A 225693-nucleotide genomic window follows, 5' to 3' on the forward strand; every position below is an offset into this window, starting at 1 on the left:
AGGACAGGTGAGATGTGTATCCAGAAAGCGAGTGATCAGAAAAAGGAAATGGAAAACGCAGAAAAAGAAAACGCTTTACAGGATAAAAACAATAACAACAGTAGTGGCTGGGCAAACGATTTTTTTTATCGAAATACAAATTGAGATACTGTACTGTATAATGATGTGCATGAACAAAGGTATACTGCAATTTTCCTTAGATACGCGATTAATGCTTCGTAGGAGGAGGCGGTCTTTTCCTCTTGTCTAACAGTTTGTCCACAAACAAAACATTCCTGTTAGACAAAAGGAATTGAAAAAAAACAATTTTGTCAATGAAAACCGGTGTGTGTGTCTCTCCCTGCTGGATGTTCCTCTCACAAACTGCTGAATGAATAAAATAATTTTATTGAAAATGCGTTTGCGATTGTCTGGTATTTAATCTGGTCCCTTTTAACTGTTTTTCGATCTACTGTATTGCTTTGAGATGCCACTTTTAAAGGCGATATGTAAAATAAAGTTTTTTTTATTATTGTTATAGAGAAACATGATCAGATTTTCCCTGGTTCAGAAAAAAGATCTAAAGTGCTACACATAACTTTCTTAATTCGATGTATTTAAAGCAGTGAACTACTGTAGGTGTCACATAACATTCAGAAATACAATCACGTATTTGACAAATAAAAACGATTATAATCTAATCCTTCCACGTTTGATCCCAAAATCCCAAGAAATATAAATCTTGACGGGTAGAAAGCTATGCTGAAAGTTTATTAAGATGCTTAGAAGACAAAGATACTGTATCAATTTATGTTGCATTAGCCTGATTATGATTAAAAAACACATATAATTAAACACGCGTTTGCGATTTAAATCAGAACACGATTTAAATCAATATCGATTCCATATTATATTAGCAGAAAAGCTTAAAACTACCACTTTTTCACACGCTATTTCACATGCTAGTTAAATACTTCGATGCTTAAAATCGTTAGGGAGAAATGGAATACCGGTGTGTATTTTTCCTTTAAAGTGCCGAATCCTGGAATCTGACTGGCTGACACCCCTCTGAAGTGGTTCCATAAAATCTGGTATACGGAAAAGAAAGCGTTGATAAATACAAGTGTCTTTTAATACACTCTTTGCTGTGCTCTTGAGGATCCTTGTGATATTTTAAGCTCTAGTTGAATGATAAGTGTCGCATTTTAAATCATTTTCGTAGTTAGAAATTATGAAACGCCCTGTTAAAAGCAAGGAAGTTTTTATGCCCGTTGAAGTAAAACAAAATGCCTGACAAAGTATGGCTTGGACAGATTCCAAGTGCTTGTACAAATGTGCTAAAGAAATTATACTTTGAGTATACAGCTTGTCTAAAGTCATCCATTATTAATACTATTAGTAATATCTTCAGTAAAGGCTTTGATGCATAAATATTTATGATAAAGGTAGGCTGTGTACTTTTGTCCAACTGAGCAATCTTGCTTTCATAAAATATACCAACATTTTAATGACTGATGATTAACATGCTGTAATACACAGTTCAAAATTAAAGGCTCAAATGCTGTACATGAGAGGTTAAGCTCCCCCTGGCGGTTTTACAAGGCGACGCCGGATAGTTAACCACGTGACACCACGTTAACTGCGTCATACCGCGTGATACTGTGACACGCCCACCGGGGTATGCCGCGAAATACCTCACGCATTTTGAATGGCTGCATCTGTACTCTTAAATGAAAGTGTATAGTGGGAGGCACCACCAGTAAAAAGTCAACACCCCAGCTGAGGAGACAGAAGCACCAGTGTGAGGTTAGCTGGGAACAAAAACAATACAAAAAGTGAAAAAATAAAGTAAGCAACCGCCATGTTACCTCCAAGCTGGACTTAACCTACCTAATGGGGTCCAGCTTGTGGGGAAAAAAAACTGCTAGCACAGCAGTCACCAGACTGGACATTTGCTATTCAGTGGGGTCCAGTCTATGCATAAAAAGTTAGTGCATAAAAAGATGCATGAGTTTGCCTGCCCCTATGAAAGGGCATAAAGGGACAGGCAAAACAGAAGATGAAAACCTAAGACAGGTGCAATCCCCAGCAGGACTGATGGTGTAAAAACACCATCATACGGGGGTGGCTCCGCTCCTCTCAGAGGGTGTCCAGTGTGCCTTTATAGGACCCGCCCAGCTGGGGCTCATGAGCTGGAAGCCAAGACGGCTGGGACTACAAAGGGGTCACCCTTCTACCAGGGCTCCACCTCCACACTGGGCACACCCCTGCATATTGCCACACCAGCATATAAACAAATCAGGAATAAATGTGCATTTTCATTTCTACACTTTTTCCCCCACAATGCACAAACCACCCAGTGGCAAATTTAAAAACACTTTCATAAACCCAAAACAGCATTTCAATTCTGTGTTTTACACCGTCAATGTCTAAAATATATACCTTAAAGCTCACCTACTTTCTCCACAAACACCTCAGGTTTTCATAATACAGGAATGTATACAAATGTTTAGATCACTAAAAATAAAATTATAACTGCTTATAAACATCCTCTACGCTGACCAATGTACCCAAAGAGTACCCAAATAAATCTAAAATAAATGTACCCAAAGAGTATGACCTAAACCCCCGTAGTAAAAATTGATTGTAAAACCAAAGAAACAATTTAGGGAGCAAGATGTCTAAATAAAACAATGTAGGGAAAAGCAGGTCCAGTGCCAGTATAAACTCAATATAGCACCTTGTACAACCACAATCAGCATACAAGAAACAAAAGAAAACCAACTCAGTACATTTAGCCATTTTTAATCATCCCACACCAACAAAACAAATATAGATTTTCATACATGAGGACATTTTCTGGCAAAGAATTTACAAAGCCGCATAACTACATATCACTTCTCACAAAACAGACAAAACAACCCCCATCTTTCTCCTACCTCCTTCTGTAGGAAATCCCCTCCCATGACAAAGGGCTTTCTGTGCAGGTACCAAAAAAGAGTGACTCTCAGCTAAACCAATCCCTCTTTTCCAAGTGAGTGGCATTCATTTTCTTTTTATTCATTTCTACCTTATGTGCTCAATTCAGTTTTACTCTACAGCCAATGCAAGATTTACATACATGTGTGCACCCATGCAAATAAATCATTGCATGACCTTTGAGTCTCTCAAACTCTGCTTTTCAAATGGCTACAAAGTTACCAACTGCCAACTCTTTCTCTGTTCCTGCACCAGAAGTCACTTTGTCTCCTCCCTGCCAGGGGGCTCAGGTGCTGAAGTTACAAGCCATGGTAACAAGCCAACAGCCATTACAAGCCTGGTGTGCAGAGATTCACTTAGAGCTTCATGCAGCTCTTGTTGTACCTTGAATAGCACCTGAACCTCTTTCCTGCCCACAAGTAACCCACCAAAGACCTCCCTCCCTTTCTCTGCCTGTGTTGTTAGGAACTTCTAAAGCAGCTTTGATGGTCTTCTGATGAGTCCATTGGCTTCTGGAATTGGAACAGGCACATGATTCCTCAAGCAGATCTTCGCAGACATAACCCATAAACTGGGCTCCAGTCCTGGTGTAGGTCTTCCCTTGGCAGCAAAGGCCTGGTCATCCCCCAGACAGCAGAGATCCTCAAGAAAAAATAAGAAACTGGACTGAGCCCTCTGCACTAGTCAGAAATGGTCCAGCCAACATTCCCACTCCCAACACCAGTTTTGACCTAAACCACCATCATGTTCAGTGCTTCACCTTTTCAGGACAAACCAACAGAAAACCACCCTGAAGAGTGCAAAAGCAATAACCCACGGTGCAGGGCTCCTACCACAGGGGAGAACTTCAGTTCTATTATCTTGTTTAAAACACTATTTCAACATAACATCTCCTCCCCACTGATAGCTGGTGTGTGGAGAGCATTCTGGCGCACTATGGCTGCCGTCACATCATCCAGGTGGATGCTGCACATTGGTGGTGGTGGAGGGGAGTCCCCATTACCTGTAAAGCGCTTTGAGTGGAGCGTCCAGAAAAGCGCTATATAAGTATAAGCAATTATTATTATTATTATTATTATAAGTACATAAGTTACAAATTACAGGTTCATCCTTCTCAAAACGGCTAGCTAACCAACTTATCCCTTCCCTCAACCCTGACAAACCCTAACAAAATAATCCAAAATGTTCTTGCCTGCTTACCCAGGTAATAGATCCACTTGCTTCTCTTCCAAGGCCTTATAAGCTTGGACACTGAGAGAAGAAATTAGAACTGTTAAAATTATAAAATCAAAGATTCTCAAATATTCAATTCTCCATGAAATGAACTAAAGATAATGCAAGGCTTTCAGATTGTCCCACATTCCTCTGACAACAGGGTCTTTCAAGTCCATTTTAAGTATAAAAAATGATAAAAGTCAAGAGTAATATATTGTAACGCATACGGCCATCAGGGTAAGAGCCAGTTTACCAGAGCGGTGACGTCACCGCCCTTCCCTGTAATAACAGGACTACAGCCACTGGGCTGTAGAGAGATCTCTCTTTAGTTCAACAAGCTGGGTCCCTGTTGAGTAACGTGGGAGTCCCGGGTTCGAGCCCCCGACGGTGCAGGGCCGACCTAATGCGGCAAGGGTGCCCTCCTGAACCCCCGTTGCGTTACAATATTGAGTTTTTAGATGTACTACACTGTATGCTGCAACTCCCATGCACACGCCAAAAGCTGCCTGGCCAATATACTCAATGTACCCCATGTAACATGATATGCAGTCTACACAAATGTACCTGAATGTACCCAAATAAACCAAGATATACCAGTAGTACCCAAATGTACCCGATTAAAACCCCATGTACCCAGTGTGCTCATTATGCTCAAAATGCCCCGTCTCTCTTCCTGGATGGAAAGGGACTCACCTGACCCACTCACCTGACTAGATCCTTTGATGTTACTGTTGACTTTGTCTTGGAACAAGCACCCCACTCCTCCAACAGATCTTCATGGAAAGGTCCTGGTGACCAGCACCATCTGTTCTCCACTCCTGGTGATAAAAGATCCTCCCTCTGGAGCAAAGGCCTGGTCAACCCTTCTGGCAGCAGAGAGCCTGAGAAGGAGAGGAATTTAGACCAAGTCCTCTGCACTTGTTAGAAACAGACAATCCAGCATTTCTACTTCAAACATGGACACAGTGCAGTATCTGTCCAACACAAACCAACTGTAAAACACCCTGCAGAGAGCAAAAGAGAAAACCCCCAGTCCAGGGCTCGTGCCACAGGGGGTGGGATCCATTGCAGTTCCTCCCCTGTGAGGAAATCAGTTCCTGTGCCAACACCCATCAAGAGAACCTGGCTGACATGCTGTATCCTCAAAGACATAACCAGCAAGGAGTCTGCAGTGGAAGAGACTGCTGGTGTGCCAAGTCACTGTTGTACTGTAGTGTATCCAAAGTGATTTATTTACATGTGTGCACCCATGAAATAAATCACATACAAAACTAATTCAGTCTTTGAGCCAGAATGATAGCCAGTCAAGTGCATGTCAGTGTGGGAGTGCTTCAACCAAGCAGGGAACAAAGAAGAAAGCCAAAGCCAAAAAATAAAAACAAAATTAGCACATTAAAGCATGACCTTATCCATCTGAAGATGTCCAAGAGCTTAACACAGCCTTCTCCAAAAGAACCTTTTCATGATGCGAAAAGAGTGAAACCCACCTCTGGTCCAGGGTCAAAAGACACTACCTTTGTACCTGCTCCAAGACCCATGGGCATCCAGGAATTTCAAGAAGGACAGCTTGCAGTATCTTCGCTTTACACTCTTCAAAGTGAAAGACTTCAATTCTCACAGATGGACATCAACAGGTCACACAGCTGGTATCCTTTTAGCCAGCCAGTGAGCTCCACAGGACTCTCCACGCCCGTCACTCCACACTGTGCTTTCAGATGGCCAGGGACTGGGAAGCACCGATCATTGCACTAGTCTAATTTACAAACACAATCAACACCACTACTGATCAGCCTCACAAAAAGAGTTTGATTTGTACCTCCCCTATACTTACCTTCAAACTCACCTTTACCTTGGCCAAAAAGTTGCACTGATTGGGTTAAGAGCAATAAGCAGATCAGCATTAGAGATGCAGGCTATGGTCCAAGAACTTCAGGCAGTGGGATGATTGGATTATCAACCACCAGTATTCCCACCTCACGCAGAGGTTTGACAGTTGTGGCTGATGAGAACTTTGAGTAGGTGGATCACCTCGCCTTTCTCAGGACAGAACTAGCCTCCTTTACTCAGAGCTGGGCCATGGTGCAGAATGGCATCATGGACGTCTGCAGTGGATAGACATTCCTCCAAACTGTCCATCACAGAGCAGCCAAGGTCAGTTATTCAGGCAATAGCTGAAAAATAGGCACAGCCTTCCGCTTCCTTATAGTTCCATTGACAGAGCAGATTTCCAGGGAACCTCCGGATCCTGTTGCAATATTCCATTATGACAGTTGTCACCAGCTTGCTGGAATTCACATGCAGTGCAAAACAAAAGGGAATTAAGTTCAGATTCAAATTCAGTGCATCCATCTCAAAACATACAGATCAACTCAACCACCAATCCTGAGTGATCACTGATCCTAACCTTAAACACTGGCCTCTTACTAGCCCAAACAGACAATAACCCAAGTCCTTGCCCTGCTCACACAGGACATTGATGCTTTTGCTTCTCTTCTTGACATCAGCTTGGAAGCTTCCTAAGGCATGAGATTAGAATTCAACTTTGCCTCTCCCTCCCCACAAATACTCAGATCTTTAGGTCAATTTACAGAAGCTTAACATTCTCCACATTCCTAAAACCAAGGAAATGTTTCTTAATTCCATTTACAGTATTCCATGTGGACCTAGGGTACATACAAGCTCAATTAATGTACACCTAAAAACTACCAGTACTTCTACAAAAAAGTAGTAACAAGTTTACAGTACATCGAATTTACATTAGAATTTTGTAAAGTTGTATATCCCATCAAATAGTGATGGACATTCAGACTTTTTTTAAAAAAAAGTCAACACACCTAAGGCTCCAGTAAGTTTACAGTTGGTTTTACATGAACATTTCAAGTCCCCCCCCCACCCCAAATTTAGGTTCCACAGCAGTACAAGACCAAAAACACCAACCATCTTCATTACTTAACAGCTGCAGCCTTGACTGGAACGCCATGAGGGGAAAAGTTTTAGAGCTTCAACATTTTAAACAATTGAAATACAAAAGCACAAACAGCACTAAAACCCTATTGCTGGGCCACTGTATATAGATTTAATCCTTCCAACCACATTATGTTTTCTACCATCAGGGAGATTACAGCTTGTACATATACAAACTTTTGGTAAAACTAAGCTTCACATTCACTACTCAGTTCCTTCAGATGGGTTCTAAAAGTTGAACCAAATAGAAATGGTTTACTACCATAGTATCCTATACAGTCACAAGTCAATACACAGGAGCCAAGGGCAAAGTATGCAGGACTAAACAAAGCACAAACAATTACACATCCAGAACAAGGAAGTCCTCCAGAAAAAGCACAAGTTTTCAAACTGATCTCTCCATTCTCACAAGGCACAGTACACAACCACTTCCAGTCAGCATTGCTTTTAGTGCAGGAAATTAGAAAAATACTGTCTCACTGGGTTAAATCAGAAAGTCTGCCTTACACTGGACAGGAGCATAGCTTCCCCCATTTTACAATTTACTTCTAAATTTCAGTCAATGTAAGATTTAGTTACATGTGTGCACCCATGAAATAAATCTTACATACTGCTGATTCTTTTCCAGTGGTACCATAAAACAATGTAGCCAATTTTTTCCCAGTGCTTGCACAACACTTTCAATATTTGGCACTCATTCCCTGATTAACCAGTGCTTCTGCTAGGGGAACACTGCCATTAAGGCTAGAAAACCTACAAAGAACTCCAGCAGCTGCAGGCTAAACAAAGGCTTTAAAATCAGGGTCCCCTCCTACCTGGAAGAGTCAGCTTTGGCTCAACTAGCCAGGTGGCTCAGGTGCTCCTGGAAACAGTCATCACAAAGCTGGTGTAAAGACCGTCAGTTCCTATCTTTAAAAGATGCTTAAATGATATCAAGCCCAGAGCTGCCCCACACATGATCTCCCATGGTCCCTTTTCCTGATTGGTAGAGAACTCGCTCAGCAACTGACTGGGTGCCCTGGCTGTTTTATTGGTTTAGAAACACTTAACTCCTCAAGCAGATCTTCACAGAAGAGAAAGCACCCAGTCTACAGTATGCCACATCTGCACATTCCTGGCAAATAAAGGTCATCCCTCTGGGATCAAAGGCCTGGTCAACTCTTCCAACAGCAGAGAACCTGAAGTGGAGAAAGATTTAGATTTGAGCCTCTGGACTTAGAAACAGCAAAAAAGTATTTACTTCCAGCTCCAGTTTTGTACTAAACTGCAAAAATGTTCACAGTGCAGCACCTATCCAGGACAAACCAACAGGAAAAAACCCTGCAGAGAGCAAAGAGAAAACCCCCACTCCAGGCTTGTTGCCACAGGGGAGGGATCCAGTGCAGTTCCTCCTGTGAGAAGCAGTTTCTGTGCCAACACCCATCAAGAGAACCTAGCTGTCATGCTGTCTCCACAGACCCTTAACCAGCAAGGAGTCTGTAGTGTGCCAATTCACTATTGTACTGCAGTGCATCCAAAGTGATTTTCTTACATGTGTGCACCCATGAAATAAATCAGATACAAAGCAGTAATTCACTTTTTCAGAGCCAGAATGACAGCCAGTCAAGTGCATGTCAGTGTAGAAGTGCAGCACCCAGAAGAAACTCAGGAGAAAAAAACAAAAAAAGACCTACACCTCAAATGTAACATGACCGCTTGCAGCACCTCTTCACTTTCAACTGTTGAAACCACAAGACTTCAATACTTACAGGTTGGCATCAACAGATCACACAGTCTGTATCCTTTTAGCCACCCAGTGAGCTTCCTCTGAACAATTCTCCAAGCCTGTCACTCCACACTGTGCATTCAGATGACCAGGGACTGGGAGTTCTGATCATTGCACTGTAGTTTAACTCCCAACAATCAGCACCACTGCTGACCAGCCTTGTAAAGAAGTAGTTCTGTGCACAGAAGCCCAAGTTTTCCACAAACTGTTCTGACAAGATCTCAGCTGGAAACTCCACCAGCATCCTCTCTCCAGTGACTGTGCTCTTTGTCACGATCTTCTCAGAACAGAACCTGAAGGAGACTAGGGAAGTAAAGCAGTGCTGACCACCCCACTCCCACAGAGAGGGGACCAGTACAAGTGCTGTGCAGACTTGTCCCAGCCTTAAAATCCTCACACTGACCCTGACCTGTATCTCCCCTCTACTTACCTTCAGCTCACCTTGTTCACTGAGGGAAGCCCAAGAACACAAGCAGCAGCACAGCTTTCACAAGTCCAGCAGAGACAGAAGCACCAGCATGTTGGACAGAGCAGGAGAGGGAGTAGGTTCTTCCTTGTCGTCCTATTGAAACTGCTCAGTCAGGATATAAAACCTCTTTCTTGTTGCTGGTTTGAGCCCTAGAGAAAAAAATTACAGTATTTAGTAACAAGAGTTTCAGACACTAAAATCAGACCCCGCTGTCACAGCTGTGATCATTTGTTTCACAACGTTTCAGAATCCTACAAGTAGAGGAAGAGACTCGTTTCTATAGATGTTAGAACATTTAAAATGGTCTCAAGCAAAAGCAAATAGGAATTTCACAATAACCTTAACTTCACCCTATGCTTTCACAAACTTAAATTTCTTAAAGTTATTTAAAAAAAACTATGAAAACCCTTCCAAACTTCTCTTGATTAAAAAAAAATACATAGCAAAACCACTCACCTTGCACAGTAACACCAAAAACTAACAACCACCAGCCCAATAACACAAAGCCTCAAGAGCTCTTTCTCTTGCTATAGTCAGAAACAAATAGAGACCAGCTTCCCAGGCTGCCTTGATATAAGCCTCACAATGACCTCAGGGGAATAGCTAATTCACCAGGAGCCAATCCCAACATCTCCTCAAAGTGCAAGCACCAAACCCCCACCGCTTCTAATACAACACACACCTGCTTCCTATGACCAAACAAGTGTTAGCCAGCTAACCTATTGATCTCTCCATCCCAAAGCCAAATTAATTTCCAAATTACTTACAAGAACACTCATTAAATAGCAATATGCTCCAATTATTCAATTAGTTGCAGTTTCTTAGTGATAAAACCATCTTTTTATCACTTCAACTTAACCCATAAATGGTGAAAAGTGACTTTGAAGTCAAACTTCAAATTATTCAAGATCTTTAAAGTGTCCTTTCCATAACTCCAAATGTACAAAGTGTATGTATCCATACTGTATATCACATATACAGATGCAGCCATACAAAACGAGCGGAGTACACTGCAGTAAAACGTGGTGGGCGTGTCGCATCACAACACGTCATAGCGCGTCAAATCACGTCATACCACAGCTATGATAATAGTATCCAGAATCAGCGCTAGGTGGAGCTAATAAAGCTTAACCTCTCATGTACAGCGTTTGAGCTGTCAACAGAAAACACCCGGTTTCGAATCCCGATCACTGCTGAGGGACAATCTTTATCTAATTAAGAATTTAAGTTGTATACTCCTTTGAATTTTAATTTTAAACTGCGTATTACAGCATGTTAATCATTAAACATTAAAAAGTTGGTATATTTTATAAAAGCAAGATTGCTGTTGGACAAACGTACACAACCTTCCACCTTCATCATAAATATTTTAATTATGCATAAATATTTAATGTATCAAAGTCTTTAACTTCTTAATTTACATGGGTTCTGGCTTTAATGTACTTGGTGTAACATTATTAATGAACACTCTCAGGTTCACATGGGTATGCACCCTCACCACTGCCACCTCAGGCTGGCCCCTCACCACTGGGGACTCAAACCCAGGCTTCTAGCATCACTCAACAGGGAACCACCCAGCTGAGCTAAAGGGAGATCTCCTCTCAGCTTAGTGGCTGTGGACTCTACTATCCACAGGGAAGGGCGGTGACATCGCCGTGTTGGTAAGCCGGCTCGCACAACCTGTAATGTCAGCCGTATGCATTACATTAAGCTTATATTCTGCACTTCATAAAAAAGTTATAACATTTTATCATTTTCCAAGAATACGTTTAGTACAGTAGTAAGAACACCATTTGCTGTTAATGTAAAAAGATAAATGTTGTAGTGAGTTAAATTCACTTGATAGCTATATTAATATGGAATCATGTAACTAAGCAGCTAAAGTATCACAAGTGAATGTTTTGGAAACATTCTGACATTTGTTTCTTTTTTAAAAAAAACTTCTATTGTTCTTGTGTACACGTTAATGAAGCTAAACGTTTAGCCATTGTCACTAATTTAACCACTAAATAAAGACATAAATATAGAAATCCCTACATTACAAACTGTATATGGCTGGTATTGGTATTTTAAAGAAAAAATACACAACAGTATTCCACTTTCTCCCTAAACATTTTAAGCATCAAAGTCTTACATGTGGTTATTTTGGAAACCTTTTTATGTGCTCCTTCTGACCATATTCAGTTTATACACTTTGTGAAAAGTGATAATGTTTTAACCTTTTCTGTGAATTTGCTCGTTATCAGCGTAAAAAAAAAGCATACTTTTAGAATTTGATTAACAGGGAATATATTATGGAATCGTGTATCTAGAGAAAAGTATCTAAAGAGCATGCTTGCCAGTGTGGTGACATCACCGCCTTTCCCTCTGAATAGCTGGCAGGGACCTCAACCTCTAATAATAGGCAGTGAAAACATTTGTCTATCTGTCCATGGGGGGAAGGCGGACGTCTTTCATTCTAAGGTTCGCCTATTGTACTTTGAGAATGTAGGAGAGAGGAAAAGTGCCCTCGGTCTTTTCACTGACAAAGTTGTGTTAACAAAAACTATAGTATGCTTAAGAGCTGTTAAACCGGTTCTATTTAATGTTCTATTTATTTTTTCGGCACAGCCAGCCGGCCCAAACCACACAGACACCAGCTAGCCTTACAATCTAATCTTTCCACATTTGATCCCATGAGGAAGTACAATACGCTCCTGCTTTGTTTAACAATGGTATGAAAAATAAATCTAAATGGTGAGAAAGCTATGCTTAAAGTTAATTAAGGGACTTAGAAGACAAAGATAACGATTTACATTGCATTGTCAGATTGTGAATCAATAAAGGCATTTAATTAAACATGCGTTTAATGGGAGTAATGGGGTTAGACCATTAGACATGCAATACACTTCCTCGTGATCATCTAAGAATCTTTGTGTAAGCTGTAAGTTTTTTTTTTACTTTTTAATTATACATTTTAAACACTTTAATTTTGTAAACGCAACACACATTCCGTACAGCTACAGTACAATCACATTCTCCTGCCTTCCCGTGGTGTAAAACGAATTAGCAGGTGATTGAGATAATGCATCGCCCACTGAGTGGAATGTTCTTTTTTACAAGTGTAAAAAGAGGTGATACGTGTCTCATCTATAACTCTTCAGTTCACAGAGAAATTCCGCCAGACCCTCACAACATTGTCCAATAATACTCTTCTTGTGCCTAATTTTTAATTTAGCAGTTTAGTTTTGCACAATAAGCACATTGTTTAATGGGGATGACATTATCCACTTCTATTATCACTGTAGCCATTACTTCATGATGGGTGGCTGCGTCAGCCTGCGTAGTCTGCAAAGGAACAAGTAATAGGTTTATTCCATGCTGAAAAGAAAGAAAAACGCAACGTTTCGGCTTTAAGCCTTCTTCAGGTGTGAGGATCTTCAGTTCAAAATGAAACGCTTGGAGTTTGTCGGGCGCTCTGAATGAGTTAAACTTTGATGCTGGAAAAATGTATTTCCCAGAAGCTATACTGACTCTCTCTGATGCAGTGCATTCACTGGTTAGGTGACTGAGGGCTTGCCAGGCTGTGGCGTCACTGCCTTTCATATGAATAGGTGGGACCTGGTCCATTAACATCGAGGGCAGGTCTCACTGTAGCTTGACTGGCTGCTTCCCTATTGAGTGACTCTAGGGGCCTGAGTTCAATTCCTCAGCTGGTAGGGCATGAGCCTGAAAACACTACATTATTATTACTATCTTCTGTGTTGCATTAACTAACTCTTCAGTTTATTCCGCCAGACAGAATATGAATATAATTATATTGTTATTTATTTCTTCAGATAGTCCTTATATTATAAACACCTTTAGGCTGGGCAAATTATTTTTTTAGTTTTTAAAAAAGAAATAAAAAATGAGATATAATGCTGTGTTCCTGCTTAACTTAGACATTACATGATTTTAAAAGCTATAAAAACAGGTTTCAATAGTTAATAACCACTTTTAATGTGTGAAAAATGGGTGATCTTTTTTCCTCGTGATCAGCTTAGAATCTTTGTGTACACTTTAAGTTTTTTTCTTCTTAATTAAACGTTAAAAATACATGTAGAACAGATCAGCAGGTCTTTTTTTCTCAATTGATTTTTCCCCTGTATTTATCATATTGGCTAGCTAATGGTACTTGTGACTGTGTTTCTGCATTGTGTAGCAACAAGGGACTATATTCTCAGGTGGAGGAACGTAAACATTTTAATTTTCGTGTTTAATAATTTTTTTCAAATTAAACTTCATTCTATACAGCACTCGCATATTTGGGGACCGTTTTATAAAAGCAATAAGGCACTCGAGGCCTGTGCTATATCGTGGATATAGTCACAGTTAATAGGTTGCTGGCCCTCTGCATCGCGTCAGGCCTCACAAAACCTTTTAACTGTGACTATATCCACGATATACAGTAGCACGGCCTCTAGTGCCTTATTGCTTAAATAATTAAATTCTGAAAAGTATGAGTTTCTGTTACTGTGATAAGGAGTGCAAGTATTCATGGAAAATGGTAATCACTTAACTTTGAATGTTTTGTGATATTTAGAAAGACCAACAAATTCAATATAGTGTCAATAATATTTATTATCAGTAATAATGACAGTAGTAGCAGCTTCAAATTATTCGTTATTAATAAATGACTTAGCTTCGAACAGTTGTGATTTTTAACAGTATAAAAATGTCAATATACAGTAGTGTCCATAACATTTGCTATTTTAGTTTTTCAAAGAAATGTTTATTTGTTAAAAGAAAGCTCATGGCAATAGCTGGGTTAGAACACCACACCTCAGGCTTATAAGTCAGTTACTTAAGCCATCACACCACAGACACAAAGTACTGAAACTGAAGTACACATATCCATAGAAGGTCTTATACTACTGTTTGAGCTACAGTATATGAATATAATTATATTATTATTAATTTCTTTAGATACGTGATTACATATTATATTCCCTATTAATCAAATTCTAAAAGTATGCTTTTGTTTACTCCGATAACGAGCGTATTAACAGAAAAGGGTAAAACATTATCACTTTGCACAAACTATATAAACTTAATATGGTCAGAAGGAGAACGTAAAAATGTTTCCAAAATAACCACATGTAAGACTTTTATGCTTAAAATGTTTAGGAAGAAAGTGGAATACTGGTGTGTATTTTTTCTTTAAACTACCAATACCAGCCATATACAGATTACATAATATGTTTATGTTCCTAAATTAATATAATTTATGATCATCAGACACGCTATGCTCCTGTTCTGTTTATGCTCAGCTACTAAAATTTCCCTTTAGTTGTAAAATTCTATATAAATATTCAATACTTAGCAGATTAAAACTTGTACAGTAAAGAGATTAAATGATTAAATCTTTTCACTAACGACCAATGTACCACGAGTGCCCCTGTCGGTCATTTTGCCCACCCAATCACGCACCGCAGTACACCGCAGTGGCTTGTGGGTAGTTGCGTGAGGTATGGGTTTGTACCGTGCATTTTGAATGGCTGCATCTGTATAAAGTTAACACCATAAAAAAACACCACTGATTACATGTTGTGTAACCAAACATAACAGCAACCTTGACAGTAGCTCTGTTTCATTTGGACAAAATAATCACAAATCACATGAAAAAAATAAATTACACTCCTTAAAAAAATTAAAAGTTAATGATACGTACTCTGAGAGAAAAAGGTATGGAAAAGATCCTGTGAGAGAGAAAACTGAATTCCAAGGAGAATGTAATCCGTCATGAGGCTAGAGCGAGGTCAGAGCGGCAGGTCAGGTGAGATCAGAAGCGGCAGGTCAGAAACCCAGGGGGTCACAAGAACAAATAAATGATTTTATCTGATAAGTCAGATAAAATCCCTAACTAGATACGCAGCTCAGGCTGAAGAAACCTTAATAGTGGTAGAGTAAAACCCGAAGCGGAAAAGACTCTCATGGGATCAGGAATGGTAGAGAAAAACCCAGAGCAGATCACACTTCGATGGGATCCGGACTGGTAGAATAAAACCCGGAGAGTATCAGACTTCCATATGATCCGGAATAGTAGAGTAAATCCTGGCTCATATCAATCTTCCATGGGATCCAGACTGGTAGAGTAAAACCCGGAGCGGATCAGATTTTGAAGGGATCCGAACTGGTAAAGTGAAACCTGGAGCGGATCAGGCTTCCATGGGATCCACTGTGTTAGAGTAAAACCCAGAGCGCATCAGACTTTAACAAGATCCGGACTGGAAGAGTAAATCCCAGACCAAATCACACTCCCAAGCAATCCGGACTGGTAGAGTAAAACCCGAGGTGGATCAGACTTCAATGGGATCTGGGCCGGTAGAGTGAAATCTGGACTGGATATGACTTCCGTGGGATTCAGAGTGTTAGAGTAAAACTCGGAGCAGATCACATTTCCGTGGGATCTGGACTGGTACAGTAAATCCAGGTCTGGATCACGTTTCCATGGAATCCGGACTGGTAAGGTAAGACCCGGAGCGGATCAGACCTCCTTGGTATCCGGAATGGCAGAATAAAACCCGGAGCGAATCATACTTCCATTGGATCCGGTCTGGGTTTTACTCTGCCCAGACTTCCAAGGGGTCCGCATAGGTACAGTCAAATCCAGACCAGATCAGACTTCCAAAAGACCTGGATAGCTAGAGTAAAACCCGGAGCGGATCAGATTCCCATAGAATCCAGAAAGGTAGAGTAAAACCAGGAGTGGATCACACTTCCAAGGTATCTGGAGTGTTAGAGTTAAACCCGAACCAGATCAGACTTCCATGGGATCCGGACTGGTAGAATAAAATCCAGACCAGATCAGACTTCCAAAAGACCTGGACAGCTAGAGTAAAACACGAAGCGGATCAAACACCCCAGGGATCCGGACTGGTAGAGTTAAACCTGAACCGGATCATACTTCCATGGGATCCGGACTGTTAGGTTTAGGAAGATCCTATGGAAGTGTGATCCGCTAAACCCAGAGTAGATCACAATTCTATGGATCTGGACTGGAAGAGAAAAACACGGTGCGGATCATATTTCCATGGGATCAGAACTGGTAAAGTAAAACCCGAACCGGATCAGACTTCCAAGCAATCCGGACTAGTGGAGTAAAACTCGAACCAGATCAGACTCCCATGGGATCCAGATTGGTAGAGTAAAACATGGAGCGGATCTTACTTCCATGGGATCCGGACCGGTAGAGTCAATCCTGGAGCAGATCAGACAACCAAGGGATCCAGACTTGTAGACTAAATACTAGTATCCAGATAGACTAGTATCCGAACTGGTAGATCTAAACCCAGAGCAGATCACACTTCTATGGGATCAGGAATGGTAGAGTAAAACCAGAACCAGATCAGACTTCTAAGCAATCCGGGCTGGTAGTGTAAAACCCAGAGTGAATCAGACTTTCATGGGATCTGGACTGGTATACTAAAACCCGGAGCAGATCAGATTCCCATGGGATGTGAATTGGTAGAGTTAATCATGGAACGGCTCAGACTTCCATGGGATCCGGACTGGTATAGTAAAACGCGGAGCTGATCAGAAATCTAAGGGATCCAGACTTGCAGAGTGAATCCTGAACCAGATCAGACTCCCATGGGTTCCTGGAAAAGTAGAGAAAAACCCGGAGCAGATCAAACTCCCATTGTATCCGGACTGGTAGAGCGAAACCTGGAGCGGATCAGACATCCATGGGATCCGGACCGGTACAGTAAATCCCGGAGCGGATTCGAAATCCAAGGGATCTGGACTGGTAGAGTAGAACCTGGAGTGGATCAGTCTTCGAAGGGATCCGGAATGGTAGAGTAAAACACGGAGCAGATCTTACTTCCATGGGATCCGGATGGGTACAGTCAATCCTGGAGCAGATCAGAAATCCAAGGGATCTGGACTCGTAGGCTAAAGTCTAGTATCCGGATAGACTAGTATCCAAACTGGTAGATCGAAACCCGGAGCAGATCATACTTCAACGGGATCCGGAATGGTAGAGTAAAACCCAAACCGGATCAGACTTCCAAGCAATCCGGACTGGTGAAGTAAATCCCGAACCGGATCAGACATCCAAGCAATCCGGACTGGTTGATCGAAACCCAGAGCGGATCAACTCCCATGGGATCCGGACTGGTGGAGCAAATCTCAGAACAGATCAGACTCCCAAGGGATCTGGATTGTAAGAGCAAAACCGGGACATTTTCAGACTCCCATCTGGACTGGTAGAAGGAAACCCAGCCCGGATCAGACTACCATGGGATCTGGACTGGTAGAGGGAAACCCGGACTGGGTCAGACTTCCATGGGATCTTCACTGGTAGTGGGAAACCAGGACAGGATCAGACTTCCAAAAGATCTGGACTGTTAGAGTAAAACTCGGACCAGATCAGACTCCCCAGGGATCCGGACTGGTAGAGTTAAACCCAAACCGGATCATATTTCCATGGGATCCGGACTGGCAGATCGAAACCTGGAGTGGATCAGACTCCCAAGGGATCTGGACAGGTAGGGTAAATCCTGGAGTGGATCAGACAACCAAGGGATCTGGACTCGTAGACTAAAGAATAGTATCCGGAGAGACTAGTATCTGAACTGGTAGAGCGAAACCCGGAGCAGATCAGCCTCCACAGGGATCCAAACTAGTAGACTAAAGACTAGTATCCAGACTGGTAGATTGATACCTGGAGCGGATCAGACTTCCATGGGATTCTGAGTGGTAGAGTGAAACCCAGAGCAGATCACACTTCCATGGGATCCGGACTGGTAGAGTTAAACCTGAACCGGATCATACTTCCATGGGATCCGGACTGTTAGGTTTAGGAAGATCCTATGGAAGTGTGATCCGCAAAACCCAAAGCAGATCACACTTCTATGGAATCTGGATTGGAAGAGAAAAACACAGTGCGGATTATACTTCCATGGGATAAGGACTGGTAGAGTAAAACCCAGAGCAGATCAGACTCCCATTGTCTCCAGACAGGTAGAGCGAAACCTGGAGCTGATCAGAAATCCAAGGGATCCGGAATGGTAGAGTAAAACCTGAACCGAATCAGACTTCCAAGCAATCCAGACTGGTGGAATAAAACCCAGAGCGGATCTGACTCCCATGGGATCCGGACTCGTAGACTAAAGTCAAGTATACGGATAGACTACTATCCAAACTGGTAGATCGAAACCTGGAGCGGATCATACTTCAACGGGATCCGTAATGGTAGAGTTAAACCCGAACCGGATTAGACTTCCTAGCAAGCCAGACTGGTGGAGTAAAACCTGAACCGGTTCAGACATCCAAGCAATCCGGACTGGTCAATCGAAACCCGGAGCGGATCAACTCCCATGGGATCTGGACTGGTAGGGTAAAACCTGGACCGGATCACACTCCCATGGGATCTGGACTGGTAGAGCTAATCTCGGAACAGATTGGACTCCCAAGGGATCTGGATTGTAAGAGCAAAACCGGGACATTTTCAGACTCCCATGGTATTTGGACTGGTAGAAGGAAACCCAGACCGGATCAGACTTCCATGGGATCTGGACTGGTAGAGGGAAACCCAGAGTGGATAAGACTCCACAGGGATCCGGAGAAGTAGACTAAAGACTTTTATCCAGATAGACTAGTATCCGGAATGATAGATCGAAACCTGGAGCGAATCATACTTCAGAGGGATCCAGAATGGTAGAGTAAAACATAGAGCGGATCAGACAACCAAGGGATCCGGACTTGTAGACTAAAGACTAGTATAAGGATAGACTAGTATCTGAACTGGTAAATCAAAACCCAGAGAGGATCATACTTCAATGGGATCTGGAATGGTTGAGTAAAACCCAAACCGGATCAGACTTCCAAAATATACGGACTGGTGGAGTAAAACCCAAACTGGTTCAGACTCCCATGAGGCCGCACTGGTAGAGTGAAACCTGGAGCACCTCAGACGTCCAAGGGATCCGGAATGGTAGAGTAAAAGCAAGAGCGGATCAGACCTCCAAGGTATATGGACTGGTAGAATAAATCCCAGAACGGATCAGACTCACATGGGATTCGGACTGGTAGAGCGAAACCCGGACCAGATAAGACTTCCATTGGATCTTGACTGGTAAAGTAAAACCCGGAGTGGATCAGAATACCATGAAACCCAGCCTGGTAGAGTAAGACCAGGATTGCCTCAGACTACCAAAGGATCCAGAATTGTAGAGTGAGTCCCGGAACGGATCAGACTTCCATGGCATTCGGACAGGTAGGGTGAAACCTAGACCGGATCAGTCTAACATGGGACCAGGACTGGTATAGTAAAACCTAGAGCGGATCAGACTCACATGGGATCCGGACTGTTAGAGTGAAACCAGGACTGTATCAGAATAACATGAGATCCAGATTGTTAGAGCGAAACCCTGAGCGGATCAGACTCCCTTTGGATTCGGATTGGTAGAGTAAGATCCACACCTGATCAGAATCCCATGGGACCAGACTGGTAGAGGAAAACCCGGAGTGGATCAGACTTCCATGGGATCTGGAATGGTGGAGTATGACCAGACCTGATCAGTCTCCCATAGGACTGGACTGGTAGAGCGAAACCCAGACCGGATCACACTTCCATGGGCTCCGGATTCGTACAAATGAGTCCCGGAGCGGATCAGACATCCAGGCTACCTGGATTTTTAGAGCGATACCTGGTCCAGAATCAGACTCCCATGGGATCCAGACTAGTAGAGTAAGACCCAGAGCAGATCAGACTTCCTTGGGAATCAGACTGGTAGAGCGATACCGTGTCCAGATCAGATGTCCAAGGGATCTGGAACGGTAGAATGAGTCCCGTAGTATATCAGACTTCAATGGGATCCGGACTAGTAGTGAAACCTGGACAGGATCAGACTTCCATGGGATCCGAATTCGCAGAATAAATCCCAGAACGGATCAGACTCCCATGGGATCTGCACTTGTAGAGTGAAACCCGGACCGGATCAGACTAACATGAGATCCAGATTGGTAGAGAAAAACCCGGACCGGATCAGACTCCCTTGGTACCCAGACTGGTTTAGTCAAACCCTAAGCGGATCAGACTCCCATGGGATCAGGACTGGTATAGTAAGACAAGACATGATCAGACTCCCATAGGACCGGACTGGTAGAGTAGAACCCGGAGCGGATAAGAATGCCATGGGATCCGGACTGGTAGAGTAAGAACTGTAACATATCAGACTCCCATGGGATCCAAACTGTTAGAGTAAGACCAGGAGCGGCTCAGACTTCCAAAGGATCCAGACTGGTAGAATGAAATCTGGACTGTATCAGACTTTCATGGGATCTGGATTGGTAGAGTAAATCCCGGAACGGATCAGACTTCCATGGGATCCGGGAGGGTAGAGTAAAGCCAGGAGCGGCTCAGACTTCCAAGGATCCGGAATGTTAGAGTGAGTCCCGGAACGGATCAGACTCCCATGGGATCAGGACTGGTAGAGTGAAACCAGGACCGTATCAGATTAACATGATATCCGGATTGTTAGAGCGAAACCCTGTAAGGATCAGACTCCCTTGGGATACGGACTGGTAGAGTAAGACCCAGACCCGATCAGACTCCCATGGAATCTGGACTAGTAGAGTAAGAGAAGAAGTGGATAAGACTTCCAAGGTATATGAACTGGTGGAGAAAAACTCGGAGCGTATCAGACTTCCATGGGATCCAGAGTAGTAGAGTGATACCCGGACCGGATCAGACTCCAGTGGGATCCGGACTAGTAGAGTAAGACCCGGAGCGGATGAGACTTCCCTGGGAACCAGACTGGTAGAACGATACCGTGTCCGGAACAGACATCCAAGGGCTCCGGAATGGTATAGTGAGTCCTGGTGCGGATCAGATTCCTTGGGATCTGGACTGGTAGTGAAAAAACCCGGAGCGGATCAGAATGCCGACTCCCTTTGGATCCGGACGGTAAGACTAAGACCAGGAGTGGCTCAGGCTTCTAAAGGATCCGGACTGGTAGAGTGAAACCTGAACCGGATCAGACAAACATGAGATCTGGATTAGTAAAGTAAAACTCAGACCGGATCAGACTCCCATGTGACAGGACTGGTAGAGCGAAACTGGGATCGGATCACACTTCCATGGGACCCGGACTATTAGAGCAATACCTGGTCCAGATCAGACTCCCATGGGATCTGGACTGGTAGAGTAACACCCGGAGCAGATCAGACGTCCCTGGGAACCAGACTGGTAGAGCGATACCATGTCCGGAACAGACATCCAAGGGATCTGGAATGGTATAGTGAAACCAGGACCGTATCAGAATAACATGAGATCCGGACTGTTAAAGCGAAACCCAGACCTGATCAGACTCCCATGGGACAGGACTGGTAGAGCAAAACCCGGACCGGATAACACTTCCAAGGGATCCGGAATGGTATAGTGAGTCCCGGAGCGGATCAGACTCCCATGGGATCCGGACGGATAGAGTAAAACCAGGAGCAGCTCAGACTTCCAAAAGATCCGGACTGGTAGAGTAAGAGAAGGAGCACATCAGATTTCCAAGGTATATGGACTGGTTGAGAAAACCCAGCAGATCAGACTTCCATGGGATCCGGAATGATTCAGTGAGTCCCGGAGCAGATCAGACTTCCATAGGACCCGGACTGGTAGAGCGAAACCAACAGCGGATCAGACTCCAATGGATTCCAGACTGGTACAGTAAATCCCAGAGCGGATCAGACTGCCTTGGGATCAGGACTATTAGAGCAATACCTGGTCTAGATCAGACTCCCATGGGATCCAGACTAGTAGAGTAAGACCCAGAGCGGATCATACTTCCTTTGTAACCAGACTGGTAGAGCGATACCCAATCTGGAACAGACATCCAACGGATCTGGACTGGTAGAGTAAGAGCAGGGGCGGATCAGACTCCCATGGGATCCGGACTGGAAGAGTAAAACCCAGAGTGGATCAGACTTCCATGGGATCCGGATTAGTAGAATAAATCCCAGAATGGATCAGACTTCCATAGGACCCGGACTGGTAGAGCGATACCCGATCCGGATCAGACTCCCATGAAATCCTGACTGTTAGAGCGAAACCCTGAGAGGATCACAATCCCATGGGATCCGGATGTGTAGAGTAAAACCATGAGCAGCTCAGACTTCCATGGGATCCGTTAAGTTAGAGTGAGTCGCAGAACGGATAAGACTTCCATGGGATCCGGACTTGTAGAGTGAAACCCGGACAGTATCAGAATAACATGAGATCCGGATTGTTAGAGGGAAACCACTGAGGGGATCAGACTCCCATGGAATCCGGACTAGTAGAGTAAGAGAAGGAGTGGATCAGACTTCCAAGCTATATGGACTGGTAGAGAAAAACATGGAGCGGATCAGACTTCAATGGGATCCGGAATGATTGAGTGAGTCCCGGAGCGGATCAGACTTCCATGGGATCTTGACTGGTATATCGATACCCGGTCCGGATCAGACTCCCATGGGATCCAGACTGGTAGAGTAAGAGCAGGAGCGGATCAGACTTCCAAGGTATATGGACTGGTAGAGAAAAACCAGGACCTGATCAGACTTCCATGGGACCCGGACTGGTAGAGTGAAACCCGGTCCGGATCAGACTCCCATGGGATCCAGAATGGTAGAGTGAATTCCGGAGCGGATCAGACTTCCTTGGTATCCAGACTGGTAGAGTAAGACCCAGACCAGATCAGACTTCCTTGGGATCCAGACTAGTAGAGCGATACCCGGTTGGGATCAGACTCCCATGGGATCCAGAGTGGTAGAGTGAAACCAGGACTGTATCACACTTCCATGGGATCCGGACAGGTAGAATAAATCCCGGAATGGATCAGACTTTCATGGGACCCGAACTGGTAGAGTAAATCCCGTAGCTGATCAAACTTCCAAGGGATCCAGGCTGGTAGAGTAAAACCCAGAGTGGATCAGACTTCCTTGGGAAGTGTTTACAACATATATCAGGATATTGGGTTTTAGGGTTACTACCTGTATGTATTAAGTAGACTTACAGAACAGTTCTGCCATTCATTAGTGGAAAACAATTCATCATAAAATTTAAAAAAATAAAATGCAGGAGGATTACACTGTACTAAACAAAGTGCTCCACATTAAATTGAAAATTCTGATATTTCAATTGTTAGGAATATTAGCAATTGAGTTTGTATACAAAAGACCTTTGGAATGTAACCTCTTGCCACAACAACAAATCTTTATGCTACTGACAAATAGGCAAAGATGGTGCCATTCAATGCTGACTTCTCCCATGTAGCTCCCTCATTTATGTTGTTTATTTACGTGTCTCGTTTTATATGCAAAAAATACATGTGCGACCATTACATAGACTGACAAACACTCCTGGACTTGAGATTCAGAGCTCCAGATCTAGCTTCAGTGAATTGAAAGTGCCCGTTTTTTTTGTGAAGCACAGAGCAAACAGGGACATGACCGCAAAAGGAAGCGGGGTAAGAGAATCCACGTATTAGCGCAGATCCAGAAGCGTGCCTGCCGGTCCCTCCTTTCCAGCATCCTGCTTGCAAATGTGCAATCACTGGACAGTAAGATCGATGAACTTCAGTGTCACATCAACACTCGGTGCGACTTGAGAGACTGCTGCATCTTCTTTTCACTGAAACCTGGCTGAAACTCAACGTTCCCGATGCCACTGTACAACCCGCTGGATTCACACTGTATAGAGAAGTCCATACAGCTGATTCTACCGGCAAAGAGAAAGGAGGTGGAGTGTGTTTCATGATTAATAATCTTTGGTGTAGTGATGTAGAAATCCTCTACAGATGTTGCTAATCTAATCTGAAATACCTCACTGTTAAATGTAGCCCTTTCTACCTAACAAGGGAATTTACGGCTGTTATTATGACTGTTGTGTAAATTCACCCACATGCCAATACTGAATTGGAACTCAGCGAGCTGTACAGTGTCATCAGCAAATACGAAAACACGCATCCGGATGCTGTTTCTATTGTGGCGGGGGACTTTAACCACTGTAACCATAAAAAAAGTATTACCAACCTACTTTCAGCACCTCTGTTCCCACTAGAGGGAATAACACACTGGACCTCTGCTATACCACCATTAAAGGAGCATACCGCTCCATTTTACGACCACATTTCGGGAAGTCTGACCACGCCTCTGTGCTCCTTCTTTCTGTTTACAAGCAGAAGCTAAAGAGCGCTCCCTGCAGTAAAGACTGTGCAGTACTGGTCAGACACTGCTGAGCAAGAACTCGCAAACTGGTTGGTGTATATTCAAAGATTCGTCCACTGATCTAAATGATTATACAGAGGTGGTCACATCCTGTGTCAACCATTGTTTGGATAGATGTGTTCCTACCAAGATCCGGATATATCCAAATCAGAAGCCCTGGATGAACAAAGACGTTTGCTCTAACCTTGAAGCATTGTCTGCTGCCTTCCAATCAGGTGACAGAGAACTGTATAAAAAATCAAGGTATGAGCTGGAGAAAGCTCTAAAACTCACAAAGCAGGTATACAAGGACAAATTAGAAAAACAGCTTAGGGCGACTCAAGGCACATGTGGCAAGGCTTTCCTCCACTGAAGCATCTCTACCAGATGAGATGAACACCTTCTACTCCCGTTTTAAAGCTCAGAACACCGAGCTGCTATCAAGGCTCCCTGTGAACCAGGGGACTTTTGTGTTACAGCTCTGAAAACATGAGGTGTGTAGAGCCTTTAAGAGAGTGAAAACCCACAAAGCAGCTGACCCAGATGGTATCTCTCTATACACTTTGTTCACCTACAACTGTACAGCCACTTACAGTAGCAACCACATGATCAAGTTTGCAGATGACAAAGATGCTCCACCAACAATCTGGCCCTTAGTCAACAACACAAAAGAACTTATTGTGGACTTCAAGAGACCAGAGGGAGTCACGCCCCAATCAGCATCAATTGAACAGCAGTGGAAACTGTCAGCTGCTTCAGGTTCCTCGGCCTGCAGATCTCCATCATCTTGGCTTGGTCTAACATTGTAACCAGTCTGAAGGTGGCACAACAGCGCCTGGAAGCAGTTCCTCATGACCTTTTACCACAGCACCATAGAAAGTGTCCTCACTAGGGGTATCACTGTGTGGTAGAGCATTGTGGTATGATGTAAGTGTGTATGACAAAGACACATTACAAAGGGTTGTGGCAAAGATCTCATCAATCGGTGAAATCTACACCATTCACTATTGCAATAAAGCCCTATCCATCATTCATGATCCCTACCATCCTGGCCACAAACTGTTCTCCCCCCGGTGCTCTGGCAAACGGTACCGCAATATTAATGCACAGACTAGACTTAAGAACTGCTTCTACCCTATGACGCTACGCATGCTCGACAGCTAACTGCAATGCCTCAGACTCAATGCACGTCTGCATAGTCGACCATGTTTTCTTTTACTACTACATATTTATTGTTCTATTTGTTATTGTGTTTTTAATGTTCTATCTATATTGAGCAGTGTTATCTGCTGTACTGTGCATGTCCAGAGAGATGTACACGAATAAGAATTGCTATGTTCGCATGGTAATAAACTCCTCTACTCTACTCAAATTACACAATTTCCTAGTCTACATAGAATCCATTATCTGTCTATGCTGGAAAAAGTATGTGAGCCTTTAGATTTAGTAACTTGTGGAACCTCCTTCAGAAGCAGAGACCTCAACCAAACCTTTGCTATAATTGCTGATTAGTCTGTACAGAAGTTTAGGGGTATTTTGGCCCATTCCTCTTTACAGAAATGTTTTGGTTCATTGACATTTTTGATTCACTGATCTTGCATGAACAGTTTGCTTCAGGTCATGCTGCAGCATTTCAATTGGCTTAAGGTCAGGACTCTGAGTTGGCTATTCCAAAATATGAAATTACCTCTATATGAAATCACCACTTGTCTAAGCCATTCTGTTGTAGATTTACTCCTGTGTTTAGGATCATTGGCATGCTGCATGACAATGTGCTGATTGTTCCAAAGCAGAACAACACAGCTATTTTGCTGGACTAAAGGACAAACAGAACTGCCTTGTGAATTTGACTTGCATTCACTTTTAAACTGTTGCTCAGAAATGGTGGAACCATTGTCTAGTTTCAGGTGTATGAACCACCTGCTAGTTATTCAATTTTAATCTGGCCTAGGTTTCAGGATGCCCAGGGAGAGAAAATGTTTAAATTTAAAACTTTCCCAGCTTGACAGCTTCATGAACAGATGAAACAAACTATGAAAGGAGTACCAACACCACTGGAAAAAAAATGACTTTATTATTACTAAAGAGCTCTCACAAGTTATTCCTGCATTCTGAAACGTACACATGGAATGAAGGATACATAAAAAAATATCAAGGGAATTACCAACGATCTTGATCGAGAGCACAACGCCCTGCTTCCTCTCCAAACACATCCTGTTTTATTCAAATTTGATTAAATTCATCAACTTGAGTATAGGGCAGGGTTGTCCATTCCTGGTCCCAAAGAGCTGGCGCGTCTGTGAGTTTTCATCTCAAATCAGCTCTTAATAAGCTAAATCAGCTGCTTATGGATTTATCTGGACTAACATCACAGATTTTCCCTGCTCTTCACATGCTGCAGTGTTAAAGAGACACACCAGCCCTTCAAGACCAGGATAAGACACACACTGGTTGAGGAGGTACCAAAAAACACCAAATTTCAAATAATTGTTCCAAGGATTTGAGGGATGACCAAACAAAAACTAGCTGGATTGTGGCGTTCCTAGTTCTAGCTCCCTTTCTAAAATAAATACAGGCTACAAACCAGCAACACTGTATCTGCTTTCCTTAGAGAGAAAGCCAAGAAATGCAGCCCTTAAAGAGACACTTGTTCTCTCACGCACACACACACGCCGATCTTGCTCTATCGCAGCCCCAGCTTCTTCTTCTCCTTCTGTTTCTTCCTCACGATCTCCAGGTTGCGATCCTTCCACATGCTCTTGCGCAGCTTGATGGGCCGGCTTCCCACGTATTTCCCTAGGTTAGAAAGATCAGAGTGACAGGGAGAGAAATGAGAAAAGTGGACAGTGAGAGTGAGCTTAGCAGCAAAGCGAGCCACAATCACACAGCAGGGACACAAAGAACAGGACCACGCATGCCTTGATTCAGGAGAATCACACTCCTGTTAGGCCGTCTTATTGATACTTTGGCACCGATGGGGAAGGGTGCGGTCATGCGAGATCCCGTTTGTCTTTGTTTATTTTTTTACTTTATGTTGTTTTTTGCAATGCTAACTGCACACGTTGTTTGTTCGGTGATTAGATATGATCGACAAAACACTTATGACATAAGATAGACTATTGGCACAGTTAAAATTAGACCAATAATAACTGTTGACCACTTGGACTGTGGCGTTTTACCTGTACCTGGAAAGAGGCGGCGTAGCAATCGTCCCCCACTCCCAAGTATACGTTTTGCTAATGTTCAGTCACTGGACAATAAGCTGGGTGAACAGAGAGCAAGGCTTGCTTTCCAATGGGACATTAAGAACTGCAATGTGCTGGCGTTTACTGAAACATGGCTTGACAAATCTATTCCGCACTCCATCAACCTAACAGGAGGATTTTCTATTCACCATCAGGACAGAACAATGGATTCAGGTAAGAGCAAGGGTGGAGCGGTGTGGTTCATGGTAAACAATTCCTGGTGCACAGACCTGGAGATTATTTCAAAGTTATGCTCTCCGCATCTTGAACATCTGACGATAAAATGTTGCCCTTTCTAGACGCGGACCCCAGGATTATTGTTCGCACATACCCAAATCAAAAACCATGGGAAAATGGCGAAATACCCGCTAAGCTCACAGCTATTAAAATAGTTAAATACAACTATAGAGTTAAATTAGTTATATTATCACTGCTGCAACACCCGGATCACGTGGAATGGGATATGCACCATTACAGACTATAAAGCACAACCCAGCTATATTACATAACAGTCTGCCTTTCTTCCTGATGAGCTAAATTCATTCTATGCTCGGTTTGAGGTCAATAACACAGAACCAGCCAAGTGGATCTCAGTAACCCAGGGCGAACATCCACTCATTGTATCTAGAGCGGATGTGTGTAAAGTTTTTAAAAAGACTAATTCACACAAGGTTTCTGGCCCTGATGCTATCCCTGGCCGTGTTCTGAAGGCATGTGCAGACCAGTTGGCAGATGTCTTCACGGACATATTTAATCTTTCCCTTGCTCAGTCCACAGTTCCCTCCAGCTTTAAGAAAACCATCATTGTTCCTGTTTCTAAGAAACTTAGAGTTAGTTGCTTGAATGACTACCACCCTGTTGCACTAACATCAGTTATTATGAAGTAATTCTAGCAGTTGGTCAAAGCACACATCATCTCCTCACTGCCTGACACCCTGGACTCATTGCAATTTGCATATCATCAGAATAGATCAACACAGGATGCTATCACTACTGCCCTTCATACTGCCCTCTCACACCTGGATAAGAAACTGCCCCACCACATTACCTGCCTCATCACAACTTTGCAACACATACTTAGATTTTTTTTAGTTCTAAGATTGGCAACATCCGGCATCACATTCTTTCCACTACACATATCATTTCCATACCTCCTCCCTCCTCATCCAACATCTCTGGTTCCCTTCTCTCCAGCTTCTCTCTTCTTGACTAAGCATCCCTCAATAAACTAGTTACACGCATGAAACTCACCACATCTGTTTTAGATCCCATTCCCACCACTTTATTTCAGTCCTGTTTCTCTTCTCTCTGTCCCATTGTCCTCAATATTATACATCCTCAAAACTATATTATAGTCCTCAAAACTGCTGCCATTACCCCCCTGCCACAAAAGCCTAACATGGCTCTCGACTATCTTAACAATTTTAGCCCCATCTCCAACTTACCCTTTCTTGCTGAAATTCTAGAACATGCTGTCACACTTCAGTTACATAACCACCTCATGACAAACAACCTTTTCGAACCCCTCCAATCTGGCTTCCGTCAACTTCACAGCACAGAAACTGCCCTGATCAAAGTCACTAACGATCTTCTAATAGTTTCTGATTCTGGTTCTCTTTCTATACTCATCCTTCTTGATCTCAGTGCTGCTTTTGACACTGTTGACCATAACATCTTACTTTCTCGTCTTGAGACTGTGTTTGGAGTTTCTGACACTGCTCTCAAATGGTTCAAATCTTACCTCACTGATCACTGTCACTTTGTCTCTCTCAATGGGTACAGGTCCAAAATTGGTCTTGTTAAGTCTGGTGTCCCTCAGGGCTCAATACTTGGCCCCTTGCTCTTCAGCATTTACATGTTCCCTCTTGGTCAGCTTTTAAGATCACATGGCCTCAGCTTTCATTTTTATGCTGACGATACTCAAATATACATCCATACCAAACCTGACACTGATGTGGCTGTCTCTATTCTATCTAATTGCATCTCTGACATAAAAATTTGGATGACTCAAAACTTCCTTCATCTTAACTGCGACAAGACTGAAGTCATGCTTATTGGCACCCCCCATCAACTTCGTAAAGCCAGTCCTGTAACCCTACCTGTAGATGGTTCTGTACTTGAGCTTCAATCAAAATTGAAAAACCTTGGGGTTATATTCCATTCTGGCTTAACATTCAACCCACATGTGCAGCATACTGTCAAAACATCTTTTTTTTACCTTAGAAATATCGCTAGACTATGCCCTACGCTATCATTAACTGTGGCTGATCAACACATTTGTGTTCTCTCGAATTGACTACTGTAATGCTCTACTCGCTGGGGTATCTAAATCTACTCTGAACAAACTACAGTATGTCCAAAATTCAGCAGCCAGAATCCTGACCAGGTCTAGTGCAAGTGTTCACATTATTCCTGTCCTGGAGTCCTTGCACTGGCTTCCGGTCCAATTCCGTGTAGACTTTAAAATCCTCATGCTCACCTATAAGGCTCTGCATGGCTTGGCACCTCAATACCTGTCTGAACTATTATCGCCCTACTCCCCACCTCACAACCTTCGCTCTTCTAATTCTGCTCTCCTTACTGTCCCCCAAGCCCGTCTACATTGTATGGGTGACAGGACCTTCTCCTGTTATGCCCCCAAGCTCTGGAACTCTCTCCCCAAGGATATCAGAGAGTCACCTTCTCTAAACTCATTCAAATCCAGACTCAAAACCCTCTTCTTCAGAAAAGCCTTTACTTAACTGGTTCCATTCTTCACCCCTCTGCTTTTCTTAGTACCACCATCCACGGTCTCCTCTATATATTGTAATTGTGTTTTATCTTGTGTATTCTTCTTATTTATTGTTGTTGTCTTCCCGTAAAGCGCTTTGAGAAGCCACCTTTAAAGGCGCTATATATAATAAAGTTTATTATTATTATTATTATTATTATTATAAAGAACAGGAGGCACTTATTTACCCATAGGCTGGCGAGAGTGTGGAACAAGCTGCCCAGCCTCATTGTTGAGGCTGATATCCTGGTTTCGTTCAAAAAGAACGACTGGATGAGATCGTAGATGAATAACTACCCAACAGGTCATATGGGCCAAATGGCCTCCTCTCGCTTGCAACCGGTCTTAGTTTTTCATGCGAGGCACTGGCTAAGCATGTAAAGATCAGCAGCAACAAGCAACAACAGAGACACTGCTATAGAGCACCATCTGACAACAGGGTCTCACCGTTCATCTCCCGCATGGCACGGACGTAGTCGTTGGGGTCTTTGAAGCTGACGAAACCGTAGCCCTTGGTCTTGCCCGTGCGCTTGTCCCGCACGACCTTGGCCTTGAGGAAGGAGGGGTAGCGGCTGAAGGCTCGGCCCAGGATGTCGTCGTTCACTTCGTTCCCCAGGTCCCCACAAAATATCCGGAAGTCATCTGAGAGAAATTAGTGGATTAGGAAGAACAGGTAAGTTCTAGTTCTGAATGTTTTCCGCTGTATTTTTTTTTAGTTGGTGTCCAATTATGTTCGGCTACACAAGGGAAACACCTTGCAAGGAGGGAAAGTATAATCAGCAGGATTTGTGATCCAGACTCCCTAAACTTATGCTATGTTTTCTCTGTTGGTGCACTATTTTTTGGGGATTGCTTTAACTGGTGTGTCAGTAAGTCCATCGCGGGCCTGCTGTATCTGTATATATCAGTGGAAGCTGTCGCTTGTGTTGGAGTGAGTGTCAGGATATACCTGGGTCCCACTCCAACAGGCTCTGGTCTTCCCAGGACGTCCCGGCAGCAGTACGGATACAGCGCTTCACCTTTTCTTGCTTCCCCTTCTTTTTGTCTTCTGTGCTGCCATCTACTGGCTGGAGGAGTCAATGACAGCACATCTGTATTGGCAGCAGTAGTGGCAGTACCACCGATGTCCCTACTGGATTACCAGCTAACAATATAATAATGGTGTGACAAAGGGATCTCTGTCACCGTCAACGGACAGTACAGTACACAACACACGTTATCCTACTTAGATTACACACATTCATTTTCCTGTTAGCTAGCTCGGCTAGCGGATTCTCATTTCATACACGCAAAAACATAACCACGTTTACTTCGGAATCAGTTCTGGTTATTTGTAGAGAATCAAACACACACTCTCAAGTAGTGCTGGGCGATAATTCGATAACGATAATTATCGCAATATAATTTTCCGCGATATAATTTTAACAAAAGTTCAATAAATGTTCGATATATGTTTATGCTTTGCGCATGCGCACAAAATACTGCACTAGTGTGTGTTGCAGACTGGGCAGCTAATGTGGTGTTGTTTATCCACACGGTGGTGGCTGACAGGATTGTAGTTAGAGTGGAGAAATGAGCGACACTGAAGCAAATGCAGTGCTGCCAACGACCAGCTTGAAGGACGATGACATCGTCGACAGAAAAGGTAATTCAACTTCGGTAATTTGGAGATATTTTAGCTTTTTACGATCAGACATAAAACAGAGATCTTTAAACATTCCAGTCTGTCTGAGCCATCTTCTATGTGCGTTTTATCACACTGCAGTATTTAATATTTCTATTAAGACATTTATTTTGTAAATTTTACTCATGCATATTTTGACATAAAAAAAGACTTAAATACTCTCTACCTCAGATTTGTTTAATGTTTCTGCTGTTTGGCAAGTGTTTGTTATGTTCTTAAAATAAAGAGTTGTTTAATTTACCAATTAACTGTCTGGTTTCTTCAACTTTCACTCAGGAGAAAAAATCTCCCTTTAAACTTGAAAGAAATAATGATTTGACATTCATCGTGATAATTATCGATATCGACTGATATAAAAATTTTTATCCTGATAATGTTTTTGGCCATATCGCCCAGCCCTCGATTGGCTTTGTAGTGTCAACGCTGAGTGATGCATGCGCATATCTTCCGGTATAGGAAGTACCATTTTGTATAGATACAGTTAAAATGAGTAAAATGTTTTGTTCGTGATTCTTTGATTTGTATATTCTGTATAGTCTATTGTTAAAAGATTATGAATGGATTGTTATGTGGGGGAAATGATCAATTTAATGAGATGATAAGTTTAACTTTAATGTGAGAATGGTAGGGTCCGAGGGGGCTCCTTCGTTAGGCCAGGGAAGAGTTGGCTGATAGGACTTGAGTTTAGTGGGACTCCTGGCTTAAATCTCTCGGAGGACGGGTTTGTGCATTTTTGTGTATTTTTGTTCTACTTGTTATTTTTGCACTATATATAATTGTTTGTTGGTTTGTGGGGAAGCACTGTCCAAATAAACCACCACTTTTGCACCTAAGTGCTATTGCGGCTGAGCCTTCATTATATATTAAAAGAACTCACTTGGGAACCCCTCCAGCCCTCCCTGTGACAAATTGCTTGCCAGCTGTCTAAATTCCTCTTATAATAATGGTACAATAAGTTATCTTTTCTTCGCATTTTAGCTTCTACTCCTGCCCCTTAAATTATCACTCCCTCCATTATATCATATTTAGAACCCAGCAGAGTTTAAATTTGCCATGGGATCTCAGAAGCAGCAATCAACAACAAGCACAGCAATATTAACACAGTACCTACCAGACTACTCCAATTTGTTTGTTTTGTTTAAAGAGTTTCCTTGACATTTCTTCAGTACAGTGCCCCTCCCTTTAAATTTAAACAATACCAACACCAAATAATGGTCATTGACAATGCCTTAATGATTTTGTTCTTTACAATTATTACTGTAGTGTCCGTCTACATTCAATGTTGTCTCTCTTGCCCTCAAACACTCCAGCCTTACAACCACTCTCCGCCCCCCTCACCCTCTCAGCTCATACCTCGGTGTGTGCGGGCTCAGGCTCCGGCATGCTGGGACCGATAACGGCTTCTTCCACGGTGGCCTCCTTCTCTTCCAGTGTGGCTCCCACCGTCGCTGCGTGCTGCTCTGCAATCGAGGCTGTGAGCTCGTCCTGTGGGGAAAGATGGAACACATCGGCATGCAGAATCAGGGGGACACCCTATTACAACAACCCCTCCAGCATTGTCCCAGTGGCTGTGCCACATCGGAAACAGGAGCACGGCAAATAGGAAATGAGACCAACGTCCCACACCCAACTGATGTGATGTTTTTAAGATTCCCAGTTTTCTAAAAGATGCATTATTCACAATGATTCATAAAAGAGAGAGGCAAAGTGGCACAGTGGTCAGATGTGCTACCTTGCAGACCTGCTGTCGGTGTGGAGTTTGCATGTTCTCCCCATGTTCCCTTGGTTCCTCCAGGTGCTCCGGTTTGGTTCCACAGCCCAAAGACATGCTGGTGGGTTAACTGGCTTTTGGGAAAACTGGTCCTAGCGTGAGTGTGTGTGAGTCTCTGTGTGTGTCTTGTGATGGACTGGTGTCCTGTCCAGGGCGTACTCTAACTTGTGCCCTTGTTTTCTAGGATAGGCTGCAGCTCCCCTGTGACCCTGTACTGAATAAAGCAGTTAGAATATGTATGGATACATAAAAGCATTATCCACTTTTGCTGGTGAATACACATGTGCAGGTACAGAAGTGAGTGAAAGAGATGTGGGTACCATGCGCGCCTGCTTCTGTGCATGGCTGTCCACCCTCTTGGGGGCTGGGGGTAAAGTGTAGACAGTGGGCGCGGCCTGGATCACGGTGGGCGTCAGCTTGGGGGGGGCCTGGACCACCTGCCTGGACACTGGGACCATCGGCGCCATCGCACCAACCTGAGAGCAGAGAGAGAAAACATCAGGAAGAGGAAGGAAAAGAGGTGGGTGAGGGAGAGACAGAGAGCAAGAGGGAAGGGGAAGAGTTAGAGAAAGGAGTAAGAAGAAATATTCCACCGAAAGAAAACGGAGATGAATAGACCCATAGGAAGACATGAGTGAGAGTCGACACAGAGAGAAAGGTAGAAATGGAAGGATAAAGGTTGAAGTTGAAAACAATTTTAAAAGGTTTAAAAGAGATGGGAGGGGGAGAAATAAGAGAGCAGTGAGGAGAAGTGGAAAAGGAATGAAGGGATGAGAGTTTGTGATAGAGAAAACTCAGCAGGAAGGAAGTATGAGAGAAGGAAAGGAGAAAAGGGAGAGAAAGAGTAAGTTAGTTATCAGGGTGTTTTAGAGCTCAACATATTCATCACACTTTAAGAATTTTGGGCACAGATGTTTGGTCAGGATACTGAGTAAATATCTTAGGTAACAACACTAAAAGCTGTAACGAATACACAATAATGAATGACGTTCAATTCTGATCTTCCCTTTAGAACCTGAGCACACTCTCTCTACTGACACTCATATCTGCAGGCTGTGGAGCTGACCGTCTGCCAAATATCACCAGCTCTTACCTCGTTTTAGATTTTCATCACAGAAAGTGGTTCTTAAAGCAAGAGGCAGCAATATAGTTACACGTGTGCATATATAGTACAATATTATACAACACACAGCTGCAGAAGATGCAATTTTAAAATGATCTGAGCAGCGTTTTCGACAGCATGCAAAGCCTGATGTGACAGCAGTGCTGGTGCACTTACTTATTGCGTTTTTAAAAAAACAGCCACAAGACCCACCGGAGGCATCGTGCCCATAGGTCCCATTGCACCCAAGTGGCTCATGGGGTGCTGGTGGGGGCCTGGCATCGGGGGTCCCATCATCATGGGTGGCGGAGGAGGGGGGCGGGGCAGCGGAGGAGCCATCATGGCCTGGGGATGGGGGCCCCTCATCATGGGCATCCTTTGAGCTCCTGGAAGAGATGCAGGGAAATCCAAGTTAGGAATTTAAGGTAAAGATAGGTAGCAGGTGCACTTGTCATCGACGGCACCCGTTTGGATTTGGTTAGGTGGAGGTTACAGGTTAGATGACAAAGTTGTAAAGAAAAGGTATCAAGCAAAGCAGATGTCTTACCAATCTTTTGCTTGACCAGTTTTTGCTGGTTTTGCTTTTGATGTCAATAATGTAACATACCTGCAGAGCAGTAAATCGCCTTTCAGAAAAATCAATACAAGATATTATTGTGCTCTGTTCCACCCATCAATGACTCAAGCACCAAATTACCAGTATGGCCCAACAGCTTGCACAATACTGAAATTAAAAACACAAGCTGTGGCTCACGTTAACTTCAAAGACGCTGAGTTAGGGGCTTCCAAAATTTAAGACAGAGATGTTTAAAACAGTGTTTAATTTTTACAGCTGTGACCTGATAAACTTATTTACTTTAGCCAGTTAATTACCCTCATAGTACCTGGATTTTGGGGGAGCTGATCAGCAGTATAACTGAACACCTATGGTTTTTCTTGCCACGACTGTGGGGGAATCGCCTAACAATCTGTTTAAATATGATTACCGATGTTTTAAAAACACCTAATTAGAAACAAGCAATTGTTGCAAGACACGCCTCCCTGTGAAGACACCCGCACCTTGATGGGGAGAATGAAGAAGGGCTGACAGGCTGCTCTTACCCACCTGAGTTCAATCTGTGACAGGCAGGTACCTCTTAGAGCAGCTGGAAGGTGAAGTCAGAAATACCATTCTAGTGCCTATGGCAACCTGTACGTTGAACCTCAATGTTAATCCTAAATGTATGCTCAAAAGGCTTCTCTAAACCAAGAAGAAATTGTAACAGAGAGAAATTTTCTGAACTATAGAAGCTGCTTGTAAATGTTTGGGCAAAGATAATGACAAAAGAGAAAAAAAAACAGTTTTTGCATTTTTTTTTCTGGAAATGGCCTTCTTGTATCCCCACACGTCCACTGATATGCCACAGTTTCACGGGGTGCCCTGAAAGCCCCCCAGACGCATGAACCCAGAAACTACCCACATGACGCCCTGAAGGCCGAGGCCGGGCTCTGCGATTGTGTCAGGTCGGCGCCTTTATCAGTCGGGCTGTCCTGGAGCCCCAAAACATGCAGAATGTTCTCTAAGCTCAAAGAATCGAAAGCAGGATGATCCATAGGACCTGACACAGTTACAGATATGTCATTCATGCAAATATAACCAAAGATGGCAGACCAAAGTATTCAGAGTTAATTCACTGCCAAGAATACTTTCCAGTTGTTGTTGTTTTTTATATCCATTAGTAAGGAAAATATGCTGCACAAATACGCTGTGTTTCTTCAATATCTTTCTTTTCTTGAAGCACAATGGTAAAGTCCACACAGTGGAATACAGTCTGGCTTGGGTAAGCGGCGTGTGTCAGTTCTTGTGGATAAGTGTGTGTCTCAGGGGCGTCGTCCTGCAGGCAGGGTTTCCAAGTACCTGTTCTCTGCAGGATGTGGGGGACGAAGGCAGGTCTCATCACAGAGGGGGGCCTGGTAGGGGGTACAGCTGCAGGGACAAGATCAGGAGGCAGGATCGATACATTTTTAAAAACAGTCCTTTAACACAACCATCAGCATGTTACCAGTGACTTGCTGTACACCACATTGAATGGTCCTGACAATTTTCTCCTCTTTAAATATATACTCACAATAAAAGGCTCATATTTGGGATCTCGGCAGTCCTGCTTTGCTTCTGTTATCATTTGTCCCCAGACACTAACCTATCAGCAGGTCACACCTGCATGCCCCCTGTCTCTCTCGGCTCTTACCTGGCCCCACGAATGCTGGAGGTGGGGGACCCACGATGGCGGCAGCCCGTGCCTCCAGGCTCTGCTGGACCTGGGAGAGAGGGAGAGGGTTAACAGGGAAAGGGTCGAGGAGTCAGGAATAGTGTGTAACACCTGGCAGTGTCAACATTTCCAGCTTCAAAACGAAGGGAATGTCCAGATTCTGTGATCAAAGAAATCAAGTTTACCTTGGTTCACCTTAAGTTTTACGTAAATGATTAACTGTTAATCAACAGTCCATATAGAAACCATACAATATCAGATCAAGACAGAGGAATAAAAGATAAAGAAAAAGGACAGACCACAAGAGAGAGAGGAGACAGGAAGAGAAGGAACTTGAAGCTTGGGTCATCTGAAAAGACCCAATTGGAGCCGAGTATTTGAACCTCTGTTCAAGTTGTATTGCATTTAGTTTAGAAGGCAGCTTATTTCTTCTTTGGCCTCTGTAGGGATTATTTAAGGGTCAAATACTTGGTAACAGTCTGGGGTTTTCTGGATAGTCTAGATGCAGGTCTCTGAAATGCCTTGTGTTTAGAATTGCACAAAGAGAAAACATAGTGTTGTATGTTTATGTTGTGTGTAGTGTACTGTCAATGTTAATACATATTTGTCTAACCAAGCATGCCTGAATTATTACTCTTTTCACCAAAGCTGTGCCAGAGCATAAAGAATTCACATGCCTCTACCTATACCAACCACTTGGGTATAGTCTTGGAAAAATCTTTACAAGTTGGGGGTTATGATTAATTATTTTACTTATTGAATAAGCCACTCGGTCAGCTCCTGCTTATTCTCCATTTTTGTAACCACTCTTTTGCAACAACAGTAACAACTAAAACAGACTTTACAGCACTAGGTGACAGTGCAGAATTATCAGCCTGGACCAGACTGTATGGTAGACTGCACACGTCACGACGTGCAGTAAGGCGACCCACCTGCTGGTAAGTGTTGGTGGCGATGATGGGCCGCACAACTGGAACAGGTGGCGGCACAGCGGGTATGGCAGGCACAGCTGGCACAGCCAAGGCGACGGGGATGGCCTCCACCACAGGAGCCACAGCTGGCACTGACACAGGGGCACCCAACACCTCCTGCTCAAACCTGGAGAAAAAAGTATAAAGGGCCTCACTATAGAACTGAGTCCTGGATGAGGCACAGATCTACAGCGGGTTCTAGTATATCAGGAAAGTGGAGGTGCTGGATGTCTTATCCTTGTTACTTTATTTTAAGCATAGCTGCCCAGATGGACATCATGTCTTAGAGCATCTGTACTCAACCAAATCACTAATAGAATTGAGTCACCAGGGGCCTAAGTGGGTAAAACTCAAAAACAGCCTTTGTCGTGGAGGAAGAGGAAGAGTATACCCACAGCGCCATCTCAGCCTCCATCTCCTTCAGACGGTCCTCTCCAGTCTTGACCGCCATTTTTCATCGAGTCCTGAAAACAGAGACAAACCAAATCTGCAATGGGTTCAAACAGAGTGCAGGGTTCAGTCAGAACAAACATTGTTCTTCATGTTTACAATGTAATTCTCCTGCTGCACCTCCTTGATCTTTAATTAGCTGACTGAGGTCCTTGAAGAATGAGTAACAATTTGTGAAGCCTTATATTCTGAAGCTAGAATGCATTCTGTGCTGGTGTTGACATATACCAATCCTTTTTCCTAACACAACATTTTATCCTTTCTATGATGAAACAGAAGTGTTGATTGCAGCTTGAAATTATTATTTAAATTTTTAAAGGGAATTTATGGCTGTGGGCATCAGAGTATGATTTTGCAGAGACTGACTTCCTCCCAGGGCCATTTGCAATAAACTTATTTCAAAACTACACCCTTCTGCACTGTGATTTCTTACATCCCCACCACAGGTTTCGAGAACGGAGCTACTCTGCAACATGTCTGTTCGCACGGACCTGTGAAACAGGGACAGCGGCTGATGGAGGTGCTGGGGTTCCAGATTCTGCTCCTGGCTTTTGTACCAGCCCAGCACTCAGCTACACAACTGAACCCTTACTGACTTAACAGGAGGATTCATTTGAACTCTCAGATAGTTTTCAGCTATTAAAGAGGTTTTTTTTTCAGTATTGCATTTCAAAAGTAAAGTAAAACTTTTGAGTAGAAAAATAAAACTTGCAAATGTTCAAAACAAACAACACATCAGTTCAATGAAGGCCTCAATCAAGTAATGAAGCTGGGCTGGAATAAAAACCAGCAGGTGTGTGGGCCTGCGGGACCGGAAGTGGGACCCCTGAGCTAATGGACAAGACACCTCACGTGAATCAAACACTGTGTTGGAATGTCCAGGGCTTCAGGGTGGAAGGAGACCTCAGTAACAGCACTGTGGTCGGGGGACACCAACACATATTTCTCACAGAGAAGAGTCCATTTCAGCTTCCACGCCCCTCAAGCAGATTAGTGCCAGGAAGCTGCTCATTTTAGAGAGGTTCTTGACAAGCTGGTGGTGCCAATCTCAGATGCACAAGGAGGCAGCAATGAGGGCAAACACCCGGTCTCCCCAAAACCAGATGGTTTGCACCTCAATGGCAGACTCATGCAAAAGGCAAGACAATTTGTAACAATCAAACAACACCCCCCCACACACACACAAATGCTTACTCACTCACTTCACTGATCTAATGAAATATAAAAAAGGAAACTCCAGCCCAGGACTCCTGTGCCTCCCAACATGCGTTTTAAATCAACACATTTCAGGAGCTCTGAAAGGACAAAAAGAGCAAAATACATTTATTTTTTACAATAGGTAAGGTAAAAAAAAAATAGTAAAAAAAAACAGAAAATCCCCCAGACGGTGAATCCGATTCCACTGCCTCAGACTAGGCATGATGAGACACAGCTAAAGATGAAATTGGAAACAATATATCTCCCGAGTTCGCTTAATACCGAGGGAATGTACAACAGCCGTGTACACGGGCAAAGGCATGCGGTTACACTACTTAATCTCAATGGTTGGTGTAACCCCAATGCATTCACACGTGAAGACAAGGCTTTCTGCTTAGAACCGTCGACACAAAAAGAAAGGAAATCAGGTCTTACAGATTATGGAAAACTTCGCTTCATATTGGGAAATATTTTCAACAAAACTAGGATTAATCCCCAATCAAACTGTAAAACACAGTATTACCACAAAAGTAATATGCATGATAATTCTGATGTTATTAATTTAAAACCTTTCCATATAAACACAATTATCTGCTGTATTTGATAGAAGTACAGTCACCAATTTCCCACTCCCACTCCGACCGGGCCGAATCAACTCGAATTAGCGTTTCCCTACAATCCTAAAAGTGTTTTCTGCGAAATATGCTAGACTCCCAAAACCGTCACCTTAAAGACGACTCTAATCCGCTCTCCAAACAATATTCAAAATCATTTTCGGCAGTTTCGTTTCCCCGCAAAACATTAATTCACATACTTTTCTTGCCGATTGTTTTCAGCTTTCCAGCACAGTTCGTCTATGGCGCGAACAATTGACGTCACTTCTTATCCGATACGTCATCGCTGCGCCCAAACTGTGTCCCAAGACACAAGCTGTCTCGCTGAGGTCTGCAGGGGATCAGGTGTCCCCTTTCTGACTTTGTGTCACAGGGGGTCTCAGGAGCGCCCCCAATGCGCCCTTCTCTGAAGTCCGCTTCGGGGCTGGAGGGAATCATTTTTTAAGTTTTTATTTTAAACATAAAAAATACAAAATAGGAGATAACATTAAAACATTAAAACAGACACAGAAATAGACACACTTCACAGCCAGAGGAATTCACAATTTTAAAGGCTGAAAATTAATCTTTTTACATATTTCCATAGTATGTCTTGCCTTTTGATTATTTAAATTTATAATAATTTAAATAATTTAAATTTTAAAAAGGAATTCTACCTTAAAAGCATTTATAAAAGCAATATGCTATACCCCGCATACGCCACTGCGGTAGGTCGCAGTAGGACTTTTACTGTAAATTTGCTTTTTACAGTACATACACTTCCGGATCATTCTTATTTCTACTCATTGCTGTCTACACGCTGCTTGCTTTCTTTTCTGGTTGGCTGCTTTAGTAGACGCACGTTGTAAGTTTTTCTAATAGAATTTGTGGATGCAGTAGATATAAAAGATAATAAAATGCAGTAATAATTATATTAGGTACTTGTGCAGTTCATATTTTATACCTTCTTGTATCTCCTTTTGGAATACTATGTTTAGGAATATAAATTGAAAATTAGTTTGGACAATTGCTGTTAGATGCTGTCTTACAAATAAAGTCAAAGAAATTTCATTTAAGATCGTTCATTGATTTTATCCTGTTAAACTGACACTTTCTAGATTTAAACAAACAAGATGACGTGTATTTTGTAATAATGAGAATGAATCTTTGTTACATTTGTTTACTGCATAAATACAAAACGTTTGGATAGATTTGCAAAATGTTATTGTTAAACATTTAAAGGTAAATGTTAAATTGAAAGATTTTGATATTATTTTATATTTTGTTAGATTTGATTTGTATAAAGGATATGTTTTTATTATTAATCTCTTAATTTATTTGGCTAATTACTTCATCCACAAAAGTAAATGGTCTAATACTGCTCCCTCTATTCATGCTTTTAAAGTTGAATTCCTTTTTTATTTAAATTCTATTAGAAATTGAAAGAATCAAAAGGCAAGACATACAATGGAAATATGTAAAAAGTATAATATTTAGCTTTTACAATTGTGAATTCCTCTGGCTGTGAAGTGTCTATTTCTGTATCTATTTTAATATTCTGTCTCCTTTTTTGTATTTCTGATGTTTAAATAAAAATATGTTAAAAAAACGTTTTTCTAATAGAATAGCAGACATATTTATCCTTGTTTTTCTCAATTTCTATTAACTTTCTCTTTTGTATTCACCGCCAACTCAAACCTTTTTAAAATATGTTGCAGATAACTCTTGCCTTTTTCATAGATTTCAGATATTGATACAGAAGTTGTTCTTAGTGTGATCAGTGAACGTGTGCTTCCATCAGTCTTGATCAACAATGTATTAATGATGAAAAAGAAGAGTTTTGTGATCAGCCATGCAGTGATATTCTTGAAATTAAGGAAACAGGAAAATTGAAAGAAAAATGTCCACGTGTTTTCTATAATTTTAGCCTTTCCAAAGTTTTTAAAACCCCTGCCTACAGTTCTGATTGACCAGGGTTAATAAGGAGGAGCAGTTCTGGCTCTTGGTTGCACACCATGTTAACAGCATGGTGATCAGTGTTTTGATTATGTTTTATTACAGATTACTGCAAGCGAGGATCAGGGTGCCATGATATGGCTGATACTGCAGTGGCTGATCTTCTGTGCAGGTATAGTTCTCTAAAATCTGGGCTGTTAACACGTGGGAAACGACTAATAGCCCAGCAGTCAGTTAGAGAAATTGCCTGATTTCTTGGTTTTCTTCTCTTACCAAACAATTTACCAGAGATTACTTTTACTAATGCAATTGGCCTCTTTAGATCACATGTGATTACTTCTCTTGTTTTATGCCCATTCACTTGCAATTTTAATTTCCCTATGTCTTACTCTTCTCCCATTTGTCTCTTTTCCCATCAGAATATATTTTTTGTAATGTTGAACATTGACCTCTGACATTAACCTGCATACTAGAACACCTTTAAAGAATCAAAGAATTCACACTCAAAGTAATGTAAAACCTCAGAGCCTGGTGCAGTGAACTTTATCTGCAGCAAACGGATGGATGGCCTTTTCATAATCCACCTGATTTGCTAATTTGTTCTCAATTGAAAGTATGGCCAAAGCTGAGGGCCTCTCCTAGAACATCATGCAAAATTATCTTCTGTTAACTTTGCTGATACAGCAGCATCAACATCCATGGCATGTGTAATGTTAGTTTTGGACTTTGCAGAATAACATTGGCAGGATCAACAGTGTGAATTGAAGTGAATTGATGCCATAAAGAAATTGTAATTAAGGTAGCATATTATCTCTTGTTTACTAGATAACGATTAACATGTGATTGTATAAGCAATTTAGATTACACTGAGTGCTGAGGACTGACTTTCCACTGGGTTCATTCAGGATGAAGGGTTAGAACTTGTACCCAATGTGAACACAATTATAACCATGAGGACACTCACTCTTCTTTAACAAGAACAAGTCTGCTGTGGATTCGATTCCACTGTTGAAAATCTAGTTAATAGTAGGTGTAGATGGCAGCAATGCCAGTAGTAGCTTCATGTATGTGTATGTGCATATATACAGTATTTATTCGATTTCTTTATGCTTTTGGAGTCTGGATTTTATGTTCGATTTCCACAATTTAAAAAGTTAATAAAATCGCTCAATCCTTTTATTACTCAGATTTGTGTCTATTGCCATTCAGACAGTTCACACACACTGAACACGTTTATTAAAAGACCTTTGCTTTCCTGCAGGTGTGCTTTGGTTATAGTTTGTGTTGTGCTGTGGCTGTGCCTGTCTGACCTCCTCCTGGCCCCTCTCCAGTTGTGTCTGCAGTACAGGTGCCCAGCTCCCCATTGGTGGCGGCTCCAGGTTCCGACGTCACCCTCAGCTGCTCCTTCCCTTACACTGCTGCTTACGACCCCCAGCGCGTGGTGCTGACCTGGCAGCGCGAGCAGGAGGTTGTACACAGCTACTATTACAGCAAGGACCAGCTGCAGAAACAGAGCCCTGCCTACAGGGGGCGCACGCAGCTCTTCCCACAGCAGCTGAAAGTGGGGACGCTTCTCTCAGGCTGAAGGACGTGCAGGGGAGAGACCAGGGCAACTACACCTGTCATGTGGCCAACGAGCAGGGCAGCAGCCAGGGATTCCTGTTGCTCCTGCTGGCAGGTGAGGGGTACTGCAGCTTGGGGGAGATGTAATTTGGTTTTCGTTGTTAAGTAAATTGCGAAATATGTTTGTGTGAAATTTGTGTTGCCCATAACACAGATGGGAAGAGATGGATCGCAGGGTGAAGCAGAAAATAGAATGTGTAGGGTATTGTGCAGGTATGCTGTACTTGTACTTATATGCTGTGCCCTCTACATATGCTGAGGATGCAACCATCAGTGGCCGAATCACCTGCAACAATGAGACGGCCTGCAGGGATGAGGTTTTGAGTCTCGTGGATTGGTGCCCTGACAATAATCTCTCCCTCAACATCAGCAAATCCAAAAAGTTGGTTATGAAGTTCAGAAAGAAGGATGGTTACCACACTTTGCATCAATGGAGGCTGTAGAGATGGTTAGCAGTTTCAAGTTCCTCGGTACCTTCATTACTAATGATTTAATGTGGTTCTAGCTTGTAAATGGAGCTACAAAGAAGGCACAACAGTGCTTTTACTATCTCGGACAGTTGAAAAAATTTGGTCTATCTTTAACTGTCCTTCCCACATTTTACGGGTGCGCTGAAGTTGTGCTCAGGTGTGGTATTACAGTGTGGTTGGACAGCAGTTCACTGTCTGACCGGAAGACATTACAGAGTGTAATCAGAGCAACCCAGTCCGTTATTGAAATACAGCTTCCCTCTATTGTGGACATTTTTACAACTTGTTGTCATGGGAAGGCTGGGAGTATTGCTAAGGATAACAACTGCTTTGGTTTCACACTTTTCTTCCCCATTCCCCCTAGCAAATGTTATAGGAGCATAAAGGCATGAACTTCCAGATTCAAAGACTTCCAGATTCTTCCTGCAAGCTGTCAGACTATTGAATTCTACCTCTACCACTGACACACACTGATGTTTTTTGCACAATGCTGGTGCTTAGTTTTAAATTGAGTGTTATTTAACTTTGTTGTTACTGCTGTTATTCTGTGTTTAAGTTGGTGTTTCCTTTTAGCTTTTAGCAAATTAGCTTTTAGTAGTAATTATTCTTTACATTTATATAGCACTTTTCTGGACACTCCCCTCAAAGCACTTCACAGGTAATGGGGACTCCCCTCCACCACCAGTGTGCAGCCCCACCGGGATTATGTGACAGTAGCCTCAGTGTGCCAGTATGCTCCCCACACACCAGCTGTCAGTGGGGAGGAGAAAAGAGTGATGAAGCCAGTTGGGGATTGTTAGGAGGCCATGATTGGTAAATGCCAATGGGAAATGTGGCCAGGATGCCGAGGTAACATTCCTACTCTTTTTGAGAAACGCCCTGGGGGATTTTTAATGACTATAGAGAGTCAGGATCTCAATTTTATATCTTATCGGAAGGACGGCGCCTTTTTTAAAGTGTAGTGTCCCCTTCATTATACCGGGGTATTAGGACCCACACAGACCGCAGGGTGAGCACCCCCTGCTGACCCCACTAATGCCTCTTCCAGCAGTAATCAGTTTTTCCCAGGAGTCTCCCATCCAGGTACTCACCAGGCTCACACCTGCTGAGCTTCAATGGGCTGCCACTTCTGAATTGCAGGATGATATGGCTGCTGATAATATCATTTCATTGCACTTGTGCATATGACAAATAAACTGAACTCAGAACTCTGCAGTTTTACACTCCAATGTGTTTTGACTGTAGTGTATCTTAGCCAATGGTATATTGTTATAGTGGCAGGATTCATGGGGCACATTGAGTCAGTTACTGTTTTTTGACCTGGGTACGTTGGGATAGAAGAGGAACTGCACCAGGCTGTTGGCCAAGAGCTGTTTTTGTCCCCAACAGTGGCCTACGAGGACCCTCTGCTTACAATTGCCATCTCCAGTAGTTGGAACTACATTGTCCTGACGTACCGCTCCCAAGGGTACCCTGAAGCCAAGGTGCATTGGCTGAACCACACAGGAAGTGACATCACAAAGCACAGCCAAACCAGCCAATGGAATTGCGGAGGAGGTCTTCTGGCCCTGAACAGCCATCTGACAGTGGAGCAAATGGCCAATCTGAGTTACACCTTCCAACTGGCCAACCCAGTGCTTAACCAATCAATAACAAGGACTGTAACTGTAACCAATAATGGTAAGAGATGCTTTCCTGTCTAATTTTTATAGTACACTGGAGGACTTGATCATCGTATTACAGTGTTATAAGGAGGGTTTAGTTTATATTCTAAATGTGTTCTATACAATACAGTATTAATTGTGTTGGTTGTAATGTTAAAATGCAGAAGTAAACAATTTCACAGTGCAGTGGCTCTTTCCAGCTCATGTGTTCAGTAGCTACAGAACACTTGAAGTGGATCTGATAGATTGGGGTCATATTCCTCTCTTGCAAAGTCAGAAGATATTGGTATAGCACCTGTGTGAAAAGCCCCTTTCCTTTTGTTCCACAGCTCTGCAGTGATGATGTTGGCTTAGATATTGCTTCCCTGCAGTCCTTGCCATGGCTGACCAGGCAGCATCTCCTGCACCCAGCCTTTGTGCTATTTAATACCACAACAGGTGAACTAGCAGCTACAGTAACATTCAAGACAGGGCACACACCCAGCGGGTTCTTGACACATCATTTACACAGGAAGGTTTACAAACAAAAGGAGGCCTTTCAACACATTCAGCCCATGTGATGGTAATTTTCAGCACTATATTAATTTTTTATTACTAAATATTTGCCTCTACTGTTATTATTATTGGACTTGTTGCAAGCCTCTGGTTTTGTTTTCAATATCTCGGAGAGGGTTCTTTTAACAAAATACTTTCAGTATCTTTTCCTTGTGTGTTAATTGGTATCCGTTTTCTTTCTTTCTGCAGGATACTACGTATCTGAAGCATCGGTGTCATGTTACCTTTTCCTGCTGCCTCTTAACATTTTATAGTCTATAAAAACTCCTGAAGAGCCCCTATTGGTACTCATTACTAAATCATGCATGATTAAAATGAAATGTGTTGTTTGTATTTTCACTGAGACAAAAAAAAAAAAACAGAAAAATTAGGTCTCTCTGGTTTTTTGTAAATGAGCCAGAGGCTTTTCTTGGGTAATTCTTGGGTGTTTTTGCAGGTTCTGAACCAAACATGTTATATAAGGTCAAGCATTTGTGGTCTTGAAGTGATAAAGATTTAGTAATTGCAGTTTTATAGGAGATTGTATGATGTCTTTCACAAGCATTTATCCTTGTCCTCATCAGTCTTAAAAGCTGATTTGAGCTGTTTAGCCTTATATCCAAGTCATAGTTTGTAGAGTGTAAGATTCAGAGGGAATCATTATGGCACCAATACACAAAACTGTAGTGTAGTGGCCTAAAGCACAGCCTCAATTGCAATTGCTTAAGGTGAAGCAGGTTTCAGTCTCACTGAGAATCTAACAGTTCACTATCATTCCTTGAACTCTGTAGTGTTGAAGAGAAGACTACAAGAACCTGACATCCAGAATCCTTAAAGGCTTCAACAAAAACAACCCAGTTTCCTTCAGAATGAACAGGGAATCACAAAATGGAGTTTATAACGAAAGTTGTTGAGGGATGACAACAACCAAGCTCAATCGTACTCAGCTGTCAGTAATTAGCAATCGGTCCCGTCATCCTTCCTCCACCAAATGCTACAAGTACCAACGTGATTTCATACTCTCCCTCACGTTCGACTTTTGCATCCCACCTCCACCTCTGCTGCTACCCCTTGATTACCCTGTGTGGGGGTCCTGGCCTCCCTGTCCTGTGGTCAGGAGGTTGGCCCTCAGCCAAGCGGGTTTAGCCAATATCTTTGAGTAAAATATAAATGTCACATAGTGATAAAAAAAAATCCCACCAGAGTCTTGAACTTTGTCTGGTAAAAATTCTCCTCTTCAATCCATGTGCTGTTAAACCTGCAAGAAAAAGAGAATCAAGAACAGGACACAATTCCTTACCCAGAGTGTGGTGAGAGTAGGGAAACTGATACCTATGCTTGCTGTTCAATCCAACAACCTGGTTTCTGTCAAAAAGCTAGATCCAAGTCCAAGGAGGCTCATCTAACCTCTCCCATTCTTGAATACTTTAAAGAGTTTTGTTCAGAAATCATGCCAGTCAGTAATCTGGCATGACTGGCTGAAGCTTAATTGACCTGCTGTGTCTCTGTTCCACAGATTGCCCTGTAATGGGCAGAAGCAGGTTTCCTGTGATTCTATCTCTGGCACCTGTCATCCTGCTGGGGCTACAGTTCTCTACACAAACAGGCCTGAATGTCAAGTTTGTGTTTGTGCTGCTGTGAAAGGAAAGAAAAGGAAAAAGGAGGATCCGTATGCATAACCATGAATCCCACAGAACAGAGTAGCACAGGGACAATCCAAAAGACAAAATCCAGGGGCTTAGTTGATTAAGGAAGCAAAGAGTACAGTAATGAGAGAAATCCAAAAGCCATGGACAAAGGACAGGAGCAAAGATTCGGTACCAGGAGATCAGTCAAAAGACGCACACGCACACGCACACGCACACGCACACGCACACGCACACGCACACGCACACGCACGAGAATTCTACTAGAGGCTTCTCAATAGTGAGCATGGGAAGGTGAGGGAAGCTTTAATACTGAAAGGAAAGGGATGTGGTTGGATAATTGATTCGGGAGTGAGAATTGGTGAAATCTAGTGCATGTGGGAATGTGATGGGTTCAATTAGGAATGAGATTGTGAAACAGTGGTTTTGGGAATGGAACAGTGTTTGCGAGGGAGAGTGTGGGGCGTGGCAATTACATGCTGAAAAGAGAAGAAAAGAAATAACAACATTTCAGCTGTGGAGCCTTCACCAGAAGTAGGCTCCTCTTTTCATCAAGGAATAACCCTTTACTTGTTCCTTTGCAGTATACACATGCTAATGCAGCTCCCTACTTGAACCACCTTGGTAAACCATACTCATCTGAGAGCAAGTTACACTTTTATCAACACTGTCCGTCATCTGAGTAGCCACACAGCACTACAGCAAGTTTATCTTGGGTCTTCCCAGTCCTGGTTCATGTGTTTCCAGCGGAGATTCAAGTCGGAGTCGGACATATTAATTGAAACAATTATTTTGACCTATTGTTTCTGCTCCGAAATAAAGATAACATTTTCCAGCTCCTTCTGAATTCGTGTTGGTGAAATCCATCTCTTGACCGTTTCACAAAAGGAAAATAGGCCGAGATAAAGGATTTTTAGTTAAAATAAACACACTGGGATCAATGTTCCCTTTAATTTCTAATGTGTGCAAAACTTTCAAGTTGTGCATTTTTCCGAGTGACAAAAACTTGTGTGCACTACATGGAGTGTATATAACATGTAAACCTGAAATTATTTTTGTTAATATTTCTTGCAACGGAACATATATCAAATCATGACTTTTCAGAGTAGCAGTTTCTACCATTTAGTCAAGCCATTCCACTTTAAATGAACTGGCAGTTCTTTTGCGCTTCACGCCCTTTACGTCTTTTGACATAGTGAATCAATATTTTAATTTTTTTTATAAAATAAACTTTTAAGCGAGTAATACAAATTTGAAAACAATTAGTCTACCATTCTACGATATCAATGTTCAACGATGCACACTGTGCAAACCGGAAAAGGAAAAGGCTGTTTCTTGTGAAGCACAGAGATCCAAAAGACCAGGACAGCAACTCCACGGGTCCAGTCGTGGTGACTGTGTCGAGCGAGCAGGAGCAGTGAGGTACAAGACCATAGATATCGATCATCAAGTAGCAATAATAATGCACACAACCAAGTCGCAGCCGGTCTCATGCATGTGGTCAATTTCGCACTTTTCAGTTGATGACCGTGTTTGTTTTATTATTTTTTTTTTGTGCGCAGTTCAGTCAGGCTGGGATTATGAAGTCCTGGAAACCGCTGTAGTGCAGTAACTCATCCAGGTACAACTGTATAAAAGCTTCTGTCAGCTCCACCCAGTGGATAAATAGGGAATGACAACAAAGTGAAATGGAATTGCGGGTTTCTTTGCTCGGTCCATGCTCCCGGTTACACAGCTGGTCTAATTATTCGATTAACTGAACGACTCCAGTACAGTACGACTAACCTGGCTCTGAGGAGGTTTATAGTTACCAGTCCGTTTATTAATTTTAGAAGAATTCACCTGTTACAAACCTAAAGAATAATGCTGAGTGTAGAGCACTGATCAGATCGTTAGACTGTTACGATAATCTGCTGTACAGGTGGAAGGTATACCCGGCTGTTATTCAGGAGGTCCGGGGAGAGATTTAGTCAGGACACCGGAGTCAACACCACTACTCTCTTAAGGACAATGTAATTTAATAACAGAATGAACGATTCTTCGAAGGACAGTACCCGGTACAACAACCCGATCTGATGGTAATCAGACCATTGAATGTGTCTGATCAGGGTGTCGGTGGTCGATTAAATATTGAAGGTGACGACACCACAGAAGTCTGATTATATTGAGCTTAGTAAACTGTTCATTTTTTAGATTATACTAAAGAAGATATTAATCATCATTTATTTGGGAAGTAATATTATATAATTTTCTCCTAGCTGCGGTGCTGAAGTCCCACCCTACATCAACAGAAAAAGAAATAAAGGAGCACGCAATGTGTTACTTGAAGAATGCATATGCAAGGCAGGGGGCCAGGAGATCTGGACACTGAAAATAATAGGTTTCTGGTTCTAACTGTTAGGACAATTAGACAGGGTTTGCAAATAGTGGACAAAAATCATCTTAACTTCCATTGTAATATTTTTTTTCTTGGAAATATAGAAGTTGTACATTTTAAAATTTATATTTGAATCAAAATGTGGTTTTGAGTTAGTGTGTTAATGTAATTAGTTTGTGTTTGTCATTACTATACTGTATATTGCCATTTTACCAGAATTTGTAGCTGAAGTTTAAGACTAGTTGTGTTTTTTATGATTATTGCCCATATGTTGATTGTTCATTGATTGTATACAATGTATAATTTGAAATACATATTTTCAGGTGTGAATGTGTATTTTCAGAATAAATTTCTAAACCAATTCATTGGCTTGATTTACTAGTTTCTACACCTGTAAAACCTATCTTTGATGTATAATAGACCTCTAACCATATACTATTTCAGGTACCATATACTATTTCATACTATTATAGCTATTTCAGGGGACTTTAACCACGTATCTATTTCCACCACTCTGCCTACTTTCCACCAGTTTGTTAAGTGCCCGACCAGAGAAAACAAAACACTGGACTTATTATATGCCAATGCTAAGGATGCATATAGCTCCACAGCCCTTCCCCCCCTTGGCAGATCAGATCACAACCTTGTCTTGCTTACACCACTATACAAGCCTATTGTCCAGCGCGAACCTGTGACCATGAGGATTGTGAGGAGATGGTCTCAGGAGGCTATGGAGGATCTACGTGGTGCTTTGGAGGCCACCGACTGGGATGTGCTGTGCGAACCACATGGGGACGACATAGACAGCATGGTGGACTGTGTCACTGACTACATTAACTTCTGTGTAGACAACACCATCCCCACCAAAGACGTACACTGCTTTTCCAATAACAAACCCTGGATCACCAGCGACCTGAAAGGCTCTTCTGAATGACAAGAAGAGAGCCTTTAGGAGGGGAGATAAGGAAGAGGTCAAGCGTGTACAGAGGGAGCTAAAGCAGAAGTTAAGAGAGAGCAAGGACGCCTACAGGAGGAAGGTAGAGGACAAGCTGCAAAGGAATAGGGTGAGGGATGTATGGAGCTGCATGAGAGAGATCTCTGGCTTCAAACAGGCTGGGGGTGCAACAGAGGGGAACCTGGAGATGGCCAACGAGTTGAACCAGTTCTTTAACAGGTTTGATTCTGGGTCCTCTGTGGCTCAACACCCATCCCCCCACAGCCACACGCTCCCTAACCCTTCACAGCTGCGACTGCCCAACACCTCCTCCATCCCCCCACAAACATGTCCGCCTACAGCTACAACCCCTGACAGCTACTCACCCACCCATCCCCCATAGCTGCCACTCTCCAACACCTCCGCCATTAACACCTGCAGCACTGAAAGCACAATGAGCACTATCCCCCAGGCCAGGCTGACCATCACAGCTGACCAGGTGAAGAAGGAGCTGAAGAGGCTGCACGAGGGTAAGGCCACAGGACCAGATAACATCTGTCCCAGAGTTCTGAGGGCCTGTGCTGATCAGCTGAGCGGAGTGCTCCAGCGACTGTTCAACCTGAGCCTGCGCTTGGAGAGAGTCCCGGTGCTCTGGAAGACATCATGCCTGGTCCCGGTACCAAAGAAAGGGCGCCCCTCTGTCCTCAACGACTACAGACCAGTTGCACTGACTTCTCACGTCATGAAGACACTGGAGAGGCTGGTCTTATCCCACCTGAGACCCCTGGTCAGCTCATCACTGGACACCCTACAGTTTGCCTACCAGCCCAGTGTTGGTGTGGAGGATGCGATCATCTACATGCTGCAAAGGGACTACTCACACCTGGACAGGGCTGGCAACACTGTAAGGATCATGTTTTTCTACTTCTCCAGTGCCTTCAATACCATCCAGCCCTTACTTCTAAGGAGGAAGCTGGAGGAGATGCAAGTCAATGCCTCCACGACCTCGTGGATCACTGACTACCTGACAGGCAGACCACAGTCTGTGAGACTTCAGAACTGTGTGTCTGAACAGGTAGTGAGTAACACAGGGGCACCTCAAGGGACAGTTCTTTCTCCATTCCTCTTCACCCTCTATACTTCGGACTTTAAGTACAACTCAAAGTCATGCCACCTGCAGAAGTTCTCAGATGACTCTGCAATTGTGGGATGTATCAAGGGTGGGCAGGAGGAGGAGTACAGAGGACTGGTCAGCAGCTTTGTGGAGTGGTGTGGGGTGAACCACTTGAAACTGAATGTAACAAAGACAAAGGAACTGGTGGTAGATTTTAGGAGGAAAAAGGTCAAACCTACTCCTGTCTACATCCATGGGAGTGGCGTGGAGATGGTGGACTCGTACAAGTACCTGGGAGTGCACATCGACGATAGACTGGAATGGTCTAAGAACACCGAGGCCATCTATAAGAAGGGACAGAGCCGACTTTACTTCTTGAGGAGGCTCAGGTCCTTCAATGTGTGTAGTAAGATGCTACATATGTTCTATCAGTCGGTGGTAGCGAGCGCCATTTTCTACGCAGTGGTGTGCTGGGGCTCTGGGATTAGAGCAGTGGATTCTAAAAGGCTGAAAAAGCTCATCAGGAGAGCAAGCTCTGTCATTGGGTCTGACCTGGACCCATTGGAGGTAGTGGCTGAGAGGAGAATGGTGTCCAAACTAGAGGCCATCATGGACAACATCTCCCATCCCCTCTATGACAGGCTTGTAGAAATGAAGAGCACGTTCAGCAATAGACTGATCCATCCACGGTGTGACAGGGAGCGCTACAGGAGGTCATTCTTGCCTCCTGCCATAAGACTGTACAACGCATCCACCTTGCGTCTGGGCAGAGGCAACATTGACAGTGACCTGTTTCTGGACTGAACGCATCCACACATCTACTGCTACATCTGTTCTCTTTCTTTTTCTTTTTCTTTTTCCCGTTTACAACCATTTTTTGTGCAATATATGCCAGGGACCTGTGCAATACATTTATATCTATATCTATATTTACATCTATATTTATAATCATATGTGTGATACGATTTTTCTGTGTACTGTTCTGTTCTAGTTTGTTCTTTGTGTGTCCGGACTGTGAGTAACTCTTGTATTGTATTGTATATATTGTACTATTATTATATAATTCGTTACACTGTGGCTGTGTTGTCTGTGTTAAGCTGCTGTTGCACTGCAATTTCCCTCAAGGGATCAATAAAGTATCTATCTATATACGTATAATAGACCTCTAAAGTTATCCGTATAATAGACCTCTAACCATATACGTATAATAGTCCTCTAAAGTTATCCGGAACCCCAGCCATATATGTATAATAGTCCTCTAAATTTATCCGTATAATAGAACTCCAACCATTTACGTATAATGAACATCTAATCATAGACGTATAATTGACGTATAACAATAGACGTATATTAGAATTTCATTCTAGACGAATTGCGGACCACATTTAGACGTCTAAGGTATGCGTTTAATAGACATATATTATACGTCTTTTGCCCACTGGGTAGCCACTTCGGACTACATAGTAATGGTCCCTCCGGGATCACGCGTGACTGAGATCACCCGACCAGGAAGAGCTCATTGCAGACAAGGGAGTAATAGAAAACAATTCGGAGGAGAAAAGTCGAAATAGGTCATTAGGTATGCGTTCTTTCGTTCACAGGCAGTCGAAGTAACATTAACAAGTCAGTGCCGTAAGTTTTGAGCTCCGGGGGAAGATTAGCGCCCTCGCTACATGACAAAAACAGCGGCCAGCGAAGCGACCAGAAACAGGAACAGTCCGGCTTCTCCGAGGCGTGGCGCCGTGTTGCACAAGTGGCCGGTACAGCAGGAGATCGACACAGAGCCGGAGCCGCGGAGGAACAGAAACTCTGACCGGCAGATGTCTTGTGAAATGCAGCCTTTCAGTAAAATCTCGTCCTTGTAATTGGTTTCTGAAGAGAGAGGGAGAGAAGATAGAGGTTGATCGACTGAGTGACAGAGGCGCCACACTCATCCGCTGTCAGCCACAGGCTCACGCGTTGGAGGATAAGCTCTCGGTAGGCGGTTATAAATGTACCATCACCCACCGTTGTGTAAAAAACAGCGGTTCTCGCTGCCCAGGCACTCCACCGTGTTTTTTCCGCACTGTCCCGATGTGCTGTAGCAGGCGGCGCAGACCAGTCCGTTCGGCATCCCGCGCTCCGAAACTGGAATACAACACGAGCCTTAAGAGCCGACTGTCGATACAATCCCCGATTCTGCAGGAATTTAAGCGGTACACTCGTGCCACTTTATTTTTTTATTCTTAAAAAGAGGTAATCAGTTAAAGGTTTTATCAGTGCAAAAAGATATTGTCATAGCAGAGGCAGAGAACGATTTATAAAATATACTATATATTATAGAATACTACATAAACCAAATAAACAAAGTAAATAATTCAGATGCAATGGGAAAATAATTAAAAATATATAAAATTATGAAAAAAAACATCGAGGCAGACACGTTAGAAACATTTCTGTAGCTAACAATTGTATTCAAATCGCCAACTACGTGTCTGTACCCTCTTATAGTTGGGTATCATAGCAAATCTCCGAGTGGAGCACTTTTCCCAAGAGTAGAATAACATTATAGCAGGATCTGAACTCATACAAATCCATTTCTAATACAATAATTCAGACTAAACCACTTCTCGATATTACTGCCTCATAACTACTTTCTAAACTCGACTGCTGTCTCCTATCACGGATCGTTTCGTGCTGATCTTACAGTGGCTCTGACTCCCCCTTTGCAGCCCGCGATTCACGCGCTGTTCTGAGCTCAAACACGAGCCACACCTGTTACTAAATCCCCGCCCTCGCGGACCATCTATTCCCAGCCTTCAACCGGCGCTCGCAGCTCTGGGACTGAGGCTGAGTGACGCGGCGCCCCCTATCGGACAACGCGAGAGTTTCATGGGTAAATACGGTTTCATATTGGGGTGTCGGGTTCCGTGTCCACCACTAGAGAAACTAGCAGTTTTAAAGAATAGCAGTCTCTGAATATCAAGAAGCAGGGTAAAACACAGTAATGTAGTGTGGTTTAGGCTAGCAAGAGACGTTAGTTCCTTGCTATTGCCTAGAAGCAACAGGCATGTAGGAGCGATATTGTGCTGCTTTCTGCCTCCTGGAGGAGGGTTGTTATGCACGGGTGCAGTGGAATACTGGTGGTTCTTCCAGGTTGTCAGATTCACAGTGACGGGGCTGAGCTGCTATTACCTGGCGCAGTGTCGGTGTTACACTTGTCGGTGGAGCAGCACTGCGCGTTCACAGCCCTGCTGAAGCCCACAGTGGTCAAGGAGTTGTGTCCACACTGCTCTTGGTCTATACAAGTCTTAGTTAATATAGTTCTGGAGACATTCTCTGGAAAACATACATGGAAAAAAGGTAATCGGTTTAGTCTCCGCATCCATTCTGGTGTTGATTATTGTTATTATAATCAGAGGTATTCATGAATATTGCTAGTAATAGACACCTGCTTCTTCATCGTTCTGCATAGTTTCATAATTCTACAAGCATTATGTGATAAAATAAACGTATTGCATGTGCATTGAGAAGCATTGTGCTATATTTGTGTTGTAAGTACTGTGGAGTTTTTGCTCCAGTAATTGTATACAAAGATTCAAAATTAACAGTGTTCAGATAAGTGCCAGCTCGGTAATCGAATGGATCAGAATAATTTGTTTTTATGTGTGTGCTGTCAGTACAGCCTAGCATCTTCTAAAAGACTTGATGTTTAATAAAATATGCAACGTCCTGCACAAATGGAATGAAATCAGAATCATTTAACAAAATTAATTTTGTTAAGTAATGCATTAATTAATCTACTTTTTAGTGGGATAACAGGTGTAAACAAACGGTCTCTTAGGCTCTGCTCTCGAAAAAAAAAATATTAGTGCCAGGCAGTTTAGTCAGCTCCATGAAGTTGGCACCCTTACAGACATTACAGGGAAACCCTCCAGATTCATGAGTGCTCCGTTAGTGCTGGTTTGGACAGTCGAGCTTAGGATGTATCGTCACTCACTCACTCCCCAGAACTGAACCGGTCTCATTCGCTTGCGCTCTGTCTGTGCCGGTTTGTACAGTTGAAAATATCGTCTAAGGTATTTTCGTTGCCGAGGTGTAGTGCCTTTTTTTTTTTGGGTGTGATCTCACTCAACAACCCCGGTAAACGAGTCACCTGACAGTCTGCCCTCCCCCCCAAAAGATGGCGCTATAGCTCTGGAAGGAAAACACTTGGGACGCTATTTTCAATGGCGCAAACCGGCACAGACTGAGCAAAAGCGAGTGCGGTGGAGCTCATTGCGCTCTCTGTAGGGAGGGCAACTTCACGGAGCTCCTGCGAAGCCCTTACCTAGAGTGCGCAGCTCTGTCACGGAGGCGCATTTCTGCCGCGGCGCGCATTCCTGCTCGTCAGGAGTGCAGGGCTCGGCGCCCGTCCCGTCACACTGGAGGCACTTCAGCGCGGAAACTATTAAATATCGAAGGAAGAAAATATAGTTCTGGGAATTCATATGGCAGAACATCGCACTTTGAACATTAAATATTGCATTTAAAATATATCCCAAACAGCCTAATTTCCAAAACTGACAAAATGGGAACTAGGTCTAGTGGTTTCTGTTAATCGACCCCTTTACAAATAATTGGCACAGAAAGCACCGTGCACCGTGCATTATATTTTACGATATTATCTGAAGAGTTAAAAGAAAGTTTTAATTAGATTTAACCATCTTCCAGATTATTTTACCGATTTTGAAAATCGGGCCGAAGGAGCGCACGTGTGAAAGTTTATAGAGTATATGTAAGACCAGCAGTATGCAATTCAATATCTCAATCTATGAGGAAATACAGTGCATTGAAATGCTTGTTGCTCTCAATACTGATTTGCTCATGATTACACAACGTGACGGGGGCAATTGTTACGCAAGCCTGTTAATACAAGATAATTAGAGAAAAATAAACAATCTAGTTCTTATATCTACCCTTTTTGAAAGTCGAGCTTTATTTGCGACACCGTTGTACCCTCACAGTTCATAAACAAGTTACGGAAGTGCACTCCTGCCTTCAAGAATAAAAAATGCTGAGTTATCTCATAATTCCGAGACAGGAATGAACGTGAATGGATAAACAATCTAGATCTAATTGTACACCGACAGCTTTGCTGGAGCTGTGGGTTAAGTATTCCCAACAACATGAACCACTGCAAAATACGCACGGACTTGATTTCCCCTGCGGTTTCTTCATATTGATCACAATATCGTACGCAAGAAAGTACTTTATCGTAATTACGAAATATTAAATAATTTTGTGTTTACGAAATGACGAGGCAGTACTGTATGTGATCATCACGCGATTGCACACCTGTCACACAACACCTACATTATCATAATTTCTGGGACTTTCACTTTTAAACTGTGGAATCCAGTCCACGGCGCTCTCGTTCTTGTTAAAGGCTACGTGTTTGTGTTCTCATGGTTAAAACTGTTGTCACATGAGGTACAAACTGTAACAATTTATTAGGAATAACTCCAGAGCAACGTAAGTCCGCGCACATTCTGCAGCGTTGCACTGTCCAGAACACTGACCCCATAGGTCCCGCTGAGCTCTCGGCAGTGTAACACGTTGTTCACAAACTCGCATGATCACTGCTGTCTCCTAATTACGACACAGCTCAGGATGTTTTTTCCTTGATGTCCGCAATGCTCTTCTGTAACAATAAAGCTACTTTATATAATTCTCGATTTTGTGAGAAGAAAATGAGCTACGTTTAAACAAACCAACACGCATATTATAAAAGCATAGCAAAATTTAAATGACTTTTTTTCAAAGTGGCTTACCGGAGTGGAAGAGTTCCCACAAAGCTAGAAGTATCGCCAGTAACCTCATCTTCCTTCCTCTTTGAGATCGTGGAAGCGGTGCAGTGCTTGTTCCTATGAATATATAGGCGCAGAAAGAGGAAGCAGGTACTATTGGCATAATGTCATTGGTTCATTGTTTCTTGGGACCCCACGTTTAGGTCTTGTTTTAAAGCCCTTATCTGTTTTTAAATCAACTTAAAATGAGTTTCTTCTGAGGGTTACACATGCTTGCCGTTTAATAAGCTAAGAGCAGAGTTTATATAACGAATAACAGGCGCTCCAGAATGATCAGTTCACGGCTGAAGAAGTAAACTTCAAAAGGGTCTGACAGAGAGATGTCAGGCGAATAAGAGCATAGAGACAGGCTATAAGCAAAATGTGTCGCCCTGTTCCTGGACAGCGCTAGTCACTTTCATATGATTAAGAACATTTTCAAGTCATCTTTTTGAGGCAAGTCTATTCCTCTAGCGTCAGAAAGTCTTCGTATTTTTCTTCCAAAGGCTCATCGATTTCAGTAAAAAAGTATTTAGGAAATCATTTCTTTTACCTGTTATGTAAAATCTGCTGCAGCTGGAATCTCTTGATCAGCCGGTATTGTGTGTGATCAAGCCAGGAAGTTCAGATAAGGAGGCAGAAGATTGTTATCACTGATCCTATCATTGTCTATATTACTATTGGTTAAATACCAGTATTTGATTTTTCCTGATTTAGTAAGAGACTCAGACAATCCAGATTGTCAGACTGTTCGCTATGATGGAAGCAGTGTCCCAACCCAAACAAAATGATGAAATTATTATAGTACATTATCACCACCATAATTACTCAAATTGAAAAAAAAATCAAATGACACAACACCCGATTTCCACAGCTATGGTATTTGCAATCTAACTTTGAAAGGCTCATGTGAAATTATAAAAAAAACTGGAGACTGATTTGTGCAATTTATGTTAACAAATATTCTGGAGACATTTCCTGTGCTGCAGTTTACATTTCATAAATGCTTCATTACCCAATTTTTTGTTATGCTTTAACAAACACAAATTCAGCGTGTCCTAAGATGTAGGTTTGCGACAACCTCAAATAAGTTGAACAAATATTTCCTATATAGCCGATCGTGGCAACTTCGCTTTGAAAACATTTTAACAACAGCTTCATGAAAACGTGTTCAGTCTGTACTAGAGTGTAACTATACTTCACTATAGCAATGTAATAGTTATTTACATAGAGCTTGATCCCAATGCAGCTTTAAATATACGAACTGACCCACTTCACCCACTACTGATTCACAGCACCCACTCGAGTGACATGTGCAAGAGGCAACACAGCACCGTGGTGGGTAGAAAAGGAAGAAATTACTCCTCCAACTGAATTAAGAGCAAAGATATTTTAGGAGGAACGGACTGTAGAAGCCCTCAGTAGCATTTTCCAGGGTTCTCTCTGAAAGTGCCATGAGATCTTTCAGGAGCAAGTCTTAATACTGGCCCATCAGAGTTTTTTGGTATATTGATATTTAAAAGAAGCAGGCCTCCTGCTGGTCCACCAGCACCGCTGAGAGCAGCAGCTGGGTTTTCCTGGGAGGTCTCTCAGCCCAGTACGGACCAGGCTCCTCACCTGTAGGCCTCATGAGCTCAGCCTATGTGGTGGAAAAGCTGCTACCAGTAAAAAAAAACAATGATAGAAAGCTGACAACATCACTTCACTGGAGAGCAGTGAAGAAGGTATTTGGAATGCATTCAAAGACTTTTATTTTCTTTTTGACATGATTGTCCAAAGCTAGAAACTGTTTTTGTTACAGATATAATGGAACAAAATGTACTGACATTTTTGGAAATGTTAACAACTACTATTTTTTCTAATTTCTTAAGGAGAAAGGCATTTTGAGACAGCAGTTTTTGTAATCATATTACATAATCATAATACTTACAAATAAGTTTTGTGCTTCCTTTAATTGTTCTGTTTGTTTAGATAGCAGAATCCTAAACAAAGCAAGATATTTACATGCCTTCAGAAAGTATTCAGACCCCTCCACTTTTTTGTGTTGTAAACATATTTCAAAATGGATTTAATTGATTCTTTTTTATCAATTGACACACAATACCCCATAATGACAAAATGAAAACATGTTTTTAGGAATTTTTGCAAATTTATTTAAAAAAAATGAAATCTCTCATTTGTCTCCAACACAACAAAGTGTATAAAAAGTGGACGGGTCTGAATATGTCTGTATATTCCTCAGATATAGGTTTAAGTTTGATTGTTCAGGAAGATTAAGCAACTTTTAAAATATTGAAACATTTAAAACAGACTCAAAACTAATGTGAAGCCCTCATCATACAATTAAAGTACACTTTAGTATTCAACTTATTTATTATTTAATAGATCAGCATTTAGGTCAACATCAGAATTTGGAAAGATAACAGACTGGACAGATATCTTATATTTAATTGTATTTGTGAACCCGGACAGAGGTCTGTGGTGAAAACTGGCCTGGTGTGAGTGTCTGTCTGTGTGCCCTGAAATAGACTGGTGTCCTGTCCAGGCTGTATCCTGCCCTGTGCCTGTTGCTTGCCAAGATGGGCTCCAACTCTCCTGTGACCCTGATTTGGATGAAGTAGTGAGAAGACAGATGGTTGGAGCTGCTCGCCAGTGCTCAGAAGAAGAGTTGGATGGAGGCAAGAGACACCAGCAAGAGGAAGAGCTGCTGTCCTGCATGCCAGGCGCTGTTGCACAAGCTGCCCTTGCAGCACCTCACTTCTCCATTTAATGTTGCATCAAGAACTGTCAAGGCCCCCTTGGTACAGGCGTACTGGCTCAGGCATCCTTTCACAGTGCTTGCCTGGCCTTCAGCAAAAACCACTGTGGTAATAACAGAAAAAAACACAAATATGTATTATGCAAACAATCACAGAGAAGGAAGAAATGTTCCTTAATTATTAATTAGACACTTGTGCTCCAAAACTGTAATTGTGAGAATCAACCAGTTCTATTCTTCAAAGTCTTAGGGTGCATCAAATGTCATTCTATTTCATTCTGTTTTTGCATCTTGTCTTGCAAATGGAAATTTACATAATCACCCTTATGCCATTACAACCCACCCCGACTCAACAGGGCCTCTATAATAATATGAAGTCACCCAGTGGGAAGTACTTTCTTTCTCATATTTTCCTCCCAGGCTGGGTTTCATTCCAAGAGGTGCCTCTGACCTGAGGAGTGGAAGCAGCGGTCTTCATTCCCCAGGCAGTTCAGCTTCTCGGTGCAGTTGTTGTCCACACAGGTGAAGCACTGGCGGCCGTTGGGAGTGGTGTCTTTGTATGGGGCTGCAGATACACAGAGGACAGACAAGTTACCAAAATGATGCCCTCAAAAAGTAGCATCACCACCCTCTAATCCACTCTCCCTGGGTTTCAGAAGCTATGCAAGGCTGGGCTTGCTCCTGGAAGATGGGATGGAAGACCTCCAAGAAAAAAAAAGATGAAGGAGGTTGCCCATGTCAAAGGTATGGTGGGGAGTGCACTGCTGTAGGAGGCACCAGCCACTCAGCTGAGAGGACAAACCAAGGGCATGACCACTACTTGAGTCTTTCAAAGTCCAGTGGCACTGGGTTGAGATATAAAGCTGGGACATCCAAACCCTAATCCTGTCCTAACTGTCTAAATTCCATCCTGGGTTTGAACCATCTAGCCTACCTAAATACCCCCCCTTAACTCAATAGGTGAGGTAATTCATGTAGTGAGGGCAGCAGGTCAGTTTTGCATAATCTACTGCATAGTGGGGCTACAGGTGAATGACAGCTGATGACCTGCTACCATTCAGTGATGCATGCAGTGGGTCCCCTTTTACTGCAATATATGTAAATATTCTGCTATATTTGGAAAAACCAAGGTATTTATTAAAAATTGCTTGCCTAATACATAAGCCTTAAAGCCCACAGCTCTTATCTTCTGTTGTGATTAACATGTTTTTACAAATATGAAACAAATCTTATTGATGATACATGCAAAATAATTAAATCTGCAGAGAGTTTGTTCTGTGGAGAATCTTGGGGCTGCAATGAATTCTGCTTCCACATTGTTTAAAACACCTGGAGATATCATTGATATGGGCCTGATGGCCTCTCATTTAAAGCTTTTCTTATATTCTTAGGTTTTTATGATCCAACACACATATGAGCCCCCAGAACATAATCGATGTGTTCCTTTGATGCTCTTCGTGCAGCTGGGCTCACCGGGGAAAGGCGCAGTGTTGCAGAGATCCGTGCTACAGCACTGCGTTGCCACCGTCGTCCTTAAAAATCCTAGGTTTATGGAGATAGGTCCTCCACAGACAGGGGGCGCCACACACGTCTTTACAGATGCGTTTGTGATACCGCCTGTTGAAAACGAACAATTAAGGATGTTGCTAAATCGTATGTACCCACTAGGAAAGTACAATGCAGACTGTCTAATTAATAGTCCCTATACATTCTAACTCCAGTTGCAAAACCACATTTTATACAGTGAAGCCCACATATTCTTTAATAACTGTCTTCGTCTGGGCAGTACAGTTCCTTCTGCGTGTGTTTACGAAGTCAAGTCCTTAAGGTAATTTTTTCATTAATATGTAACAGATACTCGCGTTCATCATTTAGGTTTAGAGATAGGGTTAGGATTAAAGGTAGTGCTAGGATTAGACTTGGCCTAAATAAAAACATATAAACTAGTTATGACTGTTGGAATAATAGTGATATAGTGTTGTAATTTTTATAATACCTTATGTAGCCTCACAGAAAGTACTACAGTATGAATAAACTACTCAGACTGCATAAATATTGATGTAAAGTCAGTGTTTTTAATAATAGTAACTGTTTTTTATAACAGTTGGACATTCTGTCCACTGTCGAACAATGTTTATTCAAATGAAATAAATGCAGATCTCTCTGTTAAAATGTACAAAATTAGACACAATGCACTGCCTTTAACACTATGGTATTGTATAAGTTAAATTGCAATTAAGTATGTTTTACTTATTAAAAAATTGCCATATTTTGTCTAAAAGATTAACAAGAATAATTTATTTATTTATTGGAAAATAAATTCTCCATTAGGTGTTTTTGTGTTCATAGGGCTATCCATTGTGCCTCCAAACATGCTTTAAAGGTATTAAAGGTCTGATTGGAGCCATACAGCTTTGAAAAAATAAGTGAACTGAAATTGCCAGATGTATTTAATTCTAGTAATGTTTCATTTAAACTGTCACATGGATTCTGCAACTTCTGCAACATGGTAAGAGCTGTAAATGAATTGTTTAATTTCTAAACCGTTGGTCCGGTTTTGTAAAGGGAAGTCAGACACAGCGAAAAAATACTTGAGGACGAAGCTCAGCGTTTCTCCTACCTGCAGTGAAAGTTGTTGTTGCTGTTGCGGCGAGACAGGAGGTTTCTGAAGAGGAGCAGTCTTTCTCCTTCTCGCGACACGGCTGGGAATCAAACTGGGAACAGTCGAAACACCTAAGAGGGGAAACTACCGATAGGAGCAAAATAGAATTAGAAACGAGGAAAAAAAAAGCCTCTTGCTCCAGTGAGCTGCGATTAGGAGCTATGTAAAATCAAGCTAAAGATTTTCTGCACGTTTCACTTGTAAACCGTTTAATCAATAAATAAGCAAAACAAAAGTCTTGAAATCGATTCAAGACCCTAAAGTTGTCCTATCTTTAGTTAGATTACGGGGTTCAATAAATGAGCTCCCAGCGTCGCTGAGGAGTCTCACCTGGCTGCAACAGTCCGCAGAAAAGAACGGCTTTTACCAACAGGCTCATTGTCGTTGTTCACGAGTGGTGATGATCTGTGTAAATATTACACGGGCTGCAACTTTCAATTAATATAAAGCAAGGGGAAAAAACATGAAGTTTCATCTTAAACCGATTTCAAAAGAAATCTCAGCCGGTGCGTAATCTTCGTGGACGGTAATTGTTTCTCAACGTCTTGAAGGCTTAATCAATGCGGAAAGCTAAACCAGGATTTCTTACACTGTGAGATAAAAACAGACTTCCCTTCGTGGCTGTAGGAAGGGAGGAATAAATAATTTTATGTTCCAGTCACGAGTTCAAAACCGTGATGCCGCTTGCTTTATTAATTCGGCAGAAATTCCGCCAGATCCGGGATATCAGCAGTAGTAACACACTTCCATTCCGAACCTTTCCCTGATGATCTTGTCTGGACAAGTTGAGTTAGAGTTAGGAAAAACACAATGATTTAAGGAAAACAAGTAACTGTATGACATTCTGGTTGTACATGCTTAAATTAAGATAATTTGATGTATGATTTAATCGTTGAAAAATTACAGCTTGTTTTAGAGGAGTGGCTCTTGTTAGACTTCATACTAAATAAATCCCAAATGCATCATTTTTCTTCCAGGATCTCAAATGGCAATCGAACACCATTCTCACTAAATCTGTTTAATTTCAAACAAATATTTCCTTCCCTAGTGAAACCACAGCTGTGCTTTAAACGCTTAAATTCGGACAGTGTAACGTCTAGTTTGACCTCAGTTTGAAAGTGTTGTTTGAGGTTGTTTTTTTTGTTAAGGCTTAATAGGACATCAGTCTCAAGCAAGCACAAAAAATCAATGTACAGTATGACAGTTTCGTTGTAGTCGTTTTAAAAGGGTGTCATTTAAACTTTCATGGCTTAAAGAAAACTTAAGACGGCCTGTTAGCTCTGGTATTTTTTGTATATACTGCGTACGAAAACTGAAACGTTTTCAAAGATAAGATTTTTTTGGAACAGTTTGATTTTAAAGACAACTTTCAGGTAGTTATTGTTTAGCTTTTAACATATCTGTACATCTTACAAATAAGACGGGGATCTACGTTTATTATCCCTTAATTACAAGAGTGTAAAACGTCTACTTCTTGTGAAACATAAAATATATTTCCTAAATCCAGTCACAGTATTGACTGACGAAATGTGTTTTTAGCGCACTTTCGAAATTGGTTTTTGAAAGTGGCAACTTATTGCTTCAGATTTTTTAAACGTTTTTTAGTTTTCTAATTAGATTCGGATTCAATTTCTCCGGAGTTGTGAACAAAGTCAGTGTACAAGTTCGCATGTTGCGTTTGGTTTAATGACTCAACTCGATTTTTAGTTTGAGAGTTTTCTTTTTTCGTAGCTGGTTCAGAACATATGTTTTTTTAATGTCTGGCATTTTTTAGTACCTCGGTTCTAAACAGGTTTTGTGTCTTTACAGACGTGTCGGTATCAGTTCCACGTGAGTTAATAGTTAATTAATGAAACCAATTATTGACAGGTGTTGGGGCTACTGTATACACACCTGAAGGACTTGGGCTTCTCCAGCGCAAGGGGTGGACACTACTGCTGTAAAGACTGTGGACTATTCATTGCAGAGGAGCAGGAGGTGGAAACAGATCTGATCTAGATTCTTAAGTGATACAGCCCTGCTACCTAAAAAACAATGAGCAGTGATCTAGAAAGTTAATATTAATCCTTACACTTATATAACACTTTTCAGGACACTCCAAACTCAAGCTCAAGTTTATTGTCATTTGTACCCGACTACATTAAAATGCTTACTTGAGTGTTTTCCTCACATGAAAATCACATAACAGATGACATCATTGTTCTTGGAGACAGGAACATGGTAGTAGCTATAATAATAACCTGCATTTAGATAGCAGTGGTGTAAATCATGCAGTGGCAGTATTTTGAGTTCAATGCAAAAACAGAGGGGTGTAGGGGTAGTTTTTAAGAGGTGAAGTTTAGAAGTCCTGAGGCTGTGGGGTAGAGGCTTTCTTTAAACCTAGAGGTCTGGGCTTTTACACTCCTAAATCATCTGTCATAAGGAAGAAGAGAGAAGAGTTCATTCCCATTCTCAGGTGAACTTCACTCAAAAATACTATACAGATAACGGGGATCCCCTCCACCACCAGCAGGTTGCAGCCCCACCTGGATGATGCTCCAGTTCGCTCCCACACAGCAGCTCTCAGTGGGGAGGAGAACAGAGTGATGAAGCCGGTTCAGAGATGGGGATTATTAGGAGACCATGATTGGGAAAGGCCAATGAGAACTTTGGTCAGGATGCTGGGGTTAATAACAGAGATTGACTTGATTAACTTCTTAGGCATATGATGGATCCATCATGGGTTAGAAATCCAGTTCTGGGGGACCAGCAGGTTCCTGGTTTTCCTTCCAAGCTGTGCACTTAATCACTTAATCGAAATCACCAATTGCTTATTTAGATAACTCAAAGTTTTTCCTTTGCTCTTGAGAAACTGGAGATTTAAAGAGAGCTGCTGAACAGCAGCCCTTGATGACTGAAGACAGGCTCCCTGGTCCTATTTCATTGTTGTTTTCCAAATCTTATTTTCATTTTCAAACTCTAATATATTCTAAAATTAGATTATAAAAACACAGGTGATGTGTATTAAACATAGAGTTATTTCCAGATCTTTGCAATACTGTGAGTACAAATTTCAAGTTACCTTTTAAATGGCAGCATTCAAAAAGTTTGTTTCACTTTTATGCTTGTTTTGAATCTGAAAACAATTTGAACCTTGATAATTAAATAGGTTATTCATCTAGTTCAATCAATTCTAAAAAAAAATCTCCTTTGACATTTTAATCAAAAGTACACAGCTACCACACCACTAGGTGATTGTGTGTCTACATAAAATATTTAAGAAGTGAGCTGATAGGTTTAATGATTGTGTAAGTTGTTACTTATACATTCTGTACAATTTGGTGTGGCTGTGGTTCTCCAGATCAGACGAAAGTGATAATTGTTTTTTAAAAAAAATATGCATTCATATTATCCATGATAAAAGTATAACCTCTGAACCACAAAAAGAGTATCATTGCGTTGTCGGAAGAAGGTCAGATTGTTGATTTTGCATTGTCAAATGCTTTTGAGTACAGTTATAGTGTGCCTGCAGCTTGAAACAGCACCGCCAGAGTTCGCCACCTCTCTCGTAGTTTGGTTATTCCAGATAGCTGAGGGTTGACCACAGTTGTGTCAGTGAAGACAGGAGTGGCCCAGACACACAGAGCTCGACAAGACTTTGACTTGTGGTAGACATAAGAAAAACGGTAACAGGTTTTACCTGGTTGTCGTTTTTAAAATGAAATTCCATTCTCATTTTGCTTATCTTGTTGTATAAAATGATTAGTTTACAATAAGTAAAACAAAGCTACAGTAAAATATGCTACCACACCAAAGTTATCTATGGTCTATGGCCTGTATGAATCGCAGCGAGGTGCAGCTTCACATAAAGGCACTGCCAAGGTTATAGTACGGGAGTGCAAAAGGCAAACATTAATAAAATTGAGAAATAATGCAAATGTTCCTGATACTGTTTTTATCATACAATGATATCAAAGTTCATAGAGATAATTCAGCATCATCTTCCATTAAGCAAACAATTTTTGCTCCTCATGTGTGTCTTGATTCAGATGCCCGGTGCCAGGCCTGCTCTGGGTGAAATGGTCTGTTTGTTCTTGGGTCAACTGGCAGCCTTAACCAGACACCAGCGGTGCCCAGTCCTGGTGCCCCACACAGCTGCTGGGTTTCATCCCAGATCATTGACAGCTCAACTGACCTGAGAAGCTGCTTCATTGGAATATCTGCATTTTATTTCTAGTCACAAGTTTGGGATTTTATTTCACTTACAAAATGCAACAGTTAAAGCTCCAACTTGTGTAAGAGCTGGGAGCTCTAACTAACAGCACTAACTAACAAAATCAAGTAGGTAGACCTGTCTGTCTGGGACCATTACTGGATAGTACTTAATAAATCCTGCCCTCAGCGTGGAAGATGCTTCTCCAGCCATCCCGAAATGGGATGCTGCTGCCACCTCCTGTTCGGTTGTGGCTTTACAACAAGAGTTTGATCACGTTGTAGGGAAAAGCCTGTAACACCCGGCAGTTATTCAGATGAGCAGACGCCCTGCAACTGGTTTATTTAACTGAGTGCTTTAGGAATTAGGTTCTGTAACACAGTGGTGATAAGAGCAAGGATGATAACACAACAGAGGGTCAAAGGTAAATGAAGCTGTGAGTGAGATTACAGATTTGGTCAATTTAAAGATAACAATTAAGTAATTCCAGTATTCCCAGCACATCCCAACCCAGGCGATTTGGATGAGCTCCAGGGAGGTCAAAGTCACTTTGTTTGAGATAAGAGGTTGCTGGGGAAAAAAAATCTGGAGAGGCAAACAGGAAAGATTGGGGAAAGCAGAAGGTGCGTTTCTGAAGTCGTGGTCATTGGAGGAGCCTGGCGGCCAGGAGGCCGAGTGGCAGCAGTGGTCCGAGGAGCCCATGAGGCCCAGCGCTGTTGCAGAGGTTCCCCTTGCAGCAGTACGACCTCACCGACACGGTTCTGTTCAGCGACTTCGCTCCCACTTTCTCACACACATTCCTGGAGGCACATCCTTTTGCAGTCAAAGTCGTCTGTCCATCAGTAACTTAGAGCAAACCAGACAAAAAAGAAATCTGTTCTTAATTTTCTTTAACAAGGCTATCAAAGACAGAGTCAGCCAACAGTCTTAGTGACCCTTTATGCCTCTCAAAGTCACTGTGTGGTCCTGCATGACTCAGATGCCAAATGTCATGGTTGTACAGTACCTCCAGTTGGGTCTTCTACTAGATGGGCCCAGTGAAAGATATTTTAGGCAAATCAGTGGTTCCCAGCCTGGTCCATGTCTTCCGGTTTTTGCTCCAAATTTGCTTGCTTAAATGCTTAATCACAATCTCATTGATTATCTGTTTGGCCTATATTTGTGAATTTGCTTTCAGTTCTTAAAAGGTCAGATGGGATTCTAACTGGTATCAACACAGTACTGATTTCTGAGTTTCAGAACTGCCCTCGTTCAGGTGTACTGCCTGGACTGTAACCAACTGGATCTCTGCAGTAGGGAAATTCCTCCCATCACTGTATGTGCCTGATACAGCATCATTCCTATTGTATTTTGTGTCTGATACTGTGTTGCATTCACCCTGTGTCTGTACATCAACTGATCATAAATAATCAATGATCATTTAATGATAATAAGTGAATATGAATTGATCAACTCACAGAGCTGTTCAGTCATAAATATCAGGAGGCAGATTGATGAGACTAAAGTATTTGAAAACTAGCCTTAAAATCAGGTATTCTTGGTATTAAGGAATGATGGAAGAAACAAGTAAATTAGAAGTGTAAGTAAGAAGACGCATCAATTAAACTATTGATTGGCACTGGGGGTGTAGATCTGAGCTGAAATGAAAAATAGCAGACAATGCTCCTCCAAGATCAGGGTTGGCAAATAGTGAGCTAGAGGAGTGACAACAATGTGAGAGTTCGCTATTACTCACAGACATCCTTGAAGCACCGGTCTTCATTATCCAGGCACTGCACTTTCTCATAATTGGAGCATTGCAGATCCAGGACGGAGCACATCACGCACTCCAGTCCGTTGGCCTTCCCCTCATCCACCACTGGAATCAGACAGAACAGCCGGTTGTTCAGTGCATGAGAGAGAGGGGGACAAAAGACATTCACAATTGCTTTAATAGTTTTGCGTGATGCAGCATACCATGATTTGCTTCTCCAAATGGGCCTTTAAAGTCTGCATTTATGGCACAAAAACCTTGTGGTGTTCACAAAATTGCCATACCGCTTTTTTATGGTTTTCTCTGAAGGATTTTACCAGGTCAAGCTTTCATGCAGTCAAGCAAACCATAACTATTACTGCTCTAATTGAATAAACGATTGCCATGACATAACCCAATTGCTCGAAAAAAAGACAGACATTGAAAACTCTAATGTTATTCCTTTTCTACAACAGGGTTTCCTTAAAGAGCTACTCAAACTGCATTTCAGTAGTTCTGTCAAATTGTAATTTGGTGTGTTTGCAATGTTTTAGGGTCTTGGTATTAACCTGGAACATCAAAGTTATTGCACAGGTCTGTTGTACAGCATGAGGTATTTGAAATGCTTCGGACAGAGCCTTGGTTCACAGACAGAACTTCTCCACAGTCCTGCCTTGTGGAGCAAGCTCTGGTCTTCACAATTCTCTTCATATTCCCTGGGGAAAAAAGAAAAGAATAGAAAATCAGAACCATCGGACCCTAACTGTCCAAGTCCTTGTGCAGACACATTATCTTTCTTAGAGAACTTGATACCTAATCAGTAAAAGTGATACTATAACAATAATTAATTTTGTTTTATAATGTGTTTTTCAGCACAAGGTAGAACCACCAAGAGTGGACACACTTTCACCACACAAGAGTCCAGCTGGAGTCCAACTCAGATAGCCCAGGTGGGGAAGCAAAGAATACTTCACCAACTGAACTGAGGGGTCACACCCAACAGACTGGACTGCAGATGCTTAAAGCCTTCACAGGTAGAAATAATAACAGCTCCTGATATGAAGCCTAGTGGGGCAATTGCCTCATGAGCGAGTGACTGAATGTGAACAAGCTTGAAACCTGCGTGCTGTACGTAAGTCACTTTTTGAGCTTAAGATGTTTTGAGTGGGAGAAAATGGAATACACCTGTGTATGGACAGCTTTCACCTACAAACATGATTCTATAGAAGCAATGCAACCGAACAACTTTCTTAAAAACTGTTGCAATCCCTATTCTTGTTCGGATTGCTAGCAATGTATTTTGAGCATTGCAGTACTACTTTAGAGACACTCAAATCAATCTAATAGCTAAGATTTTAATTTTTTCTTCTTGCAAATGATGAACAGCACGGAGTGAGATTCTGCAGTGTCAAAGGTTCAATTTACAGTGGAAAATAAGTAAATGGCACAGATTTACTTAATGCTTTCAGTCAAGCCATGATGCTGCTGGGGCAGAACATCTAGGGTTCAATTGCTGTTCCTGCTCACAATGGGTAGCAGTGGACTCCTTGTGTCACTCCACTGCCTTCCTGCCCAGTGACCAGTGATGCTCCAGGGCAAGTCACCGTCTTCTGTAATATAGAACAGCGCAACTGCTCTTACCGCTCTTTTCTACAAGCGTTGATGAGGCACACACAGTCTCTGATGACGAGCACAATTGTTGCTGGGGACTGCAGATCTCATTACCCATGGCTACACACCTGTAGCACTTCAGAGTCGAGGCTGTCAGAGAATTGAAGAAGACATAGAGCCCAAAAGTCAATGATGGGTTATTTGTCAGCAGCACTAAGTTTTTGACTGTGAAGCAAAAGTGGGCAGGTGAAGATGACTTTCTTTTCCTTTGGTTGACGCTTTTCCAATGATATGCCCACCTGGTTGAAGTTATCAGCTGTGGCTTTGTGTATTGGCTCACAGCAATAACCAGGGGCTGAGGTCAGCAACAGCTCCTTGCACAGGGGCGGGTAGGTAAACCCTTGCTACCAGCTTGCAGTTCTCCTGACCTGTGAATACCTCTGGAAACAACCTACCCCACCATATTTTTTTTCTTATTTTATAGAAAATAAACTTCAAAAAAGGGGGATCCGGTGTGAATTACTTCGGAGCACGCCAGCAGTGACACAGAACCAGCTGTAAAGCTGCCAGTGCTGGAAGGGACCTGCTAGAAGCCAGCTCAGCCAGGCAGCACAGGGACAGTGACATAGATGCCATCAGGAAGTTGCCCAGTAAGTTTATGGAAATTGTAGTTCTGTGTATTGTAGAGTTGTGACTGATCATAGCCAGTTTTTATACCCAGCTGCCTGTGATTGACATAACCCTTTGAGTGTTGGCAGGCAGCATTAGCCGCTGCCTGAAAAGAAGGCTCCACAGCCGAAACATTATGTTTCTTTTCTTGTCTTTTCAGCATGGAATAATCCTTTACTTGTTACTTTGCAGCCTACGCATGCTGACGCAGCTTCCTACATTAGCTACTGCCTGGCATAAATAAGTATTAAGACAAGGTTACGCACTCACACAGGAGAAAGGAAGATCAGACATCTTTTGACACTTTCTTAACTGCACAGCGACTCACAACCAATCGGTGCCAATTGCAGGAGTGCCACCATGACTGATGTAATCTCGGGCCAGCAGGAAACTGAGAGGTCACTGTTTCACCAGGAGTCTTGCCAACTAATTGCAACTCTGCTCTTGCACTTTGCCAATTGCACTTTGAGAAAATCTACCATGAAAGGCAGTATGGAAAGTAAACATTATTATGATTAATAATTTATCACCACTGCTCTGGCGATTCCTGTCAGGCAGTGATATTTCACAGGACTGATCCCATGATATCCTGAATTATTAAAATCAGCCTGTGCTTAAATAAATGTATTTACCTGATGAGTCATTTGGGATTATATAGCAATATTTATAACAAGGGGAACACAACTCCTATCCTGAGGGGCCAGATGGTCCTTGATTTTTTTAATTACTTAATTGGACAAGATGAAACCTTGTCTTGTTCTAAAGGTGCTGGAGATTCAAAGACTCATAAAACCTGCCCGACAGGGACATTTGAGGACTGGAGTTGGGCTCCTAATTTACACTAATTTTGATTTTTAAAAGATTTTAAGAACTTGTGTAGTCTTGACAGAGTTTTAAGAAGGAAATGGAGGGTAATCTCGGGTCTGAGAGACATTTGTTGTCCAAGAAGATTAAAATTAATAAAATTAATTTGCATTGCAATAAAAAGTTATTTGATTGAAGTTTATATAGTATTGGAGATTATCCTGACCAGAATAAAATAATTCACTCAAACCTGGAATATGTTCCATCCCCAAGATTAAATAAAGCTCAGTACTGGGAAACATACTTTTTTCTCACGCTATGCATTTGGTGTCTCACAGAGGACATTCCCAAACTATATAATACATGGGTTTATATATTTCTTCTTTTACTTTTCTTATACCTATTCTAGAGGCAAAATTTCTGTTTTGAAAATTAGAAACCAAAACAGAACCCAGTATTACACTGAAAGAGGACGTACCCAGCTATTTTTTAATTTTCTTCTCTTCACTTAAAATAAGAACATTAGAAAGATGATTTCTATTAAGTTAAAATTATATAAATATTAAAGTAAAGAATATATTGTAATTAATGGTAACATGATACTGAGAGCAAGACAGAGGAGAGTCAGAAATTAACGACAACAGCATTTAAATATCCGATTGTTTTTGTTCTGTATCTTTGGATGAAGAATAGAATTTTGGACTTTAGGTTCAGAAGACAGAAACTCAAGAAGGTAAAGGACATGAGCTCCTTTGTCTCAGCACGGTGAATGTTTCCCCATCAGAAATCCTGTGTAATTGTGCATGAAGAGAAAGCTTACCTGAGCAGAGCAGTCCGCAGAAAAGGGAAACACTCAGCAGGAGCTGCATTTTGAAAGCTGCAGGGGTGCAAGAGGTCTGGCACCCAGGTACTGGAGCTGTTCGAATACTTATACGAATGCAGACGGTATAACCCGGAAGTAAGTGGAAGAGGACGACGGGGAGGAGATGATGAGGATCAGGAGAGGTTGACAGACGGGGGCATGACGGTGAACTGGTGCTCAAGGGGCGTGGCCAGGGTAAACAAGTCCAAGGAGTCCAGGGGGGAAATCCGCGGCGAAGTCCAAGAGTCCAATACCAGGTAATCCAAACGAGACAGGACAAACCGAGTTAAAAACCGTAACGGGATCCGATACAAGGACAAGGAATAAAACTGGGGATGTTGATGCCAGGCGCTCTGACCCCCTGAACTCAGCTGGATCAGGATGCCTATAGGAGGCCTATGCCCTCAAGCACAGATGTAGGTCGACTCGATGGTAGGCGGGCCTCCTGGCATCTATCTTCCAATGCAGAGCCAGGAGTAGCACGAGTGCCAGGATTAAATAAGGAGGGCAGAATAGGAGGCAGGTGGACATAATCAACTAAAATGTAAAAGAGCCAGAGTGCCTTTAAGAGGAGAGATTACGATTGTGACAAAGACAAATGAGCTGGATGGGTGGAGGAACAGCAACACATCATATGGTGTCATTTGTAATTAAAATGCTTTATGATCTGGAATTCAGTCATTGTGCAATTCAACTAGAACACAATATCTAAAACAATCAAGATGGAAAGTGCATCATTTGGGTTGCGTTTTATTGCGAGTTATTTTATGTGATCTGTAGTTACTCAATGTCTTAAGGGCTGCTATAAAATCCACATTGTGGAGTTTTGTGTCCAAAGACTCATAAAGCTCTGCATTATTTCACGATGATCAGCACTACTGAAACCTTTCAATGGCCATTCTCCAGGTGTTCAAAGGTTCAGAACTTTCAGCTGTGTTTCTGCCAGCGGAAGCAGGAGTTCTGGATCCTGCTGCTCTCTTGGCTGCTCCCCTAGCTGACAACTCGCACATTCTTCCCAATCATCAGGAGATCGATTTTACAAGATTGTGTTGAGGCTGAGATGCCTTTCTATTGATGGACTGATCTGCAATGCAAAGAACAACTAGGCCTGTGCAGTACTGGGACAGAAGACCTCTAAAGAAATCATACCGTTCTGGAAGTGGTGGGCCAAGAGCTATACCATTCTGCAGCTAGCAGCTGTCTAGCTACCAGCATGTCTTTAGATTGTGGGAGGAACCCCAGATGGACATAGGGAGAACATGCAAACTCCACACAGAAAGCAGCCCACCTCTGGAATTGAATTCCAGACTCCAGTGCTGTCAAGGTAGCAATGCCAACCACTGCACCTCCATGCCACCTCGTGTTCCTTGGGCCCAGGGCTGGCCCTTCCAGTCTGTGGTGCTAGGCAAGACTGTGAAAAGGGGCCCCTCCAGACCACAGTCTGCACAGACACTCCTATTATCAGCTCCCAACACAACAAGATTTTACTATTTAGAACAATAAATCATAACCAGAAGTCTTTTATTAACCAGTGTTGAAGAATATAACTTACTGTATAGACAAGGACCAAGGCCTGCATTTTATAAAGATGAAGTGTCTTAACTGAAATTAATAAAAAGGAGCATTAATAACAATAATGATAAACGGAATTTGTTACTTCCAAATTTTAGCAAATCATAATTTACAAATTACTGCAGTGAAACCGTTGTAGAAAGGAATTCGAGAAATAAAACATGAAAATAAGTAATAAAAAAAACACTCAATAACAATGGAGGTAAGATCAGTAAGGCTTAGAAGATGGGAAAGTTAAAAAAACGTTCTATAAATCAGTTTGCCCATATTGTCGACCTCAGGTGTGAATCAGCTTGAGCGCTGAAAAGCTCCTCTCTGCTCCTGCCGTTGGGAGAGAGACCGGAATCCGAAGCGCCACAGGTTGGGCTCACAGTACCTCCATTGAATGAAACACAGGAGAAACCGCGAGAATAACAACGCGTTTTAATGCCGATCGCGTCCTGTATGATCGCTGAACTGTCTGTTGTACAGTCCATTAGCTTCCACGCTTTTGCTTGGCCGGGCAGCTCCGATTTTTGGCCATGGGGAACAGCGTCCATATTAGAAACCATCTTAAATTAGTTCCAGTATCCTGCAGCTTTACAACCATCGCCGTTTTCAGTCTTTTATAGCTTCATCTTGGCTTTGCGCTCACTTTCTCAGCGAAGTAAGACCTGTAGTGTAATTTCCGGGGTCGTAATAATGTTCAAAGCTAGGATAAAAACATATTTGTTTAGTCAAGGTTTCAGATATACTTAGGAATAGCAAGACATGCAAACTACCAATTACTGTTTTCATTGTCATTCACCGATATGACAATTTGTCATCTCTCTTCTATCCACCCATTCCAAGGTGGACTGTTTGGAGGTCCAGGTCCAGAATCCAGCTCCTTTTATCCGCCGTAAAATCAACAGTCGACAACGGGTTGACAGACCGGGGGGCGTGACGACGGTGATCCGGTGCTCGGGCGACATGGGGCAGGCAAACAAGTCCAAACAGTCCAGGGTCCAGGAACCGGGAGATCCGGCCAAGTCAAACAAGGTTAAGATCCAGAACAGGGAAACGAGACCAGGCATCCCCGGACTCAGACGGTCTCTCCTGGACCCGCTGGTAGGCAGGTTTCCGGGCGTCCATCTCCCAATGCTGAGCCAGGAATACCGAGAGCCCCCGCCTTAAATAAAGACAAAACAGGGGGCAGGTGCACGTAATCAACTAAAATACTAAAGGGTCGGAGTGCCCTTAAGAGAAGGGATGACGATTGTGACAGTTGGACGCTATCATACTGTACATGATTTTGTATTTCCCATCTTATAATAAAATACAGACGACTCTCGTATGTGTTCATTCTAATTTAACCCGGTGCCGGCCCGAGGAGGACAGCTCCCCACTTTCGGACCGAGGTTCCTCTCAAGCTTTCTTCCTTCCTCAGTCTAGGGGAGTTTTTCCTTGCCACTGTCTCTTTAGGCTTGCTCACTGGGGGGTTCAGCCCCGGAAATCTGTTAATAGCGATATAGCGCTTTGTGACAATGTCCATTGTAAAAAGCGCTATACAAATAAAACGTAATTGAATTTAATTTAATGTCCTGTACAGATCGACAGACGCTCTCCATATCTCAAACAGTGATTATTGACACTGCTCTTACGGACAAACATTTCCATAATCAGTCACTAATTTTAGCGATGGTTCCGCAGTTACTGTATTTGTCTGATGCATGCACTTCATATTAATAAAATAATATTGTCGCGTCCACCATACAGTACTTGCCCATACCGTACGTGTTCCAGTCTTTTCCTAAGAAGTACAGAATTTGGAGTTGATTTTCACCTCTGGCGATGTTAGCTAATGTTTCACTCCTAAACACCATTAATGACTTCTCTACGAATTAAGGACAATAAATCTGTATTTGATGCAAAATATATCTCTCAGAAAAATATATACCCGTTACATAGCATATATAAAGAACAGTAATTGAATCTATATAATAACTGCTCAGACTGTACATCTCTAATACTGTCATTCGATTAATAGAAAAACCGATAGGAAAAAAATCACCTGCTCGTCGGATTAGCCTGTTGCTTTTTCTGGTGGTGTGTTTTCATCACAGGTGACTTACTGTAGTGAAATAGCGCAAAGGATTTGTGTTAAAAACTGCAACTTTTTTGCCCTGGAGGGCGGGCAATTTTGAGCAAGAATTTCCCATCAATAAGGGGCCTAAACAAAAACAAATTGCGCTATGCAATTGTTCTAGACATCCCTGCTATTAACTCAAATTTGAGAAGGAAAAGTATATAATGTACCGAAACTTCTGGGCGCCTCCGGGCTGTGAGTAACCTTGTTTACAAATTTGATAAAATCGAGACTTCTTTCTTCTCGGACGTGTGACAGATATTTCAAAACAACATCTTAAAAACGTCTTCGAGAAGCGAACTGCAGCCTGATATAAATATTCATACTGAAAATGTTTCTCGGAGATTTACAGAACCCGATTACATTACAAAGAATGTGGATTTTTAAGTGATAGTCTGAGATAGAAGCGCTTAGTCATAAAGGGTCAGTATTGGATTTATCAGGCAGCTGTGTCCTAAATTGCGACCTAGTTAATTCAAGAAGGGCATTTATGTTGAAATATCCCAGATATGGGCACATAACTAGTAATGCGAAATTCAATAGCAATCAGTCGCGAAACAAACGAGAACAGCAGCTGCGGGTTTGAGTTCGACTATGATTCGCATTATATCGGCTTGTAGTCCCATTGATGAATCGATTCGGAGCTGCCTCGGATAAAAAAGAAGATCGCTGTTTTGGTGTTATGTATAGGCTACAATCGTGCCTGCAATACTATAAATGTAAGATTTATGCAATTTCACGTGCTACATTTGTTGCACTTTATCTAAGAGTTTCTTTTTAATGTTTGTGGATCTTCTCCGTTTAAGGTAGAGTTGGATAAGCAAGTTACATGTTGAACAATAATAATAATTGCTTAAACTTATATAGCGCTTTCCTGGACACTCCACTCACAGCGCTTTACAGGTCATGCGGATCCCCTCCACCAATGGGTGATGCGACGGCAGCCATAGTGCGCCAGAACGCTCCCCACACATCAGCTATTGGTGAGGAGGAGAGCAGAGTGATGATGGGGATTATTAGGAGGCCATGATTGGTAAGGGCCAATGGGAAATTTAGCCAGGACACCGGGGTAACACTCCTACTCTGCTCGAGAAACACCCTGAGATTTTTAATGACCACAGAAATCTAGGTTTTCCCCGCCACTATATTGGGACATTAGCACCCACATAGACCACAGAGTGAGCGCCCCTTGCTGGCCCCATTAACAGCTCTTCCAGCAGCACCCTTAGTTTTTCCCGGGAGTCTCCCATCCAGGTACTGACCAGGCTCACACCTGCTGAGCTTCAGTGGGTTGCCAGTTGTGAGTTGTAGGGTGATATGACTGCTGGCCGGTTACTGATAAATGTACTGTATGTTTCTAGCAGCGAAGTTAACAAATTGTTACAAAAAGCAACAGCTAATGTCCAATAGCGCTAGCAATTGTATTTCTTAAACATATTTTTTTTATTAATATAAGGTGCTGGTACACGGACTGGATTTAGTTTACAAGTAAAAAACTAATTATAATTACAGCCCTAAAAAGGTAAAGTCAGGAGACTTCTGTAACAGATCTTATCGGGTCATTTCAGCTCCTTGCTGTTCCTCTGAGCCTTTGGAGTTTTAACACAGCGGTCTGCTCGCCTCTCGCTGGGTCCGGCACCAGTCCGTCACTGTGGCCCTACACGACTTCACTATCGACTGGATGAGCCTCCTGTTCCGTCTCCAGGACACTCTGCTCACTGCGCCGTTATTACTGGACCACAGGTGCAGGACAGAGAAATGATTCTGTTCCGAGTAAGTGCCACAAATAAGCACTTTTAAAAACACGACGGAGATAAGAGCTTTTTATTTAGCGTACCATTACATTTGCCTACATAGGTTCTTCACTGTACCCCCAAATCCCCAATATCCCTGCTTTCTCATGAGAACCAAGAGTGTGGAGTCCTGTCACAATAAAATGCAAATCTATTCAATTAATACCCAGATAATCCTGAACACATTGAAGGCTTACAACCATTTAAATATGTAGCTTAATTTCAGTTCTCTTCACTTCCAATTTCTGAAAATTCACGATTTCATACTGTAACGCAACGGGGGCTCAGGCGGGCGCCCTTGCCGCATCTGGTCGGCCCAAAGTATAGGTGGCTCGAACCCGGGACTTCCGCGTCTCTCTGCAGCGACCCAACCCCGTGAGCTAAAGAGAGATCTCTCTCCAGCCCAGTAGCTGTAGTCCTGCTATCATAGGGAAGGGCGGTGACGTCACCTGCTCTGGTACGCCGGCTCTTACACAGTACCTGTCGGCCGTAAGCGTTACACTCTCCCCCGCTTAAATCGCCGTCCCCGGCGAAGGGCTATCCCATCCCACTTCTGACACCAATGTAACGCAACGGGGGCTCAGGCGGGCGCCCTTGCCGCATCTGGTCGGCCCAAAGTATAGGTGGCTCGAACCCGGGACTTCCGCGTCTCTCTGCAGCGACCCAACCCCGTGAGCTAAAGAGAGATCTCTCTCCAGCCCAGTAGCTGTAGTCCTGCTATCATAGGGAAGGGCGGTGACGTCACCTGCTCTGGTACGCCGGCTCTTACACAGTACCTGTCGGCCGTAAGCGTTACAATACTAAAGGATCTACATGCATCAGCTGTTATACAGCTACTAATAAAGACAGACATTAAACTTCATTGTTAATAAATTACACTTTATTAATAAACATGTATTGATGCACTTTGTCATGAATAATTTTGGTGTGAGTGGAAAGCAAATTTAGTTAAATATTACAATAATTATATTGTAGCGTTTGCAGGTTCTTTTTCAGAACAAGGACGAGTGGAGACGCGATTAACAAACACACATTAGCTTTATTCGTTTACAACCACATAAAACCGAACACGGAATCTACACACACATGAGGAGACTGACGGAACACGTACACTATTTAGGGTGGTAATTACCTAACAACACACTATACTTTTACAGGACTACACAGGGGACTAGAATTACTAGGACATTATTTACACAGGTAGGGTCAGCCGCTGGTCATCGTGCTGACCCTCAGACTCTCCCCGGCTACCACTCCCAGCATGCCCAGCGGTACTACGAGCGCCTAGGGGCGCTTCCTCCTCACCACCAGGCGAGGGCGTTACAATATAAACTACGGATGCATAAATTCACGACTCAGTGACGATATTATTTCCACGGTATTCGGGAGGTTCTAGCGTGATCCTGAGCTCCGCTCTGCCCGCGGCTGAGCTGCTTGAAGCCCGTGAACAGGTGGTTTCAGTCTCCTGCTTCAGGACCACGAGAGGGCAGCAGCTGGGACTCTGGGTACGTGACATTGTACTCGCGGTTATTTTTTTTCCTAAGTGTTTAAAAGTTAATCACCCCTTTTGCCTTGTTTTCTATATAGCTTTCATTGATTTTTGTTTCATTTGTTTCAGATTCCGAGTAATTAGCCACAAGAAAATTGAGTTCAGGTTTCTGCTTCAAGTTCAGGAACAATATTGTGTCTTAATGCCGCCAATATGTGATGAGTAAACACGGTCTCATTGTTCTGGAATATTAGCAGTGATATAGGAGGTCGTGCTGCAGTGAAAGGTAACAAAAAAAACAAATTAGACAAGCACAAATTAGAAATAATTTCTACAACATATGAACATTTCAGACAGCTCGGTGGTGCAGTGGGCAGCACTGCTGCCTCACAGCACTTGGGCCCTGGGTGCAATTAGGGACCTGGAGTGCTGTCTGTGTGGAGTTTGTATGTTCTCCCCATGTTTGTTTTGGTTTCCTCCCACAGTGCTACTGGTGGGTTAATTGGCTTCTAGGACAACTGGCCCTGGTGTGAGAGTGTGTCCTGTCCAGAGTGAATCCCGCCTTGTGGCCGTTGCTTGCTGAGACCTGAGACTGGTGAGGCTCCGGCTCCCCTGAAGTGGTTAGAAGATGGATGAACAAGCAGCTCACGTTATTTACATCAGCTGATGCCCCTGGTCTGCTCTGCCTTGTTCAGCTGTTCATGTAGCAGCTGACGGCCCCAAACGGTCCACATTCGCAACGTTTTCCTTTTATGCCACAATGTTTCTTGTACAAGAAAAAGTGATCAATTAATTTTAAGTTCCATGATCGACTAAGATGATATGGGTGTTGAAAACGGAACTAGGGGCTCCCCCTGCTGCTTTCGGGGAACTATGCATGATTAAATTATTAAAAAGATTAGATTTTTAATAATGCTCCATCACGGTAATGAAACCAACATGGTCATATTAATCCGTACATCGGCCTGAACAAAAAAAGTGCACTTGCACATTTATTTCAGCCGCTGTCGAAATCTAAGGACTGTTCTGAATTATTAAGTAATTAAATTGTGAACGAAATTAATTTCTTTCACAGTAATTCTGCATTGTCTACGCTGCAGTTCGATAAGTAGGCGGACACAGACAGAACATTCCCTCCGACGATGAACGCTTTTCATTGAATGCAGTCCGTGAGGTACAGCGGGTTCTCTGTTTTGTTTTTGTTTTGGCGCTCAGCCGCTTTCGAAGGAGTTTCCAAACTGCGCTGAATTAGTCCGCATACTTTCGGCTTTGATCGCAGCTAGAAGGACGAACTCATGCTGCTATCAATGTCTTAATCCGGCCCTGCAAACGATAGTTACTTGAGTTACGTTTTTTTTTGTTCCGTTTTCTTTAGAGCAACGTGAAAATTCTAAACCTTGCACTTTCTCCAAAAAATAATTTGCACGACTCTACATGATGCGCCTCCAGTGTTACAAAGGTGTTTCAGGTATGTTCATGCTCAGGTGAGACTAAAAGCCATTTTCATGCTTCGCTCCTGCTGCTCCTTGCCCAGCGCAGCTGTGCAGCTGGTACAGGCCGCGTGTGGAGCAAACCAGATGCGGAGAAGATGCAAATGAACCAACTTTTCTGCAAACACTGTTGCAACAAGAGCTCGTGTTTGCAAAAGATCAAGTTAGCAATTTTTTTTATACACGTATGTTTTTCCTGACTGAGTTTACTTTCTTCCTTTTATTATCCCAGATGGGGAACATGCTTTGCAGCCAGGTAATAGACATAACACAAAACATGATAAACATGAAAAATGAGAGAGAAGAAAAATATAAATAAATATTTATTCATATGAATATATACAAAAAGTCACAACGGTCCCTTAACCCACAGCAGCCACTTGTTCCACAGGCCAGATTATTTCATTTAAATCGAGTTCCTGACATCATCGGACTGTTTTTGTGTTGAGATTGTTATTTAAAATAACAAAATAAGAGTCATTTGCTTGAAGGAATTCTTATCTGGATCACCAGTTTCAACCGGACACTTGATCAACCTCAACGTGTTTGTATTTATATTAAAAATGAGAGCACATCTTGTAGCAATAATGAAACATGCAGGTCGACAGATTTGCAGACTTTTTAATTATGACTTTTTTGGCAACAGAAAGAGGAAAAACAGCTCATAAACGTCTTAATCTTAGGGTGGAATACTTTCCCAGTAACAGGGGTGTCCTCTGATGCTTGTGCCCCCAAGTCTTGGAGCTCCAGATTTACAACAAAGTTATGATGTGGCTTTGCAGATGAGTGCCTGGAGTAGCCTGGAGGGAAGCAAATGTTTTCAGATGATGTTGAACGGACCGCCTGCGTCGTTAACCTGTGAGAATGGAGTCATTGCTGACAGGACCCCAATCACACAGGAGCAGAGCATGACACAGATCGTGTCCACCATCTTCATCTCGGACTAGCAAAGGTCCTCTTTCTGCCGAGAGCCAAAGTCTGCTCTGTTCTGTGACATTTAAACTGCCTTCAAACAAATTAAAATTCATCACTGAAAGCGTGTCACGGCTTGTTCTGTGTTTTTTCAGCTGATTGATACTTTGTGTTAGATAAAAAGCCAGGTCAGGGGTGAGTTTCCCGAAAGCATCGTAGCGCTAAGAACATCGTAAACTCGCTCTTAAGATCGATCGTTAATTTACGAGTGTTTCCCAAAACCTATCGTAACTAAAGTAGAACGTTAATCTACGTGCTCCTCGACCCACTCGTTAATCACTAAGTACTTCTTAAACTGGTTACCTTTTGCGCCAACCTTAGCGACAGAGATCGCCAGACAGAGCACATTCAATTCACGTCATGGGAATTTTCTGGAAATATATAATACTAAGATTTTATATTAAGGATTTTGATATTTTGTTGTACTATGTAAGAGGAAATTCGAAAAAAGAACATTTATTTATACAGTAATGAATTTATTAGTCATCTTGGGTAAATTTCATATTCATAAGTCAAATGTTTTAATAATACTCCCTCTTTTAGTACTTTTGGGGTCCATAAAGAACGTGAAACATGTAACATGTATTACAATGTAGCGCCACGCAGGGCGGGCTGAGAACAGCACCTGGGGACTACCGGACTGTATATAGTGGGACGGAGGCTGAGATACAGTCTCTTCCCTTCGTGTGTGTGTATGTTACTGTAGGTGCAGCGCTGTAACCCCTGTCCCTGTGTGTGTACCTTTCCCGATTCGAGTTAATAAATGTGTTGTTCAGCCCCATTCCCTGAGTCCCACGCCTGCTCCATTCCGTATCGAAACCCGCGGTCGATACAACAATAACACAAGTTCGAATACCGTTTTATGTTAAAAAATAACATTTTTTTTCTCATGAAACACTATGATTCTTAACAATGGCAGCACGCCAAAAAATATGGCTTTAAATCAAAGCCGTCGTGCAGAACGCATACACTGTCCACGCAGTTAAACTTGGTTTTCTTTTACGGTCATTTATTTTCTTTTCTCTTAGAAACAATAAGGGTCCCATTTTGTGCCTATCTATATGCTTTCGCTTAAATGGTTGTTAAATTATGATGTCATGTTTGCTTCATATTCCTTTTCACAACTTTATTTCATCCCACTGTAGGACCAAAACCGACACCATATAATGAAAGTATTGTCAATCGATTGTTTTACAATCGACTTGTAATGCTTTTTGCTGAGCGACTTCAGGGAAGGGGTTAACAAAGAAGTACTTTATACTCGCTCGTTAAATGATCGATTAAGAGGGGTTTTGGGAAACCCACGAAAAAGTAGCTCGCACGTTACGTACGTACATCGTAAAGTTGCTCGTTAGTCTCTAAGATTCATTGTTTTCGGGAAACTCACCCCAGATTAGTTTGAATGTGTGATGGATCCCTGGGTTTATTAATACTAATATAGCATTATACAAGAAAACATCTGTCTGCATTCACCTTTCATTGATGGTGTTAGTTGTGGGATTAACTGAGCTTTACCTCCCAGTCCGCTGGAACATGCTAACAGACATCAGTACAGTACATGTGCTTACATACTCTCTAACATCACCGTAGAGAAGAGGCCAGCAACATGTCCTGAATGCCACTACAGGAATTCCCGTGGGGATACTGTTAAAAGGACCATGCAGACTCATGTTTTCCAGTATAATGCTATAAAATCGGTTTAACAGAAAATAAAACTCAATGCCAGCAAAACCCTCACAGCATTATTATGGGATGTACAGTAGCTTGCGCTATAGTCCTGTTTCAAGCTTTTAGCAGCTGAAAAGGGAGATGCGAAGAAAAAACACCACTATTAGAAACAGAACGCAGGAGGCAAAAACCCTTTTCAGCAATTTGCGTTTCCCCACATCAAGGGTACACCGCGTGTTTAAAAAAGGACAACAGCTGAAAAAGAAAAGGCGTCAGGGGTTCCTCGCTTGTTTCACAGAATGTTAGAATTTTAAAATCCAAAGAGGGTGTTGTCTGTTTCCCTTCTCTGTAAGATAACGGTGGTGAGGCACATAAGCGACTTGCTTGATTCCTCAAATCGAAAACGAAAGACGTTTCGGCCAGCCGCACCCATTCACTGAGTAGGGCAGGAAAGGAAATTTTTACTTTCTGTATTGCCGGTTAGCAAACTCGCAAGGTCTTCCCTTTGATTCCTGCTCACTAGCAAAGGTAACATCTAATTGTTAATTACATTTTGTTTTTAGTTGGAAGACGCTTTTAACCAAGCGGCTTACACCCGAACCCTTTTGCACAGCCGGGTAATGTTCTAGAACTGTTCGGGTCAGGTACCGTACCTTGCTCGGGGTGCAACAGCAGCATCTCGTGTGAGATTTGACCCCCCCCGTTATATTTTACAAGGATTTTATTATTCACTGCTTTTCCAATAGCTGTCTTCCCTTGTATTGTCGCCCTGTGTTGCTGAGAAAGGATTTCGGTGTTTAGGTTACAGTTATGCGGAGACCAGACTCTTCTACTACAGCAGGTGGCTGGAACTGAATTAAGCAGTCGTTGTCTTAACGTGCTAGATAACAAAATGTATCCACTAAAGCGAATAAATACATCAATTGAAATGGAATGATACAAGTTACGGGCGGAGTAAATGGGTAATCCTGTATCATGTAAAGCAAGAAATTCCGTTACTGTTTAATTCTTTGTTTTAGCTCTCTTTTATTATTTATATCTCTTTAATTTAGTATTATTTTTTATTATTCTTTTTTTCTGTTTACTATATTTTTTCTATTCATAATGTGTATGAAATGCTTTGAGAAGCTCTGGACTGAAAGGCGCAATGGAAGAACAAAGACTGATTGATAGTTGATATTGACTTCGGAGCTTAAGCGACTCATTCGTGCGGAACTCTCCCTCCTGAGACTTGCGCGATGAAATGACTGCTCTTCACGGGGCTGGTTTAAGACACGGTACAGTACGCTTCTAAAGACTGCGGCGGTGGACGAGATAGTTCGAACCCAAAGACGTCCTCACCAGGCGAGTAAAGGCCCAGTTTCAAGGTGAGGTACCTCAGCGGGAATCTGAGGCGCTTCCTTGAAAAGGGACACAAGCACGTGCGAATCACCGAATTCGGGGTCGCGTGTCGCAGCAGGAGCCGCGGTCTGACCTGCTGTCGTGACCGAATAAAGAGTTTTTCTCTGCGCACTTGTTTGCAAATGGAAAACAACAGACATAGTAGGAACTATACAGTGGTGTGAAAAAGTGTTTGCCCCCTTCCTGATTTCTTATTTTTTTGCATGTTTGTCACCCTGAAATGTTTCAGATCATCAAACAAATTGAAATATTAGACAAAGATAACACAAGTAAACACAAAATGCAGTTTTTAAATGAAGGTTTTTATTATTAAGGGGAAAAAAAAATCCAAACCTACATGGCCCTGTGTGAAAAAGTGATTGCCCCCCCCTGTTAAAACATAAATCAACTGTGGTTTATCACATCTTTGGAAAGCTGAGTTCAATTTCTCTAGCCACACCCAGGCCTGATTACTGCCACACCTGTTCTCAATCAAGAAATCACTTATATAGGACCTGCCTGACAAAGTGAAGTAGACCAAAGCTAGACATCATGCAGCGATCCAAATTCAGGAACAAATGAGAAACAGAGTAATTGAGATATATCAGTCTGGAAAAGGTTATAAAGCCATTTCTAAAGCTTTGGGACTCCAGCGAACCACAGTGAGAGCCATTATCCACAAATGGCGAAAACATGGAACAGTGGTGAACCTTCCCAGGAGTGGCCGGCCGACCAAAATTACCCCAAGAGCGCAGCGACGACTCATCCAAGAGGTCACAAAAAACCCCACAGCAACATCCAAAGAACTGCAGGCTTCACTTGCCTCAGTTAAGGTCAGTGTTCATAACTCCACCATAAGAAAGAGACTGGGCAAAAATGGCCTGCATGGCAGAGTTCCAAGATGAAAACCACTGCTGAGCAAAAAGAACATAAAGGCTCGTCTCAGTTTTGCCAGAAAACATCTTGATGATCCCCAAGACTTTTGGGAAAATACTCTGTGGACTGACGAGACAAAAGTTGAACTTTTTGGAAGGTGTGTGTCCCATTACATCTGGCGTAAAAGTAACACAGCATTTCAGAAAAGGAACATCATACCAACAGTAAAATATGGTGGTGGTAGTGTGATGGTCTGGGGCTGTTTTGCTGCTTCAGGACCTGGAAGACTTGCTGTGGTAAATGGAACCATGAATTCTGCTGTCTACCAAAAAATCCTGAAGGAGAATGTCCGGCCATCTGTTCGTGACCTCAAGCTGAAGCGCACTTGGGTTCTGCAGCAGGACAATGATCCAAAACACACCAGCAAGTCCACCTCTGAATGGCTTAAGAAAAACAAAATGAAGACTTTGGAGTGGCCTAGTCAAAGTCCTGACCTGAATCCGATTGAGATGTTGTGGTATGACCTTAAAAAAGCGGTTAAGGCTCGAAAACCCTCCAATGTGGCTGAATTACAACAATTCTGCAAAGATGAGTGGGCCAAAATTCCTCCACAGCGCTGTAAAAGACTCATTGCCAGTTATCGCAAACGCTTGATTGCAGTTGTTGCTGCTAATGGTGGCCCAACCAGTTATTAGGTTTAGGGGGCAATCACTTTTTCACACAGGGCCATGTAGGTTTGGATTTTTTTTTCCCCTTAATAATAAAAACCTTCATTTAAAAACTGCATTTTGTGTTTACTTGTGTTATCTTTGTCTAATATTTCAATTTGTTTGATGATCTGAAACATTTCAGTGTGACAAACATGCAAAAAAATAAGAAATCAGGAAGGGGGCAAACACTTTTTCACACCACTGTATATAAGGAGCTCACCCGCATAGCAAATAAGTAAACTAAAATTTAAATTCGAAAGAATCATTAATAAACATCGTAATGCTGTGTTCATCTTGTTTTTATTATCGTTGTTATTTCAGGCTTACCCGGTTTTAATTAGCTAAATGGAGGTTATTAACTAAAATTCGGGAAGTAATTCAAGCCTGTCGTTCTATGGTCAGGAGGCCGCCCATTTCACCAAGCAGGTTAAAGCCAAATTTATTTCACCAAGTCACACAGCGTGCAGTTCTTGAATGCTGTTGTCCCTAGTGAAATGTTGTTAATTTTCTTAATCCTTCTAGCAGTCATTTCTGTTCATAAAAAAACAGAAATGCGCTTTGAGGTGTACTATTCTAGATAAAATAATTGTATAAATATTATGTTTCAAATGATTTCCTTTCCTTTGAACATAGCCTAACCAATCGACGTTTATTGTTAGTTTAACCTGCCTTCCTGTGATGGATATCAATGTTATACAACAATATAAAATCTGCTTTTAATAATTGTTGTTTTCTGTAAATGAGAAAACTAAAAAATGCACATTGCATCATTCACTTAACTGGATCCACATACTCTGGGGGCATTAGAGCAAATACGGTAAAGAATTGTTGCTTAATCCCAGCATGAACTATTCTAGAGTTCAATTAAAATTCCATTAATCACATTGTAAATGATTACACAAGGGTATAGGCTAACATGTATATTCATAATTTTCTTTGGATCTAACCTAGCCTAGATGCCACTTTGATCAGGGCAGCTGGCTAGACCAGTTTCTACACACAAAACAACACAATCAAATTCACAGCTACAGTATGTATGAGTTGAGTTTGCTCATGTTTTTGGAGTGAGGAAACTGATTAATTCATTTATGACATAATTTTCAAGTCCAGACTGAAAAGGTTTTTAATAACACATTGACCCACATCATCAAATCAAACATGATGAAGGACGGTCCTGTATGCGGTTTGAGTATTGACTACATTCACCACATGCCTATGGTAGTTTACTGTAGCTTCAGAAACAATCACCTGTGTCCTCAAGAACTGAATCTACGGCTGACTGGACTCTGCTGGTGGAGCTGCATTGTTATACCCCACTAGGCTCACATTGTCCTGACTGTCTTTTCATGCAGATTGTCAGTTCAGAAGACGTCGTTGCCAGCAATACAGTGTCGATGGAAACTCCCGTGTGTCTGATTGAGAATGGCCAGGATGGACAGTTCTGTGTCAACCCCGTTGCACTGGAGATATTAAATCAGATTTCACAGCATGTGGTTGTGGTGTCAGTAGTGGGATTATACCGCACAGGCAAATCCTACCTCATGAACAAGCTAGCAGGGAAGAAAAGGGGTGAGTGAATTGGGCACTGATAACACTGATAATGATCGAACCCTGGTATTCCTTATGGACTTTGAATCTTGTAGATGCAGTGTTCATGGTGATTGACATTTTATTTGGAATTTCCTCATTCTAATTCTTTTTATTTTCTATTGCTTTTTATCTCTGATAGCAAGTGGTAGGAATGCAGATCATCTTGCCGAGAGTTAATTACAGACTCAGTCATCTCACAGCCCTGAGCTACAAAAAGCCTCCAAAATGTTTTGACTTCCACTCTGTCAAAGGGCCTGTCTCCCTTCATTGAAGAAAACATTGTGACATGATTTCTTAGGAACTATGTTACCTTGTAACAAGTTTAATGGCTTTGTAGGTCTGTGTGTGAATTGTCACTTTGTCTTCTCAGGATTCGCCCTGGGGTCCACCATACAGTCCCACACCAAGGGCATCTGGATGTCGTGCGTCCCTCACCCCAGTAAGCCTGACCACACCCTGGTGCTGTTGGACACCGAGGGCCTGGGAGATGTGGAAAAGGTGGGAAACTGGGACTCATTCAACTCAAAATTAAGGGATAGAGGACAGGTTATAGATTCAAACCTCAGATATTTGGTCTCTCCAGATGAATTTTTCATCGTATTGTGTCTGTAACCTTTTTCTGTTCTTTTTAATTGCACTGTATTATATTGTATAACTATTGTATTTCAGCCACAGCCAGAAAACAAATATATTTAATGTTTTCTATATTATTCTCCAGTGCTTATAATATGAATCATCAAAGGCACAGGCAATGGGAACTAAGGTGATGTTTTGAACAGGTTGTTTTATTTTTTCAGCATGCAACCTGTATGTATATTACTGTTCATAATGTGTAGGCATTATACAAATTACATGCAACATACAGTACTTTAAAAAAGCAAAAAAGCTCAGAGTGGAACTTGATCACGGCACAGTTTAGCAGCCACAGACCTGTTAGATTTAATTATATGCCAATGAATGAGATGTGCACATTCTACCACCAACAGCTGTCATTTTTCTAGTTCTTAAATCCTGTGCCTATATTTAAAACCTGCTGCAGTAGAGAAGAAATGGAAAGTGGATTATCAAGATCCTGGGAACATGTGTTTTCCAGGGAGATCAGAAGAACGACTGCTGGATCTTTGCTCTGGCCATTCTTCTGAGCAGCACGTTGGTGTACAACAGCCGTGGGACCATCGACAACAACGCCCTGGAGAACCTGCAGTATCCTTGTGTCTCAGGCGGATTTTAATTTTAAAGTGCCAAAGTGGAACTCTGTATCTATGGCTAAAGTATTTTAAAGTGTCTACTGTGTGGCTTTAAGCAACAGCTTCATTTTGGAACATTTAATAGAGAAACCTGTTTTTGTCAAAAATACATTTGTTTGAAGTTGAGGCAACAAAAGACAGTTATTGCAGGCAGTGAAAGGTGAAATTGTTTGACAACTTTCACTAACTTTGTGTCTTTTTGAGAGCAAAGGTGATGGAGAGTTTAAATTGAATCAAGACACCACAGAGCATTTGATTCTTCTTTTATAATGTTGTATTAGTTTCTATGCAACGGAAGGATTTAATGTTTTGGTACTCTTGCCTAAATTCATTGGTAACCCATTGCCAGTAATAAAGTAACAAAGGGAATACAGGGTCTAAAAATGCTGTAGTTGTAGGAAAGCAGTGTACATTTTCAGAGTGTATTGTCTCACAGAATCCCAACTTCAGTGACAAGGCTCAAGTACTTGTAGGAGGTTTTGGGATTGAGGTGTGTGGGAGATGGTATGACTGTTTATTTTTTAGAACTGCACAATTACCATGATCTGTTATCAGAATCTGATCTCAGAAAATGGACACATGGTGGAACAGCGAGCCCATGACTGGGAGTACCTACACAAACCCAGCTATGCAGGAAACCCATGCAAACATGGGGAGAAGGTACAAACTCCACATAGATGTCACCCCAGATCCGGAATAGAATCCAGGACTCCAGCACAGTGAAATAGTATCGCTAACCACTGCATCGCTGTGCTGCCCTTATAATAATAATAAGAATTAGAATGCTGGAGATTGGTCTGTGCTTCAACTGGAACTTCACCAGACAAATATTAGCTATCAGTATTTTGATATACACAATTCACTCCTGGTCCTAGATAGCTAAAGCACCATCGGTGGCATAGCTCAATTGTGGGGGAGGGGTGTCTGAGGAAAGTGACACCTGTGATTCTTTGAATAGCTGTGCGTGGTTTTCCTGAAGCCCCGCAGATATGTGACAGAGCTCACTGACCTAATCAAGGTCAAATCACCCAGGGACCCCAAGCCTGCAAGTGGTGATGATGATGAGGATGAAGAGGACTCTCAGTATGTGCGCTACTTCCCCAATTTTGTGTGGGCTGTGCGCGACTTCACCCTGGAGCTGAAGATCGAGGGGAGGCCAGTGACTGAGGACGAGTATCTGGAACACGCTCTGTCTCTCAAGAAGGGTAAAAGATTTCTGCTGCCTTACACCCGTTTTACTAAATAAAGGATGTGTCAGTGTTTTCTGCTCCATTCAAAATACTCCATGACCAAACTATACAATGAAAAGGATGTTCTTGTGTATTAATCCTGATTGCATGCTTCTTCTAAGTTAATATTGAAGGATTGCGCTATCTTCTTCAGGAACCAACAGGAAAGTGTCCGACTACAACCTGCCCCGGCAGTGTATCCGGAACTTCTTCCCTTTGCGCCGCTGCTTCGTCTTCGGCATACCCGCCGCCCCCGATGCCATGACCCGCCTTGAGACTCTGGACGAGAGGGACCTGAGTGCCTCCTTCCTGGAGGCCACCCAGCGCTTCTGCCAGCACGTCTTCAACCAGAGTCCCGTCAAAACCATCAAGGGAGGACATCCCGTCAGTGGCAGGAGTGAGTGAGACATTCCCTGTTTGTCTGGCTTACAGTACCCTTGTATTCCATATCCTACCCCCACTTTTCCGAGATACTTTTATCATTGTCGGCAGGAGTCTCTCCAGTGACCCTTAATATGACCAGTGGGTTTGGATTTGAAATAGGTTGCTTTTGGACTCCATTTTGTGCAAATGTCCACTTCCCTTCAGTGATATACAGCACTTAATAAACTGGGATGGTCTGGATAACATGCAGGCTGTGTTGAAAATCAGCACTTCAGAGCAGTTTGGTTAGAAGAATGTGTATCTTTTACAAACTCTGAATATAAACTGCATCAGGTCTTAGGGCTTTTCTGTGGGCAACACCTCTCTCCACCACACTTGTTTTCTGGTTTTCTTGTCTCAGTGCTTGGTATCTTGGCCAGTACCTACGTGGGCACCATCTCGAGAGGTGGTGTGCCCTGCTTGGAGAACGCAGTGCTGACAATGGCACAGATTGAGAACCAGGCAGCTGTGCAGGAGGGGCTGAAGGTGTACAAGGAGGGGATGGACAAGGCAGTGACCTTCCCTGCCAGCCTGGAGGGGCTATCCCAGCAGCACAGGCACTGGGAAAAACTGGCTCTGGAGAAGTTCGCCAGCAAGTCTTTCAAAGATGACAGTGGTCAGCACATGAGTGACCTGGGAGTAAGTTAAAATCTAGGTCTGCAAAGGCAAAGAAATTATTTTACCTTTAAAATCAAGTGTTTGCTATTACTTCAATTTTGAAGGATACTTCAAACAAAATATAGAAGGGGTTCAGTAATCTTCAGATGAAATACAGGCAAGGTGTCACGAGCACCTATGCGGACGACACGATTCAGAATAGTGAAGACACAAGGGGAAAAATGGTCATGCAGGAAAAGGGTCTGGAGACGGGGGGCGTGTCCATGCAGTGCAGGTGTCCAGAGGAAGTGAATCCAGGCGAACAATCCATGTAGGAAATCCAAACGGGAAATCAGAAACAAGGGCTGAAGTACATAGCCAGGCGATCCATCCTGGGGGGGGGGGGGGGGAACAGGAACCGGGTCGGAACCAGCGAGGGGAACCAGGAACTAGGAACAGAAAGTTAAAAGCATAACGGAGCCAGACGCGGCAAGACCCCGGGCTCTCATGATGTGGAAATCAATGAGGAACCAGTAGTGAGGTCCACGTCTGGCTTTTAAGGGGGAACGGGAATAGGGAACAGGTGCAGACAATGGGAGGGAACGAGGAAGGGCTGGAGCATCCTTAAGAGGAGGGGTTAGCAATCGTGACACAAGGTCAATCTCAGAATCTAGTGGCAACACAGATGCTCATTCAGAATGTGGGAGGCCCTCATTTTGCTTAGTAGTGACATCTTAACGTTTATAAGAAATACTGAAAGATAAAGAAAAGTGATGTTCTGTCTTCATGAAGAAAACAGTCACACTAAATTATAATAGTCTTGTGACAGACACCACCTTAAACAAGGTAGCTCAAGGGATCTATGTCCATTAAAACTCACACTGGACAATACTGGAAAACAGGACACTTTACTGCAGAGTTTCAGTTCATACACACACTAGAAGAAGCCTCACAGCAACACCATGAGGCGCTTTATATACCCAAACATTTAATTCATTATACCCATATGTGAATGTGGCCCCTAAACTCTTCACCAGTTATCTAGTTATCTAATCATAACCCAGTGTGTCTATTTACAATAATAGACATCTTTATAGCCACTAGAGGAAAGCCCTTCAGTCAAGTAACACTGCTACATTTTATAGTATTCCCACTGTGATCTCTTTCCTAACATTTGTGATTTCTGGACTGGCCAAATGTACTGTAACTCCTGTTGTCTCATTCATAGGAGAAAATCGCAGAGTATTATGACTGCATCCTCATGCGCAACGAAGAAGCCTCTATAAATACCTGTCATGTCCTGCTGGCAGAGCTGTCCACCCCCATCGCCAAGAGGCTGGAGGAGGGCTTCTATGCCAAGCCTGGTGGCTATAAGCTCTACTGTAAGGATCGAGATGCCTTGGTAGCACAGTTCCGTGCTGAACCCAACAAAGGGGTTAAGGTAGGAACTTTCATTAACAGGAGAGTGAGATTCCCTTAAACTGGATTGGACAGAAAATTTCAAATAAATGTATGGCTGGGCAGCACAGAAACATGGGGGTTAGCACCCAGCCCACCCCAGGATCCGGAGTTCATCGTCAGCCCGGGCTCCGGTCCTTGCAGAGTTGCATGGTCTCCTTATGCTAGTAAGATTTCAAATCTTAACAATTTCCCTTGCTACCTCCCTTCTGGAGAAAACTAAGTTTGTTTTTAGGTATTTCTTTAATCCCAAATGTTTTAAGGTGCCTGTGTGGTTGACAGGCAGAGGAGGTCTTGGAGCAGAGTCTGAAAGAGAAGGAAGTGGAAGCCAATACCATTCTTCATGCTGATGAGGAACTGACAGAAAAAGAGAAACAAATTGCAGGTAGGTAGAGATCAGAAACCTGTAGGGAAGGATGGTTAAGCATTCTTTAAATCATCATTGCTCACAGGCATGATCAATCAATCATAGACCTTCAGTGCCCTCCATAAGTAAGATAAGATCACTTTATTGGCCATATACAATTTCTTGCATTAGGAATTTGTCTTTTGTCTTGCTCTCCATGAGACACAGAGGCACACAGACAGGGAGAGAGAAGCTTGGGATCAGAGTGCAGGGTCAGCTATTTATACGGCACCCCTGGAACAGCTGGGCTTAAAAGCCTTGCGCAGCGGCCTGCTGGATTAGGATTCTTCTGCCAGATGAGAGATTTGAACCGGCAACCTTTCTTAGCCACAGTGCCACTTCTCCATATAGTATAGGGTCAGTGAAGTCAAAATTGCAATTTTTGCTGTATCCTCAAGCAATGCAGTTTTTAGATGAAAAGTAGAACTTGTGAAATGTAAATGTCATTTTTATTTCTGTATCTAAATATTAAAACATGCTGTGATCCCTCTTTCCCTCCAATTCCGCGGCTGCTGACGGTGTGGACTGAGCGCAGAGCAGCACGAGAGAGCTGCCCTGGCCGAGCAGCAGAGGAAAGCACAGGAGGAGCAGCGGCTGGAGATGGAGCAGGTTCTGCAGGATGAGCGCGGGAGGCACCAGGAGCAGATGCAGCTGGCGCAGAAGAAGCTGGAACAGGAGCTGGAGAGCTGCCGAGTGGAAGCTGAGAGAGCACTAGAGAGCAAGCTGAAGGAGCAGGAGCAGCTGCAGAGGAAGGGCTTCGAGGACCAGGCGGCCGCGATGACCAGAGAGATCGGTAGACTCAAGGAGGAGGCATCGAAGGGCAGCTCATGGAAGGATTTTATCAACCCTGTACTCAGTACAGCTGCCGACATAGTTAGTACCATCTATGAGTATAAGACCTTAAAGAGGCTCATGAGACGTTGAATTTTTCTACTTCTGTAGCTCATGGATGTAGTAGCTGGTAGCTAGCTTTTGTGCATGGTCCTGCATGTATTTGCCTCTGAGGGTTTTAGTCATGATGTTTCCTGTTGATCTGTCCTGTGTTATAGAACTTTCAAATATGTCATTGTTGGCTGGGAAGCACAAAACAAACCAACAACATAAACAAGCAATTAACAAATCTAAAAACAAATACATTAATCCAAAAACAAAACAACAAACTAGAAAATATATGTTTTTTTAATTGATTGCATGATACCAAATAAATCAACATATTAAAAAAACACAACCACATTAACTCCAAACTGGAAGGCATGGCTATATTTATGTGATATGTCAATCACTGTGCTGCTGAACTGTGGCAGGAAGTGTACAGCAGCACATGGAGACTAGCCCTACCCACAGGGTGAGTCCCTGTTCCTCTCATTCTCCAAGAGCTAATTTCCAGTTTGGAGTTGTGGTGTGGTGTTTTGCACTTCAGACCACCACATCTCATATTATTCTCTGAGCATGTTGACTGGTTTTTGTATAGTTTATAACTATGCTTAGATCTGGACTTAATTTCTGCAATTCATGTATGCAGTATGTCAGATGATAATATACAGTGAGGTAATTAAAGAAGTATTTTTGTCACATTACAACCTTCTATACTGTTCTTATCAGAATTGAGAAACTTAGCAAGGCTGGTCACTTGTGGGCTGGGAGACAGCTGCTGCTGTAAATGGTGTTGGTGGATCTATAGGTGGTGCTCTTCTCTCTGGGACACTCAGTGTGGTGACTGAGTGCTGTGCTGTAAGAGGTGCCATTCTTCACATGTAAAGTCAAACTGAAAAGACTCACATAACAAATGTTGCTTGTGTTTGTGAAAAACCTCTCCTTTGTAAACTTCTTGCTGATAGCCAGTATAGATATTGTTGCACAGTAAATAAAAAGATACATATTTAATTGTGTAGGTTTTTAATAACATAAGGCTCATTTAGTTGCACACTAGAAGACAATCTTGGGTTTACAAAGTCCAAGGCCCATAACACTGCTTAACTCATTAGGTTTTGGGATTTCACTTAACATGTTTGAAGTGGATCTCTGTACTTCCAAATAATAAAGAATAAAATAAGATTAAAAAAATACATAAGCCCCTTCAGTGCTACAGTGCTGTTTTCTATTGTTGCCCATGAAGCCATAATGCAGGTAAATATGAAACAATAGTTCTAGGAATATAACACAGGCTACAACAAGTGGACATTCACATAATCTTGCTGGCTTGATTACAGCGATTAGGGTGACCAAGACTAGCAATGCATAAAACTGATTTTCCCTTGATGCTTTTGACTTATATATACTATTTGTGTATATAGAATTAAAGAGGCAGCAACTAACAAGCCCAAGACTCAGTGGTTGGAACTATATAGATCCAAATATTAAGGATAAGAGTTCTGTTACCATTTAAAAGAAACGTGAAAGGAGTCGAGAACCTATCCCCACTGCTTTCCCAACAATACCTGGTAAGAACAAGGAAGCCACATTACCAACAGTTTCCACAACAGTGCTAACAATTGACTGGGATTTAGATTCCGTCTCCTCCTTCTCCCGCTTCAGAGCTTTGATGTCAGCATCCATTCTATCTGCTCGGTCTCTGAAGCCTTGTTCCAAAAGGTCCCTCTGTTCCTGTAATGGGCAAACATTTAATGGGTAATGAGTTTATTCAGAGCAGGTTCATGAAAGTTCATGAGGAGTTTGTGAACATGTAGTGGAGAAAACAAGTGTAAACTATTTCTTACATCTCTACCTGATTTTACATATTTCCAGGAAATATTTGTGCCGTGGACCTCTTTGAGGAGTTGTACAGTAATTACTTTAGAAGTAAATGTATCCTAGTTGGGTTCTACCTTCAGCTTAGCCTCCAGAACATTGTCTTGCTCCTTCAGAAGGTTTTTCCTGTCTCGTTCCATCTTGGCAAGCAGTTGCTCCATGTTTTCTCTGTAGGTCCTCTCTTGGTCCTGTATCTGCCTCTGAAGGACCCATTTTTTCTCCTCCTCTGCCCTCCTGTCCCGTTCTGCAGCTGCAGACCTTGCCCACTCCTCTACAGAACAAGACAAGAATCAGAACAGTAGAGGAGCCATGTGTTACTGCTTCCCATTAGAATTTTCTGAAGATTTTTTTTTCAAATGGTGTTAACAAATTGTTTGTAGAATATCTGCAAAATGCTAAACAGCACAATCCAACACTGCTACCTTTATCCTGCAATATAACAGAAATCCTCCTCATCACAGATTGCAGATCTATCTGGTACTTTCATGCTGTAAACCCTTCTGAGCTAAGGCATTAGATCAAAAAAAGAAGCTCTTGACATCTTTAGAAGATCACAAACATCTAGACCATCACTGAGGACACAGTTGCCCAACAAGCAGAGGAGCCCATAAGCACCTCTGAGGCCATGCGATTCTGGCCAAGAATTTGCCGTTTGTACTTCCCTCCTGTTATAATTAACCAAGGGTCCAAACCTCCAGTCCTGAAGGGCCATGATCCAGCATAAGCCTCTTCATAGCACTAACATTTTAAGATCTGGTTTAAAATAACTGATCTACAATGTTGAACTGAGGCCCTGAAGCCTGACCTGGAGTGAATAGCTACAGATACTATGGCCCTTTGTAGCTAATTAACCTTTAGAAAAACTGAAATATTATAAGTAAAATATCTCTCTTGATCCTCCTCCTTTCTTCTCAGTTTTAAAGCTCACTCAATCTCCACTCTTTATCCTTACTACAAATGATCCAAGTGCTTCTTCTGAATGAACTATGGAAATGCTCCATGCTCCATCTTTCTCCCTTTTTATTAAAATTTCACCTTCAATCCTCCTTTCCGCCTCAGAGAGGGATTTGTCTGCTGCCAGTATGGCTCTTCCAATGCTCTCTTTAGCTGCCAGGTACTCCTTCAGGACTTCTTCCGCCTGCAGACACAAAGCAGAGCCTGTGCTCTAGCAACCAGCAGTCACCCAGAACTGGAGTCTAACACAGTGGCTAAGAAACAAACTCAAAAACTATTGCAGCAGAGTTATGTAAATCTCAAACAGCAACATCTGTGTAACGCATACCTTAGCTTTGTGCAACAACCTGAAACTTTCAGGTACCATAAATAATATTACATCTGACTTAAAAAATCATCTTTTTGTACCTTTACGCCTTTATCTGACATTGCCATGTATATACTAATATATTCATCCATGTCGGTCTTGAACTTGTTATAGCCTCCAGCAACCATGTAGGACCCGGCGCTCAAGTTCTTCTCTACTATTTGGAATACTTCATCGATGATATCACTGCAAGCCTTGCGCGATGCCTCTTCATTCTTCACGCATAATGTAACGTATTCATTCTGAAGGGATTTCTACAAGGGCAAAAAAGATTAATAAAATGTTTTCACTACAGATCTGAGCCTTAGGAATATTCACTGTGAAATTGTGATGTCTTCTTGTGTTCCACACTGGCATTCAGGAGGAAGGATAAGAACACGTACAACCTTCCATAATCCTGAATCTTAAACACGCTTCAAGCCTTCTGTTTGAAGGTGCTTACCTGGAATATACAAAAACATCTGTTTTGTGTTTATGAAGAGGTAAGGACTTCCTGCTTAGCCTGAGGGCAGAGGCCATTGCTCTTACCATGAGTTCAATCTGATACTTCTGGTCTTCATCTTTGAAGGAGTGGTTGATGAACATCTTCACGGCTTCCTTCTCAAACTGACCATGCACCTCAGACAGCTCCTCCTGAGTCTCAGTGGGGTATGCGACCCACTTGTTCATCTCGTTCACGTAGTAGGAGACAGCTTGTTTCAGAGCGGTGGTGTTCTGGATCTCTGCCAAAGCCAAGATCGCGTTGTCGAGGCAGGGAATCTGGCCACTGCGGATGGCCTCCACATAGGTCTCCGCCAGGCTCCCCAGCACTGCGAGACACCCCAATTTATTAGTCAAACAATCAGTGTCGCTAACACATGCATTGTACCCATGAAAAGATGTGTAGAGTGTATTAGTCTCCTCTTCTGCCTGTGCTGAGAAATTGACATCAGTCTGACTCTTGCCAAGACTAGTTATCCATATGGAATTAATGGTCTATATTGCACACATTGTCATCTAGGAATTTAAATACAGTTCTTTTGCACAGCTTTTCAGAGTCATTTAGACCTACTCTACATGGAAACTTTATGGAAGAGTATTTAAAACTGAGAACAGGAGGCATTTCTTTATCCAAAGGATGCTGGTATGTTGTTGAAGTACCCTGTCTTCTTTCAAGAAATGGCTGGATGAGATCCTGGGATCAATTATCTGCTCATTTCTGAACAGGCTAGAGGTCCTCTTGTCTGCAACCTTTCTTATGTTCTAAATATTTCACAATCAGTCTAGGAGCCACTGCTAAACCCACATACTTACATCTGCCAGTGACTGTGTAGCCCCCTTTCATGGTTTTGGTTTGGGCACTGGTGAAGACATAATGGCAGAAGTCCTTGGCCTGCTGCACAAAGCAGGGGTCTAGGTCAGTGTCGCTCAGCTCCTCCATCAGTCTCATTTTCTCAGGGGTGGTGGGGCGTGTGAACACAAAGCACTTGCGGGATGGGAAGTAATTTCGGATGCACTCACGGGGCAAATTGTACCCTTGAGATTTTTTGTCAGTGCCTTGGAGAAAGAGGAAGGCAAAGGTTTTTTTGGAGGATCAGGTTTTACTGTCATGTCTTTTTGCAATGAGTCTGGCATGTTTACTGTAGCTCATAGAGCGCCGCGTACGCCTGCTTTAAAGATCAAAAACAAAGGGAAGAATCCTTGAATAATTAAATCAATTTTTCTCATTTTCTGTTTGCTAGTTCTAGAACTGGGGTGTCCAGGACTGAAATGTCTTTAAGTTAAAATTTCAACCCAGCTCCTACCGAGTTACTTAACTGCATCGATTTTACAGCTTCTCTCAGCTCTTCAGGTGCTGCTGCTTTAAAGAGACCAGGAACACCTGCAGACACACTGACCTGCCCTCCAGGATTGGACAACCCATATCAAGAACATAATCTTATTTCAAGAAATTTCCTGTTCAATCCTAGAAATACCTTTGCACCTATTTGCAAAAATCTTGTGTAACCTTAATATAGGAATCTTTCAAATATAGCTCTGTAAAGCCATAGAATGTTGTACTTTTGTGCTGTAAAACCTGCAGCAATGTTACTTTAATTGATCAAGCATGACGATACTCCTGGAGTGGAGATAAAGAAAATCTTTACCTGGCCTCAGCTTTAGAGCATTGTCCAGATACTGATCAGCTGTAACCACTTTCCCATCAATCGCCAGCTCCAGGGTGAAATCTCGCACAGTCCACACAAAAGAAGGGAAGAAACGAGCAAACTCAGCCGAGTTGTCCTCCTCATTCCTTGTCTGGGACTTTACTCTAATGTGTTCAGTCAGTTCAGTGACATAGCTGTAGAAGTCATTGTTCAGGACAACAGCCTTGACCTCCCTTAGCAGTAGAGACCTCTGCTGACCACAAAGGTACCTTTTACAGTTCTTATGCAAAATAATCTATTCATGATTATAACAATTTAACATAAAATACATTAGCATTTTTAAATACTGATAGTTGGAAAAATATAATGGATAATGCATTTTCACATCAATGTAGACCAATACCTAATACAAAGAGAATTTCACCTTCAACATAAATATTGCCTCTCCAATATTTCACCATTTTCAAAATATTTATTTAGATTTAGTAGTTTGACACATATCTGTCATAAACACTCTAAAGACATTACTGTTGTAGAGGAACAAGTAAATGTTTATTCTTTCCTTCGTTTTGCCTTTTTGTTCCTTTGAAGCCTTCGCATGCTGACACAGCTCCCTACTTGAGTTACTGTTGTATTCTGTCGTTTCTGAACAGACTGACTCAATACCTAGTGCAGATGTTCCTCTGGTCATCCCGGACCCTGATGAGCATGTTTATATTGGCACCTGAGGGAACATGAACTGTTGCTCCCAGAGTGATACGAAGAATCCTAGCTTTACCCTGCTCTTCTCAGTTTGCTTGACATCTGCATTTCTACAGCACCTAGCAAAGTCTAAACAACTGTATACAAGATTCCCCCAATGAAAGTGTTAGACGTTTGTCCATCACTCTTTTTCTAAGCTCACTTTTGCAAAGTAAGAAGTTAGTTTTGACCTAGCTGTATTCTTGACAGGACGTTAGTGCTTAGGTTAGGCTCTGACAGTACACAGATTCTTAAAAATGATGCCACATCATCAAGGATACTGCAGCTGCTGCAAGGCGTTGTTGTTGATGGTCCCTGTACTGTTGTAGACCAGTGTGCTGCTTAGAAGGACAGCAAGAGAAAAGATCCAGTTGTCGTTCTTCTCATCTCCCTAAACACAGGGAAACAGAGGATTCACTATGGTCAAATTTGAGGAGGAGAGGAGCAGTCCCATCCCATACAGCCACAGAAACTCATCTATCTATCCATCAATCCATTTTCTAACCTCTTCATCCAATTTCAGGTCACAGGGGAACCAGAGCCTAGCCCAGCAAGCAATGGGAGCAAGGCAGGGTATGCCCTAGACAGGACACCAGTCCATTGCAGGGCACACAGACACAAACACTCACACCGGGGGCAATTTTCCCAGAAGTAGATTTACATACTGTACCAGAATGTCTTTGGAGAGTGGGAGGAAACCCATGTGAACACAGGGAAAACATATAAACTCTAGAAAGAAAAATTTTCGATAATTCTTCAGATTTTTTTCCATCCCACTTTGGAATTACCCTAGTGCCAGGATAGAACTCTTTCCTAAACCAGTCGAATTGACCCTTACATACTCCATCTAGTTACAATGAACGCAAAACAAAGGGAAACAAAGAGACAATTGATATTACCAGACCACTGGTAAATGTAGCAAAATGTATACAATGGCGTATTACCTTGCATGTTTGATCCTTTGCTCCCATTTGACATGGGTTAATTTCACTGATCAAAGAAAAATGGGTAATACACAGATTTATCAGGGCTGCACAATAGGAAGTATGTGAGGAAGGCAAGATTGTTTAAATCTCAAGAAAATGTGAAGCTTTCCTAAATGTCTATGTGCAATTTCTTTAGCAAAACTTCTTCTAATTCTGATATAGGATTTCCACAAACTAGTGAATTCCATATTTTGTGCACTACAAGAGCTATGAATAATTGAATCAATATGAGGCCTTAGAATTATAAAAAAATGGCTTTTCAGCATGAATTTGTGTCCTCTGTTTTGCCTGGAGGAGTAACAGGTTTTTAAAGGATTCACCCATTTCCATGATTGTGCTGCCAAGCTGGACAGTCCACAACAGGACACAGAATGTATTGCATCTAAAGTCTTAGTGAAAACTTCACTGCTCACCTTCTCCACATCCCCCAACCCCTCGGTGTCCAGCAGCACCAGGGTGTGGTCAGGCTTAGTGGGGTGAGGGACGCACCACATCCAGATGCCCTTGGTGTGGGACTGTATGGTGGACCCCAGGGAAAATCCTGTAGAACAGAAATGGGAAGCATGTCAGGTTTAGTCCAGCAGCCATCTAACTGCACCTAAAAGCTGTCATCTATCTGTACCCCTTAATCATTTGCCTGGTGTCTAAAATCTCACAAATAATATCTTGATTGTTAAATGGAAGGCTAAACTGTACAATGACTTAATGTAGGCGTAGAACTTGAAACTACAAGGTTCCCAGAAAAACCTTGATAAAAGCCTATATCATTATACACTACCTTGGAAAATGACCGTGCTTTCTTCTGTTTTATCTTTTGAGTGAAATGTATATACAAGATACAAGGACTGACTTTGGGAAAGTGCATCGACCAAAGCAAATGTAAAAGAATGTCATCTGTTTTACTTAGAATATTCAAATATATCTGATGTTTTACTTCTTGACTGTATTTGGCATAACTTGACATGGAGTTGGACTACGTGAGATGTGTCAAGGAAAATGAACTGTTAAATTGAATTTTAAAGCTGATATCCTGGTTTCTTACAATAATTTTTTTATACATTTCTGCAAAGGAAAACCTTCTGTTCTTCTATGAACTGTTTATTTGACATTACTCCTCACCCTTTTTCGTTCTTGCCAGTTTGTTCATGAGGTAGGATTTGCCAGTGCGGTATAATCCCACTACTGACACCACAACTACTTGCTGTTCAATCTTCCCCAAAAGCTCCAGAGACTGTCTGTTGACATGAAGCTTTCCATCTTCTCCATTTTCAACAAGGCACACGGGGGCAGACATCGACAGTGTGTTGCTAGCCATGAGCAGCAGGGAAAAGTCTGTTTCAGTCATGCAAAAACAAAAAAGAGCTTTAGCACTTTCCTGTTTTACAAATTAACATTATTTTAATAACTCTTTTGCGCTGTCATACAAACGGCCTATAACCAAGCAAATAAGTTTTGAAATTCTGTGTGAAACAAAAACAAACTGAGTGACGTGATAATGTGACCGTGCAGGAGCCCGGGCGGCGGAGTGACGTCACCGCGCTGCAACCAGCTCCGCTACAATAACAACGCATTTGAGTAAATTCAAATATAAGCAAGCATTCAAGTCATATTACATCCAGAGACGTGTTTCAATTTACCTGGGGCTCAAAATAGTGTCTGCAACTACTGTACAAAATGTCTTGACATTTTGCTTGTCTATGAGATTAGGGGGAAAGGAAATGTTACCATTTCTGTGAGTTGATTTCTGTTTTGTTTTGCTTTGTTTTAAGAATACACTCATAAAAACATGTTATGACAACAGCATCTGTCTCGGCACTACTCATTTTCTAGTTTACCAGAAGTTATAATTCATTTTATTATTTACATTAAGCGACAGAATTCTGGGGTGCTTTCTGCTCCTTATTTATTAGAAACACATAGATGAAGAAGTCGATCTAACGTCACCTTTCTCTGAAAAGCAGTTTCTTAAGGGGAACTTTAATTCGGTTGAGGGTTCCTGGCCGCTTACCGCTGGAACATTCTGCTTTTTTATCAAAAGGTAACCGACCGAGCCAAATGACAGCGAAAGCCCAGCCAGTTTCAAACTTGTTTTAATGTGTCTCATAACATTACAAAATGAGCGTGAAAAGAAACTTAATAACAGAGAATGGTTTCAGGACAGGAAGTTCTCATTCTCTTCAAAAACGCGTTACCTCAGTGAGAAATTAATTTCGGTCGTGGCTGTTTTCAACCATCTACTAAAATGCGGTCCTACCCGCAAAGCCTCATACTGTGTGTTCATATCCGGAAAGGCGAAGCAACCTGTATTTAAGTTTTAGCCTCTCAGGAAAAGAAAGAACACGACACTGTTCAACATCCTGAAGACATGTTGATTTAACATGACGCTCCTTCGACCGTTAAAAACCACAAGGTAATATGTTATTTTCACCTCTTTAACTTTCGATTATTAAAAAGGTTCAGCTGAAATATATTGAAACCCTCTATTTCAAAAATGCATAGTACGAATAAAAATCGCATCTGATCCGCAGTACCTCTAAACCACTCTTTTATCGCCAATCATACGGAGCGAAAAGCTTTAGAATTTATTGTACTGCATTCTCTCAAGAATGCGACTGGAGATCAAATACCTTAGCGTCGGCAAATGCCGCAATTAAAACCGAAAAGGCAGCGATATAAGAATATGTGCAAGCTGTGTTCAAGTGAATAGTAGTGGAAAGCGTATTTTAAAGAGGTGCACCTTAATTTGATACCATGCCCAGGACTTTCTGGTTTCAGGACAGTGGAGAAGCCGAACCGCAGACGACTTCTCAGTCTTTGCAGCATCGGAAGTCGTTTTGGCAGTAGCACAATTCGAAAGCGAAAGCAGAAAACACCGCTAGAAAATCTTCTAAATTCTAATATTGCCTTTTTCTTAGTTTCAAGTGAAAAAGAAAGCTCATACTTCAGACATCTAGTCGTATCGATGGGTTGCTGTGCAGAGATACTGAGGACAAAATTATTTAGCGCCTTTAAGTGTTACCACTCCAATTCAAAATAAAGCGATCTGAGAATACACTTGTGTTCTGTTCGTGCATTACTGAATAGTAACATTAGCAATAGCTGTAGTTTGTAAGAAAAAAAAACGAACAGTGCCATAAGTCCCCTCGAGAGGTGCCAGGTTAGGGAGATTGGTATTTTAAAAGAAGTACCTTCACTTGAAACGATGCACAGGACGTTCTCAGAAAAGGGCTCGAGACGAGCCGGCGAGCAGCTTCTCTTCTTGTCTGCAGCTTCTGCCCTCTCCCCAGGCACCTAAAGCAACTGAAAGTGAAAGCATGAAAGCGCAGCTGTCTTCCAAGAAACGTGCCCTGTTCGGGTCTGATACCCTCGCCCAGTTGTTTTCAGTGTGGTCGAGGGAAGGAGACCCGTTATACAATCGCGACTCGCCTGACTTCATAACCTCTTCATAAGTTTCCTGACAAGGACTTTTGCTATTCAAATGCATCGTTTTCCTAACACAAAGTGTTGCTTTCAAGACAGCTTTACTTTTGACTATATTTGGAAATCATCAGAATCGCTCGCCGGTTTTTCGCTTTGAGTAACAGTTTTATAGTGTTTGTTCATCTTCCGTCACAGCTAGCCTGTTTATCACTATTGATTTCTAAGAGCAAAACCTCCCATCAAAAGGTTGCATTAAATGATTGTACTGGATTTTAGAACAACTGCAGAAGTAATATAGTTTTGCTAAAATGTATTTTTAGTGTTTATCTTTTTTGTAAATAACCTTTAAACATTATGTAATCAAAAACACCATTCCGTGGGTATAAACCACATTCAGAAGGTTGTAAAAATGTAAAATGTATTTTTTACAACGCGGTGGATAAAAGAGGTAGTCTTTCTGTATCCTCTCTTACATCTATACATTAGTGAAATATCAATATTTACAATTTTTATGTCTCTTAAAAATTTGGAAAACTTTACTTTATTTCAAGTCGTGCAATTATTTTGCTTTACGAACAATAAATAAAAACACACTTTTCTTACGTAGTGTTTTCTTATCATATACTGTACCTGGTCTAGAAAAAGAAGGTCTCACAACTGTTCTAGTATTTTGTTGTAGATCCATAGAAGTTCTTTCACTTTTAAAGCGAAACAACTACCTCAAACTGTTGTTTCACAGACATGGATTAAATTAGCCAATAAAAGAGGTCGTGGGGATAATGTATGTCTTGTTCTGGCAATTGGTAATGAAACTAACATTATTTCTTACAGAAAATAGGCCGTAAGAAACCTGGCGCAAATACCCCATCCAGCCTAATTACTGAAAATCACGAACTGTTCTTGAAGTTAGACGCTTCGGCACTGGTGATCTTTAAGCAATCACAGAGGGGCAAGTTCTGAGAGCTCCCTGCTGTTACAGACTCTTGCACTGAGGGCATGAAAGATGGACTTGACCTCGTGTCGGGATGTCATGCGTGAAAAGAATGTTTCAGCACATTGTCTCGGGTGGGTGTCGTTCAGAATTTAGGAGCCATAGGCGCGATGAGGGGACACTGAGTACATACAGTACACCCTCATGTACAGTACACCTGTTATTTTAGGATAAGCAGTAAGTTATTTTAAATACCCAATTGCGTTGCTTTAAATATCCAGTTATGCTTTTAAAATACAGTATGCTGGTATGGGTTAAGTATTGACACCTAAGCACACCTTGTAGTTTTACATTGAGAACACTGTCACGCCCTGGTGTGCTCGATGTTTTTGCTTTCGGTTTGAAACCTCTACAGCTGCGATAGAAGACTGCAGTTTCTTTTCTAACGAAGACGCGCTTGAAGAAAGACTTTTTAAGTTATAAAGCAACTCAGAGAGTATTCGCGATCCTACTGACGGAATCCCGGCATCATCCTTTGTATCAGGTACTTGAATTTGCTTATATGAATTGATAGTGTGCGCTTACAGATGCTTGTTTCCTTAAATCTGAGTTTATAAACTGTAAAATAATTCTAAAGTACTACAAACGAAAGTGTAAAGGTAATATGAATACCTTACATCAAGCACGATTTCATGTTCGTTTTTCTGTGGCAACGTTACACTACATCGCTTTATTACTCGTCAAGAACGAACGCGAATAAATTCGTGAAAACGAGCTGCTTCACTTTTCTCGGAAACCAAGACCGTTACACTGAGAGCGTTTTTTGAATGAGCGCCATTTCGGACTCTTCGAAGGCTACATTCTCGATACCGATTGGGCTCCCCACATTAAAAAAACGATACAAATTAACTTTATGTTGCAACTACCTCAAGTTTTATTTTTAAAAAATTGCAACGTATGTTGCGTTGTATCACAAAGACAGGAAACGTACACAGACATCAAAACATACACCACTTTCCTTTTTTGACAGGTCACATAAATATGCACCGCTTTCCTTATTATGTATGTATAACATTATATATCACTGTTAAATGGCGTAAAACACAAAAGTATAACGAAAGATTTCAGTTCAAGGACGACTAGAAAGTATGATTCAAGAGGTTAAAAAAGTATATGCCCAAAAATTTAGAAAAATGAAGAGGCACCAAAGACAAGCACTTGCTTAATTGGTGCATGTCAACTAGAAACAGATACTTTGTTCAGTGTTTAAGATTTGACTATATTGAATAATTCTTCTTTTCAAAAATGAATGTATTGTGTTTTTCCAAAGAAGCACATGTTGTTGGACTCACATCTCTCAGAATAGTGTGCTGTGTGCTTCACCTGGGTGTTTGTTGCAGTTCCTTTCCACTGAGTTGTGTTCTATATGTCGCTGCACTGATGCACTGTGTTGTGACAAAGCAGCTAATGTATCTGTAATGTCATTCTTCTTCATTGTTCTAGGAAAAGGCAAATATCTGTGTTTGGTTATGGCCAGCAACAACATCTCAATGGCAGCCCCGATATGTCTGATCGAGAATGGAGAAGATGGAAAACTAAGTGTCAACTCCCAGGCCCTGGAGATCCTGAAACAGATCCAGCAGTCAGTGGTTGTGGTGTCAATAGTGGGATTGTATCGCACAGGGAAATCATATTTCATGAACAAGCTGGCAGGGAAGAGAAAGGGTGAGAATCCAGAATAACAGCTTTGGCATTTTCCCCACACATTTCTGAGAGAAACTGTGCAATACAGCATCTCAGGCTACAGACAGAATTTCCTCACTATCTGTAGTTTAATTTTTCCTTCCAAATTCTGATGCATAGCTTTTTTAACTCTTCACATCTTCAAAAGTAAAATAAAAAATGCAAAGTTTGTCATGTAAATACATAAATCCACATGCAGTCCAGAGCTTCAACATCCATCCAGTCACCAGCATCCATCCTTCCAGCCATTTTCTAACTGCTTTGTCCAATACTGGATGGCAGTGCCGCAGGGAAGCCTGTCCCAGCAAGCAACAGGCACAGGGCAGGGTACACCCTGCACAGGACCTGAGTCCATCACCAGGCTCATACACTCAGACACTCCCACTTTCTCACTCTCTCGTCCTCTCGCCCACTCGCCCTCTCGCCCTCTCGCCCTCTCACTCCCTCACTCCCTCACTCTCTCACTCTCTCACTCTCTCAGTCTCTCAGTCTCTCACCAGGAGCACTTTCCCAGAAGCTACAGTAGTTAATGATGAAGAAGGCATTATGTCTTCCGAAAGAACAGTATGTTAGAAGAAGTGATTGGAAGCTCCAGTTAGAAATAGGCCAGTCAGTCCAGTTTGTCTGCCCAATCATGGGCTTTTCAGAGTTTGTGCCCCTGGGCTTCATGCCAGCAGCAGCTCAAAAAGAAGGCATTCACTCATACAAGAGTAATGACCTTTGGAACACAGCAGACAGAAGGCATATCCTTTGCCAGCTGTGTTACAATCCCTGCCTCCCGGCAATGGAAGAGGCAGAAGAAGGCGTAGTCTTAGTTCATTAGTCTACCTGTCAGTGTACGCTTTCACCACCACACCTCCGTCTCATCTTGTATTTAAGCACTAGTCTTTCCCTACCTCCTCGCTCAGTATTGGTTTTCCGTTCGAGCTTCTTTGTTGTGCTAAGCCTTCTACCTCTTCGTACTGTGTTGGTTTCGACTTTGGTTTCTTCCCTTTTACTACGGTTTTTTGGGTTACGGCTTGGCTTCGGTTACTCTCTCCCTGTTTGGATCACTGGCTTCCCTGGACTCTCGGCTCTCTCCTTCGTCTACGGTATTTGGATCATGACTTGGCTCTATCGGCTCCTTCAAGTGGGTTCATTACTTGTTTTCGGTTTCACTGGCCAAATCCTTAACAAGCTGTGTCTACCGCTCACCACTCTTTCCAAGGCAGAGAGTCACATTTCTGTCATGCTTCTCCTTTGTTGTCCTCAGGATTCGCCCTGGGGTCCACCATACAGTCCCACACCAAGGGCATCTGGATGTGGTGCATCCCTCACCCCACTAAGCCTGACCACACCCTGGTGCTGCTGGACACCGAGGGGTTGGGGGATGTGGAGAAGGTGAGTAACAAGAGGGTTTTAAATCTGATTAAAGATAATTTCCCTTTGCAATGTCCCTGATTCTAATTTTTAATACTTCTTACAGTTAATCTCATGCTGTGCATTTTGTCTCTATTTCTGGCTCATCAGTTACTGTTTAGCTTCCTAATTCATACCACAGATGAAGACTGACAATTCATTGGTAATACCAAAGATGCAGCTCAAAGCTTGCAGAATGTAGGTAGGTTTGAGTCAGAACAAAGAAAGAAAAAACACAAGTTCCTGTTCCTGTTTGACTTTGCTGTGATCCTGCAGTGCTGTCAGTGAGAGCTGCATCTCTCCTCCAGTGGATGCCAGTTGTCCTATAAACATACTGACACTCACAGAGAGACAAGTAACAGGTGAATCAACTGTGCATATTTGTGTCCCCAGCCTGTCACGTAAGTCCAACAGGACGAACCGTGGAATGGCAGGAGAACGATAAAGACCCTATGCGTAGCGGCAAGACGGGGGTTAGCCCGGGCTCAGCTGTTCAGGGGAAGCTGTATAGAAACCTATGCCCTCAGGCCAAGGACAGGAGTGACCTGGTGCTAGGCAGGGTCTCAGGGCAACTGAACAACAATGCTGAGCGAGTAGCAGAGCAGAAGCAGGAAATAAATAGGCTACACAACAAGACACACCAGAAAAACATGAATAATCACAGGGAACTAGGAACAGAAGGAACTTAGAGCGCCCTCTAGGTGTAATGAGCGTGACACAGCCCTGTTGTCTTCCCAGCTGGTAAGAGAACTGTGGTGTTAAGGCTGAGTTAATTACCCGTTTCTCAATTGTTTGTTACAAAATTAAATTTATATTTTAGTTCTTAACTACTGTTTCTATAATAATAAGGAATAATGTTATTACTGCTAACAAAGCATCCCAGCAAAAACAAATCTATATTTGTAATATATACAGTATTATCATGACTGAAAAAAGGCTTTGACACTGACTGCAATAAATTAATTTAGTCTGGTGTTCCCCACCACAATAACTCCAGTTTCCAAAACACTCTGAGTGAGGTGCCATGTTTAAGGGTACAAGAGCAGTAGCCCACTAGGTATTCAAACCCTTTATGTGAACCAGAGCTCCGATCACAATTACAGTAGTTTTCCTGTAAAGCCTGCAGGCTGTCTTAGTGTGAAGAGCTGTCAGTTGTTATGACAGAAAAGGTGTGTTTAAAACCTGCTGCAGTAGAGAAGAAATGAAAAGTGCATTATCAAGAGACTGGAAACGTGTTTTCCAGGGAGATCAGAAGAACGACTGCTGGATCTTTGCTCTGGCCATTCTTCTGAGCAGCACGCTGATTTACAACAGCCGCGGAACCATCGACAACAACGCCCTGGAGAACCTGCAGTATCCTTGTGTTTCAGGCGGGTTTTGTCCATTTAGCTTTGTGACTTAGAGTACAGTAGCTCAGCATCAGCTTGAAGGAGGCAAGATTGCAAAAACTAGTTCATTTCTAGTGTTCTATGGTAAGGAGTCACCATAGACAATTAAAGATACAGAAATATGTGGAATTGGTGTATTTGCAAATACACTGTTTCCTCTTTTAACACTTGTATTGTTACATGTGTTGTTGCAGCTGTTGGTAGAAGTTACTTTTGTTTGCTCTAACAAATATCTAACAGATATTTTGAGACAGCCTAAGTTAACAGATCTCTGCAATCACTATGATGACTTCTACAATATGGTTCATTATAAATGTTGTAATGCTGGATATCTGCAGTACACATATAAGTCCTACTTCAATAGTAATAAATGAAATCATAACACAACGGAACTAGCTACTGCTTCTTAACAGACTGCAGTTCTGCAGGTTTCAAAGCTGTAAGAGGGGAAATTGCAACTATGTGCATTATTCCTGAGCTCTTGAGCAGATACGTGACAGAGTTGACTGATCTGATCAAGGTGAAGGCCCCTGGCAAATCCAGTCCAGGTACAAGTGATGATGACGTTGATGAAGAAGACTCTCAGTTTGTGCGCTACTTCCCCAATTTTGTGTGGGCTGTGCGCGACTTCACCCTGGAGCTGAAGATCGAGGGGAGGCCAGTGACTGAGGACGAGTATCTGGAACACGCTCTGTCTCTCAAGAAGGGTAAAAGATTTCTGCTGCCTTACACCCGTTTTACTAAATAAAGGATGTGTCAGTGTTTTCTGCTCCATTCAAAATACTCCATGACCAAACTATACAATGAAAAGGATGTTCTTGTGTATTAATCCTGATTGCATGCTTCTTCTAAGTTAATATTGAAGGATTGCGCTATCTTCTTCAGGAACCAACAGGAAAGTGTCCGACTACAACCTGCCCCGGCAGTGTATCCGGAACTTCTTCCCCTTGCGCCGCTGCTTCGTCTTCGGCACCCCCGCTGCCCCCGATGCCATGACCCGCCTTGAGACTCTGGACGAGAGGGACCTGAGTGCCTCCTTCCTGGAGGCCACCCAGCGCTTCTGCCAGCACGTCTTCAACCAGAGTCCCGTCAAAACCATCAAGGGAGGACATCCCGTCAGTGGCAGGAGTGAGTGAGACATTCCCTGTTTGTCTGGCTTACAGTACCCTTGTATTCCATATCCTACCCCCACTTTTCCGAGATACTTTTATCATTGTCGGCAGGAGTCTCTCCAGTGACCCTTAATATGACCAGTGGGTTTGGATTTGAAATAGGTTGCTTACGGACTCCATTCTGTGCAAATGTCCACTTCCCTTCAGTGATATACAGCACTTAATAAACTGGGATGGTCTGGATAACATGCAGGCTGTGTTGAAAATCAGCACTTCAGAGCAGTTTGGTTAGAAGAATGTGTATCTTTTACAAACTCTGAATATAAACTGCATCAGGTCTTAGGGCTTTTCTGTGGGCAACACCTCTCTCCACCACACTTGTTTTCTGGTTTTCTTGTCTCAGTGCTTGGTATCTTGGCCAGTACCTACGTGGGCACCATTTCAAGCGGTGATGTGCCCTGCTTGGAGAACGCAGTGCTGACAATGGCACAGATTGAGAACCAGGCAGCTGTGCAGGAGGGGCTGAAGGTGTACAAGGAGGGGATGGACAAGGCGGTGACCTTCCCAGCCAGCCTGGAGGGGCTATCCCAGCAGCACAGGCACTGGGAAAAACTGGCTCTGGAGAGGTTCACCAGCAAGTCTTTCAAAGATGACAGTGGTCAGCACATGAGCGACCTGGGAGTAAGTTCTTACAAATTCAGGGGTTTTCTGTCCTTAGGAAATTGTTTACACAATTTGACTATGAAACCAATCAAGACATACTTAAAAAAACAAAAATGCCTTCTCAGGAAGCATTTATACATGAAATATAAGTCCAGAATATAACCAAAACATAACTATAACTCAGACAATATCTACCCCATCGCCCATCTCTGTCCTGTGAATTTCATGCTCTCTCATTCACAGAGCAAGATTGGACAACACTATGCCATTCTTCTGGATCACAACGAACAAGTCTCTGAGCAAGCCTGCCAGGAGCTCCTGGGCCAGCTTTCCGCCCCCATCGCCAAGAAGCTGGTGGAGGGCATCTATGCTAAGCCTGGTGGCTACGAGCTCTACTGTAAGGATCGAGATGAATTGGTGGCACAGTTCCGTGCTGAACCCAACAAAGGGGTTAAGGTAGGAATTGCAGCTACTGTAGAGCCACATTCTTTCATTAACAAGGCATTGCAGCCAGACCTCAACTGCAGCAGTGTGTGGTAAAATGTTTTATAGTTAACCGCAATGGAAAAGTTCTAGTCCATTTTGATTAGTCTATTAGTTTAGGTATTTAATATGTGCTTGAAAAACACAGTATTCAGATTTTCTCAAGAGTGCATCTGGGAGTATGATTATGTTGTTGTCTTATGGGCATTTGCCAAGAAATTCAATATTTAGTAACATACAGTATGTATTTCAAGAGTAGGAAAGAGGCAGTCAGAGTAGGAAATGGGAGGTGTAGTGTGCTTTTGCCTGGAAATACACAGCAAATGCATGATGATTGACAGAAAGGCAAGACAGAACCCTCACTCTCATCACACATCCCTGCCCTGTCCTATCCCGGCTGAGATGCGGCAGAACAGGGATGGATAATTCCATGGATTTGGTGTTGCTAAAAACATTGGCTCCTGTCATTTCAAGTATATTCAGTGGGTTGTCTGGTCCGTAGGCTGAAGAGATTCTGGACCAGTTTCTGAAGATGAAAGAAGTCGAATCCAGATCCATCCTTCAGGCTGATCAGAAGCTGGCTGAAAATGAGAAACAAATTGCCGGTGAGTATTGATAACCTCATGCCAGCTTTTTGGCACCAGCAGCCCCACTGCACAGCGGATGAGGTGGACAACTTGCTTGATCAGTGGAATTAAAGTGGGAACTTCGGGGAAGCCAGACTGTACAACTCTGTAGTGCAATTGGGCCATTTCCAAGGTGGGCCACAGGAATTCCTGTGTCTTTTGTGTCAAAGCTGCTTTTCAGTGAAGGAGATCTTCTGTGTGAGAACGTCCTTGTTGTTTCTAGAAAAGAATTACCCAGAAAAGAAAAGTGTGCTCCTGACAATGTTGAGTCACGATCTCCCCTCTGCCCCTTTCCCGTGCGCGCAGCGGAAAAGCAGCGGGCTGCCCTCCTGGAGCAGCAGAGGAAGGCGGAGGAGGAGAAGTGCCTGGTGGCAGAGAGACTCCTAGAGGACGAGAGGGAGAGCCACCAGCAGAAGCTGAGGGTCGCAGAGGAGAAGGCGCAGCAGGAGCTGGACAGCAGCCACCAGGAGGCCCAGAGAGCCCTTCAGAGCAAGCTGAAGGAGCACGAGGAGCTGCTGCAGAAGTGCTTCCAGGACAAGGCAGATCTGATGGAGAAGGAGATCCAGAACCTCAAGGCGGAGTTATCGAAGGGCAACGTCTGGACCGACTACATCTTGCCTGTGGTGAATGAGGGCCTAAGAGTTGCATCTGCCTTCCTCAATTACAAGTCCATTAAGAAACTGCCGAAATGAAGGTCCCCAGGAGAGAACATGCTTATGAGAGAGCGAGTTTTTAACCCTGTTTGCTCACCTAATCCTAATTGTCTTCTATAGTAATTGTAACTATATGCTGTACTGTCCTGCATCATGTCTTCTGTCCATATGTCTGAACACTTGATCAGTAAAACAGATTTGCTTTCTACTTGAAATCTGTCTATTCTTAACACCCTGTGCTCCCAGAGTGCTCAGCAGCATCTTCATTGGATACCAGGCTCATGAGTTTGACACTGGTGGTCATCATCATCTTCATTAATTATCAGAATGTCCTTGAGAATCAGAAGAGTTTATATTCTTCTTAATAATAATAATAATAATAATTATATAGACCAATTAGCCTGACGTGTCACCTGTCTGTAAAGATTGTCTGCCCTTTGTATTATTGATAAATTAAGCACATGATTTATTTGGTTAATAGAACCCCTTTTTTTTGAGGACCAAAGGGTAGATTTCAGTCTCAAATGATCTCTAAATTTCTTAGTTTAACAATCTGCCTGCTTAACTGGTGGCACTGACAAGTCTTTAGAAACTGGTGACTCAGTGGTGACCTGTAACATCTGCTTGACTGGTGCACCCCAAAACTAGGCTGGAAGAGACCCCGACTGTGAGATCAGGGGGACCTGTCTTGCCTGATGGATATTCTCTGTGTGCAGGAGGCTGAGAGCCACAAGACTGTCTAAATGAAGTGGACTGTTTACAGTCCGTTGTGTCCCAGCACTTTGGAAATCCCAGTTACAGACCAGGCTTGAAACACTGATATCCAGACTGTAGGTTTCCACCTGCACTCAGAGGGGACACCTGTGCTGCTTGAGCCACTTGGGAATCCTTCTATTTATGCTAACATTACTTGTTGAAACTTTTGGACAGAGTAAGAGCTGGTTTTTGGTTACTCTAGAGCAGGGAACCTCACTCTGATTGCACCAGGAAATGTCCCGCTGTATAGAGCCAATAAAATCCACTGTATCAATCCTGGATGTCATTGTAAATGCCAATTTGCTCTCAGTGTAGAAAAGAAAGAAATGAGAACGTTTTTGCAAGCCGTTGATCATCAATCAATGTTAAGTGCTCTTGCATTTCTTTTTATTTCAACCATTCAATTTAATCATCACTTATCAAGGTGCTATATAGTTTTGCATGATTCAACAGGGAAAAATGAGCAGCAATGAATTGTTCTGAGCAAGTTATACAAGATAATATAAATTTCTAGTAGGAAGAATCACAGGCATGGTGCTCATTCTGTGTCACAATAAATATATAAGTTTCTGTTCTTTTAACAAGGCCAGGAACAAGGACAAATCTTCCTACCTTGTAAAGTGACTATAAGCGTATGTGTGTGTTTTGCTGTATTAAGCAGCTTTGTGCCATCTAACAACTCCAGACCACTACTCAGCTCTCCATGATTTCCAGGACAAAGGGAACATCAAGGATCCATTTTCACTTTGCAACTCTTATCTTCCTGGAGCTAAAGAAATGCTATGGCATCAACAGATGACACAGGCTGGGAGAAATATTTTCTCTTGGAAAATGCCCACATTCCTAAAGATCTTTCCACAAAGTTACTGGTTATCATTGAGGTGAACAGCATTGTTTCTAATGTGGGGACTAGATGAACTCCATATCAATGAGGATCAATTCACCCAGAAAAACATTTTATTCCACCCACTGAAGATTCATTCAAAATCAAGTCTTCAAAAGGGATCTTTGCCTATTTCTTTTTTATTTTGTTTGTAAATGCCAGTTGTTTTCTGTTAACTACCTCCCCATCAGGAACTGCCATCACTTCCTACTGCCACATGCTTCCCAGTGATTAGTTCTGTACCACACAGGAGAATGAGGTTCTCTCTTCCGATATGCCCACTTGTTCTTCATGCACCTGACAGGAGATACAGCAGCAATCAGAGTTAACACATCATGTGGGCTTTAGAAGGACTGCACCCTGATACATGTAAACCAATTGTAAATTTCAATGTCACTGACACAAGCTCTGAACAGTGTAGCCCTATATAGTTAAAACCAGGAGTTTTAATTACACAGGAATACTGAATACTTACAGTATAGTTACAGAGTTTTAATAAAACCAAGACTACTCAACCCCTAGGCCTTCCAAAGCACCCATTCCAGCAATTTTGTACCTCCAGCTCCTTAATTACTGTATTGATTTGCTGATTAACAGTTAAATATTTAAGGAACTAGTTGGAGCAAAATTCAGGAATCTATGGGCTGGTCTCTGTGATTTAGGACTTAGTGTTCAATGGACAGGGGTACCCAATCCCACACTCCACTGTTAGTTTATGTTCCAGCCAAGCTCTTGACTTATTTGTACTATCTAGTTGTTTGATTGGAACCTTTGCATGTTTTTTTTCTTTGTTGTTCTACTCAAAAGTTGGACATTTCAAGTTACTTATACATCACTAGTTAAAAGGCATCCTCCAAGGTGTTTAGGAACTGAAAACAAGGAGTTCAAATTAACCCTATAGTTAAGTCCATTGAGAGTTTGGTAACTGACAGAGTTGGGATGGAATGAACACCAGCAGGTCTTGGGGACCCTGGGCTCTCACCAGGAGCTGCAGGGCTGGGGACTTGTTGGTTTAGCTGGGGGCTCTGATCCTCTCAGAGAGCCAACGACTGTTAAAGTGAACTGGAGCCTTGTCATTCGGACCATCCTGGTCTCAGCCGAGCACAACAATCCTCTTTCTGTGACATCGCTTGCCTGCTGTTCTATTGCACTGTGCACTCCTGACCACTAGATGGTGAAACCACTGCAATTAAAGACATTTTTAGTAAAAAAACACTACTACTACTACAAAGAAGAAAATCCAATCCAGGCCCTGAATAATTCTCCAATATTTCTGGTTTTCAGCCAGTATGTAAAGAGCATGCTCATTCTTGAATAGTTAGTTAAAAACCCACCTATTTCTAACTGCTTTTTCCAGGACAGGGTTGCAGGGGAGCTGAAGCCAGCCCTGACAAGCAACAGGCACAAAGCAGGGTGGAGTCTGGACAGGACGCCAGTCAATCGCAGGACACACAGACACACACACTCAAACCCGTTAGCATGTCTTTAGACTGTGTGAGAAGAAAAGAACATTCAGAGGAAACACATATCAACGCACAGAGAACATGAAACTCCACACAGGCAGCACCCCAGGGCCCCAGCACTGCAAAGCAGCAATGTTACAATATGATAGCACTCAAGTGAAAATTCGATCCTGAACTTCTTCATGTCCAGGGCTGGAGAGCCCTTAATCAATCATGACCTCCATACGTATGGAAGTTCACTTCACGAAAAAAAAGGCAGAAGCCTCTAGTGAATGGGCAGCATGTCGAGTGAACAGAGAGTTGCAACTTTCTTGGGGTTCTCAATCATAAACTGGGAGACCCCCACAGCTTCAGTCCAAGGCAAGCTCCCACTTACTCATTCTAACCCTTGATTGACTTACTACTTGGATTCATCTGAACTGATAGTTTTCAGCTCTTCAGTGTGTTGGGGGTCACTGTTCAACTGTGGCATTTCATTAGTATAATAAAATCCCAACGTTTTAGTTACAATTCCAACTTCATTTAAATAATTAAGCCCAGAGGCAATGTGTAATTAAGCCAGCAGCAGTGTGCCTCCCCAGGACTAGGACTGGGAACCCCAGTCATATCAACAGCAGACCCCTGGGGTTCACGGAGACAGGACAGGCTCCTACAGCTGGCCCTAGTAGTACACTAGCACACTGCCATGGCGTCATTTCCGCCCACCTGTCTTTTCTGACTTTCAGGATAACAAAATGTAACAGCGATTTTAAGAGAAAAGTCAAAATACTGAAAAAATGTGGCTGTAATGCCTTCAGATCATAAAGCAAAGATATCAGATTTAGGGCAGATTGAGGTTTACAGGATAATTTCTTCAGTTATGGAGAAAAAAATTAAAATCCTCCTATGTTCCAAACGGAACAGAAAGCTTCCAATTTGCAGTCAGGAGTGAACAAAAAACTAAAGGGTCGGAATTTTTCGCATCCTCACTGTTCCCCGGACAGTTGAGTCCAGACGTGGGAGAAAACGTCCGAGTTGGCGGCGCAGGTGTTGAGCAGGACTCGGAGGAGGGGCTGGGCCTGGTGTCCGGTCCTCCCTGCTGCTCCGCCGGAGGGGTTCGCTGACGTCATACACCCCTCCGACTCCCTGCGAGCAGTTGGAAATCAAGGTGATCCACAGGCACGGCGGGATACAGTTCGCATCGTGTTTTGCTTTCGTCTGTTTCTTGGATTTTACTTTTCCTCTGAATCCATCGCTTTTCAAAAGAGCGGCCTTAATTTTAGTTACCTTTCTTATTTTTTTACTGAATTCAGACAAGAAAAAGACCCTTACCATCTCTCTCTCCGATGTTTACCTCAGCCCGTTGCTGGTACTTTCTGCACGCAGTTGAGACGGGATTACTGGAACTTCGCAACTGAAGACGGTTTCGACGTTGATGTGGCTTCAAGTCCGCCTACTCGTCGATACTGATTGTAGCTGCTTTACAGTATAACTGCGCTCTTCTAAGTGGATTTATTATTATGAAAGGGATTTTTTTTCTAGCCTGAAAAGAATACACCTGTAGCGGTATTAGAAAACACAAAAGGTAAGTTTTACACTCATCATCTTAAGGCGAAACCTCGAATTTCACCTCATCTTTTTAAGCTGATAGGACTTCAGATTTTTGGAAGCTTGTTGATTCTGGCGATGTAATTTTTTTTTCTGGTGTTGCGTTTTCCGAGACGTGGGGGGTAAATAGGGGCTAGGGGTAAATAATTAAACCTGTGACAAACTAGGTTTATTGTGTTTTTGTAAGGTTGCAGTGAATATTACATTATGAAAGTATAAACCGAACTCTTCTTTCTCTCTTTGTAAGCCAAGTGTGCAGTTTCGGGGTGCGACACTATGACCCTCGCTTGCTAACAAATTCAAACGCCCTTCTGTTTAATGACCTTCCGTGTTTAACTCCTTGTGCTCTGCACGCGTTCGGCCTAGCTGGCACTTGTCACATTTCTTTCACCTTTTCTGTTTGTGTTTTGCACTTTGCAGGTCAGATATAGAAACCGAAGAACGGTACGGACCCGACGTAAGCCTCCGGTGGACGAGATTTACAGTAAATCCCTTTTATTTGCGAGTGGGGATCGTTGGATACTAAGTTCAGTTGAGTGGATTATTAACTTGTTCCCGAGATGACAGAGAAGGAAGGTGAGTGCACTGACTGAGTAGCTCTCTCGCTTTTTTTCCAAAGCATCAGGCCGTCTGGCACGAGTTTAAAAATTAACCGAAAAATTGCTAAATTTGCAGCGAGCGCCGTGCTGCGCCACGAAGAGCGCGAGCCTCGTCTGTCACGAGAGGCACCTGTCGCGCGCTCTCCGCGTGGTTCGGGGGTTTAGTGGAGCGAAGTGGAACAACCCCAAGTTTCTACCAAACCCCTAAACTTCTGTGTAACTGGCATGCCCGCGGAAGACAGGCTCGGTGGCCGCACTGTCGCTTCTCGGTGGTATTGGCTATTCGCCCAGACAAATATTGCCAAACACATGAGACGCTTGTCAGTTGTTGCTTGTCATGTGTCTCAGTGCTAGTAAATATCCCCGTTTGTCCAGGCAGTCAGTGTCGTTTGAGTTGAGTTGTTCACAGATAGAAAAGCTCAGATTGTAGGACAGTTTTATACTCAGTGACCTGTTTATTACTTCTTTAATAACGTGTTTATAATTTCTTCAATACTAACCATGTTGTGGCTGGGTTTCGCTATTAGCGGTGAACTTTGTTCTCTGAGGTGATTGATGCTTGTGGTCATTTCTCAAAATTGAAATGACATTTTCATTTTCAAGGCCTCTAGGTCAACAGGACACCCTAATCTCCTTGCTGTCCCTCAGCCCAGACACGAAAACATTAAGTTTGACTTTATTAAATGTGTATAAATATGAAACACATCTGGTCTGTCAGAAGCAAGTTCAGGCATGGAAAGAAACGGGCATCTTTTCGTTTATTATTACGTATCGGGTTCGGAAGGTTTGCTAGACTGTATTTGGGGTGTAACAGTCAGTGAAGTGAATTTTTCACTGGAGCACGAAGCTGTGATGCCGAGACCAGCTGAGTGTCTGTGATCCATATTCCAGCTGTGAGCAGTGCCTCTCGCAGTGGCTTGTACAGCTCCTCTGTCTATCGCAAGTGTCTCTCGTGGCTCTTAACTGACTGGGCAAGAGGCGACAGCTGTCGGATCAGGAAGGTTTGGGAGGACCCAAACGAAGGCGATTGGGGTGCCGAGGCGATTGGGGCGACTGTCCTACTCCGCTTGGTCAGTTGAGCAATAGAGGCTCCATTCTCGACTTTTCCTGGCAGCAGTGGACCTGTTACGCCAGCACTGACCCTCCCTGTACTTTGTGTTCTGTTCCCCAAGATGTTTCGCTCTGTGAAACACAAAGCATTAGTCAGCTGAAGCGTTAATGAGCTGCGCTGTTCTTGAGACCCTCTTCAGGCTCTTTTGCACAGCTGGGAGCTGGGGTGTGCTTGCAGCAAGTGGCTGGGTTGTGTGTATAGTAACTGTGCTGCAGTGACCAGTGCAGCTCTCCCTGCTCCTGCTAGGATTCAGTCTGGGGGCACACTCTGGGCCACTCCCTAGGTACTGGGCAACTCTGCCCCGCTGAAAGTCTTCAGATTCTCCAGAATCTGCTCCAGAATCTGCTGGATTAAGAGAGGGGTGATTGTGTTCTGCAACTGTCCCAGTTCCGTGCTGGAGGATTAAATAGTGTGTAATTCAAGTTGCAAATACAATGCGTGTCAATAAAAAAGCTGTGACACATTAAAGAAGCATCTGCACAAAACATGTTTCTCTGGTGCGCATGTTCCATGGAGGAGGGAAGCAATATAGTGTTAGACAATTCTCAGAAGCCCATGACTTGAAGGGTTAGGATCAGGTGTTCACAGAACGTACAAATCCACACAACAGTCAGTTACGTTTAGTGTCAGTAACTCATGGGTATATCAGAGTTCTAAAACAGTACAAGTACCAGGTAATGGTGATGAGTCATCATGTGTTTAAATTGCAAACTGCTATTGCATTATGACTTTGGTAGCATGTAGTGGAGGGTATTGTTATTCTTTGTTAATTTCCAGCTGTTAAAAGACAAGAGTTGGTTTTATGGTACAACAGATAAGATAAAAGACTCAAGTTAAGAACTGAACACCTCTGTTAATTGTCAGTTTACAATGAGGAGAAGGAATTCATACTGTTCTCCCTGTTTTATGGAAACTCTATCCCATTTAGTTTCAGGAATGGAGAAATATTGCAGTCCAATATTAACAGATATTACCTCAAAACTTTTAACATGATCACTCTTAATAGGAGGATACCACATTTATTCTATTCCTTTTCCATATGTCCTTTTTATTTATTCAGAAAAGACTAGGATGTTTTAACATGTAGCAAGACGAATAAGTCTAAAGTTGTTTTATAAGTTAAAGGTGCATAACTCTGTTAAAATTATTGCTGATGAATAACTTGAGGATGGCAATGGACTTTTACCGTCTAAAGTTTCTAAGAGGAGGAACAACAGTGTCTCCAGTCCAGTCAGGTGTGTCAGTGTGTGAATTCAGAGTGAGTGTGAGAGGAGAGGGACAGCAGTGTGTCTTGCAGTGTCTCCAGTCCAGTCAGTGTATGTTGGTGAATTTAGGTCTGGTTGTTAGAAGAGAAGGACTGTAGTGGTTCCTGGCAAAGAGACATGTCACTTCAAGTTTGGGGTATTACTGTACACCCATTTCAGTCTTCTGTTTAACTGTAGGGGTAAAAGGAAAAGGCATAATAGGAAAAAGTGATCTTTTGAATAACATCTCCACTTGACATTTGTCTATATACAACTTTGCTGATAGGCAAGAAGTACCCAGCACCTGATGCAGACTTCATATACAAAAGCTGAGTGTCAGGAAAAGATTGTCAAATGTATTTAAATCCACAGTAGATCAGAGTCACCTCCAACCTCTTCACAAAGATTTTAAGCAGTAAGACCCTGATTTTAAGCTATTCTTATTCATCACAGAAATAAATTAGAAATTGTTGACAATACTTTACCAATATTTTGCCAATTAGTAAAATTTTCAAATAGATTGTTAAATTATTTACTAACAGAAAATACCTTTTACTCCCAGTGAGGTACACTGAATGTGTACCATGCCATTAAATTGCTTGAGTTTTGAACATATTTTTTTTTCTCAATTTTCCTGTTTTAATGAGTAACCTAATTAAACCTCTGTAGCATGCAGCATTTTGGTATTGTGTGCAGTTTTGGTATTGGCACAGAACATTTCAGTTACAGTACATACAGTTATTGCAACAGAAACAGGAACTGCCTCTTCTTTGGAAACGGTTCCCAGGCTGTTCAGTATCATGATTGTGGCATGTTGATCCTGCAGTGTTCACTAAAAACTCCATATTGTACTCCTGGGAAAATCATTTTTTATGTCATCTTTGTCTTTAACCCCTCCAACCCCATTAATAAAAATATGAGAATAAATGATGAGAAGACAAATTATACTGATTTTACTATGTTTTGCGTGAATTGACTAAACTGTAATTTAATTAACCTTCACACTGACCCACAAACACACACATATTGAGTCAGCATTTGTGTCATAATGCTGACTAAGTAATTCATCCTTTTTTGGAAAAAAATGTTGATTGTAAAAAAAAACCATGATGACAACTCAATAAACCATTCTGACTTCCAAAGCAAATTGTCAGCTTATTTAAGATGAATATATTTTGTATTTTATATACAATTTTATATATATATATGCTTGGTCTAATCTTAGGTTTTTCACGTTGTGAGCAATGCAGATTCAACTAGGATAGAGAGTAGTCTTCATGTTCTGAGAAAATCACTGCCTGCAACTCTCTGAGCAGGAAAATGAATGTTGTAACAAGTGTTAAAAAGGTGTATTTAATCATTTAGTTTTTCATCAGACAGAAAATTTCTGCAGTGAGATGGATATAAATTGGAGGAAAAAAATAACAAACCTGTGTAATTGATGCACAAAGAGAATTGAATAATTGAGTACCTTGCATTGCTTAAAATCCATTTACATGTACTGTAAATTCAGCACTTCACCTTACTCCGCTCTTGGTACATGTGCTTTTGAACATTTAGCAGTCTTCAGACTTAGAAAAAAATGGGTATTTGAGAGCATAAAGAATCTGAGTCTGGCTTTGTAATGGAGAACCTTTAAATGGAGCAGCACTGAAACTATTCCAGTGTCGCATTCCAGAGTGACTCTGCTTCAGGCGGTGTCAGTGGAGCCCTGTCTGGACAATAGCAGCTCTTGTTCTGCAGTCTAGGCAAACAGCAGAGTGTCGCGAAGCCGTTCGGAGAAGCTGACGGGTGAGCTGGGACCAGCCGAGGAAGTTTGCTTAGGAAAGAAGAAAATGGAGTAGGTCTGCCAAACAAATGTGCTCTTTCTTCTTCTCCTTCACAAAATCGAGAACTCTCCAGAACAAACAACACATTAGTCACCTATGTTTCATGCAGAGGAGGGAGATTAACTGGGAGCAGCAAATTGTTCAGACTGAGTTTTGCACTTTTAATTCATCTTGTCTCAAGATCTGATGAATTAATTTCATGTGTCCATTTCCCTGTTTTGTCTAGACTTTATAGATTTGATCATGAGGATAAATAATGGATTGTTTTCCCATTTTTTTTTATTTAAAATATTCTTAAGCTTGAATCCAGTTGAAGAGACAGAACAAATTTGTAAGAAAGGCATGGGGCTCAGGGTGGGAAAGATAGACACATTGTACCTGGAAAATGCATTGCCTCTCATGATTTTATGAAGTGACAGATCTGGACATAACTTCCATTCGGACCACGTTTGTTTAAACAGGAATAACATGGGATGTTTTGGGATTGTCTTCAGATGTACATCAGGCTGTAGAAGTGCAGATAAACACTTGGCAGTTTTTTTACAAAAAGATTCACACCAGTTGCTGTACCTGACTTGCAAGTCTCTATATCTTTTTTTACTCATCCCCAAGATATACAGTGTCTCTAGAGGCTCCCCTGAGGCCAGCACACGTGCTGCGGTGTGCAAATAGGACAGATCCCATGGCCTTTGGAGTTCCCATCATTGTCATTATCCTTAAAAGGCTACTCTAAACCATGCAGATCCAGTTTAATGTAGGCAACATTGCCACACACTGGTGTGAGACACAACACCAAGCAATAAAGAGGATCTCCAGCACTTCTCAGAAGAGTTCAAAAGCCAGGGGAGGGCTATGGGGGAAGGCCAGTCAGTTCTGCTGCTTCATCTGCACAGGCTGTAATTCTGCAACAGAGCAGCTCCATTGTCTGCTCAAGGGACAAAACCAGCTGGTGAAAGTTGAGAGAATCCTGAGTCGCAAAGGCGTGAGAGAACCTCCCCTTGCCCTCTCTCAGTTCCAGACCGATTAAGGAAACTGAAATGGTACCAAAATTATCAATCTCAAACCACAGCCCTAGGATACAGCCTGGAGGTTTCTAGAGGGAGGATGTCTGGCTCAGATCAGTGTGAGGTACATTGCCTGTTTTTGTCTTAACCAAACTTTTAACTTACTTGTCTGGCCAAGTAGTAATAAAGACCAAGAAAATGGTTTACCTTGTTTTACAAGGTTTCATAGCAGCAGGTCTCCCAAGTCAACGTGTTGACCTTCCTGTCCGTATGGACTGCACTCCTGCACACCTCCTCTGTATCTTCTGTCTTAGTGATGTAACAAGTTATCTGTCTGACGCTTATGCTTGTGCTGTGAAAAAAGGAAGGTACATTGAGATTGTGCTTGAAGGGAGGGACATAGGACATTGTAACAATGATTGCAAAGTAATGCTCTACATAAGGAAGAGGGTGGTAGTGTGTAACAATACTGTACAAAGGCCTGAGGCCTTTGCTTGTATTCTGAAGAAGAGATGGACATCATTGTGCTGTTACAATTAAAGAGTAAATAGTTGATTTCCTGGATGTACAGACACATGCTATATAATAACTAAAATATATGTGGGGCTGTGAAGAAAATGTTTAAAAATACCTACAGTATTTATGTTTAACATAAACCATAAAAGTATACGTTAAATGCAAGCAGGTGACATTCTGATTTTAACACCGAGAACACTGCCTGTCCAGAACAGGTTTTCAAATGAGTTTCCACCCATTCGTTTTCTAAGAACTTTTTCACCTCGCGGTCATGGTGGAGCCAGAGCCTATCCCAGGACAGGATACACCCTGAACAGGATGCCAATCCACAACAGGGCTCACACAGACCGAGACACCTACTCACACCAGGGCATATTTTCCCAGAATCCAGTTAACCCACCGGCATGTTTTTGGACTGTGGAAGGAAGGCAGAGCACCTGGAGAAAACCCACAAAAAACACAGAGAGAACATACAGACTCCACATAGATAGGATTCCAGGTCCAGAATTGAACCCAGGTCCACAGCACTGCAAGACCGATGTGTCACCACTCCACCTCTGCTGAGTTCCCATTAAGTCTTTTTTGTGTGTTGGGTTTGACTGTCAGCCTGATCCCTACTCCCACAACCCTTTGTGGGGAAAAAATACCTCCTGTCCTCAGTTTTAAATCCACTAACCCCATGATTCCCAGCTTCCACTGCCCACTGGTTTTCATGTCCCTGTTGAAAAACTTCCATTGGGATGAGTGTTTAATAACATTTGAGATTCTAGGCTCTTTGTCTCAAGCATCCAAAGTGTTTTCTGCACACTGAAAAGAATTACTTCTTTAACCCCTAAACTAGGGCAGCACGGTATCTCAGCAGTCAGCAGCTATGGGGCTTCAATTCCTGGGGTGCTACTATATCTGTATAAAGTCTAGATGTTCTCTCCGTGTTCATGTGGGTTGAAAGAAATACTGGTGGGTTAATTGTCTTCTGGGAAAAGTGGCCCTGGTGTGAGTGTGTGTATCTGTCCTGTGATGGACTGGTGTCCTGTCCAGGGTGTACCCTGCCTTCTGCCCATTGCTTGCTGGGATGGGCTCTGGCTCCGACACTAAATTGGAAGAAGAAGTTAGAAAATGGATAGATGGTGCTCTTAACCTACTGTATTGAGGTCGCTGCTACGTTAAGAGGAATTGTACCTTTCTTCACTCACAAGAAAATCTCTAGTCCAGTCCCAAATTCCCCAACCTCATGTGACCCGTCTTCTGTCTCGTGTCCTCTGTGCAGGTGGCCCTGGGATGCGCTGCCTGACCCCCGCCAAAATCACCGCCCTCACCCTGAGCATCCTGCTGCTGCTGGGGGGGATCACAGCTGCCGTCTGGGCTGTTGGTAAGGGCAGCGCCCGCTTGCACCACACACACAGAGGCACCTCACCTCCCGGCAGTGCAAAACCAGAACCCAGTCGGTCCGTCAGCCTCCTCCTTTTACATAGCCCTGTTGTCAGTGCAATATATCAACCCAGAAGGAACAAAATTGACTTGGAAACATTTCTATTTGAAAGCTGCAAGTCCCATCTATAAATCCTTTAATAACTGTAAGAGTGCTGCATAATATTTAATATAGTGCTAGGTAAGAGCTGACTCCAGCTGGTTAAAATCTGCATGGTTATTCACACAGGTCAAATTCTTCTTATGCAAATGAATATTTATTCATATTTATGCATCTAAGTGTATGTTTCTGATCATGTGCTAGCCAGCTCTTAGCCAACAATTTTTACACAACATATTATCTTTTTTATTTTTGATTGTGTTTTTTCCCTTATGTGACATTATTTTAAAATCCAGTCATTCAGCTTTGCTGTGTTTTTGATGGATTTAATCTCACACAGCCTTGAGAAATGTTCTTCTACAATATACGATTGAAAATACCTATGGACACAATTGTTAAATACAGAAACGAGCACTATCCCATGTTTTAATAAATTAATTTTACTTATAAAGGGCTACAGAAGAGGTTTCTGCACAAGTTTGATCAGGGGTGTGTAAGAATTCAGGTTTTTGCCCTTGTGATACCATACTTTAAAGCTTAAATATTTAGTACCTGTTGTTTAATGCAGGGCTGTCCTGTCCTGGTCCTGGAGGGCCAGTCAATGTGCACAACATTTTTCAGGTTTCTTTAAAGAAACAGCACCTGAAAAGCTGCTAAAAAGAAATCAAACCTCCCCTGATTTAATGTATTAAGCTTCGGATCCATTTACGCATGTTCTGTGCTGGTTGTTTTTGTTCTGATTAGAAATGTCTCCTTCCACTCTCACTGTCTTGTAGAGAGAATCTTACAGATGAGAAAAAGCAAAAATCAGGGCCCAGCAATTAAATTTATTCCAAAATACTCCCGCATGCATTATGGATGTTTATTGTCCAAAGCAAAAATAATCAAAGTAAATGAGTGTGAAATGGAAAGGACAAAAGTAATTCAAGTCGTTTTCCATTTTTTTTTATTCCCAAACTGAATGTGACCAAAGCCAGCTGCAGATCCAACACTGTTTTTGCTGTTTTTGCAGTGACTTTTCTGATGAAGACAGAAGATCCAAGGTTGTATGATGGTAGGCACACAAAAACTGTTCCTTTTCATTACCCACTTGGACTGTATTTCTTTAATATGTGAACTTGTGCCTGTGCAAAACAAACAGCACTCACTGCTGTGTGCACGCTCTCTCCCCACCCCCACACCAGTCCAGATCAATCCGGCTGACCTGCGTCTCTCCGTGTTCGATCGCTCCGATGGCCGCTGGAAATTTGTCTGCTCCTCCAGCTCAGATGAGCTCGTGGCCAGGATAAGCTGTGAAGAGATGGGGTTCATCAGGTAACCCCTCAGTCTTGCTCTCTTCCCTCAGCTCAGAGTGCTGGCATTCACAGACATACTGCACTTCTGCACACATTAGGATCTGCAGCAACTGTTACCTTCCAACTACCAGAGAAATTGTGTATTTTCACCTTGTTAAAGCAGTTTTATATTCATATGCATCCTGTTGGTCTTTTATGTCATTTTTACATAATTGTGTGCATTAGCAGATCTTAATTTTAAAATTTTAAAAAAGTCCTTTGCTGGTCAAATATTTTCTGAAGTTAATTTAATTTAATTTCTGTACCCCTCTTTCCCCTCCCATGCTTTCTCTAGGTCCCTTGGTTATTCCGTGCATCCGTTCAGCTCTGTCTCGGGCAACACTTCAGAAGGATTCTTCTGCGTGGATGAGAAACAGCTGGAGTTTGGGAAAAAAATCAAGGAGGTCCTCTCTGCCTGGTAAGGAAACCTTGGTCAGAATGTAGCTCACACTCAAACAGGCTTTGTCAAATTATAGGGCTCATCATCAAAGGCTGAGTTTGTCAGGAGCTTCCAATTGTTGTTGTTTTTTTTACTATGAATAACCAAAAAATGTACTTTGTGTTTCTTAGTCACTAGGGTCTTCACACAGTGCAGAACTTATTTAATTCATGTTAACACTGTTATGAGTAAATAGCCCATAATAAGATCTGTCTGTTACCGATCTGTCACTCTAGGCTTCTGCCAAAGAGGAAGATCACTTGGTTGTAGCCATAGATGGCCATAGGCTCAGTAGCAGTCACTGGCCAGCAGGGGTCGCCTTTGTTGACAACATGGCTCAGCAGATAGCTTTGGGCGCATATGGACACTGTCACACTGTCACAAAATGGTCTGTGTTTGCTCCACTTTACAAAATTAATTGGGTCTCATGGGTGCTTCCAAAGCAGGGGTGTAAAACTGAGATATGTTGGCTAAATCCTACTGAAATCCTATGGAATAATGTGCAATGGACAGCTCATTAAGCCATTTGTTCAGTGGGCATGTTTGAAGATGGATTGCTTTGCAAGCTGCTCATGTTCAATCGTCAAAAAGAAGAAAACTACTGCTGTGTCTATATCCTGGCCACAGCCTTCAAACCTCCTCCTGTCGTGAGCGTGCCATGCCCCTGACCCGAGACTGGCTGGCCAGGCCGACCCTCCAGCATTCCACCCTGTTTGTTTTTCTGGGGTGAATCTAATGCCCCTGCCACCCTCCCCTCGCTCTCCTCCTGTTATCACTAGCGCCGATAAACTTGTTCTTTTTCTCCATGCTGTTGGACTTTGGCCCGGGTTAACATGCAGCTGCAAGCTGAATGTAAAATCAGCCTAAAACAAACACCTGAATTAATCTGTCCTGGCCATGCGCTCTGACAGATTTTAAATGAGGATCATCTGGATTCATACACCAAAACAAAGGAATTACTCCATTTATGTTTTGTCCCTGAACTTCAAATGAAGTCCAGCTAGAACTCCACTAACACAGAAGCACTAGAACGCTGCTTCTTGATTCTGTTTTCCAGATCTGCACTTCTGCTCACGTAGCACCTTCCAAAACGAGCAAAAATTGTTCTTTTGAGCTGTTTGTATGTTCTGGAATGCACAAAAGTACTAGCAACCTTCAAAATAATCCTAAAATGGAAGGCCAGATCTGAGTCCAAGTGTTTGTCTGATAAATTGAGGATGGTTCTTGGTCACCTCTCGCATTTTATAAAAATGCCCAGCAAGGCATTGCCTCAGGATGTTAGATGTCCTGATGTGACTCTTTCTAAAAGCACATTCAACAGACGGTTACATCACCCTCTGTGGTTCTGCTTAGTGAACGGAGTCCAGGGCTGTATAGGGTGTCTGATCTCGGTCTCGTGTTTCCGCAGTGACTGCGAGAATGGTCGGATCCTCAGTGTCAATTGTCAAGGTAAGTGTCCGCCCCCTCTAACCTAAAATATAGTTTTAAGACACTCTGCACCCTGGTCCCAACTGAGTCAGTGCTAGAAGTGCTGTTGGTCCTGGTAGGTAATATTATGCAGTGAGATATTTGTTTCCATCCTATTGTTTCTTGTGGGAAAAAAAAGTGTCTTCAGTCCATGCATAACGTATCTCTTAATCGGCTAAACTTTAGCAATATTTGCCATTTTAAACTGGCATTTGCATTGCACTGGTCTTCCTACAGCTTGTTTATTGAGTCATCTTGCAGTTGTAGTGAACACAGATACACGAGTACACGTGTGAAATATGTATTGGGAAATATTATTTATGGAAGTGATCTATGAGTGTATTCCAGGAAGTTGCTTCCCCCCACCATCTGTTTATTGAATCTTCCATTGTTCTTCGTTGTGATTCCTCCCCTCCCTCTCCAATTCCTTCCACCTTCTCCACTCTGTCCCTCCCCTTCCTCCCCATGCCCCCGTGCCCAGACTGCGGGCGTCGGAAGCTGTCGGTGGACCGGATCGTGGGCGGGGAGGACTCCAGCCTGGGGAAGTGGCCCTGGCAGGTCAGCCTGCGCTATGACGGCAGCCACCTGTGTGGGGGGTCCATCATCTCCAACCGCTGGATCGTCACGGCAGCGCACTGCTTCCCTGAGTCAGTACGCCCCGCCGCCTGCCACAGACCGCCCTTCTGCTTCTGCCACGCAGCCCTGAGGGTGATGCTCAGCTGCCTTTGACCCTCAGCCCCTGGACTTTGTGTTGTGCCTTGGAGACTCAAACAGGGACAAGGGAACTGCTAAGACCGGGCTCCTAAGTCTCCATGTGTGCAGCAGATCAGTGGGTCTTGTAGTGCTGCTACGAATTGATAAGTCTTGGCTGAACTAATTTACCTCTCTGCCCCAGGCCTTGTGCTGCTACTGATTTAATCAGGGTACAATCATTGCATCCAAAAGGGGAACCTGAAGCCCAGAGCCGACAGCCTTTTACCTTACTTCTATCTGCTGCCTTCGGTTCATTAGTACTGACAAAACCTTTGGATGTGAGGAAAATGTGCATAGAAAGAATGTGAAAAGAATAGAGGGAATGAATTATTGATGAGCAATTGTGCAGTAAAATTACAGGAACATTTACAAATTTGAGTGGAGGAATGGCTACTTGTGAGTCACCTGATCTGCATCTGAACCTTTTAACTCTCTTCTCGGTATCCTTATCCCTCCTCACCCCTCATCCCAGCCCATGCTGACCTCTTTGCCACCCGTCTTTGGCTTTCCAGGCTGATCCCAAGCTCTCCCCTCTCTTCCAGGAGGAACCGCCTCCTCGACAGGTGGCAGGTGTTCATGGGCTCCATCCACATGAGTTCCCGGGGGCTGGTCCAGTCCATCCAGACTGTCGTCTACCACTCGGGGTACCAGCCCTTCATCGACCCCAACGTTGATGACAACAGCAACGACATCGCTGTCATCGCCCTTTCCGTGCCTCTGACCTTCTCGGGTAACTAGCTGTCAAAGTCTGTGTTGGCTCGTTCTACATTATTTTACTAAGTGGTGTGATGAAATAAGTGCCAAACTGGGGCAAATCGAATAATTTAAATATCCTCTACAAATAAAGGGTTGTAAAGAAGCCCAAGAGCATTATGGAGTGTGTGACTCACCCCAAACAACGTGAACTAACTCTCTTATCTCCTATAACACTATTGCACTGTCTTCTCTTGGTAATGTTTATGTTCCTTGTTGTATTGGACTGTGCCACAAAACTAATTTCCCCCAGAGGATAATAAATCTTGAACCGAATTGAAATGTTGTACTGCTGTGTCTTTGGAGCTCATTTTCTTCTTGAAGGGTCCTTCAGGAACTAGCTGGACAAGATCCTTCGATCAACTTCAGGCAGACAAGACGTACCAAATGACTCTTCAGCTGTGTTATGTTTTAAGGAACTTAATTGATTAATTGAATTCAACAATTGCTAAATTTAAGCAGTTGAAGTATTTCTTTGTTCTTAAGAAGCCATAGATTTAAAGAGACGTAGATAACCTACTGGACAGCATCCCTTAGGGACCAGAGCTGGCATCTCTGCACTCATCCAAATCCTCTGAACATCTTAAAATCAATGAGCTTCACGCAGAAGATGACATAGCATCATCACTGTGTATTTCAGCAATATCAGCCAGTGCACTGCAAGTGCAAGACAGATACGTTACAAGAGAACGATGGGACTGTGGACAGAATATTATATATAGTATCTTTCCTAACTAATTTGTAAAAAGATTTTCATGCCCTGAGCATAATCAAGGCAGACTTATCTACATGGTCATCTTTACAAGTTTCACCTTTTCAATGTTAAAAAAATAAACAGGAACATCTATAAAATTTGCTCTCCTGCCCTAATAATTTCTGTATCTGATTTCAAACAGTTCTACCAGTTTCTGCAAAAATAGTTTATTTCTTTTTGTTCATTTTTATGGTTTCTGAATAGTACATGTACTTGTCTTTTTTTAGGCTGTTGTGTTTGCTAAAAGTGCAGCAGAATTATAAATTGTGACCTGCGGCTTGTAGCTGTTTCAGGATCTCACCTGATTAGCAGAGGAAAAAAACAGAGAAGACACTGAAGACTAATGCCAGCTTGGCAGTAAAAAAGAAAAAGAAAAGCCCCTTAGTAATGCAGCTATCAGATTTCAGGTCAATCTTTGGAACAAAGACTTCTTTTTTTACCTTGCAGAGGCTGCATAATTTGTGTGGTTCCACCTGCTGTCTAAGACCACAATTACAAGGACAGTGATTTCTTAAAAGGTCTTTGGGAGGGTTTTGCAATAATTCATTCATGACAGCAGTTCCCCTCCTCTTAGTAAGAGACCAAGATCAGTATCACTTGGTATTCATGTTTAGTATTTGGAAAATGAAGCCTAAACAAACTCCTGTGATGGGTTCTGAGAGTCTCCACAGCTGGGCCAGTTTATTAGCTCGAGAGATTGTGTCTTTACTCCACTGCCTCAGTTGCAGAACATTTTAGAAATTATTGTTGCCAACTATGTTGTTCATAACTATCCTGCAAATTAAGAGTTTCCATGCTCTCTAGTGTAAAAGCTGTTTCAAAAAGCAATGTTTCAGAAGTATTCTTTTTCAAAGTGTTTATGGCGCACACGCAGAACTCTTGCAGTCTCTAAGCCTTTGCTTTCACCTGCAGTTGCAAAGAGCCCATAGTATAATATTTAAAAAATTATTTGCACACATCTTAGTATATTTAACTTTTTTGCCTGTTCTCCCTCCCTAGACTACATTCAGCCGGTGTGTCTGCCAGCTCTCAGTCAGTCTCTGATTGATGGGAAAGTCTGCATGGTTACGGGCTGGGGCAACATCAAATACTACGGTAAGCGGCAAGGTCCAACATGCACCAGTGTGGGTGTCGTGTTCCCTCAGTGCGCTTGCACCAGCTCCCTGTGGGGTTCAGAGCAGAACTGAAACTGTCGGAGCTCCTTCTCAAAGAGCTTCAACAGCTTAGCTTGTGGCTGCTGTACATCCCGCTTCTCTGCATGCCTACACTGTCGCTTGGACTCTGCCTTCATTCTGTTCCCAAAAGGAGGATCTATTGAAATCTGGATTTCTCTTCTGTCGCTCCCAGACTGTGGAGTGATCTCCCAGTCAGTACCAGATCACCCTTTTATATTCCTGATTTTAATCCCATTTAATTTGCTGTATTGATTGATGTATGTCTTCCTTAATTGTTTGAATTTACAGCCCCTTAGGATGATCTGCCATGATGTAATCTACTTTATATAGTGTACTATTACTTCACCTTACAGAATGCAGGACTGTATAGTATCATATATGCCCACAGATATCATCTAACACTCTGCAACTCACTGAAGCTCAGCAGATGTGAGCCTGGTCAGTACCTGGAAGGAGACTCTTGGGAAAGCTAAAGTTGCTGCTGGAAGAGGTGTTAGTGGGGCCAGTAGGGGGCGCTCACCCTGCAGTCTGTGGGTCCTAATGCCCCAGTATAGTGACGGGGAAACTACACTGTAAAAGGGCACTGTCCTTCAGATAAGACCTAAAACTGAGGTCCTGATTCTTTGTGGTCCCTAAAAATCCCAGGGTGTTTCTCAAAAAGAGTAGGGGTGTTACCCTGGCGTCCTGGCCAAATTTCCCCTGGCCTTTCCCAATCATGGCCCCAGAATAATCCCCATCTCTGAACTGGCTTCATCACTCTGTTCTCCCTGGTGGTGGTGGAGGGAATCCCGACTACCTGTAAAGTGCTTTGGGTTGAGTGTCCAGAAAAGTGTTATATAAATGTAAGGAATTATTACTGCTGATAGGATTGGCTTACTGAATATGCCGAGCCATAGCGTGCCCCTCCCACTGAGTCCTGTGTCTCATGGCAGTGTGGGAGGGTGACAGATGTGGGAATAGTCAGGTTGAGGTGGTGCTGGAAGCATGAATAGTTCAATGATTTGGACAGCAGCAGTTCGCAAACCAGGAAACTCGATCAATCGCCAAAGATTGTCCACAAGATCTCCCTTTCACCACCCCCCCCCTCCCCCCCAAATAAAATAGAAATGAACATATTTCATGACAAAATTGGAAAACCCAAATCCTCTCGCTCAGTAACAGGAGCCAACTTTCACGCCATCCTTATTCTCCAGGCCAGCCGTCTGACATCCTGCAGGAAGCCAGCATACCGGTCATCAGCGACAGCACCTGTAACAGTGAGGATTACTACAGCAACCAGATCACCAGCAGCATGTTCTGCGCGGGATTCTCCGAAGGCGGAATTGATGCCTGCCAGGTATGTGGTGTAGCCATTTTATCGTAGCATATCCCAGGTGCCCATGACAGAGTGGAGCTGCTCACTGCTTGCTTACGAAGACCCCTTCTGGCCATACGTGGTATAGCAGTCTCTGTAGTTAAAACCACATCTACGATCCCGCTTGCCAGGAATTATCTCTTTAGCAAAAGTGTCTGGCTGAAAAGCTGAGGTTTTGAATCCTCATTCCAGAAGGACCGTTTTAATCACTCACCCCTCATCTCACTCCTGATACATCTTCACTCATGTGAAGTTTGTTGTGAACAGCAGAGTCAGTGGTACAAACTAGTGATGACTGTATAACTGGAGGAGTTTAATAATCAAGATCTTAGCCTTACTGGCCAGGAAAGGCCACAGCATGTGTCCCTGAGTTGGAAAAACACAAAGAAGTTCTCTAGCGGGTGATCAGCTTGTCCAATGTGCAAGTCAGAAGAATTAAAAACCCTGATGCCCGACCGAGGAAGCAGACTTATGAGCGTAAAACTCAAGAAATGTCTATACATAGAGTGTCTCATGGGTCTGGAATAAAGGCAGCCACTCTTCCAGACTTGGAGTGCTGTCTGTTTTGAGTTTTATGTCCTCCCTGTGTTAGCTTGGGTTTCCTCCAGATGCTCCAGTTTTCTTCCACAGCCTGAAGACAGGTTGCTGATAGGTTAATTGGCTTCTGGGAAAATTGGCCCTGGTGTACTATAAGTATGTACACATCTGGGTGTGCCCTGCAGTGGACTGGCTTCTTGTGCAGGGTGTACCCTTCCTTGTGCCTGTTGCTTGCTGGGATAGGCTCCAGCTCCCCCGTGACCATAAATTGGACAAAGTGCTTAGAAAATGGATGGATCACAGGATGCGTAAATGTGGCACTGTGTGGCTCCGCAGGGGGACAGCGGAGGGCCGTTCGTGTGTGAGGACTCCATATCCAAGACCAGCAGGTGGCGTCTGTGTGGGGTAGTGAGCTGGGGTACAGGCTGCGCCCTGCCCCAGAAACCAGGTGTCTATACCAAGGTCACCCACTTCCTGCCCTGGATCTCAACTGCCATGAGGGTGAGAGAACATTTTACTATAATTATTCATATGTCAATATTTATTTTCAGATTTTCTGGGCACCCTAATCATTGGCATGTAATGGTATGCATTTACAGTAAAGTAAAACACACAAGGTGCATATTGTACTGTAACTTTGGTTTCTGAAATTACTTTGTAATACTGCTGCTGCTGCTATGAGAGCAGCGATCCCAAGTTATAAGGGGAGTCCAAGTGCCGGGCGGAGCAGGAGGAGGTAGGCGGCACATCACAGGTAGACAGAGACGAGGGACAATGTGGGAATCCACAAACGAGGCAAGCCAGCACAGTTCACTACCAAGGAAAGGACTCAAGAGCAAAGCCCAGGGAAAATCCAAGGGCAAGTCCAAAGTGAAGTGAGGTCAAACGAAGCAAGGGTCAGAATCCAGAACAGAATCGAAGCAAGAAACACGTCTCTTCTGATTCAGACCAAACGTTAAGACTGAGATAGATCTTCAATAGTCTTGAGCACAGGTGGAACACACCTCCAGCCTCAGCATGTAGTCACGTCAACCAGCTGATGAGTACAGTTGCCGTAATAGTTAGGGATTGCAATTATTAAAGTTAAAATTGTTACAACATATAGTATGTGCTACATGCAAAAACTGCTGAAGAAACCCTGTCTTGAAGAGTTAAACACTGTGTGTAATGCATTTACATCTTAGATGTATTAATTTGGCAGACACTCAAGATCTACTTGAATTAGAATACTGGCTTTACCACTAGCCGTCTTTCCCATGTGACCAAGTATTTGATTAGAAATAGTTTTGCAGCCCTGAATTGGATAAAGTGGGTAGAAGGTGGATGGAATTGCTTTATTGTAACTGCTAATTTTACCCTGCAGCAAAACTGATTCAAAATTGCTACTGCAATACGCAGGTACCCGGAAAGTACTTGGGCTTCTCATTGTCCACTCCATTTTGATCATACAGTAGCTCTGTGCAGAACCTGTGTATTGTCCTTGGACTTTTCCCAGCTTCCCAGACTTTTTCTGTGTGACCACTTCATTTCTGTTGCGCATGTTTCAAATTGACGGTGTGCTGGATACGGGTCAGTCCCGCAGCTTTCAAGGGGTTGTCAACCCCCCAGGCATATTGTTTTGGGGGGCGGGGGGGGGGGGGGGGTTATGAATAATTTGACCTTACTGCTCAGTATAAGAGGAGGCTATGCAAAATTCAGTCCCACTGTCACCAGCAGGGGTTTGAGTGCATACTGGAACAGACACTATTTTACATCATATATGCATGTGTTGTGTATATATATATAACAGCCAATCCCAGTTATTGTTGTGACAGCAGCTGTGCGGATGTACAACAGTTTTTGCAATAGTCACACCTCCACACACCCCCATTAGGTCTCTTCATTTCCTCATTCCCTCATGCTTTGCTGTCTCTTTGCAGACCTATGACCAGAAGCCGGGAGTGTACAGCATGGGCTAGCCGTCCTCAACCCTGTTCAACAAAAGACCTCTTCCCGTTTTCACGGCAGGGACATCGAACTGACAGAATTGCCCTATCCCTGCCCTGTCCTCTCCATCCCCATCTCTTCAGCCTCATCCACCTGCCACCCCCACTCTAATCACCTGGAGTTTCAGCCCTCAGTTGCTGACTGGCCAACAGACAATTGGAGGAAATGGCTGGGGTCTGACCCCCACAAATGAGAGGATGCTGTGGTTAATTTTAATTGCAGTTTTTATCTGTTGAAGCTATTCTTAACCCTGAACTAGGTCCCCATATTTCATCATTTGTGATCACTACGATCACATTGTAGCAATGGAATCGATTCTGAAGCCAAAAGGTGCTAGAAGGAGGGGAGTCATTTGAAGGTGACACATGAATCTCCATTAGCCTACAAAACAGTAATGTGTCCTAACAAGCCAGTCACACCCTTTTGTTTATTTAGTAGGTGTTTGCTTTGCCATAAAGCTAATCCCATTAATGGAGGAGTGTCTGTAGACTGTATTCTTGTATTATTTTTCCATCCTTAACTATTTAGACTTATAAATATTGATAGTGATACTATGAGATGTTGTGATGTGAAGGTTTGAGAAAAGAGTTCTCAAAGCGAATGCCAGATCATGCACATGGGGAAGCTATTTAATGTTGCACAATGGTGAAAAGCCGTAAAATCAAGGTCTTGAACTCGTGAAATGCAAAAATATGTCCCCCCATTGACTAATTTGCTCTCACTACATCGAGGTAATTTTTTTCTTTTTTTTAGTGTTTCCCGTGCTAAATTTCTACTCCTTGCGGCATTTTGAGAACTTGTACAACAGTTGTATTTTAAGGGAAAAGTTGCTCATTGCAAGCAATAAAAAGACAACTTAAGGAGAGGTGTAGGCAATGCATTAGAGTACACACTACAAAAAGTGTGGACAATACAAATTGCTTTAAATTATTGCTCATAGCTCTACTGAGCTTTTTTTAATAAAATTATTCTGTAAATCGCTTTTAATCTCAGCGCTTACCTCTCTGCTAATTAGACAGAGTTTGCCTTGTCTCTGATTGTGCAGGAGTGTGTATATATGTGCACACCAGTGTGCAGGTGTGGAAAAGGGGGCCAGGTGATGAGGCGATGTAAGATGTGTGAAAGCTGCTACTTGCCTTTAAATTATAATGTATTCGGTTTATTGGCTTCCTTAAATCTGTTCTGCTGTTGAGCCTTACTGCGTGGGAGCTGTGTAAGTGTGTCATTCTTTCTTTCTTTACTCTTGCCTCTCGGCACTGAGGCGTGTAAGTGTCCCAGGGTATGTGCACTGAGAGCACAGGACCTCCATTATCCTGTGGGGGAGGCCCCACCCAGCAATGCTGGTATCCTTTTATACAGTGGATTCAAGAAAAGAGTGTCTTAAGCAAGGAGAGTCCAGTCTGAGGTAATGAGTTTACCAAACGAAGCTCAGAACAGCCTTGCATCAGAGACCTGAAATGCTGTTAAAGCTCTGTCCCTCGAAACCATGTAAAACCACTATAATGGACTACAGAAATTATTTTCCAAGAACAGTATGCGAATATTGCTCTGTGGTTTAAAATCTATCCATTTTGGTTAAGTAATTGTTAACTGGGAAAGTAGATGGAAGCTGTCCCTGCTTCTGCTTTAAAGACTCGGCAAATGTGAATGGTGACGGTTTCATGGCAAGAAGTGCTGTTTCACTGCCACTCTGGCCCTGGGTTCGATTTCAGCAGGGGGCCTCTTCTGTGTTTCCTTAGTGTGCTTGTTCTCCCTGTGTTCTCGAGGTGCTCCGGTTTCCTCCTACAATCCAAAGGCAAGTTGTTTGGATGAACTGGCGTCTTGATTGAGCTGTGCAAGTGTGCGGGCTGACGGGCTGAGGGTGTATCCTGCCTTGTGCTCTCTGTTTGATGGGGTTGCTAGTATTAGCCTGAGCAGTTATTGAAAATACCTGATGATGTCAAGATGGCTCAGTGGCATGGTGGTAGCAGTGTTGCTTTGCAGTAGGAGAACGTTTTGATTCCACCCTGTGTGGGCTTTGATGGCCACCCCACATGCCCACACTGGCCATGCGATGGACTGGTGTCCTGCCCAGGGAGCAGGTCTACCTTGCGCCTGCATTTCCACTATAGGCACTAGGTTGCCATGACTCTTATGAGGATCAAGCAACCTTCCGATAAGGAATGGTTGAAAATGAGAAGGTAGCATATGGAGAATGTTTTGTCCAAAGATGTGATGCATGTAGCATTTATTTTTTCATCCTTATTATTTGAAATGGTTGATAATTAAGCTTCTCCCAGAGCGAATGATATACTGTATCATGGAGAGCAGACAATGGGTTGCTCATTGCTTGTCCAGATCTTGGAAGGTTGGTGTTCTAAGAACTGTGTCAGAGCTACTTTTTGGAAGTTGTCAGTAAACTGGCTCCACCAGCGTTGTGGGTCAGTGCTCTGCATACCCAAGAGCCAGAGGTATACAGTACCTCCCCTTTCTGAGACCTAAAGCTCCTGCTCTTCCATTTGTGATCTTCCAAACGTTCTCCACCACGTCTCGTCCAGATGCCTATCGAGCTGGCAGAGCCTGTGGCTGTGTCCATCTGTAGATCATGCTACTGTAATGCTGTGTGTCTGACTATGCTGCAACCCTCTGGCCTTGTTTGCCTTGAAATGCTAAAAAAGCTACACTTTGGCCCCCTTCACTTGCCAAGCAGCTGTCTGAATTATGGTTCGCTTTATGTGTAATCCACAATTAACTTTGAACACAGAATCTCATCTAGGCTATTGCAGACATAGGAAATTATTAATGCGGAAAAATTATTGTTTCAAAGTAGTGGTGTATTGCTCCTGCTTTTCTTACTGTCCACCACACATGCAGTAGCCTCTCAAGTACACTTGACAGAAAAGGCCAAGCCAAAGGGGATGTGTCAGAAGGAGCTGTATCGCCGGAGCCCAGTGCCAGGCCAGTCTCCTCTCCAGAGCGCTTCCTGAAAGACCCCAAAGCTCTTTGCGGAAGTGTAGTAAGCTTGTGACACGAACAGGTCCTGCTGTACCTTAGAAAAGCCTAGAATCACAGTGTCTGTAACAAGAAGAGAAAACCAACTGGAAATGCAGGCAGTATAAACCGTACCTTCAAAGAGCATGTTTTGCACACTGGTTCTTTTTGTCAATGGACCTTGGTATTATTCTTTGTATCTTTTTATTCTTTCTTGTATATATTTGAAATGCAAAGGGCCTCCTTCTGTTTGGTTTAAATTTTGATGTCTTGGGCAGCCTTTAAGTGTGGTTCCCGCAGCTTCACTCTCCAGGGCTCATACGAGCTTTGCTTTCACAGGCACAGATTTGGAACAGTGAGTTACTGTATACATATGGTGAATGTGTTTATTCAAGGGGATTGTAATGTCCAAACAAGCAGAACATTTTTGTAAGCTTGCTTATTGTATTCATTTTTTTGTTGTTGTTTGGACACTTGCTTCCTTCCAAATTTTGTCAAAAATGTACAGTTTGCCCAGTTTTTAAGAGCACCAGATCATGGGCCCAGTACACCTATGTAGAGCTGAAGGAATAGTGGATGAGGCTGAGAGAACATTGACCCAAACTGAAAGAGGCCCCCTGTAGACGCTCAGTCCTGTGGTCATGCTACTGTGATATCATCCTTTTTTAGAATGTAATAATTTTTCTGTTTTCTCATTATGCATACCTTGTAACCGTGTTTGTTTTTATTTGTAATATTGGTGAATCTTTAAACTCAAAATTGTTCAACAGGATCTGCAGCCTCTTGTTCATTTCGTTGCTTCACCCAATTTCAAAAGGCAGTGGTTGGAGGGGCACAATTCCACTCCCGTGGTGCCTCCCCCTCCCCCTCACGCCATCTCTCGGCCTCATTACTCCTCTGCTTTGCCTGGCACTCCTGCACACACCTGGAGAGCCTTCACGTCCGGATTCTCTTCCTTTGTTTCACGTCTCGTGAATGAGCTTCAACTTGTTTTTTTATATCTGCCTAACCACCAAAATGCAGACATGTTCCTGCTGTAAGAGTTTACCCTCTCATATCTTTCTTATGGTCCCAAGGTATACCTCCCTAATATAGTAGACATTATTCCTTTAGTGTTCCTTCATATCTTGTCCTTTTCTACTTTTTCCATTATGGAAATGGTTTATGGTTCCTCTATAATTAACCTATAGATTTAATGACTAAAGACCTGAATGCATGTTGGTCATCGGTCATAAGGATACAGACTTGCCCTGGCATGATTAAATTTGACCCCTGCATTAGGCAGGAGGGGTGGCAGTGTGAGAAGTATGTACTCCATTCCTTATAAAATAAACCACGTAGGACTGATTGTGCAGATCTGAACATGTATACTGTATCACCCAGGACCGGAGAGGAAACAAGACTCCAGGTTAGGGCTACAGGGAGATCGGCTATCGATCCTGTGGCCCAAAGTCATCAGTACATCCTATTAACCACAAGCCCTACCCTAACAACCCCACTTCACTATCCAGCAGACTGCTGTCCAGTAATCGGTCTTGAGTAAGTGTCCTGCATTCTGGGTGCTGCTTACTCAATTACTATCAAAGAAACCTGAAAAGGGAAAATAAATCTATATCCCACCAAAGCCACCATAGCAGGTAAGACAATTTAAAAAATATTGTTCTTATTCTAGCAGTTTGCATCAGAGTTAAGACAAATTCGGGTTCATATAATGTCTTTATGCCGTTTTATCTTTCTAGAAATCTGTTTACAGAAGCTGTGATTTTAGGATGTCAGAACAGGAGAGGTGAAGGCAACACGTCTGATGATTAGGGTTAGGGAGCTGCAGAGCGAGGAGAGATGCCCTTTTCTCACTCCCAACCCAAGCACAAGGGTGCTGTTGTGGAGCAAGACAAGGACATGCTTTCTACTTCAACCACCGGTGCTATTGACTCAAGCCTAGGGGACACATTCTGATTCAAGTGCACCCACTGCCACTGTAGCCTCAGCATTCAGGGAACACAGCTCAGGAGTCCAAGTCATGCTTTTAAAAACTGAGCTTCACAGTGATATCGTTACCGAGCACCAGTAGGGTGAGAGTTGTTCTTCAGATTGTGCCCGCAGGTGTTTTTTTTGTGCTTTCTTTCTCTTCTAATTGTCTCTGTCAGTTTATGGTGCTGAAAGATGCACTTCCTCATTCCCCAGATATTGAAGGCAATATTGCCCATTGCACACAGCCAAGTCTGTTGTAATGGGCATTCCAAGAATACGAGATTAAAGATCAGAGAAAAGAGCTGATTTACAATATGATCTTGCAAAACCAGTTTGCTTCAACATTTCCTCTTGAAATCACTGGCTTCTGCCACAGACGTCTGGACTCGGATATTTCAGCTCATGTGAATCTCGGTTAGACAGTTTTTAGTCCCAAACATCCCCTGGGCTGTTCTTCTGAACTACCAGTCCAAACACAGTATCTGATTAATTTAACACACCTTTTACAGTTTTTGTTATTTTTAAGGCAGGTCTCCCCTGTTCTGATCATGGCAACTGGTCTGTGTCAATTTGTGTTGTCCTTAACTTAGTTACTCCCTTAATTGTGTTAATCACTTAATACTTTTACAACATTTTCACCTGCCACGAACAGCTGAATACAGTTTAAATGATGAGATGTTCTTTCAATTACATACAGTATCTTAGACTGCTCTGCTCAGCCTGCACTTTTGTTAAACCAAGCAGGGAGAGATTATGCTGCTAAAAGCTGCTAATCTCTGGATTCAGTCATGTCATTGCTGTGTGAGCCCAGTCTGTGCTTCCGTTGCTGCTGAGGCTTAAGATGGCATTTGCCTTGCAAATCACCTCAGAGATGTCTCTGGAACTCAGAAAACAAGGTAGGTGGGTTGAGAGTAAGCCAATGGACATTGCACTTGTTCTAAACCCTGATCTGATGCCAATACCCTCCAAATGCACTTCGTAGAATTTCCCATATGGCAAAATGTTTAAGGAAGCATAATTAATTTTCAGTTTGCTATCTTAAATCAATTGAATTGTGCATAAATGATGAAGCACCATCCCAAAATTCTTGATAATTTACTTGCTGTTTTTTTAAGAATGTAGTTTCCAAATCCTGACCCCTGTGACTATGCCCATCATCTGATTTTGTCACTAACCAAACCTCTCAGCCACTCATGATTATTTCCATTGAACCCCATGCGGGTCCTTCCCTGGAATACCCAAAAGGGGAAAGCGCAGTGCAGGGGGGCAGAGATGAGTGAGGCCAGGAAGTGAAAGCTGACATCACTTAGGCTCCTGGGCCAGCTTCTCCCTGCAGCATCATGCAGCAGATCCAGCCTGTTCTGGCTCATTTGACTTCTGCACATCCTGCTTGCAAATCACAGCTTTTGCATTTTGTCCCGGCAGTGAGCAGAGGGGGATCTGTATCCCCACTGGTGTCCAACTGCTCCACAGGGACGTGGGAGGAAGACTGGGCTTAAGATTACCCCTTCTGGACCCTTCCAGTCCGGGAGTCCACGATCCAGAAACCAGTTACCAGGATTTGGCTTTTCTGGGAGGTCTGGGGGTGGCAGACATGGGAGAAATCATGCATCCCGGACGGTCTCATCTCTGGCTGGCCATCTCCATGGCTGTGGTCCTGCTCACACTTCCCGGCTCTGCAGGTATGCCTTCCCATGTCTCTCAGACCCTCAGAGCCTCTGGTCTTTAAATGCAGGGATCGGCAGCCAAGATCTCAGAGACTTATATGGGCTCAATGATATTAAATTGGGCATACAGGAATTATGATGCTTGAGTTCTTTAAATAATTATATAGAAAAATGACCATACATGCATGTAGAACATACTAATGTCTACCTGATGTGGCTCCTTCATTTTCTGTTTCTATAGTCCCCAGAACTACTTCCAGAACAGCAAACAAAAAGTACTGTATCTCCTTCCCAGATTACATCAGAGAGTCTTTGAAGCCAGCATTTCAGCTTTCATGCAGTGCTCTGAGGATCTAAATAAAGCAGTCCAATAGTGTACTGTCATTAATCTGAATTAATGGACCAGAGGCCTAAAGAGAGATTCAAAGTGTTCTCACACACAGCAAGAATATTCAACCTACTACATCATTGTTTTCTAAAATAACTTTTCATTTAAGTTCTTTTTCAAGCCGGTCATGATCAGTAAGCGAAACATGCAGCATCCTAGACCTTTAAATTTCCTTTTAAAGGCCATCTCCAACATTAAAAAAAGCTATTATCATGATGCTTGATTTAATTTTGTTTGGGTTTGGGTTTCACTCTATTTGGCTCTGACACTTTCAAGTAAAATCAATGTTCTTGTCTACCCAATAGCATGCACATGTACTGCTGGTCAAAACCATTCTTGGCTGACCCACAATTTTGTGTGCGGTCATGCCACTGGGTGGAGTACATAACTATTTAAAAGAAGAACTGTTTACTGCAAACCAAGGTTAACCAAATTTCATGGCCTCAAAATCCATGACGGTGCTTCTATAGCGACTGACTCAGCGTCAGTGCAATTACACATCGGAGAGACTGGTCGTATCTCCCACGAAAACTTTCACTATTTGACTATCTGGGGAAGGGAAAAAGGAGTTACACAGGAGGAAGCCCCACGGAATAGTTGAACCCCCCTTCACACAAATAAAGCCATTTCCCTGTCAAATGAAGGAGGAGAGAGAGGCTCCAGTCTGCCCTCTGAGGGCCTGCTCGACACGGAAGCTAGAAGTTTCTTGTAGAAGCTCAAAGCATTTCAGAAGCCTGTTCTCCTTAGTGGTTCCAGAAATACAGATGAGGAACTTGAAAAATCATTAGTTCATAACAGCTGAAACATTGCATTTTCCCCCTCTACTTATCTGCACTGGAAGTAGATTTTACTTCCATCCATCCCTTTTTCTAACCACTTTAGCCATTACAGGGGCGCGGGGAAGCCACAGTCTATCTCTGCAAGCAGTGGGTACAAGGCAGGGTACACCCTGGACAGGATGCCGGTCTTAGACTTGACTTGCTCCTTGAAATAGCTTGACTTGCATTCTTGGTAGATTAAAACATGGTTGTTTAATGTTTGCGTGCTCTTTTATATTTTGGATTTTGAAGTTGGATGAAAAGGTGTGGCTTCCTGATTTTTTGGTTGATTCGTTGTCTTGGCTGTTCTGCCTGCAGAGGAGTTCACCACCCCCCCAAAGAACGTGTCGGTGGGCAGTGGCAAGGCCGTGAACTTCGTGTGCGGGGTCAGCACGGTGCCTGCCGGGGTGCAGGAGCTGCAGCTCAACATCTACAGCTGGAGTGTGAACGCCAGCATCCGTTGCCCCGGCAACAATGTCTACCTGTCCGCTCAGGTCATCATGGGCTACTGCGAGGACAGGGGCAGGGAGCTGCGCGCCGTCTGGAGGATGGCCACCACGGTGAAGGCAGACAACGGGACCTACGTCACCTGCTTCTCCCCGGGGATACGACCAGCAGAGGGGTACCTCTCCATCACCGGTAGGCCTGTGACCTGCTTCGAGCCTCTGCAGGGAAACGAGCTCACTTGCCTCTGTACAGAACCCGTCTGACTGATGATTTATCACTATCCATCCACTTTCTAACCACTTGAACCAGGACAGGGTCGCGGGAGAGCTGGAGCCTATCCCAGCGTGCAACAGGCACAAGGCAGGGCACTCCCTGGACAGGACACCAGTCCATTGCAGGGCACACAGATGCACACAAGTATATATCTTTCAACTGTGGGAGGAAACCAGAGCACCCACAGGAAACCCAAGCAAACGCGAGGAGAACATACAAACTCCACACAGACAGCAGCCCAGGGCCCCAGCGCTGCGAGACTGTGCTGCCCTCAATGCAAATCAGATCAACCTAAATGCAAACACAGGGCTGTAACGAAGGCAAAGAGCTTCGCGGAATGTGTGGCTCACCCCATCCTTTGTGAATTTACACTCCTCTCGTTCACCCCCTTGTCAGTCTCACCCTGAAACAATGTAAAATAACTCTGTTATCTCCTAAAGCAGTGTTCTAATGAAATCATTGTGGGTAATGCTTGTTTGTTGTTGTATAGTTGTGCTCTTGGACAGGCATCAGCAAGCAAGCCTGTTGCACAGAGAGCCACAGTAAAGCAAGTCAAACCTTCTCTCCATCCCCAGAAAACAGCAACTACTTCACTACTCTCATCGCCTGCGTCTTCGGTGGCTTCTTCGGGATCCTCATCATTTTCGGCCTGTCCTTCTGCTTCCTCAAACGCTCCAAGAGGCTACAGAAATGTTTGAGTAAGTAACGGTTTTAAAAACAGGAAATTGCGCTTAGAATCGGTCCGGCTGCAGACACCTTTATCCAAAGAGACGCCCAGAGAGCAGAGAGGGGCGAAACCACAGCTGAGGCTGTGCTCACTGACCCAGAGGACGACATTATCCGAAGACCAGAGAGCTTCTGTTTCAGTGTCAGACACGCAGGGGAAGGGTTTCTGAGTGATTTCACATGCTATGCCACACCGATTACTGGTGCATTTTCTGTTTGTGTTTCAACAGAGGGGAAATCGTTACAAGAGGACATGGACACCTGTGTGGAGGAGTGAGTTGCTGTAAGTTTTCTGAAACTACTCACTGTACCTACACCTGAATTCCTAAAACACCTACAGAGAGATATGTGTTCTGTTTTGTCCACAGGTAGACAAGACGTGACAACATCTGTTACCAGCAGCACATCTGGGGAAACCAGTTACTGTTCAGTTTGGTCAACCTTGTTTTTTTCTTGCTTCAAAATCTTAATCTTCAAAATGTATCAGTAGGCAAACTGTAGAATAAGATATCGTTTCGACCCTGTACCAGCTTTGGAGTTTCAGAGCTATCATTACTCAGGTGTGGTGCCTATAACCAAACGGGTGTCTGCGAGAGGAAAAGAAACATTTTTACGGACATTTATGATACAGTGTCCTGCCTGTAGTTGGAGCTTCCGACAGTTTCAGTCACATTGCGGGCGTATCTGCTACAGTGTCACTCCCCTCGTGTGTTTATTGTCAGCCGCTCATCTAAGACCTGTTTAGTCAGAAATACCAGCAGACGGTCGAGGGGAGGCAGTGCAGTAGGGTCTCGACATTCCTAAGAGTTCGGTACAGAACACCGTCGCAAAATGCCAAATTTACATAGAATCCGGTCCACCCTATAAACTTGTATAATATACTAGACTAGTATATAGTATGTGGTCAAAACACACAAGTCGTCTTTCCTTATATAATAACTAATGTACTGGGTAAGTTCACTTAAATGATAACGATCAACTAACATTGCTGTTAACACCCTTCAGCTCGGTTTCATCCCGCTCCACTCTTCTTCCACCTAAGACTGTCGGCCAGAGTTCAATTCGCAGAGGTCGGAATATTCTGTGTGCTGATGTTACTGGAAACTGTGCCTTGCGGTAGGGTATTTTTTACACTGAGTAATGTCCAAGAAAAATTCTGAATAAAACCTCTAAATCAGCAAGCAGATCCAAAACAAAATCAGTTGGGGGCTGTGAGTTTAGCTAATGGTAGCCACTGCTCCAGAGCACGTAGCACATTCAGTGAATCTTAAATCGATTCATGGTGTTTCCACTAGATGTCGCCCGTTTTTTACCGTCGCTTTGGCGGATAGGAGGAAATGCATGCAAAATTCAGTAAAAAGAAACGTCTGGATTTATTAGCAATTGTTACTTTACCTGTGTTTGTCTATATCACACATTTAAGAGAATATTCTCTCGTTGTTTAGGAAGCTATTTAACATTTGCCTGTTTCGTACGCTGTACAAAACGAGAGTCAAGGAGTGTGGCAATGTGTCATATTCGTAATATAACGTTCTTGAGTGTAACAAGGTCAGACTATCGGTTTTTAAACAGATTTTTTTCAAGAGGTATGTTATTCTCGTAATATGTAGTGCAGAGAAACCTCATCTTTTAATGGAGATTTTCTGTCATGATTAGACCTAGGGTGTTTATAATGAGGCACACAACATGTTGAATATGATGATGATATATTGTTTCCTCTTTCTTCATATATAAACACAATCTGTACACCGAGAGCACTTGTGATTATATTAAAAATCTCTGATTGATAATCTGACAGTGTGAACATCCTTCTATAAGAAAAGCCCAGCTTCTTCTTGATCTTTATTCCAGTTGAATGCAGCTCCTCACACCCAGAGAGCCCCAGTGCAGAAGGCTTACTAAATCACCATGAGATAACCAGTTTCTTAAAAACTGAAGCAATTCCATTGTGATCGATAACAGGTGATTTGTTCAATTAAGTAATTTACCAATCACATAGGACTAAAATCAAAATACTCTTCAGTGAACTGATGACTTGCTGGGTTGGTCAATATCTTCCAGGGCCTGTCAGACTAACTGTGTGGTTTATGATGGCTCTTCAATGGGCCATAAAAATAGAAGACTGGGGCAACTTCTTTCTTATTTTCTGTTGGTTTTTCCCTAAAAACCCATCGTCCCCTGTGCCACAATGGCAGCACTCTGCATAACCCCAACTCCGAAAACAATCACAACAGCAGCCACCACTCCATGCTTCTCCCAGCCTGGACAATAGAAAATACACAACAGAAATCCAGCTGAGAACAGATCGTCTGGAGTTCAAAGAGCTGGATGACACAGTTCTGTGTTTTAAAACTACTTGTTGTGAACAGGAGCACTTTGAACAGGAGCAATTTATTTTAATTAATTTAATTTATTTGGTGAACTGGCGGCTGTGTTGTTTCCAGCTTTATAATGTTTATTTTTAAGTCTGGCAGCCAGAAAATGGTACTTTAGTTTCCTCATAGAGCTACCAGATATGGCTACCCTGTCAGTATAATAATTAGGACAGTTTGGAGCTTGTTCAGATAAGAGTCATGTTACTCCCAAGTCCTGTGTGTAGATACAGAATGCAAATACAATAAAGTGTCGCAAAAAGGCACTGATATTCTGTCTTAAAATGGGTGTTAAAGCTGTGAAACATTAAACATATTTTGAACTGTATGTATTCTAAAATATATAAAAATTGTAAAAGTTTTAAAAGTAAGGAGACTGTATATGTGCATTTAAAACTGAGAACAGTAGGCACTTCTTTACACAAAGGTTTGTGGGAGAGTGGGCCAGGCTCCTGTCATTGTGTTGTTATGTTGGGAGTGTTTCCCAATGGAACAATAAAGTTGAATTGAATTGATGTCTTCCAAGAAAAGACTGGATGACATCCCTGAATCCGCAGACCACTCGGTACCATGCAGGCCAGAAGACCAAATGGTCTCCTCTCATTTTTTACCTTTCTTACCACTCATCAGCTCAGGTTCTCATCCTTTGTTCCGTTCTGTCAGGGGTCAGTAAGGAGAAGAAATGGGGGGACTGTGGAACAGGAGGGAAAAAGAGCTCTTAGTTAGCATTTGCCTGGGCCAACACAGGACCTCAGACCAGGCCAGACTTCATTATTCCAGCGCCTCTTCTGTTCAAATGCCTTTTGAATTATTCACAGTGCTCCTTTTTCCAGCTGTTGTTCTGTGCTGGGAGTGGCATGAATATGAACAAAACATTAATGTGGCCCCTTTCACAGCCCTGGGGGAGGAGCTATTTGCAGGAAGTTAAATTACACCTTTTTAGAAGAGTGGGGAGGGGCGATTGTTGGATTGAAACCCAGTTTTTCCAGACCCCCCAAGCCAACCAGCTGTGAATGAAAAGGACGATGCTCCACACTGCCTGTCTGGCCCTGCACAGAAAGATAGAGAACAGACCTGCTTTACATCTGTTGATTGCTACCTTTGGAAAATTTGCAAACACTGCGCAAATCATACCTGTCTGCAAACAGGAAGGCAACCTTTGAGGACTAACATATTTCAAAAATAGTGAAACGTAAAACTTAGGGCACAAGTTGCGACCATGCCTTAAGTGCTTTTAAAGCTGAAATACGGGAGACACCAATTTACACAAAGGGTTATGGGGGTCTGGAACAATGTATCCAGCTGTGGTGCTGAGGATGGTTCTCTAGATTTTTCAAGAAACGGATGAGATACTCAGATCAAGCAAACTGCCACCCTGACAAGAAGCGAAAACTATTTCAGAGGAAGTGGGAGGCTCCTGTGAATTCAGATTCTCCTCCCAGCCGGAGCCTGGAGAGTCTCAGCCTCCCTCCTGTCATCTCTTCCCTCCTGAGGGCTAAGAGCAATGGACACAGCCACATGGTTCCTGGCCTTCATGCGGTTCAGAATCAACGAGGGAGGGATTGCTTTTTTCTTTCTGCTCAGACTCTTCTCTTTAATAAAGGCTATAATTATCTAAGCTTCCTGGGAGATCCTATAATTAAAAAGCTAAATCTTTTCTCAAAGAAAGGGAAAGTGGGGCATGTTAACCTCGTGTTCATCTGGGTATCTTCTGGCTGCTCTGGTTTCCTCCCACAGTCTATAGACATGCTGTAAAGTTATATTATTAATAAATTTCACTAGGAATAACAGCGCTCAGGGGTTAAGCGTACTGACAGGTGTCCAGAGTGTTGGAGCCGCCCAGCTGAAGGCCGGTCCCCTGGCCACAGGACCGCACGCTGTGCCCCCCCAGCGGAGTGAGCAGTGACGAGGGCAGGAGCAGGAGACGAACCAAGCGATCACTTCAAGCCCTATGTCTTTAAATTTCAATTCCCTTTTCTTAAATCCTATCATAAAAAAAGTCTGACTTGAGCAATAGAAAATTAATATCAGCAAGCTCAGAGCATCACATTGTCACTGGTTCTCACTGGCCTCACTTCATTGCAGCAAATGCTGTTTCCTGAGCAACAGGGCTGGCTGCTCCGGGGGGAAAGCAGGGCTGTCTCTGAGGATCCCAGCTGTGAGCGAATGGAGGTTAGTACAGTGCCTCCTAGTAACCTGAGCCAAGCACAGCTCTAATACTGTGAAGGTGAAGAATAGGAGATAAGGATGGCATGGCACAGGCGGGAGGGTGTTGTTAAACTGTTGACGCTACAATCAGGCTTGTGAAATGACTAAATATAGCAGTCATGCACATGTTCAGAAATGTTGGCTTCTGCTGTGTTCTGTCCTTGACGTGACCCAATCCCATTAGCATTGTTGTCAGAGCAAAGGCAAAGACAGACACTAGGATACCTTTCTTTCTCCAATCTCTGTCTTCAGTGAGATCACACTGTCTTTTCCTTTTGTGAACCCTTTTACATAAAGGGTGGTGGTAGTGTGGAACAAGCTGCCCAGCCATGTTGTTGAAGCTGATGACCTGGATTTGTTAAGGAAACACCTGGATGAGGTTCTTGCATCAACTACCAAATGGGCTACATGGGCCTATGGCCTTTCTTATGTTATCAGACACTGCTGTTGTGCTCTTGAGCAAATACATTTCAGCTTTATTATTGTGTGCAAATGAAAACTGCTTTGGATTGCAATGTCAGACACATACATTAGCAGGTTAGTTAAATCAGATCAAACTAAATGCTCTCTACAAACGTAGGGATCTACAGAAGGCTAACAGCATTGATAGTAGTGTCACATCCCCTCCACCAGGAATTTACACTAGTGCAAAAGTGACACCCCAGAGAACACACAGAAAGTGATTGGGAAATTATTTATTCTTTCTGCACCCCATTGCTTTAAAATATTATTAAATTATGTAATGTTTCTGAAATTTTGCTTGTCCTGACCTCTGGATGATCGATGGTTGTTCTAATATGTCAGACTGTGCTGCAAAGTCGACTTCCTAATAATAATAATAAATCCCCTTCGTGTAGCCATCCCTTTACAAGCTGCCTGAAGGAATGAAGGACAGTATGAGATCTTTTGCTTCAGACAGGCTGAAGAATCTACTTAATTAGGTCAAGCATCCCAGTCACACTTCCAAGCCTGGAAAAGTAGTCATTCTCAATTGAAAGCTTGTGAGACAGTGTTCCAATCGGAAATGTATCAGTGATAAATCGCTGAAATATCTGTTTCTTAGCGCACAGTCTTATCAGACAGTGCTTTGACATGATGTAGCATCAATCTCACTATAAAGAAGACCTTCCTGCATGATTTATTTAACAGGTCACCAGTCTCTTCAGCCCTCTGGGTCTTGAGCAAGGAATGGGCAAATCATGTTCCAGGAATCGGGCTTCTCCGTGGGCGGTTTTCCAACCTCCCTCCATCCTGCAGGACCCGGCCGGACTGCAGTTCTCTTGAGGACGTGATCAAAGTCACAGGGGACAGGGCGAGATCTCCGGCCCGGGTCCCGGTCAACCTCCACCGCTTCTGCCCGCTCAAACTCAACTGAACAGGAATTCTGACTGCTTTCCCTTTAAACTGCCTGTTTGCAATGTCAACAGCGCTGAGCAGGGGGTTGTTTGGGCTAGAAACAGTCATTTCAATGTGCTGTGTGAGTGGGGTGTTTAACCAAAGAGCACCTACTTGACTCAACCTGTTTTGTCTGCAAATAAAGGGGAGGAGGCTTATATCTGCTGAAAATAAGTCCTTGATCAAGTTCTTAACTCGTCTCCAAGCGCCTACCAGACCACCCCAGACTGCCAAGCTGTGAGCTCCCACTGTTCAGGTGAGTTCCTTCTGAGGATCTTTCTTGGGCCACATAACTGCCGAGCTTCTCTGAGCTTCTGTCAGCACCGCCAAAAACAGAACTTTCTCCTTCGACTGAAGAAATCTGCCAGGAGCTCAGATCACTCTTCTTCTCTGCCTCTCTATCGATCTCCAGGGTCTGCTCACTGGGGCTTCATCTCAAACGGGGGGTAAACTTCAGTTTGTGCAGTTTCATGGATTTAGGAAACACATTTAAACACAAAGAGCTACTTAATACTAATTTATATGACTGATGCTTTTATCTAAATCGACTTATATTTGTTTATTTTTTTAACTGGAGCAATTCAGGATACAACTGCAGTGTATCAACTGGGATTTAAGCACACAACTTTGTATTAATTTAATTTGATGGTTTTTCAAGTTAATCTTCAGGCTTAGGCAAAATGCATGAACTAAACGATCTGAATGACCGCTTCCTGCTGTACAATGCGTTTCCATCTATAAAGTAATAAATTGCTTTTCGGTCTCACCTGTAAAGACAGCTGTTGTCCTTTTTAGGTTTTAGGTGAAATGCAACTTAACAAACAAACTCTTTAAGATTTGACCTGTACTATTAAGGATAAGAAGGAATCTGCGAATTTCTTTCTTTCTCGGGATTTTGACTGTCCCGAGCTCCTCTCGGCCAGCCGACGTGAAGTGCGCCTCGCGGTTACCTTTATTGAATTGTCAAGCGCTTCCTTAACTTGATAGGAAACGGAGCACATAAACAAAGAACGAGATTCCACGGGAAAACATTAGTTCCTGTCGGGTGTAACTATCTCGGTTTTGAACAGCTGTTCAAATCTACCGTTTATAGCGATTGTTGCTTAGGTGTGGGTGAGATAGAAAAAACAACGATCCTTTCTCCTACGGCTCCGCGTCAGCGGGCCGTGAAGGGAACCACAGCACGATATCGATCGTTAATGTGCCTTCAGCAGACCCCCGAGTCCGAGCGCCTCGGTCCTGCACAGAACTCGCGCGCTGCACGTCCGTCACGGGACCTGCTAGCGTGAACCCGGGGGCGGGATTTGTCATTGATGTCCGCTGCTGTTATCTCGCTGCGAATTTTCCTTTCTGTCACAAGAAGAAAGAAAGTCGGTCACAGCTGGAAAGAACGAGCGTTTTTTTTTTCCTTTATTTTCCGGTCCAGGTGAAAATGAGGGAAAATGAGTGCGTCAACACAGCACCGCTTCATGTGTCTAGAGTCTGAGATCCGGCACAATAGAGACTCGGGCTGACGGAACCACCCAGTCGTGTACTTTATCGCGACTGGCTGTATAATTAACTACTGATTTAAAAATGGTTACCTGTATACTGTCTGAAGGGCTATCTTGTGCACTGATCAAAGCCAATGCACACTACCTGATCAGGAAATGTATTGATTAATAGACCGATTGACTCTGACCACATCTTTAAGCCTGACAGAAAATAACAGGTGTTTTTCAAACCTGTTGTGCTGAAGCAATACGTTAGATTGTCCTGGAAATGGGGTGGGCATGCAGCTGAAACAGGCACACAACCCTCTGACCACTTCAGTTCCTGGACTCGCTGGGGAGTCTGTATGGCACTAATGCACGCTTTCTGCTCTACGTAAAAATAAAACACAGGTTTGCTATTTGTTTATCCATGCATCTGTTTTCGCATGTATGTTTTTTATCTGGATTACTATAGAATCTTCAATGTTTCTACAAATGGGTGAAAGTGACATTACAGAAGAACAATTATCCCCTCACGGAGGGCAGCAGAGTTTGACATTTTGGCTTCCCGCATATCGTATCGATTCTGTCCGTAAATAAATACAGCCAGCCTGGAGGACAGGCCTGTGTTTTCAAAACACCAGAGCCCACTTCAAAGCGAGCTCACGGGAGGCGCAGGAGAACTCCCAAGGTCACGTGACACTGCGGAAGGTCAGGCCTCATCTCCCCCTCCGTTCACGCTGACAGAGTGTTTACTGACAACACCCCACTTCCCCCAAACTGGCTTGGTCAGCAATCTTCAAATTTGAAGTGACTGGTAAAAAGGGGGTTAGGTGGAGCACAGAAATCAAACATGAACCAAAGAACACAAGTGGAAACTACTGGGATGTGCATTTAAAATCAACAACAGGAGGTGCTGCTTTACACTAAGGGTGGTGGTTGTGTGGAACAAGCTGCCCAGCCATGAGTTTAAAACTGGAACCTTGATATCTCTAATGAAATGACTGGGTAAGATCCCCAGATCAATTCACTATTAGCTAGTGTGCTGTATAATAGCTACCTCCCACTTGTAACCATTGTTATGTTCTCATAAAGAGGGTGCACACAGGACAGGGCACCTAATCCTGGTTTGATGACCTCTCAGATAGTTGGGTAAATCAGGGGTTTGCCAGATTACAGGACCAAGCTTGAGAAACTGGTCTATGAGACTCCAGTTCTGACTATAATGTTCTGAAAAATCTCCAGAGACCTTTGCTGCATCAGCTTGTACAGTCAATGCAGAGAGTTTTAGGTTAAGAGCCACAGTGACTGACTGACTGCATTGTGACAAATGCTCTAACCCAAAGGAAGCTCAGTCAATTTCAATTAGAACAGATTTAACAATTTGTCAATGAACTACTACTACAAAAGTTCCCTCATTCAGCTGTGAAATTTCCTAGAAACCCTTGGGTTCGGTGCTCTCAGGTGATGATCAGTGGTTTGTGTTGTCAGAATTCAGTCAGTTCCAATGAGAAAACGGAGCTGTGCAGTTTGCTGTTCTGCAGATGTTTATACTCATTGTTATATGTGAAAACTAAAAAAGTGCCTAAGACATTTTTTTTTATTTCTTTTCTTCACTGCATCTTTTCTAATATTCTCCCCTTTTTATCCTCCAGTCCAGCCCTGCTGAAGATGGCACCGTCCAGCGCTCTGGTCCTTTTGACAGGTAACACCAGCTTCATCAGTCTTTCTCACTTCCTTATTGTCTCAGATGGGAGTTTGCATCGCAGGCAGGTTCAAGTCATAACATGATACCCAATCCATTCAACACAGCATGAACCTGTTGCACCTGCAGGTTTTTACAGAAACATATGAGCGCCAAAAAGAAAAAAAACATTTTGTTTATATGAGATAGTATTGCATTTATACAAGAACATTATCGTGTTTAGACAGGAAAATTATTGTTTAAATGGAATAGTTAATTTGTGAACAGTGTTGCCTACTATATTAATATCTTTCATTATATATGCAATAATATTGTCCCGTACAAAATAGCATTGACTTTAACAACAGAATAATATTGTCACACTCCTCTTTTTGGAATAAAATAATCTAAAGGAGCACATGTTCTGTCTTTTGTATACATGAAGTAGAGCACAGTGTCAGTGAGCATTACTGGGTTAAACGTGTGTGTTTGTCACCGTCTCTGTGACAGGTACTTGAACTTGAACTTTATTGCCGTATGTAACTGGTACATGTACTGGTACAATGGGATTCTTTATGACAGAAAGTCACTCGATTGTTAAAACAAGTGTAAAAACACAAAGTGCAGACAGTGCAGCAAGACAATATACAAACAAACAGCAGACAATGTACAAGTGAACAGTTTGAATGTAAACAATGCAGACATGTAAACAATGACTGCAGATGTGCAATAAATAAAATTACAATGAGGTAGATGGCGTAGGTGTGGTCCGGCTTTCTAAACATATGTTATTCTTGATGTGAAACTGCAGCAACATGTACTGTGCAGGGGTTTTTGCCGACTCTTTGAACATTGAACAGAATACATTTACAATGACTTGACAGTCAGACAGTAACAGTTAGTGAGGTAGGGGCTTTCATTCTCTGCTGTACCCTAAATGACAAAACCGCTGTCCAGCTCTCTGCTCATACAATATCTGCAGCTCCTGCATATCCTGCTGCTGCTCAGCCTCAAACAAGTCATCTCCCTGCCTTACAAGTTGTACAGGCCTGGATACCTGTGTCCTGTCTTCAGAGACTGACTTCAGATCTTTTGTTATGTCTTCCAGTTTTGGCAGCATTCTTCACAGAAACATCAGCAAGTAAGAGATGCTGTGATTGTTTGTGTGCACCATGCTACACTTGTACCTATATTAAAAAATCAAAGGCTCTTTTGTTTCTGCTCTTGCTTTCTCTAACTAGAGGAGTCCTCCTGGGCTGTAATTAACTTTGAATCTGTGGGGTACTCATGCATATAGTCTGAGCTGAATGCAGGAATTCGGTGTATGATCATGTCTGTATGTGCATGTGACTCTCATTTTAAGTCTTATACGCATTTCAGAAGTCATGTGCTGTAGGGGTGTTGATGGTATTGTGTGGTCATGGTGAAGCATATTGAAGACAGTTCTGTGTTAATTTATACTAATTTTATACTCTATTTTTTCCCTCTCTTTTCCCAACAGATACGTTCTATTATGGTAAGTAGAATACACGTCAATACAAATGAGAATTACTCCCAAAATGCACAATTCACAGCACTGCACTTCGGGGCTGAAGCAGAGTTTTGAGAGGTGCTGCGTTATCTTGCAGCACTTAGTTTTGTGAACTTTTTTAATCGTTCATTTTGTTTGTTGTGAACTTATCTGCCATTTTTTAAACATATTGTGTTCCTAGGGCTTTTGCTCTGGTGCCTGCAATGAGCTGTTTCTAGTTAACTAACTAACTAGTTAACTGAGATCAGAATAAGAGAATGCATTCCCACCCCAGGTCGCAATGAAGGGGAGAGGGGGAGTAGGGAGTGATGTCACCTTTCAGAACAGGTTTTGTGTCAGATAAGCCCTGTATTTTAATAATACCCTGTGATCTTTTTCTCTCGTTGTTACCAAATTTCACAACCAAAAGACAATGGAACAATGGAGATTATTGTTTTTGAGAATGAACACATGTTCAGTGTGAAGTAAAGGAATGAGATATTAGAGATTAAAAATAAACTGAAACTGTGGCAAAGCCAAAGGGTTTGAGAAGCGATGTTTCCATCATCAGTATGAACAGATTCTGTGTTGGTACTGACCTGTTACATTGGCCCACAGAGTTGGACTAATCTTGACCTGGTGCTCACAGATTGTCTGAGTTTCAAATTGTAGAAAATGGCTGCTGCAGCCAACGTAAGGTTTGTTTCTTTTACTGAAAAGAAATTGGAGATTTGTCCTCTGATTGTGTCCTAAGAATGAGGATGGGAGTGGGGTCCATTCTCCGTGCCTAATTCGCTCCTCCTCTTCTCCCCCCAGACTGGGAAAAACTTCGGATAGGAGGTCTGGTCTTCTTCGGCTTGCTGGTGATCTGTGCAATGTTCGTCCTTTTCTGTAAGTGAGATTGTTACTAGCTAAAAAGATCAGTTTGAATCAAGTAGCTACTGAGTTCAAGCCTGGTGCAGTTCTGTGGAGAGTAAGGTTTGGGGCCGTTTGGCCTGGGGTCTCTCGGGTCCCCACCACTTCCTGGGCTCACACTCATGTCAGCACTGTCCCTGCTGTGCATCCTGTGATAATTCACCCCAGGATCTCATCCAGCTTGTTCCACACTCCCACAACCCTTTGTCTAAAGGACTGCAGTCTGTTCTTAGTTTATAATGTGCTTTCATGTAGTGTCCATTTGTATCCTTGGGTTCATGTTTCACTGCTCATTCTAAAGAAACTAGCTGGATTGAAAAGCACTCCAGAAATTATGCTTTGTAGAATAAAAAAACCCAAATGTAACTGCACCCTGCCAACATACAGAAGAGAGAGAAGATCATGACCAAGCCTCTCCATTATAACCCAAGACTTTCCTTCTTTCAACAGGGGACTCATGCAAACGGTTTAAAAGGTATGTATACAGAAAGTGATTTCTTAATTTCAGAGGGAGATGGCTCTGTTTTGAGACAGATAACTTTGCTATTATTACCAAGTAAGCCTTCTCTCTTTGTACGGTGTGTCTGAGGAGTTATTTAGATACAATGGTTCAGTATCAGAACCATTCGTTATCCATGTGCTAGATCAAATATGTTACTTCTGTCTGCCCAGTATTTAGAGATGCATCATGTTAAAGACATAGAGAAGAAATATTTATTTTATAGTCAGTGAGAAGGACACGGGTGTTTGTTGGCAATATTTATGTGTGAGAGAAGAACATACAGTACCTTATTGTTATTTACTAAGCAATCAGGTATGTCGACTCAGTCACAGCAGAAATTTATTCTGCTTCTCTCTTATTCTCCGCCCCCAATCTCAGCTCAATGGATCACAGAAGAGGAAACTGAACTCTGGGCAGAGCTTGAGAGCAGCTGGACACGCCTGTCTGAAGCCATTCGCTGTCTCTATGGTGACAACAAGGGAGGGTGGGCTTTAAGGTGTGGGGGTGTGGTGAGTGTTGAGGGGTTAGATGTGTCACAGCTCATTGGAGGATGTCTATTTTTTTCCTTTGGGGGAGGGTCTCTGTTGGTCCCACTCCGCCCCTCTCCTAACCACACTGTACATTGAAAAACAGTCATCCCAGTCTTAACACAGGGGGAATGCTGAACATTATTTATGTTCATACCAAACACTAATTGTCAAATAAAAATGGAGAAGATGCTGCGCCCACATTATGATTTTTTTTATTGTCTTTAATCCAATTGTTATACACAGCATATTAATAATGGAGATAATAAGGAAATAGACAAATGTTTATCTCATCTACCTCCTCTGGCTATTAGCTGCAGATTAAAAAAACTTTGCAAAGTTGTTAAAAATGAATTAGGTTCATCTTAATTTCTGTAAGCCTTCAGATATGTAGCCTAGCGACTGGGCTGAAACCCAGCACACACAGCTAGCTCAGGCCAATGAATTACACAATCTAGATCAGGGGTCTCGGACTCCTGTTGTTTTGTTCCAGTACAAGCTTTACACATCTAATGGTAGCTGGTGATTTAGACACCTAGAAACCCTGCCGGATTTCTTCACTATCTGAACCATGCTATTAGAATCAAAGCCGCAATTCTCCCTGGACAGGCGTCTCCAATCCTGGAGGGCCAGTCACTCTGTCTACAGGTTTTCTAGATCCATTAAAGCAGCAGCACCTGAAGAGCAGGGAACCAATTAAGCCAATAACCAGCTCATTCAGGTCATCACGAGCTGAGTTGGAGTGAAAACCTGAGGATGCATCAACCTAAGTGGATCTGGATTGAGTGACCATGCTGAAACCAAACACAGATTAATAGCCATAGTCAAGCAGATAATGAAATCAATTAATTCATTTGAGAATCTAACAAAATCCAGAAGAGATTGCAGGTCACCAAGAACCCGATTTTCCCTTCTTGACAATAAATGCAATTCCTGATCTCTGCTCTGCTCCGATCCCACTAATCGTGGCAAGCCAGGCATTGGGGTGAATTCTGTTGTCAGTGCTTGAGATCTGAGCTTGTGGGGGAAACTGTACTAAAGGTGTACAGCCAGGCGCAGGATCGGAATCCAAGACGAGGAAGCGAAAATTCATTTGTCACAGCAGTCTTCAAGTGCAAAACTTTTCTTAAAGCTTCTCGCTTTTTTTTTTTTGCTGGCAGTGCTCTGTCGAATGCTTTCGATCTCGGCTTCCGAACAAGCAGTGTGGCCGAGCTTTAATAACTCTCGCTTCCCGTTCTCAGTGGAGTCCAGCTCCCTCGGGCAGCAGAGACCATTTTTAGCTGCGAGGTTTAAACGCGGCGGATTTCCCGTGTCGGCGGGCCTAGCAAACCACAGATTTTTCGACCGCCAATTGATTACACTCAGCATGTATAGCCAGGGCCAGCCCCCTCAGAAACTGAGCTAACCTGTTGGACGTCTACTCGAGGAAGAAAAGGGTGCCTCCTTTTTGCTTCTGTGCCGAATCGTCCTGGTTTTACTCGTACTAAAACATTAGTCTCCGCTTGGATTGGAGGTGAGTGCTTCAGACTTTAAAATCTTACTTTATTATTCCAGCTCCTGCTTCGTGCCCAGTAGTTTGATTTTTGTTTGGTCTGTTTCGAAACTGTCTCGGACGCTGATGCGGTCCAGTACTGTTCGGCTCGGTTCCCTTTAGAAATCGTTCTAATACGCAGTCACTGTGATTTTGAATAACGCCCTTTCCTACAGGAAAGTATTAGATACACTGTGTTTGAGCGGCCCTGCTTAATGATCAAGCAAAGTACATTCGCAAGCAGCTGTTTCGTACGTTAATTTTAAGAAAATGTATAATTCCGACAAACCGCGGGGTTGTTGTGAGACGTAGCTCCCCCATGTGTATCGACGTGTCTCCGAGGAAAGCGTTTTGCCTTGTTTTGTAACAGAAGCAACATGTGGCATCCCGATTTATTTCCCTTCTCGTTTCATCCCTACAGTTATCTGGGGAATGTCATGTGAAGAGCGTCAGCGTCTGTATAATTGTTTGGGGGACTGTTTAGACATGGATGGTGGAAAACGATAAGGCTTTATAACGTGTAGCCTTGGCGTCAAATGACTTCAACGGATCCCGTTTAGTTTACATTTGAAGAAAAAAAAATAAAAACAACAAATACAACGAAGTGACGTAAAAGTTGTTTAGTTTCGAAATCTGGACATTTCAGTTGGAATCTTCATAGTTCACTTGATGATATGAGGATATTTACTGTGACGCAGCTATTACGGCGGTCGCAAGCCCTCGAGTGCGATGTGGAGATGAGCGGCCGCGGGTTCGGGTGAGTTTTGCAAGAGGGCGGTCTGGACTGATTAGCTCGTGAAGGACACACGTGCCCGCTCGTTCAGGGCGTCTAAAAAAATCAGAAACGCGCAAATTAAGATCAATGGCGAGATCGTGAGTGACGAGCGCTGCTGTGTAAAATTCAAGAACGAAGCATATTTTTTTCACACCGTTTTATTTTCCTCGTCACGCAGAGACATAATTCTTCCAGTATCTGTATCGCAGCTAGCGGTAACACTCGATTAGGAACTCGTAGTGCAAGTAGTACCTTTTTAGCATCTTGAGCGTCAGGAGCTGACCGAGCAGCGAGCAGTAAGGTGGTGTTAGATTCCGCTGGGGGAAAGATGCACCGCGAGATCTGCGGTGTGATTACATTTTTGGCGCTGGTGCGAATGTGTGGCCTGCCCTGGACTGGCGTCCTGTCCAAGGAGTAGCCTGCCTTATGCGCGTTACACAGCTCTGGTTCGAGTAGTGCTGGATTCTATTGCGGGCTCTGGGTCTGATGTTGATACCTTTGTTTTATTCTTGATTGTGTCCAAAACCTAAAACATTTGCACAGCCTTGTTTTTCTACAATGTCTGGATTATTATGTGCACCTTGAGAGCTGGCAATGAATTAAAAAACTGAACAGTGCTTTTAAGCACCTACATGTGACGACCTTCCAGGGGCTCCTGCTTTGTAGGAGACGAATGCCGGCGCAGTGCCTAGCCTGTGTGGAGCTGTTTGTGCTCTGTGTGAGTGCTGCCGCATTAAAACTCATGGGCTTGATGGAGCTTCAGAAAGGTGGCACTCACTGCCCAGCAGAAACACTGTGAACTGCAATCCCTGCTTTCGCAGTGCTGAGCCGGGCATCAGGCGAGCATGCAGCCGAGCTGGTGGAGATTCGGAACTGGCCAGTGCTGATCTGGGCATCCTGGGAGTCCAGGGGTGTGACATCTAGGAGTCCTTGAGGATTAGCGCAGGGTACTATAGTGCGATCCGCTCTGCAGCGGCGGTGTGTTCGTCCATCGCAGTGGTTTGTCAAGTCAGTCATGTGGAGGAAATGTGATCAAGTGGGAAATCTAATCAGAAGCTCATGGGGGAGGGGAGGGGGGCCTTTGTATCCAGCCTGCTTGTCGCCCTGAAGCAAAGAGCCGATGCAAATTGTCCCTGCCTGAAAACCGCAGGCAGAGCAGGTGTCACACTGGAGAAGAGACCCCATCACACTTCCTTCCTGAATAATAATAAAGGAGATCCGGGGTTCCAGGTGTTTGTCATGCTTCTGCACATTTTGGGGATCATAGGTGGAATTTGCAGGTTAGAGTAAATGCAGGTAGAACAAAAGTATAAAACTGGAGGCAGACCTTTACACCAAGAGTAATGGGGGTCTGGAACAAGCCATCTGACTGCTGTTGAAGCAGATCCTCGTGGATGTGTGGAAGTCCAGCACATGAATAAAAGTCTTGGGACCAGTCAATTGCTAGGAATCAGTCCAGTAAGATGACCCCAGTTTCTGTTATTTAGTACATATTGATTCCTTTAGTTTTGAGCCTGATAGTTTTCATACTGCAACTTAAAACAGGGGGATAGGTTTAGTTTATCACCCCAGTCCCTGGCTCTGCTGAAATGGAAACTATTGGGCATCCCAGATCCTTCTGGACCACAGGTGAACCCACAGCAGGGGAAGGGTTAATTCAGTTCGTGTCTTCACAGGAGTGCTGTGAATTTGAACTGGGTTAGATGTAGAGACACCCTCCCTCTGTCCATCGCTGGCTCAAGCAGAGCCGCTAACAGCAGGTAACCCTATCCCAGATGAGGCTGATTGCCCTCATTATGTGGCAGGGCTTGTGACGGCGTTATATTGATTATTCTCCCAGCGATGGTATTCTGTTGTGCTAAATATATTTCCGATAAAAGTTTTTATTTTTTTTTCCAGACTGGAAAAGCTCAATTTAGGCTGTAATGCGCACCAGACCACGATTCTAAGTTTTATTTAATCACCGGGACGATGACTGCGCCCAGAGTAGGCTGTTCCGGTTCCTCCGTAGCTTCCAAAATGCGATTGAAAGTTCCTGGTTTCCAAGTCAGAGTAGGAGGACGGGTGAGTCACGGAAACGTGATGCCGCGCCATTTCCTTCGTTTGTCCAAGTCTGGTGAAGGAAACTGGAGATACAAAAACCCGTTTTGCTCTGCCGGCGGCTGTCAGCACAGGGCAGGCGTACTTTAACACCGTCGCAAGTTAACCAAGCCTGACAAATAAGGTGGGGTTCCGAAACTGTTTTTATGAATATGGCCTTGGAGTCGGTTATAGCTGGAATAGCTCAACTCGTTCTCAGAGGGTAGGAGCGGGGACGTGAACAGACGGCTGGTCACGACCACCCGGCACGCCGACGTTCCCAGCGCGGAATGACTGAGGCGTGCGGCCCTGGTCACGTGTCTGCTCCTGAAGGCAGGCCGCTCCCACACACGCTACAGCTCTACAGCTTGGCCGTCTTCTCCTCTCCTCCGAATGAAATCACGATGAAGCTGTAACGTGCCTTGAGAACAGCGGTAAAAAGGGATTGCTACCGGGAGGTCTGCCTATCCAGACATATCGCTGTCGGTCACCTCCAAAAACTTGCTACCCGTCCTTAGGACATCCCGATCGCTGATTAGGATTTTGTATATCGGTCCCCTCTCGCAATTCCCAGAAGTGGCTTTAGATTGAAGTATGTGCTACATAAACCGTTGTGTTATAGGTTATGGTAGTAACGAATATGAACTTAAGCAATAACTTTAAATATCTATTGATGGAATTCTAGGGCGTTTAATAAATACTGTATGCGGGACGAAAATACTCGTCTCCTGATTATTATTTTTATGTTTATTAAGTTTTTTTTTGCTCTCTCTCCTGTCAATTTAACTTTTTCTTAGCCGATAACCAGCAGATTTACGACGCCTTTTGCTCTCTGGGAAGGACCACTTTTGTCTCCGGCGTTTTATTAATTTTTTGGGTGGGGGAGAGGAGGTAAAGGAAAAGTCCACTGAAATAAAAACAGTTGGACCCTTGCCTGCGAGATGCAGCGCCAACCGGTGCCAGACGCTTTGCACACAAAACCCAGTCAGGGGGTCAGGATTTCAGTTCAGACCCGAATCGAGTGGCTTGCGATAAGAGAGGCGCTGGTCTTGTGATTAGCGATTCTATTAAGAGCCCAGTGCGATATTGAACGTATTGCGTCGTCCCAGGCGCCTTGGGCTTATCTGGGAATTAACTTTCCCCTTACAAGGTCTGTGGAAAATTTCCTCTTGTCCGCTGGTGAGGAGAGACGGGATATTGAATGAACACCATTGAATCATTTCTCACGCCTAATGCGCTAAATAACACGGACATTTGTGAAGTTTACTATTGCGTAAATGAGTGCTTTAAAACTATTTTGTACATTGTAATACTAGTGTTACTAAAAAAGTGGTTTTGTGTGCGGAGGCAGTCTGTTGCATTGTATTTCAAGAACATGCTGCTGTTTCTAAAAAAAAAACGTTCATTTTCACGCCCCAGAGCGTAGAGGTAGTAATGCCGCCTCATGCCTGTTATTGACGGGGTTGACTGGAAAAGCTGGATATGCCCGGACTCTGTTCCGGTCGGGTTGTTTTGATCGTGCGGAACAGAAACCCAACAGGAGTCGGGAGCCGGACACGTCTTTGCGCTTCACCTTGCCTCTCGCTGGATAGGAGCTCGGACCCTTCGCCATCGCACTATCTCGCCTCGCCTGCGACTGGCGCATCCGCCCTCAATTTAGCAACAGGCTCAGAGATTCCTGTGTCGGGGGGGCTGCATTCTCTTTTGTAAAAGCCCAACATCGCGTGCAGGGGTGGGGGTTGGTTTTGCAGCAGGGCTTAGACCTTCTAACAGGGCTTAATTTTTGCAGCACGCAGTGCCTCGCCTGCGATTTATAGAAGCACTTTAAAACATTCCTGTTCCCTGTGCTGACCTTCATGAAGTTCAGACTTCAAGATCAGTACTCCACTGTAAAAACAAAACAAAGGCCGCGCAGTAACTCAGTGAGCCGCCTGGAAACCGCAGTGAAGCTTTCAGAGGCAGGTATGACCAAGTCTGATGCAATGTGTAGGAAGCTGTTGGAAATCTAGGATAAGAATGGAGAAAATACAAAAGCATTCCATGTGGATGTGCAGTGCATGTGGTGAGGTGGAGATGACTCCACAGTTTTAAACAAAGGAAACAACACGTCTTATCCGATACAGCTTACACTGTGCTGGTGGCTGATGGCTGGACTCCAGCATCCTGCTCAGGTTGCTGCAGTGACGGTGAGTTCAGTGGAGGTGTACATCGCAGGCCTGTGTGCAGCGGTTGTAAGGAAGAAGCAGCAGGCTGATTGTCCTGGGTGTGAGGTGCTCCAGGCCTAAGAGCGTTTGGGGCTGGAGGTGTGAAGGGGCTTGACTGGCGTAAACGCAATAGAAATGCTGATGGGGTTGTACTGGGGGACTGTGAAATGACAGGTTTTATACATCAGAAGAACCCCTCCCCCTCCAAGAGCATGGATTGCAAAGTCATCCAAATTACATTTCCATTGAGCTCGTTTCCAGAAGCTACCTTTTACAGCTCTGTGGAAACCAAAAAATCTCAAATGCATTAACGTCTAATGCCACATATATCTTCCTGTTAACAGCTGCTGAATTAAAATGACTCTGAAGGCCAGGTGGCAGAATGACTGAGGGGATCTTGTAGTTCCTGCTGGTCTTGGCTACAGGGAAATGCGTGACGCCTGTAGCTGGCACGAGCAGAGGCTCATGGGAAGGCATGCGGCAGTCTGGGGAGTGAGGGAATGGCAGTGCAAACAGACAAACATTTACTCTGTAACCTGACCTGGCCTCTGCTTGCAGCAGCAGAACTGCTGGCTATCTGCTTTCTCCTGTCAGACCTCGGGTCACAGATGGGTCTGAATTCTTGATTGCAAGTGAAGTTAGGCATCAGTCTGTCATCATGCTTTTTTACAAATGACCCACTTACCTCTCCCGCTTCCCTAAGCAGACAGCTGACCAAGGAAGGAAAGTCATACCTCAGCCACACGTCTCCAGTCCTTTTCTATGGCATTCCAAGTTACCAGGTTTTCCAGTTAACCATTACATCAGTTTTATTTTACTAGAAGAATTGAATGTGATTTTAGTCAGTTGCATGCAATTGCTGATGAAGATCATTTGCAATGAAAAATGGCCATCATTAATTACACACTTAATTGATCAACACCATGCAAGCTTTCCTGTTTTTTAGAAATAGTTTTAGGGTGACGTTCTAGATTGGGACTCTATAGGAGACTTGTGCCCTGTGGTGCAAATATTCTCTCCTGATCATGGAGAGGGTGCTGCATCTCCTGGTTTTCCCTCCATCCTGGACTCTTAATGATTTGATCTGAATTAATTTCTCACTCAACTGGTATATATTGCCACTTTTTCCAGCGGCTAGTCTTTTAGGGTTTGTGGCCTATAAAATCTGGAGAACTGCATCGCTCCTGGGCCAGGAGTGAATGTCTGGGTCTTATTGTTGTTATACCTGCTACACCTGAGTTCATATAGGTTCACCAAAAAATGACAGAGATTTACCTCTAATTGGACTTTTCAGATCAAATGTATGTCTGATTAAGGAGTTGTTTCTTACCTGGTGTTCTGCACTTCCTCATTGAGAATGGAGCATACTCTTCCAAAGCCAAAGTCCTTAAGTCTCATTTTTCAAACTTCCAGGCTTTACCCAAGCTCATTGCTTTTGCAGATTTCCTTATTTTATCTTAAATCTGTATCTGAAAAAAGTTGCCTTAATTTTTCTTACTCTGAAAGAATAGTTTTAACTTAAGGATCAATAAATAAACATGGGGTGGAGGTGGGGTTGCTTTCAAAAGTTTAATGTCAAATATTCCCCAAGATATACACAAACTCAGTTTTGAAAGTGCTCTGGCTTTGTGTGCAGCCAAGCCAGGACGGGGGTTAACAGGTGGTACCAGAATCCGCATTTTCCTGACTGAGCTCCAAACTGGAGGCCACAGATTTTTCCAAGTGTGTGAGACCAGGGGTATTGTGGGTATAATTAATCCCTGGTCTCGCACGAGGCAGACGTTAATCAGTCTGAACTTTCCATTCACAGTAATGATGCAAAGGTCTTTAGTTAAAAAAGAAAACCACCCAAATTGGGCGTATTAATGAACACGAGGAAGAAAAGGCATGCAGAATATTTCTGTTAATGAAGGCTTTTTGATGTGGATTCCCACTTTCTTTTCCCTGAAAGAGGATTATCGTATTTGCACAACTTGTCTTGCAGTGTTATTTTTTTCCATTCATTCATTTGTGGAAATCTCCAGAGCTGCAGCTGTAGTTGCATTGTGGCTGTGCACACCATGTCACAACTTGTCCAGGCTCTTCCCTCCTCTCTCCAGGTGTAAGCAAGAGCTTATTTCTCCAGATTGGATTCTTGTATAGACTGAATGTGCACCCGGAATTATACATTTTTATACTCTTCTTTAAAAGCAGGAATTGAAAATTGGTTAGGTCGTGAATAAAAAATAAATAAATATATATATATATATCCAATCAGAAGAAGTGCCGATCCAGGTCAGAGTCAAGGTGGCCCTGAGCCTATCCTGGAGCCACTGGGCCAGGAAGCAGGTAAGCTTCGGTCGAGGAGAAGTCTGCGCTGACAGCAGCTCGCTTTGTTTCAGGACCCCAGAGCTGTGAGGCAGCAATGCAGACACTGCCCCACCATGCCACCCCCATTGTCTACTTTTGTAAATAAAAAAGGTTTGGTTTTCACACAACACCTTAGCAGTTAATTGTTAAAACTTTCCATGTTTCTTTGACGTGGCCAATCGGGTATTTCAATAGTATAGGATATTTTCAGAGTGCTGGCTAATCGGCACGTTTCGGGTGTCTTTGCAGGGTGACACTCCTCATTCTGTGTTGAAACAATTCCCAGAACACCCAGCGGCCATTCTGTGCAGCTGCACTGGTTTCACTAGGGATGTCATTCGACAGGAATGCAAACATTCTGCATCCAGGAGAACCTGGGCCAGATGCTGCATTGAGCTTGTTCGCATAAAAGGCTGCATTTCCTAGACATTGTAAAAGTATGAAGAGCAGGCTGTTTCCCCATGGTCGTTCCAGTCAATTGTGTCAAAACTATAATGGACAGGAATGGATGAGTGGCCATGCATGTCTTCAAAGCCTGCGGCTTTGGTCGGAGATGGGGGGGACCCGAGTCCCACTGCACAGCAGTTCAGTCCATTCCAGGTTTTCCCAGCTGCAACATCTTGCCATCTTGCTTATATCTGAGTGTTGGATAATCTGATGCTTGTTGCCATGGTTTCAGTAGATTTGCACTGACAGACATGAAGTAAAAACAATTGGTCAGATTCGTTCTCTGAGTTATTTGCTCAGCTCAAAGTTGAAACTGAAAAGGAATTTGACTTCTGGTTCCTGTCAGACAAAGGTTAATTCTTTCAAATTAGGGATACAGTGAAGCCTTTTAGCATATTTGCTTAAGTTAGTGTTTAGTCAAAGGTCCTATTGGTGTAAAAGTTCCTTTCTGAAAATGGATAATATAGGGTTAATTAGCTAGCTCTTAACTAATGCAGAGGATACATTCCTTCTAGAACTGGGATATTTGCAAGGACAGGTCTGCTGAATGAATTGTCTGTATGTTGGAGAAGTAACCTCTGGAACTTGAGTCTGAAGGTGGCAGTTCTAGTAGCAACCCGAAGGTAAGGGAGAGAGATCTGAGACTTTGTAGGTCTTTCACAGTCTGTGTAACATTAAAACATGTTCTCTTTTCTCCTAAATACGTTTCTCTGTTTTCACTGGGTAGTCAGCTGAGAAGCTGGGTGTGTTCGGAGGATAATAGGAGCCAGTGTGGCGTTCTCTTCAAGAACAGCCAGTCATTGTGCAGGCAGCCGGGGGTGTGCAGGAGGCAGGCTGGGATTGCTATATCCACAGAGGTTTCCCTGTGGTGTTGACCTCTCTGTCATCAAAGCCGTTGGTAGTGTTCGTCTCATTGCTTCTCCTTGTTTTATGTGGATGGTGCAGCCTGTTGATGTGAGTAAAATCTTGTTTTGCTTTCAAGAAGTGGTTGATGCATTTAATGTTATTAGATTCACTGATTATTCTTGAGTAACTATTGCTGGTGACATCAAGGTAGGGATCATTCTAATTAAGTACCATGTTAATAAATGTTTGAATATTAAATTGTTCAGGTTTTGTAAATCCCTGCAGTTCAGTGCTGATCAGTGCATTTATCTCTGATGGACCTTTGGCTTCCCCCAGGAACGCGGACTCTTCTGTTGTGATTAAACCAACAGTTCCCAGTCCTGATCCTGCAGTCCTGCATACCTGCCAAGCGCCCAGTTACACTATTGAACCTGTAGTTGAAATAACTGGAATAATCTGAAAACAGTGAAACAGTTCAGCTCTTAACCATGTTGCAGGTTTGCCTTTTAACTAATGCATTGCATGACATTGAAATCCCAAACTTCTGAGTGCCCACAACATTTTTTTGCAAGAGTTAGAATTGAACGTAGTTGAATTCAACCAGGTCTGGTATTTTTCAAATCTCACTCGTGGGGCACAGGAATTTCTTTTTTCCTCTGCTGAAATCCACTCTGTTCCCTTCCTCTTCAGGCAGACTCTGTGGAAGATGGAAAAGCTCTCAGCTCTGGTCCTGCTGACAGGTGAGTGTGAAGCAGCCCGATTTTTAACTGGGCCTCCTGTTCTTGAAGTGTTGGTGATACTTGTGTGGTTTGTCATTCTGCTAATGTCTGTTCCTCTGTGTTTCCGCAGTGATCGCCGTTGCTGTGGCAGAGAATGAAAGTGGGTTGGAGTTTCCTGGAGATGTAGTAGCTGCTGTACTGTGAATGTCTCTAATGTTTGTGTAGCAACAGTGAACAGGGTGTATAATCCATAATTAACCCCTCAGTTATGATAAGGGGGCTTTTAGTTGGCCTGATTGCGCCTGCTAGTTCTGGGACTTGTCTTAAACAGACCGGCCACCCAGAAGAAGTACCAGGGAAAAGAAAAGACAACGTTGCAGACAGAGGATCATGCTCTGGGATCACACGATCCCCGGAGTGTCCATGGCCTCTTCCGGAGGGCCGTTCCGAAGAGAAGATGCTCCCGCTGTTTAAACCGCACGCGTTCACCCTTGGTGTCTTTCTGTCTCTGGGGTTTAATGATCCTCGGAGATCTCAGGAAGGCCAGCCAGGGCCATTCCAAACAAAACGTGCTGTGATTTAAAAAAAATCAGATCTCTGCTAACTTCCCTCTCTTTTGCTTTGTTTTTGAGATCCTTCAAATGAAGACAATGAAGAAAATCCCTTTAAATTCGGTGAGTATTGAAACTGCTTTCACTCAAGAGGCTCGACCTGTGGACTTGCTGACATTGAACAGGACTCGTCTATTCTCACGCCTTCACACTCTCTACACCCAACCATCTCGCCCCACCTGTCTTCCTGTCCGTCACCCCCGTCCCTGAGCTTCCCTCTCTAGCAGATGAGAACACGCCCTGAGCGCTGTGCAGGGCCTGATGTAGACTGACCGGTACAGTAGGGTCTTGTCATCTGCGAAGCGAGCAATTGAACAATCCCTTATCCGCGATTCACTCTGGCTGACAGGGTCTCCGCTGAAAGAAGAGCGGAGCGTGATGAAACCGAGCTGAAGGGTGTAAACAGTAATATTGAAATTGGCGCACAACAGACTATATGAGACGAGTCCAGTGAGTGTTTGAGCCTTTCGGTGCCCAGCGTCTCGGCGAGGTCTCGTTTTGATACTATAACGAATGCCAGATCTCATTAGTACTTTTAATTATCCTGTAATGGAGGGTTACTTATGTCTTTTAACCAAACATACAATATGGTGTAGTGCATCATGCGACAGTAGAGGGGTGGAATTTATGTGTGAATTTAAGTATTCATGATGGGTTTTCTGCAACGAACCCTCGCGGATGTTGTGTGTGTTTAGCGTGGGTGCAGAACTAAAAAGGACTCTCATTCTTCTGGGCAGCTCATCTTAATTCGGAAAGAGTGTATAAATGCCCCAGATGATTCCACAACTTAATCATTACTTTTCTGGAAGTATCTCTGGTATACATGTTTACGTGTTTAGTCCTAAAACCGAAAGTCGACGTTGGGCATCAGTTGGTCACTCGTGTGGTGGTTTATGTTGGCATCTTGCTCCGTCTCCCTCCAGATTATTACCGACTGCGAGTGGGCGGCCTGATCCTGTCGGCGGTGCTGTGTCTGATCGGCATCACCATCCTCCTCAGTGAGTACCCCCCTGCAGGACACCCCAGGACATGCTGCGTCATGAGGCCCTGTCACATGCAGGAGAATGTGTACTAGACACAACACTTAGCACAATGGGGAGCAGACTAGAACATACCTGAACATTGTGCAGGTAGTATGTATTCCGAACTGATGGGTACTTATTGTGTGCACAGAATTATAGAGGAACGATTCCATTATTTGACGTTAGTTCATCTAAATCCGGAAAGGATGTAAAAATACCCCAGATGATTCCACAATTTTTTTCACAATTTCCTGTCTCGGGTAGTAAACTTTGAGTTTAGTCCAGAAACTGAAGGTCAGTGATGAGTATTGGTCAGTCAACCCAGTATTGCAGGGGTTTACCATGGCTTTCTAATCTCTCTACAGGTGGACACTGCCGATGCAAATTCAAGCAGGACAAGAGGCGCAGGACCGGACATGCAGGGGCTCCGGGTCAGCAGCTGCTCAATGACCAAGGTGTGTGGCTGAGACAGAGCTGAGCTGCCAGTCTTGTTCAGTGTTAGAGAGTAGAACAGTGTGAAGAGACTCTTTGCTCTGGAGAGCTGCTACAGCTGCACTGTGACCACTGCTCTTAACAATGATCTTCTGAAGCCAGGCAGGTGGATCTTAGATGTCTGCTTGATCTCAGAAACATGGTTATGAATTATGGGATGTGTGCTTGGAATAGGAGATGGGGTATTTTGTATGATAGTGCTTCCATTAAACAAAAGATTTTTCAATATTTATATTTAAAATAAACGAAATGTCCTAAAAATAGTATTTCAACCCTTTTACAGTTTTGGCTGGCTATGTACATTAATGTAACACTTTCACTGTGCAAGTACAGTGCTGGTTCAAGAAAATATTCCCAGAAGTTTGACAAAATTCTGGACCTGTTGACCAGATTCCTCTTTAGTTTTCTCTGATCCAGTGGTCATGGTGGCTGCTCAGGCACTTTCGTTACATTTGTTAATTTCTCACTACATCTAAGTTGAAAGGTCGTGAGCAATAGGTTTGCAATCATTGTTTCTGGAGCGATTCAGATTAAATGTGTGACACTGAGGAGCTGTTTAAACACAAGAGGACCTCGTTCAGCCCCTGGAGTGGCTAGCAGTTGCTCATTCTATAGAGGGACCTGTCTCTTCCACTGCGGAAGTACAGCTTCCTCCTCTGTGACTCTTGCAGCTTTAATTAGCCTGACGGCACTGTCTCCCACGATGCTCTGGTCTCCAGTTTGGAGAGTACTGCTGCCCCACACGCTCGCTCCTCGGGGCCATGAGTCACACAGCTCGTAGGAACAAGAGTGTGGCTCACCGAAGGGAATTCTCTCTGCTGTTTGTCTGTTCAAAAGCTAGGCAGATGTATTGCTGGCAGGGGTACGAGCACAAATTATAACAGCAGTCTGCAGATGTGGAAGATGCACAGATCAGTTTAGTCTGGAAGATCTGTTAGAATTTTATTCGCACTGCAGTGCTAAAGTAATACCAAGAGTGACTTTGAAACCCGTTATAAAAGAGTCTTTTTGTCATGTCTGTTTTATATAAGAAATTATATAGGTTAAAGACACTCTTGCTGATGAAGAAAAACCTTCACAGTATTAAATCTATGTAAAATCGGCCTTGGTTTAGATAGAATGTGGAGATGCAGCACTACTGTGAATTAAGATGGTCCTAGTCTGTATGAGACTGGTACCATAATGAATTATGTTATACTATGTGAACAGAGGAACTGTTCGAACATATACTGTACCTCATTATCAGAAGACAAAATCCACATGCTGATCACTTCTTTCAAAAACAATCAGAATAAATTTCCCTCCTAATAAATTGGATTTTAAAACTGGTTTCCTTAAATCAGTGTGTCGGTAAAACCGAGCTGTCCTGCTCTTCCAATCTGAGTGTGTTGATGAGAACATTGGTCTTTGTCATGTAGAATAGTATTAAGTTAGAAGATTTCACTGTGACTCTCTCTTTTCAGCCCGGGCCAGCGAGTGCTGAGAGGGAACTGGAGATCATGTGATGCACCGTTTAGTCTGTTACCTTGGTGACTAAAAGGAAAGGGGTGGGTGTGGTGTGGAATGGGGGCGGTTTAAGGATTTTAGCTCATGTCATTGGTTGCTAATTTGAGGGGGTGGGGCATCTCTGCCAAAGGCACTGCTGCCTGCACGTCTCTCACTATAAGATGGTAACTAATGTAGCACAGTCTGTATGGCAAAGTGGTTTTTATTTTTTTTATGTATTTAAACACACCAATAAAGCTGACCATGTTGTGCCTAATTTTCTGCTTTTGTTAAATTTTGAATACATCACACTAAGTTCTACTAAGCAACTCATGGATTCATTCTGAATCCCGTATAATTGATTTTATATAAAAACTGAAGCTAATATTATAGGTTTGTCACTTTCACAGCACAGTGTCATGGTTGATATGACTGACATTTAAAAATAATGTTTAAAAACCTTTGATGTGAGCAGTTAAGCCTTCATATTACAGTACCCCCACTCTCTGGAGAGCTGTAGAGTATTTTCAGGGCAAAATAAAAAGGAGTAACGACATCTGCAAATAGAATTATTTAGGATTATGTACTGCATAGGATATATTTTTATCTCACTAACTTCAATTACCAGGAAAGATCAGCCTGCTTTTCCTTTAGAAATAGTGTGAAAGGGCAGCCAGATCTAATAATCACAGCAGACCTGGCTCTGGGGGGAATAGGTCTAAAAATATGCTACTCTGGAAATACTAATATCTCGCATGTGTTGTGCATGGTTTCAAAACTATTACTGGAAGCATTGTACAACTTAAGAAAGGCCCAAACAAGAAGCCATTAAACCCTTTAATCCTAATTAGCCTGTTTGGTAGTTAGTAGCTAATAATACAACGTGACTTATTTCAAGAAATGGTATCTGATTCAACAATGTCTGTTTCGTTTTTACTTGGCCCATAATGCTTTGTGTAAGTTTATCATTTTAGAATTAATCCCTGTGCTTCCCTGGAGTTTCCATTTGCATCCTCAAGGTTGGGCTTCTTCCAAGTCAGGCACAAGGCGGAGGTACACCCTTGAGGGGACCCCAGTCCACCGCAGGGGCCACACACCAGAGCCAGTTTAACCTAGTCGTATGTCTTTGGACTGCTTTGCATCTTCTACATGTTTTTGTAAACCCAAGAGAAAAGAATGTAGCTGTGGTAATATAATTTATTACAGAAATTTAGTTGCATCATTGTTACCCCAATGGCATTAAGAGGAGTTGATTTTTTTTTAAACACCTCTGTTACAAAACATTCAACCATTCAGGAAAAAAAGCAGAACATCACCATCACTACATCAACCCCTGGATAATCAGAAAAATGTGTGATTTTTGTCATTTAGTCAGAATACATAATCAGTGCAGCAAAATATTAAGACAGAAAAATGGAATTGACAGAGAATGTTCACTAATTGATTTTGCGCTTCACTTAGTCAGAAACTAATTTCTAGGTTAAGCACTATGAAATCAGTTTTCACTGAAAGTTTTTAAAATCAATTCAGCACAAGTTTTAAGAGGCCTAAGCTTTTGTGCAGCAGCTGAAGTGGGCCCTGTATTTTCAAATTGCGAAATCAAGGTCAATGACTCCTATTCAACTCAAAAAACATAGAGAAGCCTTTATAGCAATGAGTGGGACAATATTAATAGGAAAAAATTTGAATTGACTCAAGAGAATTAGTTGATCCCTGTTTCACCCTTTAAGCAATTTGTTTTTACATTTAGCACACTAGAGATAAGGGCGTCATCATTGAAATTGTAAATATGGAGTCATGCTTGTTAAATCAATCCAGTACATCATGCCCTTTCTAATGGCTTAAGCATTCTGGTTGTACTGGAACTGTCTTTCATTTTCAAATCAGACATTGAAGACCAATGATTTCCATCCAAAACAATCATATAGAAACTGGAGAGATTTGACCGTAGTGCAGATCCACAAGATTGACTTGATGAAACGCAACTTGGTGAAGCTTTACAGATCTCTGACTGTATACAGCCTCAGAGGGACAAGCAGGGTGCAGAGAAGGAGGAGTGTTTGGGGTCTGATGGTGGCCCCGCTGGAGGCTCTGGGTGCTTCTGCAGAAAGAGAAGAGATGTACCATGAGGCCAGGTCTCAAATGAACGGTAGTGCAGTATGCTGATCCTGTGTCAGCACGATGGCTCACCTCCATCAATGGTCAGAGGCCCGACGGAGATATCGGTGCTGGTGTAGAAGTCGGCAGACCTGCCCACTCTGCGGTGGTTTCCCGAGTAGCAGCGCTGAAACAAAAGAGCAGGGTCACTACAAGAGTATTCATACCACTGACGCAAACTCGCAACCCTCTGATTTCCATCCCCTCAAGCTATGTAAAACAACTAAACCTGATACAACACCAGAGCACAGTGGTACCAGAAGACAGGGACACTTCCTTGCATTAGCATCTAAAATATGCTTGGACTAAGGTCATCCTGTTCTCTAGGGGTCTCGTGAACTTTGGCCTCAAGAGGAGACCCTCTTTCACAAGGAAGTGTTTCACCACTGATGGCTTCTGAGCACCTCATGCTGCTCTTGCCAAGCAGGTCAGTAGCCAGGGGAGCTCACCGTGGCGCAGGAGCTCTGCTGGGTCAGGCACAGGTGGACCTGGCAGTGGATGAACAGCATGGAGGACTCCCTGGTGAACTGGAACATCTGGAAGGAGAAGCGGCTGACGGTGGACTCTCCGTTCTGGATGATCTCCACGGTTTTGTCCTCGGGGTTGGGGCACCTAGGACAGCGGGGCACAGGTCAGTCAGCGGCCAATCAAGTTCGTACCTCAGCAAGCCTGTGTACAGCTGTCTCAAGTTAATGGGTTTGAGCTTCTGCAGTCATTGGAACACAAGGAAAATGCGCCACCTGCTGGCTGATGAACACCACAGCCAGCTGAACCCTGGTTTTCTTCATGGCTCCGGTCAGTCTACACCGAATACATCAGCTGACAATTCTGGACTGGAACTCTCCTAAAACAAATGTGCAAGAATCTGAAGGCCTAAACTTGACAACTGTTTTGCACGTTTTGTGATTCACTTTCACAGTATGTGTCTAAGGAACAAAGTAAAACAGACTCTTCTCACCAGTCAGTCCTTTGACTTAATTCCCATGTGAAGAAGAATTTGAAATTTCCTTGGATGATTCTACTTCCTGTTATGGTGAAACAGTTACAGCTAGTTGATGTGAGCGGGACCTGTACTTTATTCCACTATTTCTGCTTCTTTTTAAACCCCCGTGTCACTGAAAGCACTCCACTGTCTCCACCCAGCCATTCCAAGGTCTCTACTAGCAGTGCCCAAGCAGGCACCAAGTCACCCCTCTCCCAGCCTGGTCCCCTGATGGGCGTCTGCTCACTCGTTCTTGATGAGGTCCCACCGGACACTGTAGCTGGCGTTGTTGACTGGAGTGGCCCAGCAGGTGTCCAGGACAGTGGCGAACTGCCGCTCGTCCACGCCGGTGACGATGACGCTGATGTAAACCCTCTCGCCCAGCCTCAGGTTGAGGGGGGACTGGGTGAAGGGCTGCAGGAACTGCCTGTCGCGATAGGGCACCAGGCGGACACGATAGCTGCCCAAGCCGACTGGCAGCTTTTTGTTCACAATACTGTGAAGACAGATGGACAGGGTCTAGGAGGACAGACTCGACACCCATTCTTTGTGCAAAATGTAATATCAGGTAATGTCTTGTAATTTATCTGGTGACATGGGTATGTAGGAAATTTCATTCTAGTTCAATGGAATTGACAGATCTCTGTAAATCTTCAGTTCCTCAAGGAAACAAGGTTAAAATAGTCAGTTTTAGCAAACAAAGACCTCTTTAACTAATAAGAAAATAGAGGGAAATTCAAAGCAAAGGCCCATGAGGCCTAGAGTAGACAGGTTTCTGTGCCAAAGTGTAGGCAGGCACCATGACCTGTGCCCTATGCCCTCTGACCTTTCCAGTGGGTTGATGCCGATGGCCATGGACTCGCTGATGGAGAGTGGATACTCGCAGCTGAACTGCAGGCTGAGCCGCTTCTCGCGGGTGATGAGCCCGTCGTGGGGGTCGATGGCCCCCTGGATGGAGTTCTCGTAGATGAAGTGAGTGAGGTTGGTCTGCAGTGGGAGGGATGGGAAACAGCAGACAGAGAAGAGCAGAGATGCAGGGATCAGAAAACAAGGATCCACCCAGGGAAGGTTCTTGGCACAATCAAGGACAACAACCGACACTGGAAAACACATACAGCAGAGTCGTGCATTATAACCTGCCTTATAAGCAGCAGCTTTTTACACACCCTAGGTGAACTCTCTGCCTTAGTGTGAAGGGAATCTGCAAAGATGGACGTGAACAGCTTCACCAGCATGGTCTGCACAAGTGCACAAGGAAGTCAAGTCCTGTGCAGCAGGAGTCTTACATGTCAAACCTAAATGCTGTCAAACTTAAATATGTTAAGTTTAAAAGATGATTTTAATTTCCTGCAGATGTTGAAGATCAGTGTCTTGCTTTTTAAAATGTTTTCAAATTAAATACTTCATTCTTGATCTTTACTGAGGCTGCTGAACTGCTTTGTAGAACTACGTCAAGGAACACTGAGGCCCAAAGCCTGATGTTCTACATGGATTTGTACCCTTTGTTTTACAGTGAGGTGCTGCACTCAGTGCTTTCCGATCATGATCTGCTATCGGTGGCAGTCAGCACACCTCTGCAGTTACTGTGTGCAGTAGGCCACAACATCAGTGCAAGAGGTCCCGTTCACAGGGGCGAGAGATGCAGCTGAAGGCCAGATGCCCACCCTGAGGCTGGTGCCGCACAGGTGGTTGTCATTGTCGAAGTGGAACACCAGCCGGCCGTTGCGCACAGTGCCAGTGCAGTTCTCGTCGTTCAGGTGCAGGATGTGAGGCGGGAACCCGTCGTCGAACAGCTGGCAGCGGGACAGCGACATCGTGGCTGAACTGCTCACACAAGTCTCCTGGTAGTCTGCAGCAGATCGGCGACAAGGTCAGAGTTCTCCCACCTAATGTCCTGTTCAGTAAACCCTAACCTAGTGCTTCTGGGCTTGATGCATTCAAAATAAGTTTGATTGGCTCTAGTGAAGCCTATTTAGTAACTCTGGTGTCAGTCATAAAATAAAAACCACAGTTCTACTTCCACACCTTAAATCACCTTTACTCCGAGGAGCCCGGGAAACAGCCCAGCCCAGCAGGGCAGTTGAGTGATGACGTCATTATGAGGTTTGGAGGATGAATCCTTTCCACCCACATTCCTACACTATTGCCAGTGTGTAAATCAGTCCAATCACTTCCAATCACTCCCCCTCTCCACACCATTCAGCCCAACAGATAGCAGGCAAAACCTCTTCTAAGGGCACAATTCAAATATCCTTATTTCTTCCACAAAAATCATAAGCAAAAGCATCTCTTATAATCCTAAATGCAAAACGCAAGGCTTCAGGTTGAGAGGATTGGGACCTGTTGCTTATGGTACCATATAACCTAAATTTCAAAGGCAACCTGTGGATTTCCCAGATCCGTGACACAAAACATACCTCCTGTTCATTCAAAATACCATAGTACATAATATACTGATCGTTAGCACTTACTGGCAGACAAACATGTAAGCACTTCCTATAGAAGAACCAACAAGGGAAACTAAATTCAAAGTCTCAGCTTTTGAACCAAGAAGCTAACTGACCAACAGCTGTCCTAGTCGACTTGCATTCCTACTGTGGCATGGAGCTCAACTGTCTGCACTTTCTTAAGGCCTGGAAGTCAAATGGAATCTCTCCCACATGGGATGCCTCGGACTGCGGAAAACCCTGGGCCCAGGGAGCTCTCAGAGGAGTCGTACCGTAGTTGTTTTCCGAGAAGCTGCCCTGCTCATAGCAGTGGCAGCCGTAGATCCCGTTGCTCTCTCCACACCACTCCTTGTCCGTGCACTCCAGGGACCGGCAGGGGTCGCTCTCCGCTGGAGGACAGACACGGGGTGAGAGGTCAGCAGGTGCACTTTGTCTACATCGACATGAGAAACGCTGAACAATCCCCTTTGGCCTTGTCGTAACCCACATCCCAGAGCTAGGATCACAACATTTCACTCTGGTATGTGATTCCTGAGAAAGGAAACGCCAGAATGTTTCTCCTGCTCAGTTTTCTGTGCTTTGTCTTGCCCAGGGTCAAAAGGCATGCCAGAGCCACTCACCTTGCCTACTGTGCTTGAAGCAGAGATGCATGAAGAAGAACAAGGCTGACTGTATGTTTACTGTGAAAATAAATACCAGGCAGTTTCCTAAAGCCATGCGGTTGCAGAAGAAGGGCTATGTTGCCTGGTTTGCACATGCAAATATGTGTATTTAACCCACATGCTCACACTGTCCCTGATCTCTCCAATGAACATATACCCCTTATATGCCTCCCTACACACCACCTCCATGCAAACTCCCCTCCGAATAACACTTGCTCTGTTACAGCACTCTAATGACACCGTTGCCTTGCATCTGCCTTTAAAACTGAGAAAACTGACGAGGTGCCTCTGAAACGGCAGATGGGGTCTGACTCACGACAGAGCACGCTGGGCCGCCATTCAGGGATGTGCACTGCCAGCAGGCTGCAGGCAGCCTCGTAGGCGCCCACGGCGGCACAAAGCGTCCCACCGGCAGGGCTGTACTGGCACAGGTCGAACAGGCAGGCAGTGAAGAAGGGCTCGGGGTCCACGTGGAGGTGGCACTGGGCGAAGGGGCCCGTGGAGTTGGTAATGATGCTGCAGAGCTCGGAGTACTCCTGCGTGAACCTGCAGGCCTGCTGTGCATCCCGATCTCCTGCCACGTTGGCATCACAGCTGTGGGAGAAGGAGGGAAAGGAGTGATGGAGTTGTCAGCGTTCCAGCAGGACACATCTGGATGAGCCTGCTGGGGGTTTTGCCCAGTGGGGCGGTAGGATTAGATTATTAGAGCATCAGGCAGTCAGAAATCGGGAGCTTCATGCAGTCATCCACTGCTGGATTAACAGGAGTGTCGACGTTCCAGTATGATACATCAGGACGATGGATGGACAGGGGATCCCCAATCACCCCTATCCTGTGTGGTGCACTTACCCTTCAGAGGTGACTCTGTACTGCCAGCCAGTGCCAAACGCAGCATCGCTTCCTGCAGGGCTCCCATTAGGCAGCACTTTGTCGTCTTCTGGGTTTCCGTTGAAATTCCCGCACATGCCACACACGGAGTCCCGGTGCTCCTGGCTGAGCCGCACGAACAGGGTGCCCCTGCCATCGAAGCGCACCTGCAGGCCGTTGCTGGTGTTCACCACCACGAAGCTGTGCTCCTGCGTTACTGTGGCTACAGAATGGACGCTGGCAGGGAGGGAGACGGCCATGCTGTTAACCTTTCGGGAGGAAAGACAGAAAACCATGAATCGTACTGGTTTGCAAGACTGGGGTGTTTTAGTGCTTTAGTCCACAGAGGCCTGCCACCAACTTGCCTGCACAGAGCCACTCTGCCCGATAGCGATGTGGGTCATTTGGCCGTAGTGCGACAGCCTGATGTCCACAGCAGACACGAATGACACATCATTGTTGCCGCGGTTGCGGTTCTCTGCCGCCACCAGGAAAGACACACCCCCTACGTCGCTGTGGCAGGACTTGGCAATCTCATAGGAACAGGTGCCCTGGAAGTGCGCCACAGCCCCATCGAAGGTGAGGTAGTGTGGATCGCCTGTGACCGTGCAGGTGGTCATGGGGTCGAAGCAGCCCTGGCGCCCGTCCCGGATGCCACACTGCTGGGTGGGGGTACAGTCGCCGGGCACACAGAACACGTTGTTGGAGGTTGTGCACGAACAGCGCTGGGTACACTTGGAGTTCCAGAAGACCTCTCCAGTCTGGGAAACATGAGAGAGCAATGTCTATGATCTCTCATGGCAACAAAACTTCTCACTCTCTCTGTGTTGCGTTAATGGTCCTTGCACATTGTTGTGAATGGATGCATGTATGATTTGCTTACTCTGTAATAAAACCCATTATACAGGCAGCCACACTTCTCCCGCGGGACACAGCGATCGCCATCCCTGAAGTACCCTTCATCACAGAAGCAGCCCTCAGAGCAGGTCCGGTCACAGGATGGGTCGATGGCGCCGGCACAGCTCTTTCCACACTCGTTGCCACAGATCTCGTAGTGACTGTGGGCAGGACAGTGCATCTCTGCGGAGGGAACAGGAAGGCAACACTGCAGCTCTGTTGACACATCAGTTTCAGGCACGAGGGGAAGACGTGGCAAACTCCATGGGCACGGGCCGGAATCTTACCGCATGGCATTAGATCTCTCCACGGGTACACCCTGGAGTTGGCGGCGTGGCAGGCGGCCATGTAGGCCTGGACGGCTTGGCACAGGACGGAGTCCCCCCCCCTGGGCAGGACACAGACGTCGTAGACACAGCTGTTGAAGTAGGGATCCGGGTCGACCCGGGTGTGGCAGAAGCTGAAGGGACCCTCAGGGGAGCGCAGGATGCCACACTGGCTGCGGGCGATGAAGTCTTGGTGGCAAGTCGGGCAGGAGTCGCCGCAGCCATAAGAGCAGTTGCCGTTGGCATCGGAGCTCCAGGACCGGGCGAACTCTGTGACCGTTGGCATCAGGTGCCCCGAGCGGGCAGAGAAGTCGTCGCTGGGCAGCCCGTTGAAGTTCCCACACAGCCCGCAGGTCTGGCCCCGGTAACTCGGTGGCAGGGAGATGGCGAGAACGCTGCTCCCATCATAGGTGACGGTCAGTCCGAAACGGGTGGTGAGGATTGTGTGAATCCCACTCTGGTAGATGGACAAGGGACCCTCATGCAGGAGCACTGGGAGACTGTGGGTCTGGCCATCCACCTGTGCAGACAGATCCAGTGAGAAGTGGCAACAAAGTTTTGGAGACTTGTTTGCAAGATACTGCTTAATCAGGGCACTGTAACCATAAACTACCTTGTTAGGAAACTGCCTCCTAGAACAGAGCTCAACCCTTACGACAATCCGAACAGGACATTTACGAGAACCGTTGCTGATCCTAGCGACAGGTTCTGCTGAGTCTGCCACAGCCTCCTGTCAAATTCTTTGAAGGGCTTGTTAAGCAAACGGAAGCATTTTCTTACCTCTACCATTCCATGTCTGTCCCGGGAGATGTGCACGTGGTGCCCGTACACGTGCACAAAGACCTCAGCTGTGAAGGACACTGGCGAACCCTCATTCCGCGCCTCGATACTGAAGTCCTCCAGGCCACTGGTGGCGCTGCAGAGCTGTGCAAGCACATAATCGCACGTCCCCTGGTAATCGAAGCGGCGGCCATCGAAGGTGAGGTAGTGGGGGTCTCCTGCAGCGATGCACATGCCGTGAGGGTTAGGGTGACACCCGTAGATGCCCTCCGATACCCGGCAGGACTCCAGGGGACCACAGGAGGCAGGTGCGCAGGAGACGCGTCCCGTCGTGCCGTTGCAGGTGCAGTAGGAATGGCAGCCGTTGCCCTCCCAGAAACTCTGCCCCTCCTGATAGTACCGTCCCTGGTACTCGCACCCACATTCAACCGGCAGCACGCATTTCCCATCACTCATCACGTGCCCGAAATCACATTGGCACCCCTCCTGGCAGGGAGAGCGGCACTGAAACTGGAAGGTGAGCCCAGGGCAGGTGGCTGGGCAGGCGGTTCCGCACAGCTGGTAGCTGCTGTGATCAGGACAGTCCAGTTCTGTCCAACAGAGAGAGGAGGAAGCAGACAGACATCACCAATAGGCACTCAGCTGTATTGCCAACAAAAGTGCACTATAAAACAATATGAGAAACCCAGAGCCCTTTTGAATGAATTTACAACCCCAGACATTATGTAACTGGCCAGTTTCCTTATAATGTTTTATGTGATAATCATTGTTAAGACGTACATTACTTAGAAGGGTAGGTTACGCAAACAGATGATTGTGTTGATTAGGTACACGCTCTAAACCCATGTTAAAACCAAATTGCTAGACTATGGACAGTTGTGTAGAAGAGATCTGTTTGTCGCTTTGCAGCGCTTCAATATAAAATACCAAAGCACCACGTTCTCTCTCCTGGCTTGTTTTCACTCTGCTGACAGAGAGGGACACTGACCACAGCCGGTGAGGTTCCTCCAGGGGAAGATGGGGAGGCGGCTCTGCTGGCAGAGCAGGGCGTAGTTCCGCAGCGCCTCACAGAGAGCTGCGGGCTGGCCTCCGCGCAGCGCCATCTCCTCCGCGCACTCGCGCACTCGCTCCGTGGGGTCCAGCTCGGCCTGGCACAGGTGGAAGGGCCCGCTGGGGTCCGCCATGATCCCGCAGTGCTGGGGCGAGCGGTACGGGCCGAGGTCGAGGTCACGGGGCACGGGGCCGGCGCTGTCGTGGCAGTGGGCCGACAGGCTCCCGTCCCGCCAGCTGTCGCCGAACTCCTGGGAGCTGTTCACGTGCCACCCCTGGGGCGTCTGGAGCTCATCCCACACGTCTCCGTTCAGGTTCCCGCAGAGGCCGCCCAGCTCTCCGCTGTAGGTGGACGGCACAGTCACCCGCACCAGGTGAGGCCAGTCGACCTCCACGACAACGCCAAAATCGGTTTGCATCACCACCCGGTACATCCCCGTGTAGTACGCCTCCACACCCCCGTCCTCGGCGCGGAACGGGAGGTTGACCGTCTCTCCGTTCACCTGGAATTCCAGCAAAGCACACGATTCCGATTGGCAAACATCACGGGCACATCAGAAAGGATGTCAACACAATGACAATTTTATATCAGAAACGTGTGCTTCTTTAATTTGGAGCAGCCGATGTCTTTGATTTTTATAACCCCTCTATTTTGGCACAAGCTATTCCTGGCATATTTGCTCCTTAAACATAAAGTGCCACTTGGTGGGGCCCTGACCTCTGACTCCACCAGGTGGCGCTAACTCACATTGAAGTAGCACGATGCTCCTAATGTACAATATAGAATGGTGAGGAGCATCGTGCTACCTCAATGTGAGTTAGCGCCACCTGGTGGAGTCAGAGGTCCACCCCTAACTGGAAGGAAGTTCTCAGGTGTCCAAGGTGTCCCCTGGAGAGAGACAGAGGCTGAGGGCACCCTGTTTGAGTCTAGCCCACCCAAACCACGTGGGAATTTCCACGTGAGGAATCGCAACACACGAAGATCAGGGTCAAGCAGGTAATATCTGGGCTGTAGGGCTCACCCTGCACAAAGAGGGCCTTTATGGATACAACCACTCAGGTCCCTTTAAAAAGGAATTGGTTACATTTGTGCAACTCTTCTGGTGTTTCCCAGTGATTCTACAAGACATGAGTTCAAATATTCAACATGTATTGCAAACCATAATTCAGTGGCCCGTCATCAGAGAGAATGAAAAAGTCAGATCACCTGCAGTAACACAGCCAACATCTCAATAACACAGGCAGGAGAGGGCAGTACACACAAAGTAAAAAACTGATCTCAACTTTTCCTTATAATTTATATTTTTACTCCCAGTTTGCTGTCCCGGGGGTGGACACCTGCACTTCCGATACGTCACAGGAGTTTTTCCCACATGATCACAACATCGAGGGGATCGGGGACCTAATGAAGGCCAGTCTACTAACTAAGGTGGATCAAGCACAGGTGTGACTGGTGTCTACAGTGTGGAATGGAAGCACCAGGGTGTCCTTTGCCAGCCTCTGCGGTTGAGCAGGTAAGGAAACGCGTCTCACCTGGATTCTCATGTTCTCCCCAGAGGCGACCGCGACCCTGAGGCCGTAGACGTCCAGCTGCAGCACGTTGGCGAACCCGACTCCGCTCACGCTGCTGGGGACCTTCTGGATGGTGACGGCGAAGAGGGGCAGGGCGGGCTGCCCCAGCGTCTTGGACAGGGTCAGCTGGCAGGCTGCGGGGTACTGGAACGCCAGCCCGTCGAAGGTGCGGTACAGCATGGACCCCTCCACCCAGCACGTCCCATAGCTCTGGGGGTAGCAGCCCCGCACCCCGTCCTGCTTGCTGCAGATCTCCTGCTCGCCACAGACGTGCCTCTGGCAGCGCATGACGGCGCCGCGGCAACTGCAGACCCGGCCACAGTCCTCGTCCAGCAGCACCGTCTGGCCCTCGCCGTAGTACAGGCCCTCGAAGGAGCAGCCACAGCCACTGGCGTTCACACAGGTGCCAGCGCTCAGCAGCAGCCCCTCGTCACACACGCATCTCTCCTGCGAGGGCAGGGGGCAGCCAGCGGCGGCCAGGGGCTCGGTGCAGGTGGCGACGCAGCCGCTGGCGCGGGGCTCGTAGTGGGTGTTGGCGGGGCAGTGGATTCCTGGGAAAGGGATTTGAAGATCAGTATTAGATTTCAGTCCAGCCACAACCTTTCTGATCGCTTTCCACATGAGTCATCTCGCTCAGACATTTAACTGATAAGATAATACATCTGATTTACATCCTATACAAAGAGGCAAATGATACCTGCACCCATGGATAAAGACCTTAATATGTTAAAAGTTTAATCACAATGCAGTTAGTATAATGAATTCTTTTAAATCTTATGCAGCCAACTGTTCTCATCTGTCAGTCAGTGTTTACTAACATCCTCAGCAGGAAGTGAAGGAGAAAAGTGTCGTCTATTGACCTACTATATGTAGAAAAAGAAATTGTCAGCTCTGTCTGCAAGATCTTCATTTACAGCTTTACAGTTGCTCTTATCTGGTTTTCATAGAGCCAGGATATATTGAATGAGCTCTAACTTCTCATTTGAACTTGAAAGTTATGACCATGAAATGACATGAAAGTAGCAAGTCTTGTGAATTTCAGACAGTATGCATTATGTTTATGTTTATGTGCAATGTGCCTAGTTTCTAGGTGTTGACAAATGATTGGGGATTTTCATAGAGATAAATAAACATTTCTCTTAAAGCAGATCTTACCACAGAAGCCCTTTCTCCTCCACGGCCCAGGCTGAACACCTGCATTCTGACACGCTGTGGCGTAGACCTCCAGAGCCTGGCACAGGATGGGCTGGTACCCTCCCCCCACGCACAGGTCAAACATGCAGCTGTGCGTAAAGTTGCCGGGTGGCACCACAGAGTGGCAGACACTGAACGGGCCCTGGGGGTCTTCAATCATGCCACAGTGGGCCAAGTCTGAGTAGATAGCAGTTTCGTTCTCTGGACACACTCCACAATCCTGCCCGGAACACAGGTCGTGGCAGCCTGGATCACTGTCTCCATGAGTTTTCCAGCTGTCTGCAAAGGCCGAAGGAGAATATTCCAGCGTTCCTGTTGAGGAGGTGAAATCGTCGTACCAATCGCCATTGAAGTTGCCACATAACCCACAGGTGGCACCACGGTAGCTGTATGGAAGTTGAACTTGAGCGTAATTGTAACCATTGTAATAGACGGACAGGCCAAAGTTGGTGCTGACTTCCAAAGCCCAGCCATGGTTGTAAATCCTGATCTTTCCATTTTGCAGCGTGAGCGGGGCATTCATCTGGATACCATTTACCTTCACCTACAACACAACAACAGCCTGGTGAACACCTGAGCCCAGTCCTGGAAGAGAGGAGAAGGTGTACGTGCTCTGTGTTTAACAGGCTTGTCTGTTAACTCCATCACGTGGGGCACGAGAGTCTGTTGAGTTGCCATCTTGGAACAACTTAGGCTTGAAAATAAGCCCTGCATATAAAGTAAGTATATTATTGTTCTGCCAGCCCCTTTTCCAGCTTTGTTTTTGCCATGGCTCGTTAAATGATACCTATGTGTGCTGTTTGTGCTATTTATAGGAGCGACTGCATCATGACACTAGGGTACTGTGGAGCAAAGAAATTTTGACTTTGACCACAACCAAACAGGACCATAGAAAACATGTTGCTGTGGACAGCTGTGTTCAAGTCCCACATGTCCACCAAAGTAGCAATCACTAGGCTAAATCGTAGTTGCCTGTGATATTGATCACCAGATCACATCCCATCCTGATGTATGACAATATGAATTCTATATGTCTCCTATTGTTGTCTATGAGAACAAGAGCTATATAGATGTTCTTGTACGTGAACCAAATCTCTTTGCTCCACACTGTGTGCACCTATAAAGAGCACTGTTTTTACTGTACTATGTATTCACATTTGTGAAAAAGACAGTCTTTTACTAACCTCAGACAAGTAATAATAATAGTAATAAGGAGATCTCTGAAGTTCGATGTCTTCTCCGTAGACCTTGACCCGCACTGACCTCGGCCAGGTCATCCCCCAGTTGCCTCGGTTTTCATTCTTGCCCTCGATGAGGAAGTATACAAGCTCGGGGTCGTTGCTGCAGAGCTGGGACAGGACGTACGTACAGGAGCCCTGGAACTCGTACCATCTACCATCGAAGGTGTAGTAGTGGGGGTCAGTGTAATAGTAGCAGTAGCCTTTGGAGACCCATTCGCACTGGTACTGGAAGGTGGAAAGCTGGCAGACTTGCGAGTAAGCGCAGGACTGATAGGAACACTGCAGGTTTCCGTCTGTCGCACAGGTGCAGTACGTCCCACAGCTGCTGTCTGTCCAGAAGGACTCTCCAAACTGGACAGGCTGACCTGGGCAAGAAACGTCACAAGGGAATTTGTAGAATTTCTAGCCCCATTTGGAATTAGATAGATAACACTCTATTGATTTTAGTTCATGAGGACTGGACTCCTCTGTCCTATTCACAAAATTCTAAACTGATTTAGACTATTGGGATGTCTAAAATTTAAAAATGCTCAATATTGACTGACGTTAAAATTGTATTTAACTAGTAATTACACAGACAAGTTTAAAAGCTTTACTGAAAAGTTAGCGAGCTGAGGCACAATCCTGCACAGAGCAGAACCCAAATCATCATACCGTTGTAAAAGCAGCTTCTGGCACGGTTATCGGTCCGGAAGACCCATCTCCCCGGGTGATTGACGTTGCTGGTCTCTCTCAGCCTGGTGATGGCGCTGTCGAAGGACCCAGGAATGAGGAAGTAATATGTCGAGTCGGTGGTATCATAGCCGGCCTGGAACAGAGAACAAAACTGTCTCAGTTCGAGGCTACGAGGCTTCAGCAACATTTAAAACACTCACAGTATCTGTGTGTTTGATTTTCATAATGATTTTGTACAAGGAACAGCTCAGCAGATTATCACAGAACTGCTCCTATTGTATTACAGAATGTATTACATTTATAATGTATAGATAATGTATATGATATATCGTACAGGATATTTATTATATATCCTACTATAATATATTACTGCAATGCAAATTAACTCCAAGAAGAAGTTTAATACACCCTAAACAGATTCATATGCCTTCCAAATCATTCAAATGATTTTGTTGTGAATTTTTTTAACAATTAAATCTATATATGCTGCCAAATCTTAAGTGACTTCATCAGCTTGCCATGAGCTTCACTGAACTGATTAGCTTCTCCCAGCCCTTCAGGTCCTTTAATCCTTTAGAGACCCAGACAACCTACAGACATGCCAGCCCTCCACGTTTCGGAATGGAAACCCTGAGTGTTAGGAGACAAGTGAGAGTGCAATGGCAAAGGGCAAAGGTGTGTCAGTGGTACAGCAGGAACAGCTGGCTGTGTGGGTCTCTCTGCATATTTAAATCTCCAACACATCTTCCCAGCAAGAAAACAAACTGATAACTCCATCTGAACCCCGTGGGCAGGTGACCTTACCTCTACACTTCCTCGGAGAGGGGCGATGTTGTCGTAGTTGAAGAGAATGAAGCCTAGATTCCCATTTGACACAAGGACAATCTGGAATGTGGATTCCTGAAAAACACACAGTATATGGGAGAGGAGCAGTAACCCCAGGGCAGGCTTGCTCCCAGTATTTTCTACAATGTTCTGACATGAAGTGGCTTCCACCTATAAAGCAGGCAGTTCTGTAAGCAGATACGTCATGTGGGGAATTCCTGGGAATTTGCTGTTAATGCAGAAAGGGACAGCCCACCCCCGCGGATCTTGAGGAGGCTGGAGGCCATGACTCATGATCTGGCCCTGCACTGGAGAGGGCTGTGGGCTCTTTACCGCTGAGCTGACCGGGAAGTGGCCCACTCTGTCCCAGGTGGCGATGAAAGCCCAGCTGGCATTGAAGCTGGGGAGAGAGAAGTAGTAGCTCAGGTCCTGCGAGATCTGGAGAAGAACGTCCCCTTCGGTGACCTCGCGGTACGAGATCGTCCCCTTGTTTCTGTTGTCAATGTCCGTCCACAGGCCAGCGATGATGTCCTCGCCGGAGCGGGCAGGGAAACGCAGAGGGACGTAGTAGGACCAGTCCTTCTTGAAGGTGAGGAAACCGTTGTTGTTCACCTGGGGTAGAGACATGGAGGGGAGGCTGTTGGCGAGCTTTTCATTCAGCAGTGCTTTAACACAGTGAAAACCCAAACAAATAACCCCTGATGAGCTCCAGGCTCAGCTTCAGCAAAGGTCTTGAACGGAGCGGTGTGCGCAGAAGTTAACGCCATTGCTGGGCTGCCCTGGTTCAATGGCAGACAGCTCTAGAGGGATCTTATCTGACTGCACACTGCTGTCCCCATGTACCCGTAGACTGGATTCAAAATGTAGACCTTTGTCATTGCAGTCCAGAACTATTGATGACACATTATTTGAAACCAGACAATTATCCAATTAAAAATTGAGGACAGGGCAAAACTTTCTAATTTGAGAAGAATATAAGATCCACAGGTGAGGTTTCTGGCTCGAATAATTTTTTATATGTGTACAAAAATGCATTTACAGTAAAAGTGCTATACTGTCTGTATAGCACTGTAAACATGCAGAATGACTCTGAAGTTCCTTATGGACGAACTACACATTCTTCCAACACCAGCACTTCACCCCTGAGTTCAAACTCAAATAGCAGAACTGCTCATAAATCAAGATACTATAATAAAGAATAGGTTCCCATACATGCAGTATATGGCGTCTAAGGTGAAATGTCATATCAATTGAATGAAAATCTCTTACGAATAATCGCCTGTGAGCGGTTCCGAAAAACGGGAAGCCCGCGGAGAGGAGGATCTCCCGGGAGCTCCCGTCGTCCGAGCGGGGGTTCAGCACGTCTCCCTCGGAGGAGCCGAACGGGTACATCCGCGGGACTGCGGGACGGGCGAGACAGGAGGCGCTGAGACCGGACCGGCTCGGAGGAAACCACTGCCGACCGCATTGCTGCAGCTACGTGTTCACTACTTCACAGATATTTCCCCATTCTTATCATTCAATGTATTTTTTGCCCGACTCCCGTCTAGCTCCCTCGCCTGTGTAGATCTTGTGAATTTTAGTTACTCAGGGAATAAATGACGTTTAAAGCGGCACTGGCACTCACCATACTGTGTTGTATTGGTTTCTGGTGGTGTAGTCGCTAAAGAAATAATAAAGAACATTACACACTCCTACAACAGGTCATGTTTATCGAGAGGATGAGAATTGATTGTCTCGTGTTTTCCCATTGTACAACTCAACGAATGGAGAAAACGGGGAGGCAGGACCGCGCTCCTGGCTGTGTGAGGAGGTCTGGCCGAATCGGAGACTTAGGTCCAGCGCTTACCGTCGTCTTCAGTGGTGAAGACGGCTGCTGCTGCAGTGGTGTCTAGAGAAACAGTAACACGAATTAACGTCTTACTGACACCAACCGCAGCTATCTGTCCAGAATGTTATGAATGTTTCGCAAAATCAGTGTAGCAATCGCATAATTGCGACAGTTGAGGACACATTGAGAATCAACTGCTTTTTAAGGTCAGCACACCTTGAGGGTAGCCCCCCTTCAGAATACAGACCGGAATAAATATTTCAGCGCAGACATTTTTGCACTTACTAGTGGGTGCTGCAGTAGTCACTGTCTCTGGGGGCGAGGTGGCTGTAAAAAAGAAGAACATATACCGGTTCATTCACTGCAAATAAAAATTGATGTCTATCCACTATTCTTAATTTATCCTTCCGAAAATTCTCCCCGACAGAAAATCAATATTTTGGGCGCTGAATAGTTTTGTACTTACTAGTGGGCGCTGCAGTGTCTGGAAGTGTCGTGGCTTGCAGAAATAATAAAAATAAATAAAGGAGCATTAACAGTGAATAAAGTTTGAGGTCTAAAGTTTTGAAGAGTATGGTTTCTATTCAGAATTCTTCCTGACGTAAAGGGTGTTGAAAGTCAAGACGGGATGTGCGCTCAGTCGCTCCAAAGGCACGGCGTGCTACGTCGTGCCTGGTCGCGCTGTACCTGCTGCTGCCGCTGTCGTGTCAGCGAAAAGACAAGCCGAAAGAAGCACAAGAGAAGCCCTTGGTGCTCCCATTGAGCCCCGACAGCGCACAGCGGGGTCCGAGCGAGCGCCGGTGGGAAAGCGAGGCGGCACCGGAGTAGAATGCGGTCGTTTCTTGTTGAGTGAATCGAGAGACCTCCGAGCGAGCAGTTCTCCTGGACCGTGACGGGAATCTGAAGAAATGTTGTATTATCGCTGAACCCTTTGCACTTACTAGTGGGCGCTGCAGTAGTCGTTGTCTCCGGTGGGGCCGTGGCTTAAAAAAGAAGAAACTAAAGTTATACTCACTGCAGATGAAGTTAGATGTATTTTTTAAATAATTTGGATTTTTTTACTGTAAGCTTTCTGTTCAGAATTCTGCATGTGCATGTTTTGAAAGCTCTGTACGTACTGGTGGGTGCCGCAGTGGTTTCCAGTGTTGCGGTGGCTTAAAAGCAGAAAAAGAAAATTCAACTCAGCTGTATTCCCTGAGAATTTACACAATGATCATTCAAAACGCCCAAATGAATCATTTCTTTCACACAACACATTTTAGAAATGTTGCTGTACAGACAGGTAATTTAACTTGGATCAACAGTTTTCAGGATGAAGCTGCTGTATTAAAACTCAAATTACGTTGAAGCAGACTGACAAGAGTCAAACCATAAATTGAAAATAAATTTAGAATTGCTTATAATTTAATATATATCCACAAAGTTTGGAATTGTCATTTTGAAAGAGCAGACTGTCTCCTCCAACTCTTTCAGCTCCTCCTTTGACTGGTCTTTTCACACACTGAGCTGTTTACAGAGCAGTATATCGGACACACTACAACAGGGCTGTCCAGTCCTGGTCCTGGAGTGTCAGTGTGTCTGCAGGCTGTCCAGTCCTGGTTCAGGAGAGCTAGGTTAACTGTCCCAGTTAAGAAAAACACAAGGTAATCCAGGTCACTAAGTGTCCAGCTGGACAGCATTTGCAGGCACACTGTGCAGTGATGCCCAGCAGGTTCAGTGCCAACTGGGGCAGAAGCCATCACCTCCCAGAAACCAGGCAAAACTGAGAGCCAGTCAGGCATGTCTGACCCTTTTCTCCCACGTGTGAGCGGCGCGAAGAGCGCTGTTCGTCTCTCACAGTGTTTCCTCAGGCTTCTGTTCCTGATGGCCGAGGCTGTAGAGGACTACAATTCACCAGGACAAAGACCACGATCGGGTTTCACACTGAACAGCGAACCTTCGTTCTTCTCCAAAGCCGAAACAATTGAGAAAATCCCAGTGCTAATCAGTGTAAGACAGTCCTATAATTACCTGGACGGGAAAGACCACACCTTGAGCAGTTGTTCTAGAGTATTCTGGTAACCTGAAGAACTGCTGTCAATACAAGTGCTTTGGAAGCCATGTGCTTTGCTGGTGAGTGATTGTTTCTGGTGGCTTAAAATACAGTGAGGTCATTTATACTGTATTCACCGACGGACTCTTTGTGGCTCTGGGATTTCAGCCTGTGGCAAGACTTTGACATTTAATGTCGACTACAAACACAAAGTGAAACCTTGAATAGATTAAGATCTGTGGAGTAACCTGGTGAAGACCGGCAGTGTCCTTCTTCGTTTTTAAAGTGATTAAAAAAACGTAATTTGCTGTCACAGGGCAGGGTTCAGGGGGAGCTGCAGGTGTCGCCGGGTCGAATCGATATCTCCGGGGGAGGAAGAGGGAGGGTCGCAGCCCGGGAGCCTTAGACGAGCTTCTGGGATGAACGAAGAGAGGTCCGCGCGGGCACCAAACTCTGTGTGGCCATTAGACCCGTATCCCCCGGCGACCGCAATTCCTGTTCCTCTGCGGCCCTCTAGCGGTGAACAGCGGGACGTTGGCTCGCTGTGTTACAATACTGTTAAGTCAAGATCCTCAAAGGTTCTGGTTTTTAGTGCGACATCGCGGTTGTCTACTTGGGTGTCTTACCCAAGTCAGGAAAGGGTGAGAACAAACCTGTCTTGCCATTTAGCAATGTTCAATTCGTGCTGGTGACAATCTTAAAAAGCCTGATCTTGACAGCTTAGGGAGACTATACTTGAGCAGTTCATCACCAACAACAGATCAAACTGGCTCATTGCCAGGTGATCCCCCTTCATTAACATCCTTTATAGATGTCTACAGTGTTAAAAGGTGACATGTTATACAAAAAACACAAATCCATCCATCAGCAATGAGGCTACAATTTCCCTGGAATACCACCACAGAATCGCTTCGGCATAAATAAGGCAGAGTTAGCTGATAAGAGTAAAACAGTGTAAAATGTCTACGGTATTTGCACAGCAGTGCATACAAGTATTTCTACAAATACATATTTACAGCATCTTCTGTGAGAATTTGACAAAATGAAGTTGCCTGTAGAGCAAAACTGATTCTAAAGCAGTGTCATTTTCTGCTACTTACTTGTTTGAGCAGGTGCTAAATGACCTGAAATGTGGGAAGAAAGAAAAACAATTCGTTAATGTTAAAATTAATCAGTCAATCGGAATGTGAACTCTGAGAGCAGTGTGTAGAGCTGCTATGTACATATTCAGTCCTGTTGGAAACTGTACAGATTACAGAGAGACTGTGAGAGTATTGCTCTATCTTTTCTGGTCTCAAACACCTTCAGACACACTGACTAGCACTCCATGACTAGGCTTAGAACAGCCCCTGATCTAATTCACTTTTTGGGATTTGAAGAGCAGAGCTTATAAAGTTTTTTATACTTTATATTTTCATTCTGACATACTGTGTCAGAATGCAGTGTCTGTAATCTGTGACAAAAAAGAAGAAAGAAAATGCAATGTTTCGGTCATGGAGCCTTCTTCAGCCTTCACACCTGGCCCTATACTCACCTAACAGTAGCAGCTGAAGCACAGACAGAATGAGCAGGACTCTCTCCATTGTAGCTCAGGTCCTTTCTGGATGAAAAGATGCACAGAGTTCAATAACTTACCCACACACACACACAGATGTATAAGCAGGGATGTTAGTCAACAGTTCTCTTACAACAAGCAGCAGCTGATCAGTTTTGTATTTCAATGCATCTTAATGACTACTGCAGAAAGGAGACAGGTTTTGAAATAGTTCAGGTGGGTAGCTGCGTCAGCATGCGTAGGCTGCAAAGGAACAAGTAATAGGTTTATTCCATGCTGAAAAAAAGAAGAAAGAGAACACAACGTTTCGGCCGTGGAGCCTTCTTCAGGTGCCTTCTTCACACCTGAAGAAGGCTCCACGGCCGAAACGTTGTGTTCTCTTTCTTCTTTTTTTCAGCATGGAATAAACCTATTACTTGTTCCTTTGCAGGTTTTGAAATAGCCCTCTAGAGCTGTGCACCAATACTCATAATTAATACAAACAAGTGTGCTCATGTAGAGTTAACAGTATAACAGTTAACAACTTTCATCTTGGAGTCCGATTAGAGATGCAAATCTAGAAATCGATTCTTCGCCAGGCTGCTTCCTGAAACATCCTGCTTGTCTGGTGCCCGCGGAGAGGCTCTGGCAGGTGGACTGTACCTGCGCCTGCAGGCTGTGGTGTCTGTGCCGCAGATGCGCTCTGGCACTGGTGCTTTTATAAAGGCTGGCTCAGGAATGTCACTTTCATGCCATTGCTGCACTCACGAACAAAAGGGCCCTCTGGCTTTGTTCTATTCTTTGTGGAGGTGGAAAGATGGCAACTATTTATTAAAGACTTCATTTCCTTGAAACGCTCTGCTATACCGGTTTCAGGCTTTCCCGGTAGGAGAGGAGGGTCAGCAGGTCCAGCTGGTGTGCTGTGTGTCTTTCACCAATAGTGGTTGATTCACGTTCGTTGCTATCATTGCTCTTTTAAAATGAACCCCCTGCATCCCAGTTCCATCCAGCCAGTTTCCAACTGTTGCATCAGTTCAGGGTCATGGGGGAGCTGGAGCCTATCCCAGCAAGAAATGGGCACAAGGCAGGATGCACCCTGGACAGGATGCCAGTCCATCGCTGGACACACAGACACCACCGACAATTTTCCCACCAGCATGTCTTTGGACTGTGGAGGAATAATAATTGGACCCTTGTAGTCGCTGAGGTTTCACGGCAGAGCAGTCAAGGCTGCAGGGTCTCTGCTGACCCTGCTGGGATATTACCTCTGTGCTCCTGCTGCTCACATCCCTGAGTCGCAGCTACCCGAAGCGAAAGGATTCGCAGAGTCACGCGCTGCTCACAGAACCAGTATGGTGACACTGATTGCACAGCTCTTATCTCCACCGGCAGCCACGCTTCAGTGTTGCTGCTTCTCAGCCGTGAAGCGATGGTTTCACTCATTTGCGGAGAGATAATCGGATGACAGATGTGCACGGTTTGCAAGCATGCATACAACTGCCATGACTTCGCAACTTTCATTTTCCGAAGCACGGCAATCTTTTCATTGTTTTCTGGAGATCTCAACTTTTATTTTATTTCTCTCATTTTCACACTGTACCTTAAACAGGCGCCGTCCTTTGGATGAGACGTAAAACTGAGGTCCTGACTCTCTGTGGCCATTAAAAATCTCAGGGCGTTTCTCAAAAAGAGTAGGGGTGTAACCCCAGTGTCCTGGCCAAATTTCCCATTGTCCCCTACCAATCATGGCATCCTAATAATCCCAATCTATGAATTGGCTTCATTACTCTGCTCTCCTCCCTACTGAGAGCTGGTGTGCGGTGAGCATTCTGGCGCACTATGGCTGTTGTCGCATCATACAGGTGGGGCTGCACACTGGTGGTGGCGGAGGGGAGTCCCCATTACCTCTTAAGCGCCTGAGTGGGGTGTCCAGAAAAGCGCTATATAAGTGTAAGCAATTATTATTATTAAAACGAAAGTTGTTGCAAGCTGCTCAAGAACAAGGACAGGCCTTCAGCTCATCCAATTAAGCAATTAAGGGCTCGAGAGGAAGGACAATATACAGAGCAGCCAGCACGTCTTGACATCTTTGGGTACTGGATGGGAAACCAAAACACTGTGCACACACAGGAGGAACGTACGAAATCCACACAGAAGGCACCAAGGTCTGGAGTTGGAGCCAGGGCCACAGCACTGCTGACCCCTGCACCACTGTGCTGCCCCTGCGCCCCAGCCCTGTCCCTGAAATGGGCCTCACTGCATGTCTGCTCATCCCCACTCAACCAGAGAGGAGAGGATTGTAGCTCCTCAGGCAGCAGTAAGCATCCCAGTCCAGAATGGAGCCCAAGGAACCCAAGAGCTGTTCTCAAAATGAATAAAGACACAAACTTTTTGAAAGGGAATGAAATAGCCCTCAGCCATAAACAATAATAACCTAATAAAAAGTGAAACTATTCAATTACAGTGGAACCAGATTGAAACTGACAGATGACTCATAGGAGAAGAGTCCATCATTCCGTCACTCCACAGCCTGCAAGGTGGAACAGTGAGCTCCGAGCCTGAGCTTTGCTTCTTCAGGAGGATGAGCAGAGTGGCATCTTAGGAACTGAAATGAGCCCACGTTAGCCTCAGGCTTCACTTCCCTCTAAAGGAGAACAAGGTGAGAGGGACGAGAAGAGTGCAGGCACTCTCTTACAGAGAGAGGAAAGAGATCACCAAGATACATTAATGCCCCAGAGTCTGAGCCAATTCACGCACCCCTTGGTAGTTCATGAACAGTCAAGGAGTGATAGAAAATACTTATCGATAACATTGATAATCACTTAACCTTGATCTTCACACAAACACTGAAGAGCTTATATACACCTATTAATACACTATTAAATACAACGTCCTGAATGCCTATTCCGTGATCAAGCACACATTAATGAAAGAAACCAAAAGCTCTGTATTACAGTCTGTCTACTGGAGGTATGTGTACTGGCCAGTACTGTGTTGCTATTACATCTGCACTGGCCAGACATCACTTCCTAAACCGAGTACTTTGATTGGCTGCATCAGTACCAGAGCTCCCATTTGCTTGTTTCAGGTTAAAGAGTGGGTTGCCTACAGCCTCTGAACCAATAAGAGAAAGCACACATTTCTAAATCATTTAATAATTAACCTCCAGACACAGGCAAACCAACCTATCAAATAATATTGAGACTGTGACCAAGTAAACAAAGAGATCACATTTACACAGAGGGCAGTGGGAGTGTGGAACAAGCCTATACCCTGGAGTCTTTCAAAAACTGACTGGATGAGATCCTGGGATTAATAAATTACTCTTAAACTGGCCAAATAGGCCATCTGGCCCTTCTCATTTGTAACTGCTCTTATGTTTTTCTGAAATACTAGTGTTGTGAAAGAGCAGCACAGTGACTCAGTGGTCAGCATTGCTGTGTCTCAGCGCAGGGGCCCTGGGTTCCAGACTTGGGGTGCTGTCAGGGAGAACACACAAGCTCCACACAGTGTTCGGGGGTATCCTGTGGGTTAATTGGCTTCTGAGAAAACTGGCCCAGGTGTGAGCGTTTGAGAGTCCTGCCAAGGACCGGTGACCAATCTAGGGTGTTTCCCACCTTGTGCCTGGTGCTTGCTGGGATTGGCTCCGGCTCCCCCTCACCCTGAATTGGATGAAGTGGTTAGAAAATGAATGGATAGTCTTGTGCATATTCCATTTTTAAGCGTCTATTCTTCAGACCAATACACAAGTACCTGTTTGAAAGGAGAGTATATCAGGATCTGGCCTCTATGTTAATGTCATTATTCTCTTTCACATTCGCCAGCATTTGGAAGACAAACCCACAAATGTTTACGTGCCAGTATCTGATTGTGATGCTGTGAAAATCCCCTAATGACCAGGTAGAGCTCAATAGGAGTGTAGTTACAGTCATGAACAGCAATTTACTTGTTACCCAAGAACCCCCCTGCAGAACACAAGAGCACAGAATGGGGTGTTTACGGGTTTAGTTATGAGGAAGCTGCTACAATTGTTTTCTTTTCAGAAACTAGGTGTAACCTGATTGTTCATGAAAACAAAACAACACCACTTTCATCTGCAGGCGTGGCGCATTTGGAGCATTTGGGTTTCGTGGTGGTTCGGATACTTAGGGCTTACCAGTAACGGGTCCAGATTCTGAAAGGTGATGACCCAGCCAATCCAGCAGGAGGTGTTTCCAACATGGTCCAGGATACAGAAGGAGATGGAGACAAGTGAAAATTGCTCTTGGTACCGACCTGATCCGCTCCGACCCCACTCCTCTCTCCAGTACTGACCTGATCTGGGCCGACGCCGCTCTCCTCTCCAGCCTTAACCTGATCCGGTCCCGCTCCAGCGCCAACCCTGTTCGACCTCTCCAGCACCAGCCCGGCACCACTCAGCTGCAGAGGTTTCTTAGGCCCTCAGACTCGTGCCAGAAGCAGAGGGAAACGAGAGGCGGAGCAGCGGAGAGGAGGGTGATGAAGACGAGCTCTCCTTGCGCCAGGGCAATCGCCTCTAGAGGGCGCTACTCCACTCCCATAAGCCTGCGGGAGGAGTCCCAGCGCTGCCGTTGTTGTGTAGAATCAACCGACACCACAACTAAAACTGAACAGCTGACCAGCAGGGAAAGTTAGACTGATCGTTACAGCTTGATATCCACACACACACACACACACACACACACCGGGATAGACAGTGCACCCCAGAGACACCCTCCTGAACACCGTCAACTGAGAAACAAGGGCTTCCAGTGTTGGGACATGGGAATCGACGTTTAATCTGAGTGAAAAATACAAGACTGATAGAAAAGGCTGGTTTTGCAGGCCAGGCAGCCGCTGGCCAAGAGTCACCGAGACTGGAGTCTGAAACACCGGGACCTGGGCCCACCGCACAGAACTCGGGCCAGCTGAGACACGAGGAGGAGGGGCGGCAGCCTTGTCCCGGAAGAGCAGCACGTGCAGGTGGCGGACACGGGCCCGGACCTGGTCCCGGTCCCAGGCCGGTTCAGTTGCTGTGGACCAGGGTGATGAAGAGGAAGAGAGAGCACAGAGAGATGGCCCCGGTCAGCACGGCCTTCACCAGCAGAGCCGTCCAGCTGCCCAGAGCAAACAGGTGGACAAACAGCCTGTGGGGGAGAGGGAGGGAGAGACCCTCAGCGGTGCTGCGCAGTAACACGATGTTCGAACTTGGACATTTCCCTGCACACCCAGCGGACTAGATAGCCAGCGGCAGTAACGTCCAACCTGCTGCCTGGAGGTTCACAGCATCAGAACTCATCGCAGTGTTTAGGGGACGGAGAGTCCAGACACCCCACTGTATGGGACGCCAGTACGTGCTGGTCCCCACTCCACAGCTGGGTGGACAGAGCAACTGGGCTAAAGGGAACCTGACCCCCCAGCGACTCCCAGTCACTGCTCTGCCTGGCCCCCGCACCGTGACAGCAACCTGAGCACTAAAACCCTGCCTAAGCCTGAGGAGAGGAGAGAGTGACAGGTGGAGGAGGTAGAGAGGGAATGTGGGAACAGAGAGGGGTTCAGGAGGAGAACAGAACTGTACAGGAAGAGGCGGTAGAGGAGGTTTGTGTCCTTAAGGCACATAACAGGACTCCAAGTGTAGCACAGGCCCCGCTGAGTCCAGCTCTGCCCTTGATGACCTACACCTACATGCAAACGAGGTATTCAAGCAGCCCACAGCTCTGCCCACCCATCTCGAAAAACATCCACTGCATTTACGTAAAGAAACGCATCGAGCAAAAGACTTCGTCTGAGGCTGTCTGCGATAATGGACCGTAACAGACAGCCAACCCAAGTTCAGCCTCGGAATCTAAGCCCATTTTTATCAGCTCCTGCATCGAGAAGGGGAGACATGGCGCTTAGAAAAGAGGCTGTGAGGGTCAGCGTGTCAGGCGTCAGGACTCACTCCATCAGGAAGGCCTTGTAGATGGACAGGCCCAGCAACACAGCCACGGGGAGCCTGAAGCTCTTGGGCAGGTCGTAGCGAGTGAACATCCACACCACTGCCGCCATGGCGATGTAGTGCACCTGCAACACACACACACCCCCTGTCAGACAGGCCACCGCCCACCAACGATCTGGGGCATGCCAACTGGATCAGAGGGCGAGGGCTGACGTACCAGGCTGATGTTGGAGTCGAAGCTCATCTGAATGTACTTCCAGTCGAACTCGATCCCGCGAGCGCCAACCCAGAGGGGAATACACCTGCCAGAGGAGGAGGAGCGGAGAGTGAGGAAGGTCTGCACAGCGTGTGGAGGAACTGTGACGCATCAGGACGAAGCCCAGTCAGTCTCTCTCTGGATGTGTGCAGTGGGCAGAGAGGACACACAACCTGACGATCATACAGCTTGACACGAACAGCACCGCTACTCTGAATCTATACAACACAAACAGGGAATCAGCAAGGAGCACCGAGCTCTGTCCACTTACCTGGACATGACCAGCTCCACAGGGAGCACCGAGCTCTGTCCACTTACCTGGACATGACCAGCTCCACAGGGAGCACCGAGCTCTGTCCACTTACCTGGACATGACCAGCTCCACAGGGAGCACCGAGCTCTGTCCACTTACCTGGACATGACCAGCTCCACAGGGAGCACCGAGCTCTGTCCACTTACCTGGACATGACCAGCTCCACAGGTAACACCGAGCTCTATCCACTTACCTGGACATGACCAGCTCGGCGGTGGCCCAGCCCATGGCCGCCACCATGATTTTGTACTCCCCCTTCCCAGCATTCCTGGACATCACGAGGTGGAGTCCCAGCAGGTCAGCCAGGTCCACTGTGGCCTTCATGAACTCCTGGACACAGAGGAAACCCAGACAGACAAAATCCTTTGTTTTGCTGCACCACACCATCAACACAGAGAACATGGTTTCTGTCACAAGAAAGGGCTGGGTGAGTTCCTGGGATCAATAAGTTACTAACTGTACCAAACAGGCCAGATGGCTCCTCTTGTTTCTAACTCTTACAGTCCAATGTGAACAAATCTGAATTTTATACAGTTTTGCACTCATACCCTGTGGGAACGAACCAAACACTGACAAACTGATGGAATTAATTTGACTTTTAGACTGAGGTTTTGACATTTGCAACACTGTAAAATAAAGTCCAGATGAGATGCAGGCCAGCATCATTATTTGAAATCTACTTGAAACTGTTTTTTTTTTTAAATAACCAGAGTAACTCTGCTCTGTACTCACCCCGACGAAGTCATACACACCAGTGCCCCCTTCCCAAGTGGGGAAGAACGTGGCCAGGAACAGCATCTGGAACAGGGAGGTAAGGTTTGAGAGTCAGCAGATCCATACAGGACACCAGTATGGAGAGCAGGGCCTGTGCTACACTTGGCTCCCACTAGGGGGAGACATAGGCTCACACAGACCCTGCAGAGTAGATGAGTCCTGTTATGTCCCTTAAGGACACAAACCTCCTCTACCGCCTCTTCTTGTACAGTTCTGTTCTCCTCCTGAACCCCTCTCTGTTCCCACAATCCCACAGGATGAGAGGAAAACGGACTTGAACTCAAAGCAATCAAGGAGGGAAAGATTGCAGGCGATCTGCGGTCTTACCTTACAGAGCTGTACAAACAGGTAAGTGGCCCCTGCCTGCACACATCTCCAGAAAGCATTATACTCGGACCTGAGAGAGGGACAATGGAGAGGTTAGGAGGTTATTGAGGTTACAGCTCTGCACGCTGCCCTGAAAGGCTTAGTACCCTACATGCCACTGTGTGCAATGCAACACAGGGCACCTCGGTGGCACGATGACTCTGGTTGTCACCACTGCCTCACAGCGGTGGGTCCCCCAGGAGCTATCTGTGTGGAGTTTGCATGTTCTCCCTGTGTTCCAGGTGCTCCGGTTTCTCTCTTCATCCACAGCACAAAATCATGCTGGTGGGTTAACTAGCATCTGTGTAAACTGACCCTGGTGTGGGTGTGTTTGCGTGTTTGTGTCTGTGTGCCCTGACTTGTGCCTGTTGCTTGCTGGGATAGGCTCCAACTCCTCCGTGACGCTAAACTGGATGAAGCAGATAGAGAGATGGATACACCATCTTCAAACTGACATATTTCTAGAATCGCTTGATCACGTTAAGGGACCTGCTCTGTCGATCAGAGGGCTGCCAGCAGGCTCTGCAGTGCACAGCACAGGGTACAAACAGAGCTGCCGGCCTGTCAGAGGTAAGAAGATTACAGCTCTCATCCCGGACGAGCTGCAGGCCGGAGCACAGCCGGATTCTCCTGCCCCCTGGAAATCCTCACAGGGACAGAGCTACTCACTGCAAGGGTGCCAGGTCCCCAAACCACACAACAAGAACTCTGAATAATTGTATATTAATACACACTATTATACTATATGTATAATATGATGAAGCAATACAGCTGCTGTAATGCGCTCAAGGAGGTTATTTGTGCTGTAAGCAGACAGGGATCACTACAGGCAGAGATACTGTTGGGCCTCATAAGAGGAATCATGTTAAAAATCTCTGCCGCCCAGTATGAACGATGCACAGCTGTAGCTTGAAACACTTAAAATGATACATTAGATGACACCTTAAATGATATCTGATTAGGAAAATCGACATATAAACTGACGAATTATAGCTAGACAGGAGAAGACAGGTAAGAAATGAATCTATTATGCTAAGTATTTAATCCAAAACGATTTACAATTTACAGGGTGGTAGTGTAGGATTAGGCCTCTCAACCTAGTCTTACGAGCTCAAAGTCTCTGTCACTAATCCACACCGCGGTTACACTGAGCAGACATACGGACACAGCAAGGTAATGACGAGCCGTGCGGGCAAGCGGACACCACCAATAGCTCGCAAACTGCTCGGTTAATCGCAGTAACGCGACAGACAGCTCTCTTAATGAGACCACATTCATTTGCACGACGTTAATGCAGCTGGAAATTTGATACAAATAGTTCTCGAAAAGAAAATATCACAACGACCGACACCCCTGCAGAGCCTGGAGCTCAGACGAACCGTTACAGTGCAGACGTGTCCACAACTAACCGTTTCACAACGTGCTGAGAAACATTACTCATTAAAAGGGAAACGATTTTGCGATGTAATCTTATTAAAAGTCACCACCACCATTACTGACAAATAATGAGAATAAAAATATACTTACAGTCCGCTGCACTTGTAGGTGATGAAATAGGGAAAATACGCCAGAGCGAAGCAATTTCCAAAATGGAACAACGTCATTGTCGATATATACACCACCCGCGTTAATTAACTCGTTTAGACTGAATTGACAATTGAACTCCGTTAAGAAGACGAACCGTATAAAGATATGGTTGCCCTTCTGGGTAAACACTAAATTCCAAACAAACAGACTAATTTTAAATAAAATGAAAATTATGGCAAACTGCACGACGTCAAGCCTTAATCAGTTAAACACGAACCCAACAGAGCATCAGACTGCGTGAATGTACGATATTTGTCCGGGTAGCAGACGCTAGTGAAGGTTACAACTGTACGGAAAAGTGCTGTCAAGGCGTCGATTGCAAGATACTGTGCATTACGATATACTTCCTAATCAAAATAGTTTTCGCTATAGCTCAACACTGTAATCACACCCCCTTTCCTATTTAGCGATTTCGTTGTCTTTTATAACCTGCCCACACCGATAAAACCGGCAGCACCAAACATTTTTCTTCAGCAATTCATTTATATCCAACACCTCATGACAAACAGAGACTGCGGAAGCAGATCCCTCAATCTAAATGCTCCGGACTCAGTCTAGGGAAACACTGTTCCGCAACTATTGAGTTCCGCCCGTCCATCGATTTCTGTCTGTTGCACGATTAACACTTGGGTTCCTTTAATTTTTAACTACTTCATAACATCTCGTTATGAGAAATGTTTTTTTTTCTGTAGTTAACGATTCTTTTACTCTTCATTACATATTGTAACAACACCTAAATTACACAATGTCGTCTTGATAAAAAGGTCCATTATGTGTATTTGTATAGCAATCTTGCAGCTCCTCACATATGAACTGACCCACCAACACATAGGTGACTCACAGCAGCCAGTTTGCACCAGGAACCCCACCTCACAGTGAGAAATTACTCCAGTTGATAGGAGGTGATTTCAGGGAGGCCAGTTTAGTCAGAACACAACGGAGAACACCCCTGCTCCTAAGAACAGGCCATGTGATCTTCAATAACCATGCAGTCGTGTCTCATTCAGAAACTCCCTACTCCTTCTCTTTGTTGTCTTCCCTTCCATAGTGACCAGGCCCGGCCCAGCCCTGCTTAACTTCCGAGATCTGATTAGATCAATTTATGGTCATGGTGCAATAATTTGGGGTAAGTCTCTTCCTGTGTTTTTTTCCCACTTCCTGAAGACAAGATGTATGGTAAGCACCATAAAGTGAGATTAAAAAAATCATAAGCATTTCTCAGCAAAGCATGCTTAAAGCAATATTTTTTTCACTCGAGTCATTGATGACCGATTTTCAAGGTATGAATGAGCTACTTACAACAAGGCCTGTCTATACCATAGGAAAAAAGTTTATTCTTTTAATAACAAGAAAACAATGACTGTAACATTTTTAAGGGAATCTTCAAAGGACAGTTATGTTCCCCTTTCTTCCCTAAATACCGATCAAGTCCCTTCAGCCTTCTGCCACGAGGCCCCATTCTGCCCTGCTTTTAAGGGTGTAAAAAAATTTGCACAAGTTCTAAAGCTTACTGAACAATACCAGTGCATCCTGAAACTTTATTAACATAAACCACTCCATTTCCTTATAGGTCTGTAGGTCCTCTGCTGTTGATTTTGTAATGTCCTGCTCTCTGGAGAGAGTGGATTTGAGCTGTCTGGGCCAAGCACTACGAGCCCCATCCTCCAGAGACACGCTGGCATTTCTAAATTGCCCAGTTTGGTTCATCTCAATTACTAAACGAGCGCTGGCGCTGGGTGAGAGCATTAAGCGAAGCATGTGATCTTGATGGGCCAAATGGCCTCATCTTGTGCTTCACATGTCCACATTCACATTCAGTGACAGCCTTGAAACTTTAAGCACCATAACAATGAATTCTGAAGCCCCCAGCCCCCTCGCTGTGCAGTTCTTCAAAGTCATCCAAGAACTTCCTGGGACATTGTCATACAAAAGGGACAAAGGTTTCAAAGACAACCAAGGACAAAAGAAAGCAGTCAGACACCACCGCATGGGTTTAGAAGTCAGATTTATTGACATTACCAGATGTTATTTTATGCTTTTCAACACCAAATAATACAGCAACACCCAAATGGAAAGACAACTAGAGCCGGAGCCGAGACTAGAGCTGGCCCGGGCGGGCTGGCAGGACTGGACACTCAGACACACAGACGAACTCAGAGGCACAGCACCTCGAGCAGGGCGGGGGCGTGGGGCCTCATGGCTGCACTACAGGGGAGTCAGACAGCCAGGACGGGCCGCAGAGGGGGTGCAGCGGGTTGGTCCTGCGCCTCTGTCTTTCGGTGAAGTGCCAACAGGGGGATTTACTCCTTGGAATGCATGTAGGTCAGCAGATCGGCCACACGGGTGCTGTAGCCAAACTCATTGTCATACCTGAAGAAAGAGGAGGGGGGAAAAAGATTAGCAAAGCAGCTGGAAGACAACGCCGAGCAGCAGGTCCCGGAGGGGCGGGACACAGGGGCCGGCCCTCACCAGGAAATGAGCTTGACGAAGTTGTCGTTCAGGGAGATGCCGGCGCCGGCATCGAAGATGGAGGAGTGCGTGTCTCCAACGAAGTCTGAGGAGACGACCTGCAGAAAGAGTTACACAACAGACGGTCAGAGACAAGAACACAGCGAAGGGGAAGCCTATCTGTGCAGTGCTCTGAAAAGCCCTCCTATAATATCCACACGATCTGCAGTTGCCCACAATGCCCTAACCCAGGCTCCACCAACACTTAATCCTGCTAGTCAAATACCGACAATGGAGTGCTCCCCCTGGTGGACAGGACATGCAACAGGTGGCAGATTTGCCAAGCCTTCCATCGTCTGTTTTAGCAGGCAGACAAGCCCCCACATAAATAAGCAGGTCCTGGTTGGAAAACTAGTTGTGTGAGAATGTTAGTCAGACTACAGCCATTGTTTGAAGTTCCTTATCTGTGTTTTCTGTAGAATCACTGCTGGCCAGGTTTAAATCCGGCTCCTTCTGGAAAGACAACCAAGTGAAAACCAGCCTGACGCCGCCAGACGGCAGCCCATCTCACCGAGTCCTCGGTGTATCCCAGGATGCCCTTCAGGGGGCCCTCGGACGCCTTCTTCACGGCCTCCTTGATCTCAGCATAGCTGGCAGAACGGGACAGGCGGCAGGTCAGGTCGACCACAGACACGTCGGCCACGGGGACACGGAACGCCATGCCGGTCAGCTTCCTGCGGGAGGGAGGGGGAGACAAGGGGGTACCGTCAAGCACCTGTTTGCCTCGAGGGGATCACACTTGAGCCGCAGCAAAGACCCAGGCCACCTGTCCACCTTGAGCCCAAAAAACTTCAAGATGTTCAAGCAAAGCGATAGCCCCCCAGCCCGGAATCTCCAGCGGGAGACCAGGACAGCTGCTGCGGCTCTCATCCCGAGAAAGTCAGGACACGGCGCTTCCAAACTCCCCGAGAGCCACACAGCTTGCCCCCTCCTCGCCTGCAGCTCCCACGGCAGGATGCAGGACGGACACAGCTCGCCAGCGGATCCTGCGCACTCCCGGGTACCCCAGTAAGCCAGCGGGGTCTCCCCAGGAACACCCCGTCCGGTCTTGAGCTCGTCAGCGCTCTGGGCCGGTCGGAAGCTGCCCCTTCGGGAGGCTCCGGTCTCGGCTCTCAGGCACCAGAGCACTAGGATCCTCACGATCGTGACACCCGGCTCCCGGCTCTTCCCTCCTCCCAACACTCACCCGTTGAGCTCGGGGATGACCTTGCCCACAGCCTTGGCAGCCCCAGTGGATGCTGGGATGATGTTCTGGTGGGCGCCTCTGCCGTCACGCCAGGCTTTGGCCGAGGGGCCGTCCACGGTCTTCTGGGTCGCGGTGTAGGCGTGCACCGTGGTCTGGCGAGAGAGACACCAGGGTTGTGTCCAGCGGGACTCCTATAACCACACATCACCACCTCCCTCCTGAAGAGTACAGCCCTCCCTCCCCCTCCCTCCCGCAGGAAGCTGAGGTCCTGGGAACATTCCATTAGCACACCAGCTTCCTGCACCACAGCCCGATCCCAAGTATCGCACCAGGCCAGCCTCCATGAACGGCTGGTGTTGGGCCCACTGCATCCTGCGTTTTGCGTTGTTAAGATGGAGAGCTCGGGCCTCAGAGCTGGAAGAGATCCGATTGGTCAGATCGGACTGCTGTCCTCACCATGAGCGCCTCCTCGATACCGAAGTTGTCGTGGATGACCTTGGCCAGGGGCGCCAGGCAGTTCGTGGTGCAGGAGGCGTTGCTGTGGAGGAGAGGAGACCGTCGGCATGCAGGACGAGACTCGATGACACTACAGGAAGGCAACTGTTTCGGCACCAAGGCAACGGTTCCAGCTCTGGTCTCACCTGACGATGGTCATGCTGGAAGGGTCGTATTTGTCCTCGTTGACGCCCATCACGAACATGGGGGCGTCAGGGGAGGGAGCAGACACCACCACGCGCTTGGCGCCGCCCTGCAGGTGAGCCTGGGAGGTGGCGAGAGCAACACATTAGCACTTGCACTAATTATATCCTCAGTATTTTCAAATCAGGGCATTCCTGAACACAGCTGCATGACTAACTGTGGTCCTGTGGTCAAGAGACTCGAAGCGTCCAGTTTTAAGCCACTATATAAACTCAGATCTTTGTATTACTCATCTCTGCAAATCCAGAATAGCAGCTCCTTTGCCACCTTAACAACTTTATACTGCACTGAAACCCCCAGTAAGTTACCACCCCCCCACACCACCCGTGCCTGCGCCAACACTCACAGAAGCCTTCTCGATGCTGAGGAAGACTCCGGTCGACTCCACCACGTACAGGGCTCCGCAGTTGCCCCAGGGGATCTCTGCAGGCTTCATACTGAGGGAACAGACAGGCGAGACGGTCAGACAGTCGCTCATCGACAGCGGAGCAGACAGCCAGTGCTGACCACGCAGTCTAGGGGGGAGGGGTCACCCAGTGCTGACCACGCAGTCTGGGGGGGAGGGGTCACCCCGTCCGCCCCTGGGCCCCACTTTGTTGTTCTTGGAGCTTTATGCCAGGCGGCACCGTGGCGCCAGCTCTGAAAACACAGAACAGTACCGCACACCCTCCCCCTCCCCCTCCAGTCTCCAGCCGAGCGGAAGAGGACACGCAGCCCGACCCCCGACCCCCAGCCGGCCACGCACCACTGGAAGACAGAGATGACGTGGTCGTCCACCACCAGCTTCCCGCCCTCAGCGCGCACGTCCCCGGAGTAGCGGCCGTGAGTGGAGTCGTACTTGAACATGTAGACCTGCAGGGGGCGGCAGAGCGCGAGAGGAGAGAAACGGGTTTAAACACGGATCACGGAATATCCCACAGGAGTGCAGCGGTCCCTGGATCTGTTCCCAATTCTGGCTGGGCAATAACCCGGCTCCCCCCCTCCGTACAGAGCCAGCCAGATGTGCACAGCAAGCACCCCCCAAGTCCCAATTCCAGCAGTCCCGGCTCGTACCATGTACTGGAGGTCGATGAAGGGGTCGTTGATGGCCGTCACCTTGATGCCCTTCTGCAGGCACGCCCTGAGGACCAGGCGGCCGATACGGCCGAATCTGCAGTGAGAGAAGGAAGGGTGAGGAACAGCTGCAGAAACACCGATTCACAGCTCAACACATTGTGACCGTTCTGCAGATGTGCTTGTCTAGGGTCACTTGAAAAAGGAAGGAAAAAAAATACATGAGTCTTTAATCCCCATCCTCAGCATCTGTGTCAGAGGCAGTTTAGTGTCTGTGTTCGGGGGGGAGGGGACTTCCAGCAGACTCTCTGAGCCACACGTCTGTCGCTGCCTCTCCAGCAGTAAAGCCCTGGGAACTGTTAACCTCTGGGCAGGATCTGATCCCAGCGAAGCAGGCAGCACTCAGATCACCCCCCCTCGCTCTCCACAAGCCTGTTCACGGACGCTGTGCCAGCCCTGGTGGGCGGAGGGATTGGGCACAGGAACCAGCACAACCCCCCGGAGAGGAGAGAGCCAAGTCCCAGAAACTCAGCCAGGACAAGTGGGAGGCAGATCTGGAAGCTCGCCAATTTCATTCTTTAGGAAAAGAAAACTGCAGTTTTCTGGAAAAATTGCTTAGAAAATAAAGATGGAAGGGCTTACCCATTGATTCCAACACACAGGTCTGACATGGTTGTTGTTTAGTAGGATGTGGTGCTGAGCCTGCAGAGAGAGAAAGAAAACCTTGAGAACGATCAGCATCATGACTTCAACCACCCACCAAATTTGCCCTAGTTTTTACATCTTTATTCACAGTTTGTGCCATCCTGTGTCAGAGGTACTTTAAAGTTCATACACTTATTTTCAGGGTGGAAGGCAAAAAAAAACAAACTGTAGCAGCACAGTGGCTTCAGCACAGCCATTTACACAACAGGCTCATCTCGAAGCCAAAGCCGCAGCCCAAGGCCCGCTTCAACATCCAGCCCCAGCCAAGGGGCCCAGTAGGAAGCACGCAAGTCCACACAGGAAGTCCCTGGCTCAGATGTTCCCCCCGCGATGGAGGGGAGTTCCAGAACCGCCCAGCCCGGCCCAGCGCTCTGAAACCACGAGGAACCCACAGGAGCTGCCCTCGTAAACCCAGCACAGTTATCGTTGGCGAAACCTGTCGCCTTACAGCTTGGAAGGCAGCCGAAAGCCAGCGAACGGCTGCTGCTGAAGAAAGAGGCGGGAAGGAGAAAAACAAGTAGTGCAGAAGAAGAAAGATATTTTGGAATCCTACCAACTGAACTGCTCGGCCCTCACTCTCCTTATAAGGTCAGCCTCTGAGCGAAAAAGGAGCAGGAGAGACATCAAGTAAGATTTAAGAACTTTGCAGACAGCTCTGAGCAGGAAGTTGAGGCTACAAGATAGAGCACTTCCCCTCCAAGCTGACTGCTGCAGAGAAGAAAAAAAAGCCAAGCACTTCCCAGTTAACAGGCCATCTCAGGCAGAGGTTATGTGGGTCGAGCCCAGGGCACTCAGGCACAGCCCCCCATCCTTAAAACCTTTTTCCACCCCCTTCAAAAAATATCAGACCAAGTACAACTCGATCAGATCTCCCTACCTGCTGAGTGGTAAAAAAGATTAAATCAATAGGTCATTTGCAAGATCATGTGTTTTTTTGTGCACTTGTTATCTCTCCTGGTTTCCCTTTCGTGTCCATGAAGTGGTGTCACTACTGCATGCTCCAGGTGGGATCTGATTTCACCAGTTACCCTTTACTGTGTTTTACTGTGGTACACTCCTGTAAAGGGGAGGAGTGTGGGTTTCAGCAATGAAATGAGAAGTTGAGCAAATTCCTCAACTGTAACAAGAATATGGTTCAAATACCGACAAGGAGACTCCTTTCACACACTCGAGGGTTGAGCAAGACACAGTTGCACAAGCACCAAGCCTGGCTTCTGCCCCAGCCCAAGACCTGCAGGACGCTGGCCTTCGGGAGTCAGGTACCAGGAGCACAGGAAAGGAGAAACATCACCTTTAAAACCTCCCGAATCTTGAATCTCCCGGCCACTGCCTCTTTAACGAAGATCTGCCTTGAGTCTCATTTCAGGCTGCGACGCCAAACAGCTGGGGGCACGACAGTTTTGAGAAAGAGAGCAGCTCTGCTAGTGCTGCTCGAGGAGCTTCAATTTAAAAAAAAAATTCCTTAAAGCTCCTGGGTGCAGCCAGGCCAGAGTCAGCAGGGATAAGAGACAAAAACCTCTTTACACAGCAAGGCTTAAAGTAAGGAGAGGGCCTGGCCTGGCACAGCTGTAGACAAGGCACACTTGCCAATGGCAGCCTGTCCCTGCCTAGTCACTGAAAAGGCTAACGAGCACGAAACACCCAGACCCTCCTGCCCAGAGCAGCAGGATTTTCACTGCACAGGCTCGCAGACCCCCGTGCCCACGGGTCCTCGTTCTGAGGGGGGAGGGGTTCTGCCGCAGGGCACGACACCAATGGCCACCAAACCAACCAAAAATGATAACGGAATCGCTCTCCGCTTGCCCTGCCTGAGCTGGTCTGTCCTCACTGTCCTCATGGGGGTTTCAGACAAGGGCGAACGATCTCGGAGGCTCACAAGCTCGGGAGGGATGGCTCTGCCAGTCAGCGACAGTCTGGGCCCTGCAGGCACTACAGTGTAAAACAGACTTTACGGTCACCAACCATCATCTGGCATTCATTCACAGTTGCAGACACTTTCACACCCAGCAGCTCTAGAGCAGTAGTGGAGTCTCCTCTCTCGGTCCCGCACCAAAGGGGTTCCAGTCCTGGAGGCCCACACGCCTGTCTGGTTTCTGTTGCAGACAGGCTCTCTGCTACACTGAACCCGTAACAGACTTACCCAGATTAACTTCAACTGGCTGACTGTTTTCAGCTCTTAAACTAGCGGATGGATGCCTTCTATCTGCTGCAATTACAGTTCTCTACTCACAGTGTTCCAATTAAGAAGCTAAAGTTCAATTAAGACTTTAATTAAGTAATTAAGCAGAATACCAGCAGGTGTGTGCTGCTCTGCAGTAGGGTATTCCTAAAGTCTAGAGACACGTGCTCGATAATTGAATAATACATTCGAGACCTGCAGACCTTGAAGCCTGTAGAACACCTGGACTGGTTCCAAACAATCATTAAATTTAACATTTAATCTTCTTAGTTGTTTGCAGTTGTCCCGTGTCTTCAGAGCTCTGACTTAATGGTGCCCTAGAAAATTCACTGAATGGACTGCAGGTCTGTGGTCACAGCTCTGGCCTCCCAATTCAAAGTTCAGGGATCCAAATTCACATAATCAGCCAATTAGTACCTTCTATCGACCCTTCCACTAAATTGCCAACTGATCAGTCACACGCTTAATTAGGAGATGCTTAATGTACTCGCCAGATCGTAATTTTTTTTTACCAATTAAGGCTACAGAAAAACAAATCTGCAGGACTTGGGGAGTCAGAAGTAAGAAAAATAAGGAATCCAGACAGTTATCCTGGAAAAAGCAGGTGAGGACTCAAATCACAGCAAGATGGACTGAAGGTGCCCTTAAAACCTAAAGCTTAAAATATCGGGGAACCTTCATTCCTGTCTGCTGAGCGGATGATCTGGGTGAACAGTCATACAGACACCCCCTCTCGCCAGGAGCCGCTTCCTCAACGTGCCCCTAGGGGTCCTGTCTGGAGCTCAAAGTCATTTCAAGACCCTTCCAGAACCACCAGCTCCCTCCAGTCCGACCTGCCTTCTGGCACCACCCGCCTGGCCCAGTCCCCCCCCAGTCCTGCTGTTGTCTGCGTCAGGCCCTGCACAGCTCAGGATGGGCTGGGTTCTCCTATCAGCGCCTAGGCCAGCACACACACACGCACACACGTGCTCTGGCTGCACAATGCAACTCTCCGCATCAGCAGGAATTCAAGGGCTTGTCCTTGCAGCAGGACTCTGCACAAATCCTCTTATTCTCCATGTCACTGCCTCTGTGCAAAAGCAGAGGGGATTAGAGCTGGCAGGAGACACGGACCAGCAACCTCATCTCACCCCCCCACAACATCCCACCTTCCTGCATCATCGCTGGAAGGAGATCCCCCCCCAACAGATGAGCCAATGACAGCGCAGGGGCAGCCCAGGCATTCTGCTCATATCACCCGGAAAAAACACACCGAGCTGCGGCTGCTTTCCAGGGAAAAGGCCGGGTCCCCCACTGCCGTCGGAGAATGGGGTTCCCTCTCCGGCCCCGAAACGTTCTCAGACGCCTCTTGCTGTTTTCGCCGGTGCGACTGGCCAAAGGCAACATGCGAAATGGGGACGCAGGGCAGATCCGGGGCTTTGCAGGGGCAGTTCTGGTGAACGTACCCCACTGTGAAGCCCCGAGTGAGCGAGCCCGCAGGGCAGCACAAACAGGCTCAAGGACGAGAGCAGCAGCCTGTTTCAGCGAAGCCAGGCAGCCGCAGACACGGGTCTGTTCCTACATAACCCATATCGATGGGGCCCCCTGGTGGCAGAGGTATATTACACCTGCGTGTTCCACCAGTGGGGCAGTAGCAGTGGGTGGGATGTTTCCTTTCATCTATTCAAGAAATCTAAGGGGCCGGTTTTCCAGCCCCCCCGCCTGCTTACAGAAGCACAAATCGCCCCAGGAAGCCTTCTGCCCGACTTCCTCACTACAGAGCCCAACTAATTATTCGCTCAACGGAACCAATTGAGCCTCTATCCCTCCCCCCTCCCCATAGTTCCTGGCAATTTCAAGAGCGAACAACACCTGCAGGGCTGCTGGCCGACAGACGGGCCCGTTCTCACTGGGCTGCTGCCCGAGTCAGAAACCTGCCCAGAGCCTCCAGGATACAGCGCCACCCGCTGCGCGGTCAGTCCAGGAGGCTCTGGCCGGCGCGGGGCTCAGATCGTCAGCGATTCCTCCGGGCCTGTGGTTGGGCTGCCCTCACTATCCTGTCATTTTCGGTTCAGGAACAGTTAACAACTACTCCCTCTACACAACATCCTCGGAGCAGGAAAGGTCTCGTTACTGCAAGCCTTCGTGCAAATAAGCAACAGGGCCAGGCTGGACTGAAAACCAGGAGTCCGATCCTCGGGCAACCTCTGTTCCGAGCTGCTAACACCAACAAACTCCAGGTTATACTCCCTGTGTATCCATCACGTTCCCATTGCCCGTCAAAATCAAATCCACAACTCCCCAAAGAATCACCAAAAGTGCCTCAGAGAAACTCATTTACGCCTGAACTACTGAATCAAGCGTGCAGGTATCCAGATTGCATCCATACTGCGCTACAGAGCTCACAGCACTACAATATCCTTTTTGAAAGTCTGTTACTAACCCCCCCCCCCCCCCCCCCCCACAGCCTGTGGATTCTGAGGAGAGCAGTAACCGCCAGTTCAAGACTGGACAGGTTCCTGGAGTGCGGGGGGCGGGGAGGAGCTGGAGAACAAGCAGCAGGAAGGAAAGAGCAGAGGGAGGAGCCATTTTGTGCCAGAGCTAGCTGCTGCATCATCCAGCCATTTTCCTCTCCAGGACCTGTTCTTCCTCAGATCAAAAGCTCCAATAAAACGTCAAAAACACCCGCAGCTGCACGCAGGAGCACTTAGGGAAGCTCAGAGGGATGCGAGACCAGCCCGATTTCACAGCCCTGAGTCTAACAGCACAGATCCTCAGCGCTCCCTCTCTTCTCCACTCCGGGGGGATACAGATCCCCGAGATCCTCACCCCTCATCACTCCCCAAGTCCACATCCCTGTACGACACAACACCCCAACCCATGGGTGCCGAGAGACTGGCTCCCCACTACGGAAGTGTCACCTTGGGGCTACCTGGGAATGAGGTCAGTCAGACATCATAAGCATCAAGAGGTTTTTAGTTCAAAACGTATTTCCTACATGGTTCTCAGAATAACACACTATTAGGGTGAACCCCTGTCTGAGATAACTGGAAAAGCCAACTGTCTGTTCTCTCCTACAGCGTTTTATTGGAGTTGGGAGATTAAGCCAAGCTTTGCACGTTTTGCACAGGAGATCCTGCAGCAGGTAAATCATCCATAAATCACCCAAATGCCCAACTTTAAACAGAGACACAATAAACACGATTTAAAGTGCAGCTGCAAGACTCGTTAACACTGTGGCTGCCTTTGGCAAAGAGCACCCTTGAGAAGAGCTCACACACAGACACCCCCCCCCAACGAGACACTGCGTCTGCCTGGCTCTGCACCAGCACTGCGGCAGGACGCGCTGACCCACACACGCACCCCCGGGGCGGGTGTCCCTGCCTGATCCCCCCCTCCTGATCCCAGCCCCCGTGAAGGACTTCTGAGAGCAAGAGCCCTCGTGATCAGTGCGCAGTTAGGAAAACTCCCCAGATCGGGAAGCCAGAACACTGCAGGGCCGCAGACAACATCTCCAAATCCCCGGAACTCAGGCAGGAAGAACCAGAGAAGCAGGAGGAAGCCCGTGCACGTCAGTCAGGCGAGAGGACAGCACAGGCCGCTGGCTCAGGAAGGCTTAAAAACGGACGGTGCTCTGAATTATGGGATCCAGAGGGCAAAACATCTCCGCGATGCCTTTTCCGTAGGGAGGAATAAAGTGGAAGAGGATCTAATCAGGCATTTGCACCTGCCGTGTGCATGAGTCCAGGAATAAGAATATGAGCTCCAGCACCTCAGAGACATTTCACTCCCTTACTGTTTTTACAGTTTGAGACAGCACAGCTCAACGTGAACTGTAGTGATCAAGCACTGGACTGCAGACCTTGGCAATATTTCAGAACGTGTTACCTACAGCACGAACCCATCACACGGCAGCTCACAGCGAGCCATTAGTGCTGCGCCGGTGCTTATCCCACCAGTCAGAGTCCGCCAGGGACCACGGTCCTTCGGTACCTCAACAGTAAGACACAGCCCTAGTGCCCGCCATGCATGTTGGCCAGCGAAGCTGCCGTGGCCCGTTACGGGAAACCACGAACGTTATTAACTCGCATCGCGCCCCCACTGCCACTCGCGACAGCGGCGTGAAGCCAGCAGCGGGAGGCCCCGCCCTGCCCCGGGAGGGGGGGGGCGGACACGGAAGTCATACGAGCACATTCACCGGCGGCAGGAATGAGTAAGGACACGGCCCACGGGGCTGTCCCGCGTGTACGCATGAGTCACCCCCCCCCCGGGAGAGCCGCTACCAGCCGGCCGGCACGTCCGCCCGGCGCCCCACACACGGGCCCGCTCAGGGTGCAAACGCTCACCGCGCTTGATTAAATTATTGAATCAAGAAAAATTTAATAATTTAAAGTTTCTTTTTCCCCCTATTCACATTTAGACGATCCGAGTCCGAGGTTCATTCATTCCGAAACAGGCGGTACTTTTTTGGTTTCAAGCCAAGGGGAGTCCCGGGCACCGCGACTCATTCACGCTTCTGAAAATGACGAGGAAGAGGAGGAGGAAGGCGGGGGGGGTCACCACCGACACGCGCACCCCGGGCCCTCACTCAGCGCGAGTCTCATTAGGCCTCGTGAAAGCGGACCGGACCGGGGCAGGTGGCGAGTCCGGCCGGACCGAGCGACCCCTCCGCTCACAGGGGTCAGAGATGACCGTTTACTGACCGGTACTGCCGGCGGGCAGCAGGGGCACTGCGGAGAGTCATTGTAAGGATAGAGTAGTACTTGCACGGAAAATTACCTCACGCACGCACACACAGACACACACACTCACACAGACACACACTCACACACCACCCCGGTGCTGAATTAGCCGGGATGCTTCGCTCGCCGCCATTGAGGCCAGTGTCGGCTGAGACGCACAGGCGCCCCTCGATGTCGTCTGCCGCGTGCTCTTGTGAAAGAGGGGTGTTGTGCCCGGGGGTTCATCCCCCAAGAGAGCCCCACACTGACCACACTGCCCACCCGGGCTCGCTCGGCCGCACGCCGTGACGCAGCAGCCTCCCTCGCCGGCCAGAGCGCCGGACAGGCTCGCCTGGAGGCACGGCCGGCCGCCTGTCCACGCCGGGGAGCCGCTGCGGTGTCACCCCGACTCCCCGCGAGCAGGATGGAGGGGAGCGCTCGCCTGCCGCCCGGGCGGCCGCGACCGACGAGCCGCTGATTTCATGCTGAATTACATTTCATTAGCTTTATATGCAAATTCAATATTTGATTCATTAAATAAAAAAACAAAGCATCGGAGGGCGTACTTCTGCGTGCTTTCAAGGTTATATCACTTCCTTTTGAAACGGGAGCATCTCTTCCCCATTAAGCCCAAGTGCGACAGGCGCCCTCACTTCTCCCCACCCCGCAGTCCACACCTATGCAGAACAGGTGCTCTAATTCCGCGACACCGCCTTTAGGCATCCTTTTCTTGCGCCTTTCGGGAGATTAAGGAGAAAACCGAAACCCCTCCCCCCTCTCTTACCTTCCTCCTCCGATGCTGCAGTGTGTCTGCGGGTCTCCGCCTCTCGCATCCAGCATTTATACCGGGCACGCGCCACTTCAGCCAGGCCGGGCCCGGGTTGCCATGGAAACGCCGCAACGTCACTGTTACAGAGGGAAGGAGGGAGGAGAAGGACGGGGCTGAAAGGCAGCACCAGAGGACTGTCACGGCTGCTATGGAAACCCCGGCCCGGCCTCGAGGGGAATGAGTGACACGCGCGGGCCTTCCGCGTTCCGCACACGTGCAGGGCAACGCATCGCACCGGCGCCGGAGAGCACAGCGGGCTGCATGCTGTGCCGCAGAACAAGGGGGCTGTCGAACCGGCAAGTCAAGCCTGCTGCAGCACTGAGGAAGATTGCCTACAGATTCGCAATTTCCCGTTGCTCAACGTCATTACGTAAGACTGACAATGTCGCATCCCGGAAGCTTCGGGGTCACGTTATCACGTTAAGCAATAGCTGTGGATAAGTGCATCACCCCCAGTTACCGGAGAGATACTGCAGAAGGAAGTCTCACTTTTCTGTTATACTCTGTTGTGTTTGATTTCAGTTTGAACCTTGTGAAATAAACCGTGAAGACATGCAGAACAGACAGCGAGCTGTTCTCTGTGACTCCGCATCTCCGCAGGATGATTGACCTTGACAGCGGTTCCTTAGGCCGACCTTGTCGAGAGACCTTTTTCAGTCAAACCCTCCTGTAGCTTGTTATGCTCAAGATTAAAAAGACTAAGCTATTTTAACCTTCTCGCAGCTGGACAGTCGTGATTTTAAAAGATAACATCAATGATTTACTACGAGCTGTGATGTCCCCCGTCTCTCCCTTCCTGATCTGTGTGATACTTCTCCCTCCTGGGTGACCCATAAACTTATCAACATTTCTGACCACAATTCAGGTGCCGTTGAATACACATCTGTTAAACTGTGTGACTTGGCTGGCTATCATAATAATTTCCGCGTCTTGTCTGTAAAGGCATCAGAGGAAATCTAGGCGCGCTCTTAGTGTGATCTCGCGTGCTCAATTAGCTGGCCGACCTACGCGAGGAGAGAAGACAGTTCTGTAAAAATACATGTATTTTTTCAGCCACTTATTATAAACAATAATACTTAAAAACACAATATTGACTTGTATATTAATCATGTTTCTTTTAAAGTCGACTTAAAAAAATGTGTTTTATTTTGGTTATTATATCATTGTGTTTTTCACGACACTTTCAATGATATATTTTCCTGATATTTTACACTTCATTGTTTGTAAGTCGCTTTCGTTAGAGGTGTCATTTAAATATATTAATGACAACACCATCGACAACTACATAGAATTTGCTGTACCAATAGCTTTTTTGCTGCTCACTACGATATCAGAACTAAATCAAGTGAAGATTATTCAGGAGAAAAATAACCAGGTGATCAGAAATATTCTTTTAATGTTCCAATCAGTAATATAACCGAATATAAGAGACACAGAACAAACTTATAAACCTAACCTTAAAACACTAACTACCATCTCCGCCCCATTTGAGCGATCTCGAGTAGGACTGAACAGTTTGCACATGCGCCCTGTCAAGGCCACTGCGGAACGGAAATAAGGCTGACAGGCTGCGGAAGCGGGGAAGGGCAGGATGGGAAATGTAGTTTATCTATGCTTTATAAAGACTACATAAATCGATCAATCAACCATACGGGAACTCGTCACCTCTAAACATATTGGCACAGACGCCATTTTTGTCTGTATGTGCATGTGTTTTGCGTCGAGTTCCCTTAGATCTAGGTCTAACAAAAGGCTTGATATGGCGTTAGTATCTAATAAAAATGCAATCAGTGCGTGTTAGTTTCATGAGTTGGTACAACTGCAAAGTACAAATTAATGAAAAAAAGTGCTTTTAAGACTTACTCAAAGTTTAATTATTTTAAAAATAATTTGTTTAAGAACGTTTCCGACAAAAGGCAGAAAAGCTTTAATTGCTGTGCAGTGGTAGTTCTTTCTACATACTTAGCATCCAGGTGGGACTGCACACTGGTGGTGGAGGGGATCGCCATGACCTGTAAAGCGCTTTGAGTGGAGTGTCCAGAAAAGCGCTATATTAGTGTAAGCAATTATTATTATACTTGGAAAATGATTTTGCGTGTCTTATTGTCGTGGACAATGTGCTGTTGTCAATATTTCTGTCCTTGCTGTGTTTGACAGGATATGCAGCTATATGCTCCAAGTGGCTCCGCCGTCCTTTTCTGTGAAGCGCTACACGTCTTTCTGGAAGGATCGCTAGAGAAGGTTACATTCCCACTCGACCCCAGAGTTGACAATGGGCGGGCTGGCTGGCCTCTTGAATAGGGCTTCCTGCATAATTCATGCCAGCTCCCTTCAGTGTCCCATTTCTCTATTGATCTATTGATCACCTGTCAGGAGGTGACCTCAGGTGACTGACTTACACCCCTCCCCCCCTCTTCCTCATGCACGGTCAGGACTGGACTCAGCCTTCAGCCCCTCTCAACCTCTCTTTTATAAAGGGTGTCATATATTTTTACTTGCTCGTAATAACAAGGCTTTTGCTTTGATAGGACTGTAAAACTGAGAGGCCTAGTCGAAGCACATCCCCAGCCTTGCTTTGTCTGGTAACCCGGAGCACCGAGCTCCTTGACTCCCACACCGTCCCAGCCTATAGTGAGGTGTCATTTCTGCACAGGCCCCCACTCACATTACATTACTAAGGAATTTTATTTTTGAACAAGCGCGTAGGTGATTTGTTTGGTATTGAAAAACAGCTGTGAACCCTGCTGCAAGTGCAATATAGCAAATAAATCTTTTTTTTTGTAAATCAGATTAATCTAACTGTGCTCTACAAGCAGAAGGTTCTAGATAAGGCCAACATCATATGTGAGACAACCCCTCCTGTGTGAATTTATACTACTCCCATGGGAGACACCTGTAGCGGCGAGGCTTAATAATAAGGCAGAATTAAGTGTTTCTGAGCTTCCCAAATGAGGCCCCATTTCTCTGTTCATCTCTGTGGTGCAGCCACAGAGAAACTATTCATGCAAGATGATTTAAGGTTTCCTAGGACAGCTCCCAAAGGGGGATGCACTTAGCTAAGTCTGGCTATCATGATCAATGGTCATCCACTGGCGCCTATCAGTCTAGGGAGTGCCGGATGGACATCTGGACTGCATTACTAAGTGTCAGGACTAAGTGACTCATATCTCACCTTGATCAACCAATCAGGGACTGGTAGGGCTGAGTAACCCACGTGGGACTCTGATGCCCATGGAACTTTCAGCCAATCAACGAGCTGAAGTTCCTCCAGGTAAAAACAGGCAACACAGAGAGCCTGAAAGATTCAACAAGATTCAGATTCGGGAGATTCAGTAAGATTCTGGAGAGGATTCTGTGGACTGTTCTAAAGGGAGTTCAAAGGAGAATTCCAGGGCAGGACGGCCCAGGAGCAGAAGGCTCCCAAGGGCAGGACATTCTCGCAGCGCGCCTCCTGACCATCCTGAGACTCAGCCCGGACAACCACGGAACGGCCAGTGTGTCCGAGTGCCAGAACTTTCCTTTGTTCTAAGAGTCTAGAGTGGAGGTTGCCAGAGAGTAACCAGCAGCAGGCCTCGTGAACAGATCGGAACTGTGGACAGCTGAATCACTATTCAGAACTAGTCTTCATCAGGAACGAACCGGTCCTCTTCCTGACTTGCTGGGACCCACAGTCATCTTTTCTCCTGTGCACAAACTTTGCTAGTTAAAGCCAACACTAACTAGCCGGTCAGTGAGCATCAGCAGCGCACCGTCGCAAGCCGCACAGCACAGCCTGGCACGGAGCCAGAGAGCGCGGATTGGACAGCAACAGCCTGCAACTGTTTCTTTGTGCCCGCAGGAGATCTGAATCCCCAGAAATTGGATGAGTATTCAACTTCAATGCATTACAGCTCGAGAATTCAATTGTTATCCAAACCAGTTGATATCAGTTTAATTCCTAAGAGTTATGTACTTGTTTTGAGTATCTAATGTAGAAGTTGTAACCAAGTTCATTTATGAAACGGTCTAAATGAATGATATACTGAACGTATGTCCTCTTGATGTGTAACACTTCGTAACTGAATGAATATATATCTTTTGTATTCTGATAACCCTCTCGATAAGATCTGTTAGGTTTATATGCATATTCTATGTATTAATAAATGTATCCTCGTGTATTTGTACCTGTGTGTGCGCGTTGTTTGAGTTATATCGCATGGTTGGATTCTAAAGCCATCAAAAGAATCAACTTTGTGATTTACTGCTACAATTAATAATTGTCTCAGTAAATGCCCAAACCCTACAGAACTGGTGCCTTCAGAGAGCCACTATGATTACATATTTGGCGTCCCTGAACGGCTATGAAACACTACATTTATGGCGTCCCTGGCACGGGCGTGGCAAGACTGAAATGAATCAACCAAGCGGAATAATTCATATAAAACGCCGCGGGTTTCATACACGACAATACAGTGTGCTGAAAGCCGAAAGGAAAAAAGTTCCCCTTGCTCTTTAAGCAGTGCTTGATTGTTTTGTGATCTTTTGCAATCTACCGGGTTGATTGCATACTTGATCTTGTGGTTTTCTGTGGTAAAACTGTGATTTCGTACTTAAAAGTAATACTCTTTAAGTTTAACGATGGTTGCTAAAAGGTCTGAATTCGAGTCGCTATTAAGCACTCTCTCTAGCAGCGACAAGTCTGACCACGATCTCCGTCATATCTCCGTCAGCGGAGAAGCTAGGAGAATAAATCTCCATTCTCTGAGAGAGCTAGCGAAGGACGTAGAGAGATTTGACCCCGCAGTGTCAGAGAATAATATCGAGAGTTATATTCAAGACCTCAGGTATAACCTGCAGTTCCTGCCAAACGCCACAGAACAGGAGAAAGTGTTTCTGGTCAGGAAAACTACCAGCAGAGCTGTACATGAGTGGATGGCTAGGCAGATGAAAGAAGTCTGTAATGACTTTGAGCAGCTATGTCAAGCACTTATCGAAGAATACAGTGCGTTTATTGACCCGACTGCCGCGATAGCCGCCGCCCTTAACATTAAGCACGAGAGAGCAGAGTCCCCTCGCGAATATTACGAGAGACTTAGACGAACTTATTTTGCAGGGCGAAATTATGAGGGTTGCGAAGAGAACACACATTTCAAGGGTTTATTCATTGCGAATCTCCACCCGTCAGTCAGAAAGATGATCTTAATGCATACAGATGCACAGACCATGAAAATGACTGATATTAAGAGATTCGCGCAGAAAGCCTGGGAGTATGATGTCCAAAGTCGCTCTGAGCAAAAAGCTGCTAAAGCGACTGTGTTCGCCGTCAGAGCCAGCAGGGTTAATTCCCCCCTGCTCGAAGGAGCACAGGCTCCTGAGCTGGCTAAGCCCCGTTCCAAAGCACTCACACAGGACCGCACCCAGCGTCCTAAGTGCCATGAGAACACCGGGGAAGGGAAAGGGCTAGAAAAGGCTGAACAAAAGGATTCAGTAGCCGCCCGCCTGGCCAGGCTTGAACAAGCTTTATTAGGACAGGGACAACCGCTCCCCAAGGCTGCCGGAAGCGTGAATGAGCTGATACTCTCCACTGGAGGAGGCGGAGACCCGCCCCCTCTCACTCCCTCAGTCTATCTGATTGAGCGGAAGGGTTCCTGCCAGGATGAGGTCAGCCACTCCCAAGCGAGTGCTGACTCCACCCCTGAAGTCACAGAGCAGGCAGTAAAACACAGAGGAAAAGCAGGAAGCTTTTACCTCAAGGCTGCCATGGGAGATGTCTTACCCAGTGAGACACTGATTGACACTGAGGTTGAAAGGTGTTTGATGTCACACGGCAAGCTCAAACGGGTAGAAAAAGAAAAGGGTATGCGACTCAGAGTGGAACCTTTGGTGGATCACCAGAAAGGCAAAGTGTGGAAACAGGTCAAGGCTCCTAAGCCTTCTGTACAGAAGGAAAGGGGGGCCAAGAGGCAGACTGTGCTTACACAGTGCCCACCGAACACAGAAGCCTATGCGGAGATTCCTTCTGTTCCCTCTGGACAAGAAATAAAAATATTTTCTTGTTCCCCGGATATACAGGGAAGTCGTGCCCTGGCCAAGGTCCCAACAGCCTCCATGCCACAGGAGCGGTGCTCCGAGCAGCCGCCTGATCCACCAGGTAAAGCACACACCTTTTACATCCCTAAAGAGGAGCAGATCTCCCCACCTGGCGATGAAAAGGAGCTTTCCCTGTGCACCCTGGCACCCAAGAGGGGTCAGGACCACCACCCTGCAGTGGTGGAAGGGATCCAGATGGCAGGAGAGCAGGTTGGTGATGTAGCCCTCGCCCTTAGCCCTGAGAGGTCCTCTATTAGTGAGGATCTGCTTGAGCAGCTGTCACAGGGCCACCGCCAGGTGCCCCTGGTGCAACATTCACAGGTTAGACAGGAGGTCCAGCTGGACGCTGAGACTACTGCGCTGTGGACACACCTGATCCCAGATGCCGATTCCCTCTGCTGTGACCCAGGGAACCTGCAGTCAGGTAACATTATTTCTCACAACTACCAGGTAGTGAGTGAGACTGACCTGATTGTTCCTGCCTCGACAGCAGGGTTGCCAACACACCCAGTCCCCCAGAAGGGACAGGGAATGAAAGCCGAGCCGGTTTTCTTACAGCCACCAGCTCAGTCTGTCAGTCTGAGTCTGACCAACAGTGGTTCACCCAGACTGGAGCT

The 225693-nt window shown here is 44.5% G+C and overlaps 14 protein-coding genes and 1 long non-coding RNA gene across 23 annotated transcripts; 7 read left to right on the top strand and 8 right to left on the bottom strand.

The window, feature by feature from the left end:
* Positions 1-26630: 26630 nt before the first annotated feature.
* rbm42 (RNA binding motif protein 42) lies at positions 26631-40908 on the bottom strand. 3 transcript variants are annotated; one of them, XM_088905467.1, is made up of 12 exons: positions 40829-40908; positions 40020-40112; positions 38763-38831; positions 38329-38494; positions 37376-37445; positions 37045-37113; positions 35361-35533; positions 34366-34521; positions 33628-33759; positions 31540-31657; positions 31038-31232; positions 26631-27371 (listed from the first exon to the last, which is right to left on the bottom strand). In XM_088905467.1, exons 3-12 carry the CDS (start codon positions 38816-38818, stop codon positions 27259-27261), a joined length of 1248 nt encoding a protein of 415 aa, XP_088761593.1. In that variant the 5' UTR covers positions 38819-38831; positions 40020-40112; positions 40829-40908; the 3' UTR covers positions 26631-27258. The 3 variants fall into 3 exon arrangements, with proteins under 3 accessions (XP_088761593.1, XP_088761594.1, XP_088761595.1); XM_088905468.1 differs by having other exon boundaries at positions 40016-40112; XM_088905469.1 differs by lacking the exon at positions 40020-40112 and having other exon boundaries at positions 40829-40886.
* Positions 40909-42674: 1766 nt separating this feature from the next.
* On the top strand, positions 42675-49339 carry LOC148814885 (programmed cell death 1 ligand 1-like). The gene is made up of 5 exons (XM_088905465.1): positions 42675-42735; positions 43895-44241; positions 46046-46336; positions 46650-46758; positions 47065-49339. The coding sequence occupies exons 1-2, from the start codon at positions 42696-42698 to the stop codon at positions 44146-44148; spliced, it is 294 nt and encodes a 97-aa protein (XP_088761591.1). The 5' UTR covers positions 42675-42695; the 3' UTR covers positions 44149-44241; positions 46046-46336; positions 46650-46758; positions 47065-49339.
* Positions 49340-54309: 4970 nt separating this feature from the next.
* LOC148814886 (urokinase plasminogen activator surface receptor-like) lies at positions 54310-59375 on the bottom strand. Of its 2 annotated transcripts, XM_088905184.1 has the most exons (6): positions 59286-59375; positions 58718-58810; positions 57235-57351; positions 56100-56243; positions 54933-55052; positions 54310-54797 (listed from the first exon to the last, which is right to left on the bottom strand). In XM_088905184.1, exons 2-6 carry the CDS (start codon positions 58764-58766, stop codon positions 54595-54597), a joined length of 633 nt encoding a protein of 210 aa, XP_088761310.1. In that variant the 5' UTR covers positions 58767-58810; positions 59286-59375; the 3' UTR covers positions 54310-54594. The 2 variants fall into 2 exon arrangements, with proteins under 2 accessions (XP_088761310.1, XP_088761309.1); XM_088905183.1 differs by lacking the exon at positions 59286-59375 and having other exon boundaries at positions 58718-58856.
* Positions 59376-60459: 1084 nt separating this feature from the next.
* LOC148814887 (phospholipase A2 inhibitor and Ly6/PLAUR domain-containing protein-like) lies at positions 60460-64765 on the bottom strand. Its single transcript, XM_088905635.1, has 5 exons — positions 64483-64765; positions 64111-64236; positions 62964-63107; positions 61942-62055; positions 60460-61594 (listed from the first exon to the last, which is right to left on the bottom strand). The coding sequence occupies exons 1-5, from the start codon at positions 64529-64531 to the stop codon at positions 61389-61391; spliced, it is 639 nt and encodes a 212-aa protein (XP_088761761.1). The 5' UTR covers positions 64532-64765; the 3' UTR covers positions 60460-61388.
* Positions 63229-76833, top strand: LOC148814888 (uncharacterized). Its single transcript, XR_016086077.1, has 4 exons — positions 63229-63318; positions 70950-71110; positions 72172-72337; positions 76426-76833. It is a non-coding gene; the product is annotated as an uncharacterized LOC148814888 (long non-coding RNA).
* On the bottom strand, positions 68139-74068 carry LOC148814889 (phospholipase A2 inhibitor and Ly6/PLAUR domain-containing protein-like). Its single transcript, XM_088905634.1, has 5 exons — positions 73981-74068; positions 71718-71837; positions 70646-70792; positions 70080-70202; positions 68139-69190 (listed from the first exon to the last, which is right to left on the bottom strand). Exons 1-5 carry the CDS (start codon positions 74027-74029, stop codon positions 68988-68990), a joined length of 642 nt encoding a protein of 213 aa, XP_088761760.1. The 5' UTR covers positions 74030-74068; the 3' UTR covers positions 68139-68987.
* Positions 76834-89458: 12625 nt separating the features above from the next.
* LOC148814890 (guanylate-binding protein 3-like) lies at positions 89459-96848 on the top strand. The gene is made up of 9 exons (XM_088905591.1): positions 89459-89648; positions 90040-90167; positions 90763-90872; positions 91904-92121; positions 92300-92542; positions 92930-93207; positions 94394-94606; positions 94906-95008; positions 95565-96848. Exons 1-9 carry the CDS (start codon positions 89474-89476, stop codon positions 95951-95953), a joined length of 1857 nt encoding a protein of 618 aa, XP_088761717.1. The 5' UTR covers positions 89459-89473; the 3' UTR covers positions 95954-96848.
* A 60-nt stretch (positions 96849-96908) lies between these two features.
* gbp2 (guanylate binding protein 2) lies at positions 96909-107047 on the bottom strand. 2 transcript variants are annotated; one of them, XM_088905584.1, is made up of 12 exons: positions 107002-107047; positions 106140-106251; positions 104071-104283; positions 103365-103492; positions 102247-102356; positions 101225-101418; positions 100392-100634; positions 99627-99907; positions 99140-99352; positions 98813-98915; positions 97855-98048; positions 96909-97633 (listed from the first exon to the last, which is right to left on the bottom strand). In XM_088905584.1, the coding sequence occupies exons 3-12, from the start codon at positions 104264-104266 to the stop codon at positions 97412-97414; spliced, it is 1884 nt and encodes a 627-aa protein (XP_088761710.1). In that variant the 5' UTR covers positions 104267-104283; positions 106140-106251; positions 107002-107047; the 3' UTR covers positions 96909-97411. The 2 variants fall into 2 exon arrangements, with proteins under 2 accessions (XP_088761710.1, XP_088761711.1); XM_088905585.1 differs by lacking the exons at positions 106140-106251; positions 107002-107047 and adding an exon at positions 105689-105726.
* On the top strand, positions 105301-115578 carry LOC148814892 (guanylate-binding protein 1-like). Of its 3 annotated transcripts, none has more exons than XM_088905589.1 (10): positions 105301-105361; positions 108806-109027; positions 110298-110425; positions 111687-111796; positions 112321-112538; positions 112717-112959; positions 113347-113624; positions 113850-114062; positions 114592-114694; positions 115022-115578. In XM_088905589.1, exons 2-10 carry the CDS (start codon positions 108832-108834, stop codon positions 115405-115407), a joined length of 1875 nt encoding a protein of 624 aa, XP_088761715.1. In that variant the 5' UTR covers positions 105301-105361; positions 108806-108831; the 3' UTR covers positions 115408-115578. The 3 variants fall into 3 exon arrangements, with proteins under 3 accessions (XP_088761715.1, XP_088761712.1, XP_088761716.1); XM_088905586.1 differs by lacking the exon at positions 105301-105361 and adding an exon at positions 107688-107846; XM_088905590.1 differs by lacking the exon at positions 105301-105361 and adding an exon at positions 107737-107846 and having other exon boundaries at positions 111696-111796.
* A 4802-nt stretch (positions 115579-120380) lies between these two features.
* Positions 120381-139419, top strand: hpn (hepsin). The gene is made up of 12 exons (XM_088904910.1): positions 120381-120633; positions 127628-127729; positions 128901-128942; positions 129073-129202; positions 129518-129640; positions 131070-131110; positions 131610-131775; positions 132424-132611; positions 134388-134483; positions 135757-135899; positions 136791-136955; positions 138374-139419. Exons 1-12 carry the CDS (start codon positions 120618-120620, stop codon positions 138410-138412), a joined length of 1251 nt encoding a protein of 416 aa, XP_088761036.1. The 5' UTR covers positions 120381-120617; the 3' UTR covers positions 138413-139419.
* Positions 139420-155987: 16568 nt separating this feature from the next.
* Positions 155988-160486, top strand: fxyd11 (FXYD domain containing ion transport regulator 11). Its single transcript, XM_088905187.1, has 7 exons — positions 155988-156155; positions 156803-156852; positions 157940-157972; positions 158333-158347; positions 159158-159232; positions 159707-159731; positions 160137-160486. Exons 1-7 carry the CDS (start codon positions 156148-156150, stop codon positions 160162-160164), a joined length of 234 nt encoding a protein of 77 aa, XP_088761313.1. The 5' UTR covers positions 155988-156147; the 3' UTR covers positions 160165-160486.
* Positions 160487-161667: 1181 nt separating this feature from the next.
* fxyd3 (FXYD domain containing ion transport regulator 3) lies at positions 161668-175122 on the top strand. 2 transcript variants are annotated; one of them, XM_088905186.1, is made up of 7 exons: positions 161668-161798; positions 171207-171256; positions 171366-171395; positions 171868-171909; positions 172770-172844; positions 173234-173323; positions 174824-175122. In XM_088905186.1, the coding sequence occupies exons 2-7, from the start codon at positions 171223-171225 to the stop codon at positions 174841-174843; spliced, it is 291 nt and encodes a 96-aa protein (XP_088761312.1). In that variant the 5' UTR covers positions 161668-161798; positions 171207-171222; the 3' UTR covers positions 174844-175122. The 2 variants fall into 2 exon arrangements, with proteins under 2 accessions (XP_088761312.1, XP_088761311.1); XM_088905185.1 differs by lacking the exon at positions 161668-161798 and adding an exon at positions 170549-170624.
* A 904-nt stretch (positions 175123-176026) lies between these two features.
* LOC148814896 (alpha-tectorin-like) lies at positions 176027-196619 on the bottom strand. 2 transcript variants are annotated; one of them, XM_088905189.1, is made up of 30 exons: positions 196581-196619; positions 195918-195983; positions 195484-195507; positions 193470-193505; positions 193293-193334; positions 192818-192850; positions 192637-192678; positions 192370-192411; positions 192148-192183; positions 191790-191920; positions 190854-191132; positions 190500-190595; positions 189675-189828; positions 188964-189385; positions 187741-188323; positions 186547-187136; positions 184952-185516; positions 183964-184553; positions 183145-183703; positions 182844-183040; positions 182326-182721; positions 181943-182229; positions 181410-181687; positions 180704-180820; positions 179649-179833; positions 178811-178971; positions 178232-178480; positions 177452-177614; positions 177036-177129; positions 176027-176946 (listed from the first exon to the last, which is right to left on the bottom strand). In XM_088905189.1, the coding sequence occupies exons 2-30, from the start codon at positions 195964-195966 to the stop codon at positions 176843-176845; spliced, it is 6504 nt and encodes a 2167-aa protein (XP_088761315.1). In that variant the 5' UTR covers positions 195967-195983; positions 196581-196619; the 3' UTR covers positions 176027-176842. The 2 variants fall into 2 exon arrangements, with proteins under 2 accessions (XP_088761315.1, XP_088761316.1); XM_088905190.1 differs by lacking the exon at positions 196581-196619 and adding an exon at positions 196463-196527.
* A 4070-nt stretch (positions 196620-200689) lies between these two features.
* tmem147 (transmembrane protein 147) lies at positions 200690-205700 on the bottom strand. The gene is made up of 7 exons (XM_088905209.1): positions 205089-205700; positions 203523-203592; positions 203154-203219; positions 202615-202751; positions 202070-202154; positions 201856-201977; positions 200690-201061 (listed from the first exon to the last, which is right to left on the bottom strand). Exons 1-7 carry the CDS (start codon positions 205163-205165, stop codon positions 200941-200943), a joined length of 678 nt encoding a protein of 225 aa, XP_088761335.1. The 5' UTR covers positions 205166-205700; the 3' UTR covers positions 200690-200940.
* Positions 205701-207136: 1436 nt separating this feature from the next.
* gapdhs (glyceraldehyde-3-phosphate dehydrogenase, spermatogenic) lies at positions 207137-219328 on the bottom strand. The gene is made up of 11 exons (XM_088905204.1): positions 218963-219328; positions 211237-211296; positions 210595-210691; positions 210287-210393; positions 209888-209978; positions 209484-209602; positions 209299-209380; positions 208843-208994; positions 208168-208330; positions 207618-207715; positions 207137-207518 (listed from the first exon to the last, which is right to left on the bottom strand). Exons 2-11 carry the CDS (start codon positions 211263-211265, stop codon positions 207449-207451), a joined length of 1008 nt encoding a protein of 335 aa, XP_088761330.1. The 5' UTR covers positions 211266-211296; positions 218963-219328; the 3' UTR covers positions 207137-207448.
* Positions 219329-225693: the final 6365 nt, after the last annotated feature.

This window comes from Atractosteus spatula, chromosome 25 (genome assembly GCF_055471065.1).
Source record: "Atractosteus spatula isolate fAtrSpa1 chromosome 25, fAtrSpa1.hap1, whole genome shotgun sequence".
Lineage (NCBI taxonomy): Eukaryota > Metazoa > Chordata > Actinopteri > Semionotiformes > Lepisosteidae > Atractosteus > Atractosteus spatula.

Excerpts from the sequence above, each read along its gene's own strand:
- gbp2 (XM_088905584.1), bottom strand. The coding sequence starts at position 104,266 with ATGGCTAGCAACACACTGTCGATGTCTGCCCCCGTGTGCCTTGTTGAA. Across the intron at positions 103,493-104,070 it reads ACTGGCAAGAACGAAAAAGG|GATTTTCCCTGGGGTCCACC; the intron begins GTGAGGAGTAAT and ends TCTGTTCTACAG. Across the intron at positions 99,353-99,626 it reads AGTATCAGATTGAACTCATG|AAATCCCTTCAGAATGAATA; the intron begins GTAAGAGCAATG and ends TTGCCCTTGTAG.
- rbm42 (XM_088905467.1), bottom strand. The coding sequence starts at position 38,818 with ATGGCGGTCAAGACTGGAGAGGACCGTCTGAAGGAGATGGAGGCTGAG. Across the intron at positions 31,233-31,539 it reads CCTGTTGGAGTGGGACCCAG|ATGACTTCCGGATATTTTGT; the intron begins GTATATCCTGAC and ends AATTTCTCTCAG. Across the intron at positions 27,372-31,037 it reads TGCCATGCGGGAGATGAACG|GGAAATACGTGGGAAGCCGG; the intron begins GTGAGACCCTGT and ends TTTCTAACCTAG.
- tmem147 (XM_088905209.1), bottom strand. The coding sequence starts at position 205,165 with ATGACGTTGTTCCATTTTGGAAATTGCTTCGCTCTGGCGTATTTTCCC. Across the intron at positions 203,220-203,522 it reads TGTTTGTACAGCTCTGTAAG|ATGCTGTTCCTGGCCACGTT; the intron begins GTAAGACCGCAG and ends TCCCTGTTCCAG. Across the intron at positions 202,752-203,153 it reads GTGTGTATGACTTCGTCGGG|GAGTTCATGAAGGCCACAGT; the intron begins GTGAGTACAGAG and ends CTCTGTGTCCAG.
- gapdhs (XM_088905204.1), bottom strand. The coding sequence starts at position 211,265 with ATGTCAGACCTGTGTGTTGGAATCAATGG. Across the intron at positions 210,394-210,594 it reads TCATCGACCTCCAGTACATG|GTCTACATGTTCAAGTACGA; the intron begins GTACGAGCCGGG and ends CGCCCCCTGCAG. Across the intron at positions 209,603-209,887 it reads TCAGCATCGAGAAGGCTTCT|GCTCACCTGCAGGGCGGCGC; the intron begins GTGAGTGTTGGC and ends GCCACCTCCCAG.
- LOC148814886 (XM_088905183.1), bottom strand. The coding sequence starts at position 58,856 with ATGCCAATAGTACCTGCTTCCTCTTTCTGCGCCTATATATTCATAGGA. Across the intron at positions 57,352-58,717 it reads GTGGGAACTCTTCCACTCCG|TTTCCGCGCTGAAGTGCCTC; the intron begins GTAAGCCACTTT and ends GATATTTAATAG. Across the intron at positions 56,244-57,234 it reads GACAGAGCTGCGCACTCTAG|AGAATGTCTCCAGAACTATA; the intron begins GTAAGGGCTTCG and ends TATGTTTTCCAG.
- hpn (XM_088904910.1), top strand. Across the intron at positions 134,484-135,756 it reads GGGCAACATCAAATACTACG|GCCAGCCGTCTGACATCCTG; the intron begins GTAAGCGGCAAG and ends CTTATTCTCCAG. Across the intron at positions 136,956-138,373 it reads GGATCTCAACTGCCATGAGG|ACCTATGACCAGAAGCCGGG; the intron begins GTGAGAGAACAT and ends GTCTCTTTGCAG.
- LOC148814887 (XM_088905635.1), bottom strand. The coding sequence starts at position 64,531 with ATGAGCCTGTTGGTAAAAGCCGTTCTTTTCTGCGGACTGTTGCAGCCA. Across the intron at positions 63,108-64,110 it reads AACAACAACTTTCACTGCAG|GCGGTATCACAAACGCATCT; the intron begins GTAGGAGAAACG and ends CGTTTTCAACAG. Across the intron at positions 62,056-62,963 it reads CAACACTGCGCCTTTCCCCG|CCCCATACAAAGACACCACT; the intron begins GTGAGCCCAGCT and ends GTGTATCTGCAG.
- fxyd11 (XM_088905187.1), top strand. Across the intron at positions 156,853-157,939 it reads CGCTCTGGTCCTTTTGACAG|TTTTGGCAGCATTCTTCACA; the intron begins GTAACACCAGCT and ends TATGTCTTCCAG. Across the intron at positions 159,732-160,136 it reads TCATGCAAACGGTTTAAAAG|CTCAATGGATCACAGAAGAG; the intron begins GTATGTATACAG and ends CCCCAATCTCAG.
- fxyd3 (XM_088905185.1), top strand. Across the intron at positions 171,257-171,365 it reads AGCTCTGGTCCTGCTGACAG|TGATCGCCGTTGCTGTGGCA; the intron begins GTGAGTGTGAAG and ends GTGTTTCCGCAG. Across the intron at positions 171,910-172,769 it reads AGAAAATCCCTTTAAATTCG|ATTATTACCGACTGCGAGTG; the intron begins GTGAGTATTGAA and ends GTCTCCCTCCAG.
- LOC148814890 (XM_088905591.1), top strand. The coding sequence starts at position 89,474 with ATGGAAACTCCCGTGTGTCTGATTGAGAATGGCCAGGATGGACAGTTC. Across the intron at positions 90,873-91,903 it reads AACGCCCTGGAGAACCTGCA|ATATGTGACAGAGCTCACTG; the intron begins GTATCCTTGTGT and ends GAAGCCCCGCAG. Across the intron at positions 93,208-94,393 it reads AGCACATGAGTGACCTGGGA|GAGAAAATCGCAGAGTATTA; the intron begins GTAAGTTAAAAT and ends TCTCATTCATAG.
- LOC148814885 (XM_088905465.1), top strand. The coding sequence starts at position 42,696 with ATGATATGGCTGATACTGCAGTGGCTGATCTTCTGTGCAG. Across the intron at positions 42,736-43,894 it reads GTGGCTGATCTTCTGTGCAG|TTGTGTCTGCAGTACAGGTG; the intron begins GTATAGTTCTCT and ends GCCCCTCTCCAG.
- LOC148814896 (XM_088905189.1), bottom strand. The coding sequence starts at position 195,966 with ATGGAGAGAGTCCTGCTCATTCTGTCTGTGCTTCAGCTGCTACTGTTA. Across the intron at positions 189,829-190,499 it reads CTCTCCGAGGAAGTGTAGAG|GCCGGCTATGATACCACCGA; the intron begins GTAAGGTCACCT and ends TCTCTGTTCCAG. Across the intron at positions 177,615-178,231 it reads TGGGACCTCATCAAGAACGA|GTGCCCCAACCCCGAGGACA; the intron begins GTGAGCAGACGC and ends CCGCTGTCCTAG.
- LOC148814889 (XM_088905634.1), bottom strand. The coding sequence starts at position 74,029 with ATGCAGCTCCTGCTGAGTGTTTCCCTTTTCTGCGGACTGCTCTGCTCA. Across the intron at positions 70,203-70,645 it reads CAATAACTTTGATGTTCCAG|TGGTGGATGAGGGGAAGGCC; the intron begins GTTAATACCAAG and ends GTCTGATTCCAG. Across the intron at positions 69,191-70,079 it reads CCGGTGCTTCAAGGATGTCT|TTACTGATGGACAGACGACT; the intron begins GTGAGTAATAGC and ends GTTTGCTCTAAG.
- LOC148814892 (XM_088905589.1), top strand. The coding sequence starts at position 108,832 with ATGGCCAGCAACAACATCTCAATGGCAGCCCCGATATGTCTGATCGAG. Across the intron at positions 109,028-110,297 it reads GCTGGCAGGGAAGAGAAAGG|GATTCGCCCTGGGGTCCACC; the intron begins GTGAGAATCCAG and ends TGTTGTCCTCAG. Across the intron at positions 113,625-113,849 it reads AGCACATGAGCGACCTGGGA|AGCAAGATTGGACAACACTA; the intron begins GTAAGTTCTTAC and ends TCTCATTCACAG.